The following is a 266735-nucleotide window of genomic DNA, read 5'->3' as shown; positions in this document are numbered from 1 at the left end:
TGAACCCTCGCATATGTCAACAGGCCCTGAGTGCGTACGCACAGGCGGTGAGTTTTCAATGTAATAATGGGGGGAGGTGAGAAGCTACCTTGATGGGTTTCATCGGGGATCGGGTGGGTAGATCTGGGTGGGAGAAGGGGTGATCGGGGCGGGCCGGGGGGATTGGGACTGGAGACGGGGATTGGGGCAGGCCGGGGAGCGGGACAAGAGACGGGGGGGCGGGTGCGGGGGATCGGGTCAGGCCGGGGGGTCGAGACGGGAGATGGGATCGGGACGGGCTGCGATTAGTGATTTGTACTGATTCCTGCCCCCTCTCTCTTTCTCAGGAGAAAGTGGACCCAGCTGCTCGCAGTAACCCTGATCTGCACCTCAACCGATCCACGGTGAGTCCTGGAACATGGTGCCAAGCCCCCCTCCCCCTCCCCCGGCCCAGTCCGAGGCCCCACACCCCTCCCCTCCCCGGCCCGAGGCCCCTCCCCCGTTGCAGCCCGGTCCGAGGCCCCTCCCCCCTCGCGGCCCGGTCCGAGGCCCTCCCCACCCCCACAGTGCTCGCAAACAGCAATGCAGTAATGACAGAGGGATGGGCTCAGCGCGGTACTCCCTCAGTGCAGCACTCCCTCAGTACTGACCCTCCGACAGTGCGGCGCTCCCTCACTGCTGACCCTCCGACAGTGCGGCGCTCCCTCAGTGCTGACCCTCCGACAGTGCGGCGCTCCCTCAGTGCTGACCCTCCGACAGTGCGGCGCTCCCTCAGTGCTGACCCTCCGACAGTGCGGCGCTCCCTCAGTGCTGACCCTCCGACAGTGCGGCGCTCCCTCAGTGCTGACCCTCCGACAGTGCGGCGCCCCCTCAGTGCTGACCCTCCGACAGTGCGGCGCCCCCATCAGTGCTGACCCTCCGACAGTGCGGCGCCCCTCAGTGCTGACCCTCCGACAGTGCGGCGCCCCTCAGTGCTGACCCTCCGACAGTGCGGCGCCTCCCCTCAGTGCTGACCCTCCGCCAGTGCGGCGCCCCCTCAGTGCTGACCCTCCGCCAGTGCGGCGCCCCCTCAGTGCTGACCCTCCGCCAGTGCGGCGCCCCCTCAGTGCTGACCCTCCGCCAGTGCGGCGCCCCCTCAGTGCTGACCCTCCGCCAGTGCGGCGCCCCCTCAGTGCTGACCCTCCGCCAGTGCGGCGCCCCTCAGTGCTGACCCTCCGCCAGTGCGGCGCCCCCTCAGTGCTGACCTCCGCCAGTGCGGCGCCCCCTCAGTGCTGACCCTCCGCCAGTGCGGCGCCCCTCAGTGCTGACCGTCCGCCAGTGCGGCGCCCCCTCAGTGCTGACCCTCCGCCAGTGCGGCGCCCCCTCAGTGCTGACCGTCCGCCAGTGCGGCGCCCCCTCAGTGCTGACCCTCCGCCAGTGCGGCGCCCCCTCAGTGCTGACCGTCCGCCAGTGCGGCGCCCCCTCAGTGCTGACCCTCCGCCAGTGCGGCGCCCCCTCAGTGCTGACCCTCCGCCAGTGCGGCGCCCCCTCAGTGCTGACCCTCCGCCAGTGCGGCGCCCCCTCAGTGCTGACCGTCCGCCAGTGCGGCGCCCCCTCAGTGCTGACCCTCCGCCAGTGCGGCGCCCCCTCAGTGCTGACCGTCCGCCAGTGCGGCGCCCCCTCAGTGCTGACCCTCCGCCAGTGCGGCGCCCCCTCAGTGCTGACCCTCCGCCAGTGCGGCGCCCCCTCAGTGCTGACCCTCCGCCAGTGCGGCGCCCCCTCAGTGCTGACCCTCCGCCAGTGCGGCGCCCCCTCAGTGCTGACCCTCCGCCAGTGCGGCGCCCCCTCAGTGCTGACCCTCCGCCAGTGCGGCGCCCCCTCAGTGCTGACCCTCCGCCAGTGCGGCGCCCCCTCAGTGCTGACCCTCCGCCAGTGCGGCGCCCCCTCAGTGCTGACCCTCCGCCAGTGCGGCGCCCCCTCAGTGCTGACCCTCCGCCAGTGCGGCGCCCCCTCAGTGCTGACCCTCCGCCAGTGCGGCGCCCCCTCAGTGCTGACCCTCCGCCAGTGCGGCGCCCCCTCAGTGCTGACCCTCCGCCAGTGCGGCGCCCCCTCAGTGCTGACCCTCCGCCAGTGCGGCGCCCCCTCAGTGCTGACCCTCCGCCAGTGCGGCGCCCCCTCAGTGCTGACCCTCCGCCAGTGCGGCGCCCCCTCAGTGCTGACCCTCCGCCAGTGCGGCGCCCCCTCAGTGCTGACCCTCCGCCAGTGCGGCGCCCCCTCAGTGCTGACCCTCCGCCAGTGCGGCGCCCCCTCAGTGCTGACCCTCCGCCAGTGCGGCGCCCCCTCAGTGCTGACCCTCCGCCAGTGCGGCGCCCCCTCAGTGCTGACCCTCCGCCAGTGCGGCGCCCCTCAGTGCTGACCCTCCGCCAGTGCGGCGCCCCCTCAGTGCTGACCCTCCGCCAGTGCGGCGCCCCCTCAGTGCTGACCCTCCGCCAGTGCGGCGCCCCCTCAGTGCTGACCCTCCGCCAGTGCGGCGCCCCCCTCAGTGCTGACCCTCCGCCAGTGCGGCGCCCCCTCAGTGCTGACCCTCCGCCAGTGCGGCGCCCCCTCAGTGCTGACCCTCCGCCAGTGCGGCGCCCCCTCAGTGCTGACCCTCCGCCAGTGCGGCGCCCCCTCAGTGCTGACCCTCCGCCAGTGCGGCGCCCCTCAGTGCTGACCCTCCGCCAGTGCGGCGCCCCCTCAGTGCTGACCCTCCGCCAGTGCGGCGCCCCCTCAGTGCTGACCCTCCGCCAGTGCGGCGCCCCCTCAGTGCTGACCCTCCGCCAGTGCGGCGCCCCTCAGTGCTGACCTCCGCCAGTGCGGCGCCCCCTCAGTGCTGACCCTCCGCCAGTGCGGCGCCCCCTCAGTGCTGACCCTCCGCCAGTGCGGCGCCCCCTCAGTGCTGACCCTCCGCCAGTGCGGCGCCCCCTCAGTGCTGACCGTCCGCCAGTGCGGCGCCCCCTCAGTGCTGACCCTCCGCCAGTGCGGCGCCCCCTCAGTGCTGACCCTCCGCCAGTGCGGCGCCCCCTCAGTGCTGACCCTCCGCCAGTGCGGCGCCCCCTCAGTGCTGACCCTCCGCCAGTGCGGCGCCCCCTCAGTGCTGACCCTCCGCCAGTGCGGCGCCCCCTCAGTGCTGACCCTCCGCCAGTGCGGCGCCCCCTCAGTGCTGACCGTCCGCCAGTGCGGCGCCCCCTCAGTGCTGACCCTCCGCCAGTGCGGCGCCCCCTCAGTGCTGACCCTCCGCCAGTGCGGCGCCCCCTCAGTGCTGACCCTCCGCCAGTGCGGCGCCCCCTCAGTGCTGACCCTCCGCCAGTGCGGCGCCCCCTCAGTGCTGACCCTCCGCCAGTGCGGCGCCCCCTCAGTGCTGACCCTCCGCCAGTGCGGCGCCCCCTCAGTGCTGACCCTCCGCCAGTGCGGCGCCCCCTCAGTGCTGACCCTCCGCCAGTGCGGCGCCCCCTCAGTGCTGACCCTCCGCCAGTGCGGCGCCCCCTCAGTGCTGACCCTCCGCCAGTGCGGCGCCCCCTCAGTGCTGACCCTCCGCCAGTGCGGCGCCCCCTCAGTGCTGACCCTCCGCCAGTGCGGCGCCCCCTCAGTGCTGACCCTCCGCCAGTGCGGCGCCCCCTCAGTGCTGACCCTCCGCCAGTGCGGCGCCCCCTCAGTGCTGACCCTCCGCCAGTGCGGCGCCCCCTCAGTGCTGACCCTCCGCCAGTGCGGCGCCCCCTCAGTGCTGACCCTCCGCCAGTGCGGCGCCCCCTCAGTGCTGACCCTCCGCCAGTGCGGCGCCCCCTCAGTGCTGACCCTCCGCCAGTGCGGCGCCCCCTCAGTGCTGACCCTCCGCCAGTGCGGCGCCCCCTCAGTGCTGACCCTCCGCCAGTGCGGCGCCCCCTCAGTGCTGACCCTCCGCCAGTGCGGCGCCCCCTCAGTGCTGACCCTCCGCCAGTGCGGCGCCCCCTCAGTGCTGACCCTCCGCCAGTGCGGCGCCCCCTCAGTGCTGACCCTCCGCCAGTGCGGCGCCCCCTCAGTGCTGACCCTCCGCCAGTGCGGCGCCCCCTCAGTGCTGACCCTCCGCCAGTGCGGCGCCCCCTCAGTGCTGACCCTCCGCCAGTGCGGCGCCCCCTCAGTGCTGACCCTCCGCCAGTGCGGCGCCCCCTCAGTGCTGACCCTCCGCCAGTGCGGCGCCCCCTCAGTGCTGACCCTCCGCCAGTGCGGCGCCCCCTCAGTGCTGACCCTCCGCCAGTGCGGCGCCCCCTCAGTGCTGACCCTCCGCCAGTGCGGCGCCCCCTCAGTGCTGACCCTCCGCCAGTGCGGCGCCCCCTCAGTGCTGACCCTCCGCCAGTGCGGCGCCCCCTCAGTGCTGACCCTCCGCCAGTGCGGCGCCCCCTCAGTGCTGACCCTCCGCCAGTGCGGCGCCCCCTCAGTGCTGACCCTCCGCCAGTGCGGCGCCCCCTCAGTGCTGACCCTCCGCCAGTGCGGCGCCCCCTCAGTGCTGACCCTCCGCCAGTGCGGCGCCCCCTCAGTGCTGACCCTCCGCCAGTGCGGCGCCCCCTCAGTGCTGACCCTCCGCCAGTGCGGCGCCCCCTCAGTGCTGACCCTCCGCCAGTGCGGCGCCCCCTCAGTGCTGACCCTCCGCCAGTGCGGCGCCCCCTCAGTGCTGACCCTCCGCCAGTGCGGCGCCCCCTCAGTGCCTGACCCTCCGCCAGTGCGGCGCCCCCTCAGTGCCTGACCCTCCGCCAGTGCGGCGCCCCCTCAGTGCCTGACCCTCCGCCAGTGCGGCGCCCCCTCAGTGCCGACCCTCCGCCAGTGCGGCGCCCCCTCAGTGCCGACCCTCCGCCAGTGCGGCGCCCCCTCAGTGCCGACCCTCCGCCAGTGCGGCGCCCCCTCAGTGCCGACCCTCCGCCAGTGCGGCGCCCCCTCAGTGCCGACCCTCCGCCAGTGCGGCGCCCCCTCAGTGCCGACCCTCCGCCAGTGCGGCGCCCCCTCAGTGCCGACCCTCCGCCAGTGCGGCGCCCCCTCAGTGCCGACCCTCCGCCAGTGCGGCGCCCCCTCAGTGCCGACCCTCCGCCAGTGCGGCGCCCCCTCAGTGCCGACCCTCCGCCAGTGCGGCGCCCCCTCAGTGCCGACCCTCCGCCAGTGCGGCGCCCCCTCAGTGCCGACCCTCCGCCAGTGCGGCGCCCCCTCAGTGCCGACCCTCCGCCAGTGCGGCGCCCCCTCAGTGCCGACCCTCCGCCAGTGCGGCGCCCCCTCAGTGCCGACCCTCCGCCAGTGCGGCGCCCCCTCAGTGCCGACCCTCCGCCAGTGCGGCGCCCCCTCAGTGCCGACCCTCCGCCAGTGCGGCGCCCCCTCAGTGCCGACCCTCCGCCAGTGCGGCGCCCCCTCAGTGCCGACCCTCCGCCAGTGCGGCGCCCCCTCAGTGCCGACCCTCCGCCAGTGCGGCGCCCCCTCAGTGCCGACCCTCCGCCAGTGCGGCGCCCCCTCAGTGCCGACCCTCCGCCAGTGCGGCGCCCCCTCAGTGCCGACCCTCCGCCAGTGCGGCGCCCCCTCAGTGCCGACCCTCCGCCAGTGCGGCGCCCCCTCAGTGCCGACCCTCCGCCAGTGCGGCGCCCCCTCAGTGCCGACCCTCCGCCAGTGCGGCGCCCCCTCAGTGCCGACCCTCCGCCAGTGCGGCGCCCCCTCAGTGCCGACCCTCCGCCAGTGCGGCGCCCCCTCAGTGCCGACCCTCCGCCAGTGCGGCGCCCCCTCAGTGCCGACCCTCCGCCAGTGCGGCGCCCCCTCAGTGCCGACCCTCCGCCAGTGCGGCGCCCCCTCAGTGCCGACCCTCCGCCAGTGCGGCGCCCCCTCAGTGCCGACCCTCCGCCAGTGCGGCGCCCCCTCAGTGCCGACCCTCCGCCAGTGCGGCGCCCCCTCAGTGCCGACCCTCCGCCAGTGCGGCGCCCCCTCAGTGCCGACCCTCCGCCAGTGCGGCGCCCCCTCAGTGCCGACCCTCCGCCAGTGCGGCGCCCCCTCAGTGCCGACCCTCCGCCAGTGCGGCGCCCCCTCAGTGCCGACCCTCCGCCAGTGCGGCGCCCCCTCAGTGCCGACCCTCCGCCAGTGCGGCGCCCCCTCAGTGCCGACCCTCCGCCAGTGCGGCGCCCCCTCAGTGCCGACCCTCCGCCAGTGCGGCGCCCCCTCAGTGCCGACCCTCCGCCAGTGCGGCGCCCCCTCAGTGCCGACCCTCCGCCAGTGCGGCGCCCCCTCAGTGCCGACCCTCCGCCAGTGCGGCGCCCCCTCAGTGCCGACCCTCCGCCAGTGCGGCGCCCCCTCAGTGCCGACCCTCCGCCAGTGCGGCGCCCCCTCAGTGCCGACCCTCCGCCAGTGCGGCGCCCCCTCAGTGCCGACCCTCCGCCAGTGCGGCGCCCCCTCAGTGCCGACCCTCCGCCAGTGCGGCGCCCCCTCAGTGCCGACCCTCCGCCAGTGCGGCGCCCCCTCAGTGCCGACCCTCCGCCAGTGCGGCGCCCCCTCAGTGCCGACCCTCCGCCAGTGCGGCGCCCCCTCAGTGCCGACCCTCCGCCAGTGCGGCGCCCCCTCAGTGCCGACCCTCCGCCAGTGCGGCGCCCCCTCAGTGCCGACCCTCCGCCAGTGCGGCGCCCCCTCAGTGCCGACCCTCCGCCAGTGCGGCGCCCCCTCAGTGCCGACCCTCCGCCAGTGCGGCGCCCCCTCAGTGCCGACCCTCCGCCAGTGCGGCGCCCCCTCAGTGCCGACCCTCCGCCAGTGCGGCGCCCCCTCAGTGCCGACCCTCCGCCAGTGCGGCGCCCCCTCAGTGCCGACCCTCCGCCAGTGCGGCGCCCCCTCAGTGCCGACCCTCCGCCAGTGCGGCGCCCCCTCAGCGCCGACCCTCCGCCAGTGCGGCGCCCCCTCAGCGCCGACCCTCCGCCAGTGCGGCGCCCCCTCAGCGCCGACCCTCCGCCAGTGCGGCGCCCCCTCAGCGCCGACCCTCCGCCAGTGCGGCGCCCCCTCAGCGCCGACCCTCCGCCAGTGCGGCGCCCCCTCAGCGCCGACCCTCCGCCAGTGCGGCGCCCCCTCAGCGCCGACCCTCCGCCAGTGCGGCGCCCCCTCAGCGCCGACCCTCCGCCAGTGCGGCGCCCCCTCAGCGCCGACCCTCCGCCAGTGCGGCGCCCCCTCAGCGCCGACCCTCCGCCAGTGCGGCGCCCCCTCAGCGCCGACCCTCCGCCAGTGCGGCGCCCCCTCAGCGCCGACCCTCCGCCAGTGCGGCGCCCCCTCAGCGCCGACCCTCCGCCAGTGCGGCGCCCCCTCAGCGCCGACCCTCCGCCAGTGCGGCGCCCCCTCAGCGCCGACCCTCCGCCAGTGCGGCGCCCCCTCAGCGCCGACCCTCCGCCAGTGCGGCGCCCCCTCAGCGCCGACCCTCCGCCAGTGCGGCGCCCCCTCAGCGCCGACCCTCCGCCAGTGCGGCGCCCCCTCAGCGCCGACCCTCCGCCAGTGCGGCGCCCCCTCAGCGCCGACCCTCCGCCAGTGCGGCGCCCCCCTCAGCGCCGACCCTCCGCCAGTGCGGCCCCCCCTCAGCGCCGACCCTCCGCCAGTGCGGCCCCCCCTCAGCGCCGACCCTCCGCCAGTGCGGCCCCCCCTCAGCGCCGACCCTCCGCCAGTGCGGCCCCCCCTCAGCGCCGACCCTCCGCCAGTGCGGCCCCCCCTCAGCGCCGACCCTCCGCCAGTGCGGCCCCCCCTCAGCGCCGACCCTCCGCCAGTGCGGCCCCCCCTCAGCGCCGACCCTCCGCCAGTGCGGCCCCCCCTCAGCGCCGACCCTCCGCCAGTGCGGCCCCCCCCCCTCAGCGCCGACCCTCCGCCAGTGCGGCCCCCCCTCAGCGCCGACCCTCCGCCAGTGCGGCCCCCCCTCAGCGCCGACCCTCCGCCAGTGCGGCCCCCCCTCAGCGCCGACCCTCCGCCAGTGCGGCCCCCCCCTCAGCGCCGACCCTCCGCCAGTGCGGCGCCCCCTCAGCGCCGACCCTCCGCCAGTGCGGCGCCCCCTCAGCGCCGACCCTCCGCCAGTGCGGCGCCCCCTCAGCATTTTGGGATCTTGGGCGGGCGTGAGAGCCGCTGTGTGAACGCACTTTCTTTTTTCGAATGTTGGGAAAAAGTTCAGGAATTGTTGTAAAACCTATCTCTTGATTCCAAGCTGTACAAATACGAGGAAAACTACAGGGAGGCTTTGCGTGGATTCGCCCAGGCTGCAGCTCTGGACCCCGCCTTGCCTGAACCGTCCCTCCGAGAGCAGCAGCTCCTGAACTTTCTCAGCCGACTCTCCACACTCGTCCAACAGAAGGTGAGTAGCACAGAGAGTGGCTGAGTGTGTGTGACTGAACGCAAGAAATAGGATCTGATAGTAGACCATTCGGCCCATCAAGCCTGCTCCACCATTCAATACAATCATGGCTGATCATGGGCTTCAATTCCACTTTCCTGCTGCTCCCCATATCCTTTGATTCCCTGCAAGACCAGAATTCTATCTATCCCAGCCTTACATGTATTGAATGATGGAGCATCCACAATCCTCTGGGATAGAGAATTTCAAAGATTCACAACCTTTTGAGTGCAGTAATTTCTCCTCATCTCAGTCCTGAATGATTGACCCATTATCCTGAGACTGTGTCCCCGTGTTCTAGATTCACTGACCAGTGGGAACAATCTCTCAGCTTCTACCCTATCAAACCCTTTCACAATCCTGTATGTCTCAATTAGATCACATCTCATTCTTCTAAACTCCAGAGAATATCGGCCCAATTTACTCAGCCTCTCATCATAGGCCAACCCCCTCATCCCAGGGACCAATTTAGTAAATCTTCACTGCACTGCCTCCAGTGCAAGTATATCCTTTCTTAAATATGGAGACCAAAACTGCACACAGTATTCCAGGTGCAGTCTCACCAAAGCCCTGCACAATTTTAGTAAGACTGCTTTATTCCTGTACTCCAATCCCCTTGCAATAAAGGCCAATGTCATTTGCCTTCCAAATAGCCTGCTGCACCCGCATGTTAACTCTGTGCGTTCCTTGTACGAGTTCCCCCAAGTCTCTCTGAACATCAACACTTACCAGTTTCACACAGTTTAAAAAATATTTTGCTTTTCTATTTTTACGACCAAAGTGAACAACTTCACACTTCCCTACATTGTACTCCATTTGCCATCTCGTTGCCCACTCACTTATCCATATATCTTTGCAACCTCTCTACATCCTCCCAGCAGCTTACCTTTCCACCAAGCTTTGTATCATCAGCAACCCAGATCCATTACTCTCTGTCTCTTCATCCAAGTCTTTAATATAGAGTGCAAATAGCTGAGGCCCCAGCATTGATCCTCATGGCACCCCACGATTCAGTCTGCCAACTTGAAAATGTCCTGTTTATGCCCACTTGTTGCTTCCTGACTGTTAAGCGATCATCTATCTCCGCTAATATGTTACCTCCAACATCATGAGCCTTTATCTTGCTCATCTTTTTTGTGGCACCTTATTGAATGCCTTTTGAAAATCCAGGTATACTACATCTACTGGTTCCCCTTTATCTACCCTCCTAGTTACATCCTTAAAAAACTCTAATAAATTTGTCAAACAGGGTTTCTCTTTCATAAAACCATGCTGACTTGTTCTAATCATGCTCTGTTTTTCTAAGTGCCTTGATGAGACTTCCGTAATAATGGATTCCAGCATGTTCCCCACGACCGATGTTAGGCTAACTGGCCTGTAGTTCTCTGTTTTCTCTCTCCCTCCTTTCTTGAAAAGCGGTGAAACATTTGCAGAAATGTTGAAACATTTCTTCACTAACGTGTGTAACTGGTAGCATGGAGGTGGGACTGCTCACTAGTGTCTAACAGGTAACACGTGGGTGAGGATGCTCAGCAGAGTGTGCGACAGTGTTCACTAGTCTCTGTAACTGGTAAAAAGGGTTTGGGACTGCTCAGCAGAGTGTGAGACAGTGTTCACTAGTGTTTATAACCTGTAACATGGGGTGAGGATGCTCACCAGAGTGTGTGACAGTGTTCACTAGAGTTTATAACCTGTAACATGGGGTGAGGATGCTCACCAGAGTGTGTGACAGTGTTCTCTAGTGTCGGTAATTGGTAACACGGGGGTGGGGCTGTTCACCAGAGTGTGCGACAGTGTTCACTAGTGTGTGTAACCGGTAACACGGGGATAGAGTTGCTCACCAAGTGTGCAACAGTGTTCACTCGTGTCTGTAACCGTTAACATGGGGGTGGGACTGATCACCAAGTGTGTGACAGTGTTCACTCGTGTCTGTATCCGGTAACACGGGGGTGGGACTGCTCACCAGTGTGTGACAGTGTTCACTAGTGTTTGGAGCGGTAACACGGGGGTGGTGTTGCTCAGCAGAGTGTGTGACAGTGTTCACTAGTGTTTGGAACAGATAACACGGGGATGGAGTTGCTCACCAGAGTGTGCGACAGTGTTCACTCATGTCTGTAACCGGTAACACGGGGACAGAGTTGCTCACCAGAGTATGTGTGAGTGTTCACTAGTGTTTGGAACAGGTAACACGGGGATGGAATTGCTCACCAGAGTGTGTGACAGTGTTCACTAGTGTTAGGAACAGGTAACACGGGGATGGAGTTGCTCACCAGAGTGTGTGACAGTGTTCACTAGTGTTTGGAACAGGTAACACGGGGATGGAGTTGCTCACCAGAGTGTTGTTGACGTGTTATAGACTCAGCTTGCGTTTGTTTTATTTGAGAATATTGTGGGTGATCTAATCAAGGTGTTGTAGATGAGTTGGGGAGGTTGGTGGAAATCCACAATGGGGCAGAATTTCAAATGGGCAGTTCTGCTGGTCTCACTCTGTATTCAGGACTGACATTGGTCTGTTCTCTGGTGTCACTGTGTCCTGAGCTGATATTGTCAGTTCTCTGTTGCAGTGTGTCCTGAGCTGGTATTGGTCACTTCTCTGGTGTCACTGTATCCTGAGCTGGTATTAGTCAGTTCTCTGTTGCAGTGTGTCCTGAGCTGGTATTGGTCACTTCTCTGGTGTCACTGTATCCTGAGCTGGTATTAGTCAGTTCTCTGTTGCAGTGTGTCCTGAGCTGGTATTGGTCACTTCTCTGGTGTCACTGTATCCTGAGCTGGTATTAGTCAGTTCTCTGTTGCAGTGTGTCCTGAGCTGGTATTAGTCAGTTCTCTGTCGCAGTGTGTCCTGAGCTGGTATTGGCCAGTTCTGTGATGTTACTGTGTCCTGAGCTGGTATTGGTTAGTTCTGTGACGTCAGTGTGTGTCCTGAGCTGGTATTGGTCAGTTCTCTGGCAGTCTGTGTCCTGCGTTGGTATTGGTCAGTTCTGTGATGTCACTGTTTGTCCTGAGCTGGTATTTGTCAGTTCAATCATTTTGTTACTGATTTGTCTACAGGGTAAGCTAAAGGCAAAGAAACTCAACAACCTGATGTCCAGCATTCAGAACAAAGAGCTTCGTTTGTACAAGGAGAGGACCTACACCACTGCCAGTGGTCAGCACATCCCCTTGGCTTTGAAGCCACTGTCCAGCCTGCATTCAGGAGCAAACACTGGGACTGTGGTAGTTGGCAAAGTGGTGTTCAGTCTGACCGATGAGGAGAAAGTCCCATTGTAAGTACCAATTCTCAGTGGGAATCAGGGTTGTTTAAGATGTTCGGTCTCGCTCGACTCAAGTTAGAGATAGAATCAGTCATTTACAGCACAGAAAGAGACTATTTGGCCCATCGAATCCATGCTAGCTCTCCATGGAACAATCCAGTCTGTCCCATTCCCCTGCTCGATCCCTGTCGCCGTGCAACTTTATTTCTCTCAAGTGTCCATCCAATTTCCTTTTGAAATCATTCATCGTCTCTGTTTCTACCATCCTCGGGGGCAGTGAGTTCCAGATCATCACCACACGCTGTGTAAAAAACTTCTTCCTCACATTCCCCCTGCTTCTCTTACCCAAAACCTTCAATCTGTGTCTCCTAGTCCTTGTACCATCAGTTAATGGGAACAGTTTTTCTTTGTCTAAATTATCTAAACCTGTCATAATCTTGTACACCTCTATCAAATCTCCCCTCAATCTCCTTTACTCCAGGGAGAACAACCCCAGCTTCTCCAACCTAACCTTGTAACTAAAATCCCTCATCCCTGGAACCATTCTGGTAAATCTCCTCTGCACCCTCTCAAGGACCCTCACATCCTTCCTAAAGTGTGGTAACCAGAACTGGACACAATACTCTAGTTTTTTTAAAATTCATTCATGGACTGTGGGTGTCACTGGCCAGGCCAGCATTTATTACCCATTCCTAATTGCCCTTGAGAAGGTGGTGGTGAGCTGCCTTCTTGAACCGCTGCAGTCCATGTGGGGTAGGTACACCCACAGTGCTGTTAGGAAGGGAGTTCCAGGATTTTGACCCAGCGACAGTGAAGGAACGGTGATATAGTTCCAAGTCAGGATGGTGTGTGGCTTAGACGGGAACTTGCAGTTGGTGGTGTTCCCATGTATTTGCTGCCCTTGTCCTTCTAGGTGGTAGAGGTCGTGGGTTTGGAAGGTGCTGTCTAAGGAGCCTTGGTGCATTGCCGCAGTGCATCTTGTAGATGGTACACACTGCTGCCACTGTGCGTCAGTGGTGGAGGGAGTGAATGTTTGTAGATGGGGTGCCAATCAAGCGGGCTGCTTTGTCCTGGATGGTGTCGAGCTTCTCGAGTGTTGTTGGAGCTGCACCCATCCAGGCAAGTGGAGAGTATTCCATCACACTCCTGACTTGTGCCTTGCAAATGGTGGACAGGCTTTGGGGAGTCAGGAAGTGAGTTACTCGCCTCAGGATTCCTAGCCTCTGACCTGCTCTTGTAGCCACGGTATTTATATGGCTACTCCAGTTCAGTTTCTGGTCAATGGTAGCCCCTAGGATGTTGATAGTGGGGGATTCAGCAATGGTAATGTCATTGAATGTCAGGGGGAGATGGTTAGATTCTCTCTTGTTGGAGATGGTCATTGCCTGGCACTTGTGTGGTGCGAATGTTACTTGCCACTTATCAGCCCGAGCCTGGATATTGTCCAGCTCTTGCTGCATTTCTACACGGACTGCTTCAGTATCTGAGGAGTCACGAATGGTGCTGAACATTGTGCAATCATCAGCGAACATCCCCAATTCTGACCTTATGATTGAAGGAAGGTCATTGATGAAGCAGCTGAAGATGGTTGGGCCTAGGACACTACCCTGAGGAACTCCTGCAGTGATGTCCTGGAGCTCAGATGATTGACGTTCAACAACCACAACCATCTTCCTTTGTGCCAGGTATGACTCCAGCCAGCGGAGGGTTTTCCCCCTGATGCCCATTGACCTCAGTTTTGCGAGGGCTCCTTGATGCCATACTCGGTCAAATGCTGCCTTGATGTCAAGGGCAGTCACTCTCACCTCACCTCTTGAGTTCAGCTCTTTTGTCCATTTTTGAACCAAGGCTGTAATGAGGTCAGGAGCTGAGTGGCCCTGGCGGAACCCAAACTGAGCGAGATAAGTACAAATCGACCAGAACAGGCCACAGATAGACTAGCAGAATGGACAGACAGAATTTAATACAGAGAAATGTGAGGTGATGCATTTTGGCAGAAGGGTTGGGGAGAGGTAATATACACTTAATGGCACAGTTCTAAAGAGTGTGTAGGAACAGTTGTGACCTAACCAGAGCTTTATAAAGGTTCAGCATAACCTCCCTGTTTTTGTACTCAATGCCTCTATTTATGAATCCCAAGATCCCATATGCTTTACTAACCACTCTCTCTATGTACTGCCAGCTTCAAAGATTGATTCACTTGCACCCCCACGTCTCTCTCTTCCTACACACTCTTCCTACACAGGGAGTGGGGAGAGTGTGGAACTCACTATCACGGGGAGTGGTTAAGGTGAACAGTGTCGATGTATTAAAGGGGGATCTGGATTATTTCGAGAGAGGAAGGGATTGAAGGATATGTTTAATGGGGTGAGGCGAAGAGGGGATTGGGGATGAGGCTGCTGTACAGCAGAAACATCAGCGTCAACTGGCCGGCCAAGAGCTCTATTCTGTGTCATGTGCACATCATATCGGCTCAGGTTAATCCCCAGTGTTTCTGGTCACTCACCGATTTGCCTCTTGCACCCTCAGTACCTTCGGACTGCTGGATGCAGAGAGGACCTGTTTGGCGGTGATGGTTTACAACATTGCGGAGAGCTGGGGCGTCCTCATCGGAGACTCGGTGGCCGTTCCCGAACCTGAGTTCAGACAGCACAGCATCGAGCACAACGGCAAGGTGAGAGTGACAGGGCCACGGCACTGCCCATCACGGTGTCTACCGTTCATCGACTAACCTGGAGGAGGTTTTCCCCCCCTCCCCCAACTGTACCCCATTGTCTGTCCCGCAGACATGGTCCCCCGCGATCGTCCGCGCCCCGCCGCCGGAGTGCCCGCGTCCCGCCCCCCGCGATCGTCCGCGCCCCGCCGCCGGAGTGCCCGCGCCCCGCCCCCGTCCCCCGCGATCGTCCGCGCCCCGCCGCCGGAGTGCCCGCGCCCCGCCCCCGCGATCGTCCCCGCCCCGCCGCCGGAGTGCCCGCGCCCCGCCCCCGCCCCCCGCGATCGTCCCCGCCCCGCCGCCGGAGTGCCCGCGCCCCGCCCCCGCGATCGTCCCCGCCCCGCCCCCGCCCCGTCCCCCGCGATCGTCCCCGCCCCGCCGCCGGAGTGCCCGCGCCCCGCCCCCATGCGATCGTCCGCGCCCCGCCCCCATGCGATCGTCCGCGCCCCGCCCCCATGCGATCGTCCGCGCCCCGCCCCCATGCGATCGTCCGCGCCCCGCCCCCATGCGATCGTCCGCGCCCCGCCCCCCCGCGATCGTCCGCGCCCCGCCCCCCGCGATCGTCCGCGCCCCGCCCCCCGCGATCGTCCGCGCCCCGCCCCCCGCGATCGTCCGCGCCCCGCCCCCCGCGATCGTCCGCGCCCCGCCCCCCGCGATCGTCCGCGCCCCGCCCCCCGCGATCACCCGCGCCCCGCCCCCCGCGATCGTCCGCGCCCCGCCCCCCCGCGATCGTCCGCGCCCCGCCCCCCGCGATCACCCGCGCCCCGCCCCCCGTTACTGAATGTAATCTTCCTCCCGTGTTGATCTGTCCACAGTGCTTCACCTTCAGCAGTATCCGGGTAGACAGTCCCCTTGTCCTCCTGGTAAACGGGAAGAAGCAGAGCGCAAACAGCCAGGCTGCAGCTATCGTAGCTTATAAACCTCAGACAGAGTAGTGGGCCCACAGACAGCAGCCAGCACACTGCCTCCCTGGACCCACTGGAGATCACCCACTGCCATCAGGGGGTCCCAATCGCAGCTTGTCGTGGAAGGAAGAGTGGGTTTGCAGGAACCATCTGCTCCTGGTGCTTGTCACTGGCATCTTGATCTCTGAACTGAGATGGACGGCGGGGGTTGACATTCGATGGCGGCGGGGGATGTTTGAAACGTGACTGTATGACAAATGGCTGAGGAATCCCATTCCCTGCTGTGTAACCGGGGGAGTGCAAACCCGTCAACTGCTGTGGCTTCAATGCTGAGAGACAGGACCACACTGAGTGTTGGGTTTCAAACTTAGATGTGTCAGGACCGTCCTGCAGATATGGCCAGGTTCCCCAGGACCCTCCTGCAGATATGGCCAGGTTCCCCAGGACCCTCCTGCAGATATGGCCAGGTTCCCCAGGACCCTCCTGCAGATATGACCAGGTTCCCCAGGACCCTCCTGCAGATATGACCAGGTTCCCCAGGACCCTCCTGCAGATATGACCAGGTTCCCCAGGACCCTCCTGCAGATATGACCAGGTTCCCCAGGACCCTCCTGCAGATATGACCAGGTTCCCCAGGACCCTCCTGCAGATATGACCAGGTTCCCCAGGACCCTCCTGCAGATATGGCCAGGTTCCCCAGGACCCTCCTGGAGGTATGGCCAGGTTCCCCAGGACCCTCCTGGAGGTATGGCCAGGTTCCCCAGGACCCTCCTGGAGGTATGGCCAGGTTCCCCAGGACCCTCCTGGAGGTATGGCCAGGTTCCCCAGGACCCTCTTGCAGATATGACCAGGTTCCCCAGGACCCTCCTGGAGATATGGCCAGGTTCCCCAGGACCCTCCTGCAGATATGACCAGGTTCCCCAGGACCCTCCTGCAGATATGACCAGGTTCCCCAGGACCCTCCTGCAGATATGACCAGGTTCCCCAGGACCCTCCTGCAGATATGACCAGGTTCCCCAGGACCCTCCTGCAGATATGACCAGGTTCCCCAGGACCCTCCTGCAGATATGACCAGGTTCCCCAGGACCCTCCTGCAGATATGACCAGGTTCCCCAGGACCCTCCTGCAGATATGACCAGGTTCCCCAGGACCCTCCTGCAGATATGACCAGGTTCCCCAGGACCCTCCTGCAGATATGACCAGGTTCCCCAGGACCCTCCTGCAGATATGACCAGGTTCCCCAGGACCCTCCTGCAGATATGACCAGGTTCCCCAGGACCCTCCTGCAGATATGACCAGGTCCCCCAGGACCCTCCTGGAGATATGGCCACGGTCCCCCAGGACCCTCCTGGAGATATGGCCACGGTCCCCCAGGACCCTCCTGGAGATATGGCCACGGACCCCCAGGGCACTCCTGTAGATATGGCCATGGACCCCCAGGGCACTCCTGCAGATATGGCCACGGACCCCCAGGGCACTCCTGCAGATATGGCCACGGTCCCCCAGGACCCTCCTGCAGATATGGCCACGGACCCCCAGGGCACTCCTGCAGATATGGCCACGGACCCCCAGGGCACTCCTGCAGATATGGCCACGGTCCCCCAGGACCCTCCTGCAGATACGGCCATCTTCCCCCAGGACACTCCTGCGGATACGGCCATCTTCCCCCAGGACACTCCTGCGGATACGGCCATCTTCCCCCAGGACCCTCCTGCGGATACGGCCACGTTACCCAAGGGCCCTCCTGCAGATACGGCCACGTTCCCCCAGGACCCTCCTGTAGATCTGGCCACGTTCCCCCAGGACCCTCCTGTAGATCTGGCCACGTTCCCCCAGGACCCTCCTGTAGATATGGCCACGTTCCCCCAGGACCCTCCTGTAGATATGGCCACGTTCCCTCAGGACCCTCTTGTGGATATGGCCACGTTCCTTCAGGACCCTCTTGTGGATATGGCCATCTTCTCCCGGACCCTTCTGTACATCTGGCCATCTTCCCCCAGGACCCTCCTGTAGATACAGCCATTACTTCCCTGAAGATACATAGAACATAAATAGGAGCAAGTGCAGGCCATTCGACCCCTCGGGCTGCTCTTCCATTCAATAAGATCATGGCTGATCTGATTGTAGCCTGAACTCCACTTTCCTGCCTTCTCCCCCCCTCGCCTCCTTTGTTGATCAAAAATCTGTCTAACCTAGCCTTGAATCAATGACCCAGCCTCCACTACTCTCTGGGGAAGAGAATTTTATTTGTTTATTTAGAGATACAGCACTGAAACAGGCCCTTCGGCCCACCGAGTCTGTGCCGACCATCAACCATCCATTTATACTAATCCTACATTAATCCCATATTCCTACCACATCCCCTCAATTCCCCTACCACCTACCTACACTAGGGGCAATTTATAATGGCCAATTTACCTATCAACCTGCAAGTCTTTGGCTGTGGGAGGAAACCGGAGCACCCGGCGGAAACCCACATGGTCACAGGGAGAACTTGCAAACTCCACACAGGCAGTACCCAGAATCGAACCTGGGTCACTGGAGCTGTGAGGCTGCGGTGCTAACCACTGCGCCGCTGTGTCGCCCAAATTCTAAACACCAACAACCCTCAGAGAGAAGAAATTCCTCCTCCTCATCTTGAATGAGAGACCCCTCATTCTGAAACTGTGCCCCCTGGTTCTAGATTCCCCCACAAGGGGAAACATTCTCTCAGCAGCTACCCTGTCAAGCCCCTTCAGAATCTTATACGTTTCAATAAGATCACCTCTCGTTCTTCTGAACTGTAATGAGTGCAATGGTTGAGTTAGACAGATTTTTGATTGACAAGGGAGTCGATGGTTATGGGGAGCAGGCAGGGAAGTGGAGTTAAGGCCACAAAGAGTATAGGTCCAAGCTGCTCAACCTTTCCTCTTAATATAAACCCCTTCATCCCAGGAATCAGCCTAGTGACCCTTCTCTGAACTGCTTCCAATTTAAGTTTATATTAAGTTTAAGTAAGGAGACCAAATCTGTACACAGTACTCTAGGTGCAGTCTCAACAATGCCCTGTACGGTTGTAGCAAGACTTCCCGACTTTTATACTTCATTCCCCCTTGCAATAAAGGCCAGCATTCCATTTGCCTTCCGAATCACTTGCTGTACCTGCATGCTAACTTCTTGTGATTTATGTGCGAGGATGCCCAGATCCCTCTGTACTGCAGCATTCTGCAATCTCTCTCTCTTTAAATATTCTACTTTTCTATTCTTCGTAACAATGTGGACAACCTCACATTTTCCCACATTAAACTCTATCTGCCAAGTTTTTGTCCACTCGCTCACTCTATCTGTATCCCTTTGCAGGCTCTGTATCTTCCTCACAACTTGTTTTCCTACCTATCTTCATATCATCAGCAAATTTAGTTACCATACATTCAGTCCCTTCATGTAAGTCATTAATATAGGTTGTAAATTGTAGAGGCCCCAGCACTGACCCCTGTGGCACTCCACTAGTTACAGTTTGCCATCCTGCAAATGACCCATTTATCCCGACACTGTTTCCTGTTGGTTAGCCAGTCTTCTATCCATGCTAATATATCACCCCCACACCATGAGCTCTTATCTTGTGTAGTAACCTTTTCTGTGGCCATTTATCAAATGCCTTTTGGAAATCCAAATACACTACATCTACTGGTTCCCCTTTATCCACCCTGCTCATTCCATCCTCAAAAAATTCTAATAAATTTGTCAAACACTATTTCCCTTTCACAAAATCATGTTGACTCTGCTGATCGTATTGTGATTTTCTAAATGTCCTGCTGCTACCTTTTTAATAATGGATTTCAGCATTTTCCCAATGGCAGACGTTAAGTTAACTGACCTATAGTTTCCTGCTTACTGTCTCCCTCTTTTCTTGAATAGAAGTGTTAAAGATGCAGCTTTCCGAACCGCTGGGACCTGTCCAGAACCTAGGGAATTTTGGAAGATTGCAAACAATGCCTCCACTATCTCTGCAGCCACTTCTTTTAAGACCCTAGGATGTAGGCCATCAGGTCCAGGGGACTTGGCAGCCTTTAGTCCCATTAGTTTGCCTAGTTCTTTTTGTGCAATGATAACGATTGTTTTACGTTCCTCCCTCCTTTTACTATTTGGATGCTTTTAGTGTCTTCTACCGTGAATCCAATACAAAATATTTGTTCAAATTCTCTGCCATATCCTTATTCCCCATTGCTAATTACTTATTCCCAGTCTGATCCTCTAAGGAATCAATGTTTACTTTAGCTACTCTCTTCCTTTTTATATACTTGTAGAAGCTCTTACTGTTTGTTTTTATATTTCTTGCTAGTTTACTCTCTATCTCTTTTCGCCCTTTTTTTAAGTCATCCTTTGCTGTTTTCTAAAATTTTCCCAATCTTGCCTCCTACTAATCATTGCAGCATTGTACGCCTTTTCTTTCAGTTTGATACCATCCTTAACTTTCTTAGTTAGTCAAGGATGGTGCATCCTTCTCATAGTCTTCTTCCTCATTGGAATATATCTTTGTTGAGAGTTATGAATATCTCCTTAAATGCCTGCCACTGCTTATCTACAGTCTTGCCAACTCTGTCTTCATACGTTTGTAATTCACTTTATTTTAAGTTTAAGACACTAGTTTCAAACCCAGGTTTCTCATTCTCAACTGAATGTGAAATTCTATCATGTTATGATCACTCTTCCAAGAGGATCTTTATTATGTTATCATTAATTAATCCCATCTCATCAAATCCCATCACATATTACTTGATCTAAAATAGCGATTCTTGCTTGTTCCAGAATGTATTCTAAAAAACTGTCCTGGATGCACTCTATAAACTCGTCTTCAAGGCTACCTTTGCCAGTTTGATTTTTCCAATCCACGATTATTGAAGTACCTTTTTTACAAGCCCCATAATTTCCTCATTTAATATTGTCCTACAGTTCAGTTACTGTTAGTGGCCTATAATTACTCCCACCATGACTTCTTTCTTGCTATTTCTTATCACCACCCAAACTGATTCTACATCTTGATCTTCCGAGCCAAGATATTTCTCACTACAGTATTAATCTCATCCTTTATTAACAGAGCTACCCGGTGTCCTTTTCCTTTTTTCCTGGCCTTCCGAAATGTCATACCCTTGAGTATTCAGTTCCCAGCCTTGGTCACCTTGCAGCCACATCATTTTAATGACTATCAGATCATACCCATTTATTTCTCCTACAGATAAACAACACTAGTTGCCCAATCTAATGCCACCTTCCAGCACCTCGTCCCGCAGATATGGTTATTATCCCCAGTACCTGCAGCATGTATGTCCATGTCCCCCAGGGCCCTCCTGCAGATATGTTCACAGCCCACAGTCCCCTTCTGCAGATATGGCCACCTTCCCCCGGGGCCCTCCCGCAGATATGGCCACATTCCCCCGGGCCCTCCCGCAGATATGGCCATGTTCCCCCAGGGCCCTCCTGCAGACATAGACATGTCCCCCCCAGGGCCCTCCCGCAGATATGGCCACCTTCCCCCAGGGCCTTCCCGCAGATATGGCCATTGTTTCATAGAACATAATAGGAGCAGGTGTAGGCCATTCATCCCCCAAGCCATCCCTGCAGATCTAGCCACTCCCCCCCACACTCAGAGCGCATTGGCTCCCCCGCAGCCCCTCTCTCAAACTCTTCCCTGTTTTTCCCTGTGTATCAGTTTGTGTCAAGCTCCATGACTAGCTCAGAGCAGACCCAGGGTTTCAATGTGGAACCCTTTGTATTGCTCTGTACTGCAGTGACCACTGACTGGAACAAGATTTTCTCGTCACTTGTTTTTTTACCTGTTAGATACAGTTTGATACTGGTCTCCTTACGTAGGAAGGATGTAAATGTGTTGGAGGGAGTACAAAGAAGGTTTACTAGACTAATACCTGGAATGGGTGGGCTGTCTTATGAGGAAAGGTTGAAATGCTAGGCTTGTATCCGCTGGAGTTAGAAGAGTAAGAGGCGACTTGATTGAAAAATATAAGATCCTGAGGGGTTTTGACAGGGTGGATATAGAAAGGATGTTTCCTCTTGTGGGTGAATCTAGAACGAGGGGTCACGGTTTAAAAATAAGGGGTCACCCATTTTAGGCAGAGATGAGGAGAATTTTTTCTCTGAGGATCGTGAGTCTTTGGAATTCTCTTCCTCAAAAGGCAGTGGAAGCAGAGCCGTTGAATATTTTTAAGGCAGAGGTAGATAGATCCTTGATAAGCAAGGGGGTGAAAGGTTATCGGGAGTAGTCGAGAAATCAGGTCAGCCATGAACTTATTGAATGGCGGAGCAGGCTCGAAGGGCCGAGTGGCCTACTCCTGCTCCTAATTCGTATATTCACGCGGTCTTTGATACGATTGCCAAATCGCGGAGTGTATATATTTTCCATTTCTTTTTATATTTCTTGTTGGTCACTTTCAGAAATGTACATCTTTTTTGTAACTTATTGCTTGTCCAGTTTATTTGGTTACTTTGAAACTGGGCTTTGTTTTTAAATGAAGTGTGTTTGTAAAGCGAATGTTTAACGATAATTAAAAGATGAGTGAGACAGTCTGATCTATTCACATACATGAACAGGCCACTGTGTTTCCCATGTCCTGTGTACAATGCGTAGAACTCTCCAGCACTGCTATCCCCTGTTAAAACTGACGTAGGAATAGGAGCAGGGCCATTTGGCCCCTCATAGCTAGAAACAGGGGACGACCAAAGAGACTTGGGGGCTCCGTGTACACAGCTGAGGAAAATGCCATAATGAGGTGGGGAGATGGTGCGGTAATGGTATTACCACTGAGCTAGTGATCCAAAGGCCCAGGCCAATGCCCTAGGGACCCATGGCAGCTGGTGGAATTTAAATTCGATTAATTAATAAAAATCTGGAATTAAAAGCTAGTCTCAGTAATGGTGCCATGAAACTGTCATCAGTTGTTATAAAAAACCCATCTGGTTCACTCATGTCCTTTTGGCGAGGAAATCAGCCGTCCTGACCTGGTCTGGCCTACATGTGGCTCCAGACCCACAGCAATGTGGTTGACTCTTAACTGCCCTCTGAAATGGCCGAGCAAACCACTCAGTTATCAAGGGCAATTAGGGATGGGCAACAAACGATGGCCTTGCCAGTGGCACCCATATCCCATGAAAGAATTTTAAAAAGGTACAGAAATTAATCAAAAACGAATGGAATGCTGTTCTTTATATCTCGAATAGCATTGAATACCAGGGAGTAGAAGTCATGCTTCAGCTATACAAAGCCCTGGTTCAACCACACTTGGAGTTACTGTGAGCAGCTCTGGGCACCACATCTTGGAGGGAGTGCAGTGTAGGTTTACCAGAATGATACCTGGGCTCAAAGGGTTAAATTACGAGGAGAGATTTACACAACCTAGGGTTTTATTCCCTGGAATTGAACTGATGGGCTGGAGAAAGAGAGAAACTTTCCGCTGGTTGGGGAGTCTAGAACCCGGGGACAGAGTCTAAAAATTAGAGCCAGACCTTTCAGGAATGACGTTCGGAAACGCTTACACGCACAAAAAGCGGGAGAAGTTTGGAACACTCTTCCACAAATTGCAATCCATGTTGGATCAATTGTTAGTTTTTAAACTGAGTCGTGGATTTTTCTTAAGCAAAGGTATTAAGGGATTATGGGGGCAAAGGCGGGAATTAGGAGTTAGGTCAGAGATTTGCCATGATCTCATTGAATGGCCGGAGAGGCTTGCGGTGACATGACCACCTCCTGTTTCTGCTGTCCAGCCTTCTCCGGCACTCAATCAGATCATGGCTGACTTTTGTTCCACATCCCTGAATATCCACACCTAATTTTAAAAAAAACAAAGATTTCCCCCAAATCCACAGCTCTAGGTTTAAACTTGTGACCACTTGTTTTGGTTTCCCCTACCAGAGGAAGTAGTTTATCCATCTCTATTGAATCATTTTAAGCCACTGAAGGATTGGAAAGGATCAAACATAACCCTATTATGTAAGGAAGGAGGAAGAGAGAAAACGGGGAGCTATAGGCCAGTTAGCCTAACATCTGTAGTTGGCAAAATGCTGGGATCTATTATTAGGGACATGGTAACAGGGCATTTAGAAAATAAGAGTCGACCTGCATTTACGAAAGGGAAATGGTGTTTGACAAATCTGAGTTTTCTGAGGATGTAACTAATAGGATGGATAAGAGGGAACCAGTGAAAGTATTTGGATTTTTAAAAGAATTCGATAAGGTGCTGCACAAGAGGTTATTATGTAAAATTAGAATTTACGGCATTGGGGTAATATATTAGCATGGATTGAGGGTTGGTTAACCGACAGAAAACAGAAGGAATAAACGGGGCATTTTCATTTGGGCAGGCCGTAAGTATTTGTAAGTCAGTACTCGGACTTCAGCCATTTACAATTTATATCAATGATTAGCTGAGGGGAATGAGTGTAATGTTTGCTGACAATACAAAGTTAGGTGGGAAAGTAGGTAATGAGGCTGCAGAGGGATAGAGACAGGCTGGTTGAGTGGGCATGCACATGGCAGATGGGATATAAGGTGGGAAGTTATCCATTTCAGTAGGAAAAATAAAAATAAATTTGAATGGTGAGAGACTGGGGAATGTTTGCACTCAGGGACCTGGGTGCCCTTGTACTTGAATCACAGAAAGTTAACATGCAGGTACAGCAAACAATTAGGAAGGTAAATGGTATGTATATTATATTAGGCAAATAGTATGTTCACTTTAGTTCCAAAGGGATTGGAGTATAAGAGGAGAGAAGTCTTACTGCAATGATACAGGGTGTTGGTGAGACCACACCTGGGGAACTGTGGACAGATTTGGTGCCCTTGCCTGAGGAAGGACATATTTGTCCTACAGCAAGTACAGCGAAGGTTCACTGGACTGGTTCCTGGGATGTGATGATTGGACAATGAGGAGAGATTGAGTAGATGAGGCCCATAATCCCTGAAGTTTAGAAGAATGAGAGGTGATCTTATTGAAACATATTAAGTTTCTTAAGGGACTTGACAGGGTAGATACTGAGAGACTGTTTCCTCTGGCTGGAGAGTCTGGAACCCGGGAGGGCGCAGTCTCAGGATAAAGGGTGGGCCAGGGCTGTGAATCTTTGGAATTGTCTACCCATGAGAACTGTGGAGGCTCAGTCGTTGAGTATATTCAAGACTGAGCTGGATAGAGTTTTGGGAATTAAGGGATATGGGGATGGTGCCGGAAGGTGAGGTTGAAGTAGAAGATCAACTGTGAGTGATCTTGCTGGATGGTGGAGCAGGCTTGAGGGGCCTCCTCCTCCTCCTTTATGATCAATCTCCGACACTCAAGGGAACACAAGGCAAGTTTATGAAACCAGTCACCATTCGAGGAATCTGCAGGAAAGATGTCAAGGGCTTGGAGAGAGTGCGGACAAGATTTCCTCGTGTGGTCCCAGGGATGAGTGACATCGGTTAGGTGGAGGAATGGGGCAGGGGGGATCTCCACAGAGCAATGGGAGGTTCTGAATGATGAGGAGGTTGATAACCAGAGGACACGATTAAAGATAATTGGCAAATGAGGCAGACAGGGAGATGAGATGAGATGTGATCTGGAACGCACTGCCTGAAAGGGCGGCGGAAACAGATTCAATAGTAACTTTCAAAAGGGAATTGGGTAAATAGTTGCCAAGGAGAAAGTTGCAGGATTATGGGGAGCAACGGTAAAGATTGGAAGGAATTGGGTGGCACATTTGAGAGAGCTTGCACAGCTCTGATGGGCTGAATGGCCTCCTTCTGCACCGTACAATTCTGTGTTGCCTGTGGCACCTATTGGGGAGGCATTTTGAGGCTGATCTGCAGTAGTAAATGTTACAAAGGCAGAGTAAAATGACAAGACCACAATCCACATAAAGGCAAAAGGTTTTATCTGCCAAATCTTGAAAGAATCAACATGGTGAAACACTGTCAAATACTTGGGGGATGGGTGGGTAGAGAGACGAGCCGGTTATTTGGCTATCACGCGAAACAGGTCCTTGTGGAGAGGGACGGGCCAGCAGGAGCTGGCTGGCGGCAGCAGCCGATAGCAGGAGGTGACCTGCTGTTGGGCACAACTGTTGGATTCGTGTGCCGTTGTGTCAGTTTAAACAAGGCGACCTTGGTTGGCGCACGTCACTGTGAGTGGTGGTGGGGAGTGGGTACAGTGTGACATAGGGACATAACACATCAGGTAGAGGAGGAAGGGCCTTCGGCTCTGGTCAGTTGTGGTTGCGTCTGAATTGTGACTCCCCTTTCAGCCGGCTCCTGCACCTCGGTTTCACAGCCCCCACCCACCCCGGCAACCGTGTCAGCTCACATCTCTCTCATCTTTTTCATCTTGAAGGAGCTGCTGGGCCCTGGATGGGGGGCCTGATGGTGGTGGTGGTGATGGTGAGCCCGCTCGTCACCCGGAGAGAAGCTGAAGAAACCTCCGGGGCAGTCGGGAGCGGGTGAGCCGAAAAAGGACGGCCGGAGGCGGAAATCCCCCTCGCCTGATGGCTTCCTCGCTGGGGTCTCTGTGGAGACAAACTTGGCCATTCCACCTGCTGGAGAGAAGTAACCGTTCGATCACCTGTTTAATCATCACCGTGCCCTGCCTCTGCCCCTCCCCCTCACCCAGTCTAATCCCACTGTCTCCCTTCCCCTGACCCAGTCTAATCCCACTGTCTCCCTCCCCCCGACCCAGACTAATCCCACTGTCTCCCTCGCCCCGACCCAGACTAATCCCACTGTCTCCCTCCCCCCGACCCAGACTAATCCCACTGTCTCCCTCGCCCCGACCCAGTCTAATCCCACTGTCTCCCTCCCCCCGACCCAGTCTAATCCCACTGTCTCCCTCCCCCCGACCCAGTCTAATCCCACTGTCTCCCTCCCCCCGACCCAGTCTAATCCCACTGTCTCCCTCCCCCCGACCCAGTCTAATCCCACTGTCTCCCTCCCCCCGACCCAGTCTAATCCCACTGTCTCCCTCCCCCCGACCCAGTCTAATCCCACTGTCTCCCTCCCCCCGACCCAGTCTAATCCCACTGTCTCCCTCCCCCCGACCCAGACTAATCCCACTGTCTCCCTCGCCCCGACCCAGTCTAATCCCACTGTCTCCCTCCCCCGACCCAGACTAATCCCACTGTCTCCCTCCCCCCGACCCAGTCTAATCCCACTGTCTCCCTCCCGCGACCCAGACTAATCCCACTGTCTCCCTCCCCCGACCCAGTCTAATCCCACTGTCTCCCTCGCCCCGACCCAGTCTAATCCCACTGTCTCCCTCCCCCCGACCCAGTCTAATTCCACTGTCTCCCTCCCCCCGACCCAGTCTAATCCCACTGTCTCCCTCCCCCCGACCCAGTCTAATCCCACTGTCTCCCTCCCCCCGACCCAGTCTAATCCCACTGTCTCCCTCCCCCCGACCCAGTCTAATCCCACTGTCTCCCTCCCCCCGACCCAGTCTAATCCCACTGTCTCCCTCCCCCCGACCCAGTCTAATCCCACTGTCTCCCTCCCCCCGACCCAGTCTAATCCCACTGTCTCCCTCCCCCCGACCCAGACTAATCCCACTGTCTCCCTCCCCCCGACCCAGTCTAATCCCACTGTCTCCCTCCCCCCGACCCAGTCTAATCCCACTGTCTCCCTCCCCCCGACCCAGTCTAATCCCACTGTCTCCCTCCCCCCGACCCAGTCTAATCCCACTGTCTCCCTCCCCCCTACCCAGTCTAATCCCACTGTCTCCCTCCCCCCGACCCAGTCTAATCCCACTGTCTCCCTCCCCCCGACCCAGTCTAATCCCACTGTCTCCCTCCCCCCGACCCAGTCTAATCCCACTGTCTCCCTCCCCCCGACCCAGTCTAATCCCACTGTCTCCCTCCCCCCGACCCAGTCTAATCCCACTGTCTCCCTCCCCCCGACCCAGTCTAATCCCACTGTCTCCCTCCCCCCGACCCAGTCTAATCCCACTGTCTCCCTCCCCCCGACCCAGTCTAATCCCACTGTCTCCCTCCCCCCGACCCAGTCTAATCCCACTGTCTCCCTCCCCCCGACCCAGTCTAATCCCACTGTCTCCCTCCCCCCGACCCAGTCTAATCCCACTGTCTCCCTCCCCCCGACCCAGTCTAATCCCACTGTCTCCCTCCCCCCGACCCAGTCTAATCCCACTGTCTCCCTCCCCCCGACCCAGTCTAATCCCACTGTCTCCCTCCCCCCGACCCAGTCTAATCCCACTGTCTCCCTCCCCCCGACCCAGTCTAATCCCACTGTCTCCCTCCCCCCGACCCAGTCTAATCCCACTGTCTCCCTCCCCCCGACCCAGTCTAATCCCACTGTCTCCCTCCCCCCGACCCAGTCTAATCCCACTGTCTCCCTCCCCCCGACCCAGTCTAATCCCACTGTCTCCCTCCCCCCGACCCAGTCTAATCCCACTGTCTCCCTCCCCCCGACCCAGTCTAATCCCACTGTCTCCCTCCCCCCGACCCAGTCTAATCCCACTGTCTCCCTCCCCCCGACCCAGTCTAATCCCACTGTCTCCCTCCCCCCGACCCAGTCTAATCCCACTGTCTCCCTCCCCCCGACCCAGTCTAATCCCACTGTCTCCCTCCCCCCGACCCAGTCTAATCCCACTGTCTCCCTCCCCCCGACCCAGTCTAATCCCACTGTCTCCCTCCCCCCGACCCAGTCTAATCCCACTGTCTCCCTCCCCCCGACCCAGTCTAATCCCACTGTCTCCCTCCCCCCGACCCAGTCTAATCCCACTGTCTCCCTCCCCCCGACCCAGTCTAATCCCACTGTCTCCCTCCCCCCGACCCAGTCTAATCCCACTGTCTCCCTCCCCCCGACCCAGTCTAATCCCACTGTCTCCCTCCCCCCGACCCAGTCTAATCCCACTGTCTCCCTCCCCCCGACCCAGTCTAATCCCACTGTCTCCCCCCCCCCCCCCCCGACCCAGTCTAATCCCACTGTCTCCCCCCCCCCCCCCGACCCAGTCTAATCCCACTGTCTCCCCCCCCCCCCCCGACCCAGTCTCAACCTACTCTCTCCCTCATGACCCAGTCTAATCTAGCTCTCCCGCTCCCTCCCAGTCTAACCTCGCTTTCCCGCTCACTCCAGGTCTAATCTAGCTCTCCCGCTCCCTCCCAGTCTAACCTCGCTTTCCCGCTCCCTCCCAGTCTAATCTCGCTCTGCCGCTCCCTCCCAGTCTAGTCCCGCTCCCTCCCAGTCTATCCCGCTCCCTCCCAGTCTAGTCCCGCTCCCTCCCAGTCTAGTCCCGCTCCCTCCCAGTCTAGTGCCGCTCCCTCCCCAGGCTGTCAAATGCTACGCTTCAGCTCCCCACCAAAGGAGATATTAACAGAGCTGGCGATATCGGGAGCACACGGAGATAACAGGAGGGAGCAAGAGGAGATATTAGGACTGTTGACCAAGAGATTGGTCTAAGCTGACGAGTTGAAGGACAAAGTTGGGAGGCAGAGAGGTTGAGGAAAGTTATTCCAGAGGGTGGAGCCCTGGTGGCCTGAGGGACCAGAGCCTCTAATGCGACGTTTTGAACACCCTGGAGTGCTCGTACCTAAAGCCAGGCCATAGAGGGCTCCAGGAGGTCCTGCTGCCACGGCCGAATCCCCCTCTCCGGTCACAGCCATGCTGCGAAGACGGAGGCTGTCGTACAGGCCCTGCAGCTTCTGATACTGCCTGTTCCTCTCCATCAGCTTCTCTGATATCTCACTGTATTTCTTCTTATATTCCTCCAGCAGCTTCTTAAGTGAGGACACCTCTCCGCGGCTGTTGCTCACCTCCATGTCCTTGCCCTGGATCTGTTGAGTGTACAGCTTCTCCATCTGCCTCAGCCGCCCCTCTGCTTTGCTGTAGGCGTATTCTTGGTACATCCGTTCCTGGTGAATCTAGAGAGACCACACGTTAAAACCGCAGTTCAAATGGAGAGTGGGGTGGTGGAGATGGTGGGGAGCAACGAGCTTAAATTCACCGAGCCATTCCGAATGAAATCACCAAGGAAAAGGCCATTCGGCCCAGAGGTCCCACCACTACTTCATCAAAATATCCTTCTATTCCATTCTCCCTCATACGTTTATTTAGCTTTCCCTTGAATGCTATTCACATCAAACAGTGACAGCAAATTCCACATTCTTATTTACTCCATATACTTTCTATAACATGGAGACTGGAACTGGACACAGTGCTCCCTGTGTGATATGGAGACTGGAACTGTACACAGTGCTCAGAGTGTGATATGAAGACTGGAACTGTACACGGTGCTCCCAGTGTGATACGGAGACTGGAACTGTACACGGTGCTCCCAGTGTGATATGGAGACTGGAACTGTACACAGTGTTCCGAGTGTGATATGGAGACTGGAACTGTACACAGTGTTCCGAGTGTGATATGGAGACTGGAACTGTACACAGTGTTCCGAGTGTGATACGGAGACTGGAACTGTACACGGTGCTCCCAGTGTGATATGGAGACTGGAACTGTACACGGTGCTCCCAGTGTGATATGAAGACTGGAACTGTACACGGTGCTCCCAGTGTGATACGGAGACTGGAACTGTACACGGTGCTCCCAGTGTGATATGGAGACTGGAACTGTACACGGTGCTCCCAGTGTGATATGGAGACTGGAACTGTACACAGTGTTCCGAGTGTGATATGGAGACTGGAACTGTACACAGTGTTCCGAGTGTGATATGGAGACTGGAACTGTACACAGTGTTCCGAGTGTGATATGGAGTTCGGAACTGTACACAGTGCTCAGAGTGTGATATGAAGACTGGAACTGTACACGGTGCTCCCAGTGTGATACGGAGACTGGAACTGTACACGGTGCTCCCAGTGTGATATGGAGACTGGAACTGTACAAAGTGCTCCCAGTGTGATATGGAGACTGGAACTGTACACAGTGCTCCGAGTGTGATATGGAGACTGTAACTGTACACGGTGCTCCGAGTGTGATATGGAGACTGGAACTGTACACAGTGCTCCGAGTGTGATATGGAAACTGGAGCTGTACACAGTGCTCCGAGTGTGGTATGGAGACTGGAGCTGTACACAGTGCTCCGAGTGTGATATGGAGACTGGAACTGTACACAGTGCTCTGAGTGTGATATGGAGACTGGAACTGTACACAGTGCTCAGAGTGTGATCTGGAGACTGGAACTGTACATAGTGCTCAGAGTGTGATCTGGAGACTGGAACTGTACACAGTGCTCCGAGTGTGATATGGAGACTGGAACTGTACACGGTGCTCCGAGTGTGGTATGGAGACTGGAGCTGTACACAGTGCTCTGAGTGTGATATGGAGACTGGAACTGTACACAGTGCTCAGAGTGTGATATGGAGACTGGAACTGTACACAGTGCTCCGAGTGTGATGTGGAGACTGGAACTGTACACGGTGCTCCGAGTGTGATGTGGAGACTGGAACTGTACACGGTGCTCCGAGTGTGATCTGGAGACAGGAACTGTACACGGTGTTCCGAGTGTGATATGGAGACTGGAACTGTACACGGTGCTGCGAGTGTGATATGGAGACTGGAACTGTACACAGTGCTCCGAGTGTGATATGGAGACTGGAACTGTACACAGTGCTCCGAGTGTGATATGGAGACTGGAACTGTACACAGTGCTCCCAGTGTGATATGGAGACTGAACTGTACACAGTGCTAACAGTGTGATATGGAGACTGAACTGTACACAGTGCTCCGAGTGTGATATGGAGACTGGAACTGGACACAGTGTTCCAAGTGTGATATGGAGACTGGAACGAAACACAGTGCTCCGTGTGTGATATGGAGACAGGAACTGTACACAGTGCTCCGAGTGTGATATGGAGACTGGAACTGTACACGGTGCTCCCAGTGTGATATGGAGACTGGAACTGTACACAGTGCTGATAGTGTGATATGGAGACTGGAACTGTACACAGTGCTCCCAGTGTGATATGGAGACTGGAACTTTACACAGTGCTCCGAGTGTGATATGGAGACTGGAACTTTACACAGTGCTGAGAGTGTGATATGGAGACTGGAACTGTACACGGTGCTCCCAGTGTGATATGGAGACTGGAACTGTACACAGTGCTGATAGTGTGATATGGAGACTGGAACTGTACACAGTGCTCCCAGTGTGATATGGAGACTGGAACTTTACACAGTGCTCCCAGTGTGATATGGAGACTGGAACTTTACACAGTGCTCCGAGTGTGATATGGAGACTGGAACTGTACACGGTGCTCCCAGTATGATAGGGAGACTGGAACTGTACACAGTGCTGAGAGTGTGATATGGAGACTGGAACTGTACACAGTGCTCCCAGTGTGATATGGAGACTGGAACTTTACACAGTGCTCCGAGTGTGATATGGAGACTGGAACTGTACACAGTGCTCCCAGTGTGATATGGAGACTGAACTGTACACAGTGCTGATAGTGTGATATGGAGACTGGAACTGTACACAGTGCTCCCAGTGTGATATGGAGACTGGAACTTTACACAGTGCTCCCAGTGTGATATGGAGACTGGAACTTTACACAGTGCTCCGAGTGTGATATGGAGACTGGAACTGTACACGGTGCTCCCAGTATGATAGGGAGACTGGAACTGTACACAGTGCTGAGAGTGTGATATGGAGACTGGAACTGTACACAGTGCTCCCAGTGTGATATGGAGACTGGAACTTTACACAGTGCTCCGAGTGTGATATGGAGACTGGAACTGTACACAGTGCTCCCAGTGTGATATGGAGACTGAACTGTACACAGTGCTCCGAGTGTGATATGGTGACTGGAACTGTACACAGTGTTCCCAGTGTGATGTGGAGACCGGAGCTGTACACAGTGCTCCCAGTGTGATATGGAGACTGGAACTGTACACGGTGCTTCGAGTGTGATATGGAGACTGGAACTGTACACAGTGCTCAGAGTGTGATATGGAGACTGGAACTGTACACAGTGCTCCGAGTGTGATATGGAGACTGGAACTGTACACAGTGCTCCAAGTGTGATGCGGAGACTGGAACTGTACACAGTGTTCCCAGTGTGATATGGTGACTGGAACTGTACACAGTGCTCCGAGTGTGATAGGAGACTGGAACTGTACACGGTGCTCCGAGTGTGATCTGGAGACAGGAACTGTACACGGCGCTCCGAGTGTGATGTGGAGACTGGAACTGTACACGGCGCTCCGAGTGTGATGTGGAGACTGGAACTGTACACGGTGCTCCGAGTGTGATGTGGAGACAGGAACTGTACACGGTGCTCCGAGTATGATCTGGAGACAGGAACTGTACACGGTGTTCCGAGTGTGATATGGAGACTGGAACTGTACACGGTGCTCCCAGTGTGATACGGAGACTGGAACTGTACACAGTGCTCCGAGTGTGATATGGAGACTGGAACTGTACACGGTGCTCCGAGTGTGATATGGAGACTGGAACTGTACACAGTGCTCCGAGTGTGATATGGAGACTGGAGCTGTACACAGTGCTCTGAGTGTGATATGGAGACTGGAACTGTACACAGTGCTCTGAGTGTGATATGGAGACTGGAACTGTACACAGTGCTCAGAGTGTGATATGGAGACTGGAACTGTACACAGTGCTCCGAGTGTGATATGGAGACTGGAACTGTACACAGTGCTCCGAGTGTGATATGGAGACTGGAACTGTCCACAGTGTTCCCAGTGTGATATGGTGACTGGAACTGTACACAGTACTCCGAGTGTGATAGGAGACTGGAACTGTACACGGTGCTCCGAGTGTGATCTGGAGACAGGAACTGTACACGGTGCTCCGAGTGTGATATGGAGACTGGAACTGTACACAGCGCTCCGAGTGTGATATGGAGACTGGAACTGTACACAGTGCTCCGAGTGTGATGTGGAGACTGGAACTGTACACGGTGCTCCGAGTGTGATCTGGAGACAGGACGTGGCTGCAGGGATGGTGTAGGAGGGAGGGTTTTGGTTTCCTGGATAATTGGGGCTCTTTCTGGGGTAGGTGGGACCTCTACAAACAGGATGGTCTTCACCTGAACCAGAGGGGTACCAATATCCTGGGGGGGAGATTTGTTAGTGCTCTTCGGGGGGGTTTAAACTAAATCAGCAGGGGAATGGGAACCTAAATTGTAGTTCCAGTGCACAGGCTGTTGAGAGTAGTGAGGTAGGGGATAAGGTTACAGGGACGCAAGAGGGCACTGGCAAGCAAGAACTTGGTTTAAAGTGTGTCTACTTCAACGCCAGGAGCATCCGGAATAAGGTGGGTGAGCTTGCAGCATGGGTTGGTACCTGGGATCTCGATGTTGTGGCCATTTCGGAGACATGGGTAGAGCAGGGGCAGGAATGGATGTTGCAGGTTCCGGGATTTAGATGTTTCAGAAAGAGCAGAGAAGAGGGTAAAGGAGGGGGGGGTGTAGCATTGTTAATCAAGGAAAGTATTACAGCGGTAGAAAGGACGTTTGAGGACTCGTCTACTGAGGTAGTATGGGCCGAGGTTAGAAACAGGAGAGGAGAGGTCACCCTGTTGGGAGTTTTCTATAGACCTCCGAATAGTTCCAGAGATGTAGAGGAAAGGATAGCGAAGATGATTCTCGACAGGAGCGAGAGTAACAGGGTAGTGGTTATGGGGGACTTTAACTTTCCAAATATTGACTGGAAATACTATAGTTCGAGTACTTTAGATGGGTCTGTTTTTGTCCAGTGTGTGCAGGAGGGTTTTCTGACACAGTATGTGGACAGGCCAACCAGGGGCGATGCCACATTGGATTTGGTACTGGGTAATGAACCCGGCCAGGTGTTCGATTTAGATGTAGGTGAGCACTTTGGCGATAGTGATCACAATTCGGTTAGGTTTACCTTAGCGATGGGCAGGGACAGGTATATACCGCAGGGCAAGAATTATAGCTGGGGGAAAGGAAATTATGACGCGATTAGGCAAGATTTAGGATGTGTAGGATGGGGAAGGAAACTGCAGGGGATGGGCACAAACGAAATGTGGAGCTTATTCAAGGAGCAGCTAATGCGTGTCCTTGATAAGTATGTACCTGTCAGGCAGGGAGGAAGTTGTCGAGCGAGGGAGCCGTGGTTTACTCAAGAAGTTGAAGCGCTTGTCAAGAGGAAGAGGGCGGCTTATGTTAGGATGAGACGTGAAGGCTCAGTTAGGGCGCTTGAGAGTTACAAGCTAGCCAGGAAGGATCTAAAGGGAGGGCGAAGAAGAGCAAGGAGAGGACACGAGAAGTCATTGGCGGATAGGATCAAAGAAAACCCTAAGGCTTTCTATAGGTATATCAGGAATAAACGAATGATAAGAGTTAGAACAGGGCCAATCAAGGATAGTAGTGGGAAGTTGTGTGCGGAATCAGGAGATAGGGGAAGCGTTAAATGAATATTTTTCGTCAGTATTTACAGTAGAAAAAGAAAATGTTGCCGAGGAGATTACTGAGATACAGCCTACTAGGCTAGATGGGATTGAGATTCACAAGGAGGAGGTGTTAGCAATTTTGGAAAGAGTGAAAATAGATAAGTCCCCCGGGCCAGATGGGATTTATCCTACGATTCTCTGGGAAGCCAGGGAGGAGATTGCAGAGCCGTTGTTGTTGATCTTTAAGTCGTCATTGTCGACAGGAGTAGTGCCGGAGGACTGGAGGATAGCAAATGTTGTCCCCTTGTTCAAGAAGGGGAGTAGAGACAGCCCTGGTAATTATAGACCTGTGAGCCTTACTTCGGTTGTGGGTAAAATGTTGGAAAAGGTTATAAGAGACAGGATTTATAATCATCTTGAAAAGAATAAGTTCATTTGCGATAGTCAGCACGGTTTTGTGAAAGGTAGGTCGTGCCTCACAAACCTTATTGAGTTTTTCGAGAAGGTGACCAAACAGGTGGATGAGGGTAAAGCCGTGGATGTGGTGTATATGGATTTCAGTAAGGCGTTTGATAAGGTTCCCCACGGTAGGCTATTGCAGAAAATACGGAAGTATGGGGTTGAAGGTGATTTAGAGCTTTGGATCAGAAATTGGCTAGCTGAAAGAAGACAGAGGGTGGTGGTTGATGGCAAATGTTCATCCTGGAGTTTAGTTACTAGTGGTGTACCGCAAGGTTCTGTTTTGGGGCCACTGCTGTTTGTCATTTTTATAAACGACCTGGATGAGGGTGTAGAAGGGTGGGTTAGTAAATTTGCGGATGACACGAAGGTCGGTGGAGTTGTGGATAGTGTCGAAGGGTGTTGTAGGGTACAGAGGGACATAGATAGGCTGCAGAGCTGGGCTGAGAGATGGCAAATGGAGTTTAATGCGGAGAAGTGTGAGGTGATTCACTTTGGAAGGAGTAACAGCAATGCAGAGTACTGGGCTAATGGGAAGATTCTTGGTAGTGTAGATGAGCAGAGAGATCTTGGTCTCCAGGTACATAAATCCCTGAAAGTTGCTACCCAGGTTAATAGGGCTGTTAAGAAGGCATATGGTGTGTTAGCCTTTATTAGTAGGGGGATCGAGTTTCGGAGCCACGGGGTCATGATGCAGCTGTACAAAACACTGGTGAGGCCGCACCTGGAGTATTGCGTGCAGTTCTGGTCACCGCATTATAGGAAGGATGTCGAAGCTTTGGAAAGGGTGCAGAGGAGATTTACTAGGATGTTGCCTGGTATGGAAGGAAGGTCTTAGGAGGAAAGGCTGAGGGACTTGGGGTTGTTTTCGTTAGAGAGAAGGAGGAGGAGAGGTGACTTAATAGAGACATACAAGATAATCAGAGGGTTAGATAGGGTGGATAGTGAGAGTCTTTTTCCACGGATGAGGATGGCAAACACGAGGGGACATAGCTTTAAGTTGAGGGGTGAAAGATATAGGACAGATGTCAGAGGTAGTTTCTTTACGCAGAGAGTAGTAGGGGCGTGGAACGCCCTTCCTGCAACAGGAGTAGACTCGCCAACTTTAAGGGCATTTAAGTGGTCATTGGATAGACATATGGATGAAAATGGAATAGTGTAGGTCAGATGATCGGCGCAACATCGAGGGCCGAAGGGCCTGTACTGCGCTGTAATATTCTAATTCTAATTCTAAAAAACTGTACACGGTGTTCCGAGTGTGATATGGAGACAGGAACTGTACACGGTGCTCCGAATGTGATATGGAGACTGGAACTGTACACAGTGTTCCAAGTTGATTCTGGAGACTGGAACGAAACACAGTGCTCCGTGTATGATATGGAGACAGGAACTGTACACAGTGCTCCCAGTGTGATATGGAGACTGGAACTGTACACAGCGCTCCCAGTGTGATATGGAGACTGGAACTGTACACAGTGCTGAGAGTGTGATATGGAGACTGGAACTGTACACAGTGCTCCCAGTGTGATATGGAGACTGGAACTTTGCACAGTGCTCCCAGTGTGATATGGAGACTGGAACTTTACACAGTGCTCCGAGTGTGATATGGAGACTGGAACTGTACACGGTGCTCCCAGTGTGATATGGAGACTGGAACTGTACACAGTGCTGAGAGTGTGATATGGAGACTGGAACTGTACACAGTGCTCCCAGTGTGATATGGAGACTGAACTGTACACAGTGCTCCGAGTGTGATATGGTGACTGGAAATGTACACAGTGCTCCGAGTGTGATGTGGAGACTGGAACTGTACACGGTGCTCCGAGTGTGATGTGGAGACTGGAACTGTACACGGTGCTCCGAGTGTGATCTGGAGACAGGAACTGTACACGGTGTTCCGAGTGTGATATGGAGACTGGAACTGTACACGGTGCTGCGAGTGTGATATGGAGACTGGAACTGGACACAGTGCTCCAAGTGTGATATGGAGACTGGAACTGTACACGGTGCTTCGAGTGTGATATGGAGACAGGAACTGTACACGGTGCTCCCAGTGTGATATGGAGACTGGAACTGTACACAGTGTTCCAAGTGTGATATGGAGACTGGAACGAAACACAGTGCTACGTGTGTGATATGGAGACAGGAACTGTACACAGTGCTCCGAGTGTGATATGGAGACTGGAACTGTACACGGTGCTCCCAGTGTGATATGGAGACTGGAACTGTACACAGTGCTGAGAGTGTGATATGGAGACTGGAACTGTACACAGTGCTCCCAGTGTGATATGGAGACTGGAACTTTACGCAGTGCTCCCAGTGTGATATGGAGACTGGAACTTTACACAGTGCTCCGAGTGTGATATGGAGACTGGAACTGTACACGGTGCTCCCAGTGTGATATGGAGACTGGAACTGTACACAGTGCTGAGCGTGTGATATGGAGACTGGAACTGTACACAGTGCTCCCAGTGTGATATGGAGACTGGAACTTTACACAGTGCTCCGAGTGTGATATGGAGACTGAAACTGCACACAGTGTTCCCAGTGTGATGTGGAGACCGGAGCTGTACACAGTGCTCCGAGTGTGTTATGGAGACTGGAACTGTACACAGTGTTCCAAGTGTGATATGGAGACTGGAACGGAACACAGTGCTCCGTGTGTGATATGGAGACAGGAACTGTACACAGTGCTCCGAGTGTGATATGGAGACTGGAACTGTACACGGTGCTCCCAGTGTGATATGGAGACTGGAACTGTACACAGTGCTGAGAGTGTGATATGGAGACTGGAACTGGACACAGTGCTCCCAGTGTGATATGGAGACTGGAACTTTACACAGTGCTCCCAGTGTGATATGGAGACTGGAACTTTACACAGTGCTCCCAGTGTGATATGGAGACTGGAACTGTACACGGTGCTCCCAGTGTGATATGGAGACTGGAACTGTACACAGTGCTCCCAGTGTGATATGGAGACTGGAACTGTACACAGTGCTCCCAGTGTGATATGGAGACTGGAACTTTACACAGTGCTCCGAGTGTGATATGGAGACTGGAACTGTACACAGTGCTCCCAGTGTGATATGGAGACTGGAACTGTACACAGTGCTCCGAGTGTGATATGGTGACTGGAACTGTACACAGTGTTCCCAGTGTGATGTGGAGACCGGAGCTGTACACAGTGCTCCGAGTGTGATATGGAGACTGGAACTGTACACAGTGCTCCGAGTGCGATGTGGAGACCGGAGCTGTACACAGTGCTCCCAGTGTGATATGGAGACTGGAACTGTACACAGTGCTCCGAGTGTGATGTGGAGACTGGAACTGTACACGGTGCTCCGAGTGTGATGTGGAGACTGGAACTGTACACGGTGCTCCGAGTGTGATCTGGAGACAGGAACTGTACACGGTGTTCCGAGTGTGATATGGAGACTGGAACTGTACACGGTGCTCCGAGTGTGATATGGAGACTGGAACTGTACACAGTGCTCCAAGTGTGATGTGGAAACTGGAATTGTACACAGTGTTCCCAGTGTGATATGGTGACTGGAACTGTACACAGTGCTCCGAGTGTGATAGGAGACTGGAACTGTACACGGTGCTCCGAGTGTGATCTGGAGACAGGAAATGTACACGGTGCTCCGAGTGTGATATGGAGACTGGAACTGTACACAGTGTTCCAAGTGTGATCTGGAGACTGGAACGAAACACAGTGCTCCGTGTGTGATATGGAGACAGGAACTGTACACAATGCTCCCAGTGTGATATGGAGACTGGAACTGTACACAGTGCTCCCAGTGTGATATGGAGACTGGAACTGTACACAGTGCTGAGAGTGTGATATGGAGACTGGAACTGTACACAGTGCTCCCAGTGTGATATGGCGACTGGAACTTTACACAGTGCTCCGAGTGTGATATGGAGACTGGAACTGTACACAGTGCTCCCAGTGTGATATGGAGACTGAACTGTACACAGTGCTCCGAGTGTGATATGGTGACTGGAACTGTACACAGTGTTCCCAGTGTGATGTGGAGACCGGAGCTGTACACAGTGCTCCCAGTGTGATATGGAGACTGGAACTGTACACAGTGCTCCGAGTGTGATGTAGAGACAGGAACTGTACACGGTGCTCCGAGTGTGATGTGGAGACTGGAACTGTACACAGTGTTCCAAGTGTGATATGGAGACTGGAACGGAACACAGTGCTCCGTGTGTGATATGGAGACAGGAACTGTACACAGTGCTCCGAGTGTGATATGGAGACTGGAACTGTACACGGTGCTCCCAGTGTGATATGGAGACTGGAACTGTACACAGTGCTGAGAGTGTGATATGGAGACTGGAACTGTACACAGTGCTCCCAGTGTGATATGGAGACTGGAACTTTACACAGTGCTCCCAGTGTGATATGGAGACTGGAACTGTACACGGTGCTCCCAGTGTGATATGGAGACTGGAACTGTACACGGTGCTCCCAGTGTGATATGGAGACTGGAACTGTACACAGTGCTCCCAGTGTGATATGGAGACTGGAACTGTACACAGTGCTCCAAGTGTGATATGGAGACTGGAACTGTACACGGTGCTTCGAGTGTGATATGGAGACTGGAACTGTACACAGTGCTCCCAGTGTGATATGAAGACTGAACTGTACACAGTGCTAACAGTGTGATATGGAGACTGAACTGTACACAGTGCTCCGAGTGTGTTATGGAGACTGGAACTGTACACAGTGTTCCAAGTGTGATATGGAGACTGGAACGGAACACAGTGCTCCGTGTGTGATATGGAGACAGGAACTGTACACAGTGCTCCGAGTGTGATATGGAGACTGGAACTGTACACGGTGCTCCCAGTGTGATATGGAGACTGGAACTGTACACAGTGCTGAGAGTGTGATATGGAGACTGGAACTGGACACAGTGCTCCCAGTGTGATATGGAGACTGGAACTTTACACAGTGCTCCCAGTGTGATATGGAGACTGGAACTTTACACAGTGCTCCCAGTGTGATATGGAGACTGGAACTGTACACGGTGCTCCCAGTGTGATATGGAGACTGGAACTGTACACAGTGCTCCCAGTGTGATATGGAGATTGGAACTGTACACAGTGCTCCCAGTGTGATATGGAGACTGGAACTTTACACAGTGCTCCGAGTGTGATATGGAGACTGGAACTGTACACAGTGCTCCCAGTGTGATATGGAGACTGAACTGTACACAGTGCTCCGAGTGTGATATGGTGACTGGAACTGTACACAGTGTTCCCAGTGTGATGTGGAGACCGGAGCTGTACACAGTGCTCCGAGTGTGATATGGAGACTGGAACTGTACACAGTGCTCCGAGTGCGATGTGGAGACCGGAGCTGTACACAGTGCTCCCAGTGTGATATGGAGACTGGAACTGTACACAGTGCTCCGAGTGTGATGTGGAGACTGGAACTGTACACGGTGCTCCGAGTGTGATGTGGAGACTGGAACTGTACACGGTGTTCCGAGTGTGATCTGGAGACTGGAACTGTACACAGTGCTCCGAGTGTGATGTAGAGACAGGAACTGTACACGGTGCTCCGAGTATGATCTGGAGACTGGAACTGTACACAGTGCTCCGAGTGTGATGTAGAGACAGGAACTGTACACGGTGCTCCGAGTGTGATGTGGAGACTGGAACTGTACACAGTGTTCCAAGTGTGATATGGAGACTGGAACGGAACACAGTGCTCCGTGTGTGATATGGAGACAGGAACTGTACACAGTGCTCCGAGTGTGATATGGAGACTGGAACTGTACACGGTGCTCCCAGTGTGATATGGAGACTGGAACTGTACACAGTGCTGAGAGTGTGATATGGAGACTGGAACTGTACACAGTGCTCCCAGTGTGATATGGAGACTGGAACTTTACACAGTGCTCCCAGTGTGATATGGAGACTGGAACTGTACACGGTGCTCCCAGTGTGATATGGAGACTGGAACTGTACACGGTGCTCCCAGTGTGATATGGAGACTGGAACTGTACACAGTGCTCCCAGTGTGATATGGAGACTGGAACTGTACACAGTGCTCCAAGTGTGATATGGAGACTGGAACTGTACACGGTGCTTCGAGTGTGATATGGAGACTGGAACTGTACACAGTGCTCCCAGTGTGATATGAAGACTGAACTGTACACAGTGCTAACAGTGTGATATGGAGACTGAACTGTACACAGTGCTCCGAGTGTGTTATGGAGACTGGAACTGTACACAGTGTTCCAAGTGTGATATGGAGACTGGAACGGAACACAGTGCTCCGTGTGTGATATGGAGACAGGAACTGTACACAGTGCTCCGAGTGTGATATGGAGACTGGAACTGTACACGGTGCTCCCAGTGTGATATGGAGACTGGAACTGTACACAGTGCTGAGAGTGTGATATGGAGACTGGAACTGGACACAGTGCTCCCAGTGTGATATGGAGACTGGAACTTTACACAGTGCTCCCAGTGTGATATGGAGACTGGAACTTTACACAGTGCTCCCAGTGTGATATGGAGACTGGAACTGTACACGGTGCTCCCAGTGTGATATGGAGACTGGAACTGTACACAGTGCTCCCAGTGTGATATGGAGATTGGAACTGTACACAGTGCTCCCAGTGTGATATGGAGACTGGAACTTTACACAGTGCTCCGAGTGTGATATGGAGACTGGAACTGTACACAGTGCTCCCAGTGTGATATGGAGACTGAACTGTACACAGTGCTCCGAGTGTGATATGGTGACTGGAACTGTACACAGTGTTCCCAGTGTGATGTGGAGACCGGAGCTGTACACAGTGCTCCGAGTGTGATATGGAGACTGGAACTGTACACAGTGCTCCGAGTGCGATGTGGAGACCGGAGCTGTACACAGTGCTCCCAGTGTGATATGGAGACTGGAACTGTACACAGTGCTCCGAGTGTGATGTGGAGACTGGAACTGTACACGGTGCTCCGAGTGTGATGTGGAGACTGGAACTGTACACGGTGCTCCGAGTGTGATCTGGAGACAGGAACTGTACACGGTGTTCCGAGTGTGATATGGAGACTGGAACTGTACACGGTGCTCCGAGTGTGATATGGAGACTGGAACTGTACACAGTGCTCCAAGTGTGATATGGAGACTGGAACTGTACACGGTGCTTCGAGTGTGATATGGAGACTGGAACTGTACACAGTGCTCCCAGTGTGATATGGAGACTGAACTGTGCACAGTGCTCCGAGTGTGATACGGAGACTGGAACTGTACACAGTGTTCCAAGTGTGATATGGAGACTGGAACAAAACACAGTGCTCCGAGTGTGATATGGAGACTGGAACTGTACACGGTGCTCCCAGTGTGATATGGAGACTGGAACTGTACACAGTGCTGAGAGTGTGATATGGAGACTGGAACTGTACACAGTGCTCCCAGTGTGATATGGAGACTGGAACTTTACACAGTGCTCCCAGTGTGATATGGAGACTGGAACTTTACACAGTGCTCCCAGTGTGATATGGAGACTGGAACTGTACACAGTGCTGAGAGTGTGATATGGAGACTGGAACTGACACAGTGCTGAGAGTGTGATATGGAGACTGGAACTGTACACAGTGCTCCCAGTGTGATATGGAGACTGGAACTTTACACAGTGCCCGAGTGTGATATGGTGACTGGAACTGTACACAGTGTTCCCAGTGTGATGTGGAGACCGGTGCTGTACACAGTGCTCCGAGTGTGATATGGAGACTGGGACTGTACACAGTGCTCCGAGTGTGATGTGGAGACTGGAACTGTACACGGTGCTCCGAGTGTGATGTGGAGACTGGAACTGTACACGGTGCTCCGAGTGTGATCTGGAGACAGGAACTGTACACTGTGTTCCAAGTGTGATATGGAGACTGGAACTGTACACGGTGCTTCGAGTGTGATATGGAGACTGGAACTGTACACAGTGCTCCCAGTGTGATATGGAGACTGAACTGTACACAGTGCTAACAGTGTGATATGGAGACTGAACTGTACACAGTGCTCCGAGTGTGATATGGAGACTGGAACTGTCCACGGTGTTCCAAGTGTGATATGGAGACTGGAACGAAACACAGTGCTCCGTGTGTGATATGGAGACAGGAACTGTACACAGTGCTCCGAGTGTGATATGGAGACTGGAACTGTACACGGTGCTCCCAGTGTGATATGGAGACTGAACTGTACACAGTGCTCCGAGTGTGATATGGAGACTGGAACTTTACACAGTGCTCCCAGTGTGATATGGAGACTGGAACTGTACACAGTGCTCCGAGTGTGATATGGAGACTGAACTGTACACAGTGCTCCGAGTGTGATATGGTGACTGGAACTGTACACAGTGTTCCCAGTGTGATATGGTGACTGGAACTGTACACAGTGTTCCCAGTGTGATGTGGAGACTGGAACTGTACACAGTGCTCCGAGTGTGATGTGGAGACTGGAACTGTACACGGTGCTCCGAGTGTGATGTGGAGACTGGAACTGTACACAGTGCTCAGAGTGTGATATGGAGACTGGAACTGTACACGGTGCTCCCAGTGTGATATGGAGACTGGAACTGTACACGGTGTTCCGAGTGTGATATGGAGACTGGAACTGTAACAGTGCTCCAAGTGTGATATGGAGACTGGAACTGTACACGGTGCTTCGAGTGTGATATGGAGACTGGAACTGTACACAGTGCTCCCAGTGTGATATGGAGACTGAACTGTACACAGTGCTAACAGTGTGATATGGAGACTGAACTGTACACAGTGCTCCAAGTGTGATACGGAGACTGGAACTGTACACAGTGTTCCAAGTGTGATATGGAGACTGGAACAAAACACAGTGCTCCGTGTGTGATATGGAGACAGGAACTGTACACAGTGCTCCGAGTGTGATATGGAGACTGGAACTGTACACGGTGCTCCCAGTGTGATATGGAGACTGGAACTGTACACAGTGCTGAGAGTGTGATATGGAGACTGGAACTGTACACAGTGCTCCCAGTGTGATATGGAGACTGGAACTTTACACAGTGCTCCCAGTGTGATATGGAGACTGGAACTTTACACAGTGCTCCGAGTGTGATATGGAGACTGGAACTGTACACAGTGCTCCCAGTGTGATATGGAGACTGGAACTGACACAGTGCTGAGAGTGTGATATGGAGACTGGAACTGTACACAGTGCTCCCAGTGTGATATGGAGACTGGAACTTTACACAGTGCTCCGAGTGTGATGTGGAGACTGGAACTGTACACGGTGCTCCGAGTGTGATGTGGAGACTGGAACTGTACACGGTGCTCCGAGTGTGATCTGGAGACAGGAACTGTACACTGTGTTCCGAGTGTGATATGGAGACTGGAACTGTACACGGTGCTTCGAGTGTGATATGGAGACTGGAACTGTACACAGTGCTCCCAGTGTGATATGGAGACTGCACTGTACACAGTGCTAACAGTGTGATATGGAGACTGAACTGTACACAGTGCTCCGAGTGTGATATGGAGACTGGAACTGTACACGGTGTTCCAAGTGTGATATGGAGACTGGAACGAAACACAGTGCTCCGTGTGTGATATGGAGACAGGAACTGTACACAGTGCTCCGAGTGTGATATGGAGACTGGAACTGTACACGGTGCTCCCAGTGTGATATGGTGACTGAACTGTGCACAGTGCTCCGAGTGTGATATGGAGACTGGAACTTTACACAGTGCTCCGAGTGTGATATGGTGACTGGAACTGTACACAGTGTTCCCATTGTGATATGGTGACTGGAACTGTACACAGTGCTGAGAGTGTGATATGGAGACTGGAACTGACACAGTGCTGAGAGTGTGATATGGAGACTGGAACTGTACACAGTGCTCCCAGTGTGATATGGAGACTGGAACTTTACACAGTGCCCGAGTGTGATATGGTGACTGGAACTGTACACAGTGTTCCCAGTGTGATGTGGAGACCGGTGCTGTACACAGTGCTCCGAGTGTGATATGGAGACTGGGACTGTACACAGTGCTCCGAGTGTGATGTGGAGACTGGAACTGTACACGGTGCTCCGAGTGTGATGTGGAGACTGGAACTGTACACGGTGCTCCGAGTGTGATCTGGAGACAGGAACTGTACACTGTGTTCCGAGTGTGATATGGAGACTGGAACTGTACACGGTGCTTCGAGTGTGATATGGAGACTGGAACTGTACACAGTGCTCCCAGTGTGATATGGAGACTGAACTGTACACAGTGCTAACAGTGTGATATGGAGACTGAACTGTACACAGTGCTCCGAGTGTGATATGGAGACTGGAACTGTCCACGGTGTTCCAAGTGTGATATGGAGACTGGAACGAAACACAGTGCTCCGTGTGTGATATGGAGACAGGAACTGTACACAGTGCTCCGAGTGTGATATGGAGACTGGAACTGTACACGGTGCTCCCAGTGTGATATGGAGACTGGAACTGTACACAGTGCTGAGAGTGTGATATGGAGACTGGAACTGTACACAGTGCTCCCAGTGTGATATGGAGACTGAACTGTACACAGTGCTCCCAGTGTGATATGGAGACTGGAACTTTACACAGTGCTCCCTGTGTGATATGGAGACTGGAACTGTACACAGTGCTCCGAGTATGATATGGAGACTGAACTGTACACAGTGCTCCGAGTGTGATATGGTGACTGGAACTGTACACAGTGTTCCCAGTGTGATATGGTGACTGGAACTGTACACAGTGTTCCCAGTGTGATGTGGAGACTGGAACTGTACACAGTGCTCCGAGTGTGATGTGGAGACTGGAACTGTACACGGTGCTCCGAGTGTGATGTGGAGACTGGAACTGTACACAGTGCTCAGAGTGTGATATGGAGACTGGAACTGTACACGGTGCTCCCAGTGTGATATGGAGACTGGAACTGTACACGGTGTTCCGAGTGTGATATGGAGACTGGAACTGTAACAGTGCTCCAAGTGTGATATGGAGACTGGAACTGTACACGGTGCTTCGAGTGTGATATGGAGACTGGAACTGTACACAGTGCTCCCAGTGTGATATGGAGACTGAACTGTACACAGTGCTAACAGTGTGATATGGAGACTGAACTGTACACAGTGCTCCAAGTGTGATACGGAGACTGGAACTGTACACAGTGTTCCAAGTGTGATATGGAGACTGGAACAAAACACAGTGCTCCGTGTGTGATATGGAGACAGGAACTGTACACAGTGCTCCGAGTGTGATATGGAGACTGGAACTGTACACGGTGCTCCCAGTGTGATATGGAGACTGGAACTGTACACAGTGCTGAGAGTGTGATATGGAGACTGGAACTGTACACAGTGCTCCCAGTGTGATATGGAGACTGGAACTTTACACAGTGCTCCCAGTGTGATATGGAGACTGGAACTTTACACAGTGCTCCGAGTGTGATATGGAGACTGGAACTGTACACAGTGCTCCCAGTGTGATATGGAGACTGGAACTGACACAGTGCTGAGAGTGTGATATGGAGACTGGAACTGTACACAGTGCTCCCAGTGTGATATGGAGACTGGAACTTTACACAGTGCTCCGAGTGTGATGTGGAGACTGGAACTGTACACGGTGCTCCGAGTGTGATGTGGAGACTGGAACTGTACACGGTGCTCCGAGTGTGATCTGGAGACAGGAACTGTACACTGTGTTCCGAGTGTGATATGGAGACTGGAACTGTACACGGTGCTTCGAGTGTGATATGGAGACTGGAACTGTACACAGTGCTCCCAGTGTGATATGGAGACTGCACTGTACACAGTGCTAACAGTGTGATATGGAGACTGAACTGTACACAGTGCTCCGAGTGTGATATGGAGACTGGAACTGTACACGGTGTTCCAAGTGTGATATGGAGACTGGAACGAAACACAGTGCTCCGTGTGTGATATGGAGACAGGAACTGTACACAGTGCTCCGAGTGTGATATGGAGACTGGAACTGTACACGGTGCTCCCAGTGTGATATGGTGACTGAACTGTGCACAGTGCTCCGAGTGTGATATGGAGACTGGAACTTTACACAGTGCTCCGAGTGTGATATGGTGACTGGAACTGTACACAGTGTTCCCATTGTGATATGGTGACTGGAACTGTACACAGTACTCCGAGTGTGATATGGAGACTGGAACTGTACACAGTGCTCCCAGTGTGATATGGAGACTGGAACTGTACACAGTGCTCCCAGTGTGATATGGAGACTGGAACTGTACACAGTGCTCAGAGTGTGATGTGGAGACCGGAGCTGTACACAGTGCTTCGAGTGTGATATGGAGACTGGAACTGTACACAGTGCTCCGAGTGTGATATGGAGACCGGAACTGTACACAGTGCTTCGAGTGTGATATGGAGACCGGTACTGTTCACAGTGCTCCGAATGTGATTTGGAGACTGGAACTGTGCACAGTGCTCCAAGTGTGAAATGCAGACTAGAACTGTACACAGTGCTCAGAGTGTGATATGGAGACCCGAACTACACACAGTGCTCCCAGTGTTATATGGAGACTGGAACTGTACACAGTGCTCAGAGTGTGATGTGGAGACCGGAGCTGTACACAGTGCTCAGAGTGTGATATGGAGACTGGAACTGTGCACAGTGCTCCGATTACTCCTGCTGATTTCCCTGCTCTTTCCCATAGCCTTACAAAACAGGAAGCACCTTTCTCATGCAAAGGGGTAGTGAACACTCACTCCCCTCCCCGCAAGAGGATGTGAATGCTGGAGGGTCATAGCGATTTTCCAGATTGCGATTGATGGATTTTTGATGTGAAGAGGAGGCCATTCAGCCCATCGTTGCCATACCACCAGTCAGATCGTGCCTGATCTGTATCTTCACTCCATTTACCTACCTTTGCTGCATGTCCCTCAATACCCTTACCCAACAACAGTCTATCGATCTCAGTTTTGAAAATTTCAGTTGTCTCTCCGGCATCCACAGACTTTTCATGGAGAGAGTTCCAGATTTTCGCCCCCCACTTTGTATGAAGAAGCGCTTCCTTACATCACCCCTGAACAGCCTGGCTTGAATTTTGAGATCCTTCCCCTTGTTCTGGCCTCCCCCCCCCCCCCACCCCACCCACCATCACTAGAGGAAATAGGGTCGATTGAGAGAGACTATCACATCTTTTAATCATCTTAAGCTCCTCAGTTAGATCATCCCTTAATCTTCTATACTCGAGGGAATACAAGCCTCCTTTATGCAATCCATCTGCATAATTTTGGTGAATGGGATCATTCTGGTGAATCTTAGCTGCACCCTCTCTGTCCCTCATGAGGTGGGATGCCCAGTACTGAACGCAGTGATCCACATGGGGATTTGATCAAGGTTCTGTACAGCTGTAACATAACGTTCAGTCCCTCTGTATTCCAGACTGCCTTCAAATATACAAAATAAAAATAATTTTACACCATCAACAGGACCAGCTGAATGGGGTTATTGGGACTCGGGTGAGGGTTACCGGGACCTCGAGGTGGGAGTTATTGGTACATTGGGAGCCCAGGATGGTGGGGGTATTAGGACTCCGGGTGGGGTTTATTGGGATCCCGGGGTTATCAGGGTCCATTGGGATCCCGCGGTTATCAGGGGCCCAGGGTGGAAGTTATCGGGACCCTGAGGTGGGGTATTTTTGGACCCCGGGCTGGGTGCTGCCTCGGACGCCGGGTGCGGGATACTCCATCAAACCCCGGGGGGGGATTCTTTGGGACCCCGGAGTGGATGCTGTCCCATGGAACCCCAGGGGGTGGGGGCTGCCCTGTGTGACCCCGGGGAGGTGGGTGATGCCCTGTGGGACCCTGGGGAGGTGGGTGATGCCCTGTGGGACCCTGGGGAGGTGGGTGATGCCCTGTGGGACCCCGGGGAGGTGGGGGCTGCCCTGTGGGACCCCGGGGAGGTGGGATTGCCCTGTGGGACCCCGGGGAGGTGGGTGATGCCTGATGGGACCCCAGGGGGTGGGTGATGCTCTGTGGGACGACAGGGTGGGTGATGCCCTGTGGGACGCCAGAGTGGGTGGGTGATGCCCTGTGGGACGCCAGGGTGGGTGATGCTCTGTGGGACCCCGGGGAACGTGGGTGATGCTCTGTGGGACCCCGGGGAACGTGGGTGATGCTCTGTGGGACCCCGGGGGGGTGGGTGATGCTCTGTGGGACAGGGTGGGTGATGCTCTGTGGGACCCCGGGGAACGTGGGTGATGCTCTGTGGGACCCCGGGGAGGTGGGTGATGCTCTGTGGGACGCCAGGGTGGGTGGGTGATGCCCTGTGGGACGCCAGGGTGGGTGATGCTCTGTGGGACCCCGGGGAACGTGGGTGATGCTCTGTGGGACCCCGGGGAACGTGGGTGATGCTCTGTGGGACCCCGGGGAGGTGGGTGATGCTCTGTGGGACCCCGGGGAGGTGGGTGATGCTCTGTGGGACGCCAGGGTGGGTGATGCTCTGTGGGACCCCGGGGGCGGTGGGGGCTGCCCTGTGGGACCGCGGGGCGGTGGGTGATGCCCTGTGGGATCCCGGGGGGGTGGGTGAAGCTCTGAAGGATCCCGGGGGCGGTGGGGGCTGCCCTGTGGGACCGCGGGGCGGTGGGTGATGCCCTGTGGGATCCCGGGGAGGTGGTTGAAGCTCTGAAGGATCCCGGGGGGGGGCTCCGGGTGATGCCCTGTGGGATCCCGGGGGGGTGGGTGAAGCTCTGGGATCCCGGGGGGGTGGGTGAAGCTCTGTGGGACGCCAGGGTGGGTGATGCTCTGTGGGACCGCGGGGCGGTGGGTGATGCCCTGTGGGATCCCGGGGGGGTGGGTGAAGCTCTGAAGGATCCCGGGGGGGTGGGGGCTCCTCTGTGGGACCGCGGGGGCGGTGGGTGAAGCTCTGTGGGACCCCGGGGGGGTGGGTGAAGCTCTGGGATCCCGGGGGGGTGGGTGAAGCTCTGTGGGACCCCGGGGGGGTGGCTGAAGCTCTGAAGGATCCCGGGGGGGTGGGGGCTCCTCTGTGGGACCCCGGGGGGGTGGGTGAAGCTCTGGGATCCCGGGGGGGTGGGTGAAGCTCTGGGATCCCGGGGGGGTGGGGGCTCCTCTGTGGGACCGCGGGCGGCCGGCGATACCTGGTAAGTCCAGAAGGCCAGGGCCCGGGACGCGATGTCCAGGATGAGCTCTGGCCGGAGGCCGGACAGCACCATGGCCTTGTACTCCTCGGACGGGCTGAGCTCGGTGCGGACAATGTCCAGCTTGCCGGCCAGGGCGCTCTTGCAGGCCGGGCAGAGGGCGGGCGAGCGGCTGAACTCGCCGCTGCCGTGCTGGTCGCAGAAGACGTGCGAACAGGCCGTGACCCAGGCGAAGCCGGAGAGCTTGGCTCGGCACTTGGCGAAGTTGCAGAGCAGCACATCCTCACACATCGCCATGGCGCCGGCACACGGTGGTGGGGGGGGCAGTGGCGAGGACGCATGCGCCGGGCGGGAAGGAGATGGGCAGAGCGCATGCGCCGGTGCGGTTGCGGGAAGAGCGCATGCACCGGGCGGGAACGAACCGGTGAGCGGGGCGCATGCGCCCGGGGAAGGAGCTGGTTGCGGCCAAGCGCGCGCGCCAGGCGCGCAACTGGAGCGCGTGTCTTGAGGGGAGGGCGAAGCGCAGTGTGAGGAGAAGAGCGCAGGCGCATCAAGGGAGTGGGCGGGGCGGAAACCGCCGAAGGAGGCGACACGCCCCACCCTACCGAGGCCCCGCCCCCTTCCACCAAGGCCCAGCCCCGCCCATTGGTCCGAGGCAGAAGCTTGCGCGCGTGGAGGAGGGGGCAGAACCGCGGGGCTCAGGGGGCGTGTCCGCACGCGTCCCTGGTGGTGGGTTGGTAAAGCGGCGAGGGGGCGTGTCTCCTGGTGTGTCACGTGGGTAGGACGGCGCGTGGCCGGACAACCGTCCGAGGGCGCAGTTGGCGCGCTTGCCTGGGTCACGTGACGACCAACGGCCGTGGTGGGGAGAGGAGGCGCCATCTTGGTAAAAGAAACTCCGCCATTTTCTCCATGGCTCTTCAAATCCTAACATTTATATAAGCCACGTTCTCTGTGCGTCAGCCTGCATGTTAGTGCTGGAGCTCCCACCCTAGTTAGTGCCCTTTGCCAGGCTTTCATCAACGCAAGCTCGAGGAACAGCATCTCATCTACCGATTAGGCACACTACAGCCTGCCGGACTGAACATTGAGTTCAATAATGTTTGAGCATGACAGCACCCCCCCCCCCCCACCCCCCCATTTTACTTTCATTTTTAGTTATTTGTTTTTTACATTTTTTATAATTTTTTTTGCATTTATTTCATTTAATCTCAGTTTGTTCAGTTTGCATAACACTTTTTTTTCATGTTTGCACTTGCTGCTGTTCAATATTCAGTCCGTTAACACCTTATCTGTACTAATGCTTTGTCTTTCAACACACCATTAACATATTGTTTTCCCTTGCTCCATGACCTTTTGGTCAGCTATGTGGCCTTGTCCAATCTACACCTTCTCCTTTGTTATCTCTTGCCCCACCCCCACCTCACTTGCTTATAACCTGTGACATTTCTAATATTTGTCAGTTCCGAGGAAGGGTCACTAACCCGAAAAGTTAACTCTGCTTCTCTTTCCACAGATGCTGCCAGACCTGCTGAGTGGTTCCAGCATTTCTTGTTTTTATTTCATCTTGGGAGTTTGCTTCCTTCGGTTTAATTATATGTCTGAGTGGGGCCCCCATTGCCAACTGAGGGGTTATTTAACTTGACAGTGACTTTCCCCTCCGTGAGTGCTGCAGCGAGCCCCTATTTATCCCCCGATCAACATCACTGAGAAATAAAGAAAAGCCCCACAGATTTCCTGGTCATTGCCATGCTGCTGACTGTGGGATCTTGCTGTGCGCCCATCGGCAGCCGCCTTTCCTGCACCACTTCCGAAAATGCTTCATTGGCTGCAAAGTGCTCTTAGGATGTCCTGAGGTCTCAGCTCATCTGCCGCTGAAGCCCTCATCCGCCGGACATGACTATTCCAACGCATTCCTGGCTTGTTTCCCATCTTCCCACCCTCTGTAAACCTGAGGTCATCCAAAACTCTGCTGCCCCGTGTCCTAACTCGCTCCATCATTGGTGCCCATGCCTTCAGCTGCCTGGGCTCTAAGCTCCGGAATTCCCTCCCTAAACCCCTCAGCCTCTCCACCTCTCTCCATTAAGATGCTGCTTAAAACTTACCTCTTCCAATTCTGGCCTCTTGCTCATCCCCAATTTTGATAGCTGCACCATTGGCAGCCGTGCCTTCAGCTGTCCGAGCCCCAAGCTCTGGAGTTCCCCCCCCTTAAACCTCTCAGCCTTTTTCCCTCTCCTCCTTTAAGGTGCTGCATAAAACCTCCCTCTTTGACCGAGCTTTTAGTCGTATGTCCTAATATCTCCTTATGTGGCTCGGACTCAAATTATGCTCCTGTAAAGCACCTTGGGATGGTTTACGACATTACTTGGGACATTGTTGAGGGGCCTAAAGTGATGTTTTACTGCAATTAAATTTTAGTGAGTCCACACTTGAAGTACTGGGTATAGTTCTGGTCTCCTTACAGCAGGAAGTATATACTTACCTTAGAGAGGGTGAACTGACGATCCATTAGATTGATTCCTGGGATGAGAGGGCCATCCTTGGAGGGAAGATTGAGTAGAATGAGCCTATATTTGCTTGAGTTTCGGCAAATGAGAGGCAATCTCATTGAAACATATACAATTCTTAGAGAGCTTTACACAGTAGATGCTGGAAGACTGTTACCCTTGACTGGAGAGCTTAGAAACGGTCTTAGGATAAGGGGTCGGCCATTTAGGACAGGGATAAGGAGAAATTTCATCACTCAGATGGTTGTGAATCTTTGGAATTCCCAACACCAAAGGTCAAAACAGAGATTGGTAAATGCTTGGGCACCAAGGGAATCAAGAGATCGGGGGATAAGGCTGGAAAGTGGAGTTAGAATCATAGAATGATCACAGCACAGAAGGAGGCCATTCAGTCCGTCATGTCCATGCTGGCTTTTTGCAAGCGGAACTCAGCTAGTCCCACTCCCCCGCCTTTTCCCCGTAGCCCTGCAGATTTTCTCTCCAGATAATTATCCATTTCCCTTTTGAAAGCCACGATTGACCCTGCCTCCAGCACACTCTCAAGCAGTGTATTCCAGATCCTAACCACTCGCTGTGTCGGAACGTTTTTCATCATTGCGTTTTGGTTCTTTTGCCTTTCACCTTAAATCAGCATCCTCTAGTTCTAGATCCTTCCGCCAATGGGAACAATTTCTCCCTATCTGCTCTGTCCAGACCCCCTCATGATTTTGAACACCTCTATCAAATCTCCTTTTAATCTTCTCTGAGGAGATAACCCTAGCTTCTCCAATCTATCCGCGTAACTGAAGTTCTTCATTCCTTGAACCGTTCTCATAAATCTTTTCTGCACCCTCTCTAAAGCCTACACATCCTTCCAAATGTGTGGTGCCCACAATTGGACACAATATTCCAGTTGAGGTCAGACCAGTCTTTTATAAAGGCTCATCATAACATCCTTGCTTTGGTACGCTATGCCTCTATTTGTAAAGCCCAGGATCCCGTAGACCTTATTAACCACTTTCTCAACCTGCCCTGCCACCTTCAATGATTTGTGTACATCTACCCCCAGGTCCCTCTGCTCCTGCACCCCCTTTAGAATTGTACCCTTTATTTTACATTGCCTCTCTTTGTTCTTCCTGCATAAATGTCTCACTTCGCACCTCTCTGCATTAACTTCTATCTGCCATGTGTCCACCCACTCCTCCAGCCTGCCAATGTCCTCTTGAAGTTGACTCTTAACTGCCCTCTCAAATGGCCTTGCAAACCACTTCGATGTAGGTGGCTGACCACCACCTGCTCCAGGGCAAGAAGGAATGGGAAATAAATGTTGGCCCTGCCAGTGATGCCCACCTCCCAAGGGCGAATTAAAAAAAAACCTTTAGCTGGGAAATATCCAGAGAAGCAGCTGCGAGCAGAGCAAAGGGCACTTGAGTGACACAATAAATCAAACCTTGCCTTGTGCCAGGTATATCTCAACCCCGTTAGTTTATGGAGAGGGAGCTGAGGAGATTTGCTGGAATAGTACCAGGGATGAGGGAGTTCAGTTAATGTGGAGAGACTGGAGAAGCTGGGATTGTTCTCCTGAGAACAGGATAGGTTAAGGGGGACATTTAATTGAGGCATTCAAAATGATGAGGGGTTTCGATAGAGTAAGTATGGAGAAACTGTTAGCAGTGGCAGGAGGGTCTGTAACCAGAGGGACACAGATTGAAGATAATGGGTAAAAGAGGCAGAGGGTAATTGAGAATTTCTTTTTAAACAGTGAGTTGTTGTGATCTGGAATGCATTGCTTGGAGGCGGATTCAGTAGTAACTTTCAAAAGGGGATTGGATAAATACTTGAAAAGGAAACATTTGCAGGGAAAGAGCAGTGTGGAAGTGTGGGATTAATTGGAGAGCTGTATCAAAGAGCAGGCCCAGTGGGCTGAATGGCCTTCTTCTCCAGCTGTATCATTCTCTGATTACATCTTCCTTTCGATTTCAAACGATGGGCAGCTTCTTTCTGTGTTTGACAGCAGGGTGAGGAGAGGAATGGGCTTGTCCGTGATATTTACTGAAAACCCATTTGCTGGGAGTGTATTTTTGTAGTCATACGAAGTACGGGCAAATGCTACCAGCCTGGTGCTTGTGTTCCAATAATAAAGCCTTGCATTTTTATAGCACCTTTCACAACCTCAGGACGTCCCAAAGCACTTTTCAAAGTGTAGTGGCTGCTGTAGTGTAAGAAACGCGGAAGCCAAATTGTGCACAGAAAGCTCCCAATGGGCAGCAATGCATTCATGATCAGATAATCTGCTCTTAGTGATGTGGATAGAGGGATAAATGTTAGCTCCGGGACTCAGCCCCCTCCCCCTGCTCTTCTTCAACACAATGCCACAGGACTTTTTTTACATCCAGTTTAACATCATACATGAAAGGCAGAACCTCCGACAGTGCAGCACTCCCTCAGTGTTGCAGTGGAGTGTCGGCCTTGATTGTGTGATCGAGTCTCTGGAGTGGATCTGAAATCCACAACCTACTGATTCAGAAGACGAGGGAGTTACCAACTGGCTGACACTAATGAGTTTTAATCACAAGAGTCAAACTCTTGGAGAATTATTAAGGGTTAAATGCACACAGCCAACACAGGGAACAGTCAGCTGAGCTGAACTCTCTCTCTCTCTCTCGTCCACCTTGATTTCTTTGTCTGTGATCTCACCCTATTTATGAATTAATCCATCTGCGTTCTGAGCACATAATCCAGGCTGACAATCCCGGTGCCAGCACTGAGGGAGTGCTGCACTGCTGGAGGTGCTGCCTTTTGGAGCAGCTGTTAAAACCTGAGGCGAAAAATCCCATGGCAACTATTGGAAGAAGTGCAGAAGAATTCTCCCCAGGGCCCTGGAAGCAACATTTATCTCTCAGCCCAACATCACTTTAAAAAAAAAATCCCACTGTTTGTGGGAGCTTGCTGTGTACAAATTGGCTGCTGTGTTTCCTACATTACATTACAATGGCCACTACATTTCAAAAATTCTTCTTTGGGTGTAAAGCATCTTTGGAACGTCCTACTATCATGGAAGGGGCTACATAAATGCAAGTCCTTTTTCTTCTACCAGTCTCATCTTTATGCTCCATGGTCCTAAGATTGTCTCAATGCAAGGATGTTTAGGCACTATGTGTAACTCGGCCTACAAAGCAGGCTGCTCTGACATCTGTACAGGCATTCTTAACGACATTCACAGGTTGTTGGTTTTAAGAGTTTTTTAAAACTATAAAACCAACATAGAATGGAACGTGGTTATCAATAGCTCATTTCTGTACTCCCTCCCGATCTAGTAACATGCTGATTCAAGGCTCACAAAGACTCACCGTATAGTTGGGGAGTGGGAAACTTGCTGGTTAGACCACATCTGGAGTACTCTGAGCACCACACCTTTCGGCAGAATATATTGCCCTTGGAGGAAGTGCAGCATAGATTTACCAGAAATATTACCTGGACTCCAAGGGTTAAATTTCGAGGAGCGTTTACACAGACTAGGGGTTGTCTACCCTGGAATTTAGAAGGTTTAAGGGGGTGATCGGATTGAAGCTTTCAAAAGAAAGGGGAACTGACAGGGTAGTTGGAGATAGACTATTTCTGCTGGTCGGGGAGTCCAGGATGAGGGGACACAGTCTAAAAATTAGAGCCAGACCTTTCAGGAGTGAAATGAGGAAACATTTCTACACACAAAGGGTGGGAGAAGTTTGGAACTCTCGTCCGCAAGTGGCAATTGATACTCGATCAATTGCTGATTTTAAATCTGAGATTGATCGATTTTTGATAACCAAACGAGAACACGGGATATGGGGCAAAGGTGGGTACATGGAGTTAGGACGCAGGTCAGCCATGATCTCATTGAATGGCAGTACAGGTTTGAGGGGCTGAATGGCCTGCCTCCTATCCCTTTGGGAGCTAGCCTCCAGTGAACTTTTTTTTAGTTTTTAGAGATACAGCACTGAAACAGGCCCTTCAGCCCACCAAGTCTGTGCCGACCATCAACCACCCATCTATACTAATCCTAAACTAATTCCATATTCCTACCACATCCCCACCTGTCCCTATATTTCCCTACCACCTACCTATACTATGGGCAATTTATAATGGCCAATTAACCTATCAACCTGCAAGTCTTTGGCATGTGGGAGGAAGCCGGAGCACCCGGAGAAAACCCAAGCAGACACAGGGAGAACTTGCAAACTCCACACAGGCAGTACCCGGAATTGAACCCAGGTCGCTGGAGCTGTGAGGCTGCGGTGCTAACCACTGCGCCACTGTGCTGCCCAAAACTGTCAAAACAAAAGATCTTGGATTTCTATCGGACCTTTCATGAACTCAGGAGGTCCCACAGCACTTGACAGAAATATTTGAAGTGTAGTTATTGTTGCAAAGTCGGAAAAGAGGCAGCCAATTTAGAACCATAGAAAAATGACGGCACAGAAGGAGGCCATTCAGCCGGCTGAAAAAAAAACTAGCTGCCCAATTGAATCCCACCTTCCAGTACCTGGTCCATAGCTTTGCCGTTTACAACACTTCAGGTGCATGTCCAGGTACCTTTTAAAAGAATTGAGAGTTTCTGCCTCCACCACCGATCCTGGCAGTGAATTCCAGACACCCACCACACTCTGGGTGAAAAGTTTTTTCCCCATGTCTCCTCTAATCCTTCTATCAATCACCTTAAATCTGTGCCGCCTGGTAATTGAGCTCTCCGCTAGGTGAAACAGGTCCTTCATGTCTATCTAGGCCCCTCATAATTTTGTACACCGCTATGAAGTCACCCCTCAGCCTCCTCTGTTCTAAGGAAAACAACCCTAGACGATCCAATCTTCCCTCGTAGAGGCCCTGGCAACATTCTTGTAACTCTCTTCTGTACTTTCTCCAGAGCAATTAAGTCCTTCCTGTAATGTGATGACGAGAATTGTACGCAATACTCCAACTGTGGCCTAACCAGTCTCTGAGAGTGTGGTGGAGGCAGGTTCAGTGAGTGTTTAGGATCTGGAATGCAATGTCTGAGAGTGTGGTGGAGGCAGATTCAGTGAGTGTTTAGGATCTGGAATGCACTGTCTGAGAGTACGGTGGAGGCAGGTTCAGTGAGTGTTTAGGATCTGGAATGCACTGTCTGAGAGTGTGGTGGAGGCAGGTTCAGTGAGTGTTTAGGATCTGGAATGCACTGTCTGAGAGTGTGGTGGAGGCAGGTTCAGTGAGTGTTGAGGATCTGGAATGCACTGTCTGAGAGTGTGAGGGAGGCAGGTTCAGTGACTGTTTTGGATCTGGAATGTACTGTCTGAGAGTGTGGTGGATGCAGGTTCAGTGTGTGTTTAGGATCTGGAATGCACTGTCTGAGAGTGTGGTGGATGCAGGTTCAGTGAGTGTTTAGGATCTGGAATGCACTGTCTGAGATTGTGGTGGAGGCAGGTTCAGTGTGTGTTTAGGATCTGGAATACACTGTTTGAGAGTGTGGTGGATGCAGGTTCAGTGAGTGTTTAGGATCTGGAATGCACTGTCTGAGAGTGTGGTGGATGCAGGTTCAGTGAGTGTTTAGGATCTGGAATGCACTGTCTGAGATTGTGGTGGAGGCAGGTTCAGTGTGTGTTTAGGATCTGGAATACACTGTTTGAGAGTGTGGTGGAGGCAGGTTCAGTGTGTGTTTAGGATCTGGAATGCACTGTCTGAGAGTGTGGTGGATGCAGGTTCAGTGAGTGTTTAGGATCTGGAATGCACTGTCTGAGATTGTGCTGGAGGCAGGTTCAGTGTGTGTTTAGGATCTGGAATACACTGTTTGAGAGTGTGGTGGAGGCAGGTTCAGTGTGTGTTTAGGATCTGGAATGCACTGTCTGAGAGTGTGGTGGATGCAGGTTCAGTGTGTGTTTAGGATCTGGAATACACTGTTTGAGAGTGTGGTGGAGGCAGGTTCAGTGAGTGTTTAGGATCTGGAATGCACTGTCTGAGAGTGTGGTGGAGGCATGTTCAGTGAGTGTTTAGGATCTGGAATGTACGGTCTGAGAGTGTGCTGGAGGCAGGTTCAGTGTGTGTTTAGGATCAGGAATGTCCTGTCTGAGAGTGTGGTGGAGGCAGGTTCAGTGTGTGTTTAGGATCCAGAATGTACTGTCTGAGAGTGTGGTGGAGGCAGGTTCAGTGTGTGTTTCGGATCTGGAATGTACTGTCTGAGAGTGTGGTGGAGGCAGGTTCAGGTTCAGTGTGTGTTTAGGATCTGGAATGTACTGTCTGAGATTGTGGTGGAGGCAGGTTCAGTGTGTTTTTAGGATCTGGAATGTACTATCTGAGAGTGTGGTGGAGGCAGGTTCAGTAAGTGTTTAGGATCTGGAATGCACTATCTGTGAATTTGGTGGAGGCAGGTTCAGTGAGTGTTTAGGGTCTGGAATGCACTGTCTGAGAGTGTGGTGGATGCAGGTTCAGTGTGTGTTTGGAATCTGCAATGCACTGTCTGAGAGTGTGGTGGAGGCAGGTTCAGTGAGTGTTCAGGATCTGGAATGCACTGTCTGAGAGTACAGTGGAGGCAGGCTCAGTGAGTGTTTAGGATCTGGAATGCACTGTCTGAGAGTGTGGTGGAGGCAGGTTCAGTGAGTGTTTAGGATCTGGAATGCACTGTCTGAGAGTGCGGTGGAGGCAGGTTCAGTGAGTGTTTAGGATCTGGGATGCACTGTCTGAGAGTGCGGTGGATGCAGGTTCAGTGAGTGTTTAGGATCTGGAATGTACTGTCTGAGAGTGTGGTGGGGGCAGGTTCAGGTTCAGTGTGTGTTTAGGATCTGGAATGTACTGTCTGAGAGTGTGGTGGAGGCAGGTTCAGTGTGTGTTTAGGGTCCAGAATGTAATGTCTGAGATTGTGGTGGAGGCAGGTTCAGTGTGTGTTTCGGATCTGGAATGTACTGTCTGAGAGTGTGGTGGAGGCAGGTTCAGGTTCAGTGTGTGTTTAGGATCTGGAATGTACTGTCTGAGAGTGTCGTGGAGGCAGGTTCAGTGACTGTTATGGATCTGGAATGCACTGTCTGAGAGTGCGGTGGATGCAGGTTCAGTGAGTGTTTAGGATCTGGAATGTACTGTCTGTGAGTGTGGTGGAGGCAGGTTCCGTGAGTGTTTAGGATCTGGAATGCATTGTCGGAGAGTGTGGTGGAGGCAGGTTCAGTGTGTGTTTAGGATCTGGAATGTACTGTCTGAGAATGTGGTGGAGGCAGGTTCAGTGTGTGTTTAGGATCTGGAATGTCCTGTCTGAGAGTGTGGTGGAGGCAGGTTCAGTGTGTGTTTAGGATCCAGAATGTACTGTCTGAGAGTGTGGTGGAGGCAGGTTCAGTGTGTGTGTAGGATCCAGAATGTACTGTCTGAGAGTGTGATGGAGGCAGGTTCAGTGAGTGTTTAGGATCTGGAATGCACTGTCTGAGAGTGTGGTGGAGGCATGTTCAGTGAGTGTTTAGGATCTGGAATGTACTGTCTGAGAGTGTGCTGGAGGCAGGTTCAGTGTGTGTTTAGGATCTGGAATGTCCTGTCTGAGTGTGTGGTGGAGGCAGGTTCAGTGTGCGTTTAGGATCCAGAATGTACTGTCTGAGAGTGTGGTGGAGGCAGGTTCAGTGTGTGTGTAGGATCCAGAATGTACTGTCTGAGAGTGTGGTGGAGGCAGGTTCAGTGTGTGTTTAGGATCCAGAATGTACTGTCTGAGAGTGTGGTGGAGGCAGGTTCAGTGTGTGTGTAGGATCCAGAATGTACTGTCTGAGAGTGTGGTGGAGGCAGGTTCAGTGTGTGTTTAGGATCCAGAATGTACTGTCTGAGAGTGTGGTGGAGGCAGGTTCAGTGTGTGTTTAGGATATGGAATTTACTGTCTGAGAGTGAGGTGGAGGCTGGTTCAGGTTCAGTGTGTGTTTAGGATCTGGAATGTACTGTCTGAGAGTGTGGTGGAGGCAGGTTCAGTGTGTGTTTAGGATCCAGAATGTACTGTCTGAGAGTGTGGTGGAGGCAGGTTCAGTGTGTGTTTCGGATCTGGAATGTACTGTCTGAGAGTGTGTTGGAGGCAGGTTCAGGTTCAGTGTGTGTTTTGGATCTGGAATGTACTGTCTGAGAGTGTGGTGGAGGCAGGTTCAGTGAGTGTTTAGGATCTGGAATGCACTATCTGTGAATTTGGTGGAGGCAGGTTCAGTGAGTGTTTAGGATCTGGAATGCACTGTCTGAGAGTGTGGTGGAGGCAGGTTCAGTGTGTGTTTAGGATCTGGAATGCACTGTCTGAGAGTGTGGTGGAGGCAGGTTCAGTGTGTGTTTAGGATCTGGAATGCACTGTCTGAGAGTGCGGTGGAGGCAGGTTCAGTGAGTGTTCAGGATCTGGAATGCACTGTCTGAGAGTGCGGTGGAGGTAGGTTCAGTGTGTGTTTAGGATCTGGAATGCACTATCTGAGAGTGTGGTGGAGGCAGGTTCAGTGAGTGTTTAGGATCTGGAATGCACTGTCTGAGAGTTCGGTGGAGGCAGGTTCAGTGAGTGTTTAGGATCTGGAATGCACTGTCTGAGAGTGTGGTGGATGCAGGTTCAGTGAGTGTTTATGATCTGGAATGCACTGACTGAGAGTGTGGTGGAGGCAGGTTCAGTGAGTGTTTAGGATCTGGAATGCACTATCTGTGAATTTGGTGGAGGCAGGTTCAGTGAGTGTTTAGGGTCTGGAATGCACTGTCTGAGAGTACGGTGGAGGCAGGTTCAGTGAGTGATTAGGGTCTGGAATGCACTGACTGAGAGTGTGGTGGAGGCAGGTTCAGTGAGTGTTTAGGATCTGGAATGCACTATCTGTGAATTTGGTGGATGCAGGTTCAGTGAGTGTTTATGATCTGGAATGCACTGACTGAGAGTGTGGTGGAGGCAGGTTCAGTGAGTGTTTAGGATATGGAATGCACTGACTGAGAGTGTGGTGGAGGCAGGTTCAGTGAGTGTTTAGGATCTGGAATGCACTGTCTGAGAGTGTGGTGGAGGCAGGTTCAGTGAGTGTTTAGGATCTGGAATGCACTATCTGTGAATTTGGTGGAGGCTGGTTCAGTGAGTGTTTAGGGTCTGGAATGCACTGTCTGAGAGTACGGTGGAGGCAGGCTCAGTGAGTGTTTAGGATCTGGAATGCACTGTCTGAGAGTGCGGTGGAGGCAGGTTCAGTGAGTGTTTAGGATCTGGGAAGTACTGTCTGAGATTGTGGTGGAGGCAGGTTGAGTGTGTGTTTAGGATCTGGAATGTACTGTCTGAGAGTGTGGTGGAGGCAGGTTCAGTGTGTGTTTAGGGTCCAGAATGTACTGTCTGAGAGTGTGGTGGAGGCAGGTTCAGTGTGTGTTTCGGATCTGGAATGTACTGTCTGAGAGTGTGGTGGAGGCAGGTTCAGGTTCAGTGTGTGTTCAGGATCTGGAATGTACTGTCTGAGAGTGTCGTGGAGGCAGGTTCAGTGACTGTTATGGATCTGGAATGCACTGTCTGAGAGTGTGGTGGAGGCAGGTTCAATGTGTGTTTAGGATCTCGGAATGCACTGTCTGAGAGTGTTGTGGAGGCAGGTTCAGTGAGTGTTTAGGATCTGGAATGCACTGTCTGCGAGTACGGTGGAGGCAGGTTCAGTGAGTGTTTATGATCTGGAATGCACTGTCTGAGAGTGTGGTGGAGGCAGGTTCAGTGAGTGTTGAGGATCTGGAATGCACTGTCTGAGACTGTGGTGGTGGCAGGTTCAGTGACTGTTTCGGATCTGGAATCTACTGTCTGAGAGTGTGGTGGAGGCAGGTTCAGTGTGTGTTTAGGGTCTGGAATGTACTGTCTGAGAGTGTGGTGGATGCAGGTTCGGTGTGTGTTTAGGATCAGGAATGTACTGTCTGAGAGTGTGGGGGAGGCAGGTTCAGTGAGTGTTTAGGATCTGGAATGTATTGTCTGAGAGTGTGCTGGAGGCAGGTTCGGTGTGTGTTTAGGATCAGGAATGTACTGTCTGAGAGTGTGGTGGAGGCAGGTTCAGTGTGTGTGTAGGATCCAGAATGTACTGTCTGAGAGTGTGGTGGAGGCAGGTTCAGTGTGTGTTTAGGATCTGGAATGTACTGTCTGAGAGTGTGGTGGAGGCAGGTTCAGGTTCAGTGTGTGTTTAGGATCTGGAATGTACTGTCTGAGAGTGTGGTGGAGGCAGGTTCAGTGTGTTTTTAGGATCTGAAATGTACTGTCTGAGAGTGTGGTGGGGGCAGGTTCAGTGAGTGTTTAGGATTTGGAATGCACTGGAGGCAGGTTCAGTGTGTGTTTAGGATCTGGAATGCACTGTCTGAGAGTGTGGTGGATGCAGGTTCAGTGTGTGTTTAGGATCTGGAATGCACTGTCTGAGAGTGTGGTGGAGGCAGGTTCAGTGAGTGTTCAGTATCTGGAATGCACTGTCTGAGAGTGTGGTGGAGGTAGTTTCAGTGAGTGTTTAGGATCTGGAATGCACTGTTTGAGAGTGTGGTGGAGGCAGGTTCAGTGAGTGTTTAGGATCTGGAATGCACTGTCTGAGAGTGCGGTGCAGGCACGTTCAGTGAGTGTTTAGGATCTGGGATGCATTGTCTGAGAGTGTGGTGGAGGCAGGTTCAGTGAGTTTTGAGGATCTGGAATGCACTGTCTGAGACTGTGGTGGAGGCAGGTTCAGTGTGTGTTTAGGATCTGGAATGTACTGTCTGAGAGTGTGGTGGAGGCAGGTTCAGTGTGTGTTTAGGATCTGGAATGCACTGTCTGAGATTGTGGTGGAGGCAGGTTCAGTGAGTGTTTAGGATCTGGAATGCACTGCCTGAGAGTACGGTGGAGGCAGGTTCAGTGAGTGTTTAGGATCTGGAATGCACTGTCTGAGAGTGTGGTGGAGGCAGGTTCAGTGAGTTTTGAGGATCTGGAATGCACTGTCTGAGATTGTGGTGGAGGCAGGTTCAGTGTGTGTTTAGGATCTGGAATGTACTGTCTGAAAGTGTGGTGGATGCAGTTTCAGTGTGTGTTTAGGATCTGGAATGCACTGTCTGAGAGTGTGGTGGAGGCAGGTTCAGTGAGTGTTTAGGATCTGGAATGTACTGTCTGAGAGTGTGCTGGAGGCAGGTTCAGTGTGTGTTTAGGATCAGGAATGTACTGTTTGAGAGTGTGGTGGAGGCAGGTTCAGTGTGTGTTTAGGATCCAGAATGTACTGTCTGAGAATGTGGTGGAGGCAGGTTCAGTGTGTGTTTAGGATCTGGAATGCACTGTTTGAGAGTGTGGTGGAGGGAGGTTCAGGTTCATTGTGTGTTTAGGATCTGGAATGTACTGTCTGAGAGTGTGGTGGAGGCAGGTTCAGTGTGTGTTTAGGATCCAGAATGTACTGTCTGAGAGTGTGGTGGAGGCAGGTTCAGTGTGTGTTTCGGATCTGGAATGTACTGTCTGAGAGTGTGGTCGAGGCACGTTCAGGTTCAGTGTGTGTTTAGGATCTGGAATGTACTGTCTGAGATTGTGGTGGAGGCAGGTTCAGTGTGTGTTAGGATCTGGAATGTACTGTCTGAAAGTGTGGTGGATGCAGTTTCAGTGTGTGTTAAGGATCTGGAATGCACTGTCTGAGAGTGTGGTGGAGGCAGGTTCAGTGAGTGTTTAAGATCTGGAATGTACTGTCTGTGAGTGTGGTGGACGCAGGTTCAGTGTGTGTTTGGGATCAGGAATGTACTGTCTGAGAGTGTGGTGGAGGCAGGTTCAGTGTGTGTTTAGGATCCAGAATGTACTGTCTGAGAATGTGGTGGAGGCAGGTTCAGTGTGTGTTTAGGATCTGGAATGTACTGTCTGAGAGTGTGGTGGAGGCAGGTTCAGGTTCAGTGTGTGTTTAGGATCTGGAATGTACTGTCTGAGAGTGTGGTGGAGGCAGGTTCAGTGAGTGTTTAGGATCTGGAATGCACTGTCTGAGAGTGTGGTGGAGGCAGGTTCAGTGAGTGTTGAGGATCTGGAATGCACTGTCTGAGACTGTGGTGGTGGCAGGTTCAGTGTGTGTTTAGGATCTGGAATGCACTGTCTGAGAGTGTGGTGGAGGCAGGTTCAGTGACTGTTTCGGATCTGGAATCTACTGTCTGAGACTGTGGTGGATGCAGGTTCAGTGTGTGTTTAGGGTCTGGAATGTACTGTCTGAGAGTGTGGTGGAGGCAGGTTCAGTGTGTGTATAGGATCTGGAATGCACTGTCTGAGATTGTGGTGGAGGCAGGTTCAGTGTGTGCTTAGGATCTGGAATGTACTGTCTGAAAGTGTGGTGGAGGCAGGCTCAGTGAGTGTTTAGGATCTGGAATGTACTGTCTGAGAGTGTGCTGGAGGCAGGTTCGGTGTGTGTTTAGGATCAGGAATGTACTGTCTGAGAGTGTGGTGGAAGCAGGTTCAGTGTGTGTGTAGGATCCAGAATGTACTGTCTGAGAGTGTGGTGGAGGCAGGTTCAGGGTGTGTTTTGGATCTGGAATGTACTGTCTGAGAGTGTGGTGGAGGCAGGTTCAGGTTCAGTGTGTGTTTAGGATCTGGAATGTACTGTCTGAGAGTGTGGTGGAGGCAGGTTCAGTGTGTTTTTAGGATCTGAAATGTACTGTCTGAGAGTGTGGTGGAGGCAGGTTCAGTGAGTGTTTAGGATCTGGAATGCACTGGAGGCAGGTTCAGTGTGTGTTTAGGATCTGGAATGCACTGTCTGAGAGTGTGGTGGAGGCAGGTTCAGTGAGTGTTCAGTATCTGGAATGCACTGTCTGAAAGTGTGGTGGAGGCAGGTTCAGTGAGTGTTTAAGATCTGGAATGTACTGTCTGTGAGTGTGGTGGACGCAGGTTCAGTGTGTGTTTGGGATCAGGAATGTACTGTCTGAGAGTGTGGTGGAGGCAGGTTCAGTGTGTGTTTAGGATCCAGAATGTACTGTCTGAGAATGTGGTGGAGGCAGGTTCAGTGTGTGTTTAGGATCTGGAATGTACTGTCTGAGAGTGTGGTGGAGGCAGGTTCAGGTTCAGTGTGTGTTTAGGATCTGGAATGTACTGTCTGAGAGTGTGGTGGAGGCAGGTTCAGTGAGTGTTTAGGATCTGGAATGCACTGTCTGAGAGTGTGGTGGAGGCAGGTTCAGTGAGTGTTGAGGATCTGGAATGCACTGTCTGAGACTGTGGTGGTGGCAGGTTCAGTGTGTGTTTAGGATCTGGAATGCACTGTCTGAGAGTGTGGTGGAGGCAGGTTCAGTGACTGTTTCGGATCTGGAATCTACTGTCTGAGACTGTGGTGGATGCAGGTTCAGTGTGTGTTTAGGGTCTGGAATGTACTGTCTGAGAGTGTGGTGGAGGCAGGTTCAGTGTGGGTATAGGATCTGGAATGCACTGTCTGAGATTGTGGTGGAGGCAGGTTCAGTGTGTGCTTAGGATCTGGAATGTACTGTCTGAAAGTGTGGTGGAGGCAGGCTCAGTGAGTGTTTAGGATCTGGAATGTACTGTCTGAGAGTGTGCTGGAGGCAGGTTCGGTGTGTGTTTAGGATCAGGAATGTACTGTCTGAGAGTGTGGTGGAAGCAGGTTCAGTGTGTGTGTAGGATCCAGAATGTACTGTCTGAGAGTGTGGTGGAGGCAGGTTCAGGGTGTGTTTTGGATCTGGAATGTACTGTCTGAGAGTGTGGTGGAGGCAGGTTCAGGTTCAGTGTGTGTTTAGGATCTGGAATGTACTGTCTGAGAGTGTGGTGGAGGCAGGTTCAGTGTGTTTTTAGGATCTGAAATGTACTGTCTGAGAGTGTGGTGGAGGCAGGTTCAGTGAGTGTTTAGGATCTGGAATGCACTGGAGGCAGGTTCAGTGTGTGTTTAGGATCTGGAATGCACTGTCTGAGAGTGTGGTGGAGGCAGGTTCAGTGAGTGTTCAGTATCTGGAATGCACTGTCTGAGAGTGTGGTGGAGGTAGGTTCAGTGTGTGTTTAGGATCTGGAATGCACTGTCTGAGAGAGTGGTGGAGGCAGGTTCAGTGAGTGTTTAGGATCTGGAATGCACTGTCTGAGAGTGCGGTGCAGGCACGTTCAGTGAGTGTTTAGGATCTGGGATGCATTGTCTGAGAGTGTGGTGGAGGCAGGTTCAGTGAGTTTTGAGGATCTGGAATGCACTGTCTGAGACTGTGGTGGAGGCAGGTTCAGTGTGTGTTTAGGATCTGGAATGTACTGTCTGAGAGTGTGGTGGAGGCAGGTTCAGTGTGTGTTTAGGATCTGGAATGCACTGTCTGAGATTGTGGTGGAGGCAGGTTCAGTGAGTGTTTAGGATCTGGAATGCACTGCCTGAGAGTACGGTGGAGGCAGTTTCAGTGATTGTTTAGGATCTGGAATGCACTGTCTGAGAGTGTGGTGGAGGCAGGTTCAGTGAGCTTTGAGGATCTGGAATGCACTGTCTGAGATTGTGGTGGAGGCAGGTTCAGTGTGTGTTTAGGATCTGGAATGTACTGTCTGACAGTGTGGTGGATGCAGTTTCAGTGTGGGTTTAGGATCTGGAATGTACTGTCTGAGAGTGTGCTGGAGGCAGGTTCAGTGTGTGTTTAGGATTCGGAATGTACTGTTTGAGAGTGTGGTGGAGGCAGGTTCAGTGTGTGTTTAGGATCCAGAATGTACTGTCTGAGAATGTGGTGGAGGCAGGTTCAGTGTGTGTTTAGGATCTGGAATGTACTGTCTGAGAGTGTGGTGGAGGCAAGTTCAGGTTCATTGTGTGTTTAGGATCTGGAATGTACTGTCTGAGAGTGTGGTGGAGGCAGGTTCAGTGTGTGTTTAGGATGCAGAATGCACTGTCTGAGAGTGTGGTGGAGGCAGGTTCAGTGTGTGTTTCGGATCTGGAATGTACTGTCTGAGAGTGTGGTCGAGCCAGGTTCAGGTTCAGTGTGTGTTTAGGATCTGGAATGTACTGTCTGAGATTGTGGTGGAGGCAGGTTCAGTGTGTGTTTAGGATCTGGAATGTACTGTCTGAAAGTGTGGTGGATGCAGTTTCAGTGTGTGTTTAGGATCTGGAATGCACTGTCTGAGAGTGTGGTGGAGGCAGGTTCAGTGAGTGTTTAGGATCTGGAATGCACTGTCTGAGAATGTGGTGGTGGCAGGTTCAGTGAATGTTTAGGATCTGGAATGCACTGTCTGAGAGTGTGGTGGATGCAGGTTCAGTGTGTGTTTAGGATCTGGAATGCACTGTCTGAGAGAGTGGTGGAGGCAGGTTCAGTGAGTGTTTAGGATCTGGAATGCACTGTCTGAGAGTGCGGTGCAGGCACGTTCAGTGAGTGTTTAGGATCTGGGATGCATCGTCTGAGAGTGTGGTGGAGGCAGGTTCAGTGAGTTTTGAGGATCTGGAATGCACTGTCTGAGACTGTGGTGGAGGCAGGTTCAGTGTGTGTTTAGGATCTGGAATGTACTGTCTGAGAGTGTGGTGGAGGCAGGTTCAGTGTGTGTTTAGGATCTGGAATGCACTGTCTGAGATTGTGGTGGAGGCAGGTTCAGTGAGTGTTTAGGATCTGGAATGCACTGCCTGAGAGTACGGTGGAGGCAGTTTCAGTGAGTGTTTAGGATCTGGAATGCACTGTCTGAGAGTGTGGTGGAGGCAGGTTCAGTGAGCTTTGAGGATCTGGAATGCACTGTCTGAGATTGTGGTGGAGGTAGGTTCAGTGTGTGTTTAGGATCTGGAATGTACTGTCTGACAGTGTGGTGGATGCAGTTTCAGTGTGTGTTTAGGATCTGGAATGCACTGTCTGAGAGTGTGGTGGAGGCAGGTTCAGTGAGTGTTTAGGATCTGGAATGTACTGTCTGAGAGTGTGCTGGAGGCAGGTTCAGTGTGTGTTTAGGATCAGGAATGTACTGTTTGAGAGTGTGGTGGAGGCAGGTTCAGTGTGTGTTTAGGATCCAGAATGTACTGTCTGAGAATGTGGTGGAGGCAGGTTCAGTGTGTGTTTAGGATCTGGAATGTACTGTCTGAGAGTGTGGTGGAGGCAAGTTCAGGTTCATTGTGTGTTTAGGATCTGGAATGTACTGTCTGAGAGTGTGGTGGAGGCAGGTTCAGTGTGTGTTTAGGATCCAGAATGCACTGTCTGAGAGTGTGGTGGAGGCAGGTTCAGTGTGTGTTTCGGATCTGGAATGTACTGTCTGAGAGTGTGGTCGAGGCAGGTTCAGGTTCAGTGTGTGTTTAGGATCTGGAATGTACTGTCTGAGATTGTGGTGGAGGCAGGTTCAGTGTGTGTTTAGGATCTGGAATGTACTGTCTGAAAGTGTGGTGGATGCAGTTTCAGTGTGTGTTTAGGATCTGGAATGCACTGTCTGAGAGTGTGGTGGAGGCAGGTTCAGTGAGTGTTTAGGATCTGGAATGCACTGTCTGAGACTGTGGTGGTGGCAGGTTCAGTGAGTGTTTAGGATCTGGAATGCACTGTCTGAGAGTGTGGTGGAGGCAGGTTCAGTGACTGTTTCGGATCTGGAATCTACTGTCTGAGAGTGTGGTGGATGCAGGTTCAGTGTGTGTTTAGGGTCTGGAATGTACTGTCTGAGAGTGTGGTGGAGGCAGGTTCAGTGTGTGTATAGGATCTGGAATGCACTGTCTGAGATTGTGGTGGAGGCAGGTTCAGTGTGTGCTTAGGATCTGGAATGTACTGTCTGAGAGTGTAGTGGAGGCAGGTTCAGTTAGTGTTTAGGATCTGGAATGTACTGTCTGAGAGTGTGGTGGATGCAGGTTCAGTGTGTGTGTCGGATCTGGAATGCACTGTCTGAGAGTGTGGTGGAGGCAGGTTCAGTGTGTGTGTAGGATCCAGAATGTACTGTCTGAGAGTGTGGTGGAGGCAGGTTCAGTGTGTGTTTAGGATCTGGAATGTACTGTCTGAGAGTGTGCTGGAGGCAGGTTCGGTGTGTGTTTAGGATCAGGAATGTACTGTCTGAGAGTGTGGTGGAAGCAGGTTCAGTGTGTGTGTAGGATCCAGAATGTACTGTCTGAGAGTGTGGTGGAGGCAGGTTCAGGGTGTGTTTAGGATCTGGAATGTACTGTCTGAGAGTGTGGTGGAGGCAGGTTCAGGTTCAGTGTGTGTTTAGGATCTGGAATGTACTGTCTGAGAGTGTGGTGGAGGCAGGTTCAGTGTGTTTTTAGGATCTGAAATGTACTGTCTGAGAGTGTGGTGGAGGCAGGTTCAGTGAGTGTTTAGGATTTGGAATGCACTGGAGGCAGGTTCAGTGTGTGTTTAGGATCTGGAATGCACTGTCTGAGAGTGTGGTGGAGGCAGGTTCAGTGAGTGTTCAGTATCTGGAATGCACTGTCTGAGAGTGTGGTGGAGGTAGGTTCAGTGTGTGTTTAGGATCTGGAATGCACTGTCTGAGAGAGTGGTGGAGGCAGGTTCAGTGAGTGTTTAGGATCTGGAATGCACTGTCTGAGAGTGCGGTGCAGGCACGTTCAGTGAGTGTTTAGGATCTGGGATGCATTGTCTGAGAGTGTGGTGGAGGCAGGTTCAGTGAGTTTTGAGGATCTGGAATGCACTGTCTGAGACTGTGGTGGAGGCAGGTTCAGTGTGTGTTTAAGATCTGGAATGTACTGTCTGAGAGTGTGGTGGAGGCAGGTTCAGTGTGTGTTTAGGATCTGGAATGCACTGTCTGAGATTGTGGTGGAGGCAGGTTCAGTGAGTGTTTAGGATCTGGAATGCACTGCCTGAGAGTACGGTGGAGGCAGTTTCAGTGAGTGTTTAGGATCTGGAATGCACTGTCTGAGAGTGTGGTGGAGGCAGGTTCAGTGAGCTTTGAGGATCTGGAATGCACTGTCTGAGATTGTGGTGGAGGCAGGTTCAGTGTGTGTTTAGGATCTGGAATGTACTGTCTGACAGTGTGGTGGATGCAGTTTCAGTGTGGGTTTAGGATCTGGAATGCACTGTCTGAGAGTGTGGTGGAGGCAGGTTCAGTGAGTGTTTAGGATCTGGAATGTACTGTCTGAGAGTGTGCTGGAGGCAGGTTCAGTGTGTGTTTAGGATCAGGAATGTACTGTTTGAGAGTGTGGTGGAGGCAGGTTCAGTGTGTGTTTAGGATCCAGAATGTACTGTCTGAGAATGTGGTGGAGGCAGGTTCAGTGTGTGTTTAGGATCTGGAATGTACTGTCTGAGAGTGTGGTGGAGGCAAGTTCAGGTTCATTGTGTGTTTAGGATCTGGAATGTACTGTCTGAGAGTGTGGTGGAGGCAGGTTCAGTGTGTGTTTAGGATCCAGAATGCACTGTCTGAGAGTGTGGTGGAGGCAGGTTCAGTGTGTGTTTCGGATCTGGAATGTACTGTCTGAGAGTGTGGTCGAGGCAGGTTCAGGTTCAGTGTGTGTTTAGGATCTGGAATGTACTGTCTGAGATTGTGGTGGAGGCAGGTTCAGTGTGTGTTTAGGATCTGGAATGTACTGTCTGAAAGTGTGGTGGATGCAGTTTCAGTGTGTGTTTAGGATCTGGAATGCACTGTCTGAGAGTGTGGTGGAGGCAGGTTCAGTGAGTGTTTAGGATCTGGAATGCACTGTCTGAGACTGTGGTGGTGGCAGGTTCAGTGAATGTTTAGGATCTGGAATGCACTGTCTGAGAGTGTGGTGGATGCAGGTTCAGTGTGTGTTTAGGATCTGGAATGCACTGTCTGAGAGAGTGGTGGAGGCAGGTTCAGTGAGTGTTTAGGATCTGGAATGCACTGTCTGAGAGTGCGGTGCAGGCACGTTCAGTGAGTGTTTAGGATCTGGGATGCATTGTCTGAGAGTGTGGTGGAGGCAGGTTCAGTGAGTTTTGAGGATCTGGAATGCACTGTCTGAGACTGTGGTGGAGGCAGGTTCAGTGTGTGTTTAGGATCTGGAATGTACTGTCTGAGAGTGTGGTGGAGGCAGGTTCAGTGTGTGTTTAGGATCTGGAATGCACTGTCTGAGATTGTGGTGGAGGCAGGTTCAGTGAGTGTTTAGGATCTGGAATGCACTGCCTGAGAGTACGGTGGAGGCAGTTTCAGTGAGTGTTTAGGATCTGGAATGCACTGTCTGAGAGTGTGGTGGAGGCAGGTTCAGTGAGCTTTGAGGATCTGGAATGCACTGTCTGAGATTGTGGTGGAGGCAGGTTCAGTGTGTGTTTAGGATCTGGAATGTACTGTCTGACAGTGTGGTGGATGCAGTTTCAGTGTGTGTTTAGGATCTGGAATGCACTGTCTGAGAGTGTGGTGGAGGCAGGTTCAGTGAGTGTTTAGGATCTGGAATGTACTGTCTGAGAGTGTGCTGGAGGCAGGTTCAGTGTGTGTTTAGGATCAGGAATGTACTGTTTGAGAGTGTGGTGGAGGCAGGTTCAGTGTGTGTTTAGGATCCAGAATGTACTGTCTGAGAATGTGGTGGAGGCAGGTTCAGTGTGTGTTTAGGATCTGGAATGTACTGTCTGAGAGTGTGGTGGAGGCAAGTTCAGGTTCATTGTGTGTTTAGGATCTGGAATGTACTGTCTGAGAGTGTGGTGGAGGCAGGTTCAGTGTGTGTTTAGGATCCAGAATGCACTGTCTGAGAGTGTGGTGGAGGCAGGTTCAGTGTGTGTTTCGGATCTGGAATGTACTGTCTGAGAGTGTGGTCGAGGCAGGTTCAGGTTCAGTGTGTGTTTAGGATCTGGAATGTACTGTCTGAGATTGTGGTGGAGGCAGGTTCAGTGTGTGTTTAGGATCTGGAATGTACTGTCTGAAAGTGTGGTGGATGCAGTTTCAGTGTGTGTTTAGGATCTGGAATGCACTGTCTGAGAGTGTGGTGGAGGCAGGTTCAGTGAGTGTTTAGGATCTGGAATGCACTGTCTGAGACTGTGGTGGTGGCAGGTTCAGTGAGTGTTTAGGATCTGGAATGCACTGTCTGAGAGTGTGGTGGAGGCAGGTTCAGTGACTGTTTAGGATCTGGAATCTACTGTCTGAGAGTGTGGTGGATGCAGGTTCAGTGTGTGTTTAGGGTCTGGAATGTACTGTCTGAGAGTGTGGTGGAGGCAGGTTCAGTGTGTGTATAGGATCTGGAATGCACTGTCTGAGATTGTGGTGGAGGCAGGTTCAGTGTGTGCTTAGGATCTGGAATGTACTGTCTGAGAGTGTAGTGGAGGCAGGTTCAGTTAGTGTTTAGGATCTGGAATGTACTGTCTGAGAGTGTGGTGGATGCAGGTTCAGTGTGTGTGTCGGATCTGGAATGCACTGTCTGAGAGTGTGGTGGAGGCAGGTTCAGTGTGTGTGTAGGATCCAGAATGTACTGTCTGAGAGTGTGGTGGAGGCAGGTTCAGTGTGTGTTTAGGATCTGGAATGTACTGTCTGAGAGTGTGGTGGAGGCAGGTTCAGGTTCAGTGTGTGTTTAGGATCTGGAATGTACTGTCTGAGAGTGTGGTGGAGGCAGGTTCAGTGTGTTTTTAGGATCTGAAATGTACTGTCTGAGAGTGTGGTGGAGGCAGGTTCAGTGAGTGTTTAGGATCTGGAATGCACTGGAGGCAGGTTCAGTGTGTGTTTAGTATCAGGAATGTACTGTTTGAGAGTGTGGTGGAGGCAGGTTCAGTGTGTGTTTAGGATCCAGAATGTACTGTCTGAGAATGTGGTGGAGGCAGGTTCAGTGTGCGTTTAGGATCTGGAATGTACTGTCTGAGAGTGTGGTGGAGGCAGGTTCAGGTTCATTGTGTGTTTAGGATCTGGAATGTACTGTCTGAGAGTGTGGTGGAGGCAGGTTCAGTATGTGTTTAGGATCCAGAATGTACTGTCTGAAAGTGTGGTGGATGCAGTTTCAGTGTGTGTTTAGGATCTGGAATGCACTGTCTGAGAGTGTGGTGGAGGCAGGTTCAGTGAGTGTTTAGGATCTGGAATGCACTGTCTGAGAGTGTGGTGGAGGCAGGTTCAGTGAGTGTTGAGGATCTGGAATGCACTGTCTGAGACTGTGGTGGTGGCAGGTTCAGTGAGTGTTTAGGATCTGGAATGCACTGTGTGAGAGTGTGGTGGAGGCAGGTTCAGTGACTGTTTCGGATCTGGAATCTACTGTCTGAGAGTGTGGTGGATGCAGGTTCAGTGTGTGTTTAGGGTCTGGAATGTACTGTCTGAGAGTGTGGTGGAGGCAGGTTCAGTGTGTGTATAGGATCTGGAATGCACTGTCTGAGATTGTGGTGGAGGCAGGTTCAGTGTGTGCTTAGGATCTGGAATGTACTGTCTGAAAGTGTGGTGGAGGCAGGTTCAGTGAGTGTTTAGGATCTGGAATGTACTGTCTGAGAGTGTGCTGGAGGCAGGTTCGGTGTGTGTTTAGGATCAGGAATGTACTGTCTGAGAGTGTGGTGGAGGCAGGTTCAGTGTGTGTGTAGGATCCAGAATGTACTGTCTGAGAGTGTGGTGGAGGCAGGTTCAGTGTGTGTTTAGGATCTGGAATGTACTGTCTGAGAGTGTGGTGGAGGCAGGTTCAGGTTCAGTGTGTGTTTAAGATCTGGAATGTACTGTCTGAGAGTGTGCTGGAGGCAGGTTGAGTGTGTTTTTAGGATCTGAAATGTACTGTCTGAGAGTGTGGTGGAGGCAGGTTCAGTGAGTGTTTAGGATCTGGAATGCACTGGAGGCACATTCAGTGTGTGTTTAGGATCTGGAATGCACTGTCTGAGAGTGTGGTGGATGCAGGTTCAGTGTGTTTTTAGGATCTGAAATGTACTGTCTGAGAGTGTGGTGGAGGCAGGTTCAGTGAGTGTTTAGGATCTGGGATGCACTGGAGGCAGGTTCAGTGTGTGTTTAGGATCTGGAATGCACTGTCTGAGAGTGTGGTGGATGCAGGTTCAGTGTGTTTTTAGGATCTGGAATCTACTGTCTGAGAGTGTGGTGGAGGCAGGTTGAGTGTGTTTTTAGGATCTGAAATGTACTGTCTGAGAGTGTGGTGGAGGCAGGTTCAGTGAGTGTTCAGGATCTGGAATGCACTGTCTGAGAGTGTGGTGGAGGTAGGTTCAGTGAGTGTTTAGGATCTGGAATGCACTGTCTGAGAGAGTGGTGGAGGCAGGTTCAGTGAGTGTTTAGGATCTGGAATGCACTGTCTGAGAGTGCGGTGCAGGCACGTTCAGTGAGTGTTTAGGATCTGGGATGCATTGTCTGAGAGTGTGGTGGAGGGAGGTTCAGTGAGTTTTGAGGATCTGGAATGCACTGTCTGAGACTGTGGTGGAGGCAGGTTCAGTGTGTTTTTAGGATCTGAAATGTACTGTCTGAGAGTGTGGTGGAGGCAGGTTCAGTGAGTGTTTAGGATCTGGAATGCACTGGAGGCAGGTTCAGTGTGTGTTTAGGATCAGGAATGTACTGTTTGAGAGTGTGGTGGAGGCAGGTTCAGTGTGTGTTTAGGATCCAGAATGTACTGTCTGAGAATGTGGTGGAGGCAGGTTCAGTGTGTGTTTAGGATCTGGAATGTACTGTCTGAGAGTGTGGTGGAGGCAAGTTCAGGTTCATTGTGTGTTTAGGATCTGGAATGTACTGTCTGAGAGTGTGGTGGAGGCAGGTTCAGTGTGTGTTTAGGATCCAGAATGTACTGTCTGAGAGTGTGGTGGAGGCAGGTTCAGTGTGTGTTTCGGATCTGGAATGTACTGTCTGAGAGTGTGGTCGAGGCAGGTTCAGGTTCAGTGTGTGTTTAGGATCTGGAATGTACTGTCTGAGATTGTGGTGGAGGCAGGTTCAGTGTGTGTTTAGGATCTGGAATGTACTGTCTGAAAGTGTGGTGGATGCAGTTTCAGTGTGTGTTTAGGATCTGGAATGCACTGTCTGAGAGTGTGGTGGAGGCAGGTTCAGTGAGTGTTTAGGATCTGGAATGCACTGTCTGAGAGTGTGGTGGAGGCAGGTTCAGTGAGTGTTGAGGATCTGGAATGCACTGTCTGAGACTGTGGTGGTGGCAGGTTCAGTGAGTGTTTAGGATCTGGAATGCACTGTCTGTGAGTGTGGTGGAGGCAGGTTCAGTGACTGTTTCGGATCTGGAATCTACTGTCTGAGAGTGTGGTGGATGCAGGTTCAGTGTGTGTTTAGGGTCTGGAATGTACTGTCTGAGAGTGTGGTGGAGGCAGGTTCAGTGTGTGTATAGGATCTGGAATGCACTGTCTGAGATTGTGGTGGAGGCAGGTTCAGTGTGTGCTTAGGATCTGGAATGTACTGTCTGAGAGTGTGGTGGAGGCAGGTTCAGTGAGTGTTTAGGATCTGGAATGCACTGGAGGCAGGTTCAGTGTGTGTTTAGGATCTGGAATGCACTGTCTGAGAGTGTGGTGGAGGCAGGTTCAGTGAGTGTTCAGTATCTGGAATGCACTGTCTGAGACTGTGGTGGAGGCAGGTTCAGTGTGTGTTTAAGATCTGGAATGTACTGTCTGAGAGTGTGGTGGAGGCAGGTTCAGTGTGTGTTTAGGATCTGGAATGCACTGTCTGAGATTGTGGTGGAGGCAGGTTCAGTGAGTGTTTAGGATCTGGAATGCACTGCCTGAGAGTACGGTGGAGGCAGTTTCAGTGAGTGTTTAGGATCTGGAATGCACTGTCTGAGAGTGTGGTGGAGGCAGGTTCAGTGAGCTTTGAGGATCTGGAATGCACTGTCTGAGATTGTGGTGGAGGCAGGTTCAGTGTGTGTTTAGGATCTGGAATGTACTGTCTGACAGTGTGGTGGATGCAGTTTCAGTGTGGGTTTAGGATCTGGAATGCACTGTCTGAGAGTGTGGTGGAGGCAGGTTCAGTGAGTGTTTAGGATCTGGAATGTACTGTCTGAGAGTGTGCTGGAGGCAGGTTCAGTGTGTGTTTAGGATCAGGAATGTACTGTTTGAGAGTGTGGTGGAGGCAGGTTCAGTGTGTGTTTAGGATCCAGAATGTACTGTCTGAGAATGTGGTGGAGGCAGGTTCAGTGTGTGTTTAGGATCTGGAATGTACTGTCTGAGAGTGTGGTGGAGGCAAGTTCAGGTTCATTGTGTGTTTAGGATCTGGAATGTACTGTCTGAGAGTGTGGTGGAGGCAGGTTCAGTGTGTGTTTAGGATCCAGAATGCACTGTCTGAGAGTGTGGTGGAGGCAGGTTCAGTGTGTGTTTCGGATCTGGAATGTACTGTCTGAGAGTGTGGTCGAGGCAGGTTCAGGTTCAGTGTGTGTTTAGGATCTGGAATGTACTGTCTGAGATTGTGGTGGAGGCAGGTTCAGTGTGTGTTTAGGATCTGGAATGTACTGTCTGAAAGTGTGGTGGATGCAGTTTCAGTGTGTGTTTAGGATCTGGAATGCACTGTCTGAGAGTGTGGTGGAGGCAGGTTCAGTGAGTGTTTAGGATCTGGAATGCACTGTCTGAGACTGTGGTGGTGGCAGGTTCAGTGAATGTTTAGGATCTGGAATGCACTGTCTGAGAGTGTGGTGGATGCAGGTTCAGTGTGTGTTTAGGATCTGGAATGCACTGTCTGAGAGAGTGGTGGAGGCAGGTTCAGTGAGTGTTTAGGATCTGGAATGCACTGTCTGAGAGTGCGGTGCAGGCACGTTCAGTGAGTGTTTAGGATCTGGGATGCATTGTCTGAGAGTGTGGTGGAGGCAGGTTCAGTGAGTTTTGAGGATCTGGAATGCACTGTCTGAGACTGTGGTGGAGGCAGGTTCAGTGTGTGTTTAGGATCTGGAATGTACTGTCTGAGAGTGTGGTGGAGGCAGGTTCAGTGTGTGTTTAGGATCTGGAATGCACTGTCTGAGATTGTGGTGGAGGCAGGTTCAGTGAGTGTTTAGGATCTGGAATGCACTGCCTGAGAGTACGGTGGAGGCAGTTTCAGTGAGTGTTTAGGATCTGGAATGCACTGTCTGAGAGTGTGGTGGAGGCAGGTTCAGTGAGCTTTGAGGATCTGGAATGCACTGTCTGAGATTGTGGTGGAGGCAGGTTCAGTGTGTGTTTAGGATCTGGAATGTACTGTCTGACAGTGTGGTGGATGCAGTTTCAGTGTGTGTTTAGGATCTGGAATGCACTGTCTGAGAGTGTGGTGGAGGCAGGTTCAGTGAGTGTTTAGGATCTGGAATGTACTGTCTGAGAGTGTGCTGGAGGCAGGTTCAGTGTGTGTTTAGGATCAGGAATGTACTGTTTGAGAGTGTGGTGGAGGCAGGTTCAGTGTGTGTTTAGGATCCAGAATGTACTGTCTGAGAATGTGGTGGAGGCAGGTTCAGTGTGTGTTTAGGATCTGGAATGTACTGTCTGAGAGTGTGGTGGAGGCAAGTTCAGGTTCATTGTGTGTTTAGGATCTGGAATGTACTGTCTGAGAGTGTGGTGGAGGCAGGTTCAGTGTGTGTTTAGGATCCAGAATGCACTGTCTGAGAGTGTGGTGGAGGCAGGTTCAGTGTGTGTTTCGGATCTGGAATGTACTGTCTGAGAGTGTGGTCGAGGCAGGTTCAGGTTCAGTGTGTGTTTAGGATCTGGAATGTACTGTCTGAGATTGTGGTGGAGGCAGGTTCAGTGTGTGTTTAGGATCTGGAATGTACTGTCTGAAAGTGTGGTGGATGCAGTTTCAGTGTGTGTTTAGGATCTGGAATGCACTGTCTGAGAGTGTGGTGGAGGCAGGTTCAGTGAGTGTTTAGGATCTGGAATGCACTGTCTGAGACTGTGGTGGTGGCAGGTTCAGTGAGTGTTTAGGATCTGGAATGCACTGTCTGAGAGTGTGGTGGAGGCAGGTTCAGTGACTGTTTAGGATCTGGAATCTACTGTCTGAGAGTGTGGTGGATGCAGGTTCAGTGTGTGTTTAGGGTCTGGAATGTACTGTCTGAGAGTGTGGTGGAGGCAGGTTCAGTGTGTGTATAGGATCTGGAATGCACTGTCTGAGATTGTGGTGGAGGCAGGTTCAGTGTGTGCTTAGGATCTGGAATGTACTGTCTGAGAGTGTAGTGGAGGCAGGTTCAGTTAGTGTTTAGGATCTGGAATGTACTGTCTGAGAGTGTGGTGGATGCAGGTTCAGTGTGTGTGTCGGATCTGGAATGCACTGTCTGAGAGTGTGGTGGAGGCAGGTTCAGTGTGTGTGTAGGATCCAGAATGTACTGTCTGAGAGTGTGGTGGAGGCAGGTTCAGTGTGTGTTTAGGATCTGGAATGTACTGTCTGAGAGTGTGGTGGAGGCAGGTTCAGGTTCAGTGTGTGTTTAGGATCTGGAATGTACTGTCTGAGAGTGTGGTGGAGGCAGGTTCAGTGTGTTTTTAGGATCTGAAATGTACTGTCTGAGAGTGTGGTGGAGGCAGGTTCAGTGAGTGTTTAGGATCTGGAATGCACTGGAGGCAGGTTCAGTGTGTGTTTAGTATCAGGAATGTACTGTTTGAGAGTGTGGTGGAGGCAGGTTCAGTGTGTGTTTAGGATCCAGAATGTACTGTCTGAGAATGTGGTGGAGGCAGGTTCAGTGTGCGTTTAGGATCTGGAATGTACTGTCTGAGAGTGTGGTGGAGGCAGGTTCAGGTTCATTGTGTGTTTAGGATCTGGAATGTACTGTCTGAGAGTGTGGTGGAGGCAGGTTCAGTATGTGTTTAGGATCCAGAATGTACTGTCTGAAAGTGTGGTGGATGCAGTTTCAGTGTGTGTTTAGGATCTGGAATGCACTGTCTGAGAGTGTGGTGGAGGCAGGTTCAGTGAGTGTTTAGGATCTGGAATGCACTGTCTGAGATTGTGGTGGAGGCAGGTTCAGTGAGTGTTGAGGATCTGGAATGCACTGTCTGAGACTGTGGTGGTGGCAGGTTCAGTGAGTGTTTAGGATCTGGAATGCACTGTGTGAGAGTGTGGTGGAGGCAGGTTCAGTGACTGTTTCGGATCTGGAATCTACTGTCTGAGAGTGTGGTGGATGCAGGTTCAGTGTGTGTTTAGGGTCTGGAATGTACTGTCTGAGAGTGTGGTGGAGGCAGGTTCAGTGTGTGTATAGGATCTGGAATGCACTGTCTGAGATTGTGGTGGAGGCAGGTTCAGTGTGTGCTTAGGATCTGGAATGTACTGTCTGAAAGTGTGGTGGAGGCAGGTTCAGTGAGTGTTTAGGATCTGGAATGTACTGTCTGAGAGTGTGCTGGAGGCAGGTTCGGTGTGTGTTTAGGATCAGGAATGTACTGTCTGAGAGTGTGGTGGAGGCAGGTTCAGTGTGTGTGTAGGATCCAGAATGTACTGTCTGAGAGTGTGGTGGAGGCAGGTTCAGTGTGTGTTTAGGATCTGGAATGTACTGTCTGAGAGTGTGGTGGAGGCAGGTTCAGGTTCAGTGTGTGTTTAAGATCTGGAATGTACTGTCTGAGAGTGTGCTGGAGGCAGGTTGAGTGTGTTTTTAGGATCTGAAATGTACTGTCTGAGAGTGTGGTGGAGGCAGGTTCAGTGAGTGTTTAGGATCTGGAATGCACTGGAGGCACATTCAGTGTGTGTTTAGGATCTGGAATGCACTGTCTGAGAGTGTGGTGGATGCAGGTTCAGTGTGTTTTTAGGATCTGAAATGTACTGTCTGAGAGTGTGGTGGAGGCAGGTTCAGTGAGTGTTTAGGATCTGGGATGCACTGGAGGCAGGTTCAGTGTGTGTTTAGGATCTGGAATGCACTGTCTGAGAGTGTGGTGGATGCAGGTTCAGTGTGTTTTTAGGATCTGGAATCTACTGTCTGAGAGTGTGGTGGAGGCAGGTTGAGTGTGTTTTTAGGATCTGAAATGTACTGTCTGAGAGTGTGGTGGAGGCAGGTTCAGTGAGTGTTCAGGATCTGGAATGCACTGTCTGAGAGTGTGGTGGAGGTAGGTTCAGTGAGTGTTTAGGATCTGGAATGCACTGTCTGAGAGAGTGGTGGAGGCAGGTTCAGTGAGTGTTTAGGATCTGGAATGCACTGTCTGAGAGTGCGGTGCAGGCACGTTCAGTGAGTGTTTAGGATCTGGGATGCATTGTCTGAGAGTGTGGTGGAGGGAGGTTCAGTGAGTTTTGAGGATCTGGAATGCACTGTCTGAGACTGTGGTGGAGGCAGGTTCAGTGTGTTTTTAGGATCTGAAATGTACTGTCTGAGAGTGTGGTGGAGGCAGGTTCAGTGAGTGTTTAGGATCTGGAATGCACTGGAGGCAGGTTCAGTGTGTGTTTAGGATCAGGAATGTACTGTTTGAGAGTGTGGTGGAGGCAGGTTCAGTGTGTGTTTAGGATCCAGAATGTACTGTCTGAGAATGTGGTGGAGGCAGGTTCAGTGTGTGTTTAGGATCTGGAATGTACTGTCTGAGAGTGTGGTGGAGGCAAGTTCAGGTTCATTGTGTGTTTAGGATCTGGAATGTACTGTCTGAGAGTGTGGTGGAGGCAGGTTCAGTGTGTGTTTAGGATCCAGAATGTACTGTCTGAGAGTGTGGTGGAGGCAGGTTCAGTGTGTGTTTCGGATCTGGAATGTACTGTCTGAGAGTGTGGTCGAGGCAGGTTCAGGTTCAGTGTGTGTTTAGGATCTGGAATGTACTGTCTGAGATTGTGGTGGAGGCAGGTTCAGTGTGTGTTTAGGATCTGGAATGTACTGTCTGAAAGTGTGGTGGATGCAGTTTCAGTGTGTGTTTAGGATCTGGAATGCACTGTCTGAGAGTGTGGTGGAGGCAGGTTCAGTGAGTGTTTAGGATCTGGAATGCACTGTCTGAGAGTGTGGTGGAGGCAGGTTCAGTGAGTGTTGAGGATCTGGAATGCACTGTCTGAGACTGTGGTGGTGGCAGGTTCAGTGAGTGTTTAGGATCTGGAATGCACTGTCTGTGAGTGTGGTGGAGGCAGGTTCAGTGACTGTTTCGGATCTGGAATCTACTGTCTGAGAGTGTGGTGGATGCAGGTTCAGTGTGTGTTTAGGGTCTGGAATGTACTGTCTGAGAGTGTGGTGGAGGCAGGTTCAGTGTGTGTATAGGATCTGGAATGCACTGTCTGAGATTGTGGTGGAGGCAGGTTCAGTGTGTGCTTAGGATCTGGAATGTACTGTCTGAGAGTGTGGTGGAGGCAGGTTCAGTGAGTGTTTAGGATCTGGAATGCACTGGAGGCAGGTTCAGTGTGTGTTTAGGATCTGGAATGCACTGTCTGAGAGTGTGGTGGAGGCAGGTTCAGTGAGTGTTCAGTATCTGGAATGCACTGTCTGAGAGTGTGGTGGAGGTAGGTTCAGTGAGTGTTTAGGATCTGGAATGCACTGTCTGAGAGAGTGGTGGAGGCAGGTTCAGTGAGTGTTTAGGATCTGGAATGCACTGTCTGAGAGTGCGGTGCAGGCACGTTCAGTGAGTGTTTAGGATCTGGGATGCATTGTCTGAGAGTGTGGTGGAGGGAGGTTCAGTGAGTTTTGAGGATCTGGAATGCACTGTCTGAGACTGTGGTGGAGGCAGGTTCAGTGTGTTTTTAGGATCTGAAATGTACTGTCTGAGAGTCTGGTGGAGGCAGGTTCAGTGAGTGTTTAGGATCTGGAATGCACTGGAGGCAGGTTCAGTGTGTGTTTAGGATCAGGAATGTACTGTTTGAGAGTGTGGTGGAGGCAGGTTCAGTGTGTGTTTAGGATCCAGAATGTACTGTCTGAGAATGTGGTGGAGGCAGGTTCAGTGTGTGTTTAGGATCTGGAATGTACTGTCTGAGAGTGTGGTGGAGGCAGGTTCAGGTTCATTGTGTGTTTAGGATCTGGAATGTACTGTCTGAGAGTGTGGTGGAGGCAGGTTCAGTGTGTGTTTAGGATCCAGAATGTACTGTCTGAGAGTGTGGTGGAGGCAGGTTCAGTGTGTGTTTCGGATCTGGAATGTACTGTCTGAGAGTGTGGTCGAGGCAGGTTCAGGTTCAGTGTGTGTTTAGGATCTGGAATGTACTGTCTGAGATTGTGGTGGAGGCAGGTTCAGTGTGTGTTTAGGATCTGGAATGTACTGTCTGAAAGTGTGGTGGATGCAGTTTCAGTGTGTGTTCAGTATCTGGAATGCACTGTCTGAGAGTGTGGTGGAGGTAGGTTCAGTGAGTGTTTAGGATCTGGAATGCACTGTCTGAGAGAGTGGTGGAGGCAGGTTCAGTGAGTGTTGAGGATCTGGAATGCACTGTCTGAGACTGTGGTGGTGGCAGGTTCAGTGAGTGTTTAGGATCTGGAATGCACTGTCTGAGAGTGTGGTGGAGGCAGGTTCAGTGACTGTTTCGGATCTGGAATCTACTGTCTGAGAGTGTGGTGGATGCAGGTTCAGTGTGTGTTTAGGGTCTGGAATGTACTGTCTGAGAGTGTGGTGGAGGCAGGTTCAGTGTGTGTATAGGATCTGGAATGCACTGTCTGAGATTGTGGTGGAGGCAGGTTCAGTGTGTGCTTAGGATCTGGAATGTACTGTCTGAAAGTGTGGTGGAGGCAGGTTCAGTGAGTGTTTAGGATCTGGAATGTACTGTCTGAGAGTGTGCTGGAGGCAGGTTCGGTGTGTGTTTAGGATCAGGAATGTACTGTCTGAGAGTGTGGTGGAGGCAGGTTCAGTGTGTGTGTAGGATCCAGAATGTACTGTCTGAGAGTGTGGTGGAGGCAGGTTCAGTGTGTGTTTAGGATCTGGAATGTACTGTCTGAGAGTGTGGTGGATGCAGGTTCAGTGTGTTTTTAGGATCTGAAATGTACTGTCTGAGAGTGTGGTGGAGGCAGGTTCAGTGAGTGTTTAGGATCTGGAATGCACTGGAGGCAGGTTCAGTGTGTGTTTAGGATCTGGAATGCACTGTCTGAGAGTGTGGTGGATGCAAGTTCAGTGTGTTTTTAGGATCTGGAATCTACTGTCTGAGAGTGTGGTGGAGGCAGGTTGAGTGTGTTTTTAGGATCTGAAATGTACTGTCTGAGAGTGTGGTGGAGGCAGGTTCATTGAGTGTTTAGGATCTGGAATGCACTGGAGGCAGGTTCAGTGTGTGTTTAGGATCTGGAATGCACTGTCTGAGAGTGTGGTGGAGGCAGGTTCAGTGAGTGTTCAGTATCTGGAATGCACTGTCTGAGAGTGTGGTGGAGGTAGGTTCAGTGAGTGTTTAGGATCTGGAATGCACTGTCTGAGAGAGTGGTGGAGGCAGGTTCAGTGAGTGTTTAGGATCTGGAATGCACTGTCTGAGAGTGCGGTGCAGGCACGTTCAGTGAGTGTTTAGGATCTGGGATGCATTGTCTGAGAGTGTGGTGGAGGCAGGTTCAGTGAGTTTTGAGGATCTGGAATGCACTGTCTGAGACTGTGGTGGAGGCAGGTTCAGTGTGTGTTTAGGATCTGGAATCTACTGTCTGAGAGTGTGGTGGATGCAGGTTCAGTGTGTGTTTAGGGTCTGGAATGTACTGTCTGAGAGTGTGGTGGAGGCAGGTTCAGTGTGTGTATAGGATCTGGAATGCACTGTCTGAGATTGTGGTGGAGGCAGGTTCAGTTTGTGTTTAGGATCTGGAATGTACTGTCTGAGAGTGTGGTGGATGCAGGTTCAGTGTGTGTGTAGGATCTGGAATGCACTGTCTGAGAGTGTGGTGGAGGCACGTTCAGTGTGTGTGTAGGATCCAGAATGTACTGTCTGAGAGTGTGGTGGATGCAGGTTCAGTTTGTGTTTAGGATCTGGAATGTACTGTCTGAGAGTGTGGTGGAGGCAAGTTCAGGTTCATTGTGTGTTTAGGATCTGGAATGTACTGTCTGAGAGTGTGGTGGAGGCAGGTTCAGTGTGTGTTTCGGATCCAGAATGTACTGTCTGAGAGTGTGGTGGAGGCAGGTTCAGGGTGTGTTTCGGATCTGGAATGTACTGTCTGAGAGTGTGGTCGAGGCAGGTTCAGGTTCAGTGTGTGTTTAGGATCTGGAATGTACTGTCTGAGATTGTGGTGGAGGCAGGTTCAGTGTGTGTTTAGGATCTGGAATGTACTGTCTGAAAGTGTGGTGGATGCAGTTTCAGTGTGTGTTTAGGATCTGGAATGCACTGTCTGAGAGTGTGGTGGAGGCAGGTTCAGTGAGTGTTTAGGCTCTGGAATGCACTGTCTGAGACTGTGGTGGTGGCAGGTTCAGTGAGTGTTTAGGATCTGGAATGCACTGTCTGAGAGTGTGGTGGAGGCAGGTTCAGTGACTGTTTCGGATCTGGAAGCTACTGTCTGAGAGTGTGGTGGATGCAGGTTCAGTGTGTGTTTAGGGTCTGGAATGTACTGTCTGAGAGTGTGGTGGAGGCAGGTTCAGTGTGTGTATAGGATCTGGAATGCACTGTCTGAGAGTGTGGTGGAGGCAGGTTCAGGTTCAGTGTGTGTTTAGGATCTGCAATGCACTGTCTGAGAGTGTGGTGGAGGCAGGTTCAGTGTGTTTTTAGGATCTGAAATGTACTGTCTGAGAGTGTGGTGGAGGCAGGTTCAGTGAGTGTTTAGGATCTGGAATGCACTGGAGGCAGGTTCAGTGTGTGTTTAGGATCAGGAATGTACTGTTTGAGAGTGTGGTGGAGGCAGGTTCAGTGTGTGTTTAGGATCCAGAATGTACTGTCTGAGAATGTGGTGGAGGCAGGTTCAGTGTGTGTTTAGGATCTGGAATGTACTGTCTGAGAGTGTGGTGGAGGCAGGTTCAGGTTCATTGTGTGTTTAGGATCTGGAATGTACTGTCTGAGAGTGTGGTCGAGGCAGGTTCAGGATCAGTGTGTGTTTCGGAGCTGGAATTTACTGTCTGAGAGTGTGGTGGAGGCAGGTACAGTGTGTTTTTAGGATCTGGAATGTACTGTCTGAGAGTGTGGTGGAGGCAGTTTCAGTGAGTGTTTAGGATCTGGAATGCACTGTCTGAGAGTGTGGTGGAGGCAGGTTCAGTGTGTGTTTAGGATCTGGAATGCACTGTCTGAGAATGTGGTGGAGGCAGGTTCAGTGTGTGTTTAGGGTCTGGAATGTACTGTCTGAGAGTGTGGTGGAGGCAGGTTCAGGTTCATTGTGAGTTTAGGATCTGGAATGTACTGTCTGAGAGTGTGGTGGAGGCAGGTTCAGTGTGTGTTTAGGATCCAGAATGTAATGTCTGAGAGTGTGGTGGAGGCAGGTTCAGTGTGTGTTTCGGATCTGGAATGTACTGTCTGAGAGTGTGGTCGAGGCAGGTTCAGGTTCAGTGTGTGTTTAGGATCTGGAATGTACTGTCTGAGATTGTGGTGGAGGCAGGTTCAGTGTGTGTTTAGGATCTGGAATGTACTGTCTGAAAGTGTGGTGGATGCAGTTTCAGTGTGTGTTTAGGATCTGGAATGCACAGTCTGAGAGTGTTGTGGAGGCAGGTTCAGTGAGTGTTTAGGATCTGGAATGTACTGTCTGAGAGTGTGCTGGAGGCAGGTTCAGTGAGTGTTTAGGATCTGGAATGTATTGTCTGAGAGTGTGGTGGAGGCAGGTTCAGTGTGTGTTTAGGATCCAGAATGTACTGTCTGAGAGTGTGGTGGAGGCAGGTTCAGTGTGTGTTTAGGATCTGGAATGTACTGTCTGAGAGTGTGGTGGAGGCAGGTTCAGGTTCAGTGTGTGTTTAGGATCTGGAATGTACTGTCTGAGAGTGTGGTGGAGGCTGGTTCAGTGTGTGTTTCGGATCCAGAATGTACTGTCTGAGAGTGTGGTGGAGGCAGGTTCAGTGTGTGTTTCGGATCTGGAATGCACTGTCTGAGAGTGTGGTCGAGGCAGGTTCAGGTTCAGTGTGTGTTTCGGATCTGGAATTTACTGTCTGAGATTGTGGTGGAGGCAGGTACAGTGTGTTTTTAGGATCTGGAATGTACTGTCTGAGAGTGTGGTGGAGGCAGTTTCAGTGAGTGTTTAGGATCTGGAATGCACTGTCTGAGAGTGTGGTGGAGGCAGGTTCAGTGTGTGTTTAGGATCTGGAATGCACTGTCTGCGAATTTGGTGGAGGCAGGTTCAGTGAGTGTTTAGGATCTGGAATGCACTGTCTGAGAGTGTGGTGGATGCAGGTTCAGTGTGTGTTTCGGATCTGGAATGCACTGTCTGAGAGTGTGGTGGAGGCAGGTTCAGTGAGTGTTTAGGATCTGGAATGTACTGTCTGAGAGTGTGCTGGAGGCAGGTTCAGTGTGTGTTTAGGATCAGGAATGTACTGTCTGAGAGTGTGCTGGAGGAAGGTTCAGTGAGTGTTTAGGATCTGGAATGTACTGTCTGAGAGTGTGGTGGATGCAGGTTCAGTGTGTGTTTCGGATCTGGAATGTACTGTCTGAGAGTGTGGTGGAGGCAGGTTCAGTGAGTGTTTAGGATCTGGAATGTACTGTCTGAGAGTGTGGTGGATGCAGGTTCAGTGTCTGTTTCGGATCTGGAATGCACTGTCTGAGTGTGTGGTGGAGGAAGGTTCAGTGAGTGTTTAGGATCTGGAATGCACTGTCTGAGAGTGTGGTGGAGGCAGGTTCAGTGAGTGTTCAGGATCTGGAATGCACTGTCTGAGAGTGCGGTGGAGGCAGGTTCTGTGAGTGTTTAGGATCTGGAATGCACTGTTTGAGAATGTGGTGGAGGCAGGTTCAGTGAGTGTTTAGGATCTGGAATGCACTGTTTGAGAATGCGGTGGAGGCAGTTTCAGTGAGTGTTTAGGATCTGGAATGCACTGTCTGAGAGTGCGGTGGAGGCACGTTCAGTGAGTGTTTAGGATCTGGAATACACTGTCTGAGAGTGTGGTGGAGGCAGGTTCAGTGTGTGTTTAGGATCTGGAATGTACTGTTTGAGAGTGTGGTGGAGGCAGGTTCAGTGAGTGTTTAGGATCTCGAATGCACTGTCTGAGAGTGCGGTGGAGGCACGTTCAGTGAGTGTTTTGGATCTGGGATGCACTGTCTGAGAGTGTGGTAGAGGCAGTTTCAGTGTGTGTTTAGGATCTGGAATGCACTGTCTGAGAGTGCGGCGGAGGCAGGTACAGTGAGTGTTTAGGATCTGTAATGCACTGTCTGAGAGTGTGGTGGAGGCAGGTTCAGTGAGTGTTTAGGATCTGGATTGCACTGTCTGAGAGTACGGTGGAGGCAGGTTCAGTGAGTGTTTAGGATCTGGAATGTACTGTCTGAGAGTGTGCTGGAGGCAGGTTCAGTGTGTGTTTAGGATCAGGAATGTACTGTTTGAGAGTGTGGTGGAGGCAGGTTCAGTGTGTGTTTAGGATCCAGAATGTACTGTCTGAGAATGTGGTGGAGGCAGGTTCAGTGTGTGTTTAGGATCTGGAATGTACGGTCTGAGAGTGTGGTGGAGGCAGGTTCAGGTTCATTGTGTGTTTCGGATCTGGAATGTACTGTCTGAGAGTGTGGTGGAGGCAGGTTCAGTGTGTGTTTAGGAACCAGAATGTACTGTCTGAGAGTGTGGTGGAGGCAGGTTCAGGGTGTGTTTCGGATCCAGAATGTACTGTCTGAGAATGTGGTGGAGGCAGGTTCAGTGTGTGTTTAGGATCTGGAATGTACGGTCTGAGAGTGTGGTGGAGGCAGGTTCAGGTTCATTGTGTGTTTCGGATCTGGAATGTACTGTCTGAGAATGTGGTGGAGGCAGGTTCAGTGTGTGTTTAGGATCTGGAATGTACTGTCTGAGAGTGTGGTGGAGGCAGGTTCAGGTTCATTGTGTGTTTAGGATCTGGAATGTACTGTCTGAGAGTGTGGTGGAGGCAGGTTCAGGATCAGTGTGTGTTTCGGAGCTGGAATTTACTGTCTGAGAGTGTGGTGGAGGCAGGTACAGTGTGTTTTTAGGATCTGGAATGTACTGTCTGAGAGTGTGGTGGAGGCAGTTTCAGTGAGTGTTTAGGATCTGGAATGCACTGTCTGAGAGTGTGGTGGAGGCAGGTTCAGTGTGTGTTTAGGATCTGGAATGCACTGTCTGAGAATGTGGTGGAGGCAGGTTCAGTGTGTGTTTAGGATCTGGATTGTACTGTCTGAGAGTGTGGTGGAGGCAGGTTCAGGTTCATTGTGTGTTTAGGATCTGGAATGTACTGTCTGAGAGTGTGGTGGAGGCAGGTTCAGTGTGTGTTTAGGATCCAGAATGTAATGTCTGAGAGTGTGGTGGAGGCAGGTTCAGTGTGTGTTTCGGATCTGGAATGTACTGTCTGAGAGTGTGGTCGAGGCAGGTTCAGGTTCAGTGTGTGTTTAGGATCTGGAATGTACTGTCTGAGATTGTGGTGGAGGCAGGTTCAGTGTGTGTTTAGGATCTGGAATGTACTGTCTGAAAGTGTGGTGGATGCAGTTTCAGTGTGTGTTTAGGATCTGGAATGCACAGTCTGAGAGTGTTGTGGAGGCAGGTTCAGTGAGTGTTTAGGATCTGGAATGTACTGTCTGAGAGTGTGCTGGAGGCAGGTTCAGTGAGTGTTTAGGATCTGGAATGTACTGTCTGAGAGTGTGGTGGAGGCAGGTTCAGTGTGTGTTTAGGATCCAGAATGTACTGTCTGAGAATGTGGTGGAGGCAGGTTCAGTGTGTGTTTAGGATCTGGAATGTACTGTCTGAGAGTGTGGTGGAGGCAGGTTCAGTGTGTGTTTAGGATCTGGAATGTACTGTCTGAGAGTGTGGTGGAGGCAGGTTCAGGTTCAGTGTGTGTTTAGGATCTGCAATGTACTGTCTGAGAGTGTGGTGGAGGCAGGTTCAGTGTGTGTTTCGGATCCAGAATGTACTGTCTGAGAGTGTGGTGGAGGCAGGTTCAGTGTGTGTTTCGGATCTGGAATGCACTGTCTGAGAGTGTGGTCGAGGCAGGTTCAGGTTCAGTGTGTGTTTCGGATCTGGAATTTACTGTCTGAGATTGTGGTGGAGGCAGGTACAGTGTGTTTTTAGGATCTGGAATGTACTGTCTGAGAGTGTGGTGGAGGCAGTTTCAGTGAGTGTTTAGGATCTGGAATGCACTGTCTGAGAGTGTGGTGGAGGCAGGTTCAGTGTGTGTTTAGGATCTGGAATGCACTGTCTGCGAATTTGGTGGAGGCAGGTTCAGTGAGTGTTTAGGATCTGGAATGCACTGTCTGAGAGTGTGGTGGATGCAGGTTCAGTGTGTGTTTCGGATCTGGAATGCACTGTCTGAGAGTGTGGTGGAGGCAGGTTCAGTGAGTGTTTAGGATCTGGAATGTACTGTCTGAGAGTGTGCTGGAGGCAGGTTCAGTGTGTGTTTAGGATCAGGAATGTACTGTCTGAGAGTGTGCTGGAGGAAGGTTCAGTGAGTGTTTAGGATCTGGAATGTACTGTCTGAGAGTGTGGTGGATGCAGGTTCAGTGTGTGTTTCGGATCTGGAATGTACTGTCTGAGAGTGTGGTGGAGGCAGGTTCAGTGAGTGTTTAGGATCTGGAATGTACTGTCTGAGAGTGTGGTGGATGCAGGTTCAGTGTGTGTTTCGGATCTGGAATGCACTGTCTGAGTGTGTGGTGGAGGAAGGTTCAGTGAGTGTTTAGGATCTGGAATGCACTGTCTGAGAGTGTGGTGGAGGCAGGTTCAGTGATTGTTCAGGATCTGGAATGCACTGTCTGAGAGTGCGGTGGAGGCAGGTTCTGTGAGTGTTTAGGATCTGGAATGCACTGTTTGAGAATGTGGTGGAGGCAGGTTCAGTGAGTGTTTAGGATCTGGAATGCACTGTTTGAGAATGTGGTGGAGGCAGTTTCAGTGAGTGTTTAGGATCTGGAATGCACTGTCTGAGGGTGCGGTGGAGGCACGTTCAGTGAGTGTTTAGGATCTGGAATACACTGTCTGAGAGTGTGGTGGAGGCAGGTTCAGTGTGTGTTTAGGATCTGGAATGCACTGTCAGAGTGCGGTGGAGGCAGGTTCAGTGAGTGTTTAGGATCTGGAATGCACTGTCTGAGAGTGTGGTGGAGGCAGGTTCAGTGTGTGTTTAGGATCTGGATGCACTGTCTGTGAATTTGGTGGAGGCAGGTTCAGTGAGTGTTTAGGATCTCGAATGCACTGTCTGAGAGTGCGGTGGAGGCACGTTCAGTGAGTGTTTTGGATCTGGGATGCACTGTCTGAGAGTGTGGTAGAGGCAGTTTCAGTGTGTGTTTAGGATCTGGAATGCACTGTCTGAGAGTGCGGCGGAGGCAGGTACAGTGAGTGTTTAGGATCTGTAATGCACTGTCTGAGAGTGTGGTGGAGGCAGGTTCAGTGAGTGTTTAGGATCTGGAATGTACTGTCTGAGAGTGTGCTGGAGGCAGGTTCAGTGTGTGTTTAGGATCAGGAATGTACTGTTTGAGAGTGTGGTGGAGGCAGGTTCAGTGTGTGTTTAGGATCCAGAATGTACTGTCTGAGAATGTGGTGGAGGCAGGTTCAGTGTGTGTTTAGGATCTGGAATGTACGGTCTGAGAGTGTGGTGGAGGCAGGTTCAGGTTCATTGTGTGTTTCGGATCTGGAATGTACTGTCTGAGAGTGTGGTGGAGGCAGGTTCAGTGTGTGTTTAGGAACCAGAATGTACTGTCTGAGACTGTGGTGGAGGCAGGTTCAGGGTGTGTTTCGGATCTGGAATGTACTGTCTGAGAGTGTGGTCGAGGCAGGTTCAGGTTCAGTGTGTGTTTAGGATCTGGAATGTACTGTCTGAGATTGTGGTGGAGGCAGGTTCAGTGTGTGTTTAGGATCTGGAATGTACTGTCTGAAAGTGTGGTGGATGCAGTTTCAGTGTGTGTTTAGGATCTGGAATGCACTGTCTGAGAGTGTGGTGGAGGCAGGTTCAGTGATTGCTCAGGATCTGGAATGTACTGTCTGAGAGTGTGCTGGAGGCAGGTTCAGTGTGTGTTTAGGATCAGGAATGTACTGTCTGAGAGTGTGGTGGAGGCAGGTTCAGTGTGTGTTTAGGATCCAGAATGTACTGTCTGAGAATGTGGTGGAGGCAGGTTCAGTGTGTGTTTAGGATCTAGAATGTACTGTCTGAGAGCGTCGTGAGGCAGGTTCAGGTTCAGTGTGTGTTTAGGATCTGGAATGTACTGTCTGAGAGTGTGGTGGAGGCAGGTTCAGTGTGTGTTTAGGATCTGGAATGTACTGTCTGAGAGTGTGGTGGAGGCAGGTTCAGTGTGTGTTTAGGATCTGGAATGTACTGTCTGAGAGTGTGGTGGAGGCAGGTTCAGGTTCAGTGTGTGTTTAGGATCTGGAATGTACTGTCTGAGAGTGTGGTGGAGGCTGGTTCAGTGTGTGTTTCGGATCCAGAATGTACTGTCTGAGAGTGTGGTGGAGGCAGGTTCAGTGTGTGTTTCGGATCTGGAATGCACTGTCTGAGAGTGTGGTCGAGGCAGGTTCAGGTTCAGTGTGTGTTTCGGATCTGGAATTTACTGTCTGAGATTGTGGTGGAGGCAGGTACAGTGTGTTTTTAGGATCTGGAATGTACTGTCTGAGAGTGTGGTGGAGGCAGTTTCAGTGAGTGTTTAGGATCTGGAATGCACTGTCTGAGAGTGTGGTGGAGGCAGGTTCAGTGAGTGTTTAGGATCTGGAATGCACTGTCTGCGAATTTGGTGGAGGCAGGTTCAGTGAGTGTTTAGGATCTGGAATGCACTGTCTGAGAGTGTGGTGGATGCAGGTTCAGTGTGTGTTTCGGATCTGGAATGCACTGTCTGAGAGTGTGGTGGAGGCAGGTTCAGTGAGTGTTTAGGATCTGGAATGTACTGTCTGAGAGTGTGCTGGAGGCAGGTTCAGTGTGTGTTTAGGATCAGGAATGTACTGTCTGAGAGTGTGCTGGAGGAAGGTTCAGTGAGTGTTTAGGATCTGGAATGTACTGTCTGAGAGTGTGGTGGATGCAGGTTCAGTGTGTGTTTCGGATCTGGAATGTACTGTCTGAGAGTGTGGTGGAGGCAGGTTCAGTGAGTGTTTAGGATCTGGAATGTACTGTCTGAGAGTGTGGTGGATGCAGGTTCAGTGTGTGTTTCGGATCTGGAATGCACTGTCTGAGTGTGTGGTGGAGGAAGGTTCAGTGAGTGTTTAGGATCTGGAATGCACTGTCTGAGAGTGTGGTGGAGGCAGGTTCAGTGAGTGTTCAGGATCTGGAATGCACTGTCTGAGAGTGCGGTGGAGGCAGGTTCTGTGAGTGTTTAGGATCTGGAATGCACTGTTTGAGAATGTGGTGGAGGCAGGTTCAGTGAGTGTTTAGGATCTGGAATGCACTGTCTGAGAGTGCGGTGGAGGCACGTTCAGTGAGTGTTTTGGATCTGGGATGCACTGTCTGAGAGTGTGGTAGAGGCAGTTTCAGTGTGTGTTTAGGATCTGGAATGCACTGTCTGAGAGTGCGGCGGAGGCAGGTACAGTGAGTGTTTAGGATCTGTAATGCACTGTCTGAGAGTGTGGTGGAGGCAGGTTCAGTGAGTGTTTAGGATCTGGATTGCACTGTCTGAGAGTACGGTGGAGGCAGGTTCAGTGTGTGTTTAGGATCAGGAATGTACTGTCTGAGAGTGTGCTGGAGGCAGGTTCAGTGTGTGTTTAGGATCAGGAATGTACTGTCTGAGATTGTGGTGGAGGCAGGTTCAGTGAGTGTTTAGGATCTGGAATGTACTGTCTGAGAGTGTGCTGGAGGCAGGTTCAGTGTGTGTTTAGGATCAGGAATGTACTGTTTGAGAGTGTGGTGGAGGCAGGTTCAGTGTGTGTTTAGGATCCAGAATGTACTGTCTGAGAATGTGGTGGAGGCAGGTTCAGTGTGTGTTTAGGATCTGGAATGTACGGTCTGAGAGTGTGGTGGAGGCAGGTTCTGGTTCATTGTGTGTTTCGGATCTGGAATGTACTGTCTGAGAGTGTGGTGGAGGCAGGTTCAGTGTGTGTTTAGGAACCAGAATGTACTGTCTGAGAGTGTGGTGGAGGCAGGTTCAGGGTGTGTTTCGGATCCAGAATGTACTGTCTGAGAATGTGGTGGAGGCAGGTTCAGTGTGTGTTTAGGATCTGGAATGTACGGTCTGAGAGTGTGGTGGAGGCAGGTTCAGGTTCATTGTGTGTTTCGGATCTGGAATGTACTGTCTGAGAATGTGGTGGAGGCAGGTTCAGTGTGTGTTTAGGATCTGGAATGTACTGTCTGAGAGTGTGGTGGAGGCAGGTTCAGGTTCATTGTGTGTTTAGGATCTGGAATGTACTGTCTGAGAGTGTGGTCGAGGCAGGTTCAGGATCAGTGTGTGTTTCGGAGCTGGAATTTACTGTCTGAGAGTGTGGTGGAGGCAGGTACAGTGTGTTTTTAGGATCTGGAATGTACTGTCTGAGAGTGTGGTGGAGGCAGTTTCAGTGAGTGTTTAGGATCTGGAATGCACTGTCTGAGTGTGTGGTGGAGGCAGGTTCAGTGTGTGTTTAGGATCTGGAATGCACTGTCTGAGAATGTGGTGGAGGCAGGTTCAGTGTGTGTTTAGGATCTGGATTGTACTGTCTGAGAGTTTGGTGGAGGCAGGTTCAGGTTCATTGTGTGTTTAGGATCTGGAATGTACTGTCTGAGAGTGTGGTGGAGGCAGGTTCAGTGTGTGTTTAGGATCCAGAATGTAATGTCTGAGAGTGTGGTGGAGGCAGGTTCAGTGTGTGTTTCGGATCTGGAATGTACTGTCTGAGAGTGTGGTCGAGGCAGGTTCAGGTTCAGTGTGTGTTTAGGATCTGGAATGTACTGTCTGAGATTGTGGTGGAGGCAGGTTCAGTGTGTGTTTAGGATCTGGAATGTACTGTCTGAAAGTGTGGTGGATGCAGTTTCAGTGTGTGTTTAGGATCTGGAATGCACAGTCTGAGAGTGTTGTGGAGGCAGGTTCAGTGAGTGTTTAGGATCTGGAATGTACTGTCTGAGAGTGTGCTGGAGGCAGGTTCAGTGAGTGTTTAGGATCTGGAATGTACTGTCTGAGAGTGTGGTGGAGGCAGGTTCAGTGTGTGTTTAGGATCCAGAATGTACTGTCTGAGAATGTGGTGGAGGCAGGTTCAGTGTGTGTTTAGGATCTGGAATGTACTGTCTGAGAGTGTGGTGGAGGCAGGTTCAGTGTGTGTTTAGGATCTGGAATGTACTGTCTGAGAGTGTGGTGGAGGCAGGTTCAGGTTCAGTGTGTGTTTAGGATCTGCAATGTACTGTCTGAGAGTGTGGTGGAGGCAGGTTCAGTGTGTGTTTCGGATCCAGAATGTACTGTCTGAGAGTGTGGTGGAGGCAGGTTCAGTGTGTGTTTCGGATCTGGAATGCACTGTCTGAGAGTGTGGTCGAGGCAGGTTCAGGTTCAGTGTGTGTTTCGGATCTGGAATTTACTGTCTGAGATTGTGGTGGAGGCAGGTACAGTGTGTTTTTAGGATCTGGAATGTACTGTCTGAGAGTGTGGTGGAGGCAGTTTCAGTGAGTGTTTAGGATCTGGAATGCACTGTCTGAGAGTGTGGTGGAGGCAGGTTCAGTGTGTGTTTAGGATCTGGAATGCACTGTCTGCGAATTTGGTGGAGGCAGGTTCAGTGAGTGTTTAGGATCTGGAATGCACTGTCTGAGAGTGTGGTGGATGCAGGTTCAGTGTGTGTTTCGGATCTGGAATGCACTGTCTGAGAGTGTGGTGGAGGCAGGTTCAGTGAGTGTTTAGGATCTGGAATGTACTGTCTGAGAGTGTGCTGGAGGCAGGTTCAGTGAGTGTTTAGGATCTGGAATGTACTGTCTGAGAGTGTGGTGGATGCAGGTTCAGTGTGTGTTTCGGATCTGGAATGTACTGTCTGAGAGTGTGGTGGATGCAGGTTCAGTGTGTGTTTCGGATCTGGAATGTACTGTCTGAGAGTGTGGTGGAGGCAGGTTCAGTGAGTGTTTAGGATCTGGAATGTACTGTCTGAGAGTGTGGTGGATGCAGGTTCAGTGTGTGTTTCGGATCTGGAATGCACTGTCTGAGTGTGTGGTGGAGGAAGGTTCAGTGAGTGTTTAGGATCTGGAATGCACTGTCTGAGAGTGTGGTGGAGGCAGGTTCAGTGATTGTTCAGGATCTGCAATGCACTGTCTGAGAGTGCGGTGGAGGCAGGTTCTGTGAGTGTTTAGGATCTGGAATGCACTGTTTGAGAATGTGGTGGAGGCAGGTTCAGTGAGTGTTTAGGATCTGGAATGCACTGTTTGAGAATGTGGTGGAGGCAGTTTCAGTGAGTGTTTAGGATCTGGAATGCACTGTCTGAGAGTGCGGTGGAGGCACGTTCAGTGAGTGTTTAGGATCTGGAATACACTGTCTGAGAGTGTGGTGGAGGCAGGTTCAGTGTGTGTTTAGGATCTGGAATGCACTGTCTGAGAGTGCGGTGGAGGCAGGTTCAGTGAGTGTTTAGGATCTGGAATGCACTGTCTGAGAGTGTGGTGGAGGCAGGTTCAGTGTGTGTTTAGGATCTGGATGCACTGTCTGTGAATTTGGTGGAGGCAGGTTCAGTGAGTGTTTAGGATCTCGAATGCACTGTCTGAGAGTGCGGTGGAGGCACGTTCAGTGAGTGTTTTGGATCTGGGATGCACTGTCTGAGAGTGCGGCGGAGGCAGGTACAGTGAGTGTTTAGGATCTGTAATGCACTGTCTGAGAGTGTGGTGGAGGCAGGTTCAGTGAGTGTTTAGGATCTGGATTGCACTGTCTGTGAGTACGGTGGAGGCAGGTACAGTGAGTGTTTAGGATCTGGAATGTACTGTCTGAGAGTGTGCTGGAGGCAGGTTCAGTGTGTGTTTAGGATCAGGAATGTACTGTTTGAGAGTGTGGTGGAGGCAGGTTCAGTGTGTGTTTAGGATCCAGAATGTACTGTCTGAGAATGTGGTGGAGGCAGGTTCAGTGTGTGTTTAGGATCTGGAATGTACGGTCTGAGAGTGTGGTGGAGGCAGGTTCAGGTTCATTGTGTGTTTCGGATCTGGAATGTACTGTCTGAGAGTGTGGTGGAGGCAGGTTCAGTGTGTGTTTAGGAACCAGAATGTACTGTCTGAGAGTGTGGTGGAGGCAGGTTCATGGTGTGTTTCGGATCTGGAATGTACTGTCTGAGAGTGTGGTCGAGGCAGGTTCAGGTTCAGTGTGTGTTTAGGATCTGGAATGTACTGTCTGAGATTGTGGTGGAGGCAGGTTCAGTGTGTGTTTAGGATCTGGAATGTACTGTCTGAAAGTGTGGTGGATGCAGTTTCAGTGTGTGTTTAGGATCTGGAATGCACTGTCTGAGAGTGTGGTGGAGGCAGGTTCAGTGATTGCTCAGGATCTGGAATGTACTGTCTGAGAGTGTGCTGGAGGCAGGTTCAGTGTGTGTTTAGGATCAGGAATGTACTGTCTGAGAGTGTGGTGGAGGCAGGTTCAGTGTGTGTTTAGGATCCAGAATGTACTGTCTGAGAATGTGGTGGAGGCAGGTTCAGTGTGTGTTTAGGATCTAGAATGTACTGTCTGAGAGTGTGGTGAGGCAGGTTCAGGTTCAGTGTGTGTTTAGGATCTGGAATGTACTGTCTGAGAGTGTGGTGGAGGCAGGTTCAGTGAGTGTTTCGGATCCAGAATGTACTGTCTGAGAGTGTGGTGGAGGCAGGTTCAGTGTGTGTTTCGGATCTGGAATGTACTGTCTGAGAGTGTGGTCGAGGCAGGTTCAGGTTCAGTGTGTGTTTAGGATCTGGAATGTACTGTCTGAGAGTGTGGTGGAGGCATGTACAGTGTGTTTTTTGGATCTGGAATATACTGTCTGAGAGTGTGGTGGAGGCAGGTTCAGTGAGTGTTTAGGATCTGGAATGCACTGTCTGCGAATTTGGTGGAGGCAGGTTCAGTGAGTGTTTAGTATCTGGAATGCACTGTCTGAGAGTGTGGTGGAGGCAGGTTCAGTGTGTGTTTAGGATCTGGAACGCACTGTCTGCGAATTTGGTGGAGGCAGGTTCAGTGAGTGTTTAGGATCTGGAATGCACTGTCTGAGAGTGTGGTGGAGGCAGGTTCAGTGTGTGTTTAGGATCTGGAATGCACTGTCTGCGAATTTGGTGGAGGCAGGTTCAGTGAGTGTTTAGGATCTGGAATGCACTGTCTGAGAGTGTGGTGGAGGCAGGTTCAGTGAGTGTTCAGGATCTGGAATGCACTGTCTGAGAGTGCGGTGGAGGCAGGTTCAATGAGTGTTTAGGATCTGGAATGCACTGTTTGAGAATGTGGTGGAGGCAGGTTCAGTGAGTGTTTAGGATCTGGAATGCACTGTCTGAGAGTGCGGTGGAGGCACGTTCAGTGTGTGTTTAGGATCTGGAATGCACTGTCTGAGAGTGCGGTGGATGCAGGTTCAGTGAGTGTTTAGGATCTGGAATGTACTGTCTGAGAGTGTGGTGGAGGCAGGTTCAGTGTGTGTTTAGGATCTGGAATGCACTGTCTGAGAGTGCGGTGGAGGCAGGTTCAGTGAGTGTTTAGGATCTGGAATGCACTGTCTGAGAGTGTGGTGGAGGCAGGTTCAGTGTGTGTTTAGGATCTGGAATGCACTGTCTGTGACTTTGGTGGAGGCAGGTTCAGTGAGTGTTTAGGATCTGGAATGCACTGTCTGAGAGTGCGGTGGAGGCACGTTCAGGGAGTGTTTTGGATCTGGGATGCACTGTCTGAGAGTGTGGTGGAGGCAGTTTCAGTGTGTGTTTAGGATCTGGAATGCACTGTCTGAGAGTGTGGTGGAGGCAGGTTCAGTGAGTGTTTAGGATCTGGAATGTACTGTCTGAGAGTATGCTGGAGGCAGTTTCAGTGTGTGTTTAGGATCAGGAATGTACTGTTTGAGAGTGTGGTGGAGGCAGGTTCAGTGTGTGTTTAGGATCCAGAATGTACTGTCTGAGAATGTGGTGGAGGCAGGTTCAGTGTGTGTTTAGGATCTGGAATGTACTGTCTGAGAGTGTGGTGGAGGCAGGTTCAGATTCATTGTGTGTTTAGGATCTGGAATGTACTGTCTGAGAGTGTGGTCGAGGCAGGTTCAGGTTCAGTGTGTGTTTCGGATCCAGAATGTACTGTCTGAGAGTGTGGTGGAGGCAGGTTCAGTGTATGTTTCGGATCTGGAATGTACTGTCTGAGAGTGTGGTCGAGGCAGGTTCAGGTTCAGTGTGTGTTTAGGATCTGGAATGTACTGTCTGAGAGTGTGGTGGAGGCAGGTTCAGTGTGTGTTTAGGATCTGGAATGTACTGTCTGAAAGTGTGGTGGATGCAGTTTCAGTGTGTGTTTAGGATCTGGAATGCACTGTCTGAGAGTGCGGTGGAGGCAGGTTCAGTGAGTGTTTAGGATCTGGAATGCACTGTCTGAGAGTGTGGTGGAGGCAGGTTCAGTGAGTGTTTAGGATCTGGAATGTACTGTCTGAGAGTGTGCTGGAGGCCGGTTCAGTGTGTGTTTAGGATCAGGAATGTACTGTCTGAGTGTGTGGTGGAGGCAGGTTTGTTGTGTGTTTAGGATCCAGAATGTACTGTCTGAGAATGTGGTGGAGGCAGGTTCAGTGTGTGTTTAGGATCTGGAATGTACTGTCTGAGAGTGTGGTGGAGGCAGGTTCAGGTTCAGTGTGTGTTTAGGATCTGGAATGTACTGTCTGAGAGTGTGGTGGAGGCAGGTTCAGTGTGTGTTTCGGATCCAGAATGTACTGTCTGAGAGTGTGGTGGTGGCAGGTTCAGTGTGTGTTTCGGATCTGGAATGTACTGTCTGAGAGTGTGGTCGAGGCAGGTTCAGGTTCAGTGTGTGTTTAGGATCTGGAATGTACTGTCTGAGAGTGTGGTGGAGGCAGGTACAGTGAGTTTTTAGGATCTGGAATGTACTGTCTGAGAGTGTGGTGGAGGCAGGTTCAGTGAGTGTTTAGCATCTGGAATGTACTGTCTGCGAATTTGGTGGAGGCAGGTTCAGTGTGTGTTTAGGATCTGGAATGCACTGTCTGAGAGTACGGTGGAGGCAGGTTCAGTGAGTGTTTAGGATCTGGAATGCACTGTCTGAGAGTGTGGTGGAGGCAGGTTCAGTGTGTGTTTAGGATCAGGAATGTACTGTCTGAGAGTGTGGTGGAGGCAGATTCAGTGTGTGTTTAGGATCCAGATGTACTGTCTGAGAGTGTGGTGGAGGCAGGTTCAGTGTGTGTTTATGATCTGGAATTTACTGTCTGAGAGTGAGGTGGAGGCTGGTTCAGGTTCAGTGTGTGTTTAGGATCTGGAATGTACTGTCTGAGAGTGTGGTGGAGGCAGGTTCAGTGTGTGTTTAGGATCCAGAATGTACTGTCTGAGAGTGTGGTGGAGGCAGGTTCAGTGTGTGTTTCGGATCTGGAATGTACTGTCTGAGAGTGTGGTGGAGGCAGGTTCAGGTTCAGTGTGTGTTTAGGATCTGGAATGTACTGTCTGAGAGTGTGGTGGAGGCAGGTTCAGTGTGTTTTTAGGATATGGAATGTACTATCTGAGAGTGTGGCGGAGGCAGGTTCAGTGACTGTTTAGGATCTGGAATGCACTATCTGTGAATTTGGTGGAGGCAGGTTCAGTGAGTGTTTAGGGTCTGGAATGTACTATCTGAGAGTGTGGTGGAGGCAGGTTCAGTGAGTGTTTCGGATCTGGAATGCACTATCTGTGAATTTGGTGGAGGCAGGTTCAGTGAGTGTTTAGGATCTGGAATGCACTGTCTGAGAGTGTGGTGGAGGCAGGTTCAGTGAGTGTTCAGGATCTGGAATGCACTGTCTGAGAGTGCGGTGGAGGCAGGTTCAATGAGTGTTTAGGATCTGGAATGCACTGTTTGAGAATGTGGTGGAGGCAGGTTCAGTGAGTGTTTAGGATCTGGAATGCACTGTCTGAGAGTGCGGTGGAGGCACGTTCAGTGTGTGTTTAGGATCTGGAATGCACTGTCTGAGAGTGCGGTGGATGCAGGTTCAGTGAGTGTTTAGGATCTGGAATGTACTGTCTGAGAGTGTGGTGGAGGCAGGTTCAGTGTGTGTTTAGGATCTGGAATGCACTGTCTGAGAGTGCGGTGGAGGCAGGTTCAGTGAGTGTTTAGGATCTGGAATGCACTGTCTGAGAGTGTGGTGGAGGCAGGTTCAGTGTGTGTTTAGGATCTGGAATGCACTGTCTGTGACTTTGGTGGAGGCAGGTTCAGTGAGTGTTTAGGATCTGGAATGCACTGTCTGAGAGTGCGGTGGAGGCACGTTCAGTGAGTGTTTTGGATCTGGGATGCACTGTCTGAGAGTGTGGTGGAGGCAGTTTCAGTGTGTGTTTAGGATCTGGAATGCACTGTCTGAGAGTGTGGTGGAGGCAGGTTCAGTGAGTGTTTAGGATCTGGAATGTACTGTCTGAGAGTATGCTGGAGGCAGTTTCAGTGTGTGTTTAGGATCAGGAATGTACTGTTTGAGAGTGTGGTGGAGGCAGGTTCAGTGTGTGTTTAGGATCCAGAATGTACTGTCTGAGAATGTGGTGGAGGCAGGTTCAGTGTGTGTTTAGGATCTGGAATGTACTGTCTGAGAGTGTGGTGGAGGCAGGTTCAGATTCATTGTGTGTTTAGGATCTGGAATGTACTGTCTGAGAGTGTGGTCGAGGCAGGTTCAGGTTCAGTGTGTGTTTCGGATCCAGAATGTACTGTCTGAGAGTGTGGTGGAGGCAGGTTCAGTGTATGTTTCGGATCTGGAATGTACTGTCTGAGAGTGTGGTCGAGGCAGGTTCAGGTTCAGTGTGTGTTTAGGATCTGGAATGTACTGTCTGAGAGTGTGGTGGAGGCAGGTTCAGTGTGTGTTTAGGATCTGGAATGTACTGTCTGAAAGTGTGGTGGATGCAGTTTCAGTGTGTGTTTAGGATCTGGAATGCACTGTCTGAGAGTGCGGTGGAGGCAGGTTCAGTGAGTGTTTAGGATCTGGAATGCACTGTCTGAGAGTGTGGTGGAGGCAGATTCAGTGAGTGTTTAGGATCTGGAATGTACTGTCTGAGAGTGTGCTGGAGGCCGGTTCAGTGTGTGTTTAGGATCTGGAATGTACTGTCTGAGAGTGTGGTGGAGGCAGGTTCAGGTTCAGTGTGTGTTTAGGATCTGGAATGTACTGTCTGAGAGTGTGGTGGAGGCAGGTTCAGTGTGTGTTTCGGATCCAGAATGTACTGTCTGAGAGTGTGGTGGTGGCAGGTTCAGTGTGTGTTTCGGATCTGGTATGTACTGTCTGAGAGTGTGGTCGAGGCAGGTTCAGGTTCAGTGTGTGTTTAGGATCTGGAATGTACTGTCTGAGAGTGTGGTGGAGGCAGGTACAGTGAGTTTTTAGGATCTGGAATGTACTGTCTGAGAGTGTGGTGGAGGCAGGTTCAGTGAGTGTTTAGCATCTGGAATGTACTGTCTGCGAATTTGGTGGAGGCAGGTTCAGTGTGTGTTTAGGATCTGGAATGCACTGTCTGAGAGTACGGTGGAGGCAGGTTCAGTGAGTGTTTAGGATCTGGAATGCACTGTCTGAGAGTGTGGTGGAGGCAGGTTCAGTGTGTGTTTAGGATCAGGAATGTACTGTCTGAGAGTGTGGTGGAGGCAGATTCAGTGTGTGTTTAGGATCCAGATGTACTGTCTGAGAGTGTGGTGGAGGCAGGTTCAGTGTGTGTTTATGATCTGGAATTTGCTGTCTGAGAGTGAGGTGGAGGCTGGTTCAGGTTCAGTGTGTGTTTAGGATCTGGAATGTACTGTCTGAGAGTGTGGTGGAGGCAGGTTCAGTGTGTGTTTAGGATCCAGAATGTACTGTCTGAGAGTGTGGTGGAGGCAGGTTCAGTGTGTGTTTCGGATCTGGAATGTACTGTCTGAGAGTGTGGTGGAGGCAGGTTCAGGTTCAGTGTGTGTTTAGGATCTGGAATGTACTGTCTGAGAGTGTGGTGGAGGCAGGTTCAGTGTGTTTTTAGGATATGGAATGTACTATCTGAGAGTGTGGCGGAGGCAGGTTCAGTGACTGTTTAGGATCTGGAATGCACTATCTGTGAATTTGGTGGAGGCAGGTTCAGTGAGTGTTTAGGATCTGGAATGTACTATCTGAGAGTGTGGTGGAGGCAGGTTCAGTGAGTGTTTCGGATCTGGAATGCACTATCTGTGAATTTGGTGGAGGCAGGTTCAGTGACTGTTTAGGGTCTGGAATGCACTGTCTGAGAGTGTGATGGAGGCAGGTTCAGTGTGTGTTTCGGATTTGCAATGCACTGTCTGAGAGTGTGGTGGAGGCAGGTTCAGTGAGTGTTCAGGATCTGGAATGCACTGTCTGAGAGTACGGTGGAGGCAGGCTCAGTGAGTGTTTAGGATCTGGAATGCACTGTCTGAGAGTGTGGTGGAGGCAGGTTCAGTGAGTGTTTAGGATCTGGAATGCACTGTCTGAGAGTGCGGTGGAGGCAAGTTCAGTGAGTGTTGAGGATCTGGAATGTACTGTCTGAGAGTGTGGTGGAGGCAGGTTGAGTGTGTGTTTAGGATCTGGAATGTACTGTCTGAGAGTGTGGTGGGGGCAGGTTCAGGTTCAGTGTGTGTTTAGGATCTGGAATGTACTGTCTGAGAGTGTGGTGGAGGCAGGTTCAGTGTGTGTTTAGGGTCCAAAATGTACTGTCTGAGAGTGTGGTGGAGGCAGGTTCAGTGTGTGTTTAGGATCTGGAATGTACTGTCTGAGAGTGTGGTGGAGGCAGGTTCAGTGTGTGTTTAGGATCTGGAAAGTACTGTCTGAGAGTGTGGTGGAGGCAGGTTCAGTGTGGGTTTAGGATCTGGAATGTACTGTCTGAGAGTGTGGTCGAGGCAGGTTCAGGTTCAGTGTGTGTTTAGGATCTGGAATGTACTGTCTGAGAGTGTGGTGGAGGCAGGTTCAGTGTTTGTTTAGGATCTGGAATGTACTGTCTGAGAGTGTGGTCGAGGCAGGTTCAGGTTCAGTGTGTGTTTAGGATCTGGAATGTACTGTCTGAGAGTGTGGTGGAGGCAGGTTCAGTGTGTTTTTAGGATCTGGAATGTACTGTCTGTGAATTTGGTGGAGGCAGGTTCAGTGAGTGTTTAGGATCTGGAATGCACTGTCTGAGAGTGCGGTGGAGGCACGTTCAGTGAGTGTTTTGGATCTGGGATGCACTGTCTGAGAGTGTTGTGTAGGCAGTTTCAGTGTGTGTTTCGGATCTGGAATGCACTGTCTGAGAGTGCGGTACAGGCAGGTTCAGTGAGTGTTTAGGATCTGGAATGCACTGTCTGAGAGTGTGGTGGAGGCAGGTTCAGTGAGTGTTTAGGATCTGGATTGCACTGTCTGAGAGTACGGTGGAGGCAGGTTCAGTGAGTGTTTAGGATCTGGAATGCACTGTCTGAGACTGTGGTGGAGGGAGGTTCAGTGAGTGTTGAGGATCTGGAATGCACTGTCTGAGACTGTGGTGGAGGCAGGTTCAGTGAGTGTTTATGATCTGGAATGCACTGTCTGAGAGTGTGATGGAGGCAGGTTCAGTGACTGTTTCGGATCTGGAATGCACTGTCTGAGACTGTGGTGGAGGCAGGTTCAGTGAGTGTTTATGATCTGGAATGCACTGTCTGAGAGTGTGATGGAGGCAGGTTCAGTGACTGTTTCGGATCTGGAATGTACTGTCTGAGAGTGTGGTGGAGGCAGGTTCAGTGTGTGTTTAGGATCTGGAATGCACTGTCTGAGATTGTGGTGGAGGCAGGTTCAGTGTGTGTTTAGGATCTGGAATGTACTGTCTGAGAGTGTGGTGGAGGCAGGTTCAGTGTGTGTTTAGGATCTGGAATGCACTGTCTGAGATTGTGGTGGAGGCAGGTTCAGTGTGTGTTTAGGATCTGGAATGCACTGTCTGAGAGTGTGGTGGAGGCAGGTTCAGTGTGTGTTTAGGATCTGGAATGTACTGTCTGAGAGTGTGGTGGAGGCAGGTTCAGTGTGTGTTTAGGATCTGGAATGCACTGTCTGAGATTGTGGTGGAGGCAGATTCATTGTGTGTTTAGGATCTGGAATGCACTGTCTGAGAGTGTGGTGGAGGCAGGTTCAGTGAATGTTCAGGATCTGGAATGCACTGTCTGAGAGTACGGTGGAGGCAGGCTCAGTGAGTGTTTAGGATCTGGAATGCACTGTCTGAGAGTGTGGTGGAGGCAGGTTCAGTGAGTGTTTACGATCTGGAATGCACTGTCTGAGAGTGCGGTGGAGGCAGGTTCAGTGAGTGTTTAGGATCTGGGATGCACTGTCTGAGAGTGCGGTGGAGGCAGGTTAAGTGTGTGTTTAGGATCTGGAATGTACTGTCTGAGAGTGTGGTGGAGGCAGGTTCAGTGTGTGTTTCGGATCTGGAATGTACTGTCTGAGAGTGTGGTCGAGGCAGGTTCAGGTTCAGTGTGTGTTTAGGATCTGGAATGTACTGTCTGAGAGTGTGGTGGAGGCAGGTTCAGTGTGTTTTTAAGATCTGGAATGTACTGTCTGAGAGTGTGGTGGAGGCAGGTTCAGTGAGTGTTTAGGATCTGGAATGCACTGTCTGAGAGTGTGGTGGAGGCAGGTTCAGTGTGTGTTTAGGATCTGGAATGCACTGCCTGTGAATTTGGTGGAGGCAGGTTCAGTGAGTGTTTAGGATCTGGAATGCACTGTCTGAGAGTGCGGTGGAGGCACGTTCAGTGAGTGTTTTGGATCTGGGATGCACTGTCTGAGAGTGTTGTGGAGGCAGTTTCAGTGTGTGTTTCGGATCTGGAATGCACTGTCTGAGAGTGCGGTGGAGGCAGGGTCAGTGAGTGTTTAGGATCTGGATTGCACTGTCTGAGAGTACGGTGGAGGCAGGTTCAGTGAGTGTTTAGGATCTGGAATGCACTGTCTGAGAGTGCGGTGGAGGCAGGTTCAGTGTGTGTTTCGGATCTGGAATGCACTGTCTGAGAGTGCGGTGGAGGCAGGTTCAGTGTGTGTTTCGGATCTGGAATGCACTGTCTGAGAGTGCGGTGGAGGCAGTTTCAGTGTGTGTTTCGGATCTGGAATGCACTGTCTGAGAGTGCGGTGGAGGCAGGTTCAGTGAGTGTTTAGGATCTGGATTGCACTGTCTGAGAGTGTGGTGGAGGCAGGTTCAGTGAGTGTTTAGGATCTGGATTGCACTGTCTGAGAGTGCGGTGGAGGCAGGTTCAGTGTGTGTTTAGGATCTGGAATGCACTGCCTGTGAATTTGGTGGAGGCAGGTTCAGTGAGTGTTTAGGATCTGGAATGCACTGTCTGAGAGTGCGGTGGAGGCACGTTCAGTGAGTGTTTTGGATCTGGGATGCACTGTCTGAGAGTGTTGTGGAGGCAGTTTCAGTGTGTGTTTCGGATCTGGAATGCACTGTCTGAGAGTGCGGTGGAGGCAGGGTCAGTGAGTGTTTAGGATCTGGATTGCACTGTCTGAGAGTACGGTGGAGGCAGGTTCAGTGAGTGTTTAGGATCTGGAATGCACTGTCTGAGAGTGCGGTGGAGGCAGGTTCAGTGTGTGTTTCGGATCTGGAATGCACTGTCTGAGAGTGCGGTGGAGGCAGGTTCAGTGTGTGTTTCGGATCTGGAATGCACTGTCTGAGAGTGCGGTGGAGGCAGTTTCAGTGTGTGTTTCGGATCTGGAATGCACTGTCTGAGAGTGCGGTGGAGGCAGGTTCAGTGAGTGTTTAGGATCTGGATTGCACTGTCTGAGAGTGTGGTGGAGGCAGGTTCAGTGAGTGTTTAGGATCTGGATTGCACTGTCTGAGAGTACGGTGGAGGCAGGTTCAGTGAGTGTTTAGGATCTGGATTGCACTGTCTGAGAGTGCGGTGGAGGCAGTTTCAGTGTGTGTTTCGGATCTGGAATGCACTGTCTGAGAGTGCGGTGGAGGCAGGTTCAGTGAGTGTTTAGGATCTGGATTGCACTGTCTGAGAGTGTGGTGGAGGCAGGTTCAGTGAGTGTTTAGAATCTGGAATGCACTGTCTGAGAGTGCGGTGGAGGCAGTTTCAGTGTGTGTTTCGGATCTGGAATGCACTGTCTGAGAGTGCGGTGGAGGCAGGTTCAGTGAGTGTTTAGGATCTGGATTGCACTGTCTGAGAGTGTGGTGGAGGCAGGTTCAGTGAGTGTTTAGGATCTGGATTGCACTGTCTGAGAGTACGGTGGAGGCAGGTTCAGTGAGTGTTTAGGATCTGGAATGCACTGTCTGAGACTGTGGTGGAGGGAGGTTCACTGAGTGTTGAGGATCTGGAATGCACTGTCTGAGAGTACGGTGGAGGCAGGTTCAGTGAGTGTTTAGGATCTGGAATGCACTGTCTGAGACTGTGGTGGAGGGAGGTTCAGTGAGTGTTGAGGATCTGGAATGCACTGTCTGAGAGTGCGGTGGAGGCAGGTTCAGTGAGTGTTTAGGATCTGGAATGCACTGTCTGAGAGTGTGGTGGATGCAGGTTCAGTGTGTGTTTAGGATCTGGAATGCACTGTCTGAGAGTGTGGTGGAGGCAGGTTCAGTGACTGTTTCGGATCTGGAATGTATTGTTGGAGAGTGTGGTGGATGCAGGTTCAGTGTGTGTTTAGGATCTGGAATGTACTGCCTGAGAGTGTGGTGGAGGCAGGTTCAGTGTGTGTTTAGGATCTGGAATGCACTGTCTGAGAGTGTGGTGGAGGCAGGTTCAGTGTGTGTTTAGGATCTGGAATGTACTGTCCGAGATTGTGCTGGGGGCAGGTTCAGTGTGTGTTTAGGATCTGGAATGTACTGTCTGAGAGTGTGGTGGAGGCAGGTTCAGTGTGTGTTTAGGATCTGGAATGCACTGTCTGAGAGTGTGGTGGAGGCAGGTTCAGTGTGTGTTTAGGATCTGGAATGCACTGTCTGAAAGTGTGGCGGTGGCAGGTTCAGTGTGTGTTTTGGATCTGGAATGCACTGTCTGAGACTGTGGTGGAGGCAGGTTCAGTGAGTGTTTAGGATCGGGAATGCACTGTCTGAGAGTGTGGTGGAGGCAGGTTCAGTGTGTGTTTAGGATCTGGAATGTACTGTCTGAGAGTGTGCTGGAGGCAGGTTCAGTGTGTGTTTAGGATCTGGAATGCACTGTCTGATAGTACGGTGGAGGCAGGTTCAGTGAGTGTTTAGGATCTGGAATGCACTGTCTGAGAGTGTGGTGGAGGCAGGTTCAGTGTGTGTTTAGGATCAGGAATGTACTGTCTGAGAGTGTGGTGGAGGCAGGTTCAGTGTGTGTTTAGGATCCAGAATGTACTGTCTGAGAGTGTGGTGGAGGCAGGTTCAGTGTGTGTTTAGGATCTGGAATTTACTGTCTGAGAGTGTGGTGGAGGCAGGTTCAGGTTCAGTGTGTGTTTAGGATCTGGAATGTACTGTCTGAGAGTGTGGTGGAGGCAGGTTCAGTGTGTTTTTAGGATCTGGAATGTACTATCTGAGAGTGTGGTGGAGGCAGGTTCAGTGTGTGTTTCGGATCTGGAATGTACTGTCTGAGAGTGTGGTGGAGGCAGGTTCAGGTTCAGTGTGTGTTTAGGATCTGGAATGTACTGTCTGAGAGTGTGGTGGAGGCAGGTTCAGTGTATTTTTAGGATCTGGAATGTACTATCTGAGAGTGTGGTGGAGGCAGGTTCAGTGAGTGTTTAGGATCTGGAATGCACTATCTGTGAATTTGGTGGAGGCAGGTTCAGTGAGTGTTTAGGATCTGGAATGTACTATCTGAGAGTGTGGTGGAGGCAGGTTCAGTGAGTGTTTAGGATCTGGAATGCACTATCTGTGAATTTGGTGGAGGCAGGTTCAGTGAGTGTTTAGGGTCTGGAATGCACTGTCTGAGAGTGTGGTGGAGGCAGGTTCAGTGAGTGTTTAGGATCTGGAATTCACTGTCTGAGAGTGCGGTGGGGGCAGGTTCAGGTTCAGTGTGTGTTTAGGATCTGGAATGTACTGTCTGAGAGTGTGGTGGAGGCAGGTTCAGTGTGTGTTTAGGGTCCAGAATGTACTGTCTGAGAGTGTGGTGGAGGCAGGTTCAGTGTGTGTTTAGGATCTGGAATGTACTGTCTGAGAGTGTGGTGGAGGCAGGTTCAGTGTGTGTTTAGGATCTGGAATGTACTGTCTGAGAGTGTGGTCGAGGCAGGTTCAGGTTCAGTGTGTGTTTAGGATCTGGAATGCACTGTCTGAGAGTGTGGTGGAGGCAGGTTCAGTGAGTGTTTAGGATCTGGAATGCACTATCTGTGAATTTGGTGGAGGCAGGTTCAGTGAGTGTTTAGGGTCTGGAATGCACTGTCTGAGAGTGTGGTGGAGGCAGGTTCAGTGAGTGTTTAGGATCTGGAATGCACTGTCTGAGAGTGCGGTGGGGGCAGGTTCAGGTTCAGTGTGTGTTTAGGATCTGGAATGTACTGTCTGAGAGTGTGGTGGAGGCAGGTTCAGTGTGTGTTTAGGGTCCAGAATGTACTGTCTGAGAGTGTGTTGGAGGCAGGTTCAGTGTGTGTTTAGGATCTGGAATGTACTGTCTGAGAGTGTGGTGGAGGCAGGTTCAGTGTGTGTTTAGGATCTGGAATGTACTGTCTGAGAGTGTGGTGGAGGCAGGTTCAGTGAGTGTTTAGGATCTGGAATGTACTATCTGAGAGTGTGGTGGAGGCAGGTTCAGTGAGTGTTTAGGATCTGGAATGCACTATCTGTGAATTTGGTGGAGGCAGGTTCAGTGAGTGTTTAGGGTCTGGAATGCACTGTCTGAGAGTGTGGTGGAGGCAGGTTCAGTGAGTGTTTAGGATCTGGAATGCACTGTCTGAGAGTGCGGTGGAGGCAGGTTCAGTGAGTGTTGAGGATCTGGAATGTACTGTCTGAGAGTGTGGTGGAGGCAGGTTGAGTGTGTGTTTAGGATCTGGAATGTACTGTCTGAGAGTGTGGTGGGGGCAGGTTCAGGTTCAGTGTGTGTTTAGGATCTGGAATGTACTGTCTGAGAGTGTGGTGGAGGCAGGTTCTGAGTGTGCTTAGGGTCCAGAATGTACTGTCTGAGAGTGTGGTGGAGGCAGGTTCAGTGTGTGTTTAGGATCTGGAATGTACTGTCTGAGAGTGTGGTGGAGGCAGGTTCAGTGTGTGTTTAGGATCTGGAATGTACTGTCTGAGAGTGTGGTCGAGGCAGGTTCAGGTTCAGTGTGTGTTTAGGATCTGGAATGTACTGTCTGAGAGTGTGGTGGAGGCAGGTTCAGTGTGTTTTTAGGATCTGGAATGTACTGTCTGAGAGTGTGGTGGAGGCAGGTTCAGTGTGTGTTGAGGATCTGGAATGTACTGTCTGAGAGTGTGGTGGAGGCAGGTTCAGTGTGTTTTTAGCATCTGGAATGTACTGTCTGAGAGTGTGGTGGAGGCAGGTTCAGTGAGTGTTTAGGATCTGGAATGTACTGTCTGAGAGTGTGGTGGAGGCAGGTTCAGTGTGTGTTCAGGATCTGGAATGCACTGTCTGTGAATTTGGTGGAGGCAGGTTCAGTGAGTGTTTAGGATCTGGAATGCACTGTCTGAGAGTGCGGTGGAGGCACGTTCAGTGAGTCTTTTGGATCTGGGATGCACTGTCTGAGAGTGTTGTGGAGGCAGTTTCAGTGTGTGTTTCGGATCTGGAATGCACTGTCTGAGAGTGCGGTGGAGGCAGGTTCAGTGAGTGTTTAGGATCTGGAATGCACTGTCTGAGAGTGTGGTGGAGGCAGGTTCAGTGAGTGTTTAGGATCTGGATTGCACTGTCTGAGAGTACGGTGGAGGCAGGTTCAGTGAGTGTTTAGGATCTGGAATGCACTGTCTGAGACTGTGGTGGAGGCAGGTTCAGTGAGTGTTGAGGATCTGGAATGCACTGTCTGAGACTGTGGTGGAGGCAGGTTCAGTGAGTGTTTATGATCTGAAATGCACTGTCTGAGAGTGTGATGGAGGCAGGTTCAGTGACTGTTTCGGATCTGGAATGTATTGTCTGAGAGTGTGGTGGATGCAGGTTCAGTGACTGTTTCGGATCTGGAATGTATTGTCTGAGAGTGTGGTGGAGGCAGGTTCAGTGAGTGTTTAGGATCTGGAATGTACTGTCTGAGAGTGTGGTGGAGGCAGGTTCAGTGTGTGTTCAGGATCTGGAATGCACTGTCTGTGAATTTGGTGGAGGCAGGTTCAGTGAGTGTTTAGGATCTGGAATGCACTGTCTGAGAGTGCGGTGGAGGCACGTTCAGTGAGTCTTTTGGATCTGGGATGCACTGTCTGAGAGTGTTGTGGAGGCAGTTTCAGTGTGTGTTTCGGATCTGGAATGCACTGTCTGAGAGTGCGGTGGAGGCAGGTTCAGTGAGTGTTTAGGATCTGGAATGCACTGTCTGAGAGTGTGGTGGAGGCAGGTTCAGTGAGTGTTTAGGATCTGGATTGCACTGTCTGAGAGTACGGTGGAGGCAGGTTCAGTGAGTGTTTAGGATCTGGAATGCACTGTCTGAGACTGTGGTGGAGGCAGGTTCAGTGAGTGTTGAGGATCTGGAATGCACTGTCTGAGACTGTGGTGGAGGCAGGTTCAGTGAGTGTTTATGATCTGAAATGCACTGTCTGAGAGTGTGATGGAGGCAGGTTCAGTGACTGTTTCGGATCTGGAATGTATTGTCTGAGAGTGTGGTGGATGCAGGTTCAGTGAGTGTTTATGATCTGGAATGCACTGTCTGAGAGGGTGATGGTGGCAGGTTCAGTGACTGTTTCGGATCTGGAATGCACTGTCTGAGAGTGTGGTGGAGGCAGGTTCAGTGAGTGTTTAGGATCTGGAATGTACTGTCTGAGAGTGTGGTGGAGGCAGGTTCAGTGTGTGTTTAGGATCTGGAATGCACTGTCTGAGATTGTGGTGGAGGCAGGTTCAGTGTGTGTTTAGGATCTGGTATGCACTGTCTGAGAGTGTGGTGGAGGCAGGTTCAGTGTGTGTTTAGGATCTGGAATGTACTGTCTGAGAGTGTGGTGGAGGCAGGTTCAGTGTGTGTTTAGGATCTGGAATGCACTGTCTGAGAGTGTGGTGGAGGAAGGTTCAGTGAGTGTTTAGGATCTGGAATGTACTGTCTGAGAGTGTGGTGGCGGCAGGTTCAGTGTGTTTTTCGGATCTGGAATGCACTGTCTGAGATTGTGGTGGAGGCAGGTTCAGTGTGTGTTTAGGATCTGGAATGCACTGTCTGAGAGTGTGGTGGAGGAAGGTTCAGTGAGTGTTTAGGATCTGGAATGTACTGTCTGAGAGTGTGCTGGGGGCAGGTTCAGTGTGTGTTTATGATCTGGAATGTACTGTCTGAGAGTGTGGTGGAGGCAGGTTCAGTGTGTGTTTAGGATCTGGAATGCACTGTCTGAGATTGTGGTGGAGTCAGGTTCAGTGTGTGTTTTGGATCTGGAATGCACTGTCTGAAAGTATGGCGGTGGCAGGTTCAGTGAGTGTTTAGGATCGGGAATGCACTGTCTGAGAGTGTGGTGGAGGCAGGTTCAGTGTGTGTTTTGGATCTGGAATGCACTGTCTGAGACTGTGGTGGAGGCAGGTTCAGTGAGTGTTTAGGATCGGGAATGTACTGTCTGAGAGTGTGGTGGAGGCAGGTTCAGTGTGTGTTTAGGATCTGGAATGTACTGTCTGAGAGTGTGGTGGAGGCAGGTTCAGTGTGTGTTTAGGATCTGGAATGCACTGTCTGAGAGTGCGGTGGAGGCAGGTTCAGTGAGTGTTTAGGATCTGGAATGTACTGTCTGAGAGTGTGGTGGAGGCAGGTTCAGTGTGTGTTTAGGATCTGGAATGTACTGTCTGAGAGTGTGGTGGAGGCAGGTTCAGTGTGTGTTTAGGATCTGGAATGCACTGTCTGAGAGTGCGGTGGAGGCAGGTTCAGTGAGTGTTTAGGATCTGGAATGTACTGTCTGAGAGTGTGGTGGAGGCAAGTTCAGCGTGTGTTTAGGATCTGGAATGCACTGTCTGAGAGTGCGGTGGAAGCAGGTTCAGTGAGTGTTTAGGATCTGGAATGCACTGTCTGAGGGTGTGGTGGAGGCAGGTTCAGTGAGTGTTTAGGATCTGGAATGCACTGTCTGTGAGTGCGGTGGAGGCAGGTTCAGTGAGTGTTTAGGATCTGGAATGCACTATCTGAGAGTGTGGTGGAGGCAGGTTCAGTGTGTGTTTAGGATCTGGAATGCACTGTCTCAGATTGTGGTGGAGGCAGGTTCAGTGTGTGTTTAGGATCTGGAATGTACTGTCTGAAAGTGTGGTGGAGGCAGGTTCAGTGAGTGTTTAGGATCTGGAATGCACTGTCTGAGTGTGTGGTGGAGGCAGGTTCAGTGTGTGTTTCGGATCTGGAATGTACTGTCTGAGTGTGTGGTGGAGGCAGGTTCAGTGTGTGTTTCGGATCTGGAATGTACTGTCTGAGTGTGTGGTGGAGGCAGGTTCAGTGTGTGTTTAGGATCTGGAATGTACTGTCTGAGAGTGTGGTGGAGGCAGGTTCAGTGTGTGTTTAGGATCTGGAATGTACTGTCTGAGAGTGTGGTGGAGGCAGGTTCTGTGTGTGTTTAGGATCTGGAATGTACTGTCTGAGAGTGTGGTGGAGGCAGGTTCAGTGTGTGTTTAGCATCTGGAATGCACTGTCTGAGAGTGTGGTGGAGGCAGGTTCTGTGTGTGTTTAGGATCTGGAATGTACTGTCTGAGAGTGTGGTGGAGGCAGGTTCAGTGTGTGTTTAGGATCTGGAATGTACTGTCTGAGAGTGTGGTGGAGGCAGGTTCTGTGTGTGTTTAGGATCTGGAATGTACTGTCTGAGAGTGTGGTGGAGGCAGGTTCCGTGTGTGTTTAGGATCTGGAATGTACTGTCTGAGAGTGTGGTGGAGGCAGGTTCAGTGTGTGTTTAGGATCTGGAATGTACTGTCTGAGAGTGTGGTGGAGGCAGGTTCTGTGTGTGTTTAGGATCTGGAATGTACTGTCTGAGAGTGTGGTGGAGGCAGGTTCAGTGTGTGTTTAGGATCTGGAATGCACTGTCTGAGAGTGTGGTGGGGGCAGGTTCAGTGTGTGTTTAGGATCTGGAATGCTCTGTCTGAGAGTGTGGTGGAGGCAGGTTCACTGAGTGTTTAGGATCTGGAATGCACTGTCTGAGACTGTGGTGGAGGCAGGTTCAGTGTGTGTTTAGGATCTGGAATGCACTGTCTGAGAGTGTGGTGGAGGCAGGTTCAGTGTGTGTTTAGGATCTGGAATGCACTGTCTGAGAGTGTGGTGGAGGCAGGTTCAGTGTGTGTTTAGGATCTGGAATGCACTGTCTGAGAGTGTGGTGGAGGCAGGTTCACTGAGTGTTTAGGATCTGGAATGCACTTTCTGAGACTGTGGTGGAGGCAGGTTCAGTGTGTGTTTAGGATCTGGAATGCACTGTCTGAGAGTGTGGTGGAGGCAGGTTCACTGAGTGTTTAGGATCTGGAATGCACTGTCTGAGACTGTGGTGGAGGCAGGTTCAGTGTGTGTTTAGGATCTGGAATGCACTGTCTGAGAGTGTGGTGGAGGCAGGTTCAGTGTGTGTTTAGGATCTGGAATGCACTGTCTGAGAGTGTGGTGGAGGCAGGTTCAGTGTGTGTTTAGGATCTGGAATGCACTGTCTGAGAGTGTGGTGGAGGCAGGTTCAGTGTGTGTTTAGGATCTGGAATGCACTGTCTGAGAGTGTGGTGGAGGCAGGTTCACTGAGTGTTTAGGATCTGGAATGTACTGTCTGAGAATGTGGTGGAGGCAGGTTCAGTGAAAGATATTCAATTGGGAATTAAACATATCTGAAAAGGAAGAACGTGCAGGGTTACCGGGAGAAGGCAGGGGAATGGCACTCGCTGAATTGTTCTTTCTGAAAGCCTGTGTGGGCACGATGGGCCGAATGGCCCCCTTCTGCTCTGTAACAATTCTGTGATTGTTCCTAAAAGCAAGAGTCGGGTGTGGTCATGGGGGAGGGTGGGGGGCGGGGGGGGGGGGGTTGGCGTTTCATGTTGAAAAAGCAAGCTGGAGCTAAAACACTTGTAGTTTATGCTTTTGCCAGTCAGAAGCTAAAGGTTGAAAGTGAGAGGCGTGTCTTTGAGAGGGAGGGGGCGTGTCAGATATTTAAAATTCACAGTTTGCAAGAATGAGGATGGACGAGTGAGTGAGGGAGTGATGGAGTGAGTGAGTGATGGAGTGAGTGAGGGGAGGGGAGAAAGTAGTTTTCCTGTTTGCTGACTGTTTGGGTTTGACTCCCTGACCTGCCCTTGCAGAAACCCTGCCTTCCCCAAGAGCCCAGGGACAGGTTCTGAAGGGGCACAGACTTGCCAGGGGGAAATTTGGTCAAATTGTTTCAAACAGCCGGAGTCTGCCAGAGTGGTAGTGGAGGGGGGAGGGGGTCCTCCCAACTCTGTCCCATCAAGAGTTCCCATCCTACCCCTCCAAGGGATGCCTCTTCCTGCTGTTTGAGGAGGTGAGTGAAGGTGTGCTTTGAAGGAAGGAAGGGAAAGTGCCTGTAGAGAGAGGGAGAGAGACCCAAGAAGTTTGAAAAGCAGGGTGGAGGGAAGGGAAGGGAAGCTCCAGGATGAGCCAGGGACCCTTCCCCATTCTGGTGGAGGTTTCAGCAGCGAGTGAGGGGCTGGAGAAGAGCCTGCGGAGATATTTCAGTATTCGGAGGAAGTCTGGCGGAGGAGAATGCCAAGTGAACCAGTTAACCGAGACCACCTTCAGAGTGTATTTCCAGGAGAGGCAAGGTAAGGTCATCCCTCACCCTCTGACTTCTGTGCACTACTGGGGTGGGGTGGGGGGGTGGGGGTCGGTCTGCTCGCACGAAGCAGTGCGAGTTTAAAATCACCCTTTTATTCAACAGCAAATCGAAAGTAAATGGGTGCCAGCCCTTTTTGTTTCTCGGAAACTGCTTTCGTTTTTGCACTTTAGCTGGAAAGTGAAAGTAAAGGACTGCTCAGTGTTTGTGTCGCCAGAGGCTGCAGCCACTTTAATCCAGCACAGAGGGAGCGCTGCACTGTCGGAGGTGCCGACTTGGGGAATGGTCGGTTGGGGGGACTTTCCCCCTCCCCACTCTGTCCTGGGCCCAGTATTGATCTCTCAACCCAGCCTCAGTGGTTTTAAAAATCAAATGACATCATCATGGCTGTTTGTGGGATCTTGCTGTGCAGCATTTGGGCTGCTTTACAAATTGCTGCATCAGAGACGTGCTGAGTTGTGGAGGGCGCTGGTTAAATAACTGCACGTTGTCCTCTTTCTGAAATACAACGTGCCTTTCCCTCCACGAAAACGCCAGGATGAATTCTGATCGCCCAGGCTCAGGGGCACGAAGAGCCGTGAGGGACCTCAGTAAGGAACAGTAGAAAGTGTAGGCCAGGTGAGCCCCACGTACCTGCCCCGCCATTCAGTACCATCATGCCTGATCATCCACGTCAATGCCTTTTTCCCACACTATCTTCTTATCTCCTTATGTCATTGACATTTAGAAATCTGTCAATCTCTGCTTTAAGCCTTCCTTCAATCATAAGGTCAGAAGTGGGGATGTTCGCTGATGATTGCACAATGTTCAGCACCATTCGCGACTCCTCAGATACTGAAGCAGTCCGTGTAGAAATGCAGCAAGACCTGGACAATATCCAGGCTTGGGCTGATAAGTGGCAAGTAACATTCGCGCCACACAAGTACCAGGCAATGACCATCTCCAACAAGAGAGAATCTAACCATCTCCCCTTGATATTCAACGGCGTTACCATCGCTGAATCCCCCACTATCAACATCCTAGGGGCCACCATTGACCAGAAACTGAACTGGAGTAGCCATATAAATACTGTGGCTACAAGAGCAGGTCAGAGGCTAGGAATCCTGAGGCGAGTAACTCACTTCCTGACTCCCCAAAGCCTGTCCACCATCTACAAGGCACAAGTCAAGAGTGTGATGGAATACTCTCCACTTGCCTGGATGGGTGCAGCTCCAACAACACTCAAGATGCTCGACACCATCCAGGACAAAGCAGCCCGCTTGATTGGCACCCCATCTACAACCATTCACTCCCTCCACCACTGACGCACAGTGGCAGCAGTGTGTACCATCTACAAGATGCACTGCAGCAATGCACCAAGACTCCTTAGACAGCACCTTCCAAACCTGCAACCTCTACCAACTAGAAGGACAAGGGCAGCAAATACATGGGCACACCGCCACCTGCAAGTTCCCCTCCAAGCCGTACACCATCCTGACTTGGAACTATATCGCCGTTCCTTCACTGTCACTGAGTCAAAATCCTGGAACTCCCTTCCAAACAGCACTGTGGGTACACCTACCCCACATGGACTGCAGTGGTTCAAGAAGGCAGCTCACCACCACCTTCTCAAGGGCAATTAGGAATGGGTAATAAATGCTGGCCTGGCCAGTGACACCCATAGTCCATGAATGAATTTTTAAAAACTCAATGACTGAGCTTCCACAGCCCTCTGGGGTAGAGAATTCCAAAGATTCACAACCCTCTGAGTAAAGACATTTCTCCTCATCTCAGTCCTAAATGGCTTCCCCCTTATTTTGAAATTGTGTCCCCTGGTTCTAGACTCCCCAACCAGGGTATACATCTTACCTGCATCTACCCTGTCTATCCCTGTAAGAATTTTGTAAGTTTCAATGAGATCACCTCTCATTCTTCGAAACTCAAGAGAATACAGGCCCAGTTTCCCCAATCTCTCTCCATAAGACAATCCCACCATCCCGGGAACAAGTCTGGTGAACCTTCGTTGCACTCCCTCTATGGCAATAATATCCTTCCTAAGGTAAGGGGACCAAAACTGCACACACTACTCCAGGTGCGGTCTAACCAAGGTTCTATACAAGTTCTCATCGCCTCACACCAAACAAAATTCACAAAAAAAACTACACGAAGCCAAGAACGCAGATGTGTGAACATATGCAGTATGTAGAATAGGAAAAACCGTGAACACAAACCAAGTCAGCCTGCGATTCGCTGCATGACAATGGTTGGAATAAGAGAAGTGTGAAAAAACATTGCATTTCTATAGTGCCTTTCACAGCCTGGGAACATTGTACAGCCAGTGAAGGATGTTGCAGCTGTAGTTACATGCTCTGATGTAGCAAACGTGGCAGGCAATCTACGCACAGCAAGATCCCATCACCTGCAATGTGATAATCAAATAAACACTTTCAGTGCTGTTGGTTGGATAAATACTGCACTGTCAGAGGGTCAGACAGTGAGGCACTCCCTCAGTACTGACCCTCCAACAGTGCATCACTCCCTCAGTACTGACCCTCCAACAGTGCAGCACTCCCTCAGTACTGACCCTCTGACAGTGAGGAACTCCCTCAGTACCGACCCTCTGACAGTGAGGCACTCCCTCAGTACTGACCCTCTGACAGTGAGGCACTCCCTCAGTACTGACCCTCTGACAGTGCAGCACTCCCTCAGTACTGACCCTCCGACAGTGCAGCACTCCCTCAGTACTGACCCTCTGACAGTGTGGCACTCCCTCAGTACTGACCCTTTGACAGTGAGGCACTCCTTCAGTACTGACCCTCCGACAGCGCGGCACTCCCTCCGACAGTGCGGCACTCCGTCAGTACTGACCCTCCGACAATGAGGCACTCCCTCAGTACTGACCCTCTGACAGTGAGGCACTCCCTCAGTACTGACCCTCCAACAGTGCAGCACTCCCTCAGTACTGACCCTCTGACAGTGAGGAACTCCCTCAGTACTGACCCTCTGACAGTGAGGCACTCCCTCAGTACTGACCCTCTGACAGTGAGGCACTCCCTCAGTACTGACCCTCCGACAGTGCAGCACTCCCTCAGTACTGACCCTCCGACAGTGCAGCATTCCCTCAGTACTGACCCTCTGACAGTGTGGCACTCCCTCAGTACTGACCCTCTGACAGTGAGGCACTCCTTCAGTACTGACCCTCCGACAGTGCGGCACTCCCTCCGACAGTGCGGCACTCCGTCAGTACTGACCCTCCGACAATGAGGCACTCCCTCAGTACTGACCCTCTGACAGTGAGGCACTCCCTCAGTATTGACCCTCTGACAGTGAGGCACTCCCTCAATACTGACCCTCTGACAGTGAGGCACTCCTTCAGGACTGACCCTCTGACAGTGCGGCACTCCTTCAGTACTGACCCTCTGACAGTGAGGCACTCCCTCAGTACTGACCCTCCGACAGTGTGGCACTCCCTCAGTACTGACCCTCCGACAGTGAGGCACTCCCTCAGTACTGACCCTCTGACAGTGAGGCACTCCCTCAGTACTGACCCTCTGACAGTGAGGCACTCCTTCAGGACTGACCCTCTGACAGTGCGGCACTCCTTCAGTACTGACCCTCTGACAGTGAGGCACTCCCTCAGTACTGACCCTCCGACAGTGCGGCACTCCCTCAGTACTGACCCTCCGACATGAGGCACTCCGTCAGTACTGACCCTCTGACAGTGAGGCACTCCCTCAGTACTGACCCTCTGACAGTGCGGCACTCCTTCAGTACTGACCCTCTGACAGTGCGGCACTCCTTCAGTACTGACTCTCTGACAGTGAGGCACTCCCTCAGTACTGACCCTCCGACAGTGCGGCACTCCCTCAGTACTGACCCTCCGACAGTGCAAGTTCCTCTCTGCACCAGGAGTGGGGACATCACTAACCGTGCCACTGACTGCACCTTTTTCCCTTCCTAACTCTCATGTTAACTGCTATTGTGAATGGCTCTCTCTTCTCAGGTACTGTTTCTCCTCCAAATCTGCCATCATCACCCTTTCCTCAAAAAGGATCCTTCGATTCTACTGTCCTTGCAAACTACCCGCCCGTCTCTAACATCCCTTTCCTCTCCGCAGTTCTTCCCTTGAATCTTCAATCCTTATAACCAACCGCTCCATCTCTAACCTCCCTTTCCTCTCCGCAGTTCTTCCCTTGAATCTTCAATCCTTATAACTACCGCTCCATCCCTAACCTCCCTTTCCTCTCCGCAGTTCTTCTCTTGAATCTTCAATCCTTATAACTACCGCTCCATCTCTAACCTCCCTTTCCTCTCCACAGTTCTTCCCTTGAATCTTCAATCCTTATAACTACCGCTCCATCTCTAACCTCCCTTTCCTCTCCACAGATCTTCCCTTGAATCTTCATTCCTTATAACTACCCTCCCATCTCTAATCTCCCTTTCCTCTCCGCAGTTCTTCCCTTTAATCTTCAATCCTTATAACTACCGCTCCATCTCTAACCTCCCTTTCCTCTCCACTGTTCTTCCCTTGAATCTTCAATCCTTATAACTACCCTCTCATCTCTAACCTCCCTTTCCTCTCCACAGATCTTCCCTTGAATTTTCATTCCTTATAACTACCCTCCCATCTCTAACCTCCCTTTCCTCTCCACTGTTCTTCCCTTGAATCTTCAATCCTTATAACTACCCTCTCATCGCTAACCTCCCTTTCCTCTCCACAGTTCTTCCCTTGAATCTTCATTCCTTATAACTACCCTCCCATCTCTAACATCCCTTTCCTCTCCACAGTTCTTCCCTTGAATCTTCAATCCTTATAACTACCGCTCCATCTCTAACCTCCCTTTCCTCTCCACAGATCTTCCCTTGAATCTTCATTCCTTATAACTACCCTCCCATCTCTAACATCCCTTTCCTCTCCACAGTTCTTCCCTTGAATCTTCAATCCTTATAACTACCCTCCCATCTCTATTCTCCCTTTCCTCTCCGCAGTTCTTCCCTTGAATCTTCAATACTTATAACTACCGCTCCATCTCTAACCTCCCTTTCCTCTCCACAGTTCTTCCCTTGAAACTTCAATCCTTATAACTACCGCTCCATCTCTAACCTCCCTTTCCTCTCCGCAGTTCTTCCCTTGAATCTTCAATCCTTATCACTACCGCTCCATCTCTAACCTCCCTTTCCTCTCCGCAGTTCTTCTCTTGAATCTTCAATCCTTATAACTACCGCTCCATCTCTAACCTCCCTTTCCTCTCCGCAGTTCTTCCCTTGAATCTTCAATCCTTATCACTACTGCTCCATCTCTAACCTCCCTTTCCTCTCCGCAGTTCTTCCCTTGAATCTTCAATCCTTATAACTACCGCTCCATCTCTAACCTCCCTTTCCTCTCCACAGTTCTTCCCTTGAATCTTCAATCCTTATAACTACCGCTCCATCTCTAACCTCCCTTTCCTCTCCACAGATCTTCCCTTGAATCTTCATTCCTTATAACTACCCTCCCATCTCTAATCTCCCTTTCCTCTCCGCAGTTCTTCCCTTTAATCTTCAATCCTTATAACTACCGCTCCATCTCTAACCTCCCTTTCCTCTCCACTGTTCTTCCCTTGAATCTTCAATCCTTATAACTACCCTCTCATCTCTAACCTCCCTTTCCTTTCCACAGATCTTCCCTTGAATTTTCATTCCTTATAACTACCCTCCCATCTCTAACCTCCCTTTCCTCTCCACTGTTCTTCCCTTGAATCTTCAATCCTTATAACTACCCTCTCATCTCTAACCTCCCTTTCCTCTCCACAGATCTTCCCTTGAATTTTCATTCCTTATAACTACCCTCCCATCTCTAACCTCCCTTTCCTCTCCACAGTTCTTCCCTTGAATCTTCAATCCTTATAACTACCGCTCCATCTCTAACCTCCCTTTCCTCTCCGCAGTTCTTCTCTTGAATCTTCAATCCTTATAACTAAGACTCCATCTCTAACCTCCCTTTCCTCCCCGCAGTTCTCCTCTTGAATCTTCAATCCTTATAACTACGCTCCATCTCTAACCTCCCTTTCCTCTCCGCAGTTCTTCCCTTGAATCTTCAATCCTTATAACTACCGCTCCATCTCTAACCTCCCTTTCCTCTCTACAGTTCTTCCCTTGAATCTTCAATCCTTATAACTACCGCTCCATCTCTAACCTCCCTTTCCTCTCCGCAGTTCTTCCCTTGAATCTTCAATCCTTATCACTACCCTCCCATCTCTAACCTCGCTTTCCTCTCCACAGTTCTTCCCTTGAATCTTCAATCCTTATAACTACCCTCTCATCGCTAACCTCCCTTTCCTCTCCACAGTTCTTCCCTTGAATCTTTAATCCTTATAACTACCGCTCCATCTCTAACCTCCCTTTCCTCTCCACAGATCTTCCCTTGAATCTTCATTCCTTATAACTACCCTCCCATCTCTAACCTCGCTTTCCTCTCCACAGTTCTTCCCTTGAATCTTCAATCCTTATAACTACCCTCTCATCGCTAACCTCCCTTTCCTCTCCACAGTTCTTCCCTTGAATCTTCAATCCTTATAACTACCGCTCCATCCCTAACCTCCCTTTCCTCTCCGCAGTTCTTCTCTTGAATCTTCAATCCTTATAACTACTGCTCCATCTCTAACCTCCCTTTCCTCTCCGCAGTTCTTCCCTTGAATCTTCAATCCTTATCACTACTGCTCCATCTCTAACCTCACTTTCCTCTCCACAGTTCTTCCCTTGAATCTTCAATCCTTATATCTACCGCTCCATCTCTAACCTCCCTTTCCTCTCTACAGTTCTTCCCTTGAATCTTCAATCCATATATCTACCCTCCCATCTCTAACCTCCCTTTCCTCTCCACAGTTCTTCCCTTGAATCTTCAATCCTTATACCTACCCTACCATCTCTAACCTCCCTTTCCTCTCCACAGTTCTTGAACATGTTGTCTCCTCCGAAATCCATTCCCATCTTTCCCAGAACTCCATGTTTCCAATCAGGTTTCTGTCCCTACCACAGTACTGAAGTAACTCTGATCAAAGTCACAAATAACATCTATGTGACTGTGACAAAGTTAACCATTCTCTCCTTGTCCTTCTCCAACAGTCTTTGACACTGTTGACCAAACCATCCTCCTCCCACACCTCTCCACTATCGTCCAGCTGGGTGGGACTGTTCTCACCTGTTTCCATTCTTAACTATCCAATCATAGACTGAGAATCTCCTCCTGCTCCCTCTCCGTTACCTCTGGTGTCCCTCAAGGATCTATTCTTAGGCCCCTCCTATTTCTCATCTACATGCTGCCCCTCGACGACATCATCCAAAAGCACTGCGTTAGTTTTCACATGGACACTGACAACACTCAGCTCTACCTCACCACCACCTCCCTCGACCCTTCCACTGTTACTAAATTATCAGACTGCTTATCCCACATCCCATACTGGATGAGCAAAAATTTCCTCTGAATATTGGGAAGACTGAAGTCGTTGTTTTTGGTCCCTGCTCCAAACTCCGTTCCCTCACTACTGAATCCATCCCTCTCCCTGGCAACTGTCCTGAGGCTGAACTGTACTGTTCACAATGCTGGAATTATATTTGACCAGGAGATCAGCGTCCGACCTCACATTGGTGCCATCACTAAGGCTGCCATTTTCCACCTCTGTAAAATCAAGCAACTTCGCCCCTGTCTCAGCTCATCGGCTGCTGAAACTCTCATTCATGCCCTCATTACCTCTTAACTTGACTATTCCAACACACTGCTGGCTGCTCTTCCAAATTCTACCCTCCGTAAAGTTAAGGTTATTAAAAATCTGCTGCCCGTTTCCCAACTTGTACCAAATCCTTTTCACCCAGCAGTGCTGTACTCATTAGCGCCTGGATTTTACACTTCTCACCCTTGTTTTGAAATGCCTCCAGGGACTTGCCCCTCCCTATCGCTGTAACCTCCTCCAGCCCATACACCCCTCCCTATCTCTGTAACCTCCTCCAGCCCCTACACCCCTCCCTATCTCTGTAACCTTCTCAAGCCCCTCCACCCCTCCCTATCTCTGTAACCTCCTCCAGCGCCTACACCCCTCCCTATCTCTGTAACCTTCTCAAGCCCCTACACCCCTCCCTATCTCTGTAATCTCCTCCAGCGCCTACACCCCTCCCTATCTCTGTAACCTCCTCCAGCGCCTACACCCCTCCCTATCTCTGTAACCTCCTCCAGCGCCTACACCCCTCCCTATCTCTGTAACCTCCTCCAGCCCCTACACCACTCCCTATCTCTGTAACCTCCTCCAGCCCCTACACCCCTCCCTATCTCTGTAACCTCCTCCAGCCCCTACACCACTCCCTATCTCTGTAACCTCCTCCAGCCCCTACACCCCTCCCTATCTCTGTAACCTTCTCCAGCCCCTACACCCCTCCCTATCTCTGTAACCTCCTCCAGTCCCTACACCCCTCCCTATCTCTGTAACCTCCTCCAGCCCCTACAACCCTCCCTATCACTGTAACTTCCTCCAGCCCCTACACCCCTCCCTATCTCCGTAACCTCCTCCAGCCCCTACACCCCTCCCTATCTCTGTAACCTTCTCAAGCCCCTACACCCCTCCCTATCTCTGTCACCTCCTCCAGCGCCTACACCCCTCCCTATCTCTGTAACCTCCTCCAGCGCCCACACCCCTCCCTATCTCTGTAACCTCCTCCAGCCCCTACACCACTCCCTATCTCTGTAACCTCCTCCAGCCCCTACACCACTCCCTATCTCTGTAACCTCCTCCAGCCCCTACACCCCTCCCTATCTCTGTAACCTTCTCCAGCCCCTACACCCCTCCCTATCTCTGTAACCTTCTCAAGCCCCTACACCCCTCCCTATCTCTGTAACCTCCTCCAGCGCCTACACCCCTCCCTATCTCTGTAACCTCCTCCAGCGCCTACACCCCTCCCTATCTCTGTAACCTCCTCCAGCGCCTACACCACTCCCTATCTCTGTAACCTCCTCCAGCCCCTACACCCCTCCCTATCTCTGTAACCTCCTCCAGCCCCTACACCACTCCCTATCTCTGTAACCTCCTCCAGCCCCTACACCCCTCCCTATCTCTGTAACCTTCTCCAGCCCCTACACCCCTCCCTATCTCTGTAACCTCCTCCAGTCCCTACACCCCTCCCTATCTCTGTAACCTCCTCCAGCCCCTACAACCCTCCCTATCACTGTAACTTCCTCCAGCCCCTACACCCCTCCCTATCTCTGTAACCTTCTCAAGCCCCTACACCCCTCCCTATCTCTGTAACCTCCTCCAGCGCCCACACCCCTCCCTATCTCTGTAACCTCCTCCAGCCCCTACACCACTCCCTATCTCTGTAACCTCCTCCAGCCCCTACACCACTCCCTATCTCTGTAACCTCCTCCAGCCCCTACACCCCTCCCTATCTCTGTAACCTTCTCCAGCCCCTACACCCCTCCCTATCTCTGTAACCTCCTCCAGCCCCTACAACCCTCCCTATCACTGTAACTTCCTCCAGCCCCTACACACCTCCCTTTCTCCGTAACCTCCTCCAGCCCCTACACCCCTCCCTATCTCTGTAACCTCCTCCAGCCCCTACACCCCTTCCTATCGCTGTAACCTCCTCCAGCCCCTACACCCCTCCCTATCTCTGTAACCTCCTCCAGCCCCTACACCATTTCCTATCACTGTAACCTCCTCCAGCCCCTACACCCCTTCCTGTCTCTGTAACCTCCTCCAGCCCCTACACCACTTCCTATCACTGTAACCTCCTCCAGCCCCTACACCCCTTCCTATCGCTGTAACCTCCTCCAGCCCCTACAACCCTCCCTATCTCTGTAATCTCCTCCAGCCCCTACACCCCTCCCTATCTCTGTAACCTCCTCCAGTCCCTACACCCCTCCCTATCTCTGTAACCTCCTCCCTATCACTGTAACTTCCTCCAGCCCCTACACCCCTCCCTATCTCCGTAACCTCTTCCAGCCCCTACACCCCTCCCTATCTCTGTAACCTTCTCAAGCCCCTACACCCCTCCCTATCTCTGTAACCTCCTCCAGCGCCTACACCCCTCCCTATCTCTGTAACCTCCTCCAGCGCCCACACCCCTCCCTATCTCTGTAACCTCCTCCAGCCCCCACACCACTCCCTATCTCTGTAACCTCCTCCAGCCCCTACACCCCTCCCTATCTCTGTAACCTCCTCCAGCCCCTACACCACTCCCTATCTCTGTAACCTCCTCCAGCCCCTACACCCCTCCCTATCTCTGTAACCTTCTCCAGCCCCTACACCCCTCCCTATCTCTGTAACCTCCTCCAGTCCCTACACCCCTCCCTATCTCTGTAACCTCCTCCAGCCCCTACAACCCTCCCTATCACTGTAACGTCCTCCAGCCCCTACACCCCTCCCTATCTCCGTAACCTCCTCCAGCCCCTACACCCCTCCCTATCTCTGTAACCTCCTCCAGCCCCTACACCCCTCCCTATCTCCGTAACCTCCTCCAGCCCCTACACCCCTCCCTATCTCTGTAACCTCCTCCAGCCCCTACACCCCTTCCTATCGCTGTAACCTCCTCCAGCCCCTACACCCCTCCCTATCTCTGTAACCTCCTCCAGTCCCTACACCCCTCCCTATCTCTGTAACCTCCTCCAGCCCCTACAACCCTCCCTATCACTGTAACGTCCTCCAGCCCCTACACCCCTCCCTATCTCCGTAACCTCCTCCAGCCCCTACACCCCTCCCTATCTCTGTAACCTCCTCCAGCCCCTACACCCCTTCCTATCTCTGTAACCTCCTCCAGCCCCTACACCACTTCCTATCACTGTAACCTCCTCCAGCCCCTACAACCCTCCCTATCTCTGTAATCTCCTCCAGCCCCTACACCCCTCCCTATCTCTGTAACCTCCTCCAGCCCCTACACCACTTCCTATCTCTGTAATCTCCTCCAGCCCCTACAACCCTCCCTATCTCTGTAACCTCCTCCAGCCCCTACACCACTTCCTATCACTGTAACCTCCTCCAGCCCCTACACCCCTTCCTATCGCTGTAACCTCCTCCAGCCCCTACAACCCTCCCTATCTCTGTAATCTCCTCCAGCCCCTACACCCCTCCCTATCTCCGTAACCTCCTCCAGCCCCTACACCCCTTCCTATCGCTGTAACCTCCTCCAGCCCCTACAACCCTCCCTATCTCTGTAACCTCCTCCAACCCCCACACCCCTCTGTATCTCTGTAAATTCCTCAAGCCCCCACACGCCTCCTTATCTCTGTAACCTCCTCAAGCCCCTACACCCCTCCCTATCTCTGTAACCTCCTCCAGCCCCCACCACCCTCCGAGATCTCTGTCTCCACCAATTCCAGCCTGTTGCCCATCCCCCGATTCCCATCTCTCCACCATTGGTGGCCGTGCCTGGGCCCTAAGCTCTGGATTTCCCTCTCTGAACCTCTCCACCTCTCTCTTTTCTGTAAGCAGCTCCTTAAAACTGACCTATTTGACCGAGGGTTTGGTCACCCCCAGCCCTGCCCATCCTAATATCTCCTTGTGTGGCTCGGTGGCAAATATTATGCTCCCCTGAAGCCCCTTAGGATGTTATTAGTTAGTTAGAGATTCAGCACTGAAACAGGCCCTTCGGCCCACAGAGTCTGTGCCGACCATCAACCACCCATTTATACTAATCCTACACTAATTCCATATTCCTACCACATCCCCACCTGTCCCTATATTTCCCTACCACCTACCTATACTATGGGCAATTTATAATGGCCAATTAACCTATCAACCTGCAAGTCTTTGGCATGTGGGAGGAAGCCGGAGCACCCGGAGGAAACCCACGCAGACACAGGGAGAACTTGCAAACTCCACACAGGCAGTACCCAGAATTGAACCCGGGTCACTGGAGCTGTGAGGCTGCGGTGCTAACCACTGCGCCACTGTGCCACCCATATTCTGTTAAGGACATTATATAAATGCGAGTTGTTAGTGTTGACGTGCAATCATCTGTTTCACTCGTGAAGCACAACAAGGTGTCCTACAACGTGGGGATCATGTGGTGACAGTAAAATCCACTGACGTCAAGCTGAACATTCAAAGCATTGAAGATGGTGTTTCAGAGGATTCGCTGCAAACTCAGGTAAGGACACAGCAGGGGGAGGGGGAGGGCAGTGAGTGTATCCGGGTACAGTCACCCTGTACCCACGGGGAGGGCGGCGAGTGTATCCCGGTACAGTCACCCTGTACCCACGGGGAGGGCGGTGAGTGTATCCTGGTACAATCACTCTGTACCCACGGGGAGGGCGGTGAGTGTATCCGGGTACAGTCACTCTGTACCCAGGGGGAGAGTGGTGAGTGTATCCGGGTACAGTCACTCTGTACCCAGGGGGAGAGCGGTGAGTGTATCCGGGTACAGTCACCCTGTACCCACTGGGAGGGCGGTGAGTGTATCCGGGTACAGTCACCCTGTACCCACTGGGAGGGCGGTGAGTGTATCCGGGTACAGTCACTCTGTACCCACGGGCAGAGCGGTGAGTGTATCCGGGTACAGTCACTCTGTACCCACTGGGAGGGCGGTGAGTGCATCCGGGTACTGAGGGAGCGCCGCACTCTCGGAGGGTCAGTACTGAGGGAGTGCCGCACTGTTGGAGGGTCAGTACTGAGGGAGCGCCGCACTGTCGGAGGGTCAGTACTGAGGGAGCGCCGCACTGTCGGAGGGTCGGTACTGACGGAGTGCCGCACTGTCGGAGGGTCAGTACTGAGGGAGCGCCGCACTGTCTGAGGGTCGGTACTGAGGGAGTGCCGCACTGTTGGAGGGTCAGTACTGAGGGAGTGCCGCACTGTCGGAGGGTCAGTACTGAGGGAGTGCCGCACTGTTGGAGGGTCAGTACTGAGGGAGCGCCGCACTGTCGGGTTAGTACTGAGGGAGTGCCGCACCGTCGGAGGGTCAGTACTGAGGGAGTGCCGCACTGTCGGAGGGTCAGTACTGAGGGAGTGCCGCACTGTTGGAGGGTCAGTACTGAGGGAGTGCTGCACTGACAGAGGATCAATAGTGAAGGAGTGCTGTACTGTCAGAGGATCAGGACTGAGGAAGTTCCGCACTGTCAGAGGATCAGTAGTGAGGGAGTGCCGCACTGTCAGAGGATCAGTAGTGAGGGAGTGCAGCACTGACAGAGGATCAGTAGTGAAGGAGTGCTGTTCTGTCAGAGGATCAGGACTGAGGGAGTGCCGCACTGTCAGAGGATCAGTAGTGAGGGAGTGCTGTACTGTCAGAGGATCAGGACTGAGGGAGTGCCGCACTGTCAGAGGATCAGTAGTGAGGGAGTGCCGCACTGTCAGAGGATCAGTAGTGAGGGAGTGCCGCACTGTCGGAGATTCAGTACTGAGGGAGTGCCGCCCTGTCGGAGGATCAGTACTGAGGGAGTGCCGCACTGTCAGAGGATCAGTACTGAGGGAGTGCCGCACTGTCAGAGGATCAATAGTGAGGGAGTGCCGCACTGTCGGAGGATCAGTACTGAGGGAGTGCCGCACTGTCAGAGGATCAGTACTGAGGGAGTGCCGCACTGTCGGAGGATCAGTACTGAGGGAGTGTCGCACTGTCGGAGGATCAGTACTGAGGGAGCGCCGCACTGTCAGAGTATCAGTACTGAGGGAGTGCAGCACTGACAGAGGATCAGTAGTGAGGGAGTGCTGCACTGTCAGAGGATCAGTACTGAGGGAGTGCAGCACTGACAGAGGGTCAGTAGTGAGGGCGTGCTGCACTGTCAGAGGATCAGTACTGAGGGAGTGCCGCCCTGTCGGAGGATCAGTAGTGAGGGAGTGCCGCACTGTCAGAGGATCAGTACTGAGGGAGTGCCGCACTGTCAGAGGATCAATAGTGAGGGAGTGCCGCACTGTCGGAGGATCAGTACTGAGGGAGTGCCGCACTGTCAGAGGATCAGTACTGAGGGAGTGCAGCACTGACAGAGGATCAGTACTGAGGGCGTGTTGCACTGTCAGAGGATCAGGACTGAGGGAGTGCAGCACTGACAGAGGATCAGTAGTGAGGGCGTGCTGCACTGTCAGAGGATCAGTAGTGAGGGAGTCCTGCACTGTCAGAAGATCAGTAGTGAGGGAGTGCCGCACTGTCGGAGGATCAGTACTGAGGGAGTGCCGCCCTGTCGGAGGATCAGTACTGAGGGAGTGCAGCACTGACAGAGGATCAGTCGTGAAGGAGTGCTGTACTGTCAGAGGATCATGACTGAGGGAGTGCCGCACTGTCAGAGGATCAGTAGTGAGGGAGTGCCGCACTGTCAGAGGATCAGTAGTGAGGGAGTGCCGCACTGTCAGAGGATCAGTACTGAGGGAGTGCCGCACTGTCAGAGGATCAATAGTGAGGGAGTGCCGCACTGTCGGAGGATCAGTACTGAGGGAGTGCCGCACTGTCAGAGGATCAGTACTGAGGGAGTGCCGCACTGTCAGAGGATCAGTAGTGAGGTAGTGCCGCACTGTCGGAGGATCAGTACTGAGGGAGTGCTGCACTGACGGAGGATCATTACTGAGGGAGTGCCGCTCTGTCGGAGGATCAGTACTGAGGGAGTGTCGCACTGTCGGAGGATCAGTACTGAGGGAGTGCCGCACTGTCAGAGTATCAGTACTGAGGGAGTGCAGCACTGACAGAGGATCAGTCGTGAGGGAGTGCTGCACTGTCAGAGGATCAGTACTGAGAGAGTGCAGCACTGACAGAGGATCAGTAGTGAGGGCGTGCTGCACTGTCAGAGGATCAGTACTGAGGGAGTGCCGCACTGTCAGAGGATCAGTAGTGAGGGAGTGCCGCACTGTCGGAGGATCAGTACTGAGGGAGTGCCGCCCTGTCGGAGGATCAGCAGTGAGGGAGTGCCGCACTGTCAGAGGATCAGTACTGAGGGAGTGCCGCCCTGTCGCAGGATCAGTAGTGAGGGAGTGCCGCACTGTCAGAGGATCAATAGTGAGGGAGTGCCGCACTGTCGGAGGATCCGTACTGAGGGAGTGCCGCACTGTCAGAGTATCAGTACTGAGGGAGTGCAGCACTGACAGAGGATCAGTAGTGAGGGAGTGCTGCACTGTCAGAGGATCAGTACTGAGGGAGTGCAGCACTGACAGAGGATCAGTAGTGAGGGCGTGCTGCACTATCAGAGGATCAGTACTGAGGGAGTGCCGCACTGTCAGAGGATCAGTAGTGAGGGAGTGCCGCACTGTCGGAGGATCAGTACTGAGGGAGTGCCGCCCTGTCGGAGGATCAGTAGTGAGGGAGTGCTGCACTGTCAGAGGATCAGTACTGAGGGAGTGCCGCACTGTCAGAGGATCAATAGTGAGGGAGTGCCGCACTGTCGGAGGATCAGTACTGAGGGAGTGCCGCACTGTCATAGGATCAGTACTGAGGGAGTGCAGCACTGACAGAGGATCAGTACTGAGGGCGTGTTGCACTGTCAGAGGATCAGGACTGAGGGAGTGCCGCACTGTCAGAGGATCAGTACTGAGGGAGTGCCGCACTGTCGGAGGATCAGTACTGAGGGAGTGTCGCACTGTCGGAGGATCAGTACTGAGGGCGTGCCGCACTGTCAGAGTATCAGTACTGAGGGAGTGCAGCACTGACAGAGGATCAGTAGTGAGGGAGTGCAGCACTGACAGAGGATCAGTAGTGAGGGCGTGCTGCACTATCAGAGGATCAGTACTGAGGGAGTGCCGCACTTTCAGAGATTCAGTCGTGAGGGAGTGCCGCACTGTCGGAGGATCAGTACTGAGGGAGTGCCGCCCTGTCGGAGGAAAAGTAGTGAGGGAGTGCCGCACTGTCAGAGGATCAGTACTGAGGGAGTGCCGCCCTGTCGGAGGATCAGTAGTGAGGGAGTGCCGCACTGTCAGAGGATCAGTACTGAGGGAGTGCCGCACTGAGGATCAATAGTGAGGGAGTGCCGCACTGTCGGAGGATCAGTACTGAGGGAGTGCCGCACTGTCAGAGGATCAGTACTGAGGGGGTGCAGCACTGACAGAGGATCAGTACTGAGGGCGTGTTGCACTGTCAGAGGATCAGGACTGAGGGAGTGCAGCACTGACAGAGGATCAGTAGTGAGGGCGTGCTGCACTGTCAGAGGATCAGTAGTGAGGGAGTGCTGCACTGTCAGAGGATCAGTAGTGAGGGAGTGCCGCACTGTCGGAGGATCAGTACTGAGGGAGTGCCGCCCTGTCGGAGGATCAGTACTGAGGGAGTGCAGCACTGACAGAGGATCAGTCGTGAAGGAGTGCTGTACTGTCAGAGGATCAGGACTGAAGGAGTGCCGCACTGTCAGAGGATCAGTAGTGAGGGAGTGCCGCACTGTCGGAGGATCAGTACTGAGGGAGTGCCGCCCTGTCGGAGGATCAGTACTGAGGGAGTGCCGCACTGTCAGAGGATCAGTACTGAGGAAGTGCCGCACTGTCAGAGGATCAATAGTGAGGGAGTGCCGCACTGTCAGAGGATCAGTACTGAGGGAGTGCCGCACTGTCAGAGGATCAGTACTGAGGGAGTGCCGCACTGTCAGAGGATCAGTAGTGAGGTAGTGCCGCACTGTCGGAGGATCAGTAGTGAGGGAGTGCTGCACTGACGGAGGATCATTACTGAGGGAGTGCCGCACTGTCGGAGGATCAGTACTGAGGGAGTGTCGCACTGTCGGAAGATCAGTACTGAGGGAGTGCCGCACTGTCAGAGTATCAGTACTGAGGGAGTGCAGCACTGACAGAGGATCAGTCGTGAGGGAGTGCTGCACTGTCAGAGGATCAGTACTGAGGGAGTGCAGCACTGACAGAGGATCAGTAGTGACGGGCGTGCTGCACTGTCAGAGGATCAGTAGTGAGGGAGTGCCGCACTGTCAGAGGATCAGTACTGAGGGAGTGCCGCACTGTCAGAGGATCAGTAGTGAGGGAGTGCCGCACTGTCGGAGGATCAGTACTGAGGGAGTGCCGCCCTGTCGGAGGATCAGTACTGAGGGAGTCCTGCACTGTGGGAGGATCAGTACTGAGGGAGTGCCGCACTGTCGGAGGATTAGTACTGAGGGAGTGCCGCCCTGTCGGAGGATCAGTACTGAGGGAGTACTGCACTGTGGGAGGATCAGTACTGAGGGAGTGCCGCACTGTCAGAGTATCAGTACTGAGGGAGTGCAGCACTGACAGAGGATCAGTAGTGAGGGAGTGCTGCACTGTCAGAGGATCAGTACTGAGGGAGTGCAGCACTGACAGAGGATCAGTAGTGAGGGAGTGCCGCACTGTCAGAGGATCAGGAGTGAGGGAGTGCCGCACTGTCGGAGGATCAGTACTGAGGGAGTGCCGCCCTGTCGGAGGAAAAGTAGTGAGGGAGTGCCGCACTGTCAGAGGATCAGTACTGAGGGAGTGCCGCCCTGTCGGAGGATCAGTAGTGAGGGAGTGCCGCACTGTCAGAGGATCAGTACTGAGGGAGTGCCGCACTGTCAGAGGATCAATAGTGAGGGAGTGCCGCACTGTCGGAGGATCAGTACTGAGGGAGTGCCGCACTGTCAGAGGATCAGTACTGAGGGAGTGCAGCACTGACAGAGGATCAGTACTGAGGGCGTGTTGCACTGTCAGAGGATCAGGACTGAGGGAGTGCAGCACTGACAGAGGATCAGTAGTGAGGGCGTGCTGCACTGTCAGAGGATCAGTAGTGAGGGAGTGCTGCACTGTCAGAGGATCAGTACTGAGGGAGTGCAGCACTGACAGAGGATCAGTAGTGAAGGAGTGCTGTACTGTCAGAGGATCAGGACTGAGGGAGTGCCGCACTGTCAGAGGATCAGTAGTGAGGGAGTGCCGCACTGTCAGAGGATCAGTAGTGAGGGAGTGCCGCACTGTCGGAGGATCAGTACTGAGGGAGTGCCGCACTGTCAGAGGATCAGGACTGAGGGAGTGCAGCACTGACAGAGGATCAGTACTGAGGGAGTGCCGCACTGTCAGAGGATCAATAGTGAGGGAGTGCCGCACTGTCGGAGGATCAGTACTGAGGGAGTGCCGCACTGTCAGACGATCAGTACTGAGGGAGTGCCGCACTGTCAGAGGATCAGTAGTGAGGTAGTGCCGCACTGTCGGAGGATCAGGACTGAGGGAGTGCCTCCCTGTCGGAGGATCAGTACTGAGGGAGTGCCGCACTGTCAGAGGATCAGTACTGAGGGAGTGCCGCACTGTCAGAGGATCAATAGTGAGGGAGTGCCGCACTGTCGGAGGATCAGTACTGAGGGAGTGCCGCACTGTCAGAGGATCAGTACTGAGGGAGTGCCGCACTGTCAGAGGATCAGTAGTGAGGTAGTGCCGCACTGTCGGAGGATCAGGACTGAGGGAGTGCTGCACTGACGGAGGATCATTACTGAGGGAGTGCCGCACTGTCGGAAGATCAGTACTGAGGGAGTGTCGCACTGTCGGAGGATCAGTACTGAGGGAGTGCCGCACTGTCAGAGTATCAGTACTGAGGGAGTGCAGCACTGACAGAGGATCAGTCGTGAGGGAGTGCTGCACTGTCAGAGGATCAGTACTGAGAGAGTGCAGCACTGACAGAGGATCAGTAGTGAGGGCGTGCTGCACTGTCAGAGGATCAGTACTGAGGGAGTGCCGCACTGTCAGAGGATCAGTACTGAGGGAGTGCCGCACTGTCAGAGGATCAGTAGTGAGGGAGTGCCGCACTGTCGGAGGTTCAGTACTGAGGGAGTGCCGCCCTGTCGGAGGATCAGCAGTGAGGGAGTGCCGCACTGTCAGAGCATCAGTACTGAGGGAGTGCCGCCCTGTCGGAGGATCAGTAGTGAGGGAGTGCCGGACTGTCAGAGGATCAGTACTGAGGGAGTGCCGCACTGTCAGAGGATCAATAGTGAGGGAGTGCCGCACTGTCGGAGGATCAGTACTGAGGGAGTGCCGCACTGTCAGAGGATCAGTACTGAGGGAGTGCCGCACTGTCAGAGGATCAGTAGTGAGGGAGTGCCGCACTGTCGGAGGATCAGTACTGAGGGAGTGCCGCCCTGTCGGAGGATCAGTACTGAGGGAGTGCCGCACTGTCAGAGGATCAGTACTGAGGGAGTGCCGCCCTGTCAGAGGATCAGTAGTGAGGGAGTGCCGCACTGTTGGAGGATCAGTACTGAGGGAGTGCCGCTCTGTTGGAGGATCAGTACTGAGGGAATGCCGCACTGTCGGAGGATCAGTACTGAGGGAGTGCCGCACTGTCGGAGGATCAGTACTGAGGGAGTGCCGCCCTGTCGGAGGATCAGTACTGAGGGAGTACTGCACTGTGGGAGGATCAGTACTGAGGGAGTGCCGCACTGTCGGAGGATCAGTACTGAGGGAATGCCGCACTGTCGGAGGATCAGTACTGAGGGAGTGCCGCACTGTTGGAGGATCAGTACTGAGGGAGTGCCGCACTGTTGGAGGATCAGTACTGAGGGAATGCCGCACTGTCGGAGGATCAGTACTGAGGGAGTGCCGCATTGTTGGAGGATCAGTACTGAGGGAGTGCCGCACTGTTGGAGGATCAGTACTGAGGGAGTACTGCACTGTTGGTAGTGCTGTTTCCCCACTGAGTGATTGAACTGAGGACCTGTTGGAAATGATGTCTGGAGTGGGATTTGAACCCAAGTCCTTGCGACTCGGAGGTGAGCATTCTACCCACTAACCCGTGACTGGCTGATTACACCATGTTGATGATGTGTCCCGTCTCTTTCCGAATCTGATCTTCTGGTCAATCCACAAGTTCTTAACACGTTGTCTTGCGTTTTTATTCTGACAGGAGCCAAGGGATGCCTCTGTCAATCTGCCAGGTAAGAAAAGACCATTGTCACTTCATCTGGTTGCTGAACTGATCATGCACTGTCAAAATTAATCCAGCCCTGCCCAGCGGGATTGACGTGGGTTTGACGTTAAGGTTGCAGGCTGGCGGGTGTAGGAACTTTTGGGGGACAGGCGGTCGTCCCTGCCTGTTCACATCCTCCGCTCCCCCTACCACCAAGTCACCAATTTAACATATTTGGGAAATAAATTTAGAGAGCCAACGAGATCGAGCTTGAGAATGGGATTGATTGGATTGCTCTACAGAGAGTCTGCATGGACTCAATGGGACAAATGGCCTCCTTCAGTGTCGTTATGACCCAATGAGTTTAGGCAGGGTTATAGCCATCCAATTCGGAGGGGTGGGAGCCCAAGGTTAAAGTCAGGTCCATTATAGAGTCATTTTGGTACAGAAACAATCCAGCTGGCCCATCGATCCACACAGACCTTTCTGTCATATTTCAAAAGAAAGGCTTACATTAATGTCGCGTCTTTCACCAACTGCCAAAGCGTTCACAGGCGACAAAGTACTTTTCAATTGTCCTCACTGTTATAATGGCAGCCAATTTGCGCACAGCAAGCTCCCATAAGCAGAAACGTGACAATGACCAGATATTCTGTTTTTACTGATTTTAATTGGGACCTACAAACATACGAACTAGGAGCAGGAGTAGGTCACTCGGCCCCTCGAGCCTGCTCCGCCATTCAATAAGTTCATGACGAAACTGATCTCTCCACATTTCCTCCTGCCCCCGATAACCTTTCACCCCTTTTGCTCATCAAGAATCTATCGACCTCTGCCTTCAAAATATTCAAAGACTCTGCTTCCACTGTCTTTTGTGGAGGAGAATTCCAAAGACTCACGACCCTCTGGGAGAAAAACATTTCTCCTCATCTCTATCTAAAATGGGTGACCTCTTATTTTTAAACAGTGACCCCTAGTTCGAGATTCTCCCACAAGGGGAAACATCCTTTCCACATCAACCCTGTCAAGACCCCTCAGGATCTTGTATTTTTCAATCAAGTCACCTCTTACTCTTCTAAACTCCAGTGGATACAAGCCGAGTCTGTCCAATCTTTCATCATAAGACAGCCCATCCATTCCAGGTATTAGTCCAGTAAACCTTCTCTGAACTGCCTCCAACACATTTACATCCTTCCGGAAATAAGGAGACCAGTATTGTACACAGTACTCCAGATGTGGCCTCACCAATGCCCTGTATAACTGAAGCATAACCTCCCTACTTTTGAATTCAATTCCCCTCACGATATTGGTGAGGACATCAGGAATAACTGCCTTGCTTTTCTTCAAAGTAGCACCATGGGATCATTTATATTCACCTGAGAGCCAAAACAGAGTCTCTGTCTGTCATCTCTTATGAAAACCAGTCTCTCTGTCAGTACAGCACTCCTGCAGTGCTGCTCCAGGTGTGCCAGCCTTGATATTTGTGTTTGAGTTTCTGCAGTGGGCTTCAACCCACAACCTAAACGCTTATCCACTGCAAGGCAGGAGCAGTATCACAGGAGCCACCTGTCACCAAGTACAAAGTGAGAGTGGCTGTGTCATGGCCCCAAGATGAAAACTCATTGCTTCCCTTACCGCAACCTTTACTGCCTCACTACTGTACATTCAGAAAGTTGGTGGGAGAAGGTCAAGGCAATTCACCATCCGCATCTTGAAGGCCTCGATTGAACCTGCCTCCACCACACTCTCAGACAGTGCATTCCAGATCCTAAACACACACTGAACCTGCCTCCACCACACTCTCAGACAGTGCATTCCAGATCCTAAACACTCACTGAACCTGCCTCCACCACACTCTCAGACAGTGCATTCCAGATCCTAAACACTCACTGAACCTGCCTCCACCACACTCTCAGACAGTGCATTCCAGATCCTAAACACTCACTGAACCTGCCTCCACCACACTCTCAGACAGTACATTCCAGATCCTAAACATTCACTGAACCTGCCTCCACCACACTCTCAGACAGTGCATTCCAGATCCTAAACACTCACTGAACCCGCCTCCACCGCACTCTCAGACAGTGCATTCCAGATCCTAAACACACACTGAACCTGCCTCCACCACACTCTCAGACAGTACATTCCAGATCCTAAACACACACTGAACCTGCCTCCACCGCACTCTCAGACAGTGCATTCCAGATCCTAAACACACACTGAACCTGCCTCCACCGCACTCTCAGACAGTGCATTCCAGATCCTAAACACTCACTGAATCTGCCTCCACCTCACTCTCAGACAGTGCATTCCAGATCCTAACCACTTGCTATGTGAAAGACGTTTTTCCTCGTGTCACTGTTGCTTCTTTTGCCAATCACCTTATATCAGTGTCCTCTGGTTCTCAATCCTTCTGCCAACAGGAACAGTTTCTCTCTATCTACTCTGTCCAGACCCCTCATGATTTTGAATACTTCTATCAAATCACCTCTCAGCCTTCGCTTCTCCAAGGAAAACTATCCTAACTTCTCCAATCTATCTTCATAACTGAAATTCCTCATCCCTGGACCCATTCTCGTGATTTTTTTCTGTAATCTCTCCAATGCCCTCACATGTTTCCTCAAGTGCGGCACCCAGAACTGGACACAATACTCCAGCTGAGGCTGAACTCATGTTCTGTGCAAGTTGAACGTAACTTCCTTGCTTTTGTACTCTATACCCATTTTAATAAAGCCCATGGTAAAGCCCATACAGGATACTGTATGCTCTGTGAACTGTTCTCTCAACCTGTCCTGACACCTTCAATGATTTATGCACAGATACACCCAGGTCCCCCTACTCCTGCACCCCCTTTAGAATTGTACCCTTTATTTTATATTGTCTCTCCATGTTCTTCCTACCAAAATGAATCACTTCACATTTCTCAGCATTGAACTTCATCTGCCACCTGTCTGCCCATTCCACCAACTTGTCTATGTCCTTTTGAAGTTCTGTACTATCCTCCTCACAGTTCACAATGCTCCCACGTTTCCTATCATCTGCAATCTTTGAAATTGTGCCCTGTACACCAAGGTCCAGGTCATGAATATATATCAGGAAAAGCAAGGGTCCCAACAGTGACCCCTGGAGAACTCCACTACAAACCTTCCTCCAGTTTGAAAAACATCCATTAACCACTACTCTCTGTTTTCCTGTCACTCACTCAATTTCATATCCATGTTGTTACTGTCCTTTTATTTTGTGAGGTATAATTTTGCTCACAAGTCTGTTGTGTGGCACAGTGTCAAATGTCTTTTGAAAGTCCATGTGCTCCACATCAACAGCATTACCCTCATCATCCCTCTCTGTTACCTCCTCAAAAAATCCAGCAAGTTAGTTGAAGATGATTTTCTCAGAAGAAATCCATGCTGGCTCTCCTTAATTAAGCCACATTTGCCCAAAAGATAATTAATTTGGTCCCGAGTTATTTTTTTCGAGAAGTTTCCCCACCACTGAAGTTAACCTGACTGGCCTGTAGTTGCTGGGCTTATCTTTACAGCCTTTTTTGAACGAGGGTGTAACGTTTGCAATTCTCCAGTCCTCTGACATCGAGTTGAAGGAAGATTGAAAAATCATGGCCAGTGCCTCCGCACTGATTATATTGATGGTCCCCGAGTTCTCATCGCCACCGCACAAGTGCAAACATCACCTCGATCGAAACCCTTTCATAATCTTAAAGTCCTCAACCAGGTCACCCCTCAGTCTTCTCTTTTCTACTTCAAGTAAGGTCTGAGATTCCATCCAATCAGATCTTCTTCAGACAAACCCATCACTGGGAAAGAATTAACTGGCATTTACACACACCCTTCATGGCAGTGAAGTACAGGAGAAGTGAGATAGGCTCCTGTGCTCGCCAACCTCTATCAGCTCCAGGTTCGACAATGCTTCAGTCATCAAACTTCCATCCTTGTTATCAAGCCCCTCCATGGCCTTCCCCACCCTCCCTATCTCCATGACCCCTTCCAGCTCTACAACCCTCGGAGGACCCCGTGCTCCTCCAATTCTGGCCTCCTCAGCACTTCCTGGTTTTAAATGTTCCACCATTGACGGACCTGCCTGGGTTCTGAACTGGTGAATTCTCTCCCTAACCCTCTGCGCCTCGCTGTCTCTCTATGCCTCTATAAGATGCTCCGTAAACTTACCTCTTGGACCAAGCTTCAGGTCATCTGTCCTGATACCCACTTCCTTAGCGCGATGACAGAACTGTTTTTATTCATATCACACTTGCTGAGTGCCGGGGCGTTTTGCACTGTCGGAGGGTCAGTACGGAGGAAGCACCGCACTGTCGGAGGGTCAGTACTGAGGGAGCACCGCACTGTCAGAGGGTCAGTACTGAGGGTGCACGGCACTGTTGGAGGCTTAGTACTGAGGGAGCAGCGCACTGTCAGAGGGTCAGTACTGAGGGAGCACCGCACTGTCAGAGGGTCAGTACTGAGGGTGCACGGCACTGTTGGAGGGTTATTACTGAGGGAGCAGCGCACTGTCAGAGGGTCAGTACTGAGGGAGCATGGCACCGTCGGAGGGTCAGTACTGAGGAAGCGCCGCACTGTCGGAGGGTCAGTACAGAGGGAATTCTGCACTGTCGGAGGGTCAGTACTGAGGGAGTGCCGCACTGTCGGAGGGTCAGTACTGAGGGAGCGCCGCACTGTCGGAAGGTCAGTACTGAGGGAGTTCCGCACTGTCGGAGGGTCAGTACTGAGGGAGTGCCGCACTGTCGGTGGGTCAGTACTGAGGGAGCGCCGCACTGTCGGAGGGTCAGTACAGAGGGAGTTCTGCACTGTCGGAGGGTCAGTACTGAGGGAGTGCCGCACTGTCGGAGGGTCAGTACTGAGGGAGCGCAGCACTGTCGGAAGGTCAGTACTGAGGGAGTTCCGCACTGTCGGAGGGTCAGTACTGAGGGAGCGCCGCACTGTTGGAGGGTCAGTACTGAGGGAGCGCCGCACTGTCGGAGGGTCAGTACTGAGGGAGCGCTGCACTGTCGGAGGGTCAGTACTGAGGGAGCGCCGCACTGTCGGAGGGTCAGTACTGAGGGAGCACTGCACTGTCTGAGGGTCAGTACTGAGGGACGCCGCACTGTGGGAGGGTCAGCACTGAGGGAGCGCCGCACTGTCGGAGGGTCACTACTGAGGGAGCGCCGGACTGTTGGAGGGTCAGTACTGAGGGAGCGCCGCACTGTCGGAGGGTCTTTACTGAGGGAGCAACGGACTGTCGGAGGTCAGTAGTGAGGGAGCGCAGGACTGTCGAAGGTCAGTACTGAGGGAGCGCCGCACTGTCGGAGGGTCAGTACTGAGGGAACAACGGACTGTCAGAGGGTCAGTACTCAGGGAGCGCCGGACTGTCGGAGGGTCAGTACTCAGGGAGCGCAGGACTGTCGAAGGTCAGTACTGAGGGAGCACCGCACTGTTGGAGGGTCAGTACTGCGGGAGGGCTGCACTGTCGGAGGGTCAGTACTAAGGGAGTGCCGCACTGTCAGAGGGTCAGTATTGAGGGAGTGCCGCACTGTTGGAGGGTCAGTACTCAGGGAGTGCTGCAGTGTCGGAGGGTCAGTACTCAGGGAGTGCCGCACTGTTGGAGGGTCTGTACTGAGGGAGTGCCGCACTGTTGGAGGGGCAGTGCTGAGGGAATGATGCATTGTCAGAGGGTCAGTATTGAGGGAGCGCCGCCCTGTCGGAGGGTTAGTACTGAGGGAGTGCCGCACTGTCGGAGGGTCAGTACTGAGGGAGTGCTGCACTGTCGGAGGGTCAGTACTGAGGGAGTGCCGCCCTGTCGGAGGGCCAGTACTGAGGGAGCGCCGCCCTGTCGGAGGGTCAGTACTGAGGGAGCACCGCACTGTCGGAGGGTCAGTACTGAGGGAGCGCCGCCCTGTCGGAGGGTCAGTACTGAGGGAGCACTGCACTGTCGGAGGGTCAGTACTGAGGGAGCGCCGCCCTGTCGGAGGGTCAGTACTGAGGGAGTGCTGCACTGTCGGAGGGTCAGTACTGAGGGAGCGCCGCCCTGTCGGAGGGTCAGTACTGAGGGAGCACTGCACTGTCGGAGGGTCAGTACTGAGGGTGCGCCGCCCTGTCGGAGGGTTAGTACTGAGGGAGCACCGCACTGTCAGAGAGTCAGTACTGAGGGAGTGCCACACTGTTGGAGGTGCTCTCTTTCAGGTCATAAGTTGAACTAAGGCCCCCATCTCTGGATGGATGTAATAGATCCCATGGCCTCTATTGATGGAAGAACAGCGGGGGGAATTCCCCCCTGTGTACTGTTATGTCTCAGCTGAGCCAATGTCACTAAAAAACAGATTATCTTTTGTTTGTGGGAGCTTGCTCTGCGCAAATTGGCTGCGTGTTTCCTCCCTTACAACAATGCTGCAGAAGTACCTCATTGGCTATGAAATGCTTTGGAACGTCCTGAGGTAGTGAAGATGAGAAACGTCTTTCCCTGGCTCTATCCTCATATCCCGAAAAGTCTATTTCTCTCAAGTGCCCATCCAATTTCCTTTTGAAACCATTCATCGTCTCCACATTCACCACCCTCGGGGGCAGTGAGTTCCAGGTCATCACCACTCACTGTATAACAAACTTCTTCATCGCATTCCCCCTGCATCTCTTACCCAAAACCTTCAATCTGTGTCTCCTAGTCCTTGTACCATCAGTTAATGGGAACAGCTTTTCCTTGTCTAACTTATCTTGTACACCTTTATCAAATCTCGCCTCAATCTCCTTTACTCCAGGGAGAACAACCCCAGCTTCTCCAACCTAACCTTGTAACTAAAATCCCCCATTCCTGGAACCATTCTGGTAAATCTCCTCTACACCCTCTCAAGGACCCTCACATCCTTCCTAAAGTGTGGTGGTCAGAACTAGACACAATACTCCAGTTGTGGCCTAACCAGAGCTTTATAAAGGTTCAGCATAACCTCCCTGCTTTTGTACTCAATGCCTTTATTTATGAAGCTCAAGATCCCATCTGCTTTACTAACCACTCTCTCAGTATGTCCTGCCACCTTCAAAGATCGATGCACGTGAAGCCCCAGCTCCCTCTGTCCTAGCACACTCTTCAGAATTGTGTCATTAAGCTGATGTTGCCTCTCCCTATCCCACAGGTACGAACAGGGCTGCTGAAGGAGCAGTCCCCAAACGAGAGAGGTCAAAGAAGAATGCTGCTTATTCAGAAGAAGTTTCATCCAAGGATAGCAGCTTGCCAGTGACAGTAGTAATGGTGGATCCATTCTTCAGGGAGTACCTGAATGAGAGAGAAGCTGTCCTGAGAGCCCTGCAACAGGAGCTGCTTGGAGCTCAATGCAAGATCCAACTTGGCAAAGCCATCGATTCCATTCTTCTCATTCCCACTTTCGACGTCATGTCCAGGGAGGTTTCAGCTGAGTGGGGCAAGGGGGCAGAGCGGGCATTTCAGAGGTTGCAAGAGCAGTACCTGGTTTGCTATGAAGCCGACCCAGGCAAGATCCAGCTGGCAAGGGAGCAATCCAGAGGGGCTCTGGCATCAGTCTCTGTTTTCAGTCTAAGCCAGCCACAAGGTGCGGCATTCGTTGGTCTGAGAAAGGATGTCAGATGCCTCACCAGCTCACTTGAGTCGTCCACTGGCCGCTTTGAAGGCGGGGCGGAGCTGCAGAACGAGGCCGGACCGCAGGGCCCTGCAGAGTTCTCCCTCAAACTGCAGAGTCTTTCAAAGTTCTCCCTCATCCGGGAGTCATTCGAGGAGCATCTCAGGACTCACTGCCCGGGTCTAACGTGGCGCCTGGATGAATCGTGTCCCTCGATCTCGATCACGGGAAGCCCGGGGGTGGCACGAGACGCCTTGGTGAAACTCGACGACTGTATGGATCGAGTGCTGGAGATACCCGTCCGCCTCTCGGAGCAGAAGAGGGCCTTCCTCAGGTCGTGGGTGCCCCAAGAGCTGGTCACGGAACTGTTTTCATTTCCCATTGCCCTGGAACTGGGCGAGAGTCGGCTAGACCTGCTTGGGAACTCGTGGCCTGACCTGGAGCGGGCCACGTCGATCTTGGCCAGCCAAATCTCCGAGAAAGTGATCAACGTGCAGGAGGAAGCCCGGGTAGCAACGCGCGCCCAAGAGTGGCTTGACATGCTGGTACCGTTCCTCAGCAACTCATCAAAGAGGGTTCAGGCCCTTGAGGTCAAGGACATGAACAGTGATACCTCCACGGTCAGCCTCGTTGGTTTCACAGAGGAAGTGGAGCAAGCGGCGTCTACAATAAGCGAGTATTTACACCGCAGTGCACTGGTGGAGGAAACCTTTGTGCCTGACAGGCCAGTGCTGGTGGAACTTGTCCACAAGCTGATGGACCTCATGGACTGCCGAGGCTTCCAGTCGACCATTAGCATGCAGGCCAAGCGAGCGATCGTCCTCAAGGGCCCCAGCACGATCGTGGCAGCGGAGAAGGAGCATCTGAGGAGCTGCCTGGCGTCCGTCGTCTTGGAGAGTCTGGAGATCGTCGAGCCGGGGGCCAAGGAGTTCTTTCGGGGAAGCGGGAAGGAGCATTTGGAGGCTGTTGCCCGAAACTCCCGGTGTTTGGTGGTGCTGGAAGAGGAGAGCCCGGCGGCTGACGACGAGGGGGTTCCACCGGCATCCCCAGGCAGCGTGGTGCTCTCCAGCTACCGCACGGAGGGCGGTGTGGTCGTATCGGTCTGCCGTGGTGACATCACCCAGCAGCAAGTCGACGCCATCGTCAACGCGGTCAATGGGAAGCTCGACCACATGGGCGGAGTGGCCAAGGCCATCTCTGACGCCGGAGGACCCGTGATACAGAGAGAGAGCTCGGCCTTGGTGGCGAGGCAAGGCGTGGTGCCGGTTGGCCAAGCTGTGATGACCAGCGCCGGGAGGCTCCCTTGCAGGAAGGTCATCCATGCAGTGGGACCCCAGTGGAGAATGAGGGCCACCAACGGGGAGAGTTGGGTCAAAGCGGTCTTGAGGGGCTCCGTCACAGCGTCCCTGGAACTGGCAGAGAGAGACAGCCTCCAGTCGATTGCCATGCCGTGCCTGAGCTCCGGAATCTTTGGCGTGCCCAAGGCAATCTGCGCTGACAGCATCATTTCTGCCATCAAGGGGTTCAGCGGTAGATCACTGAGGCACATTACACTGATCGATATCAACGCTGACGTCCTCACTGAACTCCAGAGAGCGTGCGGGCAGGCCTGGCCTTCACCTGGTTTGAGTGTCCAATCACTGCCTGACCGAGGGCCCCCGGCAACCGCCCTCCAATGGAAAATTATATCTGGGTCTATCGAAGAACAGGAGGTAAGGTGGCCTTGTCTTTCAAATCCCTTTGGAGGTAATATTCTGGGACCAGCGGGTCAGATATTGACCTTTCACACTCTGGGGTCTGAGTTCATCCCCAGAAAGAGGGGGCAGGCGGGCTTCTCTCTCCTTCGAGTTGAGGAGGTAAAGGGGAAGATTTAATCGAGGCATTCAAAATCAGGCAGGGTTTTGACAGAGTGAAGAAGGAGAAACAGGAGGGTTAGTAACCAGAGGGACACAGATTTAACAGAATGGGTAAAAGAGGCAGAGGGGGAGAATGAGGGGAAATGTTTCTACACAGTGAGTTGTTGTGATCTGGAACGCACTGCCTGATAGGACGGGGGAAGCAGATTCAATAGGAACTTTCAAAAGGCAATTGGATAAATGTTTGAAGGGAGAGTGGGCAATCTGGTCATAGCTCTTTCAAAGAGCCAGGGTAGGTCCAATGGGCTGAATGGCCTCCATCTATATTTTACGGACTGATTGAACACACCGTGTTTGTTTTCACATGTACACTGACAACACTCAGCTCTACCTCACCACCACCTCTCTCGACCCTTCCACTGTTACTAAATTATCAGACTGCTTATCCCACATCCCGTACTGGGGGGGGAGTAATTTCCTCTGAATATTGGGAAAACTGAAGTCGTTTTTGGTCCCCACTCCAAACTCCGTTCCCTGGCTATCGACTCCATCCCTCTCCCTAGCAGCAGTCAGAGATAAAGCCAGGCTGTTGGCAACCTTGGTGTCACATTTGACCTTGAGATGAGCTTCACATCGCACCATCACTACTCATACCAGGTCCTGTTCCCCTCTCACCCCGTGCTCGCTGACCTACACTGACTCCCGGTCTAGCAAGATCCTGATTTTAACATCCCTTTTCAAATCCCTCCAGCTCCTACACTCCTCCCTATCTCTGTAACCTCCTCCAGCCTTAACACCACCCCCCTATCTCTGAAACCTCCTCCAGCCCCTACACCCCTCCCGATCTCTGTAATCTCCTCAAGCTCCGACAACCCTCATAATGTCTGTAATCTCCTCAAGCTCCGACAACCCTCATAATCTCTGTAATCTCCTCCAGCTCCTACAACGCTCCATATCTCTGTAATCTCCTCCAGCCCCTACAACCCTCCCTATCTCTGTAATCTCCTCCAGCTCCTACAACGCTCCATATCTCTGTAATCTCCTCCAGCCCCTACAACCCTCCCTATCTCTGTAACCTCCTCCAGCTCTTACAACCCTCCCTATCTCTGTAACCTCCACCAGCCCCAACAACCTTCCCAATCTCTGTAACCTCCTCCAGCCCCTAAAGCCCTCCCTATCTCTGTAACCTCCTCCAGCCCCTATAACCCTCCAGATCTCTGTAACCTCCACCAGCCCCTACCAACTTCCCAATCTCTGTAACGACCTCCAGCCCCTACAACCATGCCTATCTCTGTAACCTCCTCCAGCCCCTACAACCCTCCATATCTCTGTAACCTCCTCCAGTCCCTACAACCCTCCATATCTCTGTAACCTCCTCCAGCCCCGACAACCCTCCATATCTCTGTAACCTCCTCCAGCCCCGATAACCCTCCATATCTCTGTAACCTCCTCCAGCCTTAACACCCCCCCCTATCTCTGAAACCTCCTCCAGCCCCTACACCCCTCCCGATCTCTGTAATCTCCTCCAGCTCCTACAACGCTCCATATCTCTGTAATCTCCTCCAGCCCCTACAACCCTCATAATCTCTGTAAGCTCCTCCAGCTCCTACAACACTCCACATCTCTGTAATCTCCTCAAACTCCGACAACCCTCATAATGTCTGTAATCTCCTCCAGCTCCTACAACGCTCCATATCTCTGTAACCTCCTCCAGCTCTTACAACCCTCCCTATCTCTGTAACCTCCACCAGCCCCAACAACCTTCCCAATCTCTGTAACCTCCTTCAGCCCCTACAACCCTCCATATCTCTGTAACCTCCTCCAGCCCCTAAAGCCCTCCCTATCTCTGTAACCTCCTCCAGCCCCTATAACCCTCCAGATCTCTGTAACCTCCACCAGCCCCTACCAACTTCCCAATCTCTGTAACGACCTCCAGCCCCTACAACCATGCCTATCTCTGTAACCTCCTCCAGCCCCTACAACCCTCCATATCTCTGTAACCTCCTCCAGTCCCTACAACCCTCCATATCTCTGTAACCTCCTCCAGCCCCGACAACCCTCCATATCTCTGTAACCTCCTCCAGCCCCTATAACCCTCCATATCTCTGTAACCTCCTCCAGCTCTTACAACCCTCCATATCTCTGTAACCTCCACTAGCCCCTACCACCTTCCCAATCTCTGTAACGACCTCCAGCCCCGACAACCCTCGCTATCTCTGTAACCTCCTCCAGCCCCTACAACCCTCCATATCTCTGTAACCTCCTCCAGCCCCTACAGCACTCCCTATCTCTGTAACCTCCTCCAGCCCCTACAACCCTCCCTATCTCTGTAACCTCCTCCAACCCCTACAACCCTCCATATCTCTGTAACCTCCACCAGCCCCTACAACCCTCCACATCTCTGTAACCTCCTCCAGCCCCTACAGCCCTCCCGAACTCTGTAACCTCCTCCAGTCCCTACAACCTTCCCTATCTCTGTAACCATCTCCAGCTCCTACAACCCTCCATATCTCTGTAACCTCCTCCAGCCCCTACAAGCTTCCCTATCTCTGTAACCTCCTCCAGCCCCTACAACCCTCCCTATCTCTGTAACCTCCTCCAGCCCCTACAACCCTCCCTAACTCTGTAACCTACTCCAGACCCTAAAACCCTCCCGATCTGTGTAACCACCTCCAGCCCCTACAACCCTCCCAATCTCTGTAACCTCCTCCCGTCCCTACAACCCTCCCTATCTCTGTAACCTCCTCCAGACCCGACATCCTTCCCTATCTCTATAACCTCCTCCAGCCCCGACAACCCTCCCAATCTCTGTAACTTCCTCCAGCCCCTAAAACTCTCCCTTTCTCTGGAACCTCCTCCAGCTGCTACAACACTCCCTATCTCCAGCCCCTATAACCCTCCCTATCTCTGTTACCTCCTCCAGTCCCAACAACCCTCCCTATCTCTGTAACCTGCACCAGCCCCTACAACCCTCCCTATCTCTGTAACCTCCTCCAGTCCCCTACACCCCTCCCAATCTCTGTAACCTCCTCCAGTCCCCTACACCCCTCCCTATCTCTGTAACCGCCTCCAGTCCCCTACAACCCTCCCTATCTCTGTCACCTCCTCCAGTCCCTACTACCCTCCCTCTCTCTGTAACCTGCTCCAGCCCCGACAACACTCCGAGATCTCTGAGCTCCTCCAGTTCCGGCCTCTTGCCCAACCCCCGATTCCCATCGCTCCACCATTGGCGGTCGTGCCTTCAGCTGCCTGGGGCCCTAAGCTCTGGAATTCCCTCTCCGCCTCACCTTCCTCCTTTAAAACACTCCTTAAAACCCATCTCTTTGACCAAGTTTTTGGTCACCTGACTAATATCTCCTGATGTAGCTCGGTGTCATATTTTGTTTTATCATGTTCCTGTGAAGCACTTTGGGACATTTTATTCCGGTAAAGGCGCGATCCGATGATGTGTTGTTGTTGTTGTTGTAGTAATGCTGCTCCATGTTGTTCATTCACAGTCTGATGTCTTGGTCTCTCCGATTTCTCATGATATGAATGTATATTCCAATCCGGTTTGCAAAGCAATTTTTGACAGGAGTCCATCTCTGAGGGTGTCTGTCAGGCAAGCTCAAAACGTCAGTCCAGGACAAGTCAAACAACTTGACGTCACACATGATCCCAAACTGAATTGCAAGTATATCTACTTTATCCTTCAGAATCCATGGACTGCACTTGGAAACAAAGTCGAAGAGGTAACCAAGCTCCTTATTGTGAAAATAAGCTTCATCAAATTATTCTCAAATTGTTCCCCGGCAGAATGTCACTATGAACCATTTGAGGAACTAAATAGGGAGACAGACCTCCAGTAGGCCAGAGGTAGCAGCAGTTCATCCATGTATCAGTCTGACTGTCAGTCCATCCATAAGTCCATTCAATGACCATCGTCCATCGATACATCATTCCATCCCTCCACCCACCCAACCAACTGTCCCTCCGTTCCTCCATCCGTTTGTCAGCCATTGCTGGTTTGGTAAAACTCTCAGCACAGAATCAGAAACTGTGCTTTTCAGTCTCATTTCACAGACTTGCTCACAGAAATCGGACACACAGGTACAGTATTGAGGGAGTGCCACACTGCCAGAGGGTCTGTACTGAGGGAGCGCCGCACTGCAGGAGGGTCAGTACTGAGGGAGTGCCTCACTGTCGGAGGGTCAGTACTGAGGGAGTACTGCACTGTCGGAGGGTCAGTACTGAGGGAGCGCCGCACTGTAGGAGGGTCAGTACTGAGGGAGTGCCTCACTGTCGGAGGGTCAGTACTGAGGGAGTGCTGCACTGTCGGAGGGTCAGTACTGAGGGAGTGCCGCACTGTCAGAGGGTCTGTACTGAGGGAGCGATGCACTGTTGGAGGGTCAGTATGAGGGAGTGCCGCACTGTCGGCTGGTCAGTACTGAGGGAGTGCTGCACTGTTCGAGGGTCAGGACTGAGGGAGCGCTGCACTGTCGGAGGGTCAGTACTGAGGGAGTGCCGCACTGTCGGAGGGTCAGTACTGAGTGAGCGTCACACTGTCGGAGGGTCAGTACTGAGGGAGCGCCGCACTGTCGGAGTGTCAGTACTGAGGGACTGCTGCACTGTCAGAGGGTCAGTACTGAGGGAATGCTGCACTGTCAGAGAGTCAGTACTGAGGGAGTGCCGCACTGTCGGAGGGTCAGTACTGAGTGAGCGTCGCACTGTCGGAGGGTCAGTACTGAGGGAGTGCCGCACTGTCGGAGTGTCAGTACTGAGGGACTGCTGCACTGTCAGAGGGTCAGGACTGAGGGAATGCTGCACTGTCAGAGAGTCAGTACTGAGGGAGTGCCACACTGCCGGAGGGTCAGTACTGAAGGAGTGCTACACTGTCAGAGGGTCAGTAATGAGGGAGTGCCGCACAGTCGGAGGGTCAGTATGAGGGAGTGCCGCACTGTCGGAGGGTCAAACTGAGGGAGTGCTGCACTGTTGGAGGGTCAGTACTGAGGGAGCGCTGCATTGTTGGAGGGTCAGTACTGAGGGAGTGCTGCACTGTCGGAGGGTCAGTACTGAGGGAGTGCTGCATTGTCAGAGGGTCAGTACTGAGGGAGTGCTGCACTGTCGGAGGGTCAGTACTGAGGGAGTGCCGCACTGTCGGAGTGTCAGTACTGAGGGAGTGCCGCACTGTCGGAGGGTCAGTACTGATGGAGTGCCGCACTGTCGGAGGGTCAGCACTGATGGAATGCTGCACTGCCAGAGGGTCAGTACTGAGGGAGTGCTGCACTGCCAGAGGGTCAGTACTGAGTGAGCGCCGCACTGTCGGAGGGTCAGTACTGATGGAATGCTGCACTGCCAGAGGGTCAGTACTGAGGGAGTGCTGCACTGTCGGAGGGTCAGTACTGAGGGAGTGCCGCACTGTCGGAGGGTCTGTACTGAGGGAGTGCTGCACTGCCAGAGGGTCTGTACTGAGGGTGCACTGCACTGCCAGAGGGTCAGTACTGAATGAGCGCCGCACTGTTGGAGGGTCAGTACTGAGGGAGTGCCGCACTGTCGGAGGGTCAATACTGATGGAATGCTGCACTGCCAGAGGGTCAGTACTGAGGGAGTGCTGCACTGCCAGAGGGTCAGTACTGAGTGAGCGCCGCATTGTTGGAGGGTCAGGACTGATGGAATGCTGCACTGCCAGAGGGTCAGTACTGAGGGAGAGCTGCACTGTCGGAGGGTCAGTACTGAGGGAGTGCCGCACTGTCGGAGGGTCTGTACTGAGGGGGTGCTGCACTGCCTGAGGGTCTGTGCTGAGGGAGTGCTGCACTGTCGGAGGGTCAGTACTGAGGGAGTGCCGCAGTGTCAGAGGGTCTGTACTGAGGGAGTACTGCACTGTTGGAGGGTCAGTATGAGGTAGTGCCGCACTGTCGGAGGGTCAGTACTGAGTGAGCGTCGCACTGTCGGAGAGTCAGTAGTGAGGGAGCGCCACACTGTCGGAGGGTCAGTACTGAGGGAGTGCTACACTGCCGGAGGGTCAGTACTGAGGGAATGCTGCACTGTCAGAGGGTCAGTACTGAGGGAGTGCCGCACTGCCAGAGGGTCATTACTGAGGGAATGCTGCACTGCCAGAGGGTCAGTACTGAGGGAGTGCCGCACTGCCGGAGGGTCTGTACTGATGGAATGCTGCACTGTCAGAGGGTCAGTACTGAGGGAGTGCCGCACTGCCGGAGGGTCTGTACTGATGGAATGCTGCACTGTCAGAGGGTCAGTACTGAGGGAATGCTGCACTGTCAGAGGGTCAGTACTGAGGGAGTGCCGCACTGTCAGAGGGTCAGTACTGAGGGAGTGCCGCACTGTCAGAGGGTCAGTACTGAGGGAGTGCTGCACTGTCAGAGGGTCAGTACTGAGGGAGTGCTGCACTGTCGGAGGGTCAGTACTGAGGGAGTGCCATAATGTCGGAGGGTCAGTACTGAGGGAGTGCTGCACTGTCAGAGGGTCAGTACTGAGGGAGTGCTGCACTGTTGGAAGGTCCGTCTTTTTGGTGAGATGTTAAACACAGGATCCCGTCAGGTGGATGGAAAAGATTCCACGGCCATTTTTTCTAAAAACAGGGCAGGCGAGGTCTCACATGTGTCCTGTCTATGATTTATCCCACAACCAAAGTCACTAAAAGCAGATTATCTGGGTCATCATCACATTGATGTTTGTGGGATCGTGCTGTGCACATGTTGGCTGCACGTTTCCTACACATGACAGTGACTACACTTCGCAAGTAGTTCATTGACTGTGGAACGTTGTCTGACGTCCAATGGTCGTGAAGGACACTTGTTCTTTTTATCAATCCCTCCCTCCCTTACTCCCTCCATCCCTCCCTTTCTCCCTCCATCCCTCTCTCCCTCTATAAAGCAGGATAAATGGGTTCAGGTAACTGTGTTTCTGCAGTAAGTAGGAATCGGGAGATGTCAGCCTGGTGTTGACCCTGGTCGTCACGTGAACGTGTTCTGAAAAGCTTCATGGGTCTCTGACACATGTTGGTAGAGGATTTGGACAATAAAGGCCAGCATTAAAATATCGGGGCAAGCAGAGTCAATGCACTGGCGAAGCCTCTATCCCTTCATCAGCAAAGATAATGTCAGGGCTACAGCAAAAAGATGGGATGGATCTAGCTCGGAGTGAACTGATGGCTCTTCCATTTTTCATTGCTGACTCTTTCATTTCTTCCCCCCCCCCCCCCCCCCCTCCAATCACCAGTCACTCCGCCTCGGGATCAGGACTTGCCTTGAGCTCTGCGACAAGGCCTCGCTCTCCTCCATCACGTTCCCGTTTTTCGGCACACCCAGGGATGTGGTGGCCAGGGCTCTGCTGGGAGAAATCCAGAGGTTTAAGCAGGACAATCAGCTCACATCGGTGAAGACAGTTAAGATTGCCATCCATCCAACCGACCAAACTGGAGAAAAGGTAAGTGTTTGAGCTTGGAATGTGGGCTCCATCGAGTTAAAAGAGGAAAGACTTGCATGTGTGGGAAGATTAGGAGGCCATTCATCCCTACTTTTCCTTTCAATTAGATCCCAGCTGATCTGTATCTGAGCTCCATCAACTTGTCATTGTCCCTTATCCCTTAATAACCTGAAACTAATATCATTGTATCGAGTGCAATTCTGAAATTTCCAATTGACTCCCAGCCTCAACAGCTCTTCAGGGGAGAGAGTTCCCCATTTCCACTCCCCCATGTGTGAAGAAGTGCTTCCTGACAGCACCCCTGAATGGCCTGGCTTGAATTTTAAGGTTATACCCCCTTGCTCTGGACTCCCTCCCACCAGTGGAAATAGTTTCTATCGACCCTGTCAAATCATTTAATCATCTTAAACACATCGATGAGGTCACTTGCTCATTGCACTGCACTGTCGGAGGGTCAGTACTTTATTTTATTCATTCATGAGATGTGGGCGTCACTGGCCAGGCCAGCATTTATTGCCCATCCCTAATTGTCCTTGAGAAGGTGGTGGTGTGCTGCCTTCTTGAACCGCTGCAATCCATGTTGGGTAGGTACATCCACAGTGCTGTTAGGAAGGGAATTCCAGGATTTTGACCCAGCGACAGTGAAGGAACGTCGATATAGTTCCAAGTGAGGATGGTGTGTGACTTGGAGGGGAACTTGCATGTGGTGGTGTTCCCATGCATCTGCTGCTCTTTGTTCTTCTAGGTGGTAGAGGTCGTGGGTTTGGAAGGTGCTGTCGAAGGAGCCTTGGTGTGTTTCTGCAGTGCATCTTGTAGATGGTACACACTGCTGCCACTGTGCATCTGTAGTGGAGGGAGTCAATCAAAAATCTTGTAAATAGGGCCCGAGCTATTTTCTCACCATGCAAGCTTGATGCTGAAATAGGGTGAACCAAAGACATCCTGTGTGACAATGCTACCCTGGTCAGATTATTTCTCGCTGTATATCATGCAAACAGGCCTGATGGGGTCATTTTCGATCCTGAAAAGTGCCTAGTCTATCTCAAATTACCCTGGAAGGGTAATATATCCCAAAACTTTGAGCAACAGGTGAAGCTAGCTGTTTTACGCTGCTACTATGCTGTAGCAACACGTGTGGTGTTCATCACTAACAGGATGCTGCCATCAAGCCAAAAAGACGTCCTGCCTATCACACTCATGAGTCACGTGATATATGAATTTCAATGTCAGTGTGATGCGAGGTATATATGCCGTACGTCCAAAGGACTGGCCGATCGTATCAAACAACATGTCCCTTCCGCTGTTCGCAATGGGCAAGGTACAGGCTGTACCGTAGGAAACTGTATAACTAGGGAAGTAGAGAGGGCTTTAAACTAAACAAGGGGAGTGAGGGATCAAGCCTGGGTAGATGTAGAAAACCAAGGGGTAGAGTCAAGGCAGGAGCAGAATATTTTATTTATTTTTTTATTTAGAGATACAGCACTGAAACAGGCCCTTCGGCCCACCAAGTCTGTGCCGATCATTAACCACCCATTTATACTAATCCTACATTAATCCCATATTCCCAACCACATCCCCACCATTCTCCTACCACCTACCTACACTAGGGGCAATTTATAATGGCCAATTTACCTATCAACCTGCAAGTGTTTGGCTGTGGGAGGAAACCGGAACACCCGGCAGAAACCCACGCAGACACAGGGAGAACTTGAAAACTCCGCACAGGCAGTATCCACAATTGAACCCAGGTCGCTGGAGCTGTGAGGCTGCAGTGCTAACCACTGCGCCACTGTGCCGCCCTAGTAATATTAGTAATAGTAATAAGAGAAATGAAGGTCAGAGAATGGCAGGAAGGGACAGAGAGAAAACGTAAGAACACACCGACAGTCAAGACTAGATGTTACAAAGATAACAAAAAGACAAAACTAATGGCTCTGTATCTGAATGCACGTAGCATTCATAACGAAGTAAACAAACTGATAGCGCACATTGAAATAAATAAATATGATCTGATGGCCATTACGGAGATGTGGCTGCAGGATGACAAGGATTGGGTCCTGAATATTGAGGGGGATATGACATTCAAGAAGAATAGGAAGCTAGGTAAAGGTGGAGGGGTAGCACCGTTATTCAAGGATGGCATTGGTGCAATAGTTAGAGGATGACCTTTTTTCAGGAGATCAGGATGTAACCATACTGTAGGATGAAGTATACAAGAAGAAATATTGGGTCCTTGTGATAAAGGCACGGCAATAATCATGGGTGATTTTAATCTACATCTAAACTGGAAAAACCAGATTGGCAATAGTTGCCTGGTTGAGGAGTTCATCGAATGCTTTCAAGATAGTTTCGTAGAGCAGAACCAGAGAGCAGGTTATATTAGACTTGGTATTGTGTAATGTGACAGGATTAATTAATGACCTCCGAGTAAAGGCATCTCTAGGTAGCAGTGATCACAATATGATTGAATTTTACATCCAGTTTGAAAGAGAGAAGAGTGAGTCTAAGACTAGTATTTTAAACTTAAATAAGGGCAACTATGTGGGCATGAAAGCTGAGCTAGCTGAAGTGAACTGGGTTAGTAGGCTAGGAGATAGATTAATAGAGAAGCAGTGGTGGATATTTAAGGGGATATTTTATAATACTCAAGTCCTACCATAAAGAAAAAACCTAAGGGGAGGACCACCATCCATGGTTAACTAAAGAAGTTAAGAAAACCATCAAACAAAAGGAAACAGCATATAATTGTGCAAAGATGAACATACAAACATGCGAATTAGGAGCAGAAGTAGGCCATTCGGCCCCTCTAGCCTGCTCCACCATTCAATAAGATCATGGCTGATCTGTTTGTGTCTCAAATTCCACACTCCCATCTACCCCCGATAACCTTTGATTCCCTTGCCTAACAAGAATCTATCTAACCCCACCTTAAAATTATTCAATGACCCCGCCTCCACCACCTTCTGAGGCAGAGAATTCCAAAGTCGCACAACCCTCTGAAAGAAATAATTTCTCCTCATCTCTGTTCTAAATGGGCAACCGCTAATTTTAAGACAGTGCCCCCTAGTTCTGGACTCACCCACAAGAGGAAGCAACCTTTCCATGTCCACGTTTTCAAGACTGTTCAGGATCTTATAAACTTCAAACAAGTCTCCCCTCACCCTTCTAAACTCCAGTGAAAACAAGCCCAGTCTGTCCAACCTTTCCTCACTACACAACCCCCTCAATCCAGGTATCAATCTAGTAAACCTCCTCTGAACTGCCTCCACCGCATTCACATCCTTCCTTAAATAAGGAGACCAAAACTGCAGACAGTATTCGAGTTGTGGTCTCACCAATGCCCTGTATAACTGAAGCAAAACATCCTTACTTTTATTTTCAATTCCTTTCATAATAAGGGATAACATTCCATTAACCTTCTTTATTACTTTCTGTAATAAAAGCAAAATACTGCGGATGCTGGAAATCTGAAACAAAAACAAGAAATGCTGGATTCACTCAGCAGGTCTGGCAGCATCTGTGGAAAGAGAAGCAGAGTTAACGTTTCGGGTCAGTGACCCTTCTTCGGAACGTTCCGAAGAAGGGTCACTGACCCGAAACGTTAACTCTGCTTCTCTTTCCACAGATGCTGCCAGACCTGCTGAGTGAATCCAGCATTTCTTGTTTCTGTTATTACTTTCTGTATCTGGTAACTTTTTGTGACTCCTGCACTAGAACACCTAGATCCTTCTGTACCTCGGAATTCTGCAGTCATTCTCCGTTTAAGTAATACTCTGCTTCTTTATTCTTCTTGTCAAAGTGAACAACTTCACATTTTCCCACATTACACTCCATCTACCAGATTTTTGCCCACTTGCTCAACTTATCTATATTGGTCTGCTACTTCCTATGTCCTCGTCACAACTTACTTTCCTACCTATCTTTGTGTCACCTGAAAATTTAGCCAACATGCCATTGCTCCCCTCATCTAAGTTATCAATACAAATTGTAAAGAGTTGAGGCCCCAGCACAGACCCCTGCGGGACTCCACTCATCACATCCTGCCAATTAGAAAAGGACCCATTTATGCATACTCTCTGTTTTCTGCCAGTCAACCAATCTTCTATCCATACTAATATATTACCCACTACACCATGAGCTCCTACTTTGCGTAAAAACCTTTTATGTGGCACCTAGTCAAATGCCTTCTGGGAATCCAAGTACAGTACATCAACGTGCTCCCTTTTATCCATGGCACATGTTACTCCTTCAAAGAACCTCAATAAATTGGTTAAACACGATCTCCCTTTCACAAACCATGCTGACTATTCCCGATTACCTTGAGTTTTTCTAAGTGCCCAGCTATAGCCTCCTTAATGGTTAATTCTAACACCTTCCCCATGACAGACGTCATGCTAATTAGCCTACAGTTACCTGTTCTTTGCCTCCCCCCAACCCCCACTTCTTTCCAGTCTGATGGAATCTTTCCACAATCTAGCGAATTTTGAAAAATTAACACCACCCTCTACTACCTCATTAGCCACCTCGGATGAAGCCCATCAGGACCCGGGGTCTTGTCGGCCTGCAGCTCCATTACTTTGGTTAGTACTGCTTCCCCAAGTTCCTCTCTTTCTTCCATCTCCTGATTTATAGCAATTACTGGAATGTTTTTTGTATCTACTATGAACTCCCCATTCTCACTCTCTAGAGGACCAACACTCACTTTATTTACTCTTTTCCTTTTTAAATGCCTGTAGAACCTCTTGCTGTCCTCTCAGCAAGTTCTGGAGCACAGGTCTTCAGTACAATAGCCTTTGCAGTATCCAGTGCCTTCAGTCGTTTCTTGATATCACGCGGAGTGAATCGAATTGGCTAAAGTCTGGCATCTGTGATGCTGGGGACTTCAGGAGGAGGTCGAGATGGATCATCATGGCACTTCTGGCTGAAGATTGTTGCAAATGCTTCAGCCTTATCTTTCGCACTGATGTGCTGGGCTCCCCCATCATTGAGGATGGGGATATTTGTGGAGTCACCTCCTCCAGTTAGTTGTTTAATTGTCCACCACCATTCATGGCTGGATGTGGCAGGACTGCAGAGCTTAGATCTGATCCGTTGGTTATGGGATCGCTTAGCTCTGTCTATCGCATGCTGCTTACGCAGTTTGGCACACAGATAGTCCTGTGTTGTAGCTTCACCACTTTTTGAGGTATGCCTGGTGCTGCTCCTGGCATGCCCTCCTGCACTCTTCATTGAACCAGGGTTGGTCTTGATGGTAATGGTAGAGTGGGGGATATGCTGGGCCGTGAGGTTACAGATTGTGGTTGAGTACAATTCTGCTGCTGCTGATGGCCCACAGCGCCTCATGGATGCCCAGTTTTGCATTGCTAGATCTGTTCGAAATCTATCCCATTTAGCACGGTGGTAGTGCAGCCATAAAGACAGGGTTAAAGAGTGGCGAGTCGAAGAGACTTAGTAGTTGGCAGGAAAAAAGACAGAGGCGCAATGGGAGAGCCAACTGTGTAACAGCCCCGACAAACAAATTTCTCTGCAGCACCTGTGGAAGAGCCTGTCACTCTAGAATTGGCCTTTATAGCCACTCCAGGCGCTGCTTCACAAACCACTGACCACCTCCAGGCGCATATCCATTGTCTCTCGAGACAAGGAGGCCAAAGAAGAAGAAGAAGAGTGCCAAACACGATGGATGGTATTCTCAATGTAAACACGGGAATATGACTGTGCAGGCTGTTGCTTGACTAGTCTGTGGGACAGCTCTCCCAACTTTGGCACAAGCCCCCAAATGTCAGTAAGGGGGACTTGGCAGGGTCAACAGGGCTGGGTTTACCGTTGTCGTTTCTGGTGCCAAGGTCAATGCCGAGTGGTCTGTCCGGTTTCATTCCTTTCCTCAGGCTTTGTAGCGGTTTGATACAACTGAGTGGCTTGCTCGGCCATTTCAGAGGGCAAGAGTCACCCACATTGCTCTGGGTCTGGAGTCACATGTAGGCCAGACTGGGTGAGGACGGCAGATTTCCTTCCCTGAAGGACATTACTGAACCAAGTGGGTTTTAACAACAATTGACAATGGTTTCATTTATTTATTAAGTGAATTCAAATTCCACCATCTGTTCTGGTCGGATTCAAACCCATGTTCCCAGAGCATTAGCCTGGGTCTCTGGGTTACTCGACTTTAGTGACATTACCACAATGTCACTGCCTCCCCTGAGGAGAACCACACAATTGGAGGGACAGTACTGAGGAAGGGACAGTACTGAGGGAGGGCTGCACTGTCTGAGCGTCAATACTGAGGGAGCACCGCACTGTCGGAGGGTCAGTACTGAGGGAGTGCCGCACTGTCGGAGGGTCAGTACTGAGGGAGTGCCGCACTGTCGGAGGGTCAGTACTGATGGAGCACCGCACTGTCGGAGGGTCAGTACTGAGGGAGCGCCGCACTGTCAGAGGGTCAGTACTGAGGGAGTGCCGCACTGTCAGAGGGTCAGTACTGAGAGAGTGCCACACTGTCGGAGGGTCAATACTGAGGAAGGGCCGCACTGTCAGAGGGTCAGTACTGAGGGAGTGCTGCACTGTCAGAGGGTCAGTACTGAGGGAGCGCCGCACTGTCGGAGGGTCAGTACTGAGGGAGTGCCGCACTGTCGGAGGGACAGTACTGAGGGAGTATCACATGGTCGGAGGTGCTGGCTTTCAGGCCTGGTCGCCCTCTCAGGGAGATGTAAAAGATCCCACAGCCACAACTGGAAGAAGAACGGGGTGGGGGAAGGAGTTTATCTCCTCTGTGCTGGCTTCGACATTTATCCTTCAACATAACACTTCAAAAAATGTTACCTAGTGCTGATCGTATTGCTGTCTGTGGGATCTTGCTCTGCGCCAAATATCTGCTGCATTATAAACGGTGACAGTACTTGGCAAGTGCTTCCTTGGCTGTGAGGTCCTGAAATTCACCGCAGGTCAGGGGGGTTGAAAGGTGAGTGCCCGGGCTTTGCCCAGCCAGTGATGAGTGAATCAGATTGACTGCAGACTGTGCACACCAGTGACTGTGTTGGGATCTTTCCATTACGTCCACAGATTCTTCGGGAAACACAGAAGCATCAACAAGAGATCAGAACTGACAACACGAGCGACAGAATACAGGGTAAAGAAATGGCTGAGGGGATGTGGGGAGGAGGGAGTGGGAGATATTCCGAATACAATGGATGGGTCAGTACTGAGGGAGTGCCGCACTGTCGGAGGGTCAGTACTGAGGGAGCGCCGCACTGTCGGAGGGTCAGTACTGAGGGAGCGCCGCACCGTCGGAGGGTCAGTACTGAGGGAGTGCCGCACTGTCGGAGGGTCAGTACTGAGGGAGCGCCGCACTGTCGGAGGGTCAGTACTGAGGGAGTGCCGCACTGTCATGGCGTCAGTACTGTTGCAGTGCCGCACTGTCGGAGCGTCAGTACTAAGGGAGTGCCGCACTGTCGGAGGGTCAGTACTGAGAGAGTGCCACACAGTCACAGGATCAGTACTGAGGGAGCGCTGCACTGTCGGAGGGTCAGTACTGAGGGATTGCCGCACTGTCGGAGACACAGTACTGAGGGAGCGCCGCACTGTCGGAGGGTCAGTACTGAGGGAGTGCTGCACTGTCGGAGGGTCAGTACTGAGGGAGTGCTGCACTGTCGGAGGGTCAGTACTGAGGGAGTGCTGCACTGTCGGAGGGTCAGTACTGAGGGAGTGCTGCACTGTCGGAGGGGCAGTACTGAGGGACCGCTGCACTGTCAGAGGGTGAGTAATGAGGGAGCGGCTCACCGTCGGAGGGTGAGTAATGAGGGAGCGGCTCACCGTCGGAGGGTCAGTAATGAGGGAGTGCCGCACTGTCAGAGGGTCAGTACTGAGGGAGTGCCGCACTGTCAGAGGGTCAGTTCTGAGGGAGTGCCGCACTGTCGGAGGGTCAGTGCTGAGGGACTGCCGCACTGTCGGAGGGTCAGTGCTGAGGGAGTGCCGCACTGTCGGAGGGTCAGTATTGAGGGAATGCCGCACTGTCGGAGGGTCAGTACTGAGGGAGTGCCGCACTGTCGGAGGGTCAGTACTGAGGGAGTGCCGCCCTGTCGGAGGGTCAGTACTGAGGGAGTGCCGCACTGTCGGAGGCTCAGTACTGAGGGAGCGCCGCACTGCCGGAGGGTCAGTACTGAGGGAGTGCTACACTGTCGGAGGGTCAGTCCTGAGGGAGTGCCACACTGTCAGAGGGTCAATACTGAGGGAGTGCCTCACTGTCGGAGGGTCAGTACTGAGGGAGTGCTGCACTGTCGGAGGGTCAGTAGTGAGGGAGTACAGCCTTGTCGGAGGCTCAGTACTGAGGGAGTGCCGCACTATCGGAGGGTCAGTACTGAAGGAGTGCCGCACTGTCGGAGGCTCAGTACTGAGGGGGTGCTGCACTGTCGGAGGCTCAGTACTGAGGGGGTGCTGCACTGTCGGAGGCTCAGTACTGAGGGGGTGCTGCACTGTCGGAGGGTCAGTACTGAGGGAGTGCTGCACTGTCGGAGGGTCAGTACTGAGGGGGTGCTGCACTGTCGGAGGGTCAGTACTGAGGGAGTGCTGCACTGTCGGAGGGTCAGTACTGAGGGAGTGCCTCACTGTCGGAGGGTCAGTACTGAGGGGGTGCTGCACTGTCGGAGGGTCAGTACTGAGGGAGTGCCTCACTGTCGGAGGGTCAGAACTGAGGGGGTGCTGCTCTGTCGGAGGGTCAGTCCTGAGGCAGTGCCTCACTGTCGGAGGGTCAGTACTGAGGGAGTGCTGCACTGTCAGAGGGTCAGTTCTGAGGGAGTGCCGCACTGTCGGAGGGTCAGTGCTGAGGGACTGCTGCACTGTCAGAGGGTCAGTTCTGAGGGAGTGACGCACTGTCGGAGGGTCAGTGCTGAGGGACTGCCGCACTGTCGGAGGGTCAGTGCTGAGGGAGTGCCGCACTGTCGTAGGGTCAGTATAGAGGGAGTGCCGCACTGTCGGAGGGTCAGTACTGAGGGAGTGCCGCACTGTCGGAGGGTCAGTACTGAGGGAGTGCCGCACTGTCGGAGGCTCAGTACTGAAGGAGTGCCGCACTGTCGGAGGGTCAGTACTGAGGGAGAGCTGCACTGTCAGAGGGTCAGTACTGAGGGAGTGCCTCACTGTCGGAGGGTCAGTACTGAGGGAGTGCTGCACTGTCAGAGGGTCAGTACTGAGGGAGAGCTGCACTGTCAGAGGGTCAGTACTGAGGGAGTGCCTCACTGTCGGAGGGTCAGTACTGAGGGAGTGCTGCACTGTCGGAGGGTCAGTACTGAGGGATGCCGCGCTGTCGGAGGCTCAGTACTGAAGGAGTGCCGCACTGTCGGAGGGTCAGTACTGAGGGAGTGCTGCACTGTCAGAGGGTCAGTACTGAGGGAGAGCTGCACTGTCAGAGGGTCAGTACTGAGGGAGTGCCTCACTGTCGGAGGGTCAGTACTGAGGGAGTGCTGCACTGTCGGAGGGTCAGTACTGAGGGAGTGCCGCACTGTCAGAGGGTCAGTACTGAGGGAGAGCTGCACTGTCAGAGGGTCAGTACTGAGGGAGTGCCTCACTGTCGGAGGGTCAGTACTGAGGGAGTGCTGCACTGTCGGAGGGTCAGTACTGAGGGAGTGCTGCACTCTCAGAAGTGCCATCTTCCGGATGAGATATGAAGCCGTCTGTCCCTCTCGAATTTATTTCAATTGGAAAAGAGATTGTCTTCTGTGGGGAAGGATATCGATCGATTTTTAATCATCAGATTTTCTGCCATCATGGAAAATATGATGATTAATATCCTGATAGATACAAGGACATGAACAATCCCCCAGACACTATTCCAAAGAAAAGCAGTGCTGGGGCGTGTAATTTCACTCCGTGCCCTCCTGGCAAGATTTATTCTTCGTGCAACACCATTAAAAAAAAAGCATCTGTTCGTTATCGTGTTGCTGTTTGTGGGATCTTACTGTGCAGAAATTGAACTACCCACGTCCCCTCATCAATGTCGCTGGCTTTGGGACAGAGTGACGTGTTGGAAAGTTCTAGTGAATGCGAGGCAATCTTTTGGTCTGTTCGACAGCAACATATCGAATTTTGTGCTCCTCTCAGATGCCTGTTATCACTCACTGTCGATCTCAACGCGTTTAGCCAGGGTGAACATTTGGACTGTCGTTCTAGAAATCGTCAGTGGCGACATCACCGATGAAGTAACTGACATCATTGTCAAATCGACATGTATCCCACCACCTCGATATGGTAAAGGTATGTTTTTAAATCAGATCTTAGCCGTCTCACGGCTTCACACAACTGAACAACCAGGCTGATATATAGCAGGCGGTTGGAGAGGGAGTAAAGCTCCCTCTACACTAAAAAATAAATGGGGTTAGATACAGAGTAAAACCTCCTCTACACTATATAAAAAAAAACAGGGTTAGATACAGAGTAAAACCTCCTCTACACTCTATAAAAAAAACAGGGTTAGATACAGAGTAAAACCTCCTCCACACTATATGAAAAAAAACAGGGTTAGATCCAGAGTAAAACCTCCTCTACACTATATAAAAAAAAACAGGGTGAGATACAGAGTAAAACCTCCTCTACACTATATAAAAAAAAACAGGGTTAGATACAAAGTAAAACCTCCTCTACACTATATTAAAAAAAACAGGGTTACATACAGAGTAAAACCTCCTCTAAATATATTAAAAAAAACAGGGTTAGATACAGAGTAAAACCTCCTCTACACTAAATAAAAAAAACAGGGTTAGATACAGAGTAAAACCTCCTCTACACTATATAAAAAAAACAGGGTTAGATACAGAGTAAAACCTCCTCTACACTATATAAAAAAAACAGGGTTAGATACAGAGTAAAACCTCCTCTACACTATATAAAAAAAACAGGGTTAGATACAGAGTAAAACCTCCTCTACACTATATAAAAAAAAACAGGGTTAGATACAGAGTAAAACCTCCTCCACACGACATAAAAAAAACAGGGTTAGATACAGAGTAAAACCTCCTCGACACGATATAAAAAAAAACAGGGTTAGATACAGAGTAAAACCTCCTCTACACTATATAAATAAAACAGGGTTAGATACAGAGTAAAACCTCCTCTGCACTATATTAAAAAAAACAGGGTTAGATACAGAGTAAAACCTCCTCTACACTACATAAAAAAAACAGGGTTAGATACAGAGTAAAACCTCCTCTGCACTATATAAAAAAAAACAGGGTTAGATACAGAGTAAAACCTCCTCTACACTATATAAATAAAACAGGGTTAGATACAGAGTAAAACCTCCTCTACACTATATTAAAAAAAACAGGGTTAGATACAGAGTAAAACCTCCTCTACACTATATAAATAAAACAGGGTTAGATACAGAGTAAAACCTCCTCTGCACGAGATAAAAAAAACAGGGTTAGATACAGAGTAAAACCTCCTCTACACTAAATATAAAAAAAACAGGGTTAGATACAGAGTAAAACCTCCTCTACACTATATTAAAAAAAACAGGGTTAGATACAGAGTAAAACCTCCTCGACACTATATAAAATAAACAGGGTTAGATACAGAGTAAAACCTCCTCTACACTATATTAAAAAAAACAGGGTTAGATACAGAGTAAAAGCTCCTCCACACTATATTAAAAAAAACATGGTTAGATACAGAGTAAAACCTCCTCTACACTATATTAAAAAAAACAGGGTTAGATACAGAGTAAAACCTCCTCCACACTATATAAAAAAAAACAGGGTGAGATACAGAGTAAAACCTCCTCTACACTAAATAAAAAAAACAGGGTTAGAGACAGAGTAAAACCTCCTCGATACGATATAAAAAAAAACAGGGTTAGATACAGAGTAAAACCTCCTCTACACTGTATTAAAAAAAACAGGGTTAGATACAGAGTAAAACCTCCTCTACACTATATAAAAAAAAACAGGGTTAGATACAGAGTAAAACCTCCTCGATACTATATAAAAAAATAACAGGGTTAGATACAGAGTAAAACCTCCTCTGCACTATATAAAAAAAACAGGGTTAGATACAGAGTAAAACCTCCTCTACACTCTGTAAAAAAAAACAGGGTTAGATACAGAGTAAAACCTCCTCTACACTATATATAAAATAAACAGGGTTAGATACAGAGTAAAACCTCCTCTACACTATATAAAAAAAAACAGGGTTAGATACAGAGTAAAACCTCCTCTACAGTATATAAAATAAACAGGGTTAGATACAGAGTAAAACCTCCTCGATACTATATAAAATAAAACAGGGTTAGATACAGAGTAAAACCTCCTCGACACTACATAAAATAAAACAGGGTTAGATACAGAGTAAAACCTCCTCTACACTATATAAAAAAAACAGGGTTAGATACAGAGTAAAACCTCCTCTACACTATATGAAAAAAAACAGGGTTAGATACAGAGTAAAACCTCCTCTACACTATATGAAAAAAAACAGGGTTAGATACAGAGTAAAACCTCCTCTACACTATATGAAAAAAAACAGGGTTAGATACAGAGTAAAACCTCCTCTACACTATATGAAAAAAAACAGGGTTAGATACAGAGTAAAACCTCCTCTACACTATATAAAAAAAACAGGGTTAGATACAGAGTAAAACCTCCTCTACACTATATAAAAAAAACAGGGTTAGATACAGAGTAAAACCTCCTCTACACTATATAAAATAAACAGGGTTAGATACAGAGTAAAACCTCCTCTACACTATATGAAAAAAAACAGGGTTAGATACAGAGTAAAACCTCCTCTACACTATATAAAAAAAACAGGGTTAGATACAGAGTAAAACCTCCTCTACACTATATAAAATAAACAGGGTTAGATACAGAGTAAAACCTCCTCTACACTATATAAAAAAAACAGGGTTAGATACAGAGTAAAACCTCCTCTACACTATATAAAAAAAACAGGGTTAGATACAGAGTAAAACCTCCTCGATACTATATAAAAAAAACAGGGTTAGATACAGAGTAAAACCTCCTCTACACTATATAAAAAAAAACAGGGTTAGATACAGAGTAAAACCTCCTCTACACTATATTAAAAAAAACAGGGTGAGATACAGAGCAAAACCTCCTCTACACTGTATAAAAAAAACAGGGTTAGATACAGAGTAAAACCTCCTCTACACTATATAAAAAAAACAGGGTTAGATACAGAGTAAAACCTCTTCTCCACTATATTAAAAAAAACAGGGTTAGATACAGAGTAAAACCTCCTCTACACTATATAAAAAAAATCAGGGTTAGATACAGAGTAAAACCTCCTCTACACTATATAAAAAAAACAGGGTTAGATACAGAGTAAAACCTCTTCTCCACTATATTAAAAAAAACAGGGTTAGATACAGAGTAAAACCTCCTCTACACTATATAAAAAAAATCAGGGTTAGATACAGAGTAAAACCTCCTCGATACTATATTAAAAAAAACAGGGTTTGATACAGAGTAAAACCTCCTCGACACTATATAAAAAAAAACAGGGTTAGATACAGAGTAAAACCTCATCTACACTATATAAAAAAAACAGGGTTAGATACAGAGTAAAACCTCCTCTACACTATATAAAAAAAATCAGGGTTAGATACAGAGTAAAACCTCCTCTACACGAAATAAAAAAAACAGGGTTAGATACAGAGTAAAACCTCCTCTACACTATATAAAATAAATCAGGGTTAGATACAGAGTAAAACCTCCTCTACACTATATAAAAAAAATCAGGGTTAGATACAGAGTAAAACCTCCTCTACACGAAATAAAAAAAACAGGGTTAGATACAGAGTAAAACCTCCTCTACACTATATAAAAAAATCAGGGTTAGATACAGAGTAAAACCTCCTCTACACTATATAAAAAAAAACAGGGTTAGATACAGAGTAAAACCTCCTCTACACTATATAAAAAAAAACAGGGTTAGATACAGAGTAAAACCTCCTCTACACTATATAAAAAAAACAGGGTTAGATACAGAGTAAAACCTCTTCTCCACTATATTAAAAAAAACAGGGTTAGATACAGAGCAAAACCTCCTCTACACTATATTAAAAAAAACAGGGTGAGATACAGAGCAAAACCTCCTCTACACTATATAAAAAAAACAGGGTTAGATACAGAGTAAAACCTCCTCTACACTATATTAAAAAAAACTGGGTTAGATACAGAGTAAAACCTCCTCGATACTATATAAAAAAAAACAGGGTGAGATACAGAGTAAAACCTCCTCTACACTATATAAAAAAAAACAGGGTTAGATACAGAGTAAAACCTCCTCTACACTATATAAATAAAACAGGGTTAGATACAGAGTAAAACCTCCTCTACACTATATTAAAAAAAACAGGGTTAGATACAGAGTAAAACCTCCTCCACACTATATAAATAAAACAGGGTTAGATACAGAGTAAAACCTCCTCTGCACGAGATAAAAAAAACAGGGTTAGATACAGAGTAAAACCTCCTCTACACTATATATAAAAAAAAACAGGGTTAGATACAGAGTAAAACCTCCTCTACACTATATTAAAAAAAACAGGGTTAGATACAGAGTAAAACCTCCTCGACACTATATAAAATAAACAGGGTTAGATACAGAGTAAAACCTCCTCTACACTATATTAAAAAAAACAGGGTTAGATACAGAGTAAAAGCTCCTCCACACTATATTAAAAAAAACATGGTTAGATACAGAGTAAAACCTCCTCTACACTATATTAAAAAAAACAGGGTTAGATACAGAGTAAAACCTCCTCCACACTATATAAAAAAAAACAGGGTGAGATACAGAGTAAAACCTCCTCTACACTAAATAAAAAAAACAGGGTTAGAGACAGAGTAAAACCTCCTCGATACGAAAGAAAAAATAACAGGGTTAGATACAGAGTAAAACCTCCTCTACACTGTATTAAAAAAAACAGGGTTAGATACAGAGTAAAACCTCCTCTACACTATATAAAAAAAAACAGGGTTAGATACAGAGTAAAACCTCCTCGATACTATATAAAAAAATAACAGGGTTAGATACAGAGTAAAACCTCCTCTACACTATATAAAAAAAAACAGGGTTAGATACAGAGTAAAACCTCCTCGATACTATATAAAAAAATAACAGGGTTAGATACAGAGTAAAACCTCCTCTGCACTATATAAAAAAAACAGGGTTAGATACAGAGTAAAACCTCCTCTACACTCTGTAAAAAAAAACAGGGTTAGATGCAGAGTAAAACCTCCTCTACACTATATATAAAATAAACAGGGTTAGATACAGAGTAAAACCTCCTCTACACTATATAAAAAAAAACAGGGTTAGATACAGAGTAAAACCTCCTCTACAGTATATAAAATAAACAGGGTTAGATACAGAGTAAAACCTCCTCGATACTATATAAAATAAAACAGGGTTAGATACAGAGTAAAACCTCCTCGACACTACATAAAATAAAACAGGGTTAGATACAGAGTAAAACCTCCTCTACACTATATAAAAAAAACAGGGTTAGATACAGAGTAAAACCTCCTCTACACTATATGAAAAAAAACAGGGTTAGATACAGAGTAAAACCTCCTCTACACTATATAAAAAAAACAGGGTTAGATACAGAGTAAAACCTCCTCGATACTATATAAAAAAAACAGGGTTAGATACAGAGTAAAACCTCCTCTACACTATATAAAAAAAAACAGGGTTAGATACAGAGTAAAACCTCCTCTACACTATATAAAAAAAACAGGGTTAGATACAGAGTAAAACCTCCTCTACACTATATAAAATAAACAGGCTTAGATACAGAGTAAAACCTCTTCTCCACTATATTAAAAAAAACAGGGTTAGATACAGAGTAAAACCTCCTCTACACTATATAAAAAAATCAGGGTTAGATACAGAGTAAAACCTCCTCTACACTATAGAAAAAAAAACAGGGTTAGATACAGAGTAAAACCTCCTCTACACTATATAAAAAAAAACAGGGTTAGATACAGAGTAAAACCTCCTCTACACTATATAAAAAAATCAGGGTTAGATACAGAGTAAAACCTCCTCTACACTATAGAAAAAAAAACAGGGTTAGATACAGAGTAAAACCTCCTCTACACTATATAAAAAAAAACAGGGTTAGATACAGAGTAAAACCTCCTCTACACTATATAAAAAAAACAGGGTTAGATACAGAGTAAAACCTCTTCTCCACTATATTAAAAAAAACAGGGTTAGATACAGAGCAAAACCTCCTCTACACTATATTAAAAAAACAGGGTTAGATACAGAGTAAAACCTCCTCTACACTATATTAAAAAAAACTGGGTTAGATACAGAGTAAAACCTCCTCTACACTATATAAAAAAATCAGGGTTAGATACAGAGTAAAACCTCCTCTACACTATAGAAAAAAAAACAGGGTTAGATACAGAGTAAAACCTCCTCTACACTATATAAAAAAAAACAGGGTTAGATACAGAGTAAAACCTCCTCTACACTATATAAAAAAAACAGGGTTAGATACAGAGTAAAACCTCTTCTCCACTATATTAAAAAAAACAGGGTTAGATACAGAGCAAAACCTCCTCTACACTATATTAAAAAAACAGGGTTAGATACAGAGTAAAACCTCCTCTACACTATATTAAAAAAAACTGGGTTAGATACAGAGTAAAACCTCCTCGATACTATATAAAAAAAAACAGGGTGAGATACAGAGCAAAACCTCCTCTACACTATATAAAAAAAACAGGGTTAGATACAGAGTAAAACCTCCTCTACACTATATAAAAAAAAAACAGGGTGAGATACAGAGCAAAACCTCCTCTACACTATATAAAAAAAACAGGGTTAGATACAGAGTAAAACCTCCTCTACACTATATAAAAAAAAACAGGGTGAGATACAGAGCAAAACCTCCTCTACACTCTATAAAAAAAACAGGGGCAGATACAGAGTAAAACCTCCTCTACACTATATAAAAAAAACAGGGTTAGATACAGAGTAAAACCTCCTCGATACTATATAAAAAAAACAGGGTTAGATACAGAGTAAAACCTCCTCTACACTATATATAAAATAAACAGGGTTAGATACAGAGTAAAACCTCCTCTACACTATATAAAAAAAAACAGGGTTAGATACAGAGTAAAACCTCCTCTACAGTATATAAAATAAACAGGGTTAGATACAGAGTAAAACCTCCTCTACAGTATATAAAATAAACAGGGTTAGATACAGAGTAAAACCTCCTCTACACTACATAAAATAAAACAGGGTTAGATACAGAGTAAAACCTCCTCTACACTATATAAAAAAAACAGGGTTAGATACAGAGTAAAACCTCCTCTACACTATATGAAAAAAAACAGGGTTAGATACAGAGTAAAACCTCCTCTACACTATATAAAAAAAACAGGGTTAGATACAGAGTAAAACCTCCTCGATACTATATAAAAAAAACAGGGTTAGATACAGAGTAAAACCTCCTCTACACTATATAAAAAAAAACAGGGTTAGATACAGAGTAAAACCTCCTCTACACTATATAAAAAAAACAGGGTTAGATACAGAGTAAAACCTCCTCTACACTATATAAAAAAAAACAGGGTTAGATACAGAGTAAAACCTCCTCTACACTATATAAAAAAAACAGGGTTAGATACAGAGTAAAACCTCCTCGATACTATATAAAAAAAACAGGGTTAGATACAGAGTAAAACCTCCTCTACACTACATAAAAAAAAACAGGGTTAGATACAGAGTAAAACCTCCTCTACACTATATAAAAAAAACAGGGTTAGATACAGAGTAAAACCTCCTCGATACTATATAAAAAAAACAGGGTTAGATACAGAGTAAAACCTCTTCTCCACTATATTAAAAAAAACAGGGTTAGATACAGAGTAAAACCTCCTCTACACTATATTAAAAAAAACAGGGTTAGATACAGAGCAAAACCTCCTCTACACTATATTAAAAAAAACAGGGTGAGATACAGAGCAAAACCTCCTCTACACTGTATAAAAAAAAACAGGGTTAGATACAGAGTAAAACCTCCTCTACACTATATAAAAAAAACAGGGTTAGATACAGAGTAAAACCTCCTCTACACTATATAAAAAAAACAGGGTTAGATACAGAGTAAAACCTCCTCTACACTATATAACAAAAACAGGGTTAGATACAGAGTAAAACCTCTTCTCCACTATATTAAAAAAAACAGGGTTAGATACAGAGTAAAACCTCCTCTACACTATATAAAAAAAATCAGGGTTAGATACAGAGTAAAACCTCCTCTACACTGTATAAAAAAAAACAGGGTTAGATACAGAGTAAAACCTCCTCGATACTATATAAAAAAAACAGGGTTAGATACAGAGTAAAACCTCCTCTACACTATATAAAAAAAATCAGGGTTAGATACAGAGTAAAACCTCCTCTACACTGTATAAAAAAAAACAGGGTTAGATACAGAGTAAAACCTCCTCTACACTATATAAAAAAAACAGGGTTAGATACAGAGTAAAACCTCTTCTCCACTATATTAAAAAAAACAGGGTTAGATACAGAGTAAAACCTCCTCTACACTATATAAAAAAAATCAGGGTTAGATACAGAGTAAAACCTCTTCTCCACTATATTAAAAAAAACAGGGTTAGATACAGAGTAAAACCTCCTCTACACTATATAAAAAAAACAGGGTTAGATACAGAGTAAAACCTCCTCTACACTATATTAAAAAAAACAGGGTTAGATACAGAGTAAAACCTCCTCTACACTATATAAAAAAAATCAGGGTTAGATACAGAGTAAAACCTCCTCTACACTATATAAAAAAAACAGGGTTAGATACAGAGTAAAACCTCTTCTCCACTATATTAAAAAAAACAGGGTTAGATACAGAGTCAAACCTCCTCTACACTATCTAAAAAAAACAGGGTTAGATACAGAGTAAAACCTCTTCTCCACTATATTAAAAAAAACAGGGTTAGATACAGAGTAAAACCTCCTCTACACTATATAAAAAAAATCAGGGTTAGATACAGAGTAAAACCTCCTCTACACTATATAAAAAAAACAGGGTTAGATACAGAGTAAAACCTCTTCTCCACTATATTAAAAAAAACAGGGTTAGATACAGAGTAAAACCTCCTCTACACTATATAAAAAAAATCAGGGTTAGATACAGAGTAAAACCTCCTCTACACTGTATAAAAAAAAACAGGGTTAGATACAGAGTAAAACCTCCTCTACACTATATTAAAAAAAACAGGGTTAGATACAGAGTAAAACCTCCTCTACACTATATAAAAAAAACAGGGTTAGATACAGAGTAAAACCTCCTCTACACTATATAAAAAAAACAGGGTTAGATACAGAGTAAAACCTCTTCTCCACTATATTAAAAAAAACAGGGTTAGATACAGAGTAAAACCTCCTCTACACTATATAAAAAAAACAGGGTTAGATACAGAGTAAAACCTCTTCTCCACTATATTAAAAAAAACAGGGTTAGATACAGAGTAAAACCTCCTCTACACTATATTAAAAAAAACAGGGTTAGATACAGAGTAAAACCTCCTCTACACTATATAAAAAAAACAGGGTTAGATACAGAGTAAAACCTCTTCTCCACTATATTAAAAAAAACAGGGTTAGATACAGAGTAAAACCTCCTCTACACTATATTAAAAAAAACAGGGTTAGATACAGAGTAAAACCTCCTCTACACTATATAAAAAAAATCAGGGTTAGATACAGAGTAAAACCTCTTCTCCACTATATTAAAAAAAACAGGGTTAGATACAGAGTAAAACCTCCTCTACACTATATAAAAAAAATCAGGGTTAGATACAGAGTAAAACCTCCTCTACACTGTATAAAAAAAAACAGGGTTAGATACAGAGTAAAACCTCCTCGATACTATATAAAAAAAACAGGGTTAGATACAGAGTAAAACCTCCTCGATACTATATAAAAAAAAACAGGGTTAGATACAGAGTAAAACCTCCTCGATACTATATAAAAAAAAACAGGGTTTGATACAGAGCAAAACCTCCTCGATACTATATAAAAAAAAACAGGGTTAGATACAGAGTAAAACCTCCTCGATACTATATAAAAAAAAACAGGGTTAGATACAGAGTAAAACCTCCTCGATACTATATAAAAAAAAACAGGGTTTGATACAGAGCAAAACCTCCTCGATACTATATAAAAAAAACAGGGTTAGATACAGAGTAAAACCTCCTCGACACTATATAAAAAAAAACAGGGTTAGATACAGAGTAAAACCTCCTCGATACTATATAAAAAAAAACAGGGTTAGATACAGAGTAAAACCTCCTCTACACTATATAAAAAAAACAGGGTTAGATACAGAGTAAAACCTCCTCGATACTATATAAAAAAAACAGGGTTAGATACAGAGTAAAACCTCCTCTACACTATATAAAAAAAACAGGGTTAGATACAGAGTAAAACCTCCTCGATACTATATAAAAAAAACAGGGTTAGATACAGAGTAAAACCTCCTCTACACTATATAAAAAAAACAGGGTTAGATACAGAGTAAAACCTCCTCTACACTATATAAAAAAAATCAGGGTTAGATACAGAGTAAAACCTCCTCTACACTATATAAAATAAACAGGGTTAGATACAGAGTAAAACCTCTTCTCCACTATATAAAAAAAATCAGGGTTAGATACAGAGTAAAACCTCCTCTACACTATATAAAAAAAACAGGGTTAGATACAGAGTAAAACCTCCTCTACACTATATAAAAAAAATCAGGGTTAGATACAGAGTAAAACCTCCTCTACACTATATAAAATAAACAGGGTTAGATACAGAGTAAAACCTCTTCTCCACTATATAAAAAAAATCAGGGTTAGATACAGAGTAAAACCTCCTCTACACTATATAAAAAAAACAGGGTTAGATACAGAGTAAAACCTCCTCTACACTATATAAAAAAAATCAGGGTTAGATACAGAGTAAAACCTCCTCTACACTATATAAAATAAACAGGGTTAGATACAGAGTAAAACCTCTTCTCCACTATATAAAAAAAATCAGGGTTAGATACAGAGTAAAACCTCCTCTACACTACATAAAAAAAATCAGGGTTAGATACAGAGTAAAACCTCCTCTACACTATATAAAAAAAACAGGGTTAGATACAGAGTAAAACCTCTTCTCCACTATATAAAAAAACTCAGGGTTAGATACAGAGTAAAACCTCCTCTACACTATATAAAAAAAACAGGGTTAGATACAGAGTAAAACCTCCTCTACACTATATAAAAAAAATCAGGGTTAGATACAGAGTAAAACCTCCTCTACACTATATAAAATAAACAGGGTTAGATACAGAGTAAAACCTCTTCTCCACTATATAAAAAAAATCAGGGTTAGATACAGAGTAAAACCTCCTCTACACTATATAAAATAAACAGGGTTAGATACAGAGTAAAACCACTTCTCCACTATATAAAAAAAATCAGGGTTAGATACAGAGTAAAACCTCCTCTACACTATATAAAATAAACAGGGTTAGATACAGAGTAAAACCTCTTCTCCACTATATAAAAAAAATCAGGGTTAGATACAGAGTAAAACCTCCTCTACACTATATAAAAAAAACAGGGTTAGATACAGAGTAAAACCTCCTCTACACTATATAAAAAAAATCAGGGTTAGATACAGAGTAAAACCTCCTCTACACTATATAAAATAAACAGGGTTAGATACAGAGTAAAACCTCTTCTCCACTATATAAAAATAAACAGGGTTAGATACAGAGTAAAACCTCCTCTACACTATATAAAAAAAATCAGGGTTAGATACAGAGTAAAACCTCCTCTACACTATATAAAATAAACAGGGTTAGATACAGAGTAAAACCTCCTCTACACTATATAAAAAAAACAGGGTTAGATACAGAGTAAAACCTCCTCTACACTATATAAAAAAAATCAGGGTTAGATACAGAGTAAAACCTCCTCTACACTATATAAAATAAACAGGGTTAGATACAGAGTAAAACTTCTTCTCCACTATATAAAAAAAAACAGGGTTAGATACAGAGTAAAACCTCCTCTACACGAAATAAAAAAAACAGGGTTAGATACAGAGTAAAACCTCTTCTCCACTATATTAAAAAAAACAGGGTTAGATACAGAGTAAAACCTCCTCTACACTATATAAAAAAATCAGGGTTAGATACAGAGTAAAACCTCCTCTACACTATATAAAAAAAACAGGGTTAGATACAGAGTAAAACCTCCTCTACACTATATAAAAAAAATCAGGGTTAGATACAGAGTAAAACCTCCTCTACACGAAATAAAAAAAACAGGGTTAGATACAGAGTAAAACCTCTTCTCCACTATATTAAAAAAAACAGGGTTAGATACAGAGTAAAACCTCCTCTACACTATATAAAAAAATCAGGGTTAGATACAGAGTAAAACCTCCTCTACACTATATAAAAAAAAAACAGGGTTAGATACAGAGTAAAACCTCCTCTACACTATATAAAAAAAAACAGGGTTAGATACAGAGTAAAACCTCCTCTACACTATTTAAAAAAAACAGGGTGAGATACAGAGCAAAACCTCCTCTACACTATATTAAAAAAACAGGGTTAGATACAGAGTAAAACCTCCTCTACAGTATATTAAAAAAAACTGGGTTAGATACAGAGTAAAACCTCCTCGATACTATATAAAAAAAAACAGGGTGAGATACAGAGCAAAACCTCCTCTACACTATATAAAAAAAACAGGGTTAGATACAGAGTAAAACCTCCTCTACACTATATAAAAAAAAAACAGGGTGAGATACAGAGCAAAACCTCCTCTACACTATATAAAAAAAACAGGGTTAGATACAGAGTAAAACCTCCTCTACACTATATAAAAAAAAACAGGGTGAGATACAGAGCAAAACCTCCTCTACACTCTATAAAAAAAACAGGGGCAGATACAGAGTAAAACCTCCTCTACACTATATAAAAAAAACAGGGTTAGATACAGAGTAAAACCTCCTCGATACTATATAAAAAAAACAGGGTTAGATACAGAGTAAAACCTCCTCTACACTATATAAAAAAAACAGGGTTAGATACAGAGTAAAACCTCCTCTGCACTATATAAAAAAAACAGGGTTAGATACAGAGTAAAACCTCCTCTACACTATATAAAAAAAAACAGGGTTAGATACAGAGTAAAACCTCCTCTACACTATATAAAAAAAACAGGGTTAGATACAGAGTAAAACCTCCTCTACACTATATAAAAAAAACAGGGTTAGATACAGAGCAAAACCTCCTCTACACTATATAAAAAAAACAGGGTTAGATACAGAGCAAAACCTCCTCTACACTATATAAAAAAAACAGGGTTAGATACAGAGCAAAACCTCCTCTACACTATATAAAAAAAACAGGGTTAGATACAGAGTAAAACCTCCTCTACACTATATTAAAAAAAACTGGGTTAGATACAGAGTAAAACCTCCTCGATACTATATAAAAAAAAAACAGGGTGAGATACAGAGCAAAACCTCCTCTACACTATATAAAAAAAACAGGGTTAGATACAGAGTAAAACCTCCTCTACACTATATAAAAAAAAAACAGGGTGAGATACAGAGCAAAACCTCCTCTACACTATATAAAAAAAACAGGGTTAGATACAGAGTAAAACCTCCTCTACACTATATAAAAAAAAACAGGGTGAGATACAGAGCAAAACCTCCTCTACACTCTATAAAAAAAACAGGGGCAGATACAGAGTAAAACCTCCTCTACACTATATTAAAAAAAACAGGGTTAGAGACAGAGTAAAACCTCCTCTACACTATATTAAAAAAAACAGGGTTAGATACAGAGCAAAACCTCCTCTACACTATATTAAAAAAAACAGGGTTAGATACAGAGTAAAACCTCCTCTACACTCTATAAAAAAAACAGGGTTAGATACAGAGTAAAACCTCCTCCACACTATATTAAAAAAAAAACAGGGTTAGATACAGAGTAAAACCTCCTCGATACTATATAAAAAAATAACAGGGTTAGATACAGAGTAAAACCTCCTCTACACTATATAAAAAAAAACAGGGTTAGATACAGAGTAAAACCTCCTCTACACTATATAAAAAAAAACAGGGTTAGATACAGAGTAAAACCTCCTCGATACTATATAAAAAAATAACAGGGTTAGATACAGAGTAAAACCTCCTCTACACTATATAAAAAAAAACAGGGTTAGATACAGAGTAAAACCTCCTCGATACTATATAAAAAAATAACAGGGTTAGATACAGAGTAAAACCTCCTCTACACTATATAAAAAAAAACAGGGTTAGATACAGAGTAAAACCTCCTCGACACGATATAAAAAAAAACAGGGTTAGATACAGAGTAAAACCTCCTCTACACTATATAAAAAAAAAACAGGGTTAGATACAGAGTAAAACCTCCTCGATACTATATAAAAAAATAACAGGGTTAGATACAGAGTAAAACCTCCTCTACACTATATAAAAAAAACAGGGTTAGATACAGAGTAAAACCTCCTCGATACTATATAAAAAAATAACAGGGTTAGATACAGAGTAAAACCTCCTCTACACTATATAAAAAAAAACAGGGTTAGATACAGAGTAAAACCTCCTCTACACTATATAAAAAAAACAGGGTTAGATACAGAGTAAAACCTCCTCTACACTATATAAAAAAAATCAGGGTTAGATACAGAGTAAAACCTCCTCTACACTATATAAAAAAAAACAGGGTTAGATACAGAGTAAAACCTCCTCTACACTATATAAAAAAAATCAGGGTTAGATACAGAGTAAAACCTCCTCTACACTAAATAAAAAAAACAGGGTTAGATACAGAGTAAAACCTCCTCTACACTATATAAAAAAAATCAGGGTTAGATACAGAGTAAAACCTCCTCTACACTATATAAAATAAACAGGGTTAGATACAGAGTAAAACCTCTTCTCCACTATATTAAAAAAAACAGGGTGAGATACAGAGCAAAACCTCCTCTACACTATATAAAAAAAACAGGGTTAGATACAGAGTAAAACCTCCTCTACACTATATTAAAAAAATCAGGGTTAGATACAGAGTAAAACCTCCTCTACACTATATAAAAAAAACAGGGTTAGATACAGAGTAAAACCTCTTCTCCACTATATTAAAAAAAACAGGGTGAGATACAGAGCAAAACCTCCTCTACACTATATAAAAAAAACAGGGTTAGATACAGAGTAAAACCTCCTCTACACTATATTAAAAAAAACAAGGTTAGATACAGAGTAAAACCTCCTCGATACTATATAAAAAAAAACAGGGTGAGATACAGAGCAAAACCTCCTCTACACTATATAAAAAAAACAGGGTTAGATACAGAGTAAAACCTCCTCTGCACTATATAAAAAAAAAACAGGGTGAGATACAGAGCAAAACCTCCTCTACACTATATAAAAAAAACAGGGTTAGATACAGAGTAAAACCTCCTCTACACTATATAAAAAAAAACAGGGTGAGATACAGAGCAAAACCTCCTCTACACTCTATAAAAAAAACAGGGGCAGATACAGAGTAAAACCTCCTCAACACTATATTAAAAAAAACAGGGTTAGAGACAGAGTAAATCCTCCTCTACACTATATTAAAAAAAACAGGGTTAGATACAGAGCAAAACCTCCTCTACACTATATTAAAAAAAACAGGGTTAGATACAGAGTAAAACCTCCTCTACACTCTATAAAAAAAACAGGGTTAGATACAGAGTAAAACCTCCTCCACACTATATTAAAAAAAAAACAGGGTTAGATACAGAGTAAAACCTCCTCGATACTATATAAAAAAATAACAGGGTTAGATACAGAGTAAAACCTCCTCTACACTATATAAAAAAAAACAGGGTTAGATACAGAGGAAAACCTCCTCTACACTATATAAAAAAAAAACAGGGTTAGATACAGAGTAAAACCTCCTCGATACTATATAAAAAAATAACAGGGTTAGATACAGAGTAAAACCTCCTCTACACTATATAAAAAAAAACAGGGTTAGATACAGAGTAAAACCTCCTCGATACTATATAAAAAAATAACAGGGTTAGATACAGAGTCAAACCTCCTCTACACTATATAAAAAAAAACAGGGTTAGATACAGAGTAAAACCTCCTCTACACTATATATAAAATAAACAGGGTTAGATACAGAGTAAAACCTCCTCTACACTATATATAAAATAAACAGGGTTAGATACAGAGTCAAACCTCCTCTACACTATATAAAAAAAAACAGGGTTAGATAGAGTAAAACCTCCTCTACACTATATATAAAAAAACAGGGTTAGATACAGAGTAAAACCTCCTCTACACTATATATAAAATAAACAGGGTTAGATACAGAGTAAAACCTCCTCTACACTATATAAAAAAAAACAGGGTTAGATACAGAGCAAAACCTCCTCTACACTATATAAAATAAACAGGGTTAGATACAGAGTAAAACCTCCTCGATACTATATAAAAAAATAACAGGGTTAGATACAGAGTAAAACCTCCACTACACTATATAAAAAAATCAGGCTTAGATACAGAGTAAAACCTCCTCGATACTATATAAAAAAATAACAGGGTTAGATACAGAGTAAAACCTCCTCTACACTATATAAAAAAAACAGGGTTAGATACAGAGTAAAACCTCCTCTACACTATATAAAAAAAACAGGGTTAGATACAGAGTAAAACCTCCTCTACACTATATAAAAAAAAACAGGGTTAGATAGAGAGTAAAACCTCCTCTACACTATATAAAAAAAAACAGGGTTAGATACAGAGTAAAACCTCGTCTACACTACATAAAATAAAACGGTTAGATACAGAGTAAAACCTCCTCTACACTATATAAAAAAAAACAGGGTTAGATACAGAGTCAAACCTCCTCTACACTATATTAAAAAAAAACAGGGTTAGATACAGAGTAAAACCTCCTCTACACTATATAAAAAAAAACAGGGTTAGATACAGAGTAAAACCTCCTCTACACTATATTAAAAAAAAACAGGGTTAGATACAGAGTAAAACCTCCTCTACACTATATAAAAAAAAACAGGGTTAGATACAGAGTAAAACCTCCTCTACATTATATAAAAAAAACAGGGTTAGATACAGAGTAAAACCTCCTCGATACTATATTAAAAAAAACAGGGTTAGATACAGAGTAAAACCTCCTCTACACTATATTAAAAAAAAACAGGGTTAGATACAGAGTAAAACCTCCTCTACACTATATAAAAAAAAACAGGGTTAGATACAGAGTAAAACCTCCTCTACATTATATAAAAAAAACAGGGTTAGATACAGAGTAAAACCTCCTCTACACTATATAAAAAAAACAGGGTTAGATACAGAGTAAAACCTCTTCTCCACTATATTAAAAAAAACAGGGTGAGATACAGAGCAAAACCTCCTCTACACTATATAAAAAAAACAGGGTTAGATACAGAGTAAAACCTCCTCTACACTATATTAAAAAAATCAGGGTTAGATACAGAGTAAAACCTCCTCTACACTATATAAAAAAAACAGGGTTAGATACAGAGTAAAACCTCTTCTCCACTATATTAAAAAAAACAGGGTGAGATACAGAGCAAAACCTCCTCTACACTATATAAAAAAAACAGGGTTAGATACAGAGTAAAACCTCCTCTACACTATATTAAAAAAAACAGGGTTAGATACAGAGTAAAACCTCCTCGATACTATATAAAAAAAAACAGGGTGAGATACAGAGCAAAACCTCCTCTACACTATATAAAAAAAACAGGGTTAGATACAGAGTAAAACCTCCTCTGCACTATATAAAAAAAAAACAGGGTGAGATACAGAGCAAAACCTCCTCTACACTATATAAAAAAAACAGGGTTAGATACAGAGTAAAACCTCCTCTACACTATATAAAAAAAAACAGGGTGAGATACAGAGCAAAACCTCCTCTACACTCTATAAAAAAAACAGGGGCAGATACAGAGTAAAACCTCCTCAACACTATATTAAAAAAAACAGGGTTAGAGACAGAGTAAATCCTCCTCTACACTATATTAAAAAAAACAGGGTTAGATACAGAGCAAAACCTCCTCTACACTATATTAAAAAAAACAGGGTTAGATACAGAGTAAAACCTCCTCTACACTCTATAAAAAAAACAGGGTTAGATACAGAGTAAAACCTCCTCCACACTATATTAAAAAAAAAACAGGGTTAGATACAGAGTAAAACCTCCTCGATACTATATAAAAAAATAACAGGGTTAGATACAGAGTAAAACCTCCTCTACACTATATAAAAAAAAACAGGGTTAGATACAGAGGAAAACCTCCTCTACACTATATAAAAAAAAAACAGGGTTAGATACAGAGTAAAACCTCCTCGATACTATATAAAAAAATAACAGGGTTAGATACAGAGTAAAACCTCCTCTACACTATATAAAAAAAAACAGGGTTAGATACAGAGTAAAACCTCCTCGATACTATATAAAAAAATAACAGGGTTAGATACAGAGTCAAACCTCCTCTACACTATATAAAAAAAAACAGGGTTAGATACAGAGTAAAACCTCCTCTACACTATATATAAAATAAACAGGGTTAGATACAGAGTAAAACCTCCTCTACACTATATATAAAATAAACAGGGTTAGATACAGAGTCAAACCTCCTCTACACTATATAAAAAAAAACAGGGTTAGATAGAGTAAAACCTCCTCTACACTATATAAAAAAAAACAGGGTTAGATACAGAGTAAAACCTCCTCTACACTATATATAAAATAAACAGGGTTAGATACAGAGTAAAACCTCCTCTACACTATATAAAAAAAAACAGGGTTAGATACAGAGTAAAACCTCCTCTACACTATATAAAATAAACAGGGTTAGATACAGAGTAAAACCTCCTCGATACTATATAAAAAAATAACAGGGTTAGATACAGAGTAAAACCTCCACTACACTATATAAAAAAATCAGGCTTAGATACAGAGTAAAACCTCCTCGATACTATATAAAAAAATAACAGGGTTAGATACAGAGTAAAACCTCCTCTACACTATATAAAAAAAACAGGGTTAGATACAGAGTAAAACCTCCTCTACACTATATAAAAAAAACAGGGTTAGATACAGAGTAAAACCTCCTCTACACTATATAAAAAAAAACAGGGTTAGATAGAGAGTAAAACCTCCTCTACACTATATAAAAAAAAACAGGGTTAGATACAGAGTAAAACCTCGTCTACACTACATAAAATAAAACGGTTAGATACAGAGTAAAACCTCCTCTACACTATATAAAAAAAAACAGGGTTAGATACAGAGTCAAACCTCCTCTACACTATATTAAAAAAAAACAGGGTTAGATACAGAGTAAAACCTCCTCTACACTATATAAAAAAAAACAGGGTTAGATACAGAGTAAAACCTCCTCTACACTATATTAAAAAAAAACAGGGTTAGATACAGAGTAAAACCTCCTCTACACTATATAAAAAAAAACAGGGTTAGATACAGAGTAAAACCTCCTCTACATTATATAAAAAAAACAGGGTTAGATACAGAGTAAAACCTCCTCGATACTATATTAAAAAAAACAGGGTTAGATACAGAGTAAAACCTCCTCTACACTATATTAAAAAAAAACAGGGTTAGATACAGAGTAAAACCTCCTCTACACTATATAAAAAAAAACAGGGTTAGATACAGAGTAAAACCTCCTCTACATTATATAAAAAAAACAGGGTTAGATACAGAGTAAAACCTCCTCTACACTATATAAAAAAAAACAGGGTTAGATACAGAGTAAAACCTCCTCTACACTATATTAAAAAAAAACAGGGTTAGATACAGAGTAAAACCTCCTCTACACTATATAAAAAAAAACAGGGTTAGATACAGAGTAAAACCTCCTCTACATTATATAAAAAAAACAGGGTTAGATACAGAGTAAAACCTCCTCGATACTATATTAAAAAAAACAGGGTTAGATACAGAGTAAAACCTCCTCTACACTATATTAAAAAAAAACAGGGTTAGATACAGAGTAAAACCTCCTCTACACTATATAAAAAAAAACAGGGTTAGATACAGAGTAAAACCTCCTCTACATTATATAAAAAAAACAGGGTTAGATACAGAGTAAAACCTCCTCTACACTATATAAAAAAAACAGGGTTAGATACAGAGTAAAACCTCTTCTCCACTATATTAAAAAAAACAGGGTGAGATACAGAGCAAAACCTCCTCTACACTATATAAAAAAAACAGGGTTAGATACAGAGTAAAACCTCCTCTACACTATATTAAAAAAATCAGGGTTAGATACAGAGTAAAACCTCCTCTACACTATATCAAAAAAACAGGGTTAGATACAGAGTAAAACCTCTTCTCCACTATATTAAAAAAAACAGGGTGAGATACAGAGCAAAACCTCCTCTACACTATATAAAAAAAACAGGGTTAGATACAGAGTAAAACCTCCTCTACACTATATTAAAAAAAACAGGGTTAGATACAGAGTAAAACCTCCTCGATACTATATAAAAAAAAACAGGGTGAGATACAGAGCAAAACCTCCTCTACACTATATAAAAAAAACAGGGTTAGATACAGAGTAAAACCTCCTCTGCACTATATAAAAAAAAAACAGGGTGAGATACAGAGCAAAACCTCCTCTACACTATATAAAAAAAACAGGGTTAGATACAGAGTAAAACCTCCTCTACACTATATAAAAAAAAACAGGGTGAGATACAGAGCAAAACCTCCTCTACACTCTATAAAAAAAACAGGGGCAGATACAGAGTAAAACCTCCTCAACACTATATTAAAAAAAACAGGGTTAGAGACAGAGTAAATCCTCCTCTACACTATATTAAAAAAAACAGGGTTAGATACAGAGCAAAACCTCCTCTACACTATATTAAAAAAAACAGGGTTAGATACAGAGTAAAACCTCCTCTACACTCTATAAAAAAAACAGGGTTAGATACAGAGTAAAACCTCCTCCACACTATATTAAAAAAAAAACAGGGTTAGATACAGAGTAAAACCTCCTCGATACTATATAAAAAAATAACAGGGTTAGATACAGAGTAAAACCTCCTCTACACTATATAAAAAAAAACAGGGTTAGATACAGAGGAAAACCTCCTCTACACTATATAAAAAAAAAACAGGGTTAGATACAGAGTAAAACCTCCTCGATACTATATAAAAAAATAACAGGGTTAGATACAGAGTAAAACCTCCTCTACACTATATAAAAAAAAACAGGGTTAGATACAGAGTAAAACCTCCTCGATACTATATAAAAAAATAACAGGGTTAGATACAGAGTCAAACCTCCTCTACACTATATAAAAAAAAACAGGGTTAGATACAGAGTAAAACCTCCTCTACACTATATATAAAATAAACAGGGTTAGATACAGAGTAAAACCTCCTCTACACTATATATAAAATAAACAGGGTTAGATACAGAGTCAAACCTCCTCTACACTATATAAAAAAAAACAGGGTTAGATAGAGTAAAACCTCCTCTACACTATATAAAAAAAAACAGGGTTAGATACAGAGTAAAACCTCCTCTACACTATATATAAAATAAACAGGGTTAGATACAGAGTAAAACCTCCTCTACACTATATAAAAAAAAACAGGGTTAGATACAGAGTAAAACCTCCTCTACACTATATAAAATAAACAGGGTTAGATACAGAGTAAAACCTCCTCGATACTATATAAAAAAATAACAGGGTTAGATACAGAGTAAAACCTCCACTACACTATATAAAAAAATCAGGCTTAGATACAGAGTAAAACCTCCTCGATACTATATAAAAAAATAACAGGGTTAGATACAGAGTAAAACCTCCTCTACACTATATAAAAAAAACAGGGTTAGATACAGAGTAAAACCTCCTCTACACTATATAAAAAAAACAGGGTTAGATACAGAGTAAAACCTCCTCTACACTATATAAAAAAAAACAGGGTTAGATAGAGAGTAAAACCTCCTCTACACTATATAAAAAAAAACAGGGTTAGATACAGAGTAAAACCTCGTCTACACTACATAAAATAAAACGGTTAGATACAGAGTAAAACCTCCTCTACACTATATAAAAAAAAACAGGGTTAGATACAGAGTCAAACCTCCTCTACACTATATTAAAAAAAAACAGGGTTAGATACAGAGTAAAACCTCCTCTACACTATATAAAAAAAAACAGGGTTAGATACAGAGTAAAACCTCCTCTACACTATATTAAAAAAAAACAGGGTTAGATACAGAGTAAAACCTCCTCTACACTATATAAAAAAAAACAGGGTTAGATACAGAGTAAAACCTCCTCTACATTATATAAAAAAAACAGGGTTAGATACAGAGTAAAACCTCCTCGATACTATATTAAAAAAAACAGGGTTAGATACAGAGTAAAACCTCCTCTACACTATATTAAAAAAAAACAGGGTTAGATACAGAGTAAAACCTCCTCTACACTATATAAAAAAAAACAGGGTTAGATACAGAGTAAAACCTCCTCTACATTATATAAAAAAAACAGGGTTAGATACAGAGTAAAACCTCCTCTACACTATATAAAAAAAACAGGGTTAGATACAGAGTAAAACCTCTTCTCCACTATATTAAAAAAAACAGGGTTAGATACAGAGTAAAACCTCTTCTCCACTATATTAAAAAAAACAGGGTTAGATACAGAGTAAAACCTCCTCTACACTATATTAAAAAAAAACAGGGTTAGATACAGAGTAAAACCTCCTCTACACTATATAAAAAAAAACAGGGTTAGATACAGAGTAAAACCTCCTCTACACTATATTAAAAAAAAACAGGGTTAGATACAGAGTAAAACCTCCTCTACACTATATAAAAAAAAACAGGGTTAGATACAGAGTAAAACCTCCTCTACATTATATAAAAAAAACAGGGTTAGATACAGAGTAAAACCTCCTCTACACTATATTAAAAAAAAACAGGGTTAGATACAGAGTAAAACCTCCTCTACATTATATTAAAAAAAAACAGGGTTAGATACAGAGTAAAACCTCCTCTACACTATATTAAAAAAAAACAGGGTTAGATACAGAGTAAAACCTCCTCTACATTATATTAAAAAAAAACAGGGTTAGATACAGAGTAAAACCTCCTGTACACTATATTAAAAAAAAACAGGGTTAGATACAGAGTAAAACCTCCTCTACACTATATAAAAAAAAACAGGGTTAGATACAGAGTAAAACCTCCTCTACATTATATAAAAAAAACAGGGTTAGATACAGAGTAAAACCTCCTCTACACTATGTAAAAAAAACAGGGTTAGATACAGAGTAAAACCTCTTCTCCACTATATTAAAAAAAACAGGGTTAGATACAGAGTAAAACCTCTTCTCCACTATATTAAAAAAAACAGGGTTAGATACAGAGTAAAACCTCCTCTACACTATATAAAAAAAACAGGGTTAGATACAGAGTAAAACCTCTTCTCCACTATATTAAAAAAAACAGGGTTAGATACAGAGCAAAACCTCCTCTACACGATATAAAAAAAACAGGGTTAGATGCAGAGTAAAACCTCCTCTGCACTGTATTAAAAAAAACAGGGTTAGATACAGAGTAAAACCTCCTCGATACTATATAAAAAAAAACAGGGTGAGATACAGAGCAAAACCTCCTCTACACTATATAAAAAAAACAGGGTTAGATACAGCGTAAAACCTCCTCTACACTATATAAAAAAAAAACAGGGTGAGATACAGAGCAAAACCTCCTCTACACTATATAAAAAAAACAGGGTTAGATACAGAGTAAAACCTCCTCTACACTATATACAAAAAAAACAGGGTGAGATACAGAGCAAAACCTCCTCTACACTCTATAAAAAAAACAGGGGCAGATACAGAGTAAAACCTCCTCTACACTATATTAAAAAAAACAGGGTTAGAGACAGAGTAAAACCTCCTCTACACTATATTAAAAAAAACAGGGTGAGATACAGAGCAAAACCTCCTCTACACTATATAAAAAAAACAGGGTTAGATACAGAGTAAAACCTCCTCTACACTATATTAAAAAAAACTGGGTTAGATACAGAGTAAAACCTCCTCGATACTATATAAAAAAAAAACAGGGTGAGATACAGAGCAAAACCTCCTCTACACTATATAAAAAAAACAGGGTTAGATACAGAGTAAAACCTCCTCTACACTATATAAAAAAAAAACAGGGTGAGATACAGAGCAAAACCTCCTCTACACTATATAAAAAAAACAGGGTTAGATACAGAGTAAAACCTCCTCTACACTATATAAAAAAAAACAGGGTGAGATACAGAGCAAAACCTCCTCTACACTCTATAAAAAAAACAGGGGCAGATACAGAGTAAAACCTCCTTCACACTATATTAAAAAAAACAGGGTTAGAGACAGAGTAAAACCTCCTCTACACTATATTAAAAAAAACAGGGTTAGATACAGAGCAAAACCTCCTCTACACTATATTAAAAAAAACAGGGTTAGATACAGAGTAAAACCTCCTCTACACTCTATAAAAAAAACAGGGTTAGATACAGAGTAAAACCTCCTCCACACTATATTAAAAAAAAAACAGGGTTAGATACAGAGTAAAACCTCCTCGATACTATATAAAAAAATAACAGGGTTAGATACAGAGTAAAACCTCCTCTACACTATATAAAAAAAAACAGGGTTAGATACAGAGTAAAACCTCCTCTACACTATATAAAAAAAAAACAGGGTTAGATACAGAGTAAAACCTCCTCGATACTATATAAAAAAATAACAGGGTTAGATACAGAGTAAAACCTCCTCTACACTATATAAAAAAAACAGGGTTAGATACAGAGTAAAACCTCCTCGATACTATATAAAAAAATAACAGGGTTAGATACAGAGTAAAACCTCCTCTACACTATATAAAAAAAAACAGGGTTAGATACAGAGTAAAACCTCCTCTACACTATATAAAAAAAACAGGGTTAGATACAGAGTAAAACCTCCTCTACACTATATAAAAAAAATCAGGGTTAGATACAGAGTAAAACCTCCTCTACACTATATAAAAAAAACAGGGTTAGATACAGAGTAAAACCTCTTCTCCACTATATTAAAAAAAACAGGGTGAGATACAGAGCAAAACCTCCTCTACACTATATAAAAAAAACAGGGTTAGATACAGAGTAAAACCTCCTCTACACTATATTAAAAAAAACAGGGTTAGATACAGAGTAAAACCTCCTCGATACTATATAAAAAAAAACAGGGTGAGATACAGAGCAAAACCTCCTCTACACTATATAAAAAAAACAGGGTTAGATACAGAGTAAAACCTCCTCTGCACTATATAAAAAAAAAACAGGGTGAGATACAGAGCAAAACCTCCTCTACACTATATAAAAAAAACAGGGTTAGATACAGAGTAAAACCTCCTCTACACTATATAAAAAAAAACAGGGTGAGATACAGAGCAAAACCTCCTCTACACTCTATAAAAAAAACAGGGGCAGATACAGAGTAAAACCTCCTCAACACTATATTAAAAAAAACAGGGTTAGAGACAGAGTAAAACCTCCTCTACACTATATAAAAAAAAACAGGGTTAGATACAGAGTAAAACCTCCTCGATACTATATAAAAAAATAACAGGGTTAGATACAGAGTCAAACCTCCTCTACACTATATAAAAAAAAACAGGGTTAGATACAGAGTAAAACCTCCTCTACACTATATATAAAATAAACAGGGTTAGATACAGAGTAAAACCTCCTCTACACTATATATAAAATAAACAGGGTTAGATACAGAGTCAAACCTCCTCTACACTATATAAAAAAAAACAGGGTTAGATAGAGTAAAACCTCCTCTACACTATATAAAAAAAAACAGGGTTAGATACAGAGTAAAACCTCCTCTACACTATATATAAAATAAACAGGGTTAGATACAGAGTAAAACCTCCTCTACACTATATAAAAAAAAACAGGGTTAGATACAGAGTAAAACCTCCTCTACACTATATAAAATAAACAGGGTTAGATACAGAGTAAAACCTCCTCGATACTATATAAAAAAATAACAGGGTTAGATACAGAGTAAAACCTCCACTACACTATATAAAAAAATCAGGCTTAGATACAGAGTAAAACCTCCTCGATACTATATAAAAAAATAACAGGGTTAGATACAGAGTAAAACCTCCTCTACACTATATAAAAAAAACAGGGTTAGATACAGAGTAAAACCTCCTCTACACTATATAAAAAAAACAGGGTTAGATACAGAGTAAAACCTCCTCTACACTATATAAAAAAAAACAGGGTTAGATAGAGAGTAAAACCTCCTCTACACTATATAAAAAAAAACAGGGTTAGATACAGAGTAAAACCTCGTCTACACTACATAAAATAAAACGGTTAGATACAGAGTAAAACCTCCTCTACACTATATAAAAAAAAACAGGGTTAGATACAGAGTAAAACCTCCTCTACACTATATTAAAAAAAAACAGGGTTTAATACAGAGTAAAACCTCCTCTACACTATATAAAAAAAAACAGGGTTAGATACAGAGTAAAACCTCCTCTACACTATATTAAAAAAAAACAGGGTTAGATACAGAGTAAAACCTCCTCTACACTATATAAAAAAAAACAGGGTTAGATACAGAGTAAAACCTCCTCTACATTATATAAAAAAAACAGGGTTAGATACAGAGTAAAACCTCCTCGATACTATATAAAAAAATAACAGGGTTAGATACAGAGTAAAACCTCCTCTACACTATATAAAAAAAACAGGGTTAGATACAGAGTAAAACCTCCTCGATACTATATAAAAAAATAACAGGGTTAGATACAGAGTAAAACCTCCTCTACACTATATAAAAAAAAACAGGGTTAGATACAGAGTAAAACCTCCTCTACACTATATAAAAAAAACAGGGTTAGATACAGAGTAAAACCTCCTCTACACTATATAAAAAAAATCAGGGTTAGATACAGAGTAAAACCTCCTCTACACTATATAAAAAAAACAGGGTTAGATACAGAGTAAAACCTCTTCTCCACTATATTAAAAAAAACAGGGTGAGATACAGAGCAAAACCTCCTCTACACTATATAAAAAAAACAGGGTTAGATACAGAGTAAAACCTCCTCTACACTATATTAAAAAAAACAGGGTTAGATACAGAGTAAAACCTCCTCGATACTATATAAAAAAAAACAGGGTGAGATACAGAGCAAAACCTCCTCTACACTATATAAAAAAAACAGGGTTAGATACAGAGTAAAACCTCCTCTGCACTATATAAAAAAAAAACAGGGTGAGATACAGAGCAAAACCTCCTCTACACTATATAAAAAAAACAGGGTTAGATACAGAGTAAAACCTCCTCTACACTATATAAAAAAAAACAGGGTGAGATACAGAGCAAAACCTCCTCTACACTCTATAAAAAAAACAGGGGCAGATACAGAGTAAAACCTCCTCAACACTATATTAAAAAAAACAGGGTTAGAGACAGAGTAAAACCTCCTCTACACTATATAAAAAAAAACAGGGTTAGATACAGAGTAAAACCTCCTCGATACTATATAAAAAAATAACAGGGTTAGATACAGAGTCAAACCTCCTCTACACTATATAAAAAAAAACAGGGTTAGATACAGAGTAAAACCTCCTCTACACTATATATAAAATAAACAGGGTTAGATACAGAGTAAAACCTCCTCTACACTATATATAAAATAAACAGGGTTAGATACAGAGTCAAACCTCCTCTACACTATATAAAAAAAAACAGGGTTAGATAGAGTAAAACCTCCTCTACACTATATAAAAAAAAACAGGGTTAGATACAGAGTAAAACCTCCTCTACACTATATATAAAATAAACAGGGTTAGATACAGAGTAAAACCTCCTCTACACTATATAAAAAAAAACAGGGTTAGATACAGAGTAAAACCTCCTCTACACTATATAAAATAAACAGGGTTAGATACAGAGTAAAACCTCCTCGATACTATATAAAAAAATAACAGGGTTAGATACAGAGTAAAACCTCCACTACACTATATAAAAAAATCAGGCTTAGATACAGAGTAAAACCTCCTCGATACTATATAAAAAAATAACAGGGTTAGATACAGAGTAAAACCTCCTCTACACTATATAAAAAAAACAGGGTTAGATACAGAGTAAAACCTCCTCTACACTATATAAAAAAAACAGGGTTAGATACAGAGTAAAACCTCCTCTACACTATATAAAAAAAAACAGGGTTAGATAGAGAGTAAAACCTCCTCTACACTATATAAAAAAAAACAGGGTTAGATACAGAGTAAAACCTCGTCTACACTACATAAAATAAAACGGTTAGATACAGAGTAAAACCTCCTCTACACTATATAAAAAAAAACAGGGTTAGATACAGAGTAAAACCTCCTCTACACTATATTAAAAAAAAACAGGGTTTAATACAGAGTAAAACCTCCTCTACACTATATAAAAAAAAACAGGGTTAGATACAGAGTAAAACCTCCTCTACACTATATTAAAAAAAAACAGGGTTAGATACAGAGTAAAACCTCCTCTACACTATATAAAAAAAAACAGGGTTAGATACAGAGTAAAACCTCCTCTACATTATATAAAAAAAACAGGGTTAGATACAGAGTAAAACCTCCTCTACACTATATAAAAAAAATCAGGGTTAGATACAGAGTAAAACCTCCTCTACACTATATAAAAAAAACAGGGTTAGATACAGAGTAAAACCTCTTCTCCACTATATTAAAAAAAACAGGGTGAGATACAGAGCAAAACCTCCTCTACACTATATAAAAAAAACAGGGTTAGATACAGAGTAAAACCTCCTCTGCACTATATTAAAAAAAACAGCGTTAGATACAGAGTAAAACCTCCTCGATACTATATAAAAAAAAACAGGGTGAGATACAGAGCAAAACCTCCTCTACACTATATAAAAAAAACAGGGTTAGATACAGCGTAAAACCTCCTCGACACTATATTAAAAAAAAACAGGGTGAGATACAGAGCAAAACCTCCTCTACACTATATAAAAAAAACAGGGTTAGATACAGAGTAAAACCTCCTCTACACTATATAAAAAAAAACAGGGTGAGATACAGAGCAAAACCTCCTCTACACTCTATAAAAAAAACAGGGGCAGATACAGAGTAAAACCTCCTCTACACTATATTAAAAAAAACAGGGTTAGAGACAGAGTAAAACCTCCTCTACACTATATTAAAAAAAACAGGGTTAGATACAGAGTAAAACCTCCTCTACACTCTATAAAAAAACAGGGTTAGATACAGAGTAAAACCTCCTCTACACTATATTAAAAAAAACAGGGTTAGAGACAGAGTAAAACCTCCTCTACACTATATAAAAAAACAGGGTTAGATACAGAGTAAAACCTCCTCTGCACTATATTAAAAAAAACAGCGTTAGATACAGAGTAAAACCTCCTCGATACTATATAAAAAAAAACAGGGTGAGATACAGAGCAAAACCTCCTCTACACTATATAAAAAAAACAGGGTTAGATACAGCGTAAAACCTCCTCGACACTATATAAAAAAAAAACAGGGTGAGATACAGAGCAAAACCTCCTCTACACTATATAAAAAAAACAGGGTTAGATACAGAGTAAAACCTCCTCTACACTATATAAAAAAAAACAGGGTGAGATACAGAGCAAAACCTCCTCTACACTCTATAAAAAAAACAGGGGCAGATACAGAGTAAAACCTCCTCTACACTATATTAAAAAAAACAGGGTTAGATACAGAGCAAAACCTCCTCTACACTATATTAAAAAAAACAGGGTTAGATACAGAGTAAAACCTCCTCTACACTCTATAAAAAAACAGGGTTAGATACAGAGTAAAACCTCCTCCACACTATATTAAAAAAAAAACAGGGTTAGATACAGAGTAAAACCACCTCGATACTATATAAAAAAATAACAGGGTTAGATACAGAGTAAAACCTCCTCTACACTATATAAAAAAAAACAGGGTTAGATACAGAGTAAAACCTCCTCTACACTATATAAAAAAAAAACAGGGTTAGATACAGAGTAAAACCTCCTCGATACTATATAAAAAAATAACAGGGTTAGATACAGAGTAAAACCTCCTCTACACTATATAAAAAAAAACAGGGTGAGATACAGAGTAAAACCTCCTCGATACTATATAAAAAAATAACAGGGTTAGATACAGAGTAAAACCTCCTCTACACTATATAAAAAAAAACAGGGTTAGATACAGAGTAAAACCTCCTCTACACTCTATAAAAAAAACAGGGGCAGATACAGAGTAAAACCTCCTCTACACTATATTAAAAAAAACAGGGTTAGAGACAGAGTAAAACCTCCTCTACACTATATTAAAAAAAACAGGGTTAGATACAGAGCAAAACCTCCTCTACACTATATTAAAAAAAACAGGGTTAGATACAGAGTAAAACCTCCTCTACACTCTATAAAAAAACAGGGTTAGATACAGAGTAAAACCTCCTCCACACTATATTTTAAAAAAAACAGGGTTAGATACAGAGTAAAACCTCCTCGATACTATATAAAAAAATAACAGGGTTAGATACAGAGTAAAACCTCCTCTACACTATATAAAAAAAAACAGGGTTAGATACAGAGTAAAACCTCCTCTACACTATATAAAAAAAAAAACAGGGTTAGATACAGAGTAAAACCTCCTCGATACTATATAAAAAAATAACAGGGTTAGATACAGAGTAAAACCTCCTCTACACTATATAAAAAAAAAACAGGGTGAGATACAGAGTAAAACCTCCTCGATACTATATAAAAAAATAACAGGGTTAGATACAGAGTAAAACCTCCTCTACACTATATAAAAAAAAACAGGGTTAGATACAGAGTAAAACCTCCTCTACACTATATAAAAAAAACAGGGTTAGATACAGAGTAAAACCTCCTCTACACTATATATAAAATAAACAGGGTTAGATACAGAGTAAAACCTCCTCTACACTATATAAAAAAAAACAGGGTTAGATACAGAGTAAAACCTCCTCTACACTATATAAAATAAACAGGGTTAGATACAGAGTAAAACCTCCTCGATACTATATACAAAAATAACAGGGTTAGATACAGAGTAAAACCTCCACTACACTATATAAAAAAATCAGGCTTAGATACAGAGTAAAACCTCCTCGATACTATATAAAAAAATAACAGGGTTAGATACAGAGTAAAACCTCCTCTACACTATGTAAAAAAAACAGGGTTAGATACAGAGTAAAACCTCCTCTACACTATATAAAAAAAACAGGGTTAGATACAGAGTAAAACCTCCTCTACACTATATAAAAAAAAACAGGGTTAGATACAGAGTAAAACCTCCTCTACACTATATAAAAAAAAACAGGGTTAGATACAGAGTAAACCCTCCTCTACACTACATAAAATAAAACGGTTAGATACAGAGTAAAACCTCCTCTACACTATATAAAAAAAAACAGGGTTAGATACAGAGTAAAACCTCCTCTACACTATATTAAAAAAAAACAGGGTTAGATACAGAGTAAAACCTCCTCTACACTATATTAAAAAAAACAGGGTTAGATACAGAGTAAAACCTCCTCTACACTATATAAAAAAAAACAGGGTGAGATACAGAGTAAAACCTCCTCGATACTATATAAAAAAATAACAGGGTTAGATACAGAGTAAAACCTCCTCTACACTATATAAAAAAAAACAGGGTTAGATACAGAGTAAAACCTCCTCTACACTCTATAAAAAAAACAGGGGCAGATACAGAGTAAAACCTCCTCTACACTATATTAAAAAAAACAGGGTTAGAGACAGAGTAAAACCTCCTCTACACTATATTAAAAAAAACAGGGTTAGATACAGAGCAAAACCTCCTCTACACTATATTAAAAAAAACAGGGTTAGATACAGAGTAAAACCTCCTCTACACTCTATAAAAAAACAGGGTTAGATACAGAGTAAAACCTCCTCCACACTATATTTTAAAAAAAACAGGGTTAGATACAGAGTAAAACCTCCTCGATACTATATAAAAAAATAACAGGGTTAGATACAGAGTAAAACCTCCTCTACACTATATAAAAAAAAACAGGGTTAGATACAGAGTAAAACCTCCTCTACACTATATAAAAAAAAAACAGGGTTAGATACAGAGTAAAACCTCCTCGATACTATATAAAAAAATAACAGGGTTAGATACAGAGTAAAACCTCCTCTACACTATATAAAAAAAAAACAGGGTGAGATACAGAGTAAAACCTCCTCGATACTATATAAAAAAATAACAGTGTTAGATACAGAGTAAAACCTCCTCTACACTATATAAAAAAAAACAGGGTTAGATACAGAGTAAAACCTCCTCTACACTATATAAAAAAAACAGGGTTAGATACAGAGTAAAACCTCCTCTACACTATATATAAAATAAACAGGGTTAGATACAGAGTAAAACCTCCTCTACACTATATAAAAAAAAACAGGGTTAGATACAGAGTAAAACCTCCTCTACACTATATAAAATAAACAGGGTTAGATACAGAGTAAAACCTCCTCGATACTATATACAAAAATAACAGGGTTAGATACAGAGTAAAACCTCCACTACACTATATAAAAAAATCAGGCTTAGATACAGAGTAAAACCTCCTCGATACTATATAAAAAAATAACAGGGTTAGATACAGCGTAAAACCTCCTCTACACTATGTAAAAAAAACAGGGTTAGATACAGTGTAAAACCTCCTCTACACTATATAAAAAAAACAGGGTTAGATACAGAGTAAAACCTCCTCTACACTATATAAAAAAAAACAGGGTTAGATACAGAGTAAAACCTCCTCTACACTATATAAAAAAAAACAGGGTTAGATACAGAGTAAACCCTCCTCTACACTACATAAAATAAAACGGTTAGATACAGAGTAAAACCTCCTCTACACTATATAAAAAAAAACAGGGTTAGATACAGAGTAAAACCTCCTCTACACTATATTAAAAAAAAACAGGGTTAGATACAGAGTAAAACCTCCTCTACACTATATTAAAAAAAACAGGGTTAGATACAGAGTAAAACCTCCTCGACACTATATAAAATAAACAGGGTTAGATACAGAGTAAAACCTCCTCTACACTATATAAAAAAATAACAGGGTTAGATACAGAGTAAAACCTCCTCTACACTATATTAAAAAAAACAGGGTTAGATACAGAGTAAAACCTCCTCTACACTATATAAAAAAAAACAGGGTTAGATACAGAGTAAAACCTCCTCTACACTATATTAAAAAAAACAGGGTTAGATACAGAGTAAAACCTCCTCTACACTATATAAAAAAAAACAGGGTTAGATACAGAGTAAAACCTCCTCTACACTATATAAAAAAAACAGGGTTAGATACAGAGTAAAACCTCCTCTACACTATATAAAAAAAATCAGGGTTAGATACAGAGTAAAACCTCCTCTACACTATATAAAAAAACAGGGTTAGATACAGAGTAAAACCTCCTCTACACTATATAAAAAAAACAGGGTTAGATACAGAGTAAAACCTCTTCTCCACTATATTAAAAAAAACAGGGTTAGATACAGAGTAAAACCTCCTCTACACTATATAAAAAAAACAGGGTTAGATACAGAGTAAAACCTCTTCTCCACTATATTAAAAAAAACAGGGTGAGATACAGAGCAAAACCTCCTCTACACTATATTAAAAAAAACAGGGTTAGATACAGAGTAAAACCTCCTCTACACTCTATAAAAAAAACAGGGTTAGATACAGAGTAAAACCTCCTCCACACTATATTAAAAAAAAAACAGGGTTAGATACAGAGTAAAACCTCCTCGATACTATATAAAAAAATAACAGGGTTAGATACAGAGTAAAACCTCCTCTACACTATATAAAAAAAAACAGGGTTAGATACAGAGTAAAACCTCCTCTACACTGTATAAAAAAAAAACAGGGTTAGATACAGAGTAAAACCTCCTCGATACTATATAAAAAGATAACAGGGTTAGATACAGAGTAAAACCTCCTCTACACTATATAAAAAAAAACAGGGTGAGATACAGAGTAAAACCTCCTCGATACTATATAAAAAAATAACAGGGTTAGATACAGAGTAAAACCTCCTCTACACTATATAAAAAAAAACAGGGTTAGATACAGAGTAAAACCTCCTCTACACTATATAAAAAAAACAGGGTTAGATACAGAGTAAATCCTCCTCTACACTATATATAAAATAAACAGGGTTAGATACAGAGTAAAACCTCCTCTACACTATATAAAAAAAAACAGGGTTAGATACAGAGTAAAACCTCCTCTACACTATATAAAAAAAAACAGGGTTAGATACAGAGTAAAACCTCCTCTACACTATATTAAAAAAAACAGGGTTAGATACAGAGTAAAAGCTCCTCCACACTATATAAAAAAAAACATGGTTAGATATAGAGTATAACCTCCTCTGCACTATATAAAAAAATAACAGGGTTAGATACAGAGTAAAACCTCCTCTACACTATATAAAAAAAAACAGGGTTAGATACAGAGTAAAACCTCCTCTCCTTTTTTTTTCTTCTTTTTTTTTCTTTCTTTGGGCCTCCTTATCTCGAGAGACAATGGATACGCGCCTGGAGGTGGTCAGTGGTTTGTGAAGCAGCGCCTGGAGTGGCTATAAAGGCCAATTCTGGAGTGACAGGCTCTTCCACAGGTGCTGCAGAGAAATTTGTTTGTTGGGGCTGTTGCACAGTTGGCTCTCCCCTTGCGCCTCTGTCTTTTTTCCTGCCAACTACTAAGTCTCTTCGACTCGCCACAATTTAGCCCTGTCTTTATGGCTGCCCGCCAGCTCTGGCGAATGCCAGTAAAACCTCCTCTGCACTATATAAAAAAAACAGGGTTAGATACAGAGTAAAACCTCCTCTACACTCTATAAAAAAAACAGGGTTAGATACAGAGTAAAACCTCCTCGATACTATATAAAAAAATAACAGGGTTAGATACAGAGTAAAACCTCCTCTACACTATATAAAAAAAAACAGGGTTAGATACAGAGTAAAACCTCCTCTACACTATATAAAAAAAAACAGGGTTAGATACAGAGTAAAACCTCCTCGATACTATATAAAAAAATAACAGGGTTAGATACAGAGTAAAACCTCCTCTACACTATATAAAAAAAAACAGGGTTAGATACAGAGTAAAACCTCCTCGATACTATATAAAATAAAACAGGGTTAGATACAGAGTAAAACCTCCTCTGCACTATATAAAAAAAACAGGGTTAGATACAGAGTAAAACCTCCTCTACACTATATAAAAAAAAACAGGGTTAGATACAGAGTAAAACCTCCTCTACACTGTATAAAAAAAAAACAGGGTTAGATACAGAGTAAAACCTCCTCGATACTATATAAAAAGATAACAGGGTTAGATACAGAGTAAAACCTCCTCTACACTATATAAAAAAAAACAGGGTGAGATACAGAGTAAAACCTCCTCGATACTATATAAAAAAATAACAGGGTTAGATACAGAGTAAAACCTCCTCTACACTATATAAAAAAAAACAGGGTTAGATACAGAGTAAAACCTCCTCTACACTATATAAAAAAAACAGGGTTAGATACAGAGTAAATCCTCCTCTACACTATATATAAAATAAACAGGGTTAGATACAGAGTAAAACCTCCTCTACACTATATAAAAAAAAACAGGGTTAGATACAGAGTAAAACCTCCTCTACACTATATAAAATAAACAGGGTTAGATACAGAGTAAAACCTCCTCGATACTATATACAAAAATAACAGGGTTAGATACAGAGTAAAACCTCCACTACACTATATAAAAAAATCAGGCTTAGATACAGAGTAAAACCTCCTCGATACTATATAAAAAAATAACAGGGTTAGATACAGAGTAAAACCTCCTCTACACTATGTAAAAAAAACAGGGTTAGATACAGAGTAAAACCTCCTCTACACTATATAAAAAAAACAGGGTTAGATACAGAGTAAAACCTCCTCTACACTATATAAAAAAAAACAGGGTTAGATACAGAGTAAAACCTCCTCTACACTATATAAAAAAAAACAGGGTTAGATACAGAGTAAACCCTCCTCTACACTACATAAAATAAAACGGTTAGATACAGAGTAAAACCTCCTCTACACTATATAAAAAAAAACAGGGTTAGATACAGAGTAAAACCTCCTCTACACTATATTAAAAAAAAACAGGGTTAGATACAGAGTAAAACCTCCTCTACACTATATAAAAAAAAACAGGGTTAGATACAGAGTAAAACCTCCTCGACACTATATAAAATAAACAGGGTTAGATACAGAGTAAAACCTCCTCTACACTATATTAAAAAAAACAGGGTTAGATACAGAGTAAAACCTCCTCTACACTATATAAAAAAAAACAGGGTTAGATACAGAGTAAAACCTCCTCTACACTATATAAAAAAAACAGGGTTAGATACAGAGTAAAACCTCCTCTACACTATATAAAAAAAATCAGGGTTAGATACAGAGTAAAACCTCCTCTACACTATATAAAAAAAAACAGGGTTAGATACAGAGTAAAACCTCCTCTACACTATATAAAAAAAAACAGGGTTAGATACAGAGTAAACCCTCCTCTACACTACATAAAATAAAACGGTTAGATACAGAGTAAAACCTCCTCTACACTATATAAAAAAAAATAGGGTTAGATACAGAGTAAAACCTCCTCTACACTATATTAAAAAAAAACAGGGTTAGATACAGAGTAAAACCTCCTCTACACTATATTAAAAAAAACAGGGTTAGATACAGAGTAAAACCTCCTCGACACTATATAAAATAAACAGGGTTAGATACAGAGTAAAACCTCCTCTACACTATATTAAAAAAAACAGGGTTAGATACAGAGTAAAACCTCCTCTACACTATATAAAAAAAAACAGGGTTAGATACAGAGTAAAACCTCCTCTACACTATATAAAAAAAACAGGGTTAGATACAGAGTAAAACCTCCTCTACACTATATAAAAAAAATCAGGGTTAGATACAGAGTAAAACCTCTTCTCCACTATATTAAATAAAACAGGGTGAGATACAGATCAAAACCTCCTCTACACTATATTAAAAAAAACAGGGTTAGATACAGAGTAAAACCTCCTCTACACTCTATAAAAAAAACAGGGTTAGATACAGAGTAAAACCTCCTCCACACTATATTAAAAAAAAAACAGGGTTAGATACAGAGTAAAACCTCCTCGATACTATATAAAAAAATAACAGGGTTAGATACAGAGTAAAACCTCCTCTACACTATATAAAAAAAAACAGGGTTAGATACAGAGTAAAACCTCCTCTACACTGTATAAAAAAAAAACAGGGTTAGATACAGAGTAAAACCTCCTCGATACTATATAAAAAGATAACAGGGTTAGATACAGAGTAAAACCTCCTCTACACTATATAAAAAAAAACAGGGTGAGATACAGAGTAAAACCTCCTCGATACTATATAAAAAAATAACAGGGTTAGATACAGAGTAAAACCTCCTCTACACTATATAAAAAAAAACAGGGTTAGATACAGAGTAAAACCTCCTCTACACTATATAAAAAAAACAGGGTTAGATACAGAGTAAACCCTCCTCTACACTACATAAAATAAAACGGTTAGATACAGAGTAAAACCTCCTCTACACTATATAAAAAAAAACAGGGTTAGATACAGAGTAAAACCTCCTCTACACTATATTAAAAAAAAACAGGGTTAGATACAGAGTAAAACCTCCTCTACACTATATAAAAAAAAACAGGGTTAGATACAGAGTAAAACCTCCTCTACACTATATAAAAAAAAACAGGGTTAGATACAGAGTAAAACCTCCTCTACACTGTATAACAAAAAAACAGGGTTAGATACAGAGTAAAACCTCCTCGATACTATATAAAAAGATAACAGGGTTAGATACAGAGTAAAACCTCCTCTACACTATATAAAAAAAAACAGGGTGAGATACAGAGTAAAACCTCCTCGATACTATATAAAAAAATAACAGGGTTAGATACAGAGTAAAACCTCCTCTACACTATATAAAAAAAAACAGGCTTAGATACAGAGTAAAACCTCCTCTACACTATATAAAAAAAACAGGGTTAGATACAGAGTAAACCCTCCTCTACACTACATAAAATAAAACGGTTAGATACAGAGTAAAACCTCCTCGATACTATATAAAAAAATAACAGGGTTAGATACAGAGTAAAACCTCCTCTACACTATATAAAAAAAAACAGGGTTAGATACAGAGTAAAACCTCCTCTACACTGTATAAAAAAAAAACAGGGTTAGATACAGAGTAAAACCTCCTCGATACTATATAAAAAGATAACAGGGTTAGATACAGAGTAAAACCTCCTCTACACTATATAAAAAAAAACAGGGTGAGATACAGAGTAAAACCTCCTCGATACTATATAAAAAGATAACAGGGTTAGATACAGAGTAAAACCTCCTCTACACTATATAAAAAAAAACAGGGTGAGATACAGAGTAAAACCTCCTCGATACTATATAAAAAAATAACAGGGTTAGATACAGAGTAAAACCTCCTCTACACTATATAAAAAAAAACAGGGTTAGATACAGAGTAAAACCTCCTCTACACTATATAAAAAAAACAGGGTTAGATACAGAGTAAACCCTCCTCTACACTACATAAAATAAAACGGTTAGATACAGAGTAAAACCTCCTCTACACTATATAAAAAAAAACAGGGTTAGATACAGAGTAAAACCTCCTCTACACTATATTAAAAAAAAACAGGGTTAGATACAGAGTAAAACCTCCTCTACACTATATTAAAAAAAACAGGGTTAGATACAGAGTAAAACCTCCTCGACACTATATAAAATAAACAGGGTTAGATACAGAGTAAAACCTCCTCTACACTATATTAAAAAAAACAGGGTTAGATACAGAGTAAAACCTCCTCTACACTATATAAAAAAAAACAGGGTTAGATACAGAGTAAAACCTCCTCTACACTATATAAAAAAAAAAGGGTTAGATACAGAGTAAAACCTCCTCTACACTATATAAAAAAAATCAGGGTTAGATACAGAGTAAAACCTCCTCTACACTATATAAAAAAAACAGGGTTAGATACAGAGTAAAACCTCTTCTCCACTATATTAAAAAAAACAGGGTGAGATACAGAGCAAAACCTCCTCTACACTATATTAAAAAAAACAGGGTTAGATACAGAGTAAAACCTCCTCTACACTCTATAAAAAAAACAGGGTTAGATACAGAGTAAAACCTCCTCCACACTATATTAAAAAAAAAACAGGGTTAGATACAGAGTAAAACCTCCTCGATACTATATAAAAAAATAACAGGGTTAGATACAGAGTAAAACCTCCTCTACACTATATAAAAAAAAACAGGGTTAGATACAGAGTAAAACCTCCTCTACACTGTATAAAAAAAAAACAGGGTTAGATACAGAGTAAAACCTCCTCGATACTATATAAAAAGATAACAGGGTTAGATACAGAGTAAAACCTCCTCTACACTATATAAAAAAAAACAGGGTGAGATACAGAGTAAAACCTCCTCGATACTATATAAAAAAATAACAGGGTTAGATACAGAGTAAAACCTCCTCTACACTATATAAAAAAAAACAGGGTTAGATACAGAGTAAAACCTCCTCTACACTATATAAAAAAAACAGGGTTAGATACAGAGTAAATCCTCCTCTACACTATATATAAAATAAACAGGGTTAGATACAGAGTAAAACCTCCTCTACACTATATAAAAAAAAACAGGGTTAGATACAGAGTAAAACCTCCTCTACACTATATTAAAAAAAACAGGGTTAGATACAGAGTAAAAGCTCCTCCACACTCTTTAAAAAAAAACATGGTTAGATATAGAGTATAACCTCCTCTGCACGATATAAAAAAATAACAGGGTTAGATACAGAGTAAAACCTCCTCTACACTATATAAAAAAAACAGGGTTAGATACAGAGTAAAACCTCCTCTACACTCTATAAAAAAAACAGGGTTAGATACAGAGTAAAAGCTCCTCGATACTATATAAAAAAATAACAGGGTTAGATACAGAGTAAAACCTCCTCTACACTATATAAAAAAAAACAGGGTTAGATACAGAGTAAAACCTCCTCTACACTATATAAAAAAAAACAGGGTTAGATACAGAGTAAAACCTCCTCGATACTATATAAAAAAATAACAGGGTTAGATACAGAGTAAAACCTCCTCTACACTATATAAAAAAAAACAGGGTTAGATACAGAGTAAAACCTCCTCGATACTATATAAAATAAAACAGGGTTAGATACAGAGTAAAACCTCCTCTGCACTATATAAAAAAAACAGGGTTAGATACAGAGTAAAACCCCCTCTACACTACATAAAATAAAACAGGGTTAGATACAGAGTAAAACCTCCTCTACACTACATAAAATAAAACAAGGTTAGATACAGAGTAAAACCTCCTCTACACTATATAAAAAAAAACAGGGTTAGATACAGAGTAAAACCTCCTCTACACTACATAAAATAAAACGGTTAGATACAGAGTAAAACCTCCTCTACACTATATAAAAAAAAACAGGGTTAGATACAGAGTAAAACCTCCTCTACACTATATTAAAAAAAAACAGGGTTAGATACAGAGTAAAACCTCTTCTACACTATATTAAAAAAAACAGGGTTAGATACAGAGTAAAACCTCCTCGACACTATATAAAATAAACAGGGTTAGATACAGAGTAAAACCTCCTCTACACTATATTAAAAAAACAGGGTTAGATACAGAGTAAAAGCTCCTCCACACTATATAAAAAAAAACATGGTTAGATATAGAGTATAACCTCCTCTGCACTATATAAAAAAAAACAGGGTTAGATACAGAGTAAAACCTCCTCTACACTATATAAAAAAAAACAGGGTTAGATACAGAGTAAAACCTCCTCTACAGTATATAAAATAAACAGGGTTAGATACAGAGTAAAACCTCCTCTACACTATATTAAAAAAAACAGGGTTAGATACAGAGTAAAAGCTCCTCCACACTATATAAAAAAAAACATGGTTAGATATAGAGTATAACCTCCTCTGCACTATATAAAAAAAAACAGGGTTAGATACAGAGTAAAACCTCCTCTACACTATATAAAAAAAAACAGGGTTAGATACAGAGTAAAACCTCCTCTACAGTATATAAAATAAACAGGGTTAGATACAGAGTAAAACCTCCTCGATACTATATAAAAAAATAACAGGGTTAGATACAGAGTAAAACCTCCTCTGCACTATATAAAAAAATCAGGCTTAGATACAGAGTAAAACCTCCTCGATACTATATAAAATAAAACAGGGTTAGATACAGAGTAAAACCTCCTCTGCACTATATAAAAAAAACAGGGTTAGATACAGAGTAAAACCTCCTCTACACTACATAAAATAAAACAGGGTTAGATACAGAGTAAAACCTCCTCTACACTACATAAAATAAAACAAGGTTAGATACAGAGTAAAACCTCCTCTACACTATATAAAATAAAACGGTTAGATACAGAGTAAAACCTCCTCTACACTATATAAAAAAAATCAGGGTTAGATACAGAGTAAAACCTCCTCTACACTATATAAAAAAATAACAGGGTTAGATACAGAGTAAAACCTCCTCGATACTATATAAAAAAAAACTGGGTTAGATACGGAGCAAAACCTCCTCTACGCTATATTAAAAAAAACAGGGTGAGATACAGAGCAAAACCTCCTCTACACTATATAAAAAAAACAGGGTTAGATACAGAGTAAACCCTCCTCTACACTATATAAAAAAAAACAGGGTGAGATACAGAGCAAAACCTCCTCTACACTATATAAAAAAAACAGGGTTAGATACAGAGTCAAACCTCCTCTACACTATATAAAAAAAACAGGGTTAGATACAGAGTAAAACCTCCTCTACACTCTGTAAAAAAAACAGGGGCAGATACAGAGTAAAACCTCCTCTACACTATATAAAAAAATAACAGGGTTAGATACAGAGTAAAACCTCCTCGATACTATATAAAAAAAAACAGGGTTAGATACAGAGTAAAACCTCCTCTACGCTATATTAAAAAAAACAGGGTGAGATACAGAGCAAAACCTCCTCTACACTATATAAAAAAAACAGGGTTAGATACAGAGTAAAACCTCCTCTACACTATATAAAATAAAACAGGGTTAGATACAGAGTAAAACCTCCTCTACACTACATAAAATAAAACAAGGTTAGATACAGAGTAAAACCTCCTCTACACTATATAAAATAAAACGGTTAGATACAGAGTAAAACCTCCTCTACACTATATAAAAAAAATCAGGGTTAGATACAGAGTAAAACCTCCTCTACACTATATAAAAAAATAACAGGGTTAGATACAGAGTAAAACCTCCTCGATACTATATAAAAAAAAACAGGGTTAGATACGGAGCAAAACCTCCTCTACGCTATATTAAAAAAAACAGGGTGAGATACAGAGCAAAACCTCCTCTACACTATATAAAAAAAACAGGGTTAGATACAGAGTAAAACCTCCTCTACACTATATAAAAAAAAACAGGGTGAGATACAGAGCAAAACCTCCTCTACACTATATAAAAAAAACAGGGTTAGATACAGAGTCAAACCTCCTCTACACTATATAAAAAAAACAGGGTTAGATACAGAGTAAAACCTCCTCTACACTCTGTAAAAAAAACAGGGGCAGATACAGAGTAAAACCTCCTCTACACTATATTAAAAAAAACAGGGTGAGATACAGAGTAAAACCTCCTCTACACTATATAAAAAAAAACAGGGTGAGATACAGAGCAAAACCTCCTCTACACTATATAAAAAAAAACAGGGTGAGATACAGAGCAAAACCTCCTCTACACTATATAAAAAAAAACAGGGTGAGATACAGAGTAAAACCTCCTCTACACTATATAAAAAAAACAGGGTTAGATACAGAGTCAAACCTCCTCTACACTATATAAAAAAAACAGGGTTAGATACAGAGTAAAACCTCCTCTACACTCTGTAAAAAAAACAGGGGCAGATACAGAGTAAAACCTCCTCTACACTATATAAAAAAAACAGGGTTAGATACAGAGTAAAACCTCCTCTACACTATATAAAAAAAAACAGGGTGAGATACAGAGCAAAACCTCCTCTACACTATATAAAAAAAACAGGGTTAGATACAGAGTCAAACCTCCTCTACACTATATAAAAAAACAGGGTTAGATACAGAGTAAAACCTCCTCTACACTCTGTAAAAAAAACAGGGGCAGATACAGAGTAAAACCTCCTCTCCACTAAATTAAAAAAAACAGGGTTAGATACAGAGCAAAACCTCCTCTGCACTATATTAAAAAAAACAGGGTTAGATACAGAGCAAAACCTCCTCTACACTCTATAAAAAAAACAGGGTTAGATACAGAGTATATCCTCCTCTACACTATTTTAAAAAAAAAACAGGGTTAGATACAGAGTAAAACCTCCTCGATACTATATAAAAAAATAACAGGGTTAGATACAGAGTAAAACCTCCTCTACACTATATAAAAAAAAACAGGGTTAGATACAGAGTAAAACCTCCTCTACACTATATAAAAAAAAACAGGGTTAGATACAGAGTAAAACCTCCTCTACACTATATATAAAATAAACAGGGTTAGATACAGAGTAAAACCTCCTCTACACTATATAAAAAAAAACAGGGTTAGATACAGAGTAAAACCTCCTCTACACGATATAAAATAAACAGGGTTAGATACAGAGTAAAACCTCCTCGCTACTATATAAAAAAATAACAGGGTTAGATACAGAGTAAAACCTCCACTACACTATATAAAAAAATCAGGCTTAGATACAGAGTAAAACCTCCTCGATACTATATAAAAAAATAACAGGGTTAGATACAGAGTAAAACCTCCTCTACACTATATAAAAAAAACAGGGTTAGATACAGAGTAAAACCTCCTCTACACTATCTAAAAAAAACAGGGTTAGATACAGAGTAAAACCTCCTCTACACTATATAAAAAAAAACAGGGTTAGATACAGAGTAAAACCTCCTCTACAATATATTAAAAAAAACAGGGTTAGATACAGAGTAAAACCTCCTCTACACGACATAAAATAAAACGGTTAGATACAGAGTAAAACCTCCTCTACACTATATAAAAAAAAACAGGGTTAGATACAGAGTAAAACCTCCTCTACACTATATTAAAAAAAAACAGGGTTAGATACAGAGTAAAACCTCCTCTACACTATATTAAAAAAAACAGGGTTAGATACAGAGTAAAACCTCCTCGACACTATATAAAATAAACAGGGTTAGATACAGAGTAAAACCTCCTCTACACTATATTAAAAAAAACAGGGTTAGATACAGAGTAAAAGCTCCTCCACACTATATAAAAAAAAACATGGTTAGATATAGAGTAAAACCTCCTCTGCACTATATAAAAAAATAACAGGGTTAGATACAGAGTAAAACCTCCTCTACACTATATAAAAAAAAACAGGGTGAGATACAGAGCAAAACCTCCTCTACACTATATAAAAAAAACAGGGTTAGATACAGAGTCAAACCTCCTCTACTCTCTGTAAAAAAAACAGGGGCAGATACAGAGTAAAACCTCCTCTACACTATATAAAAAAATAACAGGGTTAGATACAGAGTAAAACCTCCTCGATACTATATAAAAAAAAACAGGGTTAGATACGGAGCAAAACCTCCTCTACGCTATATTAAAAAAAACAGGGTGAGATACAGAGCAAAACCTCCTCTACACTATATAAAAAAAACAGGGTTAGATACAGAGTAAAACCTCCTCTACACTATATAAAATAAAACAGGGTTAGATACAGAGTAAAACCTCCTCTACACTACATAAAATAAAACAAGGTTAGATACAGAGTAAAACCTCCTCTACAATATATTAAAAAAAACAGGGTTAGATACAGAGTAAAACCTCCTCTACACTATATTAAAAAAAAACAGGGTTAGATACAGAGTAAAACCTCCTCTACACTATATTAAAAAAAACAGGGTTAGATACAGAGTAAAACCTCCTCGACACTATATAAAATAAACAGGGTTAGATACAGAGTAAAACCTCCTCTACACTATATTAAAAAAAACAGGGTTAGATACAGAGTAAAAGCTCCTCCACACTATATAAAAAAAAACATGGTTAGATATAGAGTAAAACCTCCTCTGCACTATATAAAAAAATAACAGGGTTAGATACAGAGTAAAACCTCCTCTACACTATATAAAAAAAAACAGGGTGAGATACAGAGCAAAACCTCCTCTACACTATATAAAAAAAACAGGGTTAGATACAGAGTCAAACCTCCTCTACTCTCTGTAAAAAAAACAGGGGCAGATACAGAGTAAAACCTCCTCTACACTATATAAAAAAATAACAGGGTTAGATACAGAGTAAAACCTCCTCGATACTATATAAAAAAAAACAGGGTTAGATACGGAGCAAAACCTCCTCTACGCTATATTAAAAAAAACAGGGTGAGATACAGAGCAAAACCTCCTCTACACTATATAAAAAAAACAGGGTTAGATACAGAGTAAAACCTCCTCTACACTATATAAAATAAAACAGGGTTAGATACAGAGTAAAACCTCCTCTACACTACATAAAATAAAACAAGGTTAGATACAGAGTAAAACCTCCTCTACACTATATAAAATAAAACGGTTAGATACAGAGTAAAACCTCCTCTACACTATATAAAAAAAATCAGGGTTAGATCCAGAGTAAAACCTCCTCTACACTATATAAAAAAATAACAGGGTTAGATACAGAGTAAAACCTCCTCGATACTATATAAAAAAAAACAGGGTTAGATACAGAGCAAAACCTCCTCTGCACTATATTAAAAAAAATAGGGTTAGATACAGAGCAAAACCTCCTCTACACTCTATAAAAAAAACAGGGTTAGATACAGAGTATATCCTCCTCTACACTATTTTTAAAAAAAAACAGGGTTAGATACAGAGTAAAACCTCCTCGATACTATATAAAAAAATAACAGGGTTAGATACAGAGTAAAACCTCCTCTACACTATATAAAAAAAAACAGGGTTAGATACAGAGTAAAACCTCCTCTACACTATATAAAAAAAACAGGGTTAGATACAGAGTAAAACCTCCTCTACACTATATATAAAATAAACAGGGTTAGATACAGAGTAAAACCTCCTCTACACTATATAAAAAAAAACAGGGTTAGATACAGAGTAAAACCTCCTCTACACTATATAAAATAAACAGGGTTAGATACAGAGTAAAACCTCCTCGATACTATTTTAAAAAATAACAGGGTTAGATACAGAGTAAAACCTCCACTACACTATATAAAAAAATCAGGCTTAGATACAGAGTAAAACCTCCTCGATACTATATAAAAAAATAACAGGGTTAGATACAGAGTAAAACCTCCTCTACACTATATAAAAAAAAAAGGGTTAGATACAGAGTAAAACCTCCTCTACACTATCTAAAAAAAACAGGGTTAGATACAGAGTAAAACCTCCTCTACACTATATAAAAAAAAACAGGGTTAGATACAGAGTAAAACCTCCTCTACAATATATTAAAAAAAACAGGGTTAGATACAGAGTAAAACCTCCTCTACACTACATAAAATAAAACGGTTAGATACAGAGTAAAACCTCCTCTACACTATATAAAAAAAAACAGGGTTAGATACAGAGTAAAACCTCCTCTACACTATATTAAAAAAAAACAGGGTTAGATACAGAGTAAAACCTCCTCTACACTATATTAAAAAAAACAGGGTTAGATACAGAGTAAAACCTCCTCTACACTATATAAAAAAAAACAGGGTTAGATACAGAGTAAAAGCTCCTCCACACTATATAAAAAAAAACATGGTTAGATATAGAGTAAAACCTCCTCTACACTATATAAAAAAAAACAGGGTTAGATACAGAGTAAAACCTCCTCGACACTATATAAAATAAACAGGGTTAGATACAGAGTAAAACCTCCTCTACACTATATTAAAAAAAACAGGGTTAGATACAGAGTAAAAGCTCCTCCACACTATATAAAAAAAAACATGGTTAGATATAGAGTAAAACCTCCTCTGCACTATATAAAAAAATAACAGGGTTAGATACAGAGTAAAACCTCCTCTACACTATATAAAAAAAAACAGGGTGAGATACAGAGCAAAACCTCCTCTACACTATATAAAAAAAACAGGGTTAGATACAGAGTCAAACCTCCTCTACACTATATAAAAAAAACAGGGTTAGATACAGAGTAAAACCTCCTCGACACTATATAAAATAAACAGGGTTAGATACAGAGTAAAACCTCCTCTCACTATATTAAAAAAAACAGGGTTAGATACAGAGTAAAAGCTCCTCCACACTATATAAAAAAAAAAATGGTTAGATATAGAGTATAACCTCCTCTGCACTATATAAAAAAATAACAGGGTTAGATACAGAGTAAAACCTCCTCTACACTATATAAAAAAAAACAGGGTTAGATACAGAGTAAAACCTCCTCTACAGTATATAAAATAAACAGGGTTAGATACAGAGTAAAACCTCCTCGATACTATATAAAAAAATAACAGGGTTAGATACAGAGTAAAACCTCCTCTGCACTATGTAAAAAAATCAGGCTTAGATACAGAGTAAAACCTCCTCGATACTATATAAAATAAAACAGGGTTAGATACAGAGTAAAACCTCCTCTACACTATATAAAAAAATAACAGGGTTAGATACAGAGTAAAACCTCCTCGATGCTATATAAAAAAAAACAGGGTTAGATACGGAGCAAAACCTCCTCTAAGCTATATTAAAAAAAACAGGGTGAGATACAGAGCAAAACCTCCTCTACACGATATAAAAAAAACAGGGTTAGATACAGAGTAAAACCTCCTCTACACTATATAAAATAAAACAGGGTTAGATACAGAGTAAAACCTCCTCTACACTACATAAAATAAAACAAGGTTAGATACAGAGTAAAACCTCCTCTACACTATATAAAATAAAACGGTTAGATACAGAGTAAAACCTCCTCTACACTATATAAAAAAAATCAGGGTTAGATACAGAGTAAAACCTCCTCTACACTATATAAAAAAATAACAGGGTTAGATACAGAGTAAAACCTCCTCGATACTATATAAAAAAAAACAGGGTTAGATACGGAGCAAAACCTCCTCTACGCTATATTAAAAAAAACAGGGTGAGATACAGAGCAAAACCTCCTCTACACTATATAAAAAAAACAGGGTTAGATACAGAGTAAAACCTCCTCTACACTATATAAAAAAAAACAGGGTGAGATACAGAGCAAAACCTCCTCTACACTATATAAAAAAAACAGGGTTAGATACAGAGTCAAACCTCCTCTACACTATATAAAAAAAACAGGGTAAGATACAGAGTAAAACCTCCTCTACACTATATAAAAAAAACAGGGTTAGATACAGAGTAAAACCTCCTCTACACTATATATAAAATAAACAGGGTTAGATACAGAGTAAAACCTCCTCTACACTATATAAAAAAAAACAGGGTTAGATACAGAGTAAAACCTCCTCTACACTATATAAAAAAAAACAGGGTTAGATACAGAGTAAAACCTCCTCTACACTATATAAAATAAACAGGGTTAGATACAGAGTAAAACCTCCTCGATACTATATAAAAAAATAACAGGGTTAGATACAGAGTAAAACCTCCTCTACACTATATAAAAAAAACAGGGTTAGATACAGAGTAAAACCTCCTCGACACTATATAAAAAAAACAGGGGCAGATACAGAGTAAAACCTCCTCTACACTATATTAAAAAAAACAGGGTGAGATACAGAGTAAAACCTCCTCTACACTATATAAAAAAAAACAGGGTGAGATACAGAGTAAAACCTCCTCTACACTATATAAAAAAAACAGGGTTAGATACAGAGTAAAACCTCCTCTACAATATATTAAAAAAAACAGGGTTAGATACAGAGTAAAACCTCCTCTACACGACATAAAATAAAACGGTTAGATACAGAGTAAAACCTCCTCTACACTATATAAAAAAAAACAGGGTTAGATACAGAGTAAAACCTCCTCTACACTATATTAAAAAAAAACAGGGTTAGATACAGAGTAAAACCTCCTCTACACTATATAAAAAAAACAGGGTTAGATACAGAGTAAAACCTCCTCTACTCTCTGTAAAAAAAACAGGGGCAGATACAGAGTAAAACCTCCTCTACACTATATAAAAAAATAACAGGGTTAGATACAGAGTAAAACCTCCTCGATACTATATAAAAAAAAACAGGGTTAGATACGGAGCAAAACCTCCTCTACGCTATATTAAAAAAAACAGGGTGAGATACAGAGCAAAACCTCCTCTACACTATATAAAAAAAACAGGGTTAGATACAGAGTAAAACCTCCTCTACACTATATAAAATAAAACAGGGTTAGATACAGAGTAAAACCTCCTCTACACTACATAAAATAAAACAAGGTTAGATACAGAGTAAAACCTCCTCTACACTATATAAAATAAAACGGTTAGATACAGAGTAAAACCTCCTCTACACTATATAAAAAAAATCAGGGTTAGATACAGAGTAAAACCTCCTCTACACTATATAAAAAAATAACAGGGTTAGATACAGAGTAAAACCTCCTCGATACTATATAAAAAAAAACAGGGTTAGATACAGAGCAAAACCTCCTCTGCACTATATTAAAAAAAACAGGGTTAGATACAGAGCAAAACCTCCTCTACACTCTATAAAAAAAACAGGGTTAGATACAGAGTATATCCTCCTCTACACTATTTTAAAAAAAAAAACAGGGTTAGATACAGAGTAAAACCTCCTCGATACTATATAAAAAAATAACAGGGTTAGATACAGAGTAAAACCTCCTCTACACTATATAAAAAAAAACAGGGTTAGATACAGAGTAAAACCTCCTCTACACTATATAAAAAAAACAGGGTTAGATACAGAGTAAAACCTCCTCTACACTATATATAAAATAAACAGGGTTAGATACAGAGTAAAACCTCCTCTACACTATATAAAAAAAAACAGGGTTAGATACAGAGTAAAACCTCCTCTACACTATATAAAATAAACAGGGTTAGATACAGAGTAAAACCTCCTCGATACTATATAAAAAAATAACAGGGTTAGATACAGAGTAAAACCTCCACTACACTATATAAAAAAATCAGGCTTAGATACAGAGTAAAACCTCCTCGATACTATATAAAAAAATAACAGGGTTAGATACAGAGTAAAACCTCCTCTACACTATATAAAAAAAACAGGGTTAGATACAGAGTAAAACCTCCTCTACACTATCTAAAAAAAACAGGGTTAGATACAGAGTAAAACCTCCTCTACACTATATAAAAAAAAACAGGGTTAGATACAGAGTAAAACCTCCTCTACAATATATTAAAAAAAACAGGGTTAGATACAGAGTAAAACCTCCTCTACACTACATAAAATAAAACGGTTAGATACAGAGTAAAACCTCCTCTACACTATATAAAAAAAAACAGGGTTAGATACAGAGTAAAACCTCCTCTACACTATATTAAAAAAAAACAGGGTTAGATACAGAGTAAAACCTCTTCTACACTATATAAAAAAATCAGGGTTAGATACAGAGTAAAACCTCCTCTACACTATATAAAACAAAACAGGGTTAGATACAGAGTAAAACCTCCTCTACACTATATTAAAAAAAACAGGGTTAGATACAGAGTAAAACCTCCTCGACACTATATAAAATAAACAGGGTTAGATACAGAGTAAAACCTCCTCTACACTATATTAAAAAAAACAGGGTTAGATACAGAGTAAAAGCTCCTCCACACTATATAAAAAAAAACATGGTTAGATATAGAGTAAAACCTCCTCTACACTATATAAAAAAATAACAGGGTTAGATACAGAGTAAAACCTCCTCTGCACTATATAAAAAAATAACAGGGTTAGATACAGAGTAAAACCTCCTCTACACTATATAAAAAAAAACAGGGTGAGATACAGAGCAAAACCTCCTCCACACTATATAAAAAAAACAGGGTTAGATACAGAGTCAAACCTCCTCTACACTATATAAAAAAAACAGGGTTAGATACAGAGTAAAACCTCCTCTACTCTCTGTAAAAAAAACAGGGGCAGATACAGAGTAAAACCTCCTCTACACTATATAAAAAAATAACAGGGTTAGATACGGAGCAAAACCTCCTCTACGCTATATTAAAAAAAACAGGGTGAGATACAGAGCAAAACCTCCTCTACACTATATAAAAAAAACAGGGTTAGATACAGAGTAATACCTCCTCTACACTATATAAAATAAAACAGGGTTAGATACAGAGTAAAACCTCCTCTACACTACATAAAATAAAACAAGGTTAGATACAGAGTAAAACCTCCTCTACACTATATAAAATAAAACGGTTAGATACAGAGTAAAACCTCCTCTACACTATATAAAAAAAATCAGGGTTAGATACAGAGTAAAACCTCCTCTACACTATATAAAAAAATAACAGGGTTAGATACAGAGTAAAACCTCCTCGATACTATATAAAAAAAAACAGGGTTAGATACGGAGCAAAACCTCCTCTACGCTATATTAAAAAAAACAGGGTGAGATACAGAGCAAAACCTCCTCTACACTATATAAAAAAAACAGGGTTAGATACAGAGTAAAACCTCCTCTACACTATATAAAAAAAAACAGGGTGAGATACAGAGTCAAACCTCCTCTACACTATATAAAAAAACAGGGTTAGATACAGAGTAAAACCTCCTCTACACTCTGTAAAAAAAACAGGGGCAGATACAGAGTAAAACCTCCTCTACACTATATTAAAAAAAACAGGGTTAGATACAGAGCAAAACCTCCTCTGCACTATATTAAAAAAAACAGGGTTAGATACAGAGCAAAACCTCCTCTACACTCTATAAAAAAAACAGGGTTAGATACAGAGTATATCCTCCTCTACACTATTTTTTTAAAAAAACAGGGTTAGATACAGAGTAAAACCTCCTCGATACTATATAAAAAAATAACAGGGTTAGATACAGAGTAAAACCTCCTCTACACTATATAAAAAAAAACAGGGTTAGATACAGAGTAAAACCTCCTCTACACTATATAAAAAAAAACAGGGTTAGATACAGAGTAAAACCTCCTCTACACTATATATAAAATAAACAGGGTTAGATACAGAGTAAAACCTCCTCTACACTATATAAAAAAAAACAGGGTTAGATACAGAGTAAAACCTCCTCTACACTATATAAAATAAACAGGGTTAGATACAGAGTAAAACCTCCTCGATACTATATAAAAAAATAACAGGGTTAGATACAGAGTAAAACCTCCACTACACTATATAAAAAAAATCAGGCTTAGATACAGAGTAAAACCTCCTCGATACTATATAAAAAAACAACAGGGTTAGATACAGAGTAAAACCTCCTCTACACTATATAAAAGAAACAGGGTTAGATACAGAGTAAAACCTCCTCTACACTTTCTAAAAAAAACAGGGTTAGATACAGAGTAAAACCTCCTCTACACTATATAAAAAAAAACAGGGTTAGATACAGAGTAAAACCTCCTCTACAATATATTAAAAAAAACAGGGTTAGATACAGAGTAAAACCTCCTCTACACGACATAAAATAAAACGGTTAGATACAGAGTAAAACCTCCTCTACACTATATAAAAAAAAACAGGGTTAGATACAGAGTAAAACCTCCTCTACACTATATTAAAAAAAAACAGGGTTAGATACAGAGTAAAACCTCCTCTACACTATATTAAAAAAAACAGGGTTAGATACAGAGTAAAACCTCCTCGACACTATATAAAATAAACAGGGTTAGATACAGAGTAAAACCTCCTCTACACTATATTAAAAAAAACAGGGTTAGATACAGAGTAAAAGCTCCTCCACACTATATAAAAAAAAACATGGTTAGATATAGAGTAAAACCTCCTCTGCACTATATAAAAAAATAACAGGGTTAGATACAGAGTAAAACCTCCTCTACACTATATAAAAAAAAACAGGGTGAGATACAGAGCAAAACCTCCTCTACACTATATAAAAAAAACAGGGTTAGATACAGAGTCAAACCTCCTCTACACTATATAAAAAAAACAGGGTTAGATACAGAGTAAAACCTCCTCTACTCTCTGTAAAAAAAACAGGGGCAGATACAGAGTAAAACCTCCTCTACACTATATAAAAAAATAACAGGGTTAGATACAGAGTAAAACCTCCTCGATACTATATAAAAAAAAACAGGGTTAGATACGGAGCAAAACCTCCTCTACGCTATATTAAAAAAAACAGGGTGAGATACAGAGCAAAACCTCCTCTACACTATATAAAAAAAACAGGGTTAGATACAGAGTAAAACCTCCTCTACACTATATAAAATAAAACAGGGTTAGATACAGAGTAAAACCTCCTCTACACTACATAAAATAAAACAAGGTTAGATACAGAGTAAAACCTCCTCTACACTATATAAAATAAAACGGTTAGATACAGAGTAAAACCTCCTCTACACTATATAAAAAAAATCAGGGTTAGATACAGAGTAAAACCTCCTCTACACTATATAAAAAAATAACAGGGTTAGATACAGAGTAAAACCTCCTCGATACTATATAAAAAAAAACAGGGTTAGATACAGAGCAAAACCTCCTCTGCACTATATTAAAAAAAACAGGGTTAGATACAGAGCAAAACCTCCTCTACACTCTATAAAAAAAACAGGGTTAGATACAGAGTATATCCTCCTCTACACTATTTTAAAAAAAAAACAGGGTTAGATACAGAGTAAAACCTCCTCGATACTATATAAAAAAATAACAGGGTTAGATACAGAGTAAAACCTCCTCTACACTATATAAAAAAAAACAGGGTTAGATACAGAGTAAAACCTCCTCTACACTATATAAAAAAAACAGGGTTAGATACAGAGTAAAACCTCCTCTACACTATATATAAAATAAACAGGGTTAGATACAGAGTAAAACCTCCTCTACACTATATAAAAAAAAACAGGGTTAGATACAGAGTAAAACCTCCTCTACACTATATAAAATAAACAGGGTTAGATACAGAGTAAAACCTCCTCGATACTATATAAAAAAATAACAGGGTTAGATACAGAGTAAAACCTCCACTACACTATATAAAAAAATCAGGCTTAGATACAGAGTAAAACCTCCTCGATACTATATAAAAAAATAACAGGGTTAGATACAGAGTAAAACCTCCTCTACACTATATAAAAAAAACAGGGTTAGATACAGAGTAAAACCTCCTCTACACTATCTAAAAAAAACAGGGTTAGATACAGAGTAAAACCTCCTCTACACTATATAAAAAAAAACAGGGTTAGATACAGAGTAAAACCTCCTCTACAATATATTAAAAAAAACAGGGTTAGATACAGAGTAAAACCTCCTCTACACTACATAAAATAAAACGGTTAGATACAGAGTAAAACCTCCTCTACACTATATAAAAAAAAACAGGGTTAGATACAGAGTAAAACCTCCTCTACACTATATTAAAAAAAAACAGGGTTAGATACAGAGTAAAACCTCCTCTACACTATATTAAAAAAAACAGGGTTAGATACAGAGCAAAACCTCCTCTACGCTATATTAAAAAAAACAGGGTGAGATACAGAGCAAAACCTCCTCTACACTATATAAAAAAAACAGGGTTAGATACAGAGTAAAACCTCCTCTACACTATATAAAAAAAAACAGGGTGAGATACAGAGTCAAACCTCCTCTACACTATATAAAAAAACAGGGTTAGATACAGAGTAAAACCTCCTCTACACTCTGTAAAAAAAACAGGGGCAGATACAGAGTAAAACCTCCTCTACACTATATTAAAAAAAACAGGGTTAGATACAGAGCAAAACCTCCTCTGCACTATATTAAAAAAAACAGGGTTAGATACAGAGCAAAACCTCCTCTACACTCTATAAAAAAAACAGGGTTAGATACAGAGTATATCCTCCTCTACACTATTTTTAAAAAAAAACAGGGTTAGATACAGAGTAAAACCTCCTCGATACTATATAAAAAAATAACAGGGTTAGATACAGAGTAAAACCTCCTCTACACTATATAAAAAAAAACAGGGTTAGATACAGAGTAAAACCTCCTCTACACTATATAAAAAAAAACAGGGTTAGATACAGAGTAAAACCTCCTCTACACTATATATAAAATAAACAGGGTTAGATACAGAGTAAAACCTCCTCTACACTATATAAAAAAAAACAGGGTTAGATACAGAGTAAAACCTCCTCTACACTATATAAAATAAACAGGGTTAGATACAGAGTAAAACCTCCTCGATACTATATAAAAAAATAACAGGGTTAGATACAGAGTAAAACCTCCACTACACTATATAAAAAAATCAGGCTTAGATACAGAGTAAAACCTCCTCGATACTATATAAAAAAATAACAGGGTTAGATACAGAGTAAAACCTCCTCTACACTATATAAAAGAAACAGGGTTAGATACAGAGTAAAACCTCCTCTACACTTTCTAAAAAAAACAGGGTTAGATACAGAGTAAAACCTCCTCTACACTATATAAAAAAAAACAGGGTTAGATACAGAGTAAAACCTCCTCTACAATATATTAAAAAAAACAGGGTTAGATACAGAGTAAAACCTCCTCTACACGACATAAAATAAAACGGTTAGATACAGAGTAAAACCTCCTCTACACTATATAAAAAAAAACAGGGTTAGATACAGAGTAAAACCTCCTCTACACTATATTAAAAAAAAACAGGGTTAGATACAGAGTAAAACCTCCTCTACACTATATTAAAAAAAACAGGGTTAGATACAGAGTAAAACCTCCTCGACACTATATAAAATAAACAGGGTTAGATACAGAGTAAAACCTCCTCTACACTATATTAAAAAAAACAGGGTTAGATACAGAGTAAAAGCTCCTCCACACTATATAAAAAAAAACATGGTTAGATATAGAGTAAAACCTCCTCTGCACTATATAAAAAAATAACAGGGTTAGATACAGAGTAAAACCTCCTCTACACTATATAAAAAAAAACAGGGTGAGATACAGAGCAAAACCTCCTCTACACTATATAAAAAAAACAGGGTTAGATACAGAGTCAAACCTCCTCTACACTATATAAAAAAAACAGGGTTAGATACAGAGTAAAACCTCCTCTACTCTCTGTAAAAAAAACAGGGGCAGATACAGAGTAAAACCTCCTCTACACTATATAAAAAAATAACAGGGTTAGATACAGAGTAAAACCTCCTCGATACTATATAAAAAAAAACAGGGTTAGATACGGAGCAAAACCTCCTCTACGCTATATTAAAAAAAACAGGGTGAGATACAGAGCAAAACCTCCTCTACACTATATAAAAAAAACAGGGTTAGATACAGAGTAAAACCTCCTCTACACTATATAAAATAAAACAGGGTTAGATACAGAGTAAAACCTCCTCTACACTACATAAAATAAAACAAGGTTAGATACAGAGTAAAACCTCCTCTACACTATATAAAATAAAACGGTTAGATACAGAGTAAAACCTCCTCTACACTATATAAAAAAAATCAGGGTTAGATACAGAGTAAAACCTCCTCTACACTATATAAAAAAATAACAGGGTTAGATACAGAGTAAAACCTCCTCGATACTATATAAAAAAAAACAGGGTTAGATACAGAGCAAAACCTCCTCTGCACTATATTAAAAAAAACAGGGTTAGATACAGAGCAAAACCTCCTCTACACTCTATAAAAAAAACAGGGTTAGATACAGAGTATATCCTCCTCTACACTATTTTAAAAAAAAAACAGGGTTAGATACAGAGTAAAACCTCCTCGATACTATATAAAAAAATAACAGGGTTAGATACAGAGTAAAACCTCCTCTACACTATATAAAAAAAAACAGGGTTAGATACAGAGTAAAACCTCCTCTACACTATATAAAAAAAACAGGGTTAGATACAGAGTAAAACCTCCTCTACACTATATATAAAATAAACAGGGTTAGATACAGAGTAAAACCTCCTCTACACTATATAAAAAAAAACAGGGTTAGATACAGAGTAAAACCTCCTCTACACTATATAAAATAAACAGGGTTAGATACAGAGTAAAACCTCCTCGATACTATATAAAAAAATAACAGGGTTAGATACAGAGTAAAACCTCCACTACACTATATAAAAAAATCAGGCTTAGATACAGAGTAAAACCTCCTCGATACTATATAAAAAAATAACAGGGTTAGATACAGAGTAAAACCTCCTCTACACTATATAAAAAAAACAGGGTTAGATACAGAGTAAAACCTCCTCTACACTATCTAAAAAAAACAGGGTTAGATACAGAGTAAAACCTCCTCTACACTATATAAAAAAAAACAGGGTTAGATACAGAGTAAAACCTCCTCTACAATATATTAAAAAAAACAGGGTTAGATACAGAGTAAAACCTCCTCTACACTACATAAAATAAAACGGTTAGATACAGAGTAAAACCTCCTCTACACTATATAAAAAAAAACAGGGTTAGATACAGAGTAAAACCTCCTCTACACTATATTAAAAAAAAACAGGGTTAGATACAGAGTAAAACCTCCTCTACACTATATTAAAAAAAACAGGGTTAGATACAGAGTAAAACCTCCTCGACACTATATAAAATAAACAGGGTTAGATACAGAGTAAAACCTCCTCTACACTATATTAAAAAAAACAGGGTTAGATACAGAGTAAAAGCTCCTCCACACTATATAAAAAAAAACATGGTTAGATATAGAGTAAAACCTCCTCTGCACTATATAAAAAAATAACAGGGTTAGATACAGAGTAAAACCTCCTCTACACTATATAAAAAAAAACAGGGTGAGATACAGAGCAAAACCTCCTCCACACTATATAAAAAAAACAGGGTTAGATACAGAGTCAAACCTCCTCTACACTATATAAAAAAAACAGGGTTAGATACAGAGTAAAACCTCCTCTACTCTCTGTAAAAAAAACAGGGGCAGATACAGAGTAAAACCTCCTCTACACTATATAAAAAAATAACAGGGTTAGATACGGAGCAAAACCTCCTCTACGCTATATTAAAAAAAACAGGGTGAGATACAGAGCAAAACCTCCTCTACACTATATAAAAAAAACAGGGTTAGATACAGAGTAATACCTCCTCTACACTATATAAAATAAAACAGGGTTAGATACAGAGTAAAACCTCCTCTACACTACATAAAATAAAACAAGGTTAGATACAGAGTAAAACCTCCTCTACACTATATAAAATAAAACGGTTAGATACAGAGTAAAACCTCCTCTACACTATATAAAAAAAATCAGGGTTAGATACAGAGTAAAACCTCCTCTACACTATATAAAAAAATAACAGGGTTAGATACAGAGTAAAACCTCCTCGATACTATATAAAAAAAAACAGGGTTAGATACGGAGCAAAACCTCCTCTACGCTATATTAAAAAAAACAGGGTGAGATACAGAGCAAAACCTCCTCTACACTATATAAAAAAAACAGGGTTAGATACAGAGTAAAACCTCCTCTACACTATATAAAATAAAACAGGGTTAGATACAGAGTAAAACCTCCTCTACACTATATAACAAAAACAGGGTTAGATACAGAGTAAAACCTCCTCTACACTCTGTAAAAAAAACAGGGGCAGATACAGAGTAAAACCTCCTCTACACTAAATAAAAAAATAACAGGGTTAGATACAGAGTAAAACCTCCTCGATACTATATAAAAAAAAACAGGGTTAGATACGGAGCAAAACCTCCTCTACGCTATATTAAAAAAAACAGGGTGAGATACAGAGCAAAACCTCCTCTACACTATATAAAAAAAACAGGGTTAGATACAGAGTAAAACCTCCTCTACACTATATAAAAAAAAACAGGGTGAGATACAGAGCAAAACCTCCTCTACACTATATAAAAAAAACAGGGTTAGATACAGAGTCAAACCTCCTCTACACTATATAAAAAAAACAGGGTTAGATACAGAGTAAAACCTCCTCTACACTCTGTAAAAAAAACAGGGGCAGATACAGAGTAAAACCTCCTCTACACTATATAAAATAAAACGGTTAGATACAGAGTAAAACCTCCTCTACACTATATAAAAAAAATCAGGGTTAGATACAGAGTAAAACCTCCTCTACACTATATAAAAAAATAACAGGGTTAGATACAGAGTAAAACCTCCTCGATACTATATAAAAAAAAACAGGGTTAGATACAGAGCAAAACCTCCTCTGCACTATATTAAAAAAAACAGGGTTAGATACAGAGCAAAACCTCCTCTACACTCTATAAAAAAAACAGGGTTAGATACAGAGTATATCCTCCTCTACACTATTTTTAAAAAAAAACAGGGTTAGATACAGAGAAAAACCTCCTCGATACTATATAAAAAAATAACAGGGTTAGATACAGAGTAAAACCTCCTCTACACTATATAAAAAAAAACAGGGTTAGATACAGAGTAAAACCTCCTCTACACTATATAAAAAAAACAGGGTTAGATACAGAGTAAAACCTCCTCTACACTATATATAAAATAAACAGGGTTAGATACAGAGTAAAACCTCCTCTACACTATATAAAAAAAAACAGGGTTAGATACAGAGTAAAACCTCCTCTACACTATATAAAATAAACAGGGTTAGATACAGAGTAAAACCTCCTCGATACTATATAAAAAAATAACAGGGTTAGATACAGAGTAAAACCTCCACTACACTATATAAAAAAATCAGGCTTAGATACAGAGTAAAACCTCCTCGATACTATATAAAAAAATAACAGGGTTAGATACAGAGTAAAACCTCCTCTACACTATATAAAAAAAACAGGGTTAGATACAGAGTAAAACCTCCTCTACACTATCTAAAAAAAACAGGGTTAGATACAGAGTAAAACCTCCTCTACACTATATAAAAAAAAACAGGGTTAGATACAGAGTAAAACCTCCTCTACAATATATTAAAAAAAACAGGGTTAGATACAGAGTAAAACCTCCTCTACACTACATAAAATAAAACGGTTAGATACAGAGTAAAACCTCCTCTACACTATATAAAAAAAAACAGGGTTAGATACAGAGTAAAACCTCCTCTACACTATATAAAAAAAACAGGGTTAGATACAGAGTAAAACCTCCTCTACACTATATAAAATAAAACAGGGTTAGATACAGAGTAAAACCTCCTCTACACTACATAAAATAAAACAAGGTTAGATACAGAGTAAAACCTCCTCTACACTATATAAAATAAAACGGTTAGATACAGAGTAAAACCTCCTCTACACTATATAAAAAAAATCAGGGTTAGATACAGAGTAAAACCTCCTCTACACTATATAAAAAAATAACAGGGTTAGATACAGAGTAAAACCTCCTCGATACTATATAAAAAAAAACAGGGTTAGATACGGAGCAAAACCTCCTCTACGCTATATTAAAAAAAACAGGGTGAGATACAGAGCAAAACCTCCTCTACACTATATAAAAAAAACAGGGTTAGATACAGAGTAAAACCTCCTCTACACTATATAAAAAAAAACAGGGTGAGATACAGAGCAAAACCTCCTCTACACTATATAACAAAAACAGGGTTAGATACAGAGTAAAACTTCCTCTACACTCTGTAAAAAAAACAGGGGCAGATACAGAGTAAAACCTCCTCTACACTAAATAAAAAAATAACAGGGTTAGATACAGAGTAAAACCTCCTCGATACTATATAAAAAAAAACAGGGTTAGATACGGAGCAAAACCTCCTCTACGCTATATTAAAAAAAACAGGGTGAGATACAGAGCAAAACCTCCTCTACACTATATAAAAAAAACAGGGTTAGATACAGAGTAAAACCTCCTCTACACTATATAAAAAAAAACACGGTGAGATACAGAGCAAAACCTCCTCTACACTATATAAAAAAAACAGGGTTAGATACAGAGTCAAACCTCCTCTACACTATATAAAAAAAACAGGGTTAGATACAGAGTAAAACCTCCTCTACACTCTGTAAAAAAAACAGGGGCAGATACAGAGTAAAACCTCCTCTACACTATATAAAAAAATAACAGGGTTAGATACAGAGTAAAACCTCCTCGATACTATATAAAAAAAAACAGGGTTAGATACAGAGCAAAACCTCCTCTGCACTATATTAAAAAAAACAGGGTTAGATACAGAGCAAAACCTCCTCTACACTCTATAAAAAAAACAGGGTTAGATACAGAGTATATCCTCCTCTACACTATTTTTAAAAAAAAACAGGGTTAGATACAGAGTAAAACCTCCTCGATACTATATAAAAAAATAACAGGGTTAGATACAGAGTAAAACCTCCTCTACACTATATAAAAAAAAACAGGGTTAGATACAGAGTAAAACCTCCTCTACACTATATAAAAAAAACAGGGTTAGATACAGAGTAAAACCTCCTCTACACTATATATAAAATAAACAGGGTTAGATACAGAGTAAAACCTCCTCTACACTATATAAAAAAAAACAGGGTTAGATACAGAGTAAAACCTCCTCTACACTATATAAAATAAACAGGGTTAGATACAGAGTAAAACCTCCTCGATACTATATAAAAAAATAACAGGGTTAGATACAGAGTAAAACCTCCACTACACTATATAAAAAAATCAGGCTTAGATACAGAGTAAAACCTCCTCGATACTATATAAAAAAATAACAGGGTTAGATACAGAGTAAAACCTCCTCTACACTATATAAAAAAAACAGGGTTAGATACAGAGTAAAACCTCCTCTACACTATCTAAAAAAAACAGGGTTAGATACAGAGTAAAACCTCCTCTACACTATATAAAAAAAAACAGGGTTAGATACAGAGTAAAACCTCCTCTACAATATATTAAAAAAAACAGGGTTAGATACAGAGTAAAACCTCCTCTACACTACATAAAATAAAACGTTTAGATACAGAGTAAAACCTCCTCTACACTATATAAAAAAAAACAGGGTTAGATACAGAGTAAAACCTCCTCTACACTATATTAAAAAAAAACAGGGTTAGATACAGAGTAAAACCTCCTCTACACTATATTAAAAAAAACAGGGTTAGATACAGAGTAAAACCTCCTCGATACTATATAAAATAAAACAGGGTTAGATACAGAGTAAAACCTCCTCTACACTATATAAAAAAAATCAGGGTTAGATACAGAGTAAAACCTCCTCTACACTATATAAAAAAATAACAGGGTTAGATACAGAGTAAAACCTCCTCGATACTATATAAAAAAAAACAGGGTTAGATACGGAGCAAAACCTCCTCTACGCTATATTAAAAAAAACAGGGTGAGATACAGAGCAAAACCTCCTCTACACTATATAAAAAAAACAGGGTTAGATACAGAGTAAAACCTCCTCTACACTATATAAAAAAAAACAGGGTGAGATACAGAGCAAAAGCTCCTCTACACTATATAACAAAAACAGGGTTAGATACAGAGTAAAACCTCCTCTACACTCTGTAAAAAAAACAGGGGCAGATACAGAGTAAAACCTCCTCTACACTAAATAAAAAAATAACAGGGTTAGATACAGAGTAAAACCTCCTCGATACTATATAAAAAAAAACAGGATTAGATACGGAGCAAAACCTCCTCTACGCTATATTAAAAAAAACAGGGTGAGATACAGAGCAAAACCTCCTCTACACTATATAAAAAAAACAGGGTTAGATACAGAGTAAAACCTCCTCTACACTATATAAAAAAAAACAGGGTGAGATACAGAGCAAAACCTCCTCTACACTATATAAAAAAAAACAGGGTTAGATACAGAGTCAAACCTCCTCTACACTATATAAAAAAAACAGGGGCAGATACAGAGTAAAACCTCCTCTACACTATATAAAATAAAACGGTTAGATACAGAGTAAAACCTCCTCTACACTATATAAAAAAAATCAGGGTTAGATACAGAGTAAAACCTCCTCTACACTATATAAAAAAATAACAGGGTTAGATACAGAGTAAAACCTCCTCGATACTATATAAAAAAAAACAGGGTTAGATACAGAGCAAAACCTCCTCTGCACTATATTAAAAAAAACAGGGTTAGATACAGAGCAAAACCTCCTCTACACTCTATAAAAAAAACAGGGTTAGATACAGAGTATATCCTCCTCTACACTATTTTAAAAAAAAAACAGGGTTAGATACAGAGTAAAACCTCCTCGATACTATATAAAAAAATAACAGGGTTAGATACAGAGTAAAACCTCCTCTACACTATATAAAAAAAAACAGGGTTAGATACAGAGTAAAACCTCCTCTACACTATATAAAAAAAACAGGGTTAGATACAGAGTAAAACCTCCTCTACACTATATATAAAATAAACAGGGTTAGATACAGAGTAAAACCTCCTCTACACTATATAAAAAAAAACAGGGTTAGATACAGAGTAAAACCTCCTCTACACTATATAAAATAAACAGGGTTAGATACAGAGTAAAACCTCCTCGATACTATATAAAAAAATAACAGGGTTAGATACAGAGTAAAACCTCCACTACACTATATAAAAAAATCAGGCTTAGATACAGAGTAAAACCTCCTCGATACTATATAAAAAAATAACAGGGTTAGATACAGAGTAAAACCTCCTCTACACTATATAAAAAAAACAGGGTTAGATACAGAGTAAAACCTCCTCTACACTATCTAAAAAAAACAGGGTTAGATACAGAGTAAAACCTCCTCTACACTATATAAAAAAAAACAGGGTTAGATACAGAGTAAAACCTCCTCTACAATATATTAAAAAAAACAGGGTTAGATACAGAGTAAAACCTCCTCTACACTACATAAAATAAAACGGTTAGATACAGAGTAAAACCTCCTCTACACTATATAAAAAAAAACAGGGTTAGATACAGAGTAAAACCTCCTCTACACTATATTAAAAAAAAACAGGGTTAGATACAGAGTAAAACCTCCTCGATACTATATAAAAAAATAACAGGGTTAGATACAGAGTAAAACCTCCTCTACACTATATAAAAAAAACAGGGTTAGATACAGAGTAAAACCTCCTCTACACTATATTAAAAAAAACAGGGTTAGATACAGAGTAAAACCTCCTCGACACTATATAAAATAAACAGGGTTAGATACAGAGTAAAACCTCCTCTACACTATATTAAAAAAAACAGGGTTAGATACAGAGTAAAAGCTCCTCCACACTATATAAAAAAAAACATGGTTAGATATAGAGTAAAACCTCCTCTGCACTATATAAAAAAATAACAGGGTTAGATACAGAGTAAAACCTCCTCTACACTATATAAAAAAAAACAGGGTGAGATACAGAGCAAAACCTCCTCTACACTATATAAAAAAAACAGGGTTAGATACAGAGTCAAACCTCCTCTACACTATATAAAAAAAACAGGGTTAGATACAGAGTAAAACCTCCTCTACTCTCTGTAAAAAAAACAGGGGCAGATACAGAGTAAAACCTCCTCTACACTATATAAAAAAATAACAGGGTTAGATACAGAGTAAAACCTCCTCGATACTATATAAAAAAAAACAGGGTTAGATACGGAGCAAAACCTCCTCTACGCTATATTAAAAAAAACAGGGTGAGATACAGAGCAAAACCTCCTCTACACTATATAAAAAAAACAGGGTTAGATACAGAGTAAAACCTCCACTACACTATATAAAATAAAACAGGGTTAGATACAGAGTAAAACCTCCTCTACACTACATAAAATAAAACAAGGTTAGATACAGAGTAAAACCTCCTCTACACTATATAAAATAAAACGGTTAGATACAGAGTAAAACCTCCTCTACACTATATAAAAAAAATCAGGGTTAGATACAGAGTAAAACCTCCTCTACACTATATAAAATAAAACAAGGTTAGATACAGAGTAAAACCTCCTCTACACTATATAAAATAAAACGGTTAGATACAGAGTAAAACCTCCTCTACGCTATATTAAAAAAAACAGGGTGAGATACAGAGCAAAACCTCCTCTACACTATATAAAAAAAACAGGGTTAGATACAGAGTAAAACCTCCTCTACACTATATAAAAAAAAACAGGGTGAGATACAGAGCAAAACCTCCTCTACACTATATAACAAAAACAGGGTTAGATACAGAGTAAAACCTCCTCTACACTCTGTAAAAAAAACAGGGGCAGATACAGAGTAAAACCTCCTCTACACTATATTAAAAAAAACAGGGTTAGATACAGAGCAAAACCTCCTCTGCACTATATTAAAAAAAACAGGGTTAGATACAGAGCAAAACCTCCTCTACACTCTATAAAAAAAACAGGGTTAGATACAGAGTATATCCTCCTCTACACTATTTTAAAAAAAAACAGGGTGAGATACAGAGTAAAACCTCCTCGATACTATATAAAAAAATAACAGGGTTAGATACAGAGTAAAACCTCCTCTACACTATATAAAAAAAAACAGGGTTAGATACAGAGTAAAACCTCCTCTACACTATATAAAAAAAAACAGGGTTAGATACAGAGTAAAACCTCCTCTACACTATATATAAAATAAACAGGGTTAGATACAGAGTAAAACCTCCTCTACACTATATATAAAATAAACAGGGTTAGATACAGAGTAAAACCTCCTCGATACTATATGAAAAAATAACAGGGTTAGATACAGAGTAAAACCTCCACTACACTATATAAAAAAATCAGGCTTAGATACAGAGTAAAACCTCCTCGATACTATATAAAAAAATAACAGGGTTAGATACAGAGTAAAACCTCCTCTACACTATATAAAAAAAACAGGGTTAGATACAGAGTAAAACCTCCTCTACACTATCTAAAAAAAACAGGGTTAGATACAGAGTAAAACCTCCTCTACACTATATAAAAAAAAACAGGGTTAGATACAGAGTAAAACCTCCTCTACAATATATAAAAAAAAACAGGGTTAGATACAGAGTAAAACCTCCTCTACACTACATAAAATAAAACGGTTAGATACAGAGTAAAACCTCCTCTACACTATGTAAAAAAAAACAGGGTTAGATACAGAGTAAAACCTCCTCTACACTATATTAAAAAAAAACAGGGTTAGATACAGAGTAAAACCTCCTCTACACTATATTAAAAAAAACAGGGTGAGATACAGAGTAAAACCTCCTCGACACTATATAAAATAAACAGGGTTAGATACAGAGTAAAACCTCCTCTACACTATATTAAAAAAAACAGGGTGAGATACAGAGTAAAACCTCCTCGACACTATATAAAATAAACAGGGTTAGATACAGAGTAAAACCTCCTCTACACTATATTAAAAAAAACAGGGTTAGATACAGAGTAAAAGCTCCTCCACACTATATAAAAAAAAACATGGTTAGATATAGAGTAAAACCTCCTCTACACTATATTAAAAAAAACAGGGTGAGATACAGAGTAAAACCTCCTCGACACTATATAAAATAAACAGGGTTAGATACAGAGTAAAACCTCCTCTACACTATATTAAAAAAAACAGGGTTAGATACAGAGTAAAAGCTCCTCCACACTATATAAAAAAAAACATGGTTAGATATAGAGTAAAACCTCCTCTGCACTATATAAAAAAATAACAGGGTTAGATACAGAGTAAAACCTCCTCTACACTATCTAAAAAAAAACAGTGTTAGATACAGAGTAAAACCTCCTCTACAGTATATAAAATAAACAGGGTTAGATACAGAGTAAAACCTCCTCGATACTATATAAAAAAATAACAGGGTTAGATACAGAGTAAAACCTCCTCTACACTATATAAAAAAAAACAGGGTGAGATACAGAGCAAAACCTCCTCTACACTATATAAAAAAAACAGGGTTAGATACAGAGTCAAACCTCCTCTACACTATATAAAAAAAACAGGGTTAGATACAGAGTAAAACCTCCTCTACACTCTGTAAAAAAAACAGGGGCAGATACAGAGTAAAACCTCCTCTACACTATATTAAAAAAAACAGGGTTAGATACAGAGCAAAACCTCCTCTGCACTATATTAAAAAAAACAGGGTTAGATACAGAGCAAAACCTCCTCTACACTCTATAAAAAAAACAGGGTTAGATACAGAGTATATCCTCCTCTACACTATTTTTAAAAAAAAACAGGGTTAGATACAGAGTAAAACCTCCTCGATACTATATAAAAAAATAACAGGGTTAGATACAGAGTAAAACCTCCTCTACACTATATAAAAAAAAAACAGGGTTAGATACAGAGTAAAACCTCCTCTACACTATATAAAAAAAAACAGGGTTAGATACAGAGTAAAACCTCCTCTACACTATATATAAAATAAACAGGGTTAGATACAGAGTAAAACCTCCTCTACACTATATAAAAAAAAACAGGGTTAGATACAGAGTAAAACCTCCTCTACACTATATAAAATAAACAGGGTTAGATACAGAGTAAAACCTCCTCGATACTATATAAAAAAATAACAGGGTTAGATACAGAGTAAAACCTCCACTACACTATATAAAAAAATCAGGGTTAGATACAGAGTAAAACCTCCTCGATACTATATAAAAAAATAACAGGGTTAGATACAGAGTAAAACCTCCTCTACACTATATAAAAAAAAACAGGGTTAGATACAGAGTAAAACCTCCTCTACACTCTGTAAAAAAAACAGGGGCAGATACAGAGTAAAACCTCCTCTACACTATATTAAAAAAAACAGGGTTAGATACAGAGCAAAACCTCCTCTACACTATATTAAAAAAAACAGGGTTAGATACAGAGCAAAACCTCCTCTACACTCTATTAAAAAAACAGGGTTAGATACAGAGTATATCCTCCTCTACACTATTTTAAAAAAAAACAGGGTTAGATAAAGAGTAAATCCTCCTCGACAATATATAAAAAAAAACGGGGGTTGGATACTCTATCGGGAGGGTTGTAGTTGCGAAAGGAGGTTCCAGACATAGGGAGCGTTGTAGGGGCTGGAGAAGGTTACTGAGATAGTGAGGGGTGTAGGGGCTGCAGGAGGTTACAGAGATAGGGAGGGTTATTGGGGCTGGAGGAGATGACAGAGATAGGGAGCGTTGTAGGGGCTGGAGGAGGTTACCAAGACAGGGAGGGGTGTAGGGTCTGCAGGAGGTTACTGAGATAGGGAGGGTTGTAGTGACTAGAGGGGGTTACAGAGATAGGGAGGGTTGTAGGGGCTGGAGGAGGTTACAGAGGGAGGGAGGGGTGTAGGGGTGCAGGAGGTTACAGAAATAGGGAGGGCTGTAGGGGCTGGAGGAGGTTACAGAGATAGGGAGGGTTGTCGGGGCTGGAGGAGGTTACAGAGATGGGGAGGGTTGTCGGGGCTGGAGGAGGTTACAGAGATAGGGAGGGTTGTAGGGGTGCAGGAGGTTACAGAGATAGGGAGGGTTGTCGGGGCTGGAGGAGGTTACAGAGATAGGGAGGGTTGTAGGGGCTGGAGGAGGCTACAGAGATAGGGAGAGTTGTAGGGGCTGGGGGAGATTACGGAGATAGTGAGGGGTGTAGGGACTGGAGGAGGTTACAGAAATAGGGAGTGTTGTAGGGGCTGGAGGACGTTACAGAGATAGGGAGGGTTGTAGGGGCTGGATGAGGTTACAGAGATAGGGAGGGTTGTAGGGGCTGCAAGAGGTTACAGAGATAGGGAGGGTTGTAGGGGCTGGAGGAGATTACAGAGATAGGGAGGGTTCTAGGGTCTGGAGGTGGTGACAGAGACAGGGAGGGGTGTAGGGACTGGAGGAGGTTGCAGAGATAGGGAAGGTTGTAGGGGCTGGAGGAGGTTACATAGATAGGGAGGGGTGTAGGGGCTGCAGGAGGTTACAGAGATAGGGTTGTTGGGGCTGGAGGAGATTACAGAGATAGGGAGAGTTGTAGGTGCTGCAGGAGGTTACAGAGAGACGGAGGGGTGTAGTGACTGGAGGAGGTTACAGAGATAGGAAGGGGTGTAGGGGCTGCAGGAGGTTACTGAGATAGGGAGGGTTGTCGGGGCTGGAGTAGGTTACGGAGATAGGGAAGATTGTAGGGGCTGGAGGAGGATACAGAGATAGGGAGGGTTGTAGGGACTGGAGGAGGTTACAGAGATAGGGAGGGGTGTAGGGGCTGGAGTAGGTTACAGAGATAGGGAGGGTTGTCGGGGCTGGAGTAGATTACAGAGATAGGGAGGATTGTAGGGGCTGGAGGAGGTTACAGAGATAGGGAGGGGTGTCGGGACTGGAGGGTTTACAGAGATAGGGAGGATTGTAGGGGCTGGAGGAGGTTACAGAGATAGGGAGGGTTGTGGGGACTGGAGGAGGTTACAGTGATAGGGAGGGGTGTAGGGGCTGGAGGAGGTTCCAGAGATAGGGAGGGGTGTATGCCTGGAGGAGGTTACAGAGATCGGGAGGATTGTAGGGGCCGGAGGAGGTTACAGAGATAGGGAGGGTTGTAGGGGCTGGAGGAGGTTACAGAGATAGGGAAGGTTGTAGGGGCTGGAGGAGGTTACAGAGATAGGGAGGGTTGTAGGGGCCGGAGGAGGTTACAGAGATAGGGAGGGTTGTAGGGGCTGGAGTAGGTTACAGAGATCGGGAGGATTGTAGGGGCTGGAGGAGGTTACAGAGAGAGGGAGGAGCGAGGCCGTGGTTAGATTTGAAAAGGAAATGAGAATATTAAAATCGTTGAGTGGGCGGAGGGGAGCGGGGGAGAGAGAGGGGGTGGGGAAGCGGGTGTTGGCGGTTGTTTAACTGGGAGACATCGAAGGTTAGGGTGCACCGTGGGGTTGTGACGGGTGAACGACACTGAGTGTGAGTTAGGATACGGACAGTGAGAGTTGATGATGAGCTGAGCTTTACTGAGGGCGTGAGATAGACAGGGGGCGGCCAATTGTTACACAGCGGGATTCTGTGATCTGGAACTTGCTGTCTGAAGCCGTTATGGAATCTATTCAGCAGGAATGTTCAACAGGGAAGTGAATAAACATCTGAAGGGGAAAAAGTTGCAGGGATTCTGGAGAAAGAACAGGGCCAGGGGGTGGCGGTGAACGGGATTGATGTTGGAAAGTGATTGCACCATCTTGATGGGCTGAATAGCCTCTTTCTGCACTGTCCAATTCCATGAGTAATTTTCACCAACTCTCTATCCCTCTCTCAGCCGACCTATCAAACGGGAATGTCGTATTGACGGGGCCAGGCAAGCTGAAATGCAAAGGGATCGTCCACATATGTGGTGATGATAAAACTGAATTGATACAGAGAGCAGTGAGGAATGTCCTGCAAATGTGCATCACAAAGAGTTTTCAATCCGTCTCCTTTCCAACAATTGGAACAGGTTGGTATCAGCCACAGAGCAGAAATTCTCATGCCTGTACCGGCCACGGCTCAGATGGGGAGCACATCACCTTTCAATCTCCCTCTCAGCTGCTGAGTTGGGTGGTACTGTGTTCAAGTCCCCACTCCACAAACCTGTGCCCCAAATCTATCCCATTACTCCCCAGAGGGAGTACGGAGGGAGCGCCGGACCGTCAGAGGGTCAGTACTGAGAGAGTGCCGCACAGTCAGAGGGTCAGTACTGAGGGAGTGCCACACTGTCGGAGGATCAGTACTGAGGGAGCGCCGCACAGTCAGAGGGTCAGTACTGAGGGAGTGCCGCACTGTCGGAGGGTCAGTACTGAGGAACGCCGCATTGTCGGAGGGTCAGTTCAGAGAGTCAGTACTGAGGGGGCGCCGCACTGTCGGAGGGTCAGTTCAGAGGGTCAGTACTGAGGGATTGCCGCACTGTCGGAGGGTCAGTTCAGAGGCTCAGTACTCAGGGAGTGCCACACTGTCGGAGGGTCAGTTCAGAGGGTCAGTACTGAAGGAGTGCCACACTGTCGGAGGGTCAGTTCAGGGGGTCAGTACTGAGGGAGTGCCACACTGTCGGAGGGTCAGTTCAGAGGGTCAGTACTGAGGGAGTGCTGCACTGTTGGAGGACAGTTCAGAGGGAGTGCCGCACTGTCGGAGGGTCAGTACTGAGGGAGTGCTGCACTGTCGGAGGGTCAGTACTGAGGGAGTGCCGCACTGTCGGAGGGTCAGTACTGAGGGAGTGCCGCACTGTCGGAGGGTCAGTACTGAGGGAGTGCTGCACTTTTGGAGGGTCAGTTCAGAGGGTCAGTACTGAGAGAGTGCCACACTGTCGGAGGGTCAATACTGAGGGAGTGCTGCATTGTTAGGGTCAGTTCAGAGGGTCAATACTGAGGGAGTGCCGCACTGTCGGAGGGTCAGTACTGAGGGAGTGCCGCACTGTCGGAGGGTCAGAACTGAGGGAGTGCTGCACTGTTGGAGGGTCAGTTCAGAGGGTCAGTACTGAGGGAGTGCCGCACTGTCGGAGGGTCAGTACTGAGGGAGTGCCGCACTGTCGGAGGGTCAGTACTGAGGGAGTTTTGCACTGTTGGAGGGTCAGAACTGAGGGAGTGCCGCATTGTCGGAGGGTCAGTACTGAGGGAGTTTTGCACTGTCGGAGGGTCAGAACTGAGGGAGTGCTGCACTGTTGGAGGGTCAGTTCAGAGGGTCAGTACTGAGGGAGTGCCGCACTGTCGGAGGGTCAGTACTGAGGGAGTGCCGCACTGTCGGAGGGTCAGTACTGAGGGAGTGCTGCACTGTCGGAGGGTCAGTTCAGAGGGTCAGTACTGAGGGAGTGCCGCACTGTCGGAGGGTCAGTACTGAGGGAGTGCCGCACTGTGGGAGGGTCAGTACTGAGGGAGTGCTGCACTGTCGGAGGGTCAATTCAGAGGGTCAGTACTGAGTGAGTGCCGCACTGTCGGAGGATCAGAACTGAGGGAGTGCCGCACTGTCGGAGGGTCAGTCCTGAGGGAGTGCTGCACTGTCGGAGGGTCAGTTCAGAGGGTCAGTACTGAGGGGGTGCTGCACTGTCGGAGGGTCAGTACTGAGGGAGTGCTGCACTGCCGGACGGTCAGTACTGAGGGAGCGCTGCATCGCTGGAGGGTCAGTTCAGAGGCTCAGTACTGAGGGTGTGCCGCACTGTCGGAGTGTCAGTGCTGAGGGAGTGCTGCACTGCCGGACGGTCAGTACTGAGGGAGCGCCGCTCTGTCGGAGGGTCAGTACTGAGGGAGTGCTGCACTGTTGGAGGGTCAGTTCAGAGGGTCAGTACTGAGGGAGCGCTGCACTGTTGGAGGGTCAGTTCAGAGGGTCAGTACTGAGGGAGTGCCGCACTGTCGGAGGGTTAGTACTGAGGGAGTGCTGCCCTTTCGGAGGGTCAGTTCAGAGGATCAGTACTGAGAGAGTGCCACACTGTCGGAGGGTCAGTACTGAGGGAGTGCTGCACTGTTAGGGTCAGTTCAGAGGGTCAATACTGAGGGAGTGCCGCTCTGTCGGAGGGTCAGTACTGAGGGAGTGCCGCACTGTTGGAGGGTCAGTACTGAGGGAGTGCCGCACTTTTGGAGGGTCAGTTCAGAGGGTCAGTACTGAGGGAGTGCCGCACTGACGGAGGGTCAGTACTGAGGGAGTGCCGCACTGTCGGAGGGTCAGTACTGAGGGAGTTTTGCACTGTTGGAGGGTCAGTTCAGAGGGTCAGTACTGAGGGAGTGCCACTCTGTCGGAGGGTCAGTACTGAGGGAGTGCCGCACTGTCGGCGGGTCAGTACTGAGGGAGTGCTGCACTGTCAGAGGGTCAGTTCAGAGGGTCAGTACTGAGGGAGTGCCGCACTGTTGGAGGGTCAGTACTGAGGGAGCGCCGTACTGTCGGAGGGTCAGTACTGAGGGAGTGCTGCACTGTCGGAGGGTCAGTTCAGAGGGTCAGTACTGAGGGAGTGCTGCACTGTTGGAGGGTCAGTTCAGAGGGTCAGTGCTGAGGGAGTGCCGCACTGTCGGAGGGTTAGTACTGAGGGAGTGCTGCACTGTCGGAGGGTCAGTTCAGAGGGTCGGTACTGAGGGAGTGCCGCACTGTCGGAGGGTCAGTACTGAGGGAGTGCCGCACTTTTGGAGGGTCAGTTCAGAGGGTTAGTACTGAGAGACTGCCACACTGTCGGAGGGTCAGTACTGAGGGAGTGCTGCACTGTTAGGGTCAGTTCAGAGGGTCAATACTAAGGGAGTGCCGCACTGTCAGAGGGTCAGTACTGAGGGAGTGCCGCACTGTCGGAGGGTCAGTACTGAGGGAGTGCCGCACTTTTGGAGGGTCAGTTCAGAGGGTCAGTACTGAGGGAGTGCTGCACTGTCGGAGGGTCAGTACTGAGGGAGTGCCGCACTGTCGGAGGGTCAGTACTGAGGGAGTGCTGCACTGTTGGAGGGTCAGTTCAGAGGGTCAGTACTGAGGGAGTGCCGCACTGTCGGAGGGTCAGTACTGAGGGAGTGCCGCACTGTCGGAGGGTCAGTACTGAGGGAGTTTTGCACTGTTGGAGGGTCAGTTCAGAGGGTCAGTACTGAGGTAGTGCCGCACTGTCAGAGGGTCAGTCCTGAGGGAGTGCTGCACTGTTGGAGGGTCAGTTCAGAGGGACAGTACTGAGGGAGTGCTGCACTGTTGGAGGGTCAGTTCAGAGGGTCAGTGCTGAGGGAGTGCCGCACTGTCGGAGGGTCAGTTCAGAGGGTCAGTACTGAGAGAGTGCCGCACTGTCGGAGGGTCATAACTGAGGGAATGCTGCACTGTCGGAGGGTCAGTTCAGAGGGTCAGTACTGAGGGAGTGCCGCACTGTCGGAGGGTTAGTTTAGAGTGTCAGTACTGAGGGAGTGCTGCACTGTTGGAGGGTCAGTTCAGAGGGTCAGTGCTGAGGGAGTCCCGCACTGTCGGAGGGTTAGTACTGAGGGAGTGCTGCACTGTCGGAGGGTCAGTTCAGAGGGTCAGTACTGAGGGAGTGCCGCACTGTCGGAGGGTCAGTTCAGAGGGTCAGTACTGAGGGAGTGCCGCACTGTCGGAGGGTTAGTACTGAGGGAGTGCTGCCCTTTCGGAGGGTCAGTTCAGAGGGTCAGTGCTGAGGGAGTGCCGCACTGTCGGAGGGTTAGTACTGAGGGAGTGCTGCACTGTCGGCGGGTCAGTTCAGAGGGTCAGTACTGAGGGAGTGCCGCACTGTCGGAGGGTCAGTTCAGAGGGTCAGTACTGAGAGAGTGCTGCACTGTCGGAGGGTCAGTTCAGAGGGTCAGTACTGAGAGAGTGCCGCACTGTCGGAGGGTCAGTTCAGAGGGTCAGTACTGAGGGAGTGCTGCACTGTCGGAGGGTCAGTTCAGAGGGTCAGTACTGAGGGAGTGCCGCACTGTCGGAGGGTCAGTTCAGAGGGTCAGTACTGAGAGAGTGCCGCACTGTCGGAGGGTCAGTACTGAGGGAGTGCTGCACTGTCGGAGGGTCAGTTCAGAGGGTCAGTACTGAGGGAGTGCCGCACTGTCGGAGGGTCAGTTCAGAGGGTCAGTACTGAGAGAGTGCCGCACTGTCGGAGGCTCAGTACTGAGGGAGTGCCGCATGTCGGAGGCTCAGTACTGAGGGAGCACATTGATCACATTTCTGCGATTTTGGAGCTTGTTTTGCGCCAGTTGGCTGCTTTGTTTCCGTTCGGTCAGTGGCTGAAATCTCTGGGATGGAAACCTGTGGGAGAGAGAGAGGAAGAGAGGGCGAGAGAGAGAGCACATTCCTACACAACTCAGTCCTGCATGACGTTAACTCCTTTGAACTTTCTGATCTGCAGGAAGTGGTGTTTTAAAGCCCAGCTCTGTTGCCGAGGTGATGATTGACACTGTTGCCGAGATGGCCCAGCAACTCTCACAAGCTCAGCTCCGCCTGGTCCGTATTGTCCTCTTGGACAAATCCCTTTTCAAGACCTTCACAGCCACTTTGGAGAAGCGGAACAAAGAAGCCTGTATTGCCAACCAACTGAAAGGTAATCCTCCCATCTCTCTTAATCGCACAGACAGACAACAGAGACACACAGACGCGCACACATGCACATACACACACATGCACATACACACACGAACATACACGCACAGACACACAGACAACAGACACACACAGACACACACGTGCACACACGTGCACACACGCACACACACACATGCACATACACACGCACGAACATACACGCACTGACACACAGACACACACACACGTACACATGCACATACACACACATGCACATACACACACACGAACATACACGCACTGACACACAGACAGACACACACACACGCACACATGCACATACACACACATGCACATACACACACACGAACATACATGCACTGACACACAGACAGACACGCCACATGCACATACACACAGACACACAGACGCACACACATGCACATACACACACATGCACATACGCACGAACATACACGCACAGACACACAGACACACACACACGCACACATGCACATACACACACATGCACATACACACACACGAACATACACGCACAGACACACACAGACGCACATATGCACATACACACAGCCACACACACGCACATACACACACATGCACATACACACACATGCACATACACGCACACGAACATACACGCACAGACACACAGACACACACACACGCACACATGCACATACACACACACAAACAGACACGCACAGACACACACACGCACACATGCACATACACACACATGTGCATGTTTAGGGAGGGAAGTCCAGAGCTTAGGGCCCAGGCAGCTGAAGGCACGACCGCAAATGGTGGAGTGATGGGAATCGGACAATGGGCAAGAGGCCAGAATTGAAACAGTGCAGAGATAGGGAGGGGTGTAGGGGCTGGAAGAGGTTACAGAGATAGGGAGGGTTGTAGGAGCTGGAGGAGGTTACAGAGATAGGCAGGGTTGTAGGAGCTGGAGGAGGTTACAGAGATAGAGAGGGTTGTGGGAGCTGGAGGAGGTTACAGAGATAGGGAGGGTTGTAGGAGCTGGAGGAGGTTACAGAGATAGAGAGGGTTGTAGGAGCTGGAGGAGGTTACAGAGATAGGCAGGGTTGTAGGAGCTGGAGGAGGTTACAGAGATAGAGAGGGTTGTAGTGAGCAGGAGGAGGTTACAGAGATAGGGAGGGTTGTAGGAGCTGGAAGAGGTTACAGAGATAGAGAGGGTTGTGGGAGCTGGAGGAGGTTACAGAGATAGGGAGGGTTGTAGGAGCTGGAGGAGGTTACAGAGATAGGCAGGGTTGTAGGAGCTGGAGGAGGTTACAGAGATAGAGAGGGTTGTAGTGAGCAGGAGGAGGTTACAGAGATAGGGAGGGTTGTAGGAGCTGGAAGAGGTTACAGAGATAGGGAGGGGTGTAGGGGCTGGAAGAGGTTACAGAGATACGGAGGGTTGTAGGGGCTGGAAGAGGTTACAGAGATACGGAGGTTTGTAGTGAGCAGGAGGAGGTTACAGAGATAGGGAGGGTTGTCCGGGCTGGAGGAGGTTACAGAGATACGGAGGGTTGTAGGAGCTGGAGGAGGTTACAGAGATAGAGAGGGTTGTGGGAGCTGGAGGAGGTTACAGAGATAGGCAGGGTTGTAGGAGCTGGAGGAGGTTACAGAGATAGGGAGGGTTGTAGGAGCTGGAGGAGGTTACAGAGATAGGGAGGGTTGTAGGAGCTGGAGGAGGTTACAGAGATAGGGAGGGCTGTGGGGCTGGAGTTGGTTACAGAGATAGGGACGTTTGGAGGAGCTGGAGGTGGTTACAGAGATAGGGAGGGTTGTGGGGCTGGAGTTGGTTACAGAGACAGGAAGGGGTGTAGGGGCTGGAGTTCGTTACAGAGAAAGGGAGTGATGTAGGGGCTGGAGGAGGTTACAGAGATAGAGAGGGTTGTGGGAGCTGGAGGAGGTTACAGAGATAGGGAGGGTTGTAGGAGCTGGAGGAGGTTACAGAGATAGGCAGGGTTGTAGGAGCTGGAGGAGGTTACAGAGATAGAGAGGGTTGTAGTGAGCAGGAGGAGGTTACAGAGATAGGGAGGGTTGTAGGAGCTGGAAGAGGTTACAGAGATAGGGAGGGGTGTAGGGGCTGGAAGAGGTTACAGAGATACGGAGGGTTGTAGGGGCTGGAAGAGGTTACAGAGATACGGAGGTTTGTAGTGAGCAGGAGGAGGTTACAGAGATAGGGAGGGTTGTCCGGGCTGGAGGAGGTTACAGAGATACGGAGGGTTGTAGGAGCTGGAGGAGGTTACAGAGATAGAGAGGGTTGTGGGAGCTGGAGGAGGTTACAGAGATAGGCAGGGTTGTAGGAGCTGGAGGAGGTTACAGAGATAGGGAGGGTTGTAGGAGCTGGAGGAGGTTACAGAGATAGGGAGGGTTGTAGGAGCTGGAGGAGGTTACAGAGATAGGGAGGGCTGTGGGGCTGGAGTTGGTTACAGAGATAGGGACGTTTGGAGGAGCTGGAGGTGGTTACAGAGATAGGGAGGGTTGTGGGGCTGGAGTTGGTTACAGAGACAGGAAGGGGTGTAGGGGCTGGAGTTCGTTACAGAGAAAGGGAGTGATGTAGGGGCTGGAGGAGGTTACAGAGATAGGGAGGGTTGTAGGGAGTGGAGAAGGTTACAGAGAAAGGGAGGGATGTATGGGCTGGAGGAGGTTACAGAGATAGGGAGGGTTGTAGTGGACAGGAGGAGTTTACAGAGATAGGGAGGGTTGTAGGGACTGGAGGAGGTTACAGAGATAGGGAGGGTTGTAGGGGCTGGAGGAGGTTACAGACATAGGGAGGGTTGTAGGGACTAGAGGCGGTTACAGAGACAGGGAGGGTTGGAGGGGCTGCAGTTGGTGACTGAGATAGGGAGGGTTGTAGGGCTGGAGGAGGTTACAGAGATAGGGAAGGTTGTCGGGGCTGGAGTTGGTTACAGAGATAGGGAGGGTTGTAGGGGCCGGAGGAGGTTACAGAGATAGGGAGGTTTGTAGGGGTGGAGGAAGGTACAGAGATAGGGAGGGTTGTAGGGGCTGGAGTTGGTTACAGAGATAGTGAGGGTTGTAGTGGCTGGAGTTGGTTATTGAGATAGGGAGGGTTGTCGGGACTGGAGGAGGTTACCGAGAAAGGGAGGGGTGTAGTGGACAGAAGGAGGTTACAGAGATAGGGAGGGTTGTCCGGGCTGGAGGAGGTTACAGAGATGGGGAGGGTTATCAGGGCTGGAGAAGGTTCCAGAGATAAGGAGGGTTGTAGAGACTAGAGGCGGTTACAGAGATAGGGAGGGTTGTCCGGGCTGGAGGAGGTTGCAGAGATACGGAGGGTTGTAGGAGCTGGAGGAGGTTACAGAGATAGGGAGGGTTGTTGGAGCTGGAGGAGGTTACAGATACAGGGAGGGTTGTAGGAGCTGGAGGAGGTTACAGAGATAGGGAGGGTTATAGGAGCTGGAGTAGGTTACAGAGATAGGGAGGGTTGTGGGGCTGGAGTTGGTTACAGAGATAGGGAGGCTTGTAGGAGCTGGAGGAGGTTACAGAGATAGGGAGGGTTGTGGGGCTGTAGTTGGTTACACAGTTAGGGAGGGTTGTGGGGGCTGGAGTTGGTTACAGAGATAGGAAGGGGTGTAGTGGCTGGAGGAGGTTACAGAGATAGGAAGGGGTGTAGGGGCTGGAGTTCGTTGCAGAGAAAGGGAGGCATTTCGGAGCCGAAGGAGGTTACAGAGATAGGGAGGGTTGTAGGGAGTGGAGAAGGTTACAGAGAAAGGGAGGGATGTATGGGCTGGAGGAGGTTACAGAGATACGGAGGGTTGTAGTGGACAGGAGGAGTTTACAGAGATAGGGAGGGTTGCAGGGGCTGGAGTTGGTTACAGACATAGGGATGGTTGTAGGGACTAGAGGAGGTTACAGAGAGAGGGAGTGTTGTCAGGGCTGGTGGTGGTTACAGAGATAGGGAGGGTTGTAGGGGCTGGAGGAGGTTACAGACATAGGGAGGGTTGTAGGGACTGGAGTTGGTTACAGAGATAGGGAGAGGTGTAGGGGATGGAGGAGGTTACAGTGATAGGGAAGGTTGTAGGGGCTTGAGGAGATTACAGAGATAGGGAGGGTTGTAGGGCTCGAGGAGGTTACAGAAATAGGGAGGGGTGTAGGGGCTGGAGTTGGTTACAGAGATGGGGAGGGTTGTAGGGGCTGGAGTTGGTTGCAGAGATAGGGAGGATTGTCGGGCTCGAGGAGGTTACAGAAATAGGGAGGGTTGTTGGGGCTGGAGGAGATTACAGAGATAGGGAGGGTTGTGGGGCTGTAGTTGGTTACACAGTTAGGGAGGGTTGTCGGGGCTGCAGTTCGTTACAGAGATAGGGAGGTTTGTCCGGGCTGGAGGAGGTTGCAGAGATACGGAGGGTTGTAGGAGCTGGAGGAGGTTACAGAGATAGGGAGGGTTGTTGGAGCTGGAGGAGGTTACAGATATAGGGAGGGTTGTAGGAGCTGGAGGAGGTTACAGAGATAGGGAGGGTTATAGGAGCTGGAGGAGGTGACAGAGATAGGGAGGGTTGTGGGGCTGGAGTTGGTTACAGAGATAGGGAGGGTTGTAGAGACTAGAGGCGGTTACAGAGATAGGGAGGGTTGTCCGGGCTGGAGGAGGTTGCAGAGATACGGAGGGTTGTAGGAGCTGGAGGAGGTTACAGAGATAGGGAGGGTTGTTGGAGCTGGAGGAGGTTACAGATATAGGGAGGGTTGTAGGAGCTGGAGGAGGTTACAGAGATAGGGAGGGTTATAGGAGCTGGAGGAGGTGACAGAGATAGGGAGGGTTGATGGGCTGGAGTTGGTTACAGAGATAGGGAGGCTTGTAGGAGCTGGAGGAGGTTACAGAGATAGGGAGGGTTGTGGGGCTGTAGTTGGTTACACAGTTAGGGAGGGTTGTGGGGGCTGGAGTTGGTTACAGAGATAGGAAGGGGTGTAGTGGCTGGAGGAGGTTACAGAGATAGGAAGGGGTGTAGGGGCTGGAGTTCGTTGCAGAGAAAGGGAGGCATTTAGGAGCCGAAGGAGGTTACAGAGATAGGGAGGGTTGTAGGGAGTGGAGAAGGTTACAGAGAAAGGGAGGGATGTATGGGCTGGAGGAGGTTACAGAGATACGGAGGGTTGTAGTGGACAGGAGGAGTTTACAGAGATAGGGAGGGTTGCAGGGGCTGGAGTTGGTTCCAGAGATAGGGAGGGTTGGAGGGGCTGGAGTTGGTTACAGACATAGGGATGGTTGTAGGGACTAGAGGAGGTTACAGAGAGAGGGAGTGTTGTCAGGGCTGGTGGTGGTTACAGAGATAGGGAGGGTTGTAGGGGCTGGAGGAGGTTACAGACATAGGGAGGGTTGTAGGGACTGGAGTTGGTTACAGAGATAGGGAGAGGTGTAGGGGATGGAGGAGGTTACAGTGATAGGGAAGGTTGTAGGGGCTTGAGGAGATTACAGAGACAGGGAGGGTTGTAGGGCTCGAGGAGGTTACAGAAATAGGGAGGGGTGTAGGGGCTGGAGTTGGTTACAGAGATGGGGAGGGTTGTAGGGGCTGGAGTTGGTTGCAGAGATAGGGAGGATTGTCGGGCTCGAGGAGGTTACAGAAATAGGGAGGGTTGTTGGGGCTGGAGGAGATTACAGAGATAGGGAGGGTTGTGGGGCTGTAGTTGGTTACACAGTTAGGGAGGGTTGTCGGGGCTGGAGTTCGTTACAGAGATAGGGAGGTTTGTCCGGGCTGGAGGAGGTTGCAGAGATACGGAGGGTTGTAGGAGCTGGAGGAAGTTACAGAGATAGGGAGGGTTGTTGGAGCTGGAGGAGGTTACAGATATAGGGAGGGTTGTAGGAGCTGGAGGAGGTTACAGAGATAGGGAGGGTTATAGGAGCTGGAGGAGGTGACAGAGATAGGGAGGGTTGTGGGGCTGGAGTTGGTTACAGAGATAGGGAGGGTTGTAGAGACTAGAGGCGGTTACAGAGATAGGGAGGGTTGTCCGGGCTGGAGGAGGTTGCAGAGATACGGAGGGTTGTAGGAGCTGGAGGAGGTTACAGAGATAGGGAGGGTTGTTGGAGCTGGAGGAGGTTACAGATATAGGGAGGGTTGTAGGAGCTGGAGGAGGTTACAGAGATAGGGAGGGTTATAGGAGCTGGAGGAGGTGACAGAGATAGGGAGGGTTGTGGGGCTGGAGTTGGTTACAGAGATAGGGAGGCTTGTAGGAGCTGGAGGAGGTTACAGAGATAGGGAGGGTTGTGGGGCTGTAGTTGGTTACACAGTTAGGGAGGGTTGTGGGGGCTGGAGTTGGTTACAGAGATAGGAAGGGGTGTAGTGGCTGGAGGAGGTTACAGAGATAGGAAGGGGTGTAGGGGCTGGAGTTCGTTACAGAGAAAGGGAGGCATTTAGGAGCTGAAGGAGGTTACAGAGATAGGGAGGGTTGTAGGGAGTGGAGAAGGTTACAGAGAAAGGGAGGGATGTATGGGCTGGAGGAGGTTACAGAGATACGGAGGGTTGGAGGGGCTGGAGATGGTTACAGACATAGGGAGGGTTGTTGGGACTAAAGGAGGTTACAGAGAGATGGAGGGTTGTCAGGGCTGGAGGTGGTTACAGAGATAGGGAGGGTTGCAGGGGCTGGAGGAGGTTAAAGACATAGGGAGGGTTGTTGGGACTGGAGGTGGTTACAGAGATAGGGAGGGTTGGAGGGGCTGGAGTTGGTTACAGAGATAGGGAGAGGTGTAGGGGATGGAGGAAGTTACAGTGATAGGGAAGGTTGTAGGGGCTTGAGGAGATTACAGAGATAGGGAGGGTTGTAGGGCTCGAGGAGGTTACAGAAATAGGGAGGGGTGTAGGGGCTGGAGTTGGTTACAGAGATGGGGAGGGTTGTAGGGGCTGGAGTTGGTTGCCGAGATAGGGAGGATTGTAGGGACTGGACTTGGTTGCAGATTTAGGGAGGGTTGTTGGGGCTGGAGGAGATTACAGAGATAGGGAGGGTTGTAGGGCTCGAGGAGGTTACAGAAATAGGGAGGGGTGTAGAGGCTGGAGTTGCTTACAGAGATAGGGAGGGTTGTAGGGCTCGAGGAGGTTACAGAAATAGGGAGGGGTGTAGAGGCTGGAGTTGCTTACAGAGATCAGGAGGGTTGTAGGGGCTGGAGATGGTTCCAGAGATCGGGAGGGTTGTAGTGGCTGGAGTTCGTTACAGAGATAGGGAGGGTTGTAGGAGCTGGAGGAGGTTACAGAGATAGGGAGGGTTGTCAGGGCTGGAGGAGGTTACAGAGATAGGGAGGGTTGTGGGGCTGTAGTTGGTTACACAGTTAGGGAGGGTTGTCGGGTCTGGAGTTGGTTACAGAGATAGGGAGGGTTGTAGGGGCTGGAGTTCGTTACAGAGATAGGGAGGGTTGTCCGGGCTGGAGGAGGTTACAGAGATGGGGAGGGTTATCAGGGCTGGAGAAGGTTACAGAGATAGGGAGGGTTGTAGAGACTAGAGGCGGTTACAGAGATAGGGAGGGTTGTCCGGGCTGGAGGAGGTTGCAGAGATACGGAGGGTTGTAGGAGCTGGAGGAGGTTACAGAGATAGGGAGGGTTGTTGGAGCTGGAGGAGGTTACAGATATAGGGAGGGTTGTAGGAGCTGGAGGAGGTTACAGAGATAGGGAGGGTTATAGGAGCTGGAGGAGGTTACAGAGATAGGGAGGGTTGTGGGGCTGGAGTTGGTTACAGAGATAGGGAGGCTTGTAGGAGCTGGAGGAGGTTACAGAGATAGGGAGGGTTGTGGGGCTGTAGTTGGTTACACATTTAGGGAGGGTTGTGGGGGCTGGAGTTGGTTACAGAGATAGGAAGGGGTGTAGTGGCTGGAGGACGTTCCAGAGATAGGAAGGGGTGTAGGGGCTGGAGTTCGTTACAGAGAAAGGGAGGCATTTAGGAGCCGAAGGAGGTTACAGAGATAGGGAGGGTTGTCGGAAGTGGAGAAGGTTACAGAGAAAGGGAGGGATGTATGGGCTGGAGGAGGTTACAGAGATACAGAGGGTTGTAGTGGACAGGAGGAGTTTACAGAGATAGGGAGGGTTGGAGGGGCTGGAGTTGGTTACAGACATAGGGAGGGTTGTTGGGACTAGAGGAGGTTACAGAGAGATGGAGGGTTGTCAGGGCTGGAGGTGGTTACAGAGATAGGCAGGGTTGCAGGGGCTGGAGGAGGTTACAGACATAGGGAGGGTTGTTGGGACTTGAGGTGGTTACAGAGATAGGGAGGGTTGGAGGGGCTGGAGTTGGTTACAGAGATAGGGAGAGGTGTAGGGGATGGAGGAGGTTACAGTGATAGGGAAGGTTGTAGGGGCTTGAGGAGATTACAGAGATAGGGAGGGTTGTAGGGCTCGAGGAGGTTACAGAAATAGGGAGGGGTGTAGGGGCTGGAGTTGGTTACAGAGATGGGGAGGGTTGTAGGGGCTGGAGTTGGTTGCAGATTTAGGGAGGGTTGTTGGGGCTGGAGGAGATTACAGAGATAGGGAGGGTTGTAGGGCTCGAGGAGGTTACAGAAATAGGGAGGGGTGTAGAGGCTGGAGTTGCTTACAGAGATAGGGAGGGTTGTAGGGCTCGAGGAGGTTACAGAAATAGGGAGGGGTGTAGAGGCTGGAGTTGCTTACAGAGATCGGGAGGGTTGTAGGGGCTGGAGTTGGTTCCAGAGATCGGGAGGGTTGTTGGAGCTGGAGGAGGTTACAGAGATAGGGAGGGTTGTCAGAGCTGGAGGAGGTTCCAGAGATAGGGAGGGTTGTGGGGCTGTAGTTGGTTACACAGTTAGGGAGGGTTGTCGGGGCTGGAGTTGGTTCCAGAGATAGGGAGGGTTGTAGGGGCTGGAGTTCGTTACAGAGATAGGGAGGCTTGGAGGAGCTGGAGGTGGTTACAGAGATAGGGATGGTTGTGGGGCTGTCGTTGGTTACACAGTTAGGGAGGGTTGTGGGTGCTGGAGTTGGTTACAGAGATAGGAAGGGGTGTAGGGGCTGGAGTTCGTTACACAGAAAGGGAGTGATGTAGGGGCTGGAGGAGGTTACAGAGATAGGGAGGGTTGTAGGGAGTGGAGAAGGTTACAGAGAAAGGGAGGGATGTAGGGGCTGGAGTTGGTTACAGAGATAGGGAGGGTTGGAGGGGCTGGAGTTCGTTACAGAGATAGGGAGGGTTGTAGGGACTGGAGGAGGTTACAGAGAGAGGGAGGGTTGTCAGAGCTGGAGGAGGTTACAGAGATAGGGAGGGTTGTAGGGGCTGGAGAAGGTTACAGACATAGGGAGGGTTGTAGGGACTAGAGGCGGTTACAGAGACAGGGAGGGTTGGATGGGCTGCAGTTGGTTACTGAGATAGGGAGGGTTGTAGGGCTGGAGGAGGTTACAGAGATAGGGAGGGTTGTAGGGCTGGAGGAGGTTACAGAGATAGGGAGGGTTGTCCGGGCTGGAGGAGGTTGCAGAGATACGGAGGGTTGTAGGAGCTGGAGGAGGTTACAGAGATAGGGAGGGTTGTTGGAGCTGGAGGAGGTTACAGATATAGGGAGGGTTGTAGGAGCTGGAGGAGGTTACAGAGATAGGGAGGGTTATAGGAGCTGGAGGAGGTGACAGAGATAGGGAGGGTTGTGGGGCTGGAGTTGGTTACAGAGATAGGGAGGCTTGTAGGAGCTGGAGGAGGTTACAGAGATAGGGAGGGTTGTGGGGCTGTAGTTGGTTACACAGTTAGGGAGGGTTGTGGGGGCTGGAGTTGGTTACAGAGATAGGAAGGGGTGTAGTGGCTGGAGGAGGTTACAGAGATAGGAAGGGGTGTAGGGGCTGGAGTTCGTTACAGAGAAAGGGAGGCATTTAGGAGCTGAAGGAGGTTACAGAGATAGGGAGGGTTGTAGGGAGTGGAGAAGGTTACAGAGAAAGGGAGGGATGTATGGGCTGGAGGAGGTTACAGAGATACGGAGGGTTGGAGGGGCTGGAGATGGTTACAGACATAGGGAGGGTTGTTGGGACTAAAGGAGGTTACAGAGAGATGGAGGGTTGTCAGGGCTGGAGGTGGTTACAGAGATAGGGAGGGTTGCAGGGGCTGGAGGAGGTTAAAGACATAGGGAGGGTTGTTGGGACTGGAGGTGGTTACAGAGATAGGGAGGGTTGGAGGGGCTGGAGTTGGTTACAGAGATAGGGAGAGGTGTAGGGGATGGAGGAAGTTACAGTGATAGGGAAGGTTGTAGGGGCTTGAGGAGATTACAGAGATAGGGAGGGTTGTAGGGCTCGAGGAGGTTACAGAAATAGGGAGGGGTGTAGGGGCTGGAGTTGGTTACAGAGATGGGGAGGGTTGTAGGGGCTGGAGTTGGTTGCCGAGATAGGGAGGATTGTAGGGACTGGACTTGGTTGCAGATTTAGGGAGGGTTGTTGGGGCTGGAGGAGATTACAGAGATAGGGAGGGTTGTAGGGCTCGAGGAGGTTACAGAAATAGGGAGGGGTGTAGAGGCTGGAGTTGCTTACAGAGATAGGGAGGGTTGTAGGGCTCGAGGAGGTTACAGAAATAGGGAGGGGTGTAGAGGCTGGAGTTGCTTACAGAGATCAGGAGGGTTGTAGGGGCTGGAGATGGTTCCAGAGATCGGGAGGGTTGTAGTGGCTGGAGTTCGTTACAGAGATAGGGAGGGTTGTAGGAGCTGGAGGAGGTTACAGAGATAGGGAGGGTTGTCAGGGCTGGAGGAGGTTACAGAGATAGGGAGGGTTGTGGGGCTGTAGTTGGTTACACAGTTAGGGAGGGTTGTCGGGTCTGGAGTTGGTTACAGAGATAGGGAGGGTTGTAGGGGCTGGAGTTCGTTACAGAGATAGGGAGGGTTGTCCGGGCTGGAGGAGGTTACAGAGATGGGGAGGGTTATCAGGGCTGGAGAAGGTTACAGAGATAGGGAGGGTTGTAGAGACTAGAGGCGGTTACAGAGATAGGGAGGGTTGTCCGGGCTGGAGGAGGTTGCAGAGATACGGAGGGTTGTAGGAGCTGGAGGAGGTTACAGAGATAGGGAGGGTTGTTGGAGCTGGAGGAGGTTACAGATATAGGGAGGGTTGTAGGAGCTGGAGGAGGTTACAGAGATAGGGAGGGTTATAGGAGCTGGAGGAGGTTACAGAGATAGGGAGGGTTGTGGGGCTGGAGTTGGTTACAGAGATAGGGAGGCTTGTAGGAGCTGGAGGAGGTTACAGAGATAGGGAGGGTTGTGGGGCTGTAGTTGGTTACACATTTAGGGAGGGTTGTGGGGGCTGGAGTTGGTTACAGAGATAGGAAGGGGTGTAGTGGCTGGAGGACGTTCCAGAGATAGGAAGGGGTGTAGGGGCTGGAGTTCGTTACAGAGAAAGGGAGGCATTTAGGAGCCGAAGGAGGTTACAGAGATAGGGAGGGTTGTAGGAAGTGGAGAAGGTTACAGAGAAAGGGAGGGATGTATGGGCTGGAGGAGGTTACAGAGATACAGAGGGTTGTAGTGGACAGGAGGAGTTTACAGAGATAGGGAGGGTTGGAGGGGCTGGAGTTGGTTACAGACATAGGGAGGGTTGTTGGGACTAGAGGAGGTTACAGAGAGATGGAGGGTTGTCAGGGCTGGAGGTGGTTACAGAGATAGGCAGGGTTGCAGGGGCTGGAGGAGGTTACAGACATAGGGAGGGTTGTTGGGACTTGAGGTGGTTACAGAGATAGGGAGGGTTGGAGGGGCTGGAGTTGGTTACAGAGATAGGGAGAGGTGTAGGGGATGGAGGAGGTTACAGTGATAGGGAAGGTTGTAGGGGCTTGAGGAGATTACAGAGATAGGGAGGGTTGTAGGGCTCGAGGAGGTTACAGAAATAGGGAGGGGTGTAGGGGCTGGAGTTGGTTACAGAGATGGGGAGGGTTGTAGGGGCTGGAGTTGGTTGCAGATTTAGGGAGGGTTGTTGGGGCTGGAGGAGATTACAGAGATAGGGAGGGTTGTAGGGCTCGAGGAGGTTACAGAAATAGGGAGGGGTGTAGAGGCTGGAGTTGCTTACAGAGATAGGGAGGGTTGTAGGGCTCGAGGAGGTTACAGAAATAGGGAGGGGTGTAGAGGCTGGAGTTGCTTACAGAGATCGGGAGGGTTGTAGGGGCTGGAGTTGGTTCCAGAGATCGGGAGGGTTGTTGGAGCTGGAGGAGGTTACAGAGATAGGGAGGGTTGTCAGAGCTGGAGGAGGTTCCAGAGATAGGGAGGGTTGTGGGGCTGTAGTTGGTTACACAGTTAGGGAGGGTTGTCGGGGCTGGAGTTGGTTCCAGAGATAGGGAGGGTTGTAGGGGCTGGAGTTCGTTACAGAGATAGGGAGGCTTGGAGGAGCTGGAGGTGGTTACAGAGATAGGGATGGTTGTGGGGCTGTCGTTGGTTACACAGTTAGGGAGGGTTGTGGGTGCTGGAGTTGGTTACAGAGATAGGAAGGGGTGTAGGGGCTGGAGTTCGTTACACAGAAAGGGAGTGATGTAGGGGCTGGAGGAGGTTACAGAGATAGGGAGGGTTGTAGGGAGTGGAGAAGGTTACAGAGAAAGGGAGGGATGTAGGGGCTGGAGTTGGTTACAGAGATAGGGAGGGTTGGAGGGGCTGGAGTTCGTTACAGAGATAGGGAGGGTTGTAGGGACTGGAGGAGGTTACAGAGAGAGGGAGGGTTGTCAGAGCTGGAGGAGGTTACAGAGATAGGGAGGGTTGTAGGGGCTGGAGAAGGTTACAGACATAGGGAGGGTTGTAGGGACTAGAGGCGGTTACAGAGACAGGGAGGGTTGGATGGGCTGCAGTTGGTTACTGAGATAGGGAGGGTTGTAGGGCTGGAGGAGGTTACAGAGATAGGGAGGGTTGTAGGGCTGGAGGAGGTTACAGAGATAGGGAGGGTTGTCGGGGCTGGAGTTGGTTACAGAGATAGGGAGGGTTGTAGGAGGTGGAGGAAGTTACAGAGATAGGGAGGGTTGTAGGGGCTGGAGTTGGTAACAGAGATAGTGAAGGTTGTAGTGGCTGGAGGATGTTACAGAGATAGGGAGGGTTGTCGGGGCCGGAGGAGGTTACAGAGATAGGGAGGTTTGTAGGAGGTGGAGGATGTTACAGAGATAGGGAGGGTTGTAGGGGCTGGAGTTGGTAACAGAGATAGTGAGGGTTGTAGTGGCTGGAGGATGTTACAGAGATAGGGAGGGTTGTAGGGGCTGGAGGAGGTTACAGACAGAGGGAGGGTTGTAGGTGTTAGAGCCGGTTACAGAGATAGGGAGGGTTGGAGGGGCTGCAGTTGGTTACTGAGATAGGGAGGGTTGCAGGGCTGGAGGAGGTTACAGAGATAGGGAGGGTTGTAGGGCTGGAGGAGGTTACAGAGATAGGGAGGGTTGTCGGGGCTGGAGGAGGTTACAGAGATAGGGAGGGTTGTCAGGGCTGGAGGAGGTTACAGTGATAGGGAGGGTTGTGGGGGCTGGAGTTGGTTACAGAGATAGGGAGGGTTGTAGGGGCTGGAGGAGGTTACAGAGATAGGGAGGGTTATAGGGGCTGGAGGAGGTTACAGAGATAGGGAGGGTTATAGGGTCTGGAGTTGGTTACAGAGATAGGGAGGGGTGTAGGGGATGGAGGAGGTTACAGAAATAGGGAGGAGTGTAGAGGCTGGAGTTGGTTACAGAGATAGGGAGGGGTGTAGGGGATGGAGGAGGTTACAGAAATAGGGAGGAGTGTAGGGGCTGGAGTTGGTTACAGAGATGGGGAGGGTTGTAGGGGCTGGAGTTGGTTGCAGAGATAGGGAGGATTATAGGGACTGGAGTTGGTTGCAGATTTAGGGAGGGTTGTTGGGGCTGGAGGAGATTACAGAGATAGGGAGGGTTGTAGGGCTCGAGGAGGTTACAGAAATAGGGAGGGGTGTAGGGGCTGGAGTTGGTTACAGAGATGGGGAGGGTTGTAGGGGCTGGAGTTGGTTGCAGAAATAGGGAGGATTGTAGGGACTGGACTTGGTTGCAGATTTAGGGAGGGTTGTTGGGGCTGGAGGAGATTACAGAGATAGGGAGGGTTGTAGGGCTCGAGGAGGTTACAGAAATAGGGAGGGGTGTAGAGGCTGGAGTTGCTTACAGAGATAGGGAGGGTTGTAGGGCTCGAGGAATTTACAGAAATAGGGAGGGGTGTAGAGGCTGGAGTTGCTTACAGAGATCGGGAGGGTTGTAGGGGCTGGAGTTGGTTCCAGAGATCGGGAGGGTTGTAGTGGCTGGAGTTCGTGACAGAGATAGGGAGGGTTGTTGGAGCTGGAGGAGGTTACAGAGATAGGGAGGGTTGTCAGAGCTGGAGGAGGTTCCAGAGATAGAGAGGGTTGTGGGGCTGTAGTTGGTTACACAGTTAGGGAGGGTTGTCGGGGCTGGAGTTGGTTCCAGAGATAGGGAGGGTTGTAGGGGCTGGAGTTCGTTACAGAGATAGGGAGGGTTATCAGGGCGGGAGAATTGCTAATGTTGTCCCCTTGTTTAAGAAGTGTAGCAGGGGTAATCCAGGTAATTATAGACCGGTGAGCCTGACGTCAGTGGTAGGGAAGCTGCTGGAGAAGATACTGAGGGATAGGATCTATTCCCATTTGGAAGAAAATGGGCTCATCAGTGATAGGCAACATGGTTTTGTGCAGGGAAGGTCATGTCTTACCAACTTAATAGAATTCTTTGAGGAAGTGACAAAGTTGATTGATGAGGGAAGGGCTGTCGATGTCATATACATGGACTTCAGTAAGGCGTTTGATAAGGTTCCCCATGGCAGGCTGCTGGAGAAAGTGAAGGCGCTTGGGGTCCAAGGTGTACTAGCTAGATGGATAAAGAACTGGCTGGGCAACAGGAGACAGAGAGTAGCAGTAGAAGGGAGTTTCTCAAAATGGAGATGTGTGACCAGTGGTGTTCCACAGGGATCCGTGCTGGGACCACTGTTGTTTGTGATATACATTAATGATTTGGAGGAAAGTATAGGTGGACTGATTAGCAAGTTTGCAGACGACACTAAGATTGGTGGAGTAGCAGATAGTGAAGGAGACTGTCAGAGAATACAGCAGAATATAGATAGATTGGAGAGTTGGGCAGAGAAATGGCAGATGGAGTTCAATCAGGGCAAATGCGAGGTGATGCATTTTGGAAGATCCAATTCAAGAGTGAACTATACAGTAAATGGAAAAGTCCTGGGGAAAATTGATGTCCAGAGAGATTTGGGTGTTCAGGTCCACTGTTCCCTGAAGGTGGCAACGCAGGTAAATAGAGTGGTCAAGAAGGCATACGGCATGCTTTCCTTCATCGGACGGGGCATTGAGTACAAGAGTTGGCAGGTCATGTTACAGTTGTATAGGACTTTGGTTCGGCCACATTTGGAATACTGCGTACAGTTCTGGTCGCCACATTACCAAAAGGATGTGGAGGCTTTGGAGAGGGTGCAGAGGAGGTTCACCAGGATGTTGCCTGGTATGGAGGGCGCTAGCTATGAAGAGAGGTTGAGTAGATTAGGATTATTTTCATTAGAAAGACGGAGGTTGAGGGGGGACCTGATTGAGGTGTACAAAATCATGAGAGGTATAGACAGGGTGGATAGCAAGAGGCTTTTTCCCAGAGTGGGGGTTTCAATTACTAGAGGACACGAGTTCAAAGTGAAAGGGGAAAAGTTTAGGGGGGATATGCGTGGAAAGTTCTTTACGCAGAGGGTGGTGGGCACCTGGAACGCATTGCCAGCGGAGGTGGTAGATGCGGGCACGATGGAGTCTTTTAAGATGTATCTAGACAGATACATGAATGGGCAGGAAGAAAAGAGATACAGAACCTTAGAAAATAGGCGACATGTTTAGAGAGAGGATCTGGATCGGCGCAGGCTTGGAGGGCCGAAGGGCCTGTTCCTGTGCTGTAATTATCTTTGTTCTTTGTTCTTTGAGAAGGTTACAGAGATAGGGAGGGTTGTAGAGACTAGAGGCGGTTACAGAGATAGGGAGGGTTGTCCGGGCTGGAGGAGGTTACAGAGATACGGAGGGTTGTTGGAGCTGGAGGAGGTTACAGAGATAGGGACGGTTGTAGGAGCTGGAGGAGGTTACAGAGATAGGGAGGGTTGTAGTGGACAGGAGGAGTTTACAGAGAGAGGGAGGGTTGCAGGGTCTGGAGTTGGTTACAGAGTTAGGGAGGGTTGGAGGGGCTGGAGTTGGTTACGGACATAGGGAGGGTTGTAGGGACTAGAGGAGGTTACAGAGAGAGGGAGGGTTGTCAGGGCTGGAGGTGGTTACAGAGATAGGGAGGGCTGTAGGGACTGGAGGTGGTTACAGAGATAGGGAAGGTTGGAGGGGCTGGAGTTGGTTCCAGAGATAGGGAGAGGTGCAGGGGATGGAGGAGGTTACAGTGATAGGGAAGGTTGTAGGGGCTTGAGGAGATTACAGAGATAGGGAGGGTTGTAGGGCTCGAGGAGGTTACAGAAATAGGGAGGGGTGTAGGGGCTGGAGTTGGTTACAGAGATGGGGAGGGTTGTAGGGGCTGGAGTTGGTTGCAGAGATAGGGAGGATTGTAGGGACTGGAGTTGGTTGCAGATTTAGGGAGGGTTGTTGGGGCTGGAGGGGATTACAGAGATAGGGAGGGTTGTAGGGCTCGAGGAGGTTACAGAAATAGGGAGGGGTGTAGAGGCTGGAGTTGCTTACAGAGATAGGGAGGGTTGTAGGGCTCGAGGAAGTTACAGAAATAGGGAGGGGTGTAGAGGCTGGAGTTGCTTAATGAGATCGGGAGGGTTGTAGTGGCTGGAGTTCGTTACAGAGATAGGGAGGGTTGTTGGAGCTGGAGGAGGTTACAGAGATAGGGAGGGTTGTCAGAGCTGGAGGAGGTTCCAGAGATAGGGAGGGTTGTGGGGCTGTAGTTGGTTACACAGTTAGGGAGGGTTGTCGGGGCTGGAGTTGGTTCCAGAGATAGGGAGGGATGTAGGGGCTGGAGTTCGTTACAGAGATAGGGAGGGTTATCAGGGCGGGAGAAGGTTACAGAGATAGAGAGGGTTGCAGGGGCTGGAGTTGGTTACAGAGATAGGGAGGGTTGTCCGGGCTGGAGGAGGTTACAGAGATACGGAGGGTTGTCGGAGCTGGAGGAGGTTACAGAGATAGGGAGGGTTGTGGGAGCTGGAGGAGGTTGCAGAGATAGGGAGGGTTATCAGGGCGGGAGAATTGCTAATGTTGTCCCCTTGTTTAAGAAGTGTAGCAGGGGTAATCCAGGTAATTATAGACCGGTGAGCCTGACGTCAGTGGTAGGGAAGCTGCTGGAGAAGATACTGAGGGATAGGATCTATTCCCATTTGGAAGAAAATGGGCTCATCAGTGATAGGCAACATGGTTTTGTGCAGGGAAGGTCATGTCTTACCAACTTAATAGAATTCTTTGAGGAAGTGACAAAGTTGATTGATGAGGGAAGGGCTGTCGATGTCATATACATGGACTTCAGTAAGGCGTTTGATAAGGTTCCCCATGGCAGGCTGCTGGAGAAAGTGAAGGCGCTTGGGGTCCAAGGTGTACTAGCTAGATGGATAAAGAACTGGCTGGGCAACAGGAGACAGAGAGTAGCAGTAGAAGGGAGTTTCTCAAAATGGAGATGTGTGACCAGTGGTGTTCCACAGGGATCCGTGCTGGGACCACTGTTGTTTGTGATATACATTAATGATTTGGAGGAAAGTATAGGTGGACTGATTAGCAAGTTTGCAGACGACACTAAGATTGGTGGAGTAGCAGATAGTGAAGGAGACTGTCAGAGAATACAGCAGAATATAGATAGATTGGAGAGTTGGGCAGAGAAATGGCAGATGGAGTTCAATCAGGGCAAATGCGAGGTGATGCATTTTGGAAGATCCAATTCAAGAGTGAACTATACAGTAAATGGAAAAGTCCTGGGGAAAATTGATGTCCAGAGAGATTTGGGTGTTCAGGTCCACTGTTCCCTGAAGGTGGCAACGCAGGTAAATAGAGTGGTCAAGAAGGCATACGGCATGCTTTCCTTCATCGGACGGGGCATTGAGTACAAGAGTTGGCAGGTCATGTTACAGTTGTATAGGACTTTGGTTCGGCCACATTTGGAATACTGCGTACAGTTCTGGTCGCCACATTACCAAAAGGATGTGGAGGCTTTGGAGAGGGTGCAGAGGAGGTTCACCAGGATGTTGCCTGGTATGGAGGGCGCTAGCTATGAAGAGAGGTTGAGTAGATTAGGATTATTTTCATTAGAAAGACGGAGGTTGAGGGGGGACCTGATTGAGGTGTACAAAATCATGAGAGGTATAGACAGGGTGGATAGCAAGAGGCTTTTTCCCAGAGTGGGGGTTTCAATTACTAGAGGACACGAGTTCAAAGTGAAAGGGGAAAAGTTTAGGGGGGATATGCGTGGAAAGTTCTTTACGCAGAGGGTGGTGGGCACCTGGAACGCATTGCCAGCGGAGGTGGTAGATGCGGGCACGATGGAGTCTTTTAAGATGTATCTAGACAGATACATGAATGGGCAGGAAGAAAAGAGATACAGAACCTTAGAAAATAGGCGACATGTTTAGAGAGAGGATCTGGATCGGCGCAGGCTTGGAGGGCCGAAGGGCCTGTTCCTGTGCTGTAATTATCTTTGTTCTTTGTTCTTTGAGAAGGTTACAGAGATAGGGAGGGTTGTAGAGACTAGAGGCGGTTACAGAGATAGGGAGGGTTGTCCGGGCTGGAGGAGGTTACAGAGATACGGAGGGTTGTTGGAGCTGGAGGAGGTTACAGAGATAGGGACGGTTGTAGGAGCTGGAGGAGGTTACAGAGATAGGGAGGGTTGTAGTGGACAGGAGGAGTTTACAGAGAGAGGGAGGGTTGCAGGGTCTGGAGTTGGTTACAGAGATAGGGAGGCTTGTAGGAGCTGGAGGAGGTTACAGAGATAGGGAGGGATGTATGGGCTGGAGGAGGTTACAGAGATAGGGAGGGTTGTATGAGCTGGAGGAGGTTACAGAGATAGGGAGGGTTGTGGGGCTGGAGTTGGTTACAGAGATAGGGAGGCTTGTAGGAGCTGGAGGAGGTTACAGAGATAGGGAGGGTTGTGGGGCTGTAGTTGGTTACAAAGTTAGGGAGGGTTGTGGGGGCTGGAGTTGGTTACAGAGATAGGAAGGGGTGTAGTGGCTGGAGGAGGTTACATAGATAGGAAGGGGTGTAGGGGCTGGAGTTCGTTACAGAGAAAGGGAGGCATGTATGGGCTGGAGGAGGTTACAGAGATAGGGAGGGTTGTCTTGGACAGGAGGAGTTTACAGAGATAGGGAGGGTTGCAGGGGCTGGAGTTGGTTACAGAGATAGGGAGGGTTGGAGGGGCTGGAGGTGGTTACAGAGATAAGGAGGGTTGTAGGGCTGGAGGAGGTTACAGAGATCGGGAGGGTTGTAGAGGCTGGAGTTGGTTGCAGAGATAGGGACAGTTGTAGGGGCTGGAGGAGGTTACAGAGATAGGGAGGGTTGTAGGGACTGGAGTTGGTTGCAGATTTAGGGAGGGTTGTTGGGGCCGGTACGCGATTACAGAGATAGGGAGGGTTGTAGGGCTCGAGGAGGTTACAGAAATAGGGAGGGGTGTAGAGGCTGGAGTTGCTTACAGAGATAGGGAGGGTTGTAGGAGCTGGAGGAGGTTACAGAGATAGGGAGGGTTGTCAGGGCTGGAGGAGGTTACAGAGATAGGGAGGGTTGTGGGGCTGTCTTTGGTTACACAGTTAGGGAGGGTTGTCGGGGCTGGAGTTGGTTACAGAGATAGGGAGGGTTGTAGGGGCTGGAGTTCGTTACAGAGATAGGGAGGGTTGTCCGGGCTGGAATTGGTTGCAGAGATAGGGAGAGTTGTAGGGGCTGGAGGAGGTTACAGAGATAGGGAGTGTTGTAGGGACTGGAGTTGGCTGCAGATTTAGGGAGGGTTGTTGGGGCCGGTAGGAGATTACAGAGATAGGGAGGGTTGTAGGGCTTGAGGAGGTTACAGAAATAGGGAGGGGTGTAGAGGCTGGAGTTGCTTACAGAGATCGGGAGGGTTGTAGTGGCTGGAGTTCGTTACAGAGATAGGGAGGGTTGTGGGGCTGTAGTTGGTTACACAGTTAGGGAGGGTTGTCGGGGCTGGAGTTGGTTACACAGAGAGGGAGGGTTGTAGGGGCTGGAGGAGGTTACAGAGATAGGGAGGGTTGTGGGGCTGTAGTTGGTTACACAGTTAGGGAGGGTTGTCGGGGCTGGAGTTGGTTACAGAGATAGGGAGGGTGGTAGGGGCTGGAGTTCGTTACAGAGATAGGGAGGGTTGTCCGGGCTGGAGGCGGTTACAGAGATGGGGAGGGTTATCAGGGCTGGAGAAGGTTACAGAGATAGGGAGGGTTGTAGAGACTAGAGGCGGTGACAGAGATAGGGAGGGTTGTCCGGGCTGGAGGAGGTTGCAGAGATACGGAGGGTTGTAGGAGCTGGAGGAGGTTGCAGAGATAGGGAGGGTTGTTGGAGCTGGAGGAGGTTACAGATATAGGGAGGGTTGTAGGAGCTGGAGGAGGTTACAGAGATAGGGAGGGTTGTCGGAGCTGGAGGAGGTTACAGAGATAGGGAGGGTTGTGGGGCTGGAGTTGGTTACAGAGATAGGGAGGCTTGTAGGAGCTGGAGGAGGTTACAGAGATAGGGAGGATTGTGGGGCTGTAGTTGGTTACACAGTTAGGGAGGGTTGTGGGGGCTGGAGTTGGATACAGAGATAGGAAGGGGTGTCGGGGCTGGAGTTCGTTACAGAGAAAGGGAGGCATTTAGGGGCCGAAGGAGGTTACAGAGATAGGGAGGGTTGTAGTGGACAGGAGGAGTTTACTGAGATAGGGAGGGTTGCAGGGGCTGGAGTTGGTTACAGAGATAGGGAGGGTTGGAGGGGCTGGAGTTGGTTACAGACATAGGGAGGGTTGTAGGGACTAGAGGAGGTTACAGAGAGAGGGAGGGTTGTCAGGGCTGGAGGTGGTTACAGAGATAGGGAGGGTTGTAGGGGCTGGAGGAGGTTACAGTGATAGGGAAGGTTGTAGGGGCTTGAGGAGATTACAGAGATAGGGAGGGTTGTAGGGCTCGAGGAGGTTACAGAAATAGGGAGGGGTGTAGGGGCTGGAGTTGGTTACAGAGATGGGGAGGGTTGTTGGGGCTGGAGTTGGTTGCAGAGATAGGGTGGATTGTAGGGACTGGAGTTGGTTGCAGATTTAGGGAGGGTTGTTGGGGCTGGAGGAGATTACAGAGATAGGGAGGGTTGTGGGGCTCGAGGAGGTTACAGAAATAGGGAGGGGTGTAGAGGCTGGAGTTGCTTACAGAGATAGGGAGGGTTGTAGGGCTCGAGGAAGTTACAGAAATAGGGAGGGGTGTAGAGGCTGGAGTTGCTTACAGAGATCGGGAGGGTTGTAGGGGCTGGAGTTGGTTCCAGAGATCGGGAGGGTTGTAGTGGCTGGAGTTCGTTACAGAGATAGGGAGGGTTGTTGGAGCTGGAGGAGGTTACAGAGATAGGGAGGGTTGTCAGAGCTGGAGGAGGTTCCAGAGATAGGGAGGGTTGTGGGGCTGTAGTTGGTTACACAGTTAGGGAGGGTTGTCGGGGCTGGAGTTGGTTCCAGAGATAGGGAGGGTTGTAGGGGCTGGAGTTCGTTACAGAGATAGGGAGGATTGTCCGGGCTGGAGGAGGTTAAAGAGATAGGGAGGGTTAACAGGGCGGGAGAAGGTTACAGAGATAGGGAGGGTTGTAGAGACTAGAGGCGGTTACAGAGATAGGGAGGGTTGTCCGGGCTGGAGGAGGTTACAGAGATACGGAGGGTTGTCGGAGCTGGAGGAGGTTACAGAGATAGAGAGGGTTGTGGGAGCTGGAGGAGGTTACAGAGATAGGGAGGGTTGTTGGAGCTGGAGGAGGTTACAGAGATAGGGACGGTTGTCGGAGCTGGAGTAGGTTACAGAGATAGGGAGGGTTGTAGGAGCTGGAGGAGGTTACAGAGATAGGGAGGCTTGTAGGAGCTGGAGGAGGTTACAGAGAGAGGGAGGGTTGTGGGGCTGTAGTTGGTTACAAAGTTAGGGAGGGTTGTGGGGGCTGGAGTTGGTTACAGAGATAGGAAGGGGTGTAGTGGCTGGAGGAGGTTACATAGATAGGAAGGGGTGTAGGGGCTGGAGTTCGTTACAGAGAATGGGAGGGATGTATGGGCTGGAAGATTTTAAAGAGATAGGGAGGGTTGTAGGGGCTGGAGTTGGTTACAGAGATAGGGAGGGTTGTAGGGGATGGAGGAGGTTACAGAGGTAGGGAGGGTTGTAGGGGCTATGGGAGGTTACAGAGATAGGGAGGGGTGTAGTAGCTGGAGGAGGTTACAGAGATCGGGTGGGTTGTCAGGGCTGGAGGAGGTTACAGAAATACGGAGGGTTTTAGGCGATGGAGTTGGTGACAGAGATAGGGAGGGTAGCAGAGGCTGGAGTTGGTTACAGAGATAGGAAGGGTGGTAGGGGCTGGAGTTGGTTACAGAGATGGGGAGGGTTGTAGTGGCTGGAGTTCGTTACAGAGATAGGAAGGGTGGTAGGGGCTGGAGTTGGTTACAGAGATGGGGAGGGTTGTCGTGGCTGGAGGAGGTAACAGAGATAGGAAGGGTTGTAGGGCTGGAGGAGGTTACAGAAATAGGGAGGGTGCTAGGGGCTGGAGTTGGTTACAGAGATAGGGAGGGTTGGAGTGGACAGGAGGAGTTTACAGAGATAGGGAGGGTTGCAGGGACTGGAGTTGGTTACGGATATGAGGAGGGTTGTGGTGGCTGGAGGAGGTTACAGAGATAGGGAGGGTTGTAGGAGATGGAGTTGGTTGCAGAGATAGGGAGGGTTGTAGTGGCTGGAGATGGTTATTGAGATAGGGAGGGTTGTAGGGGCTGGAGGAGGTTACAGAGATAGTGAGGGTTCTTGGGGCTGGAGGCGGTTACTGAGATAGGGAGGGTTGTCAGGGCTGGAGAAGGTTACGGAGATAGGGAGGGTTGTAGGGGCTGGAGGTGGTTACAGAGATCGGGAGGGTTCTCAGGGCTTGAGGCGGTTATAGAGATAGGGAGGATTGTAGTGGCTGGAGGAGGTTACAGTGATTGGGTGGGTTGTCGGGGCTGGAGGAGGTTACAGAGATACGGAGGTTTGTTGGCGATGGAGTTGGTTACAGAGATAGGGAGGGTACTGGGGCCTGGAGTAGGTTACAGAGATCGGGTGGGTTGTCGGGGCTGGAGGAGGTTGCAGAGATAGGGAGTGTTGTAGAGGCTGGAGTTGGTTTCAGAGATAGGGAGGGTGGTAGGGGCTGGAGGAGGTTAGAGAGAGAGGGAGGGTTGTTGGGGCTGGAGGAGATTACAGAGATAGGGAGGGTTGTCGGGCTCAAGGAGGTTACAGAAATAGGGAGGGGTGTAGGGGCTGGGGTTGGTTCCAGAGATAGGGAGTGTTCTGGGGCTGGAAGAGGTTACAGAGATAGGGAGGGTTTCAGGGGCTGGGCTTGCTTACAGAGATAGGGAGGGTTGTAGGGGCTGGAGGAGGTTACAGAGATAGGGAGGGTTGTAGGGGCTGGAGGAGATTATAGAGATAGGGAGGGTTGTAGGGGCTGGAGGAGGTTACAGAGATCGGTTGGGTTGTCGGGGCTGGAGGAGGTTGCAGAGATAGGGAGTGTTGTCGAGGCTGGAGTTGGTTTCAGAGATAGGGAGGGTGGTAGGGGCTGGAGGAGGTTACAGAGAGAGGGAGGGTACTAGGGGCTGGACTTGGTTACAGAGATAGCGAGGGTTGTAGGGCTGGAGGAGGTTTCAGAGATAGGGAGGGTTGCAGGGGCTGGAGGAGGTTACGGAGATAGGGAGGATTGTAGGGGCTGGAGGAGGTTACAGAGATAGGGAGGGTTGTAGTGGCTGGAGTTGGTTACGGAGATAGGGAGGGTTGTAGGGGCTGGAGGAGGTTACGGAGATAGGGAGGGTTGTCGGGGCTGGAGGAGGTTACAGAGATAGGGAGGGTTGTAGTGGCTGGAGTTGGTTACAGAGATAGGGAGTGTTGTCGGGGCTGGAGGAGGTTCCAGAGAGAGGGAGGGTTGTCTGGGCTGCAGGAGGTTACAGAGATAGGGAGTGGTGTAGGTGCTGGAGGAGGTTACAGAGATATGGAGGGTTGTAGGGCTGGAGGAGGTTACAGAGATAGGGAGGGTTGTAGGGGCTGGAGTTGGTTACAGAGATAGGGATAATTGTCGGGACTGGAGGATGTTGCAGAGATCGGGTGGGTTGTAGGGGCTGGAGTTGGTTACAGAGATAGGGAGGTTTGTAGGGGCTGGAGTTTGTTACAGAGATAGGGAGGGTTGTAGGGCCTGGAGTTTGTACAGAGATAGGGAGGGCTGTAGTGGCTGGAGGAGGTTACAGAGATAGGGAGGGTTGTAGGGGCTGGAGTTTGTTACAGAGATAGGGAGGGTTGTAGGGCCTGGAGTTTGTACAGAGATAGGGAGGGCTGTAGTGGCTGGAGGAGGTTACAGAGATAGGAAGGGGTGTAAGGCTGGAGTTTGTTACAGAGATAGGGAGGGTTGTAGGGGCTGGAGTTTGTACAGAGATAGGGAGGGCTGTAGTGGCTGGAGGAGGTTACAGAGATAGGGAGGGTTGTAGGGACTAGAGGAGGTTACAGAGAGAGGGAGGGTCGTCTGGGCTGGTGGAGGTTACAGAGATAGGGAGGGGTGTAGGGGCTGGAGTAGGTTACAGAGATAGGGAGGGTTGTAGATGCTCTAGGATGTTACAGAGATAGGGAGGGTTGTAGGGGCTGGAGCTGGTTACCGAGATAGGGAGGGTTGTAGGGGCTGGAGTTGGTTGCAGAGATAGGGAAGGTTGTAGGGGCTTGAGTTTGTTACAGTGTTTGGGAGGTTTGTAGTGGCTGGAGTAGGTTACAGAGATAGGGAGGGTTGTCGGGACTATAGGAGGTTACAGAGATAGGGAGGGTTGTAGGAGCTGGAGTTGCTTACAGAGATAGGGAGGGTTGTCACGGCTGGAGTTGGTTACAGAGATCGGGAGGTTTGTAGGGGCTGGTGTTGGTTACAGAGATAGGGAGGGTTGTAAAGGCTGGAGGAAGTTACACAGATAGGGAGGGGTGTAGGGGCTGGAGTTTGTTACATAGATAGGGAGGGTTGTAGGGACTGGAGTTTGTTACAGTGTTTGGGAGGTTTGTAGTGGCTGGAGTAGGTTACAGAGATAGGGAGGGTTGTAGGGGCTGGAGTTGGTTACAGTGATCGGGAGGGTTGTAGGGGCTGGAGTTGGTTACAGAGATAGGGAGGGTTGTCACGGCTGGAGTTGGTTACAGAGATCGGGAGGTTTGTAGGGGCTGGTGTTGGTTACAGAGATAGGGAGGGTTGTAAAGGCTGGAGGAAGTTACACAGATAGGGAGGGGTGTTTGGGCTGGAGTTGGTTACAGAGATAGGGAAGGTTGTCAGGGCTGGAGTTGGTTACAGAGATCGGGAGGGTTGTCGGGGCTGGAGTTGGTTACAGAGATATGGAGGGTTGTAGGAGCTGGAGGAGGTTACAGAGATAGGGAGGGTTGTAGGGGCTGTAGGAGGTTACAGAGATAGGGAGGGTTGTTGGAGTTGGAGTTCTTTGCAGAGATAGGGAGGGTTGTAGTGGCTGGAGGAGGTTACAGAGATAGGGAGGGTTGTCGGGGCTGGAGGAGGTTACAGAGATGGAGAGGGTTGGAGGGGCTGGAGGAGGTTACAGATTTAGCGAGGATTGTCGGGACTGGAGTTGTTTACAGATTTAGGGAGGATTGCAGGGGCTGGAGTTGGTTACAGATTTAGGGAGGGTTGTAGGGACTGGAGTTGGTTACAGATTTAGGGAGGGTTGTAGGGGCTGGAGATTGTTATTGAGATAGGGAGGGTTGTCGGGGCTGGAGGAGGTTACAGAGATAGGGAGGGTTGTAGGGGCTGCAGGCGGTTTCAGAGATAGGGAGGGTTGTAGGGACTGGAGGAGGTTACAGAGATAGGGAGGGTTGTAGAGGCTGGAGGTGGTTACAGAGATAGGGAGGGCTGTCAGGGCTGGAGGCGGTTATAGAGATAGGGAGGGTTGTAGTGGCTGGAGGAGGTTACAGAAATAGGGAGGGTTGTACGGGCTGGAGGAGGTTACAGAGATAGGGAGGATTGTCTTGGCTGGAGGAGGTTACAGAGATAGGGAGGGTTGTAGGGGCTGGAGGCGGTTACAGAGATAGGGAGGGTTGTAGGGGCTGCAGTTGGTTACAGAGATAGGGATGGTTGTCGGGCTCGAGGAGGTTACAGAGATAGGGAGGGTTGTAGGACTGGAGGAGATTACAGAGATAGGGAGGGTTGCATTGACTGGAGGAGTTTGCAGAGATAGGGAGGGTTGTAGTGACTGGTGGTGGTTACTGAGATAGGGAGTGTTGTACTGACTAGAGGAGGTTACAGAGATCGGGAGGGTTTTAGGGACTGGAGGAGTTTGCAGAGATAGGGAGGGTTGTAGGGGCTGGAGGAGGTTACAGAGATAGGGAGGGTTGTAGGGGCTGGAGGAGGTTACAGAGATAGGGAGGGTGTTCGGGACTGGAGGAGATTACAGAGATCCGGAGGGTTGTAGTGACTGGAGGAGGTTACAGAAATAGGGAGGGTTGTAGGGGCTGGAGGAGGTTACAGAGATAGGGAGGGTTGTAGGGGCTGGAGGAGGTTACAGAGATACGGAGGGTTGTAGTGACTGGAGGAGGTTACAGAGATAGGGAGGGTTGTAGGGGCTGGAGGAGGTTACAGAGATACGGAGGGTTGTAGTGACTGGAGGAGGTTACAGAGATAGGGAGGGTTGTAGGGACTGGAGCAGGTTACAGAGATATGGAGGGTTGTAGGGACTGGAGGAGGTTACAGAGATAGGGATGGTTGTAGGGACTGGAGGAGGTTACAGAGATACGGAGGGTTGTAGTGACTGGAGGAGGTAACAGAGATAGGGATGGTTGTAGGGACTGGAGGAGGTTACAGAGATATGGAGGGTTGGAGGGACTGGAGGAGGTTACAGAGATAGGGAGGGTTGTAGGGGCTGGAAGAGGTTACAGAGATAGGGATGGTTGTAGGGACTGGAGGAGGTTACAGAGATAGGGATGGTTGTAGGGACTGGAGGAGGTTACAGAGATACGGAGGGTTGTAGTGACTGGAGGAGGTAACAGAGATAGGGATGGTTGTAGGGGCTGGAGGAGGTTACAGAGATAGGGATGGTTGTAGGGGCTGGAGGAGGTTACAGAGATATGGAGGGTTGTAGTGACTGGAGGAGGTTACAGAGATAGGGATGGTTGTAGGTACTGGAGGAGGTTACAGAGATACGGAGGGTTGTAGTGACTGGAGGAGGTTACAGAGATAGGGATGGTTGTAGGGACTGGAGGAGGTTACAGAGATATGGAGGGTTGTAGGGACTGGAGGAGGTTACAGAGATAGGGAGGGTTGTAGGGGCTGGAGGAGGTTACAGAGATAGGGATGGTTGTAGGGACTGGAGGAGGTTACAGAGATACGGAGGGTTGTAGTGACTGGAGGAGGTAACAGAGATAGGGATGATTGTAGGGGCTGGAGGAGGTTACAGAGATAGGGATGGTTGTAGGGGCTGGAGGAGGTTACAGAGATACGGAGGGTTGTAGTGACTGGAGGAGGTTACAGAGATAAGGATGGTTGTAGGGGCTGGAGGAGGTTACAGAGATATGGAGGGTTGTAGTGACTGGAGTTGGTTCCAGAGGCGGTGGCCATAGGGGGGGGTGTTGAAGTTAGATGAGGATGGGATGCAGGTTGTGGGTGAATGGGATTCGGTGTGAATGAAGATCTGGGGCAGCAGAGGTTTGGAATGAGGAGGTTTATGGAGGGTTGAAGGAGGGGTGTCCAGCTGGCAGTGTTGGAATATTGAGGTCTGGAGGGTCCCGGCCGCAGACGGGAGCAGCTGAGGCAGGACTGGAGTCGGGCAAACGCGATGGCTGCTTGTAGAAATATTCACCGTCAGTTCAGGGGAAGGTCCAGGGGAACGGATAAGGAAATGTGTGATCAAACACGGCACTCCGTTCTCCCTCAGAAGCAGCCAGCGACTCCCGGGGAGCGGGCGAGATGCCCGGACGACACGAGAGCGACGAGGAAGTCACGCCGGCGGTGATCAACGTGCTCGGGAGGGACGGAGTGTGCGTGCAGGAGGCCCTGTCCCGTCTCCGGAGCATCTGTGACACCGTTTTCGTCGCGCGCTCCCTCACTTACCAGCGCCCCACCCGTCTCACACCCAGCGAGATTGTCCAACTCCTGCAGCTGGCCCGTGTGCACAGCGTCCACGTGACAGTGGAGCGGGAGTGCGTGAGGGTGCGGGGCGAGGTTGGGAAGCTGAAGGAGGCCGTCGCCTCCGTCCACTGTCTGCTCGATGGCGCAGCCTGCAGAGAGTACAAAGAAATGTTTTCCATGGTCTGCTGGTTCTATCGTGTCAGTGGTCGCTCTTTGCAGTCCTTTGACCCAGAAGCCAACTATAATCTGGAGCAGCAACACAGGAGCAAGTTTAGTGAGGCTGTAGTGAGAACACTGGGCTACACTTTCTTCGTTAATCTGAAAAAGTGGGAGGCCACGGTGCAGGAGACTGGAGAACTGGTCAAGATCTACAGGGAGGAACGCCGTGCAGTTAAATAGCACAACCTTTGCAGCTCTTTACACCAACCATTTATGCAACCCCAATCTTCGCACCTTATCCTGATCCCCACTGCCTGAGTCCATGAATGTTAACAGAGTGGGAAGGAGACTCCTCCCAACCTGGCTCCCAGACATCCTGCCGGACCAGCAGACCTCAAACCCGGCCCCAAAGGTGAATTAACCCCCTTTCCACTGAAGGTGTAATTGTAAACCAGGCGAAGAGAGACCGAAAGACACAGGCACCTCCACACCTGAGGAGATTGATGTCATGTCTGAACATAAACGTTCAGTCATGTCTGTCATGATCAGAAATGGATTAATCTGGTCACTGATGCTGATGAGGACTGTACTGAGTGGCATAACAATGGTAATCAGATAACTGTAGGGATTAAGAGGGACAAAATATATTTTAGTTGTGCATGTGTATCTTTGTTTAATGAAAATTAATCACTTCTACTCAGTCTCTTTGTTTCATGATGATTAAATGGTTATCCTGAGTTCTAAAAGTACCTGAACTGTTCAATGTATTAAAGATAATGTGCAGAAAATGTACCCATTAAAATGTAAGTGTGAGTGAATAACTGTCTCACCCAGAAAACCTGCCCGTGTTTCTCAATAAACACACGGACCTGCATTGTTAAAGATGCATGTGCTTGTGTGTGTAAAATCTGTTGTTTAAAATAACGAGACAAATTCAAACAAAAAAATGGTGCAACGCCAACCAGGGCAGGTGCAGAGATACAGAGTAAAGATCCCTCTACACTGTCCCCATCAGAAAAAACAGGGGTTAGATACAGAGTAAAGATCCCTCTACACTGTCCCCATCAGAAAAAACAGGGGTTAGATACAGAGTAAAGATCCCTCTACGCTGTCCCCATCAAAAGAAGAAAAAAAACAGGGGTTAGATACAGAGTAAAGATCCCTCTCCACTGTCCCCATCAAAAAAAACAGGGGTTAGATACAGAGTAAAGATCCCTCTACACTGTCCCCATCAAAAAAAACAGGGGTTAGATACAGAGTAAAGCTCCCTCTACACTGTCCCCATCAGAAAAAACAGGGGTTAGATACAGAGTAAAGCTCCCTCTACACTGTCCCCATCAGAAAAAACAGGGGTTAGATACAGAGTAAAGATCCCTCTACACTGTCCCCATCAAAAAAAACAGGGGTTAGATACAGAGTAAAGCTCCCTCTACACTGTCCCCATCAAAAGATGAAAAAAAACAGGGGTTAGATACAGAGTAAAGCTCCCTCGACACTGTCCCCATCAAAAGATGAAAAAAAACAGGGGTTAGATACAGAGTAAAGCTCCCTCTACACTGTCCACATCAGAAAAAACAGGGGTTAGATACAGAGTAAAGCTCCCTCTACACTGTCCCCATCAAAAGAAGAAAAAAAAATAGGGGTTAGATACAGAGTAAAGCTCCCTCGACACTGTCCCCATCAAAAGAAGAAAAAAAAATAGGGGTTAGATACAGAGTAAAGCTCCCTCGACACTGTCCGCATC

General features: G+C 47.3%; 2 protein-coding genes across 3 annotated transcripts; one reads left to right on the top strand and one right to left on the bottom strand.

Moving 5' to 3' along the window:
* Positions 1 to 25264: 25264 nt before the first annotated feature.
* Positions 25265 to 50461, bottom strand: LOC137348906 (E3 ubiquitin-protein ligase CCNB1IP1). Its single transcript, XM_068014137.1, has 3 exons — positions 50165 to 50461; positions 28770 to 29100; positions 25265 to 25764 (listed from the first exon to the last, which is right to left on the bottom strand). Exons 1-3 carry the CDS (start codon positions 50459 to 50461, stop codon positions 25535 to 25537), a joined length of 858 nt encoding a protein of 285 aa, XP_067870238.1. The 3' UTR covers positions 25265 to 25534.
* Positions 50462 to 114117: 63656 nt separating this feature from the next.
* Positions 114118 to 265737, top strand: LOC137348905 (protein mono-ADP-ribosyltransferase PARP14-like). 2 transcript variants are annotated; one of them, XM_068014136.1, is made up of 11 exons: positions 114118 to 114754; positions 126740 to 126855; positions 134482 to 134512; positions 141614 to 143784; positions 147426 to 147659; positions 151147 to 151353; positions 158410 to 158476; positions 161440 to 161592; positions 232002 to 232178; positions 236514 to 236705; positions 264642 to 265737. In XM_068014136.1, exons 1-11 carry the CDS (start codon positions 114586 to 114588, stop codon positions 265229 to 265231), a joined length of 4107 nt encoding a protein of 1368 aa, XP_067870237.1. In that variant the 5' UTR covers positions 114118 to 114585; the 3' UTR covers positions 265232 to 265737. The 2 variants fall into 2 exon arrangements, with proteins under 2 accessions (XP_067870237.1, XP_067870236.1); XM_068014135.1 differs by having other exon boundaries at positions 114119 to 114754; positions 264639 to 265737.
* Positions 265738 to 266735: the final 998 nt, after the last annotated feature.

This window comes from Heterodontus francisci, chromosome 34 (assembly GCF_036365525.1).
Source record: "Heterodontus francisci isolate sHetFra1 chromosome 34, sHetFra1.hap1, whole genome shotgun sequence".
Lineage (NCBI taxonomy): Eukaryota > Metazoa > Chordata > Chondrichthyes > Heterodontiformes > Heterodontidae > Heterodontus > Heterodontus francisci.
Note: the sequence above shows the minus strand (reverse complement) of the source record. Positions and strands in the feature narration are given on the sequence as shown.

What these genes read in the sequence shown, in the direction of transcription:
- LOC137348906 (XM_068014137.1), bottom strand. Translation starts at nt 50,461, where the DNA reads ATGGCGATGTGTGAGGATGTGCTGCTCTGCAACTTCGCCAAGTGCCGA. An exon ending in TGGCCTTCTGGACTTACCAG is followed by an intron (nt 29,101 to 50,164) that starts GTATCGCCGGCC and finishes TGGTCTCTCTAG; the next exon opens with ATTCACCAGGAACGGATGTA. An exon ending in CCTCTATGGCCTGGCTTTAG is followed by an intron (nt 25,765 to 28,769) that starts GTACGAGCACTC and finishes TCTCTCCAGCAG; the next exon opens with GTGGAATGGCCAAGTTTGTC.
- LOC137348905 (XM_068014135.1), top strand. Translation starts at nt 114,586, where the DNA reads ATGAGCCAGGGACCCTTCCCCATTCTGGTGGAGGTTTCAGCAGCGAGT. An exon ending in CCGACCAAACTGGAGAAAAG is followed by an intron (nt 151,354 to 158,409) that starts GTAAGTGTTTGA and finishes TTACGTCCACAG; the next exon opens with ATTCTTCGGGAAACACAGAA. An exon ending in CTTTCCAACAATTGGAACAG is followed by an intron (nt 232,179 to 236,513) that starts GTTGGTATCAGC and finishes TCTGATCTGCAG; the next exon opens with GAAGTGGTGTTTTAAAGCCC.